General features: G+C 37.9%; 2 protein-coding genes and 1 pseudogene across 11 annotated transcripts; 2 read left to right on the top strand and 1 right to left on the bottom strand.

Moving 5' to 3' along the window:
* The first annotated feature begins 65,986 nt into the window (after positions 1 to 65,986).
* TENT2 (terminal nucleotidyltransferase 2) lies at positions 65,987 to 133,806 on the top strand. 9 transcript variants are annotated; one of them, XM_045074459.1, is made up of 17 exons: positions 65,987 to 66,342; positions 66,579 to 66,643; positions 69,479 to 69,553; positions 73,558 to 73,728; positions 73,934 to 74,023; positions 76,569 to 76,806; positions 92,335 to 92,449; positions 92,539 to 92,630; positions 94,689 to 94,767; positions 96,862 to 96,931; positions 103,412 to 103,488; positions 104,146 to 104,274; positions 109,248 to 109,291; positions 116,517 to 116,653; positions 123,836 to 123,927; positions 130,486 to 130,565; positions 132,344 to 133,806. In XM_045074459.1, exons 4-17 carry the CDS (start codon positions 73,595 to 73,597, stop codon positions 132,416 to 132,418), a joined length of 1,452 nt encoding a protein of 483 aa, XP_044930394.1. In that variant the 5' UTR covers positions 65,987 to 66,342; positions 66,579 to 66,643; positions 69,479 to 69,553; positions 73,558 to 73,594; the 3' UTR covers positions 132,419 to 133,806. The 9 variants fall into 9 exon arrangements, with proteins under 9 accessions (XP_044930394.1, XP_012919139.1, XP_012919140.1 ...); XM_013063685.2 differs by having other exon boundaries at positions 66,574 to 66,643; XM_013063686.2 differs by lacking the exon at positions 69,479 to 69,553.
* Positions 71,166 to 71,741, bottom strand: LOC101680424 (annotated as a pseudogene).
* A 2,471-nt stretch (positions 133,807 to 136,277) lies between the features above and the next one.
* CMYA5 (cardiomyopathy associated 5) lies at positions 136,278 to 225,307 on the top strand. Of its 2 annotated transcripts, XM_004766808.3 has the most exons (13): positions 136,292 to 136,704; positions 170,273 to 180,716; positions 183,825 to 183,920; positions 185,277 to 185,510; positions 187,279 to 187,301; positions 191,659 to 191,777; positions 198,467 to 198,616; positions 201,163 to 201,309; positions 202,437 to 202,584; positions 215,960 to 216,093; positions 217,349 to 217,448; positions 219,677 to 219,850; positions 224,429 to 225,307. In XM_004766808.3, the coding sequence occupies exons 1-13, from the start codon at positions 136,556 to 136,558 to the stop codon at positions 224,673 to 224,675; spliced, it is 12,165 nt and encodes a 4,054-aa protein (XP_004766865.1). In that variant the 5' UTR covers positions 136,292 to 136,555; the 3' UTR covers positions 224,676 to 225,307. The 2 variants fall into 2 exon arrangements, 1 of the variants encoding a protein (XP_004766865.1); XR_001181932.2 differs by lacking the exons at positions 187,279 to 187,301; positions 201,163 to 201,309; positions 202,437 to 202,584; ... (2 more) ...; positions 219,677 to 219,850; positions 224,429 to 225,307 and having other exon boundaries at positions 136,278 to 136,704; positions 198,467 to 198,605.
* Positions 225,308 to 228,009: the final 2,702 nt, after the last annotated feature.

The raw sequence follows: 228,009 nt of genomic DNA, 5'->3' as shown, positions 1-228,009 counted from the left end.
AGCGATAGTGTCAAGCGGGTGATAATCCTATCTCCCACTCCCACCTCTCTTGCAGCAGTGTCCCCGGGCTTCTTAAGTTTCAACTTGAGCACGGAAATGTAGGAGGCGAGCCTGATCGCTGGTGATAGATATATTCCCAACAACACTTGGGAAAAATCATCTTAATTTTTGAAGGAGTTGTTAAATGCCATTCTGGACACAATAGACTTAAAACTTTTTTTTTCTTCGTTTAGTGGTCACCCAAATCACGAAAGAATAAAGAGCAGAACTGCGAACAAGTGGTACAACGTTATAAAAGATAGTAATTGAGGTTGGAGGAAGGAAGGCCCTCAAATGATCTAAATGTGTTCATTTGCAGAAAAGCAGCATTTTGACATACGATAGTGAGACAATTTTAACTTTAAAAATTCGTTCATAATTATTGTCATAGCAAATGCTAGAATACCCTCTCAGTTGCAGTTTGCCAAGAATATGAGGTCCAGTCTATGGAAATTAAAAATAAGGAAGACCACCAAAAAAATTTTTTAATACTAGCGTAAGTTCATTTAGATTATTTTGTATTCTTTATTTCTAGCCAAGTAATAGATATTAATATGTATAACTATGGTATGTAATATATAATTACAGTATAGCTTGTTTTTCATTTCCTGTATGACAAGGGTGAGTAGTCATTTATGAATTTACTAGTTATGTGTTTGTGTCTATAATAATCATATTATGAATGCTTTTCAAATTGCAATTTCTACAAAGTTTTTAAATGTCCTTGCTGTTTCGATAGCTTGTTATTGGGTAGTCTCAAATAATGAACTTTGATTTAATTTGATAACCATGACCCAGAAATAGAATTACTGCATAATGCCAAAGGCTATTGCTATTTCAGAGTTGGTCTATAAACTCAGTGACCACATTTTCCAAACTAAAATCCATACACATCATTGGACAACAGATAAAATATTTGAAGTCGGAAGTGACCCGGAAAATCCAGAACATACTGTTACCAACCTATGGAGTGACTGTTAGAGGAGAGCCCTGAATGGATATCAGTGCTTTTGTTTTAAATAAAAGAAGTTAAAGCTCTACCTAATTTATATCATGTATTTTTTTAATGTTTTTTAATATTACACTACTCACATGATTCCTCATTAAGGAGAGTGGTTTTCCAGGTTTTCCCCAATGCTAAAGGACACCATTCAAAAATTTAGGACCAATCTGCAACTAAATCAGAGTTTCTGCTTATCTTCACATTATAAAATCATGACCTTGCTTATAATTTGAAATATTGAAGATAGTTTTTTTAAGGTTATAACAAAGATTAATAGAGCAAACCCCTGCTTGCCAATTTGTTTAATATATACTATCACATTAATAGAAACTGCTACTAACATATTTCAGATAAATGGGAGCTTCTTACGTATCAAATATTAAAACAATAAAACTGTCATTCTTCAAATAATGTTGTCCCTTGGCTCTTGCAAATTAAAACAAACTAAGTTATTACTCTATAAAATTTCTCCACAAACTAGTTACTATCTGAACTAAATCACTTTTCTCTTTCCTGCTCTTTCCATTAGCCCATGTTAATTAAAGCTCTCGCTTTACCATTTTCAAACACTTCATTCTATCCTTTCATCAGGATTTCCCCTGGTTTACAATCTTATTCCCATCACATCTTTAACCAACTATCCAAACAGCATGTCAGTTGCCTCCCTGCTTTTAGAATGCTAACCCTTCACTAGAGACTCTACTTTTCAAAGCTACGCGGTCTCTTTTTTTGTTGACTTGAAATCGAGAGCTTTTGTTATATGTAAATCTAATTGTGCATCGTGGTGTAATTACCCAAAGTTTTTGTGATTATTTAATGTCGCCCTCTGCTCTCAACCTGGAAAATTCTACCAGTAGTTGGTCAGTTTTTCTTTCTAGCTGGTATGGGATTAGTATATCAGGAATACATATGTCTGTGTACCCCAAAAGCAGAAGTAAAACATTTTATGTACCATGGATTATCTGCTCAGAAAATAGTAATAATAAAGTAAGTGCTTTTTCTGCTCTCTTGAAGTAATTTCAAAACAGTTTTGAGAGGACTCAGAGAACCATTCTATAGCTTTCCGTCTAAAAGTAAGTATCATCTAAAATTGAGTGATGTAACCCAAATGCTAACCATGAATTTCCAACTCTGATTGCTTTGTATGGTTTTTAAAGTAGTGAACTTCCTAGAAAGTAATACATTTTCTTTTCCCGGAAGAGATAGAAAGTACTTTAGTAGAGTTTCAAATTTTTAACAGTTCCTGTTTCCCACTATACTCTCAAAATTTGTGGAGAGGTTTATGAATACCCTCTGATTTTAGAATCTGTGGGCGAAGGCATCTGTTTTAGTTACAGAGTTTACTTCCATGCCCTTAATAGGAGATGGCAATATTCAATGGAATGTTCACAGACTGGTCACGAGATATGTCTTTTTCAATGAAAAGACATTGAGGAGATTGAAAGACTTTACAAGAAAGAGGGTTAAAACCAGATTTTATTTTTAATTGCTTAACATTAGGTAATAGAAACTCCCTTTCACGTTGCCTCGTTTTAATTACTAAAATACAACTATTGCTTCAAATAAAATCATAGGTAGAAATAATAGATTAAACGACATCTCAGCATACAATAGAAATCTCAGGATTCCTAGCTTATACCTTGTAATTATGAAGAAACTAAATAACCAGCAAAGACTAGAAGTAATAATAAGAAGAAGAATAGAAGAGTTGGAGGGAAACAGAATTTATCTAGTTGATTCTCCAAAGTCAACCACCTCCTTCACAACATAACTGATATTGGGTGACGGTAAATTGTGTTTGGCCTTTTTAAAACCACGTTTTATTATTTTTAATAATGTTCTGAACAAAAACAAGGTTGTTAATGATCTCAGGGGTATAAGTATGTAAGTGGCATCTCCAAGGTGATGGATTGAGGACAATTTTTTACTCGTTTGCGTTTGTGCACTATTTTATCAGAAGGTTTGGGAGTGGTGGAGGGTGGGAAGTCAGAGAATTATCCTCAGGAAATTATCCTCATGATACAGGACACATGGGAGATAATCTCATAAAATTACTTTTTGCTCTGATTTTTACTGTAAATTCATGATTTGTTTTCTAAATAAGATAAAAACAGATGCAAATGTAACCCCAGACTTATTAAAGAACATACCAGGAAGTTTTTGGTTGGCGCTGTGAGAAAATCACTGTACAACCACATGTGTGAATTTTTAAAATATTTACAAAGATAGGGATACAGTGCCTTTGAAAAAATTACCTGACTTAACTTCAGCTTGATTGTTGGAAACAGCAGTTTCAGAGAACACGCTGGAAAAATATGCAGAGAGCGACAGTAAAGAACGTTGAGTAAAAGCTCATGCTATACCTGTGTGGTTAGTTAGAATGGAATGCTGTGGAAGCTGGTTGCCATGGTAACCAATAATCTTTTTCCTGAATGGGAGAACAGGACAACCATGAGGAAAATGTTTTAAATGAGCTACCTTATTCTGTGATTCTTCTGGTGCTAGCTGGAGAAAAATAACACCCAAGGTATTTAGGCTAGCCATGCTTATAAAAGGAAGTTGCCTTCTTCCCAAAGAGACAAGGCTGAGGCAGAAACTGGGGGCTATTTCAAAGGGAGATAAGGGCTTCCGAGGGCAATTGGAAGTCTCTGAAGCAGAACGTAATTGGTAAAGACTCTGACATGACTAAAGAAAGCAAAGGAATACCTAGAAATGGTGCTAAGGTTCTCCCAAGCAGAAGAGGTCAGACATAATTAAAGATTCTTAACATTTGGGATTTTCAGCAAAGACGTTTCATGAGTTATTTGTAAGACATTTCATTTCTTTTAACTTTGCTCTAAATAATAATTTCTCTAAATAGTAGAAAGGAAACGATAAATATAATGAGTCATATTACTTTAACAAAAATTATATTCATCTATACATAATAAGTATATAGATACAGATATAGGTATAACTACAGATAGATCTGTATCATATGGCTGCATTGACTTGGTCATCTGCTAAAATGTCTTAACCTTCAAATAAAATCCAAACTTCGTGCCTTGACCCAAGAGACATTGCATGATGGGTTCCTGCCCACCTTTCTTACTTTGGTTACCTTATCTCTCTAGATATTTATTGCTTATGTGTATGGGTTAGTGTATTAACTGCAAGGAGCAAAAACTCCACTTAATTGTGACCTAAGCTATAAAATTTTAATTACTTAAGAAGTCTGAAGGTGGGTAGTGCTACAGTTGGTTTGGAAAATCCAAAATATCATTTGGGTCTAGGTTCCTTCCAGACTTTCACTTTGTTATCTTAATCTGTTGTCTTTTAAAACTGGTTTGTTGTCTCACTGTTGTTAGATTGTTGCATTTCTAGGTATCACATTCTCACAAAGAGCTTTGCAAAGCAAAAACAGAAGGAAGGAGACAGGAATTTTCTCCTTTAAGCCTGTATCTTCCCAGGGAGAAAAACCCTCAAGCGGCCCCACAAAATTCCCTCCCATGTCTCGTTGGCTGGAACCAAGTTATATGTCTATGTCTAAATCACTCACAGTTTGGAAAAGACTTTTCATGATTTGCTTAGACAAGTGGTGGTTCCTCCCTTGAATCTGCATATTGTGTCTGAGCCAAATTAGAGTTCTCTCAAAGAGGGAGAAGAAGCAATAGGTAGTGAGCAAGCACATAATATTTGCCACTCATCCTAAAGCCACTCTGGTATTCCCGCTGCTCTTCTAATACGACCTATTTCAAGTGCAGAGCCTTTGCCACCTAAAACACATCTGCCCAAGATCTTCACACTCCTCCTCATTCAGTTCTAAGCTCACATTGCATCTCTTGAGACTCCTCCTGAACACTCATTATAAAATATCAGAATATGCGTAGCCACTCACCCTCCCCTTGATTGACCTTATTTTCTTCGCAGTATATTCAACACTCTCTAAAATAATATTGTATATTTATTATTTTCTTATAGACTGTAAACCCCATGAAGAGCAACTGTATCTATAATCTTGTTTACTTTTCCATCTACAATAGCAAGACAATGTCTAGCACATCCTAGGAACTCAATAAACGTTTATCGAACAAATGAACTGCTGGACTTTCAGTTATCCTTAGGTAGAAATTACCTAACTAGTTAGCATTCTCAACCAGTTAGCTGGAGTGAACCACAGAACCTGCTCTAACTAGAACGAAGACATTTACTAGAGTGGTTATGCGTACTTATGTAATTCGCAGAATCACTGGGAGGTCAGGGGCATCTCTCTAGGCTGAGCTCCCAGGAACAAGAACTGGCAGGAACATTCAAATTAGGTACTTGGAGGAAGGCTTAATATACTCTTTTTAAAAGTGAACAATATCTCACTCAGGGCAGACTACCCCTCTATGCTAGAGAAGACAAGAGGAGGGACCAATGGCTTGAACCCAAAGGCAGAGAAAATTGAGGGGAGAGGAACTGTGTCCTTTGCCTAAAGGTCACAGTCAGCCCACAGAGACTCCACAAGAAGGGAGCCCAAATAAATAAATAAATACCTCAACTTAACTTTCCTCCGCACCCAACATCCCCATCTCTTCCTGGTATGGTTCCATTCTTCACAGATAGAAACCTAGAAAAGGGTACAGAAGCCCTTGATACAGTCCATACAGATTGTCTTCCTGAGGCAAAAAGCAAGGGACAGAAGGGTGCAGAGTGAATCTGATGGGGCACACAGAAAATATCCAGCCCAAATTATATTTCACTTATCAGCTATTAGATTAGCAATTTCTTTAAAGTTTAGCATGTAAAAACATTACCACGCACTCTTAGTAGGCATGTAAATTGGTGTACCCTTGAGGGCATACACAAGTTTTGACACAGCAGTTCTACTATAAGAAATTTATCCTTTGAGAAAGATAGGCTTTCTCAAATGTTCAAAGACACGCAAAGTTTTCGTTTTTGTTTTTGTTTTTTGTATTGCTATGAACTTTTTAAAAAAGGTGACAGAAACTTTATGTCCATTAATAGGGACTGGTAAATAACTGACCATTTTATTATATGGCATGGCCATATAAGAAAATACTAGGCAGTTATTACAAAGAATGAGGTAGATCCATAGATCTGTGAATCTATGGAAAGATGCCCAATATAGAAAAAGAATTCTAGGCGAATATAGTAAATTAAATTATGGCTACCTTTAAGGAGTGGGATTGTAAATGTGACAAAGAGGGGGATTTTTTAAATTCCTTTATACTATTTTTATTATTTGCATTTTTTTACCATAAACATATTATTTTCATAATACAAAACCACATAAAATTATTTAAAACACACAAATACACTTAAAATTCCATTGGAGGACAGAATAAGGCATTAACATACTCTTCGTTTTCCTATACCCCTCAGTTCTCTTTCTAAGGAAGACTATGTAAGGTTAAAATACATTTATGGGGTGCCTGGGTGGCTCAATGGGTTAAACCCTCTGCCTTCAGCTCGGGTCATAATCCCAGAGTCCTGGCATGGAGCCCTGCAACAGACTCGCTGCTCAGGGAGGAGCCTGCTTCCTCCTCTCTGCCTGCCTCTCTGCCTACTTGTGATCTCTTTGTCAAATAAATAAATAAAATCTTTAAAAAGTATACATTTATAAAAAGAGTAGAAGTTAAAATAATATATTTTATTGAAATAGTCATTTCAGGGACGCCTGGGTGGCTCAGTTGCTGCCTTAGGCTCAGGTCATGATCCCGGTGTCCTGGGATCGAGTCCCACATCAGGCTCCTTGCTCCGCGGGGAGCCTGCTTCTCCCTCTGACTCTGCCTGCCACTCTGTCTGCCTGTGCTCACTCTCTCTCTCTCTCTGACAAAATAAATAAAATCTTAAAAAAAAAAATAGTCATTTCATTGTACTCTCCACTGATGCAAATGCATGTGGATATTTTATTTTAAGAAATATGCTGATGAGATAGCAAGATAACCAAGATGGTGAGAACCAAGACCAGGCCAGGTGAGTTTGCGATGAAGGCAGATGTTTAATTCGCTGATGTCAAAACCCAGGGGAGACACATTGGCTGACTTCAAAGCATGTCTATCACAGAGAACGGGCAACGGCTATGTGAATAGCTGAGGTGCTCCATGAGGTAGTAAAGGACTGAAAGTAAAAACAGCAGAAGTCAGGTTTAAGCTCAACATGAGAAAGAATGCCAAAACATCCAAATCTGTATGAAGAGAGTTGGTTGCCCTGACAATCAGTGGCCTCGCTCTTCCTCCCTATATTTTGAAGCAGACACTGGCTGAATGATCATTTGTTGGCATGATGCAGAAAAGATGCTTGTATCAGGAGAGGCTGGCTACAACACCCCCAAAGCCATTTTTTACTCAAAGATTTTATGACTGCTCAAGTCTGAGCTCGCATCAAAGTAGTCCGTCACCGTTAGCGTCTCACACTGTCTCCTTTAAAGAACACGTCCTCTCCTCTGATGTCCTTCATTGCCACTGAACAGCTGCCTTTTTTCTCTTTCCTTCATGCTCCAGTCTCACATCTAGCCTACTGAATAACTTCATTTGGGTGTTCTTATAAATCAAAATGGCCAAAACAAATTAAACACCTAATCACCCATAATTGTCCTCTTGCAGATTTTATTTCTGTCTATGACAGGTCAAGCAAGGCTAACAGACTTGGCTGATAAAAAGAAAACAAGAAAAAAACTTTAAAAAAAGAAATGAAAAACAAAAATACCCCACAAGCTTTTTAAAGTTCAGACAGCTTATTACTTCCATAGATAACAAAAGCAAGAACAGCAAAGGGCTAGCTCCCCATGGCCCTTTTCCCACAGAACAGCATAGAAACAAAAGGGGCCAGGTGACAATGCAACATGAGAGATGGGGTACCCTGGTCTGATGAGCTGATTTGAGGCTGCAGCTAGGTAGTTGTATAGCTTTGCAGCTGTATGCTAAGAGGGAGGGGAGGTTGTAAAGAATGTGACTGATGGCATCTGGGAGTTAACCTCTAAGTCCTTGAAATTTCCTAAGAGATAAGAAACCTGGGGCGAGGCACCTTCGTGGCTCAGTGGGTTAAAGCCTCTGCCTTCAGCTCAGGTCTTGATCCCAGGGTCCTGGGATGGAGCCAGGCCTCGGGCTCTCTGCTCAGCGGGGAGTCTGCTCTCCCCTCTCTCTCTCTGCCTGCCTCTCTGTCTGCTTGTGATCTCTGTCTGTTAGATAAATAAATAAAATCTTAAAAAAAAAAATTAAAAGAAAGTCTTTGTTATGCATGGTGGGCATCTTGGATCAGAGTGGAGTTTATGTTAACAAGATAACTCAGGCTGGGGGGCTGTCCCTGCAGGAAAGAATAACCCTGTGATGAGAGAGTTGGGGCTTTGAACTAGGTGCTATCAGCTGAATCTGGAGAGGGACTAGAGACTAAGTCAGTCATTTGGCCGATGATCCAATCAATCATGCCTACATAAAGAAACCTCAATAAAAACTCTGAACAAGCAGGCAAGCTTCCTTGGTTGATAATTATACATTGACATGAGGGACAGTCATCCATCCTGAGGACCCGAAATTTCCACATTTAGGAGCCTGCTGGAACCTGCCCAATGGGTCTCTTCTGATGGCTGGTCCTGCTTTGTACACTTTATAATAAAGCTACAGTAAAAAATGTAGTGCTTTCCTGGGTTCTCTGGTGTTGTTCTAATTATCAAGCTTGAGGGGATAGTGGGAACTCCTGAATTTGTGGCTAGTTGTCAGAAGAGGGGGGCTTGGCCTGGAAGCGATCAGCTGGTGTCTGAGGTGAGTGTAGTTTGTACATGTGGGAGGTGGGGGGAGGCTGTGCCTACTGTGAAATTTGACCAAACTCCAGGTAGTTAGCATCATAATTGCATTGCTGAGGAGAAGGCAGAAAACCTCATACTTCCTTAGAACCCAGGGGATGATGAGAAATATCTCATGATACTCTCTGGAAAGATATGGAGACCAATGAAAAATGGCCTTGAGGAAGTTTCTCACAAGTTTTTCATGGGCTTATGTTCCAAGAGGATCATAGGATAGTCTGCCAAAATTTAGATCAACTGCAGTTAAGCTTTGCATCAAAAAGGGTCTTGAAATATACTTACCAAATGATGGCAGCTGTTGTCCTTGACTCATGGAATCAGGAGACTTTTGGCTTTTTTTCTTGAAACTTTCCTTATTATACTTTATAGATGCCATTTAGAGAGTGGTTAACTGAGCTCTGGGGACATCCTGCCTGAGTTTGGATCTCACCTCTCATTGAGTAACTACATGTCCTTGACAGTGATCCATTGACCTGTCCTCCAAAGGCTCAGCCAGGTCCAGATCCTCTGACGTCTACATTCACACCCCTACCTTCACCTTTTTTTTTTTTTTTAAATATAAGAAAACATCATGTGGAGCTATCTTTTCTTTTCTGAAATGAAGATATAATATGTTCTTGGCAGGCCCTAATTCTTCATCTTTATTTTCCCATTAAAACAAACAACTCAATGAATAAATAAAAACTGTGCTAGTCTGGCTTAACTGGTAAACCCAGAATTCAAGTGAATTAGCCTCTTGAAATCTGGGTTTCCCATTTGTAAAATGGATATAATAAATAGTCCGTGCCGTATAGAGTTCTTTTAAGGATTAAATGAGTTAATATAAATAAAACCCTTACAGCAATGCCCGGCATACAGAAGGCGCTCAACAAATGTTACCTACTTTTATTACTTACTTGTGTTATTTGCTTTGTTTATAGTGACCACATATTATCTTTCTAAAAAAAAATTGAAATTGAAGCACGCAAAAATTTGAATTTTCTATTATATAAAAATCACATTAATTTTTTTTCAATTCTCGACTAGACAAATGGGCCAAAATTTTGCTTATAATTGTAATGCTTCATAGTCACCATATAAAGAAATGGGATAACTTTAGAAAAAGTATTTGAAAACTTCAGTGAATATCTTAGATGAATATATACATACATAATATATATATATTTAAAATGTATATATATATATCATTTTAAATTACTTGAAATTCTTCAACCACTCTCCAAATTAAGCCAGAGTTAAATTTTGATCTCATATTTATTTAAGGGAAGTACATTAAAATGTTCATCATGGTTTTTATCTGTGTATAATAGAATTTTGGATTTTTTTCTTTATACCTTTATACATATTCTCAATTCTTCCAAGTCATCATGTCTTCCTTTTCATAATTAGAAAAAATGTTATATCTAAAGACAAAATTATTCTTATCAGAATTCTTTTGCACTGTACAAGAAGGAAGTAGAAACAGAAAAACATTTGAGACTCCAGTGACATGAGAGATTGCTTTTGAAACATTCTGAAATTATATTTTTATTGGTTTTAACAAGATTTACAACCAACTCAAAAATGCAATAGAGTGGGCACCACAAAACAAATTTGTTTGAAAGCACTAGAACCAGCACATGAATAGTCATGACATTCAGCAACATGTCCCTGTTGAAAAATAGTTTTTATAATCTATGACAGTGGATGTTCTACTAACAGGGTAAGCTGCATGTAGAATAAAATAGAAAGATTCTTAATGTAGAGATTAAAGATGATTAAAGGTTAAAGATGAGAAAATATTTTTATTAAACTTCCTTTTGTTATGTTAATATAAATTACAATCAAATCCAAACATGAACTTTAAAGATCTCAATAAGTTCTTATATATTTAGGGGTATTGAGGACATGGATTCTGGAATCAGTTAGACTTTGGGTTTTCAGTTCTCTTGGTCCAGCCAGGTAGCACTGCATACATTATTTATTATCTCTGAGCCTCAGTTTCCCAGTCTCTGACATATGAATAATAATAGTACTTGAAGGGCTTGCTGTAATAATTAAATGAGGTATAAAATACCAGTACATTGCAAATGCTTAGTAAATGTGCTCTTTATATATGAAAGGCAACTGTCAGTTTTTGTTTCTTTTACTGATGTGAACATTAATTGCGTTCTTCCTACTCCTTTCATGATCAGTTATTTAAAATAAACTATATACATGGAAAAGAAACATTAGAACATGTAAGAACTAGAGAAACTGAGTCCAAAATTGTTTCCAAAGTGCATTCCTCCTTTAAAGCAGTGTTTTACACAGAGGCATGCCATACCAACCCTGTGATTTTATCAAATATAAAGGGGAAGATGGGGCGCCTGAGTGGCTCAGTGGGTTAAGCCGCTGCCTTCAGCTCAGGTCATGATCTCAGGGTCCTGGGATCAAGTCCCGCATCGGGCTCTCTGCTCAGCAGGGAGCCTGCTTCCTCCTCTCTCTCTCTGCCTGCCTCTCTGCCTACTTGTAACCTCTCTCTGTCAAATAAATAAATAAATAAAAATCTTTAAAAAAACAAATATAAAGGGGAAGCAAACTGGGGTGCCTGAATGGCTCAGTTGGTTGAGTGTCTGCCTTTGGCTCAGGTCATGATCCCAGGGTCCTGGGATTGAGCCCCAGGTGGGCTTCCTGCTCAGTGGGGAGTCTGCTTCTGCCTCTGTCTCTGCTTGTGCTCTCTGTGTCAAATAAATAAAATCTTAAAAAAGGGGGAGAGGGGAGCAAAAACAGAGACCTTAGCATGCAAATACACAATCCTTTCTACTTTATGTCCAGTGATCTCTGAATCCTTCTGAAGTACTGCATTTTAGTTTCCATCCGTGAACTGGACTGCAAATTATTGTTGACTCTGGATTTATCCTGTAGGTGCTAGAGTGAACTCCTGACTTTTTAAGAATGCTTTCCTTGCACAATGGCTCATCCATCCAAGGACTTTGTCACCTATCAAAGGACTTTGGAAATCGCAGTCAAAGTTGGCCTCAAACCTTGCCTACAAATTAACTGAGCCCTTACAAGTATATTAGAGTACCTAATTACAATGTCTAGTTAAACCAACACAAAACATTTTCCCTTCAGGAGAAAGCCTGTCTTCATAGTTCCTCTGCCCTTTCCACTCCTACAGGAATACTTCTCTGGAATGACAGAACATCCCAGTTTGGACTGAGAGAGAAAGTGGGCCAGCTCTATGCTTCACCTAGAACCTACGTCAGAGTGAACAGTGAGACTTCAGTTACCTAGAACATTCCTCCTGTCCATGGCACTTCCTTAACTAACAATATCTCTCTGTGACCCTGCTCATTTAAAAGTGGGTTCAGTACTCCTGGGCATTAAGTAGAAAAGAGTAAGAGCCACTACCTTTCTGCCTACTTACCCAAACTTTCAGATTTTCCCTTCCATTCTTTCCATTGCTATTGCTGGTATTTTCTACTTGGAAGAACTCAGCATTGCCTATGAACCTGGTAGTCTCCTCTTCCAGATTACTTCCACAAAATTTAAATATATTTGTCCCAGCACGGAAGAATCTCTGAAATGCTCTCTATGCGTCTTCAGATTAAGCCATGTTTATTGATTCATTTACCCTGTTTCCTCATTTTAAGCCAGCTCCCTATATTTATTAAAAAAAAAAAATAGTGCCAATCCAGTGATGGCCCGATCAATTTTTTTTTTTAACCAAATAGTAGGAAATGGCTCTGTACATAATGATTTGGGGGAAGTCTTATATCTAGAAATTTTATCGACTAGTTTTCCCTTTGGCACAATAGTCATTATTTCTCTAAAATCCTTGTGGTATTTCTACATGAATTTCCTTTACAAGCTATGGTGCCTTTTCCCCAGCAGGATTTGTTTATACACTTTTCAATGGTCCTGCCCTTTAATTACAGGTTCAACTAGTTTGTCCTGTATAGTGTGATACTCGCTATCAGTGAGTTTCTACAGCTGCCTGCAATTCTTCTTTTAGATAGAATTCCGATAGGCAATCCATCAGTCCCCAGGAAAGTATGCCATAACAGGGCACACAATTTGGCCAGCAGTTGCATAAATTTTACCCTTGATGTTCTTGAAAAACCTAGATAGATCAAGTCTGTTGATTTTTCTCTTTCTGGTGTGTTAACTAGATCCTGGGCACTTCTCATTATTTATTCATAACGCCTTCCATCTCTATAGTGCTTTATGCTTTTCAACTTATTTTCAACTTTTTAATGTGTCCAGTAGCACTGATCTTTGTGAATCAAAATAATTTATTTTTTCTGTAAATTTAAAACTATTCTACTAAAAAAAAAATCTATTAATTTAAAAACACACACACACAAAAAAACCTAGTTTAAAGGTGAGACTCCTGATAATGTTTCCTTGGAGGAAAACAAAATAATTCATTTACCCTACTAGGATTGTTGCCTTCCTTTCTACCCTGATTTAGTTTCCCTTACTGTCCACTTTACCTTCCTGGCTTGTTTCAGTGGTCTCTCCTTGCTTTAGAGTCCACTGCATAAACGCTTCCCAAATTCTTATTGACCATCATCTATGACTACATTATCAGTTGATTTTCAAAGAAAGCTAGAAAATATTTATAAATACCACTGTATATAATAACTTTTATTGATTGGATATCTACTGCATGCCAAGCATAGTGCTACATGTGTTATATATATTTTTTCAGTCAACCCATAACAACTCTAGTGAGGTGGTATTCTATATTCACTCTAGCTTTGTAGAGGAGGAAATGGAAGCTCAGCAGGAATTTGTTGTTTGCCTAAGGTCCAGCTAGATTGGAACCTAGCTCCGCCTAATTCCAAACCTTTGCCCTTAACCCCCCTTCTCTTTTGCCATTTAATTGGAGTTGAATTAAACACCGTTAGAACTAGGGGTGACTAGATCAGGATGTTGACTGTCTCCATTCTGGGCTGGTCCTGCCATAACCAACTATTCGATTGAAGGCAGCTGACTTAACTTGGGGGATCTCTTTCTTCATTTGTTAGTCAGTGGTAGATTACCAGAGTTTAATGTCTTTCGGGTCTATGGTTCTATTTATATAAATATTCACTAATGTCTGTGTGGTCACAGGTAGGCACCAAACAAAAGTAAAAATTGTTCAAATATGCCTCTCTTATAAATTGAAAGAGAACAGTTTTATGTTACTCATAACAATTTCTATACATAGGAGGAACATATTCTGTTGTTTTACTTGATAGTAAAAAAAAAAAAATGCAGGTACTCATTAAGCAAGACATGTCCCATTTTTTGGTGTGTCAGCAGTTATGTCTACAAGTGAGTTTTTATTCACTGCCATGAGTGATGGATATACATATTCATTTCTTGACTGAAAAATGCTATCATTGGAAGTTTGAATATAATATTTATTCTTTATTCAGATTGTATTCAGTGGGATTTAGTGAAGAAAATTAACAGGGTCAGGGCCTGGATTTGGCTAAGTCAGATTTGTTTTCCCAAGTAGTTTTTGTTTCTGGACTTTTCTTATTCTGAACACAACTTTTCACTCTTTTTTGTTTTTTTCCATTTTTGTTTCCCCTTCTCTCTGCACCCTGTTCTGCCCTGCTCCTTGCGTCAGAAGACTGAAGTTTCTTGCTGCATGTCCATGATACCCCATGAGCTGGGAAATCCGAGAGTGGAAAGTGGGGTGTTTCTTCTTTGCCCCCCCCCCGCTTTCACACCCCACTTCTCACTGTAGCTGCTCCCCCCTGCCATCAACCACATTTTCCACGAGGTCAGTCTTCTTCCCCAGCTCCAGATCTCACTGGGTTCTGCTATTCTTCCTTTTGTAGTTTCTTCAGGCTATGGGGGAGGGGGTGTGTATATTGAGCATCTTGAGAAGCTCAGGAATATACCGAGTGCTAGGAGGTACAAGAGCTATTTGTGGCATGATTTTTTCCTTTTTCTTTCATTTTAAAAAAGATTTTATTTATTTATTTGACAGAGAGATCACAAGTAGTCAGAGAGACAGGTAGAGAGAGAGGAGGAAGCAGGCTCCCTGATGAGCAGAGAGCCTGATGTGGGGCTCGATCCCAGGACCCCAGGACCACGACCTGAGCCGAAGGCAGAGGCTTTAACCCACTGAACCACCCAGGTGTCCCTATTTTTTTTTTACTTTTAAGACTTTATTTACTAGAAAGAGAAGCAGGCTCCCCGCTGAACAGGGAGCCCGATTTGAGGCTCAATCCCAGGACCCCAGGAACAGAACCTGAGCTGAAGGCAGATGCTTAACCAACTGAGCCACTCAGGCACCCCTGTGGCATGATTCTTGCCCTTGGCAAGTTTGTAATCTAGTTACAAATTTCCTGATCAATATATTAAACAATTAACATGTAACACAGGACTTTCAATCTTAAATTAGGTAGTTCCTAGGACTACTCAGGTGACACTAGATAAAATTGTCATAGTAAATGCTCACCCTCTAGATATGCCACACTTCTTGTATTTTTTCATTTCCTGAATTGGAAAAGAAATTTATTCATCATGACTTACAAAATACGTTATTCTATACTAGAAAGAATTTGTGAAATTTTAACCAGTTATGGAATATTCATTCTTGAAATATCCTAGGAGAAATGTGTCCAAAGGTACCTGTTGTAGAAACATTATGAGAGCCCAGAGGTCATTATTGTGTGTGTAAGAAGAGTTTGTTAGCCAAACGAGAAGAGTGGTGGGCCATCTGTCATTAGTCAACCTGGAGCTATTCATTGTTCCCATATCCTTCATGAGTAAGGAGCTTATCAACTGTTGCTGACTCTTTAACTTCAGTGGGAGCTTCTGATGGGCCCAAAGACATGTGCTTAAACTTGACTTTGCTTATCAGTCTATTTCCCTACTTAGTTTAGAGAGAAGGCTCTGTGGATGGGAGAATGGGAAAGGTGCACACTACACTCTGGTGCCTAATGTGATTATTGCAATTTAGTAAACAGGTTAGAGTTTTATGAACTGGGATGTCAAGAGTACACATTTGATATTTCAGGCACAGGTAGAAAGGGGAAAAACAGAACACTGACTTTCTCTGCTGGTGTACAGACATGAGTGGGGTTCTCCGTCAGGGCAGAAAAGGCTTTCCGCAGATCTTGGTGCTTGTTTTCAAATTTGATTAGAATTCAGATAGGCAAGAGAGTAGACGGACTTAAAAGAGAGAAAAACAGTGTGAGAGTAGGCAGAAAGGAGGCAATGAGCTAATATTACAAACGGGACAGCGAAGAAACCCGCTTGATGTGACGACTCAGTACTCTTTGAGAAGTAAAATGTAATATTGGACAGATGGGATTGAGATCAACTTCCTGAAGTTGTGCTGATGAAAGAGAACAGAGCAGTGCCTTTGGCTCAGGTCATGGTCCCAGGGTCCTGGTACTGACCCTTGTCGGGCTCTCTGCTCAGAGGGAGTCAGCTTCTCCCTCTTTCTCAGCCCGTACGCCCTGCTTGTGTGCACACGTGCTCTCTCTCTTTCTTCTCAAATAAATAAACAGAAATCTAAAAAAAAAAAGAGAGAGAGAGAGAGAGAGAGAGAGAAAGAGAACAGGACATGAAAATTTCAAAGTTTTATTAGCAATGTGATTTCTCTTTAAATAATGTAACTTGTGGTTAGGTATTGACATAGCCACTCTGTAGAATCATGGTTCGTTAAAACGGTGCTGTCATATTCGATAAGCAGGGCTTGAATTGGACAGGATCTCCTAACACTTCTGGCCTGGAAACTGATTCTCAGGTCCTGTGCATAATATAGTAGATGTAGGAAGAGAGGAAGTTCAGAAATACATTCTCAGCCAAACTGAGGGTGGGAATAGATGTACTAATGAGGTAATATTAGTTCACCGTCATGGCAACAATAGTATCATTCAAGATTGCTTCCTTTCCCAAAGCAGGAGGCAACATAACAATGATTTCCTCTCACTGCTCAGGAGCCTGCTCCCTACCAGCAGTGCAGGAAATGAGAGAAGCAGCACCATTTATTGCCAGCCATACCATAGTAGGCACTGGGGAAAGAAAGGGTCATAGAAACTGAAATAGTAATGGGTGGGGATGGGAGTTTTTAAGGTCTTACCAAGCACTGTCATGTTCGTACCACATTCTGCGGAACTTTCCTTTCTGTCATCCCCCTCTGTTCTTCCATCCCGAATGAACAAAGTGGCACGGAAGCTCACCCACCAGTAACAACAGTGGCATAAATGCCTTTTAACACTTGGTTCTGGAGTAGCAATTACCGGAGCACTTTGCTAATAAATGCCTGGTGAGTTTAATCTCTGGCTATCAGAGAATCCAATAAACATGACTGAAAGCTGGATAGTAAATTAGCAACAGCAGTTTTTGAAGTGATATGTGTGGGGTTTTTTCACATTAAGGTACCAGTATGATACAACACTCGTATCATGACAGTGCCTTGACTCCTTGAGTTAGCAGAACAAAGAATTTACACTCTGTCTAACTGTTTCAGGCGATAAAAATTTCCAAGTCAGCACCATTTTTCTCCAGAAACCTGTCCTACATACATTACATTGATGTGAAGTCAGAGGAGATAATTATGTGAAGACACTTTGTAAACGAAAGAGCTAAAAAATGGTCAACGAATCATGAAAGAACGTATTGGAAGGTCACTTGTAGGTCAGTATTTTCAAATGCTAGAAAAATGCACTATTCTTAAGGACTAAAGGAATCGAATTAAGTTTTTTGAAATATCTCTTTTTAATTTTTTAAAATGTCTATTGAGAGTTTGATATGCTGATTATAATAACCTGAAGCACTAAGTAGAATGAATACATTAGAACAGTATTATTTCATTACTTCTTTTTAAGGCTCGATAAAGTACTGTGTTCCAAATATATACAGATATGTTTAAAAGGACATTCCCTGCAACACTGGTATGGCAAAAGAAAACAAAACAAACAAAACCAACCTGGAAACAACTCATGTGTCCATCATTATGGATCTATTTGAACAAATTATGTCACATTTATATTATGGAGTGCTATATATAGTATAGGACAGAATGAGCTAAACTTTGTAAGTACTAACATGGAAAGATATCCAAGATACTAAATGATAAACGTGACGTACTAAACAGTATGTGCTGTATAATTTACTGCATTTCCAAGAGCTATGTAATTATCATGGAATTACTGAAGAAAAGACTCTCTATATAGTAATATGTACTTGTAAACAGGAGAACATTACCGAGGAATGTTTGCTATTCTATTAAAATGGCTATCCAGGTGGGGTGCCTGGGTGGCTCAGTCAGTTAAGCGGCTGCCTTGGGCCCACTCAGGTCATGATCTTGGGGCCCTGGGATGGAGCCCTGCATCAGGCTCCCTGCTCAGCAGGGAGTCTGCTTGTCCCTCCTCTCCCGCTTTGCCCCTCCCCCCAGCTTGTGCTCACATGTTCTCCATCTCAAATAAATAAAATCTTTAAAAAAAAAAGAAATGGCTGTCCATATCATGTCTACCTATAATATTATTTTTAATTATAGAATTCTTTTATAATGAGCTAGTATTCCTTTCATGAGTATAAAAAGTCAAGGCTTTTACAAATGGATAAAATATTTATGCCTGGGGTCCCTGGGTGGCTCAGTCTTTAAGGATCTGCCTTCAGCTCAGGTCATGATCCCAGGGTCCTGGGCTCAGAGCCCCTCATCAGGCTTCTTGCTTGATGGGGAGCCTGCTTCTCCCTCTCCCACTCCCCTGCTTGTGTTCCCTCTCTTGCTGTGTCTCTCTGTGTCAAAAAAATAAATAGTCTTAAAAAAAATATATATCTTTGCTTCAAACAAAACCTAAATACGTTCATGAGGAGATAGGATTGACTTTCAATCATATATTGAAAGAAATATTGAAGGTTTGAATTGCTAAAGCCAAGTAGAGTTTAGTTCAACTTGCTGAGGCTCATTTGGAATTGTGAGACTTGAAAAAATCCTCCAGATATTGATCCCACTGCTCCAAGGCACCAGGCAATAAGTTCAAATTAAGTTCAGAGTCTCCATGGAGCTAAAACAACTCTTCCTGCTAACATAAGCTGAAACAAAGATGAGTTTTATCCTAGGGTAAGATTTTTAGCTTTCGTCTGTGACCAATAAATCAAAGGTCCACATGTTTGTTGAATGCTCTCTAACCCCCAGAGAGAAATCAACTAAAACGGTTTGAACATAAGTTGAACAAGGTCAGTTTGGACTTGCACAACAGGAAGTACTGGTAATGACCAAAGTTAGCTTTGCTATTTGCCATCAGAAGCAAAGTGCAGAAAGTGCGGACTGTTGGTGAAGTGAGATATTTCAAAGATTCAGCCATTTCGGAGATGAATGATTACTTTTTCTTATTTTCCTTCCTTTGTCCATCCCCATGCCTGTTAAAATACCTACCTGATGGCTGAATGGAGAGAAAACTGGCATGTCGTTAAAATTAGATTGCTACAGGCTCTTTAGCAGTCCATAAAAAAAAAAAAAAAAAAATCTTACGCAGACACATAAAATAATAAAATCTCAATTTGTGAGGATGGTGAGATTGTAGATTACTCAGAAGATTTCTTCTTATTATTGTTTTAAAAGTTGAGCAAGCCACACATTTAAAAGCAAAACATATATTTTCTTAAAAGATGATTTCACAAAAATTATCACTTCCTGGGATGCCTGGCTGGCTCAGTCAGTTAAATGTCTGCCTTTGGCTCAGGTCCTGATCCCATAGTTTTTGGATGGAGCCCCACATTGGGCTCCCTGCTCGTGGGGAGCCTGCTTCTCCGTTTCCTCCCAGCTCAGTGCTTTTTCTCTCTCTCTCTGTTTCTCTCTCAAATAAATTAAAATATATATATTAAAAAGAAATTACGGCTTCCTATTTCTCAGAAGATGCATATGAGGTGGAAAAAAATCATTCAATACAAAGATTCGTGAGAATAGTATCATTCCAGATTGAGTCTTCAAAGCTAGTTGTAAATGTAGCACAAGGAAGAAAATTTTTCTTTAGGAATCCTGTGGCTGTCTAATCGTTTCAGCTTGTTCAACAGACTCTTATGATAGGCAGACATTCCCAATATAAAAAGCATTTTTGAACTTGGAAGTTAGCTTCCATAAGTTCATTCTGTCCCTTGTGGCATTTTCTTATGAGACTATAGAGTAAATGCAGATGTGTTAAATAATATCCCCTTCTGGAAAAATAAAGATTAAAATTAAAAAAAAAAAAAAAAGAAAGCTCATATATCCTATTAAATATTTACCACAAATTCCCAAAAGCTCCTTAGGGAGTCTGAGGTGCTAGATCCATAATGCTTAATAAAATATTGCAAACACTGATCTATTTATAACATAAACATATGAAGCCATGTTTAATAATTTCAGAATAGCATAAATAAACTCCAAACTCTGATTCAAAAATATTTTAAGTGAAACAAGTGCTTATAATAAACTCAGGAAACTAGTCAGAAGTTAGCATAAGCTTAAATTTTGCTTCAATTTAAGCTAAACAAATAATGTTTAATAGCAGAAATTACATGAGTTGGAGATTTAAAATATTTTTTTTCTTGAGATTTGCCAAAGAGAGACAGAACAAGCAGGGGGAGTAGCAGGCAGAGGGAGAAGCAGGTTCCCCATTGAACAAAGAGTCCAATGTGGGACTTGATCCCAGGACCCAGGATCCTGACCAGAGCCAAAGGCAGACACTTAACCAACTGAGCCACCCAGGCATCCTGGGAATTTAAGATATTGATAATATTGACTGCCAGGTGAGTTACAGCATAACACGTTAGAGCTCTTTTGGTTTTCAACTAATTTTAATAAAAGATTATGCAACATAATTACTTTGCTTTTATTCTTGTAAAAAACAGGTTCAAATGTAAGCTGTTACATAAATGTATTTGCTTCTAAATGTATAATTGAACTGCAGCATGGGCTCTTTATTTCTTCACCTAAAATCTGGTGTTTACACATTTGTTAACATTTTATACCATGTGCAATGACATTCTCTTCATAGAATTGTAATGAGAATTAACAGTATGTAGAAAGCAAAATCAAAAAGGATATATTTTCTAATAATAACACTGAAGAAACAATAGTAACGTGGTAAGAAAAAAATCACATCACAATTTCTTAACTCTTAAAAACTTCAACCCAAAAGGATTAGTTTCCACCATCTTTTTCATTCTTTATCCATGAAATAAATATATTATAATTCTGTAATGATTTTTACAAGAAACTAATAACTTAAAAGTTCTGAAGGGTGCCAAAATTTGTTATTTATTTGTTACTTATTATAATTATAAATAATTTTGATTAAATTTTGACCAAATAAAATTGACTTTTAAATCTACATATTTGGAATTCCATTGGAAAAATTGGTCAAAAATGAAAAGACACCACTTAATTTGTAGAGAGGTGGAACAGGGAAATAAAGGCACACAATCTGGTGCTAGCCTGCCTAAGTTTTGATCTCAGGCTCTGCTGTTTACTTGCTGTGTGATCATGGGCAAGTTACTCACCCTCACTGCCCTTCAGTTTCCTTATCTGTAAAATGGGATGATAATGATAGCAGTACTTCCTTCATAAGGTTGCTGTGAAATTTAAAGGAGTTAATAAAAATAAAACATTCAGAACTGTTGCACCTAATAAGTACTAATAGATGTTAGACGTTTTTATTATGGGACATTCCTTTAAATACTCTAAATTAAAATGTAAATGGTAGTTTCACATTTCAGTTGTAGTTGATGGTCAGTTCAAAACTAACCTCTTGCTCTGTCTTAAGGGACTGAGTTTTCCTTGAGAAATGTCCCAGGAAGGAAAGCCCAGGGCTGTCACATTGGTCTGTGGCCAAGGATTCCAAATATGCTGAGTTGGATCCTTTCTGCAGGAAATGCGATGAGTGAGTGAGTCAGCTGCAAGGGAACCCACCTCCTCACTGCTGGCTGAACAAATGCTGAACGATTGTTTCATCAAGTCACTTGGTACCAGAGGGCAAGTTTTCCAACACAGGATGTAAACTTGAAGCCCCTTAAACACTCAGGTCACTTCCCCCCCCCCAGAAACATGGAAGATTAACAAAACCCTTCTAAAGTCACTTCGCAGTGCTCAAGCTCATCAAAGCGAAATAAAGAAGCTAAAGTTGTGAAGAAACCAAACTCATTCTTTGGAAGAACCTACCTAGGAAATAACAAAAGCAAAATGCCTGGTAGGATTCCCTGGAGGACCCCTCACCGTCATGTCCAGATGCCCTGTCTGTCATCTCGAGGCATTAACTGTGGAGGACTGGGAGGCAGAGATGGATTTGCCATGAATCCTTCAGAGTTATACTGGTTTACGTATGCACAATTTAATGCATACCACCAATATTTCCAAAAACATGGTGGACCAACTGTGAGTCATCTACAGTTGTGAGTACCACAATTACAGCCAGTCCTGGTTAGTTCCTCTCTTGCTTCTTCTTCTTTTTTTTAAAGATTTTTATTTATTTAATTTACAGACAGAGATCACAAGTAAGCAGAGAGGCAGGTAGAGAGAGGAGGAAGCAGGCTGCCTGCTGAGCAGAGAGCCCAATGCGGGGCTCGATCCCAGGATTCTGGGATCATGACCTGAGCTGAAGACAGAGGCTTTAACCCACTGAACCACACAGGTGCCCCCCCACTTTTTTAAGATTTTTATTTATTTATTTCTCTCCTGCTTCTTGATTCCTATATTCAGAATAGGATTACTCCTTTCAAAATAAGAATACTAGTTAAGATTCATTTAGAATTTAATATGTGAAAGTATGCTAAAAACTTTTCATATATTGCCTCATTTCATCTTCAATCCCAGGTAATAAGTACTATTATTTTTTTTTAAAGATTTTATTTATTTACTTGAGAGAGAGACAGTAAGAGAGAGCATGAATGAGGAGAAGGTCAGAGAGAGAAGCAGACTCCCCATGGAGCTGGGAGCCCGATGCGGGACTCGATCCCGGGACTCCAGGATCATGACCTGAGCCAAAGGCAGTCGTCCAACCAACTGAGCCACCCAGGTGTCCCAATAAGTACTATTATTGTGTACATTTTATGGAAGAGGAAACTAATGCACAAACTGTTCCAAGGCCTTAGAATTTTTGGTTTTTTTTAAATATATTTTTTAAAGATTTCATTTTTTGATGTGAGAGAGACTGAGTGAGAGTGAGAGAGTGAGAGTATGAACAGGGGGTAGGGTCAGAGGGAGAAGCAGCCTCCCCACTGAGGGAGGAGCCCAACATGGGACCCCATCCCAGGACCTCAAGATCATGACCTGAGCCAAAGTCAGATGCTTAACCAACTGAGCCACCCAAGTGCCTGAGGCCTAATAATTTTTAAAAGGAGGATCTGGGGCTCACACCAATGCCTAAGTCCAAAGCCCATAGCTTTTGCTCTGCACTGCGATCTTCTCCGGTCTCTGGAAGGAAAGAAGTGCTTCTGTGTTGGAAGGGATGGGCGAGACGTGAATGAGTTTGAAAGTGAACACACGGGTCTCAGCCCAATGTTTTGGAAAAACCACATCCATCTTCGGTGCCTGGCCATTTCGATTTCTGTACCTTTCTCCTGCGTTGTTATGATTCCTCTGTGATCTGGAGTACAAATTTAATAAAGCTATTGATTCTAGTATAAAGTTTGCTAACACAAAATAAAATTTGATTATCTAATCATGGTACAGTTCCCTATCCCTGAATTTCCCATGGGTATTATGCTGGCTCCTTTTCCTCACACCGTGTTGTGCTCTGGCTGTCTCTTACAGACCCCGGTGCTGGTTAGCAGAGAGGAAACCAGTGTGCTTCCCTGAGTGAGCCTTGACACACGTTGTTTCTTTGCTCTCTCACTGCTCAGCAGTGGCCTTCTCAGATCAGCTCCAAAATCTTTTGAGAAAATAACAGTGATGTTCTGGAGCGTTCTGTGACAAACGGATCAGGCTTTAGGCCTGGTCCTGATTATTAAGATACAGACTTTAATGAAAGAACTACTTGAAATTTTGGTTTTTTAAAAGCTTTTTTTAAAGTTTTGGTGACAACCAACATGGTCTTGAATTTATATTTATACACAGCTTCTTCGAAACAGACTTGTGGGGCAATATGATTGCAGTGTATTCTGGTTTGCAAACCAACATGTTTGATTGTCATATAACATTAGTACTTAAAGATCATTTGACCTGTAAGCATCTGATCCAATGCTTTTTTTTTTTTTTCAAGATTTTATTTATTCATTTGGGACAGAGAGCTACAGAGAGAGAGAGAGAGAGAGAGAGAGAGAGAGAGAAAGTACGAGTGGAAGGAGCTGCAGAGGGATAGGAAGAAGCGGACTCTCCACTGAGCTGGGAGCCAGATTGGGAGCTCGATCCCAGGACATCGAGATCATGACCTGAACCAAAGTCAGACGCCACCATCTGAGCCACCCAGGTGCTCCTGATCCAATGTTTTCACTCTAGAGACAAGGACATGGAAATCCCTAGAAGCTAAGAAATACCCTAAAAAAGCTCTTCTGGTGAACAACAAAGGCCCAGGGCAGTATGATGTGATGGAAGGAGCCCTTGATAAGGGATAAAGAGAGCTAGGCTCAGACAGTGCCTGACCCTTGCACTAACTACTTTAAATTAAACTCTTACCCTCTTTGGATCAATTCCTTCAAGCATAAACCAATGAATCTGACTTAGAACTGTCTAATAATATAGCTACTAGCTGCACATGTGACTGGTGGGCCCTTGAAACAGGGCTAGTCTAAATTAAGATGTTCTGTAAGTGTAAAATACCTACACAGTTTCAAAGACTTAGTACTACAAAAACAATGTGAAATATCTCATTACGTAGTGATTTTTATATTAATGACCTATTGAAATGATAACATTTTGAGTATATTGAATTAAATAAAGCACATTACTAAATTTTTAATCTCTTTTCCTTGTTTGTTTTTTTAAAAAAGATTTTCTTTATTTAGGGGGCCTGGATGGCTCAGTGGGTTAAGCCTATGCCTTTGGCTCAGGTCATGATCTCAGGGTCCTGGGATCAAGTCCTGCATCTGGCTCTCTGTTCAGCAGGGAGCCTGCTTCTCCCCTGCCCCGCCCCCCCCCCACCCCAGCCTGCCTCTCGGCCTAGTTGTGATCTCTTTCCGTCAAATAAATAAATAAAATCTTCTAAAATTTTATTTATTTATTTATTTGTCAGAGAGGGAGGGAGAGCAAGAGAGAGGATGTACAAGCTGAGGAGAGGCAGGTAGCGGGAGAAGGACACCCTCTGCTGAGCAGGGATTCCCAAAGTGGGACTCCATCCCAGGACCCATCCTCTGCCTTCAGTCTAAACGGGGAGCCAGGAGCATGAAAACATAAGCCATCACGATATAGTGTGTGAATAACACCATAATTAAGGGGGAGGGAGAAGGCTTTGCAGGGGAGCAGCCATTGAGTTAGAGGCCTGAAGAATGAGCCAGGAAGTTTCCAGACGTAAACCATATAGGTTTATCTTTAGAAACGTGATAAGACACGTGTGTGTGGGAATGTGGGAGAACTGTGGTAGTGACAGTGAGAAGTGAGGTCAAAGGAGGAAAGGGGCCAGATAATGAAATGCCTTACACGTTACACTGAGAGCACACGCAGATGAGATGACAGGACATACTCATGAATAAAAGCGGGGAATCCTGAGGGGGGAACAAGCCACCTGGGGGGCTGGCCCTGAGGGTAGCACCTGCTGTGGGGGGTAACCAGGTTGGCAGGTGTGGAGAAGCCCCAGAGATGGCAGAAGCAGCTGCTGAAGCAATGAGTGGGCAAACTCCAGGTAAGTAAAGCTGCGTGTTTTGCATTAGTGGGGGAAAAAACCTAGCCAAAGTACCACCAATAGGGTCAGACAGCCTTAGCAGGTACTGTTGGCAGGCCTAAGGCAGACGCCCACAGAAGAAGACAAGACATAAAGGAAAGGGAGGGAGTAGATGAAAGAAGAGGGAATAAGGTGAGCGCTGAGGTTTCTATAGATTGCTCTACATATTCTATACATTGCTAATTACCTTAGGAGCCCCTCAGAAAGGGGCGCCTGTGTGGCTCAGTGGGTTAAGCATTGGATTCTTGGTTTCAGCTCAGATCCTGATCTCAGGGTTGTGAGATCCAGTCCCATGGTGGGCTCTGCTCAGATCGGGGAGTGGGCTTGAGATTGTCTGCTTCTCCCTCTTGTTTCCCCTTCCCCACCCCCTACCCCCTCCAACGCTTTCTCTTTCTTAAAAAAAAGAAAAGAAAAGAAAAGAAAAGAAAAAGAAGACCCTCAGAGAGGCTGAGTTGGGGCTGAAAGGCTAAGCCCAAAGGTTCTTGGTCCCAGCTACACACTAGAATTTTTTGTGCAATTGGATTTTTTTTTTTTTTTTTTACATGAAGGAGGTCCTGGCCCCACCCCTCCAGAGACTCCGATTTAATTGGAATCAGGAGCCCATGTGTTAGCAACTTAAAAAGATGACTCCGGTGCTCACCTCCGGGAATAAGGTGAGCACTGAGGTTTCTCACAGCCAGGGTTGAGAACTGCTGGTTTGGCTGACAGGAAGCTGGTGTGATGCCCTGTGATTATTTGTCTGGTACAAAGATACTCAAGAGAAGGCAGGCCGATAGATAGAGATAGAGAGTCTAAACCCGTGCTCATATTTGGGAAAACAATGGCAACTACCCATTCTACTAGCCCATAAATATTTACAGTTGGTTAGTCCTATTATGTACTGTATACGAAATGTAGCTGTGTGCAGGAAATCTCTGCATCTGTTGAAGATAACTAAAGTCAGATGGCTTCACCAGAGGTGTTTGATCCCAGATTTTCTAGGGTACTCTGTTTCTGTGGGGGGACATGTCTCCTGATCCCCAAATTGCCAGTCACTTGCAAGTGGAACATTGGTGTAAAGCAATCAATTAAAACAGCTACAGAAAACCAGCAAACCCTAAGCTCTGATTTAGGATTTTTTTTTTCTTGGCAGAACATAGAGTGACACAAAAATATTTCATCAAGGGTATATGAGTTTAAAAGCAATTAAAAATAGTATTTCAGCTTTTTGCAGTGGAAGGATTATCAATAGACATCTCTTTGCCTTTTTTTTTTTTTTAAGATTTCATTTATTTGTTTGACAGAGAGACACAGCAAGAGAGGGAACGCAAGTAGGGGGAGTGGGAGAGGGAGAAACAGGCTTCCTGCTGAGTAGGGATTCCCAAAGCGAGGCTCTATCCCAAGACCCTGGGACCATGACCTGAGTAAAAAGCAGTTACTTAAGGGCTGAGCCACCCGGGTGCCCTATCTCTTTGCTTTTTAAGTCAAGAATAGGAAATAGGGGTGCCTGGGTGGCTCAGTGGGTTAAACCTCTGCCTTCGGCTCAGGTCATGGTCTTAGGGTCCTGGGATGGAGTCCCACACCTGGCTCTCTGCTCAGCAGGGAGCCTGCTTCCCCTCTCTCTGTCTCTGTCTGCCTCTCTGCTTACTTGTGATCTGTCAAATAAATAAATAAAATCTTTTTTAAAAAAAAGAATAGGAAATAGGAAATTATTTCAAGAGACTAAGCCAGCTTGGCTGACTGCCTTATTTAATATTGCAATCCCTGCTCCCTATCTGTCTGCCTTAATTTTCCCCCACAGCTCTTCACCTTTTTTCCTACTGCAGAACTGTTTCCACTAGAATGTAAACTACTTGGAGGCAGGGATTGTTTGCTTTATTCAGCTGTCTTCCCAGGACCCGGCCCTAGCAGGGGTTCAATAATTGTTGAAAAATTGAATGAATTCCTTAAAAACACTTGTTACTTTAACATGTTGCCAAGATGTTTGAGAACAAATGAGGGGATGTCTGATATCATTTTAAGAGTGAGTTTCTTTAAGAAGCAGGTTTTTTAAAAAATGGAATTCTACCAAAGCTGTTTGAGACGAGTCAATAGTATATAGATTGCAAGAGTAGGTGCAAAGACTGGGAGAGATTGGATGAAATTAGTCAGCAGTTGTAGAATTGCCTGTTGACGCAGAGTATCGCTTTAAGGTTTTCATTGAGGTCTAGGTCAGTCTTTCTCTCTTTTGCTATGAGGCAAAAGGTGAGGTATGAAAGAAGGGGACTTAAAGTAGCTGCTTTCTTTCTCTAGGTTATAAGTAGTTATAGATAACCAGAGTAGAATGAAAAGTTGCTCTCAGGGCACCTGGGTGGCTGAATCTATTAAGCACCTGCCTTTGGCTCACATTACGATCATAGCGTCCTGGGATCAAGCCCCGCATCCCCACTCTCTGCTCAGCAGGGAGCCTTCTTCTTCTTCTCCCTCCACCATTCCCCCTGCTTATTCTTTACCTTGCAAATAAATAAATAAAATATATTTAAAAAAATTTTTCTCTGAAGGCCCTTAGTCTTCGATCAATGGAATGCCTGCAGATTTATGATTATAAGATTTACGGCAAATTAAATCGGCATGGACCCAAGTAAGCCTGAGCTAGTTTAACCAGGGGATTGTTGGGTAGGGTACTTCACTTTAGTTATAACACAGGCTAATGAGCAAGGTTCTTGATTGTAGAAGGCTATTAGATTTTCTTGCATTATTATACATTGTCATCACTTTTTTTTTTTTAAAGGATTTTATTTATTTGAGAGAGAGAGAGAGTGAGTGAGTGGGAGGAGGCACAAAGGGAGAGGGAGAGAGAATCGCCGCCCACTACAGAGTTCAGTGAAGAGCTGGACATGGGGCTTAATCTCATGACCTTGAGATCATGACCTGAGCCCAAACCAGGAATCTGATGCTTAACTGACTGAACCACCCAGGTGCCTTCATTGTGATCGTTTTCTAATAAAAATGACATCCATTGTCATTTCGCATTTCGCATAATGCATTATACATTACTGTAACTAGGTTTTACATGAAAAGTTGTCACTAAGTAGTGGTTACTCACTTCTGTGAGAAGCCTTCTAGCCCTGGCTCCTGGTTGAGCCATTACTTCCCGACTGTTGACAGCTAACTAAATTTTAGGCCTGCTACCACATGGTAAACTGGTCCTGGGGTACTCATCTCCAATCTCAGCCTAATGAAGTAGTGGCACTGATAATAAAACATTTGGGGGGGGAGGGCGTGCCTGGCTGGCTCAGTCAGTAGAGCATGGGACTCTTAATCTCCGGGTTGTCAGTTCCAGCCTCACGTTCGGCGTAGAGATTACTTAAAAATAAAATCTTGAAACCAAACAAAAGAAACATTGACTTCAGTTCTATATCTTTGTTAGTTAAGGGAGACAAACAGATTCAGCGGCTATGAGAAGAGGAAGGAGAACAAGATGGAGAGGCAGGAGGAGAAGAAAGAGTAACAGCAAAGAATTCGAGATGGTGCTGTCCAGGGACAGTGAAAACAACACACTACATAGATTATTTTTTTATTTTTTAGAAATTTTAAAATATTTTGAAAAAATATTTATTTACTTGAAAGAGAGAGAGTGAGACAGAGAGCATGAGAGGGGAGAGGGTCAGAGGGAGAAGCAGACCCCCCACTGGGCAGAGAGCCTGAAGAGGGACTCGATCCCAGGACTCCAGGATCATGACCTGAGCAGAAGGTAGTCGCTTAACCAACTGAGCCACCCAGGCGCCTGCCACATAGATTCTTGTGCACAAATATACATGCCTATGCATGTGCACACAGAGATCCCAGAAAGACAAGGAGAATCACACTGAAAGGCAGACTTTAATGGAGCTTAGGGCTTATTACTAAAGCCTTCTAAAGTATTTTCCCCCAACTGTGGATATATAGGGGTATTAATAACATCCAGTACTTGCAACGTGAGGCAATACACATAAATCAAAAGTAAACATTTATCTTTCCTGTCTTGGGATATACTCTTTAGGCATTAAAAACCATTACAAACCCTAGATTTTCTTCAAGGTAAAATTTTTCCAAATTACTTCCGAGATTACACATGGCTTAGAAGATACAAGAATATGTTCAAATATCATAGTGGCTTTGAATGGACCAAAGAAGAAACAATTAGAAGAATGTTTTTTAAACCCTAAGGGAGGCATATAGGAAGTGAAAGAGAATCAAGCCTGTGATGGCAGCCATCTTTGTCTGTTTCTTTCACTGCTTTTATGCCAGATTCTAGAAGAATGCCTGGCATATACTATGTGTTCCTTAAATATCTGATGAATGAATGTGGATTGACAAGCTGTGTCAGTTAGAGTCCCTTTCTGTGGATCTGAAATTTGAGAGAAAAGAGGAAGTATTAAGGCCAAAAGTAAAAGGATGTTGGAAGTTTGAATTGTAACCCAAGTTCATGCATAAATTATCAGGAGACTGAAAACAAATGGGGCTGGGGAAGAAGGAATAGAAGGATGCAAAAATGTCATAAGAGACCATGAAGCTACTCTGTACCCCATGTGTACTCATATCCCATGAGGGCTTCAAGCCCCTAACTATCTCCCTCAGTGTCTTAAAAACAGCTCCCTCTCCCATCCCTTGAGATAGCTTGACTAATTCTCTCCTCCTTGTGATTAGAAAAGCTCCGACTTCAGCTATAATGTTGTATTTGATGCAGTAATGATAGCCCCAAACAAGGTTATTAGAACTACTTACACGATACTGAAAGAGGGATGCTAACCTGGTATACAGAAATGATGAAAACTTGTGAAAATAGCAGAATAAGATTTATAAAATGAAATCAGCCCGGTGGCTAAGCGTACTTGTGAAACATTCATGCAACAAACATTAAGTGTTCACCAGATTCCAGCATTGACCTAGGCCCTCCCCACCCACCCTTGGCAACAGCAGACCTGCACAACCCTCGTTAGGAATCAATGGTCTTAAAAAAAAAAAAAAAAAAAAAAAAAAAAAAAAAAAAGTGCAGCAAGCACAGTGAAAACCAGAAAGATCCAAACAAAACAGAAAGGGAGCATGTGAGATGGAGACATTTTGAACTCAGACATGAAGAGTCAATAGAACCTTGCCAGCCAGAAATGAAAAAATTCTGCAGAAAAACTGTACTGGAGTTGCCAAGTGGGAGGAGGAAGACATTTTAAGCAGGAGGAAAAAATGTGCAAATGCACGGAGGCAGGAAAAAACATTCGCGGAATTATTATTCTGGGAAGTACAAGAAAAGACAGCAAAAGATGAAGTCGAACAGGTAGGCAGAGCGAGACAGTGAAGGAAATGAGATTTTATTCTGTATGTCACTAGAAGCCATAGAGAACACTGAGCTCTAGCAAGACATGACTCCATTTGCACATGGGAGATTTCATTCTGGCAGGGGAGTAGTTTGAAGGGAGCCCAAGGAGATTGGGGGTGGGGTGGTAGTTAGTGGGTGGTGAGGGGGTGAATGGAGTCCCTGGGAGAAGAGGTGGGAATACAGAGGAAGATCTGGATATGAGAGTTTTGGGGTAAAATCGTCAAGACTTAATAGTTGAGAAAGACAAGTTTGATAGGTCTGTTTAGACAAAAACATAAAAAAAAAATAATAATAAAGATGAGAAACAATCATTAGCACTTGGAAATAACTTTGCAGTCTCCAAAAAGGATGTATACATTCTTACTAAATCATCAGAACAGCAGTGTGGAAGAGCTACTGTTATTACCAAAACTCATTTTGTGGAAAAGAATAAGTCTTTGAAAGCTGAAGTGGCTCACGCAAGGTCACTTACACTTTAAAAGGCAGAGACAGAGCTAAAATTTACTTTCTCTGACTTCAAGGCCCTGCTTTCCCTCCTCCCGGAGCCGTTTCTATGAAAATTAGGTGAACAGATAAGAGAGCACAGGAATGCCTTTCTCAAGGTAGCTCTACTGTTGAAAAAGCAACAACAACAAGAACAAGACACCATGTTAAATGTCTGTCAAAGAATTTTTATAGAATGGAACTTCTTTTTCATTTACTCATTAAAATGCTCAAAGAACCAAAACCTTCAGGACTCAGGTTTGATTCTTTTCTTTTATATATTGATTTTGTGTTTGAATTCGGAAGCCGGAGGCTTCATTTTTCTTATTTTGCTCTCCTTGAAGAAAAATGACATTTTATAGTTTTGTGAGCAGGGTTATTTTTCCTGTCGTGATTTTGTACTCTATTTCAAAAATGGCACGTGGCAGATTTCACAGTGCCGGAGTAGCCAGCTTCTGATGATACTGCACGAATTTTACGTAACACTGTTCTTCTAAGGAGCACAATATTCTCTACTAACATTAAACTCACTAATCTTTGGGATGTCCTTGTCATTTCAAAAGGCATCAAGAATTTTATTCCTTCCTTATAAATAGAGAAACTCAGTCTTAAAGCAGTTAAGTGTCTTCATGAGTTTTCCAAAGTAGATCGATGCCATTCTCTTTTATTTTCAACCCTGTAGACACATCAGGCTCCAGCCTGAAAAAAAAAATGTGTTTATTTTTGGATTCATGTTCACACTCACATGACCTGTTGCGATACATTCAATCGGTTACTATGGGTGAGGGTACTGTGTAAGTTATTTTGTTCAATTCTTAGGAATTCTCCAGGCTTTAACCTCCTTAGGTAATGATTAATGACATTAATTTAGTAGATGAGAAATGAATTTTTTTTCCAAACTTGAGGGAAGAAAACAGAACTTTTTTTTTCTCACTTTGTATCTAAAGTGAGTTGCTTTCACAGAAAATAGGTGCAAAAATTATAAGGGTACAACTCAAGAACATGATTTGTAAAACCAAGTATCAATTCTTGTCAGTGAGGAAAATAGCTTTTTACTTAAGTATGTGTTTTCAAAAATTTTAGTAACTTCACAAAATGGCTCCTTTAATTTTCACACATTTTAATTATAAGCCCTAAAATATATTAAGCAGGGAAGTTGTTGAGAGGCCCTAACAACCATTAAAAGCTGGCTTCTCCAGTTGCAAGGCCAGAAGGAACCACTAGGGGGCGAACAAAGCTGTGATTTCCGAAAGTATTTGGAAATCACTGAATCAAGAGTTTTGGAGCTGGAAGCGACCCAAAGGTCATTAAATCCAAAATTCATATTAAATGGACATGAAAACTGAGTCCCAGAGAAATTATCTGGCTTTTCCAAGATCACGCAGACATCTATAAATAGAGTAGAAGTCAAGATTTCTTGCTCCTGTCCAACTCATATTTTTCCTAGAAGTATCCAGATTTTGGTTCTTCTTTCTGTATCACTCTGCAAACATTTACCATCACTTTATGAACCACTTCATTGAATCTTCCATCCTCTTAGCTCTTGTTTCCTACCTGGAAAAACCTGGAGACTTGTATTAGGTTTCTTGGAACATTTTTTTTCAATTTATTTTAAAAATTAACATAATGTATTATTTGTTTCAGGGGTACAGGTCTGTGATTCATCAGTCTTACACAATTCATAGCACTCACCATAGCATATACCCTCCTCTATGTCCATCAACCAGCCACCCCATTCCTTCCACCTCCTTCCCCTCCAGCAACTCTCAGTTAGTTTCCCAAGATTAAAAGTCTCTTATGTTTTGTCTCCCTCTCTGGTTTTGTCTTGTTTCATTTTTCCCTCCCTTCCCCTATGATCTCTGGCTTGTTTCTCAAATTCCTCATATCAGTGAGAACATATGATAATTGTCTTTCTCTGATTCACTTATTTTGCTTAGCATAATAGCCTCTAGTTCGGTTTCTTAGAACTTCTTCCTGTGAGACTGATGATATTAAGTAATGTTTTGAATCCAGAACTAGTGAACAAAGCATGAGCTCTCCTGTTGTATCATTATTCAGCAAGAAAATCATCATCAACATCAAATATACGTTCTGTGAAATTGTGGCTTGGCATTACTTTGATTTCTTTTTTTTTTTTTTTAAGATTTATTTATTGATTTGACAGGCAGAGACCACAAGCAGGCAGAGAGGCAGACAGAGAGAGGTGGAGGAAGGCTCCCCGCTGAGCAGAGAGCCCAATACAGGGCTCGATCCCAGGACTCTGGGATCATGACCTGAATTAAAGGCAGAGGCTTTAACCCATTGAGCCACCCAGGCACCCCATTACTTTGATTTCTTAATTTAACTATTTTGATAAATACTAAAGCTCTCTACTTCTAGACTTATATCCTAGGGAAATTTCTGCACATGTATACCAGGAAATGTAAATAAAAATATTCACAGTAGTATTGTTCATGAAGAGACAATAAAAGGGAAACAGCCCAAATACCAATTAGTAGTAAAATGGATAACAAAATTGTAGTCTATTCATACAGTGGAATACTACAGAGTAGCAAAACTAAGTGAATTACAACTTCATATATCAATGAGTGATAAATCTCAAAAACACTTTGAACAGGAAAGCAAATCACACAAGCCTAAACACGTATACTGTTTCCATAAATTGCAAGAGCAGGCAAAGTTAAACCATAAGTGACTTAGGGACTGATAGGACAATTAACAGAAGCAAGGGATGGTTAACAAAGTATTACCATGCGAATACCTACAGGGTGGACTGGGAGGGGGACATCATCGGGGAGAGGTACAAAGGAAACTTCTAGGGTACTGGTAATGTTCTATTTCTTAAGATGAATGGTAGGTGCACAGTTATATTTTACTATTATTCTTTCAAAGCATATACAAATATATACATACTCTTGTGGAGGTGTGATATATTTCACAATAAAAAAGTTTAAGCAATAAAAAGATAATATTTTCTTTTGTAAAATTTTATTCAAATTCAATTAATTAACATATAGTGTATTGTTAGTTTCAGAGGTAGAGGTTAGTGATTCATCAGTTGCATAGAACACTCAGTGCTCATTCCATCATAGGCCCTCCTTAATGTCCATCACCCAGTTACCCCAGCCCTCACCTATCTCCCCTCCAGCAGCTCTCAGTTTGTTTTCTAGAGTTAGGAACCTCTTACGGAAAAAGCTAATATTTTCTGAATTAACTTGGAAATTCTAAATTGCAGTTACAAAGGCACATCTCAAAAACTGTTTTCTTTTTCATTTAGAATTAAAGCTTGGTTTTAACTTATATCTCAGAACATATTGAGAATTAAACATAGTACAAAATATTGCAATAAGGACCATGTTTTAAGAAATGCACTTATACTAAGCATGGGTATGCTAAATATGGCTAGGTCTGATGTTGTTGGATATAGCTGTATTTATGTTGGGCCAACACATTCGAAAAACCAAACATCCTCTTTTCATTGATGTTTCCAAAAATATGACATATCTGGTGAGCCTTACATTGAAAACCAAACTTGGTAATTTTTCCCTTTTGTTTTAGAGGTGATATTACAAAAGCTGAAGTTGCCAAAGAGAACAGCAGATATGTTCTATTATCTGCTTTAATGTATCTTCTGCTATTTGAGTAACTGAAATGTGTTTTTGTTGAAATAAACATGGTCTTGCACAGCTATATTTGTATTTTAGAAATGTTACAAGGAAATTATTCCCTATTACCATGCGTAGATTACTGTAGTATATGAATACCTAATTGTATTGTTAAGTTCTGCAAAAGCAAAGACTCTTGGCTGATGAACAGAGCAATTCTTTGTTCAATTCTTAGGAGAAGAAGTGAGACCTTCCATGGGAAATCAGACTGAGAGGGCAGTGGAGATGTGGGGTGATAAACAAGGGAGCTGGATCTTTCTTCCTCTTGATCTTGAATCTGAATATTCTAGATGTCAGTCAGGATCTCTATGGCTTATATGATACACATGCACAAAGTGAGAAAAGTCACCAACTCCCTAAGTCTTTCCCAAGACTTTCTACTTTCAGTGATTATAAAATTATAATGTACTGACTATGTAACAAGGCACTGAGCTGCCATTTGCCAGAAAATTAGTTTGATGAAAATTATATGATGTCTACAATGTGGATGGTACCTCCTCAGATGTGATATCTTTGTGCAGTGCCCAACATGTGTAACTGTATTAGTTCTATGACTGGGATTGTACACCTACGTGGTGGGTACTCATCTATGGCATGTACCATGATGAAGGAGATTGGAAGCTAGAAGGAGTGCAAGCAAAATTTCTTTTTCCTAAGACCTCACATGGAATAGGGAGATATCTGTGAGAAAGCAGACTTTGCCTTGGATATACTTCGAGACACTTTGCCTTGGATATATACTTTGATTTCCTTCTTTCTTTCTTTTTAAATTTTCTCCTACATTTTAGATTCCCCCCGCCCCAGTCCAGTTTGGTCTCAGCAAAGAGCAGCAATTCCCTCTCAGCTAATGAGAATTCCCTCAGCTGGTGAGCAGCAATTCCCTCTCAATTCCCTCTCAGCTAGTGGCAAGGCAATCCACCGGGAATGGAACTTTGGTGGGGGAGTCTGGGTCCAACTGTCTCTCCTCACCGGGAAATTCGCCATGGTTCCAGATTTGGAATTTCTGGATTTTATTCCCTCACAGCTAATCCTTACATTTCCTTCCAGCTGTTCCCTGGAATTTTATGTTGCGAGGAACCATGGATTGTGAGTTTTGAAAAGGCAAACACAAGGGCAGAATTCAGATACTTCAGATTTTAGTAGAGGCTGATAATAGTAATACTTATTAAGCACCAAGTATGAGCTATGCTAAAATGTTTTACATGCTTGTGTATTTTAATCTTTGCAACTAGCATATGAAATAGTCTACTAAGAGAGGAAATTAAGGTTTAGGAAGTTTAAGTCACTTTTCCCAAAATATACAGGAAGTATCTGGTAGAGGCTAACTTAAATATAGGTCTGTCTGTATGACTGTAAAAGCCAAATTTACCATTATACAATCTAGAGTAGTCCTTAAAGGTCTAATACTTTAATAAGAAGTGGGCTGAGGCCAGGGTCACCTGGCTGGCTCAGTCAGTAGAGCGTGTGACTCTGGATTTCAGGGTCGTGCGTTCAAGCCCCACTGGGCATGGAACCTACTTAAAAAAATAAAGAAAAAAAAATGGACTGAGACAGAGACAGATTTTACATGAGGCTAATGAAACTTTAGCTTTCTTTTTTTCTTTTCTCTTTTTTTCTTAGAGAGGGGTGGGAAGCAGAGGGAGAGACAGAATCTAAAAGCAGGCTCCATGCCCAGCAGAGAGCCCAGTGCAGGACTCTGTCTCACAGCCCTAACTACGATCATGACCTGAGCTGAAACCAAAGTCTGACACTTAACTTGCTGAGACACCAGGCACCCAGAAATTGTAGCTTCAGGCCCCTACATTTGCATGGGTCCCTTCCAAGTCCCATGGAAAGGCCTTGGGAATACGCCTTATACGGTCTTATGATTTTGTAAAACGTGAAAGCATAAACTTTGTATTCATTTTCTTAAAGTAGGCTCCCCAAATTGGGTAAGCTTATGGCCTCGTAAAACCCGATCAATCCCTGGCTGTCCCAGTCTCAAAGGTCAGTTGTTCCACATTCAAGGGCTTTCGCAGAAAAGTCCTGGCCATTTGGAACTTACGTTCCTACCCCCTGAACACTTGCCTGATCATCTGTGTAACTCACTAGAACACAACTCCTTAAAGGCAGACAACATAGTTCTTTAACCTGTATTAACCTGACACTGAACACATGAAGTTCTTAGTAAATATTTGTTAAATGAATGAATGAATGAACATAAGATTCATAAGGAATAAAAATCCATTTCCTTCCCATAGCACTAAGGACTAAAAATCCACAGAGAGTTAGGTTTTGTGTAGAGCAGTAAGATTCTGGAGCTGTTTTCATTTAGCAGACCTATAGGTTCAGATGTGAACTTAAGAGGGTCCGTTTCTAAAGATTTTTTTTTTTTTTTTTTTTTTTGACAGACAGAGATCACAAGTAGGCAGAGAGACAGGCAGAGAGAGAGAGAGGAGGAAGCAGGCTCCCGGCTCAACAGAGCCTGATATGGGGCTCGATCCCAGGACCCTGGGATCATGACTTGAGCCAAAGGGAGAGGCTTTAACCCACTAAGCCACCCAGGTGCCAAGAGGGTCTGTTTCTGACAGCAGGACTGGAGGGAGGGAGGGGAGCAGAAGAGGTTCTGGGGGAACCTGGGTTCATACTTGGATATATAACGTCAAAGAGATTGGGTTGATCCCCAATGTTACTTAGGCATTCTGGCTGCCCTACCATGGATTTGGGGTTTTACACTGATATAAGGTTAAACTACGTTCTCCATGGGGTCATCTTATACCTGTCTCCTGTGAGGTGGGATAGTAGGGGGATGTTTTGTGTAGGGGAGAGCTTGGTGTGGAAGCATTAGTACCTGTCCCTCATCTGAAATCATCTAAGTGGGAAGAGGCATGGCGAAGGGAACTATGGTGGTGGGGTGACTAGAGTTGGTATGATGGTTGGTCTTATGTGTCAACTGACGGGGCCACAGGATACCCAGACATCTGGTCACATAGTATTCTGGGTGTGTCTATGAGGGTGTTTCTGGGTGAGATTAACATTTCTTTTTGTTTGTTTATTTGTTTGTTTATATAATCTCTATACCTAACGAGGGGCTCAAACTCAGAACCCCAAAATCAAGAGTCACAGGCTCCAGCAACTGAGCCAGATAGGCACCCCTGAGATGAACAGTTCTCATTGGAGACTGAGTAAAGCAGATTGCCCTCTCTAAAGTGGGTGGGCCCTGATCAATCAGCAGAGGGCCTGAAATGCGCAAAAGGGCTGAGCTCCCCACAGTTAAGGGGGGATATTCTCCTGCCTGACTGCCTTTGCAGCTGGAAAGTTGGTTTTTTACTGCTTTCAGACTCTGAATTGAAACACTATATTGAAGCATTGATTCTTCCCGGATCTCCAGCCTACTGACTTTCAGAACAGAACTACCCATCAGCTCTCCTTGGACTCTGGCTTGTTGGCTGCCAATCTTGGGATTTATCAGCCTCTATAATCACGTGAGCCAATTCCTCATAATGGATTTCTTTGTGTATCTACATCGGTCTGTCTCGCTATCTCTGTATCCTGTAAGTTCTGTTCCTCTGGAGACCTCTGGTTAATACAGCTGGAAGTTAAGTGTCTGAGGGGACAAACATACAGGTTTCCTATGGTCTGCATGTGGATTACAGAAACAGGAGCTTGATTTTGGTCATCTTATTAAAGAGACTCCACCGAAACAGTGAAGAAGGTTTACAGAAGCATGTAAAGCTTCAAGCTGAGATGTAATACCTACAGTGGGAAGTGGTGGAGAAACCAATAGCCTGAAATTCTGTTTCAAAAGGAAATTGGAGTTTGGAGGTCCTTAGTAGTGAGAACTCAAACAGTCCACTGCACCAGCAGGGGAACACTACTCTTGTCCTCTAATCCACCTCCTCCACTGATAGAACCATAGAATAGACAGAGAAAGTGGTTAGAAAGTGGAGAAGGAGATAGATATAGAAAGAAAGACAACCCCTCCATCACTCCCCACTCCCACAGACTCACCCTTGCCTTTCCCATGTGGGACCTGGAAGCTGATTCAGGCCAGAGGATGAAGAAAGGGCAGGAGATGGGGTCAGGAAGGGACACTGAATCAAATGGGAGTATAACATTTAATATTAGATAAACCTGAATTTTAATATCTGAATATGATCAAGAAAGCTAGGATCCCTGCAAAAGGCCTCATCCAAGGAATGGAGGAGAATAACTTGACAGAGGGGCTTTGAAAGAGCAGTGGAGAAAGAGTAAAGCTGTTTTATCTTGCTCTTGACTGAGTCTGGCTTATTCAATTAACCGGTTTTATGCAGTTAGCCAAATAAAATAAAATAAAATAAATAAAATAAAATAAAGTAAAATAAAATATTGGTGTGCCAATTTGTAAAAATTCCCATGACCACCGTTACTATTTTATTCCAAAAAGTTTAATGGAGACTTAACTAAGAGTGCCCTTGCTTTAAGCCCCAGGAGATATGCTTTCTCTTCTTCTTTCCTCCAATGACTCTGCCAAAGGCCAGCAAACTCATTTCCTGAATCAATTGGATGATTCAAAATCTCTCATCTCCAAAGTAGAGCCTTAACATCCTTTTAAGCAGAAATTGAATATTGTAGCTTTGTACGTATCATTGTAATAAGGTAAGCATCAAAGTGGCACCAAGACTTAATGAGCCAACAAGGTCTGCGATTAATTCAGGAAGGTAGGAGTCTGTTGAAGAGGAGGGGGTGGTTCCTGCCAGGAATCTAAATGCTTTTTGTCAAGGAAAGATCTATCCTCCTGAGATTCAGATCATGAGAGTTGCAGGGCTTTAGCTCTCAAACACTGCCCCTATTTCCAGGAAACAATACATTTGCCTGAAGTATTCATAACAATCTCTCCCTGTTTAGCAACTCGCTGCTTTTTGCCAGGCAGCAAAGTTCTCTGCTAAAATGTTGTCAGATCATCAACCCACAAGCTATAAACCACCTACCCACTAGCTCTGTTCTTCAACACTAATTTTCTTTTAATGCCTGTTTGTTTGTCCGGGAGGTAGGGGAAAAGAGAACTATTTTGATGATTTATAGCATCTGCTTGATCTCTGATTTGATTTGTTTAAATATGGAGTCTGGTATTCACAAGGCACTTGAAAAGTTTGCAAAGAAATGAATAGCTTTTCTTGAAATTGAACCAAAGGAATGATTAATCCCCTTGGTTTCTCCTTGTTTGCCTGAAAGTGGGGGATCAGAAAGCATCAAAATAGAAGGTACCATTGTGTCGGCCTTGACTCCAACACTCAAACAGAGCATAGAATCTCCTGGATTAGTAGTAATAGTTGTAGTTTTCTGAAGCAGCCTCTGCATTCTCAGGATTTTCTGCATGTGGCTACTTTTAAATGTCCACATCCTAAGTCTCTGTCCTTTAAATTTTAATTTTTGAAAAATATTTTGTTTATTTATTTGACAGAGAGGAAGAGCACAAGCCGGGGGAGTGGCAGGCAGAGGGAGAAGCAGACTCCCCACTGAGCAGGGAATCCAGAGGGGCTGGGGCTCCATCCCAGGACTCTGGGATCATGACCTGAGACAAAGGCACCACTCAACCTCCTGAGCCACCCAGGCGCCCCTATGTCTCTGTTCTTCAAAGGAAGATTTCTTTCTTCTGAATCCGTTCTTTTTTTTTTTTTTTTTTTAATTGTCTGAAGTATATGAAGGAATATATCTGAAGGAATAGTAATAGCTCACAGAATCTCTAAGACAACCAGGTATGCAAACAAGGAGGAATAGGAAAGGCCAATCTAATAGAACCACAGACAAAGCCACACTCTGGCATTGTCTGGGAAGGGTACTACTGCCCCTGCTGAGTGAGAAGCCCTGTAACTTTGCAGAGGTGACACTCCTGCCCCTCGACACTAGACACTGCCAATGGCTCCATGTCTCTGGCTGCCCCTGGACAGTGTGACATTAAGGATTTATTTTTTTTTTAAGATTTATTTGTTTATTTTTGGGGGGAGGCAAAGGGAGAGAGAGAATCTCAAGCAGACTCCCTGCTGAGCATGGAGCCTGATGCAGGACTTGACCTAGTGACCCTGAATTCATGACTTGAGCAGAAATCAAGAGTTGGATACCTAACCTACTGAGCCCTCCAGGTGTCCCAAGGATTTTTTTTTTTTTAAGATTTTATTTATTTTTTTTTGAAATAGAGAGAGAACACAAGCAGGGTGTGGCAGGCAGAGGGAGAAGCAAGCTCCCTGCTGAGCAGGGAGCCCAATATGGGACTCAATCCCAGGACCCCAGGATCATTACTTGAGCTGAAGGCAGATGCCCAACCTACTGAGCCACCCAGGGGTCCCTAAAGTATAGTTGATATATAATGTTATATTATTTTCAGGTATACAGCATAGCGATTCAGCTCAGTTATGTAATGTTCACCACTATATGTGTAGTCACCATCTGTCATCATATGGTGTTATTATGATATTATTGACTGTATCTCCTAGGCTGTACTTTTCATCTCCACAACTTATTTATTTCATTTTTAAAAAAGATTTTATTTTTAAGCAATCTCTACACCCAGTGTGGGGCTCAAACTCATACCCTCCCGAGATCAACAATTGCATGTTCTACTGACTTAGCCAGCCAGGTACCCCTCCATGTCTTATTTATTTTATAACTGGAAGCTTACACCTCTTAATTCCCTTTACCTATTTCACCCATCCCCATCCCCTCTCCTCCGGCAACCCCCAGTTAGTTCTTACTTCCATTCCTACTTTCCAGATCTCAGGTCACTTCTCATGTGCTGATAAAATGCTAACGTCTTGCTGTTATTTATATAACAGCATATTTATATATTTATACTTATATAATATAAATAAATATATAATTTATATAATCGTGATGATTTTTTTTTCCAAAATGGAAAGCCAAGAACCTCACTGTTATCCGTGATGATTGGGAACCTCACAAAAAGCTCAGTGGCACCTTTCCCCTGTGTATTAGAAGCAGAAAGCTGGCTATAGCATACAACTATCTCTTTGGGTCATGTGTTGTTCTGCAACATCATTATTTTTTATTGTCATTCTAGCCCAGGAATTTAAAAAATCCTTTCTTTCTGTTTGCTCTCACCTCAGCGGAGACAAGAGGTCAATAACCATTTTGACTTAAAAGGCAACTGTGTGGGTATTTATCCTAAAGATACAAATGTAGTGATCTGAAGGGGCACGTGCACCCGAATGTTTATAGTAGCAACGTCCACAATAGCCAAACTATGGAAAGAACCTAGATGTCCATCAACAGATGAATGGATCAAGAAGATGTGGTACATATATACGATGGAATACTATGCAGCCATCAAAAGAAATGAAATCTTGCCATTTGGGATGACGTGGATGGAACTAGAAGGTATTATGCTTAGTGAAATAAGTCAATTGGAGAAAGACAACTATCATATGATCTCCCTGATATGAGGAAGTGGAGATGCAACATGGGAGGTTTGGGGGGTAGGAAGGGATGGAGACAAACCATAAGAGACTCTCAATCTCACAAAACAAACTGAGGTTTAGTGTGGGGAGGGGAGTAGGGAGAGGGTGGTTGGGTTATGGACATTGGGGAGGGTGTGTACTATGGTGAGTGCTGTGAAGTGTGTAAACTTGGCGATTCACAGACCTGTAGCCCTAAGGCTAATAATACATTATATGTTTATTAAAAAATAAGAAAATTTAAGAAAAAGGCAACAGTGCAGCTGTTGATGGGCATAGGCGGTGGGCAGAAAGATGGAAAAAATAGAAAATAATGGAATTAAGCGAGAGCAAGGGAAAGCAAAGGAAGCCGAGAGGAAGAGGAGAGCGAGAGAAGGAAGACAGACACGGGAGTATCACATAAGCCAGAGATGACCCGTGATCTAATATTAACAATAAAAAGCATATATATCATACAGGCCTTTTGTACTTTCTTACAACGTGGAAATCACCAGAATGTTTCTTTTTCTTTGTGGTGTTTGATACTTCTGGCCTTGGTCATTTAATTTTTGAAAGGCAAGATGATACATACTTTGGATTTTGAATAGAGACGAAACAATATGTAAATGTTTCATCATCAAAGGAAAGAGACGGAGAAAAACAAAAACAGAAACAACAGGATGAAATGTACAAATAATGACATAACCACCTTTATCTGTGGATTCTAAACTCTTCTTCCTCCGCGACTTCTTTTAGTCTGTCAGCTAATAATAGCATCAGCGGATTTGAGTTTTTCCTGTTCTGCTTCCTCCATGAGAAGAGATGGCATTTGTTTTGCTTTCGGGGGAGGGGAGAGCTGTTTTCACAGAGACATAAGACACTGTGTTAAAGAGGGGACTATACCCTTCATGCTGAGATGTCGGCAGCATTTTTCAAGTTGGGGAGGGATGCAACGGACTTTTCATTTTGAAATATCAGTCTGGTATGGGAACGGACACGGGAAGGGTGAGGCTGTAAGCTAGAAATTATTTGTTTACTCAACAAATACACACTCAGTGCCCACTTTTATGTTAGGTGCCTGACCCCTTGGAGCTGACCACATAGTAGGGAGGCAGACCCTCACATAGGTATATAAATACATACTTGGGTAAAGATGATGAAGGGAAAGGAAGGATAGGCACTATGGGTGAAAGGAAATGCTTCTCCGATGTGATGCTTGGGCTTAGGATAAATAAAAGTAAGTCGGACAAAACTTACTTACAAAAGTAGGAGGGGAACAAGCGAGGATCTTACTCAGGAAGAGGAGACTTGAATGTGCTTATGCACCGAAGAGAAGGATGAGGTTGTGGGGGGAAGTTGAAGAGAGGGGCAAAGGAGGGGACCACTTATAAAGCAAGAGTCTTTAGAGGATGTGCTCAGGGCTGGGGTATAGAAGAATTAGCCTTGGCTAGGAAGAAGGTTACCATTTGCTCTGAGATAGGATAGAAGGAGAGGGGATGGAAACATGCATGTATTGATAAGTTTATAGATGGAGGAGAGGATATCTGGCATGGTGTTGCCTTCTTCGTGCAGTAGGAAAAATGGGTGGTAAAGATCAGGAAAGGCTTACAGAGTAGAGGGTTTGGTGAAAGTGGGTTGGAATGGCTTCCTTAGAAAACCAGAGGGAGTCATGGCAGATGGAATTATCTTGTCCCAGAGGCTCCCTGTCATTCTTCTGTGGAATGCCCCCATAGTCTCTTTTTCTCCCTTTAATTGATATATTTTCCAAGGAACTCAGTAATGATGTACAGTAACCATGAGGACAAGCATTGGAGAATTCTCCCATTATACATGTAGGTCCTAAACCAAAAAATGATGTATTTATGGAGGTCTGCTTTCATCCCACTCTTCAAGGAGACCCAATAATGATACTGGCAGAAATTAGAAATCTGATAATACTGAGTGTGGATATCAATATGGGCAAAAAGGAATTCTTAGACACTGCTGGGAGGGGAGGGGTTCTGGTGGTGGTGGTGTACATTGTTACAACAACCAGGAAGAGCAAGGTTGTGCAGTCTTGTAAAACGGAAACTGCCATGCACTGTGTATGCCTAACAGCTAGATACAGACTTGGAAGATCGTTTCTCAGACTGCACATGGAGGGCCTGTAGTGGGTCTGGAAATCAAGTGGCTCTCAGCTAACAAGTTAAAACAGCAGAGACTAAAGATAGGTAATATCAGAGGCTATTAGTCATAGAAATGATAAGTACTGTTTCTCATGAAACCGATTTCAGCTACATATAGGCAACTGGTTACAAGGAGACATGGGCTGTTCATGGTAAGACACTTCCCATCATGGGATGGGGTCAAAATATGTAGAAACACTGTTCTAGAGAGACACATGCATATACACGCAAGGAAACATGATTATAGCTATTTCCTGCAGCATTGATTATAATAGTGATTTATGACAAAGGAAATAATCTCCGCCAGTAGATGAATTAGAAGTGGTCTGCTTATACAATGCAAAATTGAACTAAGTCGAACTCTGTCAGTTTACCTAAATCTAAAAAGTGAAAAAAAAGCAACCTGAAGAATATGTAAGGATGACACCAATTATGAAAAAACTTAAAAACCCACAAGACAGCTAGCTGTATACATTGTTTTCACTATATTTATGTTTACATAAAAGAATAAAAAAGACTGGAAAGAAACACCATGGGCATGGAGACAAAGAAGATTCTAATTCAAATTTTTTTTATTGAAAATGTTTTTGAGAAAAATATTGATAAGGTAATAATCGTCATTTGGGGCAATGAGTACACCACCGTCTGTTATATTTTTCTTTGTACTCATTGTAGTTTTAAAGATACGTTTATACATTCTTTGATATTCCTCCCCTCAAGAGAGCTTCATTTCCCTCTCCTTGAGTTTGGGCTGGACTTGGTGACTTGCTTCTAATGGAAAATGGCAGAAGGCATGGAATGCCATCTTTAAGAAAAGGCCAGTAGCTAGGACAGAAGACTTGGCTTGTATCCTGGGTTCTCTCTCTCCCTCTCTTCATTCCTCCCAGCCCCCCCTCTCAGATTTCTCACGCTGGGGGACCAGCTGCTAAGTTACATGAACAGCCTCATGGAGAGGCCTGCATGGTCAGGAACTAAATCTGCTACCAGTGGTTGTATGAGTGAGCTCAGAAGTCGATTCTCAGCCCCTTCAGATAACTGCGGTCCCGGCCAACAACACAACCAAAAGCGTGCAAGAGACCCTTACCAGGAACCACCCACTTAAGCCATTCTCAGATTTCTGACCCTCAGAAATTGTGTGAGGTGATAAATGATTATTGTTCAAAGCCACTAAGTTGTGGGGTTATTTGTCACATCACAGTAGCTAACTAATATAAGTTCTCTGTATTTATATTTTTTCTCAAAAAAGGAAAAAGCTCCCCTAAATACCTTTATATGTAAACAAATCTTTGAAATAAAAGAGAACAGGAAGAAACTATTAGGAATTTCCTTCAAATATCAACCCAAAGCAGAGAAGTTGAGGGATATCAGAGTCACAGAATGAAGCTTAAGAGGATGAACTCTGGAACCAGATAGCCTAGGCTTAAAGCCCTGCCCATGTCCCTCACTAGCTCACTACCTCACTAAACCTCTCTGACCTTCAGTTTCCTTTTCTGTAAAATGGGAATAATAGTAGTTCCAGCCTCATAGGTTTCCTGTGAAGATAAAATGAATGTTTTCTGTATTTGTGAGTTTGTTTCTGGTTTTTGTCTTTTATGCTTTTTAGATGCCACATATAAATGAAGTCTTATGTTATTTGTCTTTCTCTGACTTATTTCATTTAGCATTATCTAGTGTTGTGACTAATGGTGACCACACTTACGGTGAGCATTGCACAATTCTGAACCAGTTGTGTACCGAATTGTTGAATCACTCTGTTGTGCACCGGAAACTAATATAACATTGTGTGTCAACGAAGCTTAAATAAGAAAGATGAAATGAATCAACAAATATGAGGCAATTAGAAGTCCCTGACAAATACTATGTACTTTATACATGTAACTTACAATTTTATTCTTGTTTAAAGGAAAGGGACCTTAAAGATGATCTAATCCAATCTCTTCATTTTGCAAGTGTGGAAAATGGAGGTTCTTGGTTCTGGGCTTAGAGCTATTTCTTCCTGGAAAGGTCATTTCCATGAGAATTTTTTTTTCCCTCCCTTTATGTCAGTTATACCTACTGAATGTCTCAGTTTGCAAGGCTCTTTGTTGGGCTTCTTTACATACAATACCCATCTAATCCTTAAAAGCATGCCGTATTTTTGTTACCTCCATTTTGCAAAAACACCCAAACTGAGAGCTTCTTGCTTGTTCACAGGCTGCTCAGTGGTAAAGTCAGAATTCAAACTCAGGTCTTCTGATAGTAAGATTAGTGGCACAAGTACTTTCTTAACAAGTTTAAGGCATTTCACAGTAGACTGTTTTGATTATAAAGGTCTTATAGACTCCTCTGCTTATGACCTCCTAGGACACTAGAGCAGATGTTTTCTTTGTACTCTTTTTGGAGGTTATTATGGGTGACTTTCATGTATTTCAAGGGATGATCTAATCTGGAATCTTGAATTCCTCTTTCCGCAGAGCAAGACCTATTTCTACAGAATGCATTGGTTGTTCTCTTTCATTTCCATAATATTCTTCCACTTGATTCTCTATTCTATATTCAAAAGAGGAACATTTCAGCCTACTGTTAAAAATTGGCAGAGCATCTAATGAGATTTAACAGATTATGAAGAGGCTCAGGAAATTCTCCTATCCTATGAAAACGAAACTGAAACCTAATATTAATCAACCATGAAACTTTAGTTCTGTTATTTGATTTTCACAATAATCCTATGAAACAAACTGAGATTTTTGCTTATCTTACAGATGAACTACAATCTCAGGGAGCTGAAGTGACATATTCAGAGTAACATATTAGAAGTGGCAGTTCTGAGTGTCCTTTTCAAACCGTCTCTAACTTTACCCTGTAATTCCGTATCTGGGTCTTTAGCCAAAAGAAATACTCTCAAAGTGTGCAAGAATATATGTGCAAGCATTCCTTAAGCATTATTCGTAGTAATAAAAATCTGAAGAAAACCTAATTATTCAGCCATAGGTCATTTAAAAAAATATGACATATCCATAATATGAGAGGGACACTTAGCAGTCATCTAAAACAATGAGGCGCACGCGCACACACACACACACACACACACACACAGTGCCATGAGGGATAGACACAAAAATTGTTTAATTAAAAAAAGCAAGTTGCAGGGGTGGCTCAATTACATTGTTTACATTTTTATAATGGTTATACATTACCTTATAGTTAAATGGTTTAGGTTGGTTATTCACAGTTTTTTTTTTTTTTTAAAGTTACTCAGCCTCACAAATATTTATTGAATTTCTGTTATGTGTGTTCAGCACTGTGCCAGGGGTTAAAGACCTCACAAGGAAACTCTCTTGAGGAAGTCTGCATCTGGTTGGAGAGAAAAGCAGAACTTGGGAGATGACACAAGCCAGTTTTTATACTGAACTGCGGGGGAAATGAGCAATTAAGGGTGCCAGTCAGATACCTTTGGTGAAGAGTCACACAGATTTCATTTTCTGTTGGAGGTTTTATACAAGGGAAGTGGCCTCCTGTCCCAAATTTGCCTGCGATGGGGTTTTTGCAGCTTTGGGTATCACTAAAAATCCTGAATTTCTTAGTATTCCTCAGGCTTGTTAAACTGGATTAACTTGTCCTTCCTTTATTGATCTATCACTTATAGTTCTGAAAGAGAGAATTTGGTTGGCTTGCTGGTGTTACCTGGTATCATGAGAAATTGGGCTCCTGGACAGAAACTGGATGATACCAGCTCTGGCACCTGGTGTCCCTCATGTGTAACCCAGAGAAGGTCAATTCCAGCTTGGGCAGCAGTTCTCAGTCTATGCCAAGCCAAACACTTAGGGCCATGATATCTGAGTTCATTTTACTGACAAAGCATGCTCTTTGAGCCACTGAACTTACATTTAAAAGAGCTGATGGGTGCCACTTGTCTTCACAGCCAATATTTTCTGCATGGCAAATATTGTGGATTCTTCTGACAGCTGTTTAGTTTAAAAGGTAAAAGTGAGACAAGAACAGGGTGCCTGGGTGGCTCAGTTGGTTAAGCGTCTGCCTTTGGCTCAGGTGGTCCTGGGATCGAATTCCCCATGGGGCTCCCTGCTCAGCAGGGAGTCTGTGTCTCTCTGCCCTCCCCCCCCCCTCATTCTCCCTCTCTCCCCTCTCTTGCAATAAAATAAATAAAATCTAAAAAAAAGTGAGAATAGCAGAGGTAAAGGAAAAATACTTTTGAGTGTAGCCAAGTTCAAAAAAATTAAAGAGAAGTTGGCATCTATTTACTACTAGTTTTCTGGGGGTGGGGCTGCTCTGTAGACTCAAACAGGCTGTACCTGCATAGGAATGTTCACTGAGGGAGTGAAGGGCTGAAATTCAAGCTGAGCAGTGCCCGCTGCGTGGCCCTGGTGTGTGACCGGGTTCTGTGGGAGGAGCAAGCCCTTTCCCAAACAGCATCAAAGCAGCTCCTGGACTAGCAAGAGCCCTATTTTGGGGATAACATCAGCTTGTAAACTACCAAACTGTAGAGTCAGAACGGAGGGCCATGCTAAAAGATATGGAGAGAAGGGACTTCAGAGGAAAACTAGAGTAGGTATTTCCAACTTTGAGCCTGGTCCATAGTTGATATTTAACAAATACTTGTTAAGTGAACGAATAGTGCTGGGGATGGAGTAGTGAGAAAAACAGACAAAATCTTCAAGGTTATATAATGAGTTGAAGTAAAATACAGAGGAAGTGGTACTATATGACACCATTCACATGGACAACACAAGGAAATAAACTAAGATTGAGATGTGAAACTGGAAAGTGGAAAGAACCCAAGTGTCCGCTGACAGGAGAATGGCTACATTGCACTATATTCATCCAGTGGAATTCCTTATGGTGGTAAAACGTAATCAACTACAGCTACACACTAATTTGTAGTCAAAGATGCCATACATGAAGTTGCTCAGCCATCTTGACATCATGAGGGAAAGTCTTTGTTATCACTGAATCACTGAACCAGTGCTAGCAGCTGCCTCTGAAGTAAACTCCATTTAGTGTAGATCATTGATGATCAGGTTTTTTTGTTACTTGTTCATGTAAATATTTCTAATAAATAATAGTTAAATAAATGAGAGGGATTATTAAGGATGATAAGTCAGGGGGACTTTTCAGTTCATATTGTTGAAAATGTTTGCATTAAGAAGACGTTCATAAGTTACTTGCTTAATTTAAATTTAATGAATTTAAGTACAAGAAACCAAGAAGTAGTGATATATTGCAGGTTACACGGACCAGCTTTTCAATCTTCCTCAACTGAACTTTTGTAATATTTACATCACTTGCCTTCTATCATATATCCCCCCAGAATTACTGCTTCTTAGCACAGTCATACTGCAACTTCCTTTCTATAATGCATTCATCCTTCATTCTGGAGGGCTGTATCTTGGCATCTTCTGAAATCTTCAAATTACAAATTTCACGATAGTATTTATTTTTGATAAAACTTCTATTAGGAATCACTTTTTTTTTTTTTAATTTTTTTTTTTTATTTTTTAAAGATTTTATTTATTTATTTGACAGAGAGAAATTACAAGTACACTGAGAGGCAGGCAGAGAGAGAGAGAGAAGGAAGCAGGCTCCCTGCTGAGCAGAGAGCCCGATGCGGGACTCGATCCCAGGACCCTGAGATCATGACCTGAGCCGAAGGCAGCGGCTTAACCCACTGAGCCACCCAGGCGCCCAGGAATCACTTTTAAATTAGGCTGTTTCTCTTTTTCTAACTAACCAACTAACATTAGCACCAAACGCTGGCTTTCTTGTAGACATCATTTCCAAAAAAAAAAAAAAGAATTTGGGGCACCTGTGTGGCTCAGTCAGTTGAGCAAGTGCTTCTTGATTTCAGATCAGGTCAGATTCTCAGGGTGGTAAAATCAAGCTGCACCTCTGCTCCTGCTCAGTGTGGAGCCTGCTGAAGATTCTCTCTCCCTCTCCCACAGCCCCTCCCTCTGCTCACATGTGCGTGTGCTTTCTCTCTAAATAAATAAAATATTTAAAAAAAGAATTCATAAGTATTCCTATGTATATAAAGATAAGAAGTGAACAATAAATTCAAAATTTTAGGTGTTATTGTAAGCAATCAGGTAGTCTCATTCAGTAGCCAGAAATTCTGTAAAACTAGAATTTATGTATGTAAAATTCAAATTCTCTTACCACAAAAGAATGACAAATCATTCCAAGACCAAGGATCTACTGAACAATTGATTATACTCGTAACATAATCAGTTAAACAGGTTCTCCCTGAGGTTACATTCAGATTACTTTGACTAGATTTCTGATTTCCGTAAAACTTTCAAATCTCACACTAGTCAAAAACTGCTTATAATGTATGATTTTTATTATTAAAAATTATATTTTATTCTTATGCATAACATAAAGTACAAATAACAACCACAATAATAGTAAGTGAACACCCAGATTCTCCCTACCCAGTTTAAGAAACAGAACATTACCACTCTATATCCTACTTTCTGTCCCTCCACTATCTCATCCTTCTCCTTTTCTCCCTTTCCTCTTAGCTCTCTTCCACCCCGAGTTTTGTATTTATCATTTCTTTGCTTTCCTTTCCAGTTTTACCACATAGGAATGTGTTCTTAAATAACAGACTGTTTAGTTTTGCATGTTTTTGAACTTCATATGAATGGAAGCCTGTAGTTCTTTTGTTCTGAGCCATGTTCTTTTTATTTTTCCTCAATAAACAGGTGCGTGAAGTTCATCTATGTTGACATATGTAGTTCTAACTTATTTTTGCATCTATATTGTGCTTCATTTCGTGAATGTGTATTCATTCAGTTTCTTACTACTTGAGTCACTGGTTTTTTGCTATTCAACAAAGCCAGTGTTAACACATCTCTTGGGTAAGAATTTCCTTGGGGTATATGTAGGTGCAGAATTGTTGGTTTGCAAGTTTTAGAAATACTTTATTTGAAACATCATAATGTTTTCTAAAGTTTTTTTTTTTTTTTTTAAGATTTTATTTATTTATTTGACAGAGGGAAATCACAAGTAGGCAGAGAGACAGGCAGAGAGAGAGGAAGGGAAGAAAGGCCCCCTGCTGAGCAGAGAGCCTGATGTGGGACTCGATCCCAGGACCCTGGAATCATGACCTGAGCCGAAGGCAGCGGCCTAACCCACTGAGCCACCCAGGCGTCCCTCTAAAGTGGTTTTAAACAACGTTTTATTATTATTATTATTGAAGTACAGTTGTCATATAGTATTATTTTAAGGAAAGTGGGTTTATTAATTTTTAAATATTTATTTATTTATTTAAGAGAGTGAGAGCACGAGGGAAGGACAGCACAAGTGGGATGGGGAAGGTTCCCTACTGAGCAGGGAACCTGATATGGGACTCAATCCCAGGACCCTGAGATCATGAACAGAGCCGAAGGCAGATGCTTAACCAACTGAGCCATCCAGGTACCTGAACAAAGTGGTTTTAAATACCAGACGTATTCAAGATTTCTCATTGTTTGATATCCTTATCAATAATAGTTGCTGTTGGCATACTTTAAAATTTTTGCCAGTGATACTAACTATAGATGGCTAAACATATCTTTTTATTTTTATCTTTATAGTTTTCATTTTTGAATTCAACTTTGAACCTCTATTTGAAGGTATCTTTCATCATCTCCCTGTATCACATACTTCTTAGTGATCATTTTAAATAATTTTACTTTTCGGATGCCAAGAAAAGAGCTGGACGATATTCAGATTGATTTGAAGACTAATATTGATTATTTATCCAAGTGGCACCATCTGGGTAGTGTACTGCCACGAAGTGATACATTCATAATGTCTTCTAGCTCCTTTTCCTCAGTTCCATCCATCCATCCCCAAAACATCATGTTGTTGCCTGGGGACTGGGGCTCATGTGACTTCCATGCTACAATACCCAAAAGAAGCTGGCCTCTAAAGTTCACAAGTGTAATTTTTAATGCCCAGATGTATACCTCTGTTATCTGTTTAGAATTTGGAGCCACCTGCTGAATTCTATGACCATTAAAACTAAAATATAAAAATTCTATGCAAGGGGTGCCTGGATGGCCTGGGTAGCTCAGTGTGTTAAGAATCTGCATTTGGCTCAGGTCATAGGCATCCTATGCCAGGGTCCTGGAATCGTGTCCCTGCTCAGTGAGAAGCTTGCTTCTCCCTCTCCCTCTGTCCCTTCCCCTGATGGTGTGCACATGCTCTCTCTCTTACAAATAAATAAATAAAATTTTTAAAAAAATAAGATAAAAATTCAATGCAGTATTTCTTATAGACCAACTTTATTAAATCATAATACTAATTACTAATTATAATCAAATACATAATACTGAAGTTCAGCTTAGAGTTGTTTCCTTATGGTGGCAACAAAGGTGATCAATGTACGTTGCAGGGTGAACCGGAGAATACTTCTTACTCAGTTGTCCTATGCCTATTCTCAGTTTCAACTAAAACCAAAGTTTCTGGTGACTTTTTTGGGGGGGCAGGTGATGGTGGGAGGAAAGGAGTCCAAGCTTTTAATAATGCTGAAGGCTATGCATGAGAATACTCAGGACAGGATGAAATGGGTAGATATCAAAACTGAAGTTTAGCCATTCTTCATAAATACCAAGAATTTAATCCTCACAACAAAGAAGTAGCTGCTGTAATATCCCTATGCAGGTAAAGAAACTGAGATGCAGAGATGTTAAAGTAAGTTGGCCAAGGATCTCATATGACTGGAAAGATGTAGCTAATCCAGAGACAAAAATACAGAGACAAATAGACTTTTTGTTTTTGAAGGATGCCAAGACTTTGAAGTTATTTTTCTTTCTTACTTTATTTTAACCACATTTCTATTTTCTGTAAACCAAAAGCCACACTCCAAAGTCTTATTCTTAGATTTCTCTCAGCTTGGACATCTAGCCGGATGATTGGAATTTCAGTCACTTTTTCCAAAGTACTTACTTGTAGGTGGCAGTGTTACTTTCAAACCCTACTTTGCATTTTTTTCTGGGGAAGATTAGAAAAAGCCATCTGGTTAACATTACCCAGAAAATGTTTTTCTCTGTGTGGAGCTTCCTAAGAAGAAATTATAAGAGAAGAGTGCTGTAGGAAGCTAGGCAGAATACAAATAGAAACATTTAGAAACTGAAGCACTACATTCTGATACTTATGAGAATTATCTTTCTCTACCATAAATTCACTATTCCTCCAGTCCTTTACTTTTCCTTTTGAGGAAAGATTTTTTTTTTTTTTTGAATGAAACTCTTTCTTGATAACACTTTTCTAGTTCTGTTGAGGTTTAATCTTGTTCACATACTGCTTGTTTGATTTTGAACTTTGGGTTCCTTTACTACTGGCTGTCTCTTCTATAGGTTTTTATTACCACCATCTTCCCCCTTCCCAATAGGGACATTCTTGTTGTTACTCTTTAACTAGAAGAGAATCTGGCAAATAATAGGTGCCCAGTAAATATTTGTGGATTAACTGAATGACTGCTTACATGAAAGAACAAATGAATTAGTGAGCGAAGACCTTTCCAGGAAAGAAAGAAACAAGATCAAAGAGAGTAAAAGTAAACTCGAAATAAATCATTACTGATGAACTTCATAAAGAAGAGTTGATGATATTGACTTTATTCTTTCATATTTCCCTAGCATGTGTTAATCTTGAGAAGTCTACATACGCATATAATTTCAGGACTCCACCTAGAAAAATCAAATGCTATGCTAAAAATGACTTTTGGATTAATTTAAAAGATTAGTTGTTTGTTTGTTTGTTTGTTTTGTCTAATTGATTCATTTAATTGCAGTTATTCTATCCAGTTATTTGGAACCTTCCACTAATATGTTTTAAATCTGATCTGCATTCCCTAGTAAATGACTCTCTCATTCACAGAATTTATCTTTTACTTTGAATCTTTTTTTTTTTTTAAAGATTTTATTTATTTATTTGAGAGAGAGACAGTGAGAGAGAACATGAGAGGCGAGAAGGTCAGAGGGAGAAGCAGACTCCCCATGGAGCTAGGAGCCCGATGCTGGATTCGATCCCGGGACTCCGGGACCGTGACCTGAGCCGAAGGCAGTTGCCTAACCAACTGAGCCACCCAGGTGCCCTTACTTTGAATCTTTAAGAATATTATCTCATATTGTATCATACCTGTTTAAAAAAAATCATGATGACAAAAGTTGAGATATTGACTACCAGTTGTAATTCTTATTTTTGTCTTCATAAAATTAAACTTTTAAGAGGCAACATTCAGGCTCACTGTTTTTAGTTATATCAAATCCTATGAATTAAAATTTTTTATTTTCTTCTTAATACATTTTTGTATTATTTCTAAAACAATTTCTCTGACAAAACTTCATTACTTTTATAATCATAGAAAGCAATAGATTCCATTAACACTTCTGCCCTCCAAATCAGCCACTTATCACTCTGAGCAAATTGCTTCTCAAATTTATGGATTTTTTGGGTAGTAATTTCTGAAGGTGTGTGAACCTATGGCAGTAATTTCAACTTGAAATTCTAAGGGCTCTCTCCAAGAGAACGAATAGAGAACTACATTCACAGTGTATTCATGAAGAATTTGCAGTTGCCGTCTTGGATCGCACTGTCTGTTCTCAGGCAATATCCAAGTTGAAATTGTATGCCAATATACTTAAAATGATTTAGAACATATGAATTTATTTCCTTTTCTATCTTTATTACATCCATTGTTTTCTTACATGTAAAATGGGAAAGAGGAATAATTGCTAAGTGTTGTTTTAGTTCTGATACTTTCTAACCATTCACTAAGATTGCTCTACAATAAATTCATTAAAGATAGAATTATGGAGGATTGTACCTTGAATTCCCAAGAACAGGTCATTTCAGTAGGCAGTTTATATTCTGAAATTGTAAACAGAAGAATGCACTTTGTATATGCACAAAGTAATGCACAAAGTATACCCATGACCTGTAAAGAATCACATTGGGTATCAGGAAGTTGGTAAGTTTGAAGAGTTTTAATACTATAATAATCATCTAACTCTATACTATACCTGTGGTTACAGTCACTCCTTCCTAATTAGAAAGACATCTCTGTATCTCTATGTAACATTACCTAATGAAGAGGAACTTTCTGGAATTTCGTTCAATATTTTATTTTTCTAATTTATAGAACCCTGTTTATAACATAGTCTCCATTAATAAAATTTTATCCAGTTACCGCATGACTTTTATACCCATTACCAGGGTAATTCAGGATGTCTCTTCTCTGTTTTTAGGAGACGTAGTGGCCTTTGAATGGGTTATGAATTAAAAAGAAATTATATAGCAGGCATTTTCTTTTCAGATCCATTTTCAATTCTTCTGAAGGGAGCCAGTGTAACCTGGTGGTTAAGCAGTTAAAAGTAATGGCTTGGAAACAAACAAACCTGTTTTTATCCCAGCTGTACTTTCAACTTTTGCCTGACCTTGGACAAGTTACTTTATAACTTGAATCCTCGGTTCTGTCATTTGTAAAATAGAGATAATAATAGAACTCCTTTTGTAAAATTGTTTATGAGGAATAATTACATGCCCTACACAAAGCACTTTGCATTCCATTTAGTCAAGCAATACTTATTGAGCACTAAAAATGTGCCAGGCACTGCTCCAAGCTCCTAACTTAGGATTGTTCTTTTCTTCCCTCGAATTTTTATCTAAATTCTCTTCCATTAGGTCTCAGCTTAAATGGCACTTTCTCCCAGAAAATTTCTTTGCTAGTTCAGGTCCTCCAAGAAGCTAATGCCAGGACAGGATTAGAGGAGATTCCTGCGGAAGATAAAGGGGAGGAAGCAAGAGTAAACAGGCAAAGACTCAGACTCCAATGCAAGTCTGACATCTCTTGAAGGAGAGGAAGAAAGAAGGAGACTTGGGTAGAAAAAAACTGCAGTACTGTCTAGGAAAATTTTGGCTAGGCCACTAGGGAGTTCCCATGCCAAAAGTGCCCATTAGAGAAGTCCCGTGTCCCGCAGGAATGGGCTGGCACTGGTACCTCTGTGCTCAGTCATTGGCTGGCTGAGGTTCGGGAGAGGTGGAGCCTCACTTGGAAGGTGGTGGATCTAGAGAGGCTGCAGCTGGGGTTGTCAGTCAACTATGCTCCTCACACAGGAGATCTCAGTAGTGCATGTCCATAGCCCTCACACCTCCATAATAGGTAGGATCCCCCAGTCGTTTGCTGTTACAGAAACATGTATTTTCCTTTTCTCTGTTACCACCATAAAAATCAAATATTTGTTCTCTAAATTTGTGGAGGTTATTCTCTCTGGACTGTAAGTTACATGAGGGTAGGGACTGAGTCGCTCTTGTTTACTATTGCTTCCCCAAGATGCACCAGGTGAAATGGCAGATAATAGGTACAAAGTACAATAGTAACCATTATTTTTATCCCCTGGATTCTGCTTTGCCCATTACCACATCCGAATCAAAGCACTGCAGTCTCACACTGCAGTATAAACTGCACATCTCAGCTTGATGTTATTTCTCTGGAGCATCTTTATTTCATTTTGCCTTGGGAGAGGTTGCACCTTTACTTTTAACATATGTCAAAGTATAATCAAAAGTCGTGAAGCTTTGAAGATGGACTTTTGAATGTACTAAAGTATACTCATGCATAAGGAAAGTAGAGCTTCCGGCATCTAGTTGTAAAATTCTTTCCATTTCTTTAGTGGGTAGAATGTAAAGAATCTCTCTTCTGGGCTTAAAGAGCTATCTGTATAGATGGGTGATTGCCAGCTTTTCTCTACATGACTTATTTCCTCACCCCATCTCCTTTCTAGAAAGCAAAGTTTTCTTCAGATATAGCTGAAAATGTTAGAAAGCTAAGAAGGGGGATGTAAGTTAATAATACAAAGATGAAGGAAGCTAGATGTTGTAGTAGACTCCATCTCATGGAAGAGTTCAAGATGCCCATCCTATGCAAATATAAAATTAACAATTACAAAACCACATCATCAAAATTTCCCAAGTCCCTTAGTCTTACACTTCTTCCCTGACTCCTTCCTCAAGCAGGGGGCTGAGTTGAGGAGGGGTCTGGGAGGAGGAGGCATAGGCTACTGGAGTGAAGCTACCTATAGATTCAAAGCTTATCTTTGGCATTATTTGTGGGACATTGAACAAGTTGCTTGATTTCGCTGAGACTTAGTTTTTTCACCTTTACAGTGAAGATAATGAAAGTAGTAATCTTAGAAGATTATTATCTGATTATTATTATCAGAGTACAAGAGATAATTTTTGTTAAGTGCTTAGCAAGGTACCTGGCAGAGAGCAAGCTCACAATAAATCTCTACTATCAATTCTTACTAGGACTTCTGCCATACCCTGCTCCAGCCATTTTCAAAATGTGAGCAATATACAGTTTTAGAAGCCATGAGGTCAAAATTATTTTCATAACAGTAAGAAGTTATTTACCTTGTCATTGTTTTAAACTTCACTTTGATAGTTCAAAGGCAAATCACTGTAGACCACAAAATACTACTTCACACCCACTAAGATGGCTATAATAAAACAGACAGGCGATAACAAATGTTGGCAAGTATGTGGAAAAATTGGAATATTCATACACTGCTGATGGGGATGTAAATGGTGAAGTCACTTTGGAAAAGAGTTGGCAGTTCCTCAAAAAATTAAACACAGCGTTAACATAAGACCTAGCAGTTTCACTTCTAAGTATACACCTAAGATAATTGAAGACATATGTTTATTTATTTTTAAAGATTTTATTTAGTTATTTGATGGCGAAAGACACATCGGCAGAGGGAACACAACCAAGGGGAGTGAGAGAGGGAGAAGCAGGCTCCCTGCTCAATCCCTGGGGGGGTTGCAGGACTCAATCCCTGGGCCCCGGGATCATGACCTGAGCTGAAGGTAAACGTTTAACTAACTGAGCCACCCAGGTGTCCAAGACATGTTTAAACAGAAACTTATCATGAATGTTTATAGTAACAGTATTCATGATAGCCAAAACCTCAAATGTCCATCATCTGATGAATGGATAAAGAAAATGTGGTATATCCACACAGTGGAATATTGGGCTGGATAATACTTTGAAAGGGTTGTCCTATGCACCAATTATTAGAATGGTTAACCACACCCCTCGGTTTTAGTCCTTAGATAGCTGTAGCAACCATCCCCAGTCCCGAGTTGTGAGACAACTGGAATTGTCTTTTTCTGACTGACTTGTTTTGCTTAGTGTAACAGCCTCTAGTTCTGGAATATTACACAGCCATCAAAAAATGAAATCTTGGGATGCCTGTGTGCCTCAGTTGGTTAAGCAACTGCTTTCAGCTCAGGTCAAGATCCTGGAGTGCTAGAATCCTCTAGTTCTGGGGCAAAATCACCTTCAGTTGAACACCATTGGCACCATTGGCACAAATCAGTAGTCCTTATATTCTTTACTGTTATTTTCTTGCTATTTAAAGAAACTTAAAATTTTACTTAAGAATGTTAATGAAGCAGTAAAAATGATAAATTCTAATAACTATTGACCCTTGAATTCACATATTTAAAAATATTCTGTTTAAAAAATAAGAAGTATTCATAGGTTACTTTTGCTACATACTAAAGAACTATAACTGTCTTGAGGAGAAGCACTTTGTGGGATTGAGTTGCAAGCTGAACTAACTTCTTTAAATATTAGGGAACACCTTTTTAAAAAATTAACATATAATGTATTATTTGTATCAGGGGTAAAGGTCTGTGATTCATCAGTTTTACACAATTCACAGCACTCATTATAGCACATATCCTCCCCAATGTCCATCACCCAACCACCCCACCCCTCCCACCCTCTTCCACTCCAGCAACCCTCAGTTTGTTTCCTGAGATTAACAGTCTCTTTGGTTTGTCTCCCTCGCTGGTTTCATCTTGTTTCATTTTCCCCTCCCTTCCCCTATGATCCTCTGTCTTGTTTCTCAAATTCCTCATATCAGTGAGATCAGATGATAATTGTCTTTTTCTGACTAACTTGCTTTGCTTAGCATAATAGCCTCTAGTTCCATCCATGTCATTGAAAATGGCAAGATTTCATTTTTTTAAAAGATTTTATTTATTTATTTGAGAGAAAGAGAATGAGAGAGCATGAGAGGGGAAAGAGTCAGAGGGAGAAGCAGACTCCCTGCTGAGCTGGGAGCCCAATGTGGGACTCGATCCTAGCACTCCAGGATCTTCACCTGAGCTGAAGGCAGTTGCTTAACCAACTGAGGCACACACAGGCATCCCAAGGTTTCATTTTTTGATGGCTACATAATATTCCAGGGCGTGTGTGTGTGTGTGTGTGTGTGTGTACACACCACCTCTTCTTTATCCATTCATCTGTTGATGGACATCTAGGTTCTTTTCATAGTTTGGCTATTGTGGACATTGCTGCTATAAACATTTGGGTGCACATGCCCCTTCGGATCACTACATTTGTATCTTTGGGTAAATACCCAGTAGTGCAGTTGCTGGGTCATAGGGTAACTCTATTTTCAACTTTTTGAGGAACCTCCGTGCTGTTTTCCAGAGTGGCTGTATGAGCTTGCATTCCCACCAATGGTGTAGGAGGGTTCCCCTTTCTCCACATCCTCACCAACATCTGTCATTTCCTGACTTGTTAATTTTAGCCATTCTGACTGGTGTGAGGTGGTTTCTCCTTGTGGTTTTGCTTTGTATTTCCCTGATGCTGAGTGATGTTGAACACTTTTTCTTGTGTCTGTTGACCAATTGGATGTCTTCTTTGCAGAAATGTCTCTTCATGTCTTCTGCCCATTTCTTGATTGGATTCTTTGTTTTTTGGGTGTTGAGTTTGATAAGTTCTTTATAGATTTTGGATCCTAGGCCTTTATCTGATATGTCATTTGCAAATATCTTCTCCCATTCTGTCCATTGTCTTTTGGTTTTGTTGACTGTTTCCTTTGTGTGCAAAAGCTTTTTATCTTGATGATGTCTTAGTAGTTCATTTTTCCCTTGTGTCCCTTGCCTTTGGCGATGTTTCTAGGAAGAAGTTGCTATGGCTGAGGTTGAAGAGGTTGCTGCCTGTGTTCTCCTAAGGGATTTTGATGGATTCTGTTTCACATTGAGGTCTTTCATCCATTTTGAGTCTATTTTTGTGTGTGCTGTAAGGAAATGGTCCAGTTTCACTCTTCTGTATGTGGCTGTCCAACGTTCCCAGCACCATTTGTTGAAGAAACTTTTTCCCACTGGACAGTCTTTCCTGCTTTGTTATGGAGTTGAGGGTCCATTTCTGTGCTCTCTATTCTGATGGAACACTATTTTTATTAAAATATCTCTTGACAGACAAACTGTTTATTTAGACTTGGGTATTTGACAAGTATTTTCTCAAAAATAAATGAAGTAGAACCATCAGTTCAGGGAAACCAAATGATAATATTGTTGTCATTGATATAATTGAGCTTTCAAGAAAGTAAATTGTAAAAGTTGCGTCATCACTATCATCTTGACAGCTTCCAAATACTTAGATTCTTTTGATGAGCTTGGAAGGGATATTAACAGATGTGATATTTTGATAGCATAGGATGAAGTATGCTCATATTTGGAAGATTTGTATAACTCAGTGAACAAGGATTTCCAATGACCACTGTGGGATGTTAAAATTGTGCATATTTAAAAAGATTCACTCAAAGTACAATATGTGCCAATAGATTTTTGTTTTAAAAAAAATTAATAGCTTATCTGAGGTTTAATTGACTCATGATAAGCCACGCATTTTTACACATGAATACACACATGAAACTATTACAACAATCAAGATAATTAACATGAGTATAGCTCCCAACAGTTTCCTCCTATTCCTTTGCAATCTCTCCCTCGGGCCCTTCTCAGCTCTTAGTCCCAACTTTCATTTTCCAGACTACCACTGACTTTTTTCTCCCTAAAGTTTAGTTTTCTTGTTCTAGAATTTCATATAAATGCAACCATATAGTATGTACTATTTTTTGCCCAATTTCTGTCACTGATTGTTAATTATTTTGAAATTAATCCATGTTTTGTAGTATCAATAGTTAATTTCTTTTTATCCTGAGTAATATTCCATTGTATGGATATATCATGAATTGTTTATTCATTTACTTGTTGACAGACATTTGTGTTGTTTCCAGGTTTTGCCTATTATGACCACAATTGCTACCAACATTTGCATACATTTCTTTGGGAAAGCATATGCTTTCTTTCTTTTTTTTTTTTTTTTAAGATTTTTATCTATTCACTTGACAAAGAGAGGGAGAGAGAGCACAAGCAAGGGGAGCGGCAGACAGAGGGGGAGAAGCAGGCTCCCCACTGAGCAGGGAGCCCAGATGCGGGGCTCTATGATCCTGGGATCATGACCTGAGCTGAATGCTGCACCAGCTGAGCCACTCTGGAGCCCCTATGGCTTACATTTCTTTTGGATAAATACCTAGGAACGTAATGTCTGGGTCACATGTAAATAATGTTTAACTGTTTAAGAAATGGCCAAAATGTTTTCCAAAGAGATTGTACCATTTCACATTCCCATCAGTGGTTATGAGAGTTCCTTTTTAAAAATTATTATTTTTTGAAGATTTTATTTGCCTGAGGAGAGAACGCACCTGTGCACAAGCAGGGGAAGTGGCAGGCAGAGGAAGAAGCAGGATCCCTGCTGAGCAAGAAGCCTGATGTGGAAGTCGATCCCAGGACTCTGGGATCATGACCTAAACCAAAGGCAGATGCTTACCTGACTGAGCCATCCATGCATCTCATGGTTATGAGAATTCCAATCACTCCACATTCTCAACAGCTGGTATTGTTAGTCTTTTTAATTTTACCATTAAGTAGGTAGGTAGTGATATTTCATTGTGGTTTTAATTTGTATTTTCTCTAATGACCCATAATGTTGAGTATCTTTTCATGTGCTTATTTTCCATTCATATGACTTCTTTGGTGAAGTGTCTATTCAAACTTTATGCCCATTTGTCTACTGGGTTGCTTAATTTCTTCTTATTGAGGTATGAGTGTGTGTGTGTGTGTGTTTTGAGATATGAGAGAGAGAAAAAGTAATACTTTTTGGGTATAAGTTCTTTATTAGATCTGTGATTTGCAAATACTTTCTTCAGTTTTTGGCTGTCTTTTCATTTTCTTAGTGACCTGAAAAGAAATACTTAATTTTGATTAAGTATAATTGATTACTTTTTGTCTTTTAGGGTAAATTTTGGTCTAGCTTAAGATCACAGATAGTTTTTCTTTTCTTCTAGAAGTTTTATGTTTAGATCTATGACCCATTAATATTTTCACATATATTTTGTTCATTCATTCATTCATTTATGCCTTTGAATAACCAAATGTTTCAGCATTATTAGTGAAAAATCTTTCTTTTCTCCACTGAATTGTCTTTGTCTTTTTTGAAATAAACAACTTTGGCGCTTTAAAAAAAACTCTCTATTCAGCTTTGTCAATCTTTTATTCTCTCTTTACACCAATACTACACTACCTGGCTTAATGTGGCTTTATAGCAAATACTGAAATGAAGTAGTGTAGTGTTAAGTTCTCCAAGGCTGTTCTTCACTCTCAAAGTTGTTTCGGTTGTTCTAGGTCCTTTGCATCTCCATATAAATGTTAGAATCCTTTTGACAATTACTAAAAAAAAAAAACTCTGCTGGGATTTTGATTTGGATTGTGTTGAATCTATAGATTAATTAGGGGGAGAATTGACATTCTTGTAGTTTTGAGTCTTCTGAACCATGAACATGGCTTATTTTCTATTTGTGCCTTCTTTTTAAATTTTTATTTATTTATTTATTTTATTTGAGAAGATTCTATTTATTTATTTGACAGAAAGCAAGAGAGAGCACAGACGGGGGTGTTGGCAGAGGGAGAGGGAGAAGCAGGCTCCCCACTGAGCAGGGAGGCCAATGTGGGGCTCAATCCCAAGACACTGGAATCATGACCTGAGCTGAAGGCAGATGCTTAACAATCTGATCACCCAGGTGCCCTTGTGTCTTCTTTTTAAAAACGATTTATTTATTTATTTTAGAAAGTGCTTGCACATTTGCCAGTGGGGGGAGGGGCAGAGGGAGAGACTTCTCAAGCAGACTCTCCTTAGAGCCCAAATCACTACCATCATCAAGACTACAGGATACACAAATCAATATACAGAAGTCAATTGTATTTGTCTTCCATTAAAAGATGCAGAGTCTGAAATTGAAATTTAAAATACCACTTAATAGCATCAAAAATATGAAATAGATCAGGTTAAGTTTGATAAAAGATATTCAAATTGTACATTGAAAATATTAAATATGTTGAGATAAATTTAAGACACAAATACGTGGGGCACCTGGATGACTCAGTTTAGTGTGTGACTCTTGGTTCTGACTGTCATGATCTCAGGGTCATAAGATCCAGTCCCCCCCCCAACCCCCCGTGGCTCCATGCTCATTGTGAAATTGGCTTGGGATTCTCTCCCTCTTCCTCTGGCCCTCACCCTGCTCCCATGCACGGGAGAGGGCACTCTGTCTCTCAAAGAATTAAAAAAAAAAAAAAATATATATATATATATATATATATATATATATCTTGTCAACATTACAAAAAAGAAAGCTCAGTGGCTATACTGCCATCAGACAGTCCACTTTATTTTTTATTTTTTTCAAAGTACACTTTAAAGATATTTATTTATTTATTTGTTTGTTTATTTGACAGAGAGACATCACAAGTAGGCAGAGAGGCAGGCAGAGAGAGAGGGGAAGAAGCAGGCTCCCTGCTGAGCAGAGAGCCCGATAGGGGACTCTATCCCAGGACCCTGAGATCATGACCCGAGCCGAAGGCAGCAGAGCAAAAAATATTACCAGAGGAAAAGAGGTTTTATAAAGTGGATTATTTATAAAATGGATCATTTCATAATGATAAAATACTTTACATAGTGAATTTCACCCTGGACAAATTCATCTAAATAACAACAATTATAAATGCAAAAAAAGTTTATGCAACTAATAGCAGAGTTCAAAATACATGAAGCAAAACTGATAGAACAAGCAGAATTAGAAGAAACCATAATTATAGTTAATTCAATACTCCTCTCTTAATACTTAATAGGATAAGAAGACAGAAAATCCTCCAGGATTTAGAAGATCTGAACAAAAATATCAGCAAACCTGACGTGAGTGACGTTTGTAGAACATTTCATTCAATAACTGTAGAATACACATTCATCTTAAATGCATATGAATATTTATCAAGACAGACCATATTCTGGGTCACAGAATAAGTCTCAATAAATTGAAAATGATTCAAATTATACAAAGTATATTATCTGGTTATAATGGAATTAAAGTGGAAATCAGCGACAGGAAGATGTCTGGAAAATTCAATTTTTGTAGACTACATAACACACTAATAACCCACGGGTGAAAAAAAAAATCTATGAGGAAATCTAAGAAAGTGTTTTGAAATGAAAAAAAAAAAAAAAAAAAAAAAGAAAGAAAACATACTGAAATGTGTGAAAAGTGGTTAAAGCAATATTCCGAGGGACACATCCCACCAAATGCCTGTATTACAAAAGAAACATCTCTAATCAGTGATCTCGGTTTCTAAGTTAAAAAACTAGCAAATAATGAACAAAAAAACTTTAAAAAGTTAAGAAAAAAAGAAAGAAAGGAAATAAACTTAAGAGCAGAAATCCATGAAATAGGAAACAAAATCAAAGAAAACCTATGAAAACAAGAATGCTTTGGGACTTGAGATCCGTGAAGTTGATAAGCCTCTCACCAGAACCATCAGGAAAAAATAAAGATGACACAAACTACCAATTTCAGAAATGAGAAATTCTTCTGTAGGTACTAAAAGGAAACTAATGCTGTTAAAAGATTGACATTAACAAATCCCAACAACTTAGATACTTTCACAACCGTTAAAGCTCACTCCAGAACAAGAATGAAATATTTATTGAATTCGGGAATGCTATATATTATGAAAAGCGGAGGACTGAGTGCAGACTTCAGAGACAAGGCATTCTCAACTCCAAGCGATTTTCACTTCACTGGAAGGGTAAAAAACAAAGCCTATTACAGATTTGGTGCTGAGTGAGGGAAAGGGGTCAGGAAAAGCTTCTCGGGGGAGGAGTCATCCGGCTGAGACAAGAAGGAACAAGAAAACGTGCGTATCAGAGCAAGAGCTACTGGGCGTCAGCTCGGGTAGGTGGCCAGAAGGAGCCTTACACGACCGCGCCTCAGCCGAACTCCTAGAGTTCTGCGTCTCAGGGCTGTCCTCTCCCTTTCCCCACTCGCGCGCTCACTGTCTTTAAGTGTCCGCCTCCGGCCATACCCGGATTGCAGCAGTCGTGCGTCTGCGCACTCAAGCAAAGCGCTCGCTGGAAGCGGGGGCGGCTGCCGGAAGTGTGACCTCTAGTTCCCTGCTCGCGGTTCCCATCCGGGGTCGTGGCGGTCTTCCGGGTGTTCCTGACAGGGCTTTCTACGCCTTTTTTTTTCGGCGACTTTTTGGTCTTCCGCTTCTTGCTACCGCCCCGAACCTCCCACACGCTTGCTAGCCCTGTCTTTTCTTCTGTCGCTCCGCCCCGGCCGCCGCGCCTGGGGTTTAGGTTGCAATTCGGATCCGGAGCCAGGCCTAGCCCTTCCGCAGGCCACTACCTGCTTTTGGCTGGGGCGAAAGCTACTACCGTGCGCCGCCGGACCCTCGCTGCACGGGCCTTGGAGCTTCTGGGCGGGCAGTGCCTGTTGGCCCTGCTTAGCCTTCCCCAAGGACAGCTGTGAGTTAGTGGGTTTCGGAAAAGGACGCAACCGCGTAGGCCCAGGTCGGGGGGGCGGGGCTCGGGGAACTTTTCCTGAAACCGCACTTTTATGTTTGCGTGGGAAGTTCCGGCATTATTTCTTAGACGTCCCGGACAAATGGGCGCCCCCCCAAGCTATTGCACTTTTTGAAGAATCTTAGGACCGCTTTCTTTTCCCACTCGTTTCCCTTCCTCGCGCCCGGTTCTCAGTCTAGGACCATAAGAGGAAGACTGTCTTGGGACCTCTGCATGGTGTTTCAAAGGGTGGTGAAAAACTAAGGTAAATATCTGGATTAATATTTCAAAATTTAAGACTTTAATGAAATGGGCCTCAGTTCTTCATTTTGCAGGAAAGTGTACAGTTCTGAAGTCTGTCAGATTGTTGCACTCTTGCCATTAAGCCTCTGTGGTTAGACTCTTCATCTCTCTAGGCCAGAACACGATGGTGTTTGTGTCTCAATATCTGGATTATCCAAATAACCCTGTCTTGTTTTCTCTTAGTTCTTTGTTTAACATAGCAGTAGTTCTTTAGATAGCGGATACCAGTAGGGTGAGCAAAAAAGAAAGAAACTGAAACTGTAAAACTCAAGCTAAATCGAAACTTGTTAACAAATACGTGGTATGTGATTTTGTGAGGAAAGATCATAACAGGGGCGCCTGGGTGGCTCAGTGGGTTAAGACCTCTGCCTTCGGCTCAGGTCATGATCCCAGGGTCCTGGGATCGAGCCCCACGTCGGGCTCTCTGCTTGGCAGGGAGTCTGCTTTTCTTCCTATCTCTCTGCCTGCCTTTCTGCCTACTTCTGATCTCTGTCTGTCAAATAAATAAATAAAATCTTAAAAAAAATCATAACTGAACACTAAATCTGTGTTTGTATTATCGGTAACATACTATTTTTGTATATATTGCCTTGTATGGTTTATTAGTACAGATTTTTAACGTGGACAGCCAAAAGGCTCATAGTAGCTAGCCAGTGATGGTAATATGATTTTGTTGGTGTTAGCCCCAATTATGTCTGATCTGGAAATGCTCCATGATAAGGGCTTAATGTGAAACAGGCCATTTATCAATCATTTAGGAAACGTCCATTTCAAACTACATGACAACATTATTTTTTAACGCTTGGATGGAATCTAATTCTTAATGAAAAGGAATGTCCTTTTCAAAACCTTCAGGTAGTTTTGACAGTGGGTGAGCAGGATTTAGGAATTGGGCTTTTTGGTCTGTGAAGAAAAGAAGTGAGTTTAGGGTATCAAAGGTATTTGGCCAAAGTGGACAGATAACTTGATTTAGTTCCCACAGTCTAGTTTTTGGCTTTTATCCTAGGGAGATTCTGCTTTCTAGGAAATTCTGATGAAGGAATTATATAACCTAGAAAGTTCTCTAATTGATTGGAGGAGCGATCAAGTTTAGGACAGAAATTCCAGGTCGTGGGTTACAGGAGCAAATACCGTATCAGTAGGAATTACTCGGTAAACTACTTTTAAACAGACTTGTCTCTCATGTATGATTATTTACAAATAAACCTGTGTAAATATCCCGTTGTGTCAACCTTAGTCAAGAAGCAACTTTAAGATTTTTTTCTTAAGACAAGAACCAATGCAGTGGTTTTAAAACATATCAAAAGTTTGTAGATTATCCTATTATAGTCATGTACGTATTGAGAAACTGTTAACTTTTAAGCTAAGAAAAATGGGATACCATCAATATCTGGGATTTTATTTATTTATCATGGAATTTCCATACTTGCTACCACAGTTAATGTGGAAGAGTGTTTTATGTAGATCATCAAGTAGACTTAGTGAAGAAGCCTTTCATTCAGAATGTAAAGAAAAAGACTTAAAATTTTGTGGAGGTCTCCTTAAAGCTACAGTGGTAATAGGTTTGCTGAATTTTATACTCTAAAAGTCTGTTCTGTTTAAAAGATGATCCCTTGTATTGTTTATGATAGATTATTATTTTTGGGTTATTTTAGATTATTCTTCATTAAAATCACAAGAAAAAATATTAGAAAGAGGAACTGAAATTCATAGACCTTTGTTTTACTTTCTCATGGTCATGCAGATGGGGCATTGAATGCCATTGGTTAATTCCCATAGGAATGTCCTACTGTGAGGGCTGGCCTAGTTATGAGCTAGACTTGAGGGCAAGATTCATAATGAGGAGAACCTGACAGGTATTTTGTTGTGGAGGGACTGTAAAAGTTTTGATGCTTATCTGGGAATTTGGGATAGGCTGAACAGGATATCTGCCCTAAGGTAAACTTTTGGCTAAGTAATCGTTGTAAGCTCTTAAGCCTTGGATAATTTGGTCAGTCATTAGCTTTGTTGAGTGCTACTGGGCCACGAGACACCTTTTGACTGAATTCCCAATTTGGATCTTAACATATCACGGGATAGAAATAAGGTGAAGTCTGGGCTATCATGTCATTTGGGGTCTTCAAGTCTGAATGCATGTATATGGGACTTGATTTGGGTCTAGAGGAAAAACAAGCATATTATTCATAGATGTAAACAGAGTGTGTCAAATTTTAACTGTGAACTGATTTAAATAAATCTGAAAATGGAACATTTTAACTTTAGCTTTTCTGAATATAAATTCCTTCCCTTGTTTGAGCAGATCTATAGTATCTGTATTCCAATGAAATGAAATACCAAGAAAAATTCATTATTTGAATTTTGAACTAAATATAATGAATTTTACATATAATGAATTTGAATTAAATATAATAAGTTATATTTAATGTCATTTTCTCATGAATCTTAGGATAGGAATTATGTTTATGGGAGTTTGGGTCAGGGAAACAGAATAAAGAAAGCCAGAAAGGAAAGAGCATGATTCTGGGAAAATGATAGAGGAAGTCTTTAGTTACTTGTCTTGAATCTTGCTTTCTGTGATTGAGTGTACTTTATTAATAAAGGATTGTCTGGAATCCTTCTTGATTCAAGATAATTTCCATTTCCTCTGAGCAGTGAAAATTAGTGAGTACAATTTAGCACTTAGGCTAGGATTGATTGTTTCTGAAAAATCTCCTCTAGTAAGAGGTACAGACCTGTTGAAGAGAGTTGATAAATTCTTGTTTTCTGGAAGTAACACCTTATCTCTTGTTCAAATTAGGGAGTTGGATACTTGGGATGAGATCTGATGGTGGCCCAAGACTCTTGTTCACAATCCATTATGAAGCCTGGACTGGTGAATCTCATTATCTGTGTATCTGCCAGTATTGGGTATTTAAATTTCACAAAATTGAAAAAAAAGAAAAAAGACAAAATTTGTATGAGTGATTTATTAGTTTCTCTCTGGCTCTTTGTCTTTTACTCTCCTATTTTTCTCTTGCTCCAGCTTTTCCAGCCGTCTGGTCTCAATAGTCAAAGGCAGCTACATTTCTTTTAGCTACTTAAGTGTTATTTTCCTCTGTTCTTCTAAAAAAAGAAAAAGTGCTTAAAAAACTTCTATAGCTTGTTTTTAAATTTGACATCTGCTGAAAATGAGGGTTTAGCACCGTTGTGTACCCTCTCTTATCATTAAATTATAATGTATATGAACATGTAACTATATAACATACACATAATCCTTTAATATATAATAAATGATATATAATAAATTTATTACAGTTTTTGTCTAAGTCAGTATTTTTAATGTTTGTGTTATTGTGAGAACCAAGTAGGTCATGATTGTATTTTCTTTTTTACATGATTTTTTGTTGTTGTTGTTGTTTATTTAGTAATTTCTTTTCAACTTGCTACTTTTCTGTTTCTATGATTATTTCTTTTCTGTTAGCAGAACTCCTTTCTGTGGTCAGATCAGATAATCTGTCAGTAAAGTTTTAAGTTTTTTTTCTTCTTGGCTATCTTCTTGAAACCCTTTATCTTCTTGGCTCTAATTCAAACTGGTAGCTTCCCTTCACCATCATCCGAGGGAATTTGCTTTGTCTCTGCCCTAGAGCAGATCTCCCTTTTCCTAGATCCCAGGTTTTGTTTTGTTTTGTTTTTTAATACCTTGCATGTCTGAACATGTTTTTGTTCGCCCTTGCCTTGTTATTATAGCTGGGTATGGAATTACTTCTTGAGAACATTTTCTTCAGAGGCTTGAAGGCACTGACTTCATTGTCTTATTGTTTCCTCTGTTGCTGTTAGGGAGTTTAAAGACATTTTGATTGTCAGCCCTTTTATAACATTTTTCTCTTTTGTAATATTTCGTAAGCTTCTTTTTCCTGATATTCTGAAATTCACCATACTTTGATGTGTATTTATTTTTTAATGTACTTTGTACTCATTAGGTCCTTTAATTCTCAGAATTGGTTTTCTTCAGCCCTGGACATTTTCTTGTTTTATTTATTTGATAATTTCCTTCTCTGTGTTTTCGCTTTTCTACAGGAACTTCTGTTATGTTTGACCATATAATTTGATTCTCTTATATTTTTCCTCTTACTGTCCTGCCTCCTTTCTACCCTCATCTGTTTTTCCTTTTTGTTCTAAGAGATTTCCTCAGTGTTATCTTTTAACTTTTTACTCAACAGTTCTGCTTTCAATTTTGTGATTTCCAAGAGATTTTTTTGATTTTTAAACAGTATAGTCTTTTTTTTGTTTCCCCTTAGGCAAAGAACTTTATTAACCTTGTTTCCAACTTTCTTCTCAGGCTTTTTCAGCTTAATTAGCTGCAGTGAATGAATTGTGTGTAAGCAAAAACTGAAAAGAGCTGCAGTATCTAAGGAGTTTGGGCATAAAAATATTAGAGATCTAGATTTTGTTAGATCCATGAACAGAATTTTAAAAAGCAGTCATACTTTAAAAGAGCAGCTCCCAGTAACTTCTTCAAGTTTTATCTTCTTCAGAAGTTGACTCAGTTCAGTTTGCTTTATTCTTGGAAGCTTCTTCTGAGTTCTCTGTAAGATCTGGAACTGCATCATCCTCCTCCTCTTCAGTAGCAAGTGGGGCTTTTCCATCCACAGATTATTTGGGCTGAGCTTCAGCCAGTCTTCTTGAACTGGTCAGAATCTCTGCACTGAGTTTGTTTAAGACCCTGGGTAGGATTTCTGTCAGCTGCTTTGTCTCAGCGTGGCCTTTAATGGTGAAAGTGTTTGCTGCTAGCGATTCCTGAACTTTGGAGTTGTTAAAGCAGATCAGTGTTCCTTGGTTTGTGAACATACTCACTTTTATATCAGAGATACTGTTTACCCCGAACTTTTTAAGTTGTAGCTGTTCTGTGAACCACTTTCTTCTTTCCATGAGCAGTTCCTTTCCCACTAATGCACACTAGTACTTGCAGTTTGGTGAGTTTCTTCTGGTTAGTGATAGCTTCTTTCATCTTGTTGGAGTGGGAATGGGACTGTGTGGGGGGAATAGGGTTGGTCCTGGGGTTCTTGGGTGGACCAGCTGAGATTCTTCTTCCTCTTTTTTTAAAGATTTATTTACTTACTGGAGAGAGAGAGAGAGAATGTATGAGCAGGGGATCCCTTGCTCCCCTCCCAGGTTCCCCTTGGGCAGAGGGAGAAGGAAGCAGACTCCATGCTGAGGACAGGAGGCCGATGCAGAGCTTGATCTCACAACCTGAGCTGAAATCAAGAGTTGGTTGCTCAACTGACTGAGCCACCCAGGTGTCCTGAAAACAGCATATTCTTGTTTTATGTATGGAGTGTTTTTATTTTATTATTTTATTTTATTTTATTTTTTGAGTTTTAACTTGTTCTTGGCATTGTTTTTGTTTATTCCTTGATCTTTTTATTTCTAATGGTGATCTGTGGATGTTTATTTTAAGTGAGAGTTACTGGAAATCTAATTGCAAGTTCTTTGTATATGGGTGGACGGTCCAGTAGTAGGCTTCACTGTAGCTTCCTAGCAGGCTTAACTTTTCCTTGGAAAACTGTTACTATATTATAGGCTCTCTGGTTACTATAGTATATAGTTTTTTCTCAGTTACTCCATAGATGAGTTTTCTTGTTGCCTGTGTTGGGAGGTGGGCTGGGAATCCTATTTTCACTTTGTTGATTTTTCTTAGTATTTGCTTTCAGTTTGTTACCTGAACCTATTCTTTGTAAGTTTCCAGCCTTTTGGGATGAGTCATTGCAAAGTATAAATATCTAGTCTCTTACCTGGTCACTGAATGATTCTGATTGCTTTGTACAGTAGGCCCCCTCTTCCCTATCCACAGTGGAGATAGTCCAAAACCCCTAGGGGATGCCTAAAACTGGGTACTGCTGACCCCTATATATACTATGGTTTTATCCTCTACACACATACCTATGATAAAGTATAATTTATAAACTCAGCACAATAACAACTAAGAAGAAAATGGAACAGTTTTAATAATCTACTGTGATAGAAGTTTTATGAATGTTGTCTCTCAAAATATCTTATACTGTATTCACCCTTTTTGTGATGATGCTATAGTTGATAAAATGCCTATGTGATGAGATGAAGTGAGGTGAATGATGTGTGTATTATGACATAGCGTTAGGCTGCTATTGACCTGAGTTTATGTCAAAGGAGGATCATTTGCTTTTGGGCTGCAGTTGACCACAGATAACTGAAACCACAGAAAATGAAGTCATGGATAAGCGGGGACTATTATATATAAATTTTTCCAATTGCTGTGGAACAAGCTCTCTCTTACTAGATGTCCTTTATAGAAGTTATTTAGACTTTGAAGGGAATCTCGGAATTTTAGAGTTATTAGGCAGTACAGATTCCTTCCCTTTTTTGAGGAGATCTCTAAGAAGATCTGTAAGATCTGTATCTTAGGAATCGGGTTATCTTATTATGGCTTATATCTTTGAATAAATTAGATTGGGTATAAATAAACACAAGAATTGTATGGCTTCATTAAATGTTTGTATTGGGTGTTTTTTTAAATTATCAGAGTAGGTGGTGATAAGTTTATTTCTGAAAGGTCTGTTGATATTAGGGGAAATTTTGAAGAAATTAGAAACTTGCATATATTTTAATATTATTTGAATAATAATTATCTTAATCTAGATTTAAAATTCATTAGCAAAAAAAAAAGTAAAAAAAATAAAATTCATTATTACCAAGTTTTTTGTTACATGTAGTGGGACATATTGATGTTTAAACTTTTGAAATAACTTTGCAAATGAAATTCATAACTTGGTAACTGATTGCTTTTAAATAGTAGATGTTAGTTAATAAAGAGTTCAATATTTTTAAGATATAATAATTTGTCTTTTAAAACTATTCTAGGTAGAAGAATACATGTTCACTTTTAGTGAACAAGAGCATGTTCCCAAACTCAATTTTGGGTCGCCCGCCTTTCACCCCAAACCATCAACAACATAACTTCTTTGCCCTTTCGCCAACTCTTTATTCACACCAGCAGCTTATAGATGCACAGTTTAACTTTCAGAATACAGAGTAAGTACAGTGATATTTTGGTCCATATCATTTATAAATTTTGTTTTCTACTTGACAGAAGCCCTTTTCATATGAAACATTTGAAGTTAAAATGTCATTGTCTTGTTTTCTTTTGGTCAGTGAAATATTTAGTTTTTATGAAATTGGTTCTTTGTTTTTAAGGTAAAAGTGTTTATTACTACTGTTTTTTATGTGTTTTTGGTAGCTTGTCAAGAGCTGTGTCTTTACAGCAGTTGACGTATGGAAATGTCAGTCCAATACAGACCTCAACATCTCCGTTATTTCGAGGAAGGAAGTAAGTACTTCTTAATTTTAGAAGAAGAGTTGGGATTTCTCAGAACTGTAGATCAGTGTTTCTTATATTAAGATTGGATGGGTACTATGCCCTAAATTTTATTTTCTGGAACCTGTGTGATCAGTCCTATCAGAGAATTTTAAAACTTCTATTATATATTTAAGAAAATTTAGGGATGTTTTTGTTGATTTATTCCTGACACTGCAAATTTTAGATGGAATGAAGCTATATTTCTTCAGAATACTACTTTGAATTAAAATATTAACTAAATTAGGCAGTTTTCTGTATTAGTTTGCTGGGGCTACCATAACAAAGCACAACAGCAACAGAAATTTATTTTCTCACAATTCTGGAGGCCAGAGGTCTGAAAGATCAAGGTCCAGGCAGGTTTGGTTTCTATTGAGGCCTCACTCCTTGGTTTGTAGATGACTGCTTTCTCTGTGTCCTACATGGTCATTCCTCTGTGTTTTGTGTGTCCTAATTTCCTCTTCATCTGAGGACACGAGTCATACTGGATTAGGGCCCACTTGAATGACACCACTGTAATGTTTTTAAAGGCCAAATGTCCAAAACTACATTTTGAGGTACTGGGAATTAGGGCTAAACTGTAAGAATTTTGAGGGTACACAGCTCAGCCCATAATACCTTCCTTACAATAAAGTTTACTATTGATTTATCTCAATCTTACACAGGTAAGGTTCCATAATAACTATTGTTTTAGTAAAAATTTCTACATGACTTAAAGCTTTCTATAGAGAAATCAGAATCAGTTAATCTTAACCAATTAAAAGAAATGGATGTATCACAAAGTCATTGTAATAGAACTTTAGAGATGATTATTAAAATAAAATTTGGCAGTACTGGCAAGATACTACTATTTAAAGCCTATGTAGTTATTCCATATCTTTATGTCCAATTTAAAATAACACTAGCTAAGAAATAATTGGTCACTAAATTGGCACTGTTGTTAGGACTTTACAAATTAAGTTTCACAACACTCTATGAGGTATGTTACTTCTCTTCTTTTGAGAAAGATGAAGCATACAGAGGCTAAGCAACTAGTTATTCAGGTGGAAGCATACTGGGATTTGAACCCAGGTGGTCTGGCTCTAGATCCTCTGCTTAGAAGCACTGTGAGTTCTACTTCAGAGTTGTTGTGGAAAGCTATATAATGATGCTAAAAGTATTGACTTTATTCAGATTTTAATATTTTTGAAGTTATCTGATAGCTAACTTGTGAATCACAAATGAAAGTTAATACCATTGGCTCATGGTTACACATATTTTAAAAACTAAAATTGGCATTCTCAGTAGAAAAGCTATCCAGCATATAGAGCTACATCACTTTTATGTTAAAATATCTTAAATATACTCTTATGTTGTTAGCACTGTATATTTTTACTAGAGTAGGAGTTCCACTTATTTCGTGGATCAAGGAGTGAGGAATTCGTGTAATCCTAAAGGAGTGTTACAATAAAAACCTTCAAGTGGCTACGGCCCATGGAATTTTAGAGCTTAAGGGAACCCAGACCATTTCCCGTTGCCTAAAGTGTTATCTGTATGAACAACTTAATGTATCAATGAAGTATTTTTTTAAACAAATAATTATTTTTTATTTCCTTTTGCTTTTTGATTTTGAAAATTTTATGCCTTCAGAAAAATTTGAAGAGTAGTACAATAAACCCCTGTATGCTATTTTCCTGGATTCATTAAAGTTGTGCTACATTTATTTATTTATTTATTGCCTCTTTTTCTCTCTACTCCTTCTTTTTTTCTGGACCATATGAAAAAGCTGTAGACATCACTTCATTCTACCCCAAAGCACATCAGTGTGTTCCTCCTAAGAACAAGGATATTCTCCGTATAACCAAAATGTGTTTTTCATGCCCAAGAAATTTAACATTAAGACTTTACTGTTATATGAAATACAGTTAGTTTCCATATTTCTTTAGTTGTTCATTGTCTTCATAACTTTTTAATATGATCTTTCCAACTGATGAGCCAGAACACAGGTGGACTTAAAGATCTTTTAAATACACACAAACATAAACACACGAGATATTTTTTAAGATTTTATTTTTAAATAATCTCTACACCCATTATGGGGCTTGAACTCACAACCTAGAGATCAAGAATTTCACACTTTCCTGACAGCCAGGTGCCTCTTAAAGAGCATTTTAAAATATAGACACTCAGTTCACTTAATCTTACTCTCCCTTTGTTAGAATTTGGGTTTTTATTGTTAGTGATATGTGAAGAGAAGTTTTCCTACAAAGTTTTCACTTGTGAGGTAAAACATTGAGATAATTCAAATGTAGGAGATTAATTTTTTTATATGCATTGTTACTATTCATTTTTCCTAAGGTATTTTTTAAGGGATCTTTTGTGCCTATAATAAATATTTAAAGATTCATAGAGAACTAATAATGTGGCCTTGCTGAAAAGAGTCATTAATGGTGTTTGTTATTTATATATTTGTAATTGTTTTCTGTTTGTTATTAGACAGTTATAGCTTTAATCACTAAGGTATATTGCTTGTTTTCAGGAGATTAAGCGATGAAAAAAACCTTCCTCTTGACGGTAAACGGCAACGTTTCCATTCACCCCACCAAGAGCCAACTATAGTTAACCACATAGTGCCTTTATCAGGTGAAAGAAGATACTCAATGCCGCCATTGTTTCATACACACTATGTACCAGATATAGTCAGATGTGTTCCACCTTTTCGAGAAATACCATTTTTAGAACCTAGAGAAATCCCACTGCCCGAGGCCAAAGATAAGGTAATAATAATGTAGATTTTAGTTTTTTACCTTTTGGGAAGTTTATAATGCATTAAAAACACCAGAAATACCTAATGTTTTGGATTAAGTTGAATATGCCTTTTTTGCTTTGTTTATTTAACACAGTTTTCTGTCTAAATTTGATTTTTTAAATTTTTTGTTAGCTGTTCTTTTATGGAAGTGCAGCTTTCATGTCAGGAAATCAGATTTTTTCTGATTCATAAAAGTCTGGATTAGGGCTCAGAACATTCAATTTCTTAGTTTAGAGTACTCTGTTTTTACTTATTTTTATTGTAGAAAAATACATTTTCATATGGTTATGTAATAAAGTGTCAAAAAGAATTTTCTTTTGGGATATTTGTGTTACGAGGTTTTTGAATGTCAAAAATCAGAGTTCAGAAGTCACTGAGAAATCAATACATTCAGAGTGATATGACAAAGAAAGATTTATCTGAAATATTATTTGTGAAGAGTATTTTAAATAAATGAAGCTATTTAATAATTATTTTAAAAATGACATTATCAGCACTGGGGAGCCATGTGTTATTTAAACACTAATATTAGAAGCAAATCCAGCCCCCCGACCAAAAAAAATCTACGTAATTTGTAAGAGTTTATAACATAAATGTCTGCATTCTCTTAGCTTGTCTATGGCTTATATTTGCTATTTTTGCATTTTCAAAGCTGCTCCATTTTTGAGAAATACGATATTTGTAGGCTGAGGAGAATGATCCTGAAAAGTATAGTGACTTTGTTTTACTCATCTTTGGGTTCCTAGCAACCAGCATAGGTCTGGAATATAGTAAGTGTGCAAAAAATGTTGGGTCAAAAAGGAATGCTTGCTTCATTCTTCATTTGTGCTGCTTTTTGTTCCTTTATCATTCTTTTTTTCTTTGAGAGAGAGCTGTCATGAAATTCGCTCTTCTTAGGTGTATGATTCAGTGATTTTTAGTATATTTGCAAATTTCTACAACCATCACCACTATCTAATTCTAGTATGTTTTCATCATCCCCAGAAGAAGTCTTGTACTTAGTAGCAGTCCCTTCCTCATTCCTTACCTTCTCACCCTACCTGCCTGCCTCTGGCAACCACCAATTGATTTTTTTATTTCTGGATTTACTTATTCTGGACATTTCATGTAAATGGAATCATACATTATGTTGTCTTGCTTTTTTTTTTTTCACTTAGCATATTTTCAAGGTTCTGCATGTGGCACGTTTCAGTTCTTTGTCTCTTTTTATAGTTAAATAATACTCTATTGTATTGATATAGCCTATTTTGTTTATGCATTCATCAGTTGATCAACTTTGGGGCTGTTTTAGTCTTGGACTATTCTGAATAATGCCACTATGAAAATTTGTGTACAAGTTTTTGTGTGGACATATTTTCATTTTCCTTGGGTATACACCTAGAAGTGAAGTTGGGTTAATGTGGTAACTCTATGTATAACTTTTTGAGGAACTGCCAAAGTGTTTTCTAAAGTGGCTACACCATTTTACTTTCTCACCAGCAGTGCATAAGTGTTCCAGTTTCTCTGCATCCTTGCCAGCATTCATTGTTGTCTTTTTGATTATAGCTATCCTGGTGGGTATGAAATGGTATCTCATTGGGATTTTGATTTCCATTTTGCTAATGACTAATGATGTTAGTCATCTTTTCATTTGCATATTGGCCATTTGTGTATATTCTTTGAGTAACTGTCTGTTCAGATCTTTTGCCCATTTTTAATTGGGTTTTTTATATTTTATTGTTGAGTTGTAACGAGTCCTTTATATATTCTCAGTATTAGGCCTTTATCAGGTATATGATTTGCAGATATATTCTCCCATTCTGTTGTCTTTTTCCTTTCTTGTTGGTGTCCTTCAAAACACAAAAGCTTTTCATTTTAATGAAGTCCAATTTATCTGTTTTTCTTTGGTTGCTGAGCATTTGGTGTTGTATATAAGAAACCATTGCCTGATCCAGTGTCACAAAGATTAATGTCTGTGTGTTATTCTAAGAGTTTTATAGTTTAGCTCTTAGATTTAGGTCTTCGGTCCATTTTGACTTAATTTTTATATGATATGAAGTAGGGGTCCAGCTTCATTCTTTTGCTTAGTCCATTTGTCCCAGCACTACTTATTAAAAAGGGTCTGTCATTCTTTTGTTATTATAAAGTAGGAAAGCAGTTAGGCAAAACCAGGAGGAGGGAGGAAGAGGCAAAATAAAATGGAAGAGACTACTTGAGAAGTTTTGGTACTGTTTCTCCCCCTACCCCCAGCCCCCCATTCTTTCTCCTTTCTTTGCTTTTTCATTTTAAAGAAACTCTTGTAATGCTATAATATGAAAGCCTGTGCTGTAAATCAAATCAGACCAATTCTTTGAGGGAATGTATAAGAATCTTTTACTATATGTGGGTTTTTAATGTATGTATGCAGGCTCATTTTTTATGGAATTTATAAGTATTGAAGCTTTCTGTATTTTTGCATGTATTTATATGTTTAATAGTTAACTGTTAGAACTAACTAAATAACTGCTAGTTCTGCATATAGACTAAATATATGTTGTTTTAGTAAATTTAATAACATATTAGTCAGTATATATCATCTAGTAAAGTATAGTTCCTTATCAGTTAACTTTTTCTTTGCTTGATAGCATAGGAAAAATTTCTCTTAAATCTTATGTTTTTGGAGTAAGCGTTTATTTCAGAAAGGTAAAGATACATTTCGTTGTTAAGCCAATTTCTTTGAGTGCTACTATCTACTTGCTTAGTTGTAGGAAAAAGAAGGCAAGCAATTGGTTCTGTGTTCATTCTTTAAGCGAACACTTGTAAAGAAAACTAACATTTATTGATGTCTTTTCTCTTCTAGGCATTCTACATATGTTATGTCATTTAGTCTTTTCAACAACCCTATGACATGGATATTATCCTAATTTTACTGAGGCTCAGAAAGCTAAATAACTTGCTCAAGGTCACAGCTAGTAAGTGACACAACCAAGATTTGACCCTTATCTCTGATAATACAAAGAGAAGGAACCTAAGGTGCTTAAAATCAGGGTTAGGGAGGTGACATTCTTAGAACTGACTGTAACACCAGGTAATCTGTTATGGTGATAGCTAATATTAGTAAGTATCTTTTTTTGCCAGCAGTGTGCTCAATGATTTGTATTGTTTACCTCTGTTTACCTCTGCTACAGTGTGAAGTGGATGGGAGCTTCAGTGTGAGATAGAAATGGGGTAGTGATTTTGGGCCTTGAATGCACAGTAGAATGCCGTAGAAGTTTTTTGAGTAGAAGAATAACACAATCAGATTGGCATTTTGGAGAAGATAGCTCTTGTGGTATAGTGGAGTTGAGCTTGGAATAAGGAGGCCCTGGAAGATGGATGATTATTACCTTGAAGGCTATTAAATTCATTCAGATGAGATGTGCTGACGCTTTCAGTTATGGCATACGGTTGTGAGAAAGATGTGAGAGACCATGAATAAGAACAATTGGTAGAATGTGTGGAATCATTGAATATAGGGAAAAGAGAGCGGGACATTTGTGACTCCAGTGATTTGATTTTGGACTACTAACAGAGGTAAGGAATACGGATTTTGGGTATAAAATTAATTGAGGGACTAGTCAAGAACTATTTGGAATTGTGGTAAGCTTTGTAATTTTTGTGCTCTTGAGGAAGCTTGTATTCTGCATATTGCACACTAAGAATATAGGGCTATGGGAAAACAGAGCTGGAGTAGGCTACTCAAAACCTAAACAATTTTGTAACCAGAACACTATCAAGAGTAATAATTGATACCTTGGGAAGTAACTTGGTCAGACCGGGTAGGCGGCTTAGTATGGCTGGATGCTGCTGCAGGGTATATTAAAAATGTGTGAAATAGAGTTGAGATATTGCCTTGTGATGGGCATTGAGACAAGACAGTTAAAGGTGGAGCTCTGAGTCAGTGAGGCTGCTGTTAGTAGACACAGAAGGAAATACATCAGCAGAGAGCTGTTTGAGGCTGACAGGATGCTTTATTGAGTGGGAACCGTCAATTTAGTGGGAACCCAAATAGGTGGGAACTTATTTTTAGTTGTGTTAGATCTGTAAGGATTCCTACCTGTGCAGCAGCCAAACTAAGGAATTCCTTTTTTTTCCTTCATGGTTATGATGTATAATTTCAGCTCCATGTACAAATTAACTCAACAAACATGTTGAATTGATACTGTTCACCTACTTACCAATTGTCTGTAAGCTAATTGGTATTGTAGAAAAATATGTTGTAGTTGAATTGGCAGTATATATTTCAGAAGCAAAGCGGGGACAGAGATGGGAATCCTGAAGTCACCTGTAATAAAAGTAACAATTGAAACACTTGGGAGTAGAGATTCTGTTTTTATTTATTATTCAGCAAATACTTGTGACTGCTGTTATCTATATGCTACAATGTTCTATCACAGTGTTGTGCTAAATATACATGATCACAGTCTCTTTACCATATACATACACTGTAGTGAAAGAATAGTCATTCAAGTATATTTGTAAGTGCAGTGAAGGAAAATTGCAATGCTGAGAGAATGTTTTTGAGGTCAGGGATGGTCATGTTTTGGCTGGTAACGTTTTAGCTGAGATCTGAAGGATGAGTAGGGGTTAACTAGTGAAAGTGTGGTGGGGTTGGAGAGAATGCTTCAGAGAGAAGGAACAGTATCTTCGAGGTTCCTCCTATAGAGGGGAACATGGAGTAAGCAAGGAACTGAAAGAAGGCCAAGGTGGCTGGAGTTTGGTTGATTAGGGGAAAGTGGCTGAAGTGTGGTAGGGGAAGTGGGAAGAGGGCCCAAAACTAATGTTATTTTGGTGTTCAGCCCAAGAGCAGTGGTAAACTACAGAATTGCCTCTGGTTGAGAATAACTAGATTAGATAGAGAAGAGGGTACTGAGGATTACTTCTAAGTTTTAGGCTTCTATGTGGATTCATGGTAGGATCATTCACTGAGGTGGAACAAAATGGAGGAGCAGCAGTATTTATGTGTGTTTGTGTTTAATAAGAATTGGAGGATAAGCAGGGGCCTCATGAAGTCTGGACATGTCTTTATTGTGCATTTGAAATATCAAATTAGATATTAGAGATGAAAGTTTTATATTATAGATCTGGAATTCACATCAAAGATACTGACCAGCAATGTATGTTTGGTCATCATTGGCATATAGATGGTAATTGAAGCCAGGAGGGTGGATATGATTGTTCAGGGAGAAAAAAGAGCCTGGATTCAAGACTAAAATAGTTTGTGGAAAGAATGGGAAAGCAGAAATGGAAATTAAAAGCATATATACAACTGTTTTTGGGAGGTTTTGCTGTAAAGGGGAGGGGCTAAAGATGTGAAATTAGAACAGAGATTTTTTTAAGTTTGAAGAAACTTCAACCACATATAAATGTTTATGGGAAAGATTTAGTGGAGAGAGAAGAGATTAACCACTCTGCAAACAGAAGAACAATCATAGTAAGATTCCTCAGAAGGTAGAAGGGGCATGGATCCTGCTTATAGGTAGAGTAATTGGCTTTAGGTAAGAGGAAAGCTTTTTGGAATTGGAGGATAGGAAGGGAAGACAGGTATAGATAACGAGGAAGTTTGTAGGTATGATACGGAGAAGTTAATGTGGAGTTCCCATAGTTGAGTGGCTTCCCCTGTTTTCTTTCTGAGTTATTGTGCAAGGTCATCTATTACGAGTGGGGAGAATGAAGTGGGATGTCTGAGGTTTGAGAATGGTGGAGGTTTGAAATAGCATTGGCTAAGTGCAGGAAATCAAGCTGTGACCAGAGAAATAGAATGGAGAACTTGAAACAGTACTTGCTATACGGTGTAGATGATTGACTGATCTAAGATTGGTAATAATAAATTTATTGTAATTAATATTATATCAGTCAACTGGTTCAGCCAGCTCCAAGGAAAGATTTTGTTAGTAAAAGCTTTTTTGAAACTTTATATTCTTCCTTTTGAAACCTAAAGATTTAAGATTCATTTAAAATGAATACCCTCTGAGTTTACTTTTTTCTTCCATTTTAAAATCTTTTGTCTGTTTTTCAAGTTGCTGTTTTAACAAACAACTCTTTAAGTAAGATATCTGAATTACCTTTCTGAATTAACTTTTATTTCACTCTAGCTTTTAGGTGAATATATGGTTGCCTGGACAAAAAAGAGGCTGTAGAGGAATCAAGAGTTAATCAAGCTCCTGAATTCTATCTATTATAACTGTTCTTTGGAAATTCTGGTTAGTTTGAAGATACTATGTGAATTGAAATAATTGATTTTGAATTTTTAGTTGAGATGAGGTTAGGCTGAGGTATTCTTGGTATTGATTGTAAAATAAAAAGATGATTATGAATGAATTACTTAAGTTTCTTGTATAATGTTAAATTTTGGAAAGGAGAAAATTTTATGGATCCTCTTGGCACCCTTGGAGTAACAGCTTAGGGACAGTTACAGATCTCTTAGAGGTTCTATCTTTAAAAAATTTTTAAAAAATGTTTCATTATTTTACTTATTTAGAAACAAATTTAAAAAGGGGATAAAATGTTTGTAAAGTGCTAGCTCTCTGAATTTCAAATACAGTTGGCCCTTGAACATCACGGTGATGAGGGGATCCAGCCTCCTATTCAGTTGAAAATCTTTGTATAATTTTTGACACCCAAAAAACTTCTCTTAGCTTACTGTATGTATGTGTTTTAGGTACTGCATTCTTATCCAACTGAGTCACCCATAACCAGGCGCCCATATTAGGTACTGCATTCTTATATTAAAGTAAGCTGGACAACAAATGTTAAAATCATATGAAAGAAAATACACTTACAGTACTATACTGTATTCATTGAAAAAAGTCTAAGTGTACCTGTGCATTTCAAACCTGTGTTGTTCAAAGGTCAACTGTAGTTAAAATGTGTATGCCCACATCTACCTACCTCATTTTTTCCCAGCTTTTTTGAAGTGTGAATGACAAAAATTGTATATATTTAAGGTGTATACTATAATGTCTATAAATTGTGAAATGAATACCATAATCAAGCTAATGTCCTTCACCTCACTTAGTTACCCTATTTTTTTGGTGAGAACAACTAAAATCTACTCTTTTAGCTAATTTCAGGTATATATAATACATTATTATTAGTTAAAGTCAACATATTATACATTGTATTTCTGGAACTATCTTAGAACTGCAAGTTTGTATGCTTTGACCAACATCACCCCATTTCCCCCTTACTTCCCAGCTCCTGATAATTACCATTCTACTCTCTACTTATTTATTTGACTTTTTAAGATTTAAGATAAGTGAGATCATGCAGTATTTCTATGTCTAGTTTATTTTATTTAGCTTAATGTCTTCCAGGTTTGTCCATGTTGCAAATGGCCGAATTTCCTTCTTTGTAGGGCCAAGTAATATTCCATTGTCTGTGTATATGTGTAGGTATGTATGTATATTGTATATGGGTATATGAATGTGTATGGGTGTTTATATGTATATATACCACATTTTCTTTATCCATTTATCCACTGACCTTTAGGATGTTTCCATATCTTGGCTACTGTGTTTATTTTTTTATTTTTTTAAAAGATTTTATTTATTTATTTGCCAGAGAAAGAGCACAAGCAGATGGAGAGATAGGGAGAGGGAAAAGCAGGCTGTCCGCTTAGCAGGGAGCCCAATGTGGGACTTGATCCCAGGACCCCGGGATAATGACCCGAGCTGAAGGCAGACGCTTAACAGACTGAGCATCCCAGGTTTCCCTTGCTACTGTGTTTAATGCTGCAGTGAACATGGAAGTGCAGATACTGCTTTGAGATAGTGATCTTATTTCTTTTGAATATATATCCAGAAGTGGAATTGCTGGATCATATGGTAGTTCTATTTTTAATTTTTTGAGGAGCCTTCATATTACTGTTTTCCAATGTGATTGTAATATCACAATGTGAATGTAAAATTTACATTTTCACCAACAGTGTAGAAGGGTTTCCTTTTCCTCCGTATTGTTGTCAATACTTGTTATCTTTAACTTTTTGATAATAGCATTTTAACAAGGGTAAGATGATACCTCATTGTGGATTTTATTTGCATTTCCCTGATGATTAGTAATGTTAAACATCTTTTCAGGTGCTTGTTGGCATTTGTGTATCTTCTTCAGAAGAATGTTTGTTCACGTCCTTCACACATTTTTAAATTGATTGCTGTTGAGTCATATGAGTTTCTTAGATATTTTGGATTTTAACTCCTTATTGGATCTGTTGTTTGCGAATATATTCTCCAATTCTGTAGGTTCCTTTTTCAGTTTGTTGACTGTTTTTTAGCTGTGCAGAATTTTTTTACTTAGAGGTAGTCCCACTGGTTGATTTTAGCTTTTCTTGCCTGTGTTTTTAGTGTCAGGTCCAAAAAAATCATTGCAAGACCACGGTCAAGGAGCTTTTACCTTGTGCTTTCTAAAGAGTTCTACAGTTTCAGGTCTTACTTTTAAATATTTAAACCACCACTTCGGGTTGATTTTTTTGTATGATGTAAGATAAGGGTCCAGTTTCATTCTTCTACATGTAGATAACCCAGTTTGCCCAACACTGTTGAAGAATATCCTTTTTGTGTAGTCTCTCCATTGTGTAGTTTTGGCACCTTTGTCAAAGGTAAGTTAACTGTGTATATATACGGGTTTATTTCTGGGCTCTGTAGTGGTTTGTATGTCTGTTTTTATGCCTGTACCGTACTATTTTGATTATCATAGTTTTGTAATAGAATTTGAAGTCAGGCGTGTGATGCTTCCTTTGTTGTTCTTGCTCAAGATTGCTGTAGCTTTTCTGGGTTATTTGTGATTCTATAGGACTTTTACCAATGCTGTTTCTGTGACAAATGCCATTGGCGTTCTCATAGGGATGCATTAAATCTGTAGATTGATTTGTACTTTTTAACAATTTTAAAAATTTTAATTCTTCCAATCCATGAATGTGGGATACCTTTCATTTTATTTGTTGTCCTGAATTTCTTTTTTTTGTCAATATTTTATAGTTTTCATTGTAGAGGTCTTTCACCTCCTTGTTTAAATTTATTCTTACGGCTCTATCTTTATAATGTATGTGTCAGAAAAGTTTGAAAAGTACTAAGGTGTATTTTTCTGTAGAAAATCTAGGCCAGGACTCTGCAGAACAGGTCCTCAAGTGAAAGATTGTTTTGTTTTTCCATTCTCCTTTTATTTCTTGGTCAAGTTCTGTAATAATACATGCCTAAAAGCAATCAGACTTAAGGGAAAGAAATCAGTAATTCAAACGGCCTAATCAGTATGCCATTTTATAAATTAAGAAGACTCTGCTCTATACAAAACCATAATAATTTAACAAACTAATAAGGAGTGTGTTGTTTTTGGCATGGCATTTTCCTGATTCTGTTTTATTTTAGCTAATTTTAAGAGAAAGGGAATTTAGCATCAAAAATGAATTTAAACTTTTATTACATTTCTAGCTTTATTTTTCCAGAGTTATGTATATAACAAAGATTATGGCAATCTTTGTTGCCTGAGGGGAGAGAGCAGGAGAGAGCCTGAGGAATTGCCAGTTTTTTTTGAAATGTTTATGAATTCATAACTAGTGTTTTTTGTACCATATTTAATTTTATTGGCTCTGGTCTTTGAAAGCTCATTACAGAGTTATGTTTGTTGTTTCAGGTAGCACTTACATTTAGTCAAAAACCTGTTACTGTTTTCATATAGTATGTAATCAGGTCTTGGTAATCCTAGGTGAAAGATTTTTTTCACTTTCTTTTACGTGGGTACACAGCTAGCACAGACAGATGTAGAAGCTGCTGGTGACATATAAAAGTTATACCTTAAGCTTTATTTATTGACACATTTAAAAACTTTCCTGAATTTCAGTCTATACATGTCCTTAATGGCTCGTGTTGACCCAAGACAGAAACTTCATTGGTAATTTCTTTGAGCCTGACTTTGAAGACAGGTTACAATATTTTTTAGGAAAAATGAACGTTTATATTTGGAAGGAACACTTATTTTAGTATTTTATATGGAGGTGAGACTTTAGTACAGTTTTGAACAGATGCAACTTTTACTTATAGTGAGAAAGAGATACGTTCTACAAGTACTTTTAAATTAAAGTAATAGACTTTGGGAGGTGGCCTAAACAGGTAGTATTGTAGACATTGAAACAACTATAAGAATAATCTATTTTATGAATACTTTGTTGGAGTAATTTTTTAAATCAACATGGGAAATATATACTTCTGAGTGAATCAAAAGCAATTAAAGAAAGTTCCTAAAGTGCTGTTACTCATATCACCTTTGTATTACATACATGATTTGAATATTTGATGACTGATACTTATTAGCCGAGGAGAATTCATATCATACATTCCGTCCCCCTCTGAATTAGAAGAACGTTGAGCCATCTTCTGAAATATTTCTCTAAACTTAAGTAGTAGAAGTCATATTTCAGCATGTATGTACATATATTTTGCGTTTTATTTCATTTGTACTCTATATTCTATACGGTGTCTGTTCTAGGATGCAGGAACACAATTTGATAATGTGAATCCCGAAGTAAATAGCTAGATAGTGAGGAGAATTCTTTTGTATAGAAACCTGTTAGTTCTCCATTATAGCAGTACTTGAAAGAGAAGAAATGTTTCCATGAATGTAAAAAAAGGGAAAGGAGTAAGTATATAGAATTTTATATTTTTCACATAATCATAAATTTTTTGTATAGGGATGTTTCTATATGGATATCATTCGGATGAAAGAACTTCCTAAATATGAGCACTGTTATGAAGAAATTTCTTTTTGCTATCTAAGAAAAGTAGTCATATGTAGGATAGTATCTACTATTAGTTCTAGGATTGTATTGATCTGCCTAACTGATTCTCTAGATCATGGGATTGGCAAAACTTTTTCTATAAGGGCCAACTAGTAAATATTTTAGACATAATGGGGTATGTGGGGTTCTTCTGTTAAATATTCTTTTTTCTTTCTTTCTGAAACAATGCTTAAAAAATATAAAAATTATTTTGTTACTGCCTCTGTACAACAGTCCAGGGACAGTATTTGGCTTATAGGCTCTAGTTTGCTAGTTCTGCAAATGAATAAAACTCAGGTTCAAGTGTTATTTAAGATTTTATATTAACCACTTTACTGGCAACTTCTTTCAAATCTTTTATAAACTTGGATGCTTTTAAAAAGTTTATTTTTTTTTAAAGATTTTATTTATTTATTTGACAGAGATCACAGGTAGGCAGAGAGGCAGGCAGAGAGAGAGGAGGAAGCCGGCGCCCTGCTGAGCAGAGAGCCCGATGTGGGGCTCGATCCCAGGACTCTGATCATGACCCAAGCCCAAGGCAGAGGCTTTAACCCACTGATCCACCCAGGCGCCCCTTTTAAAAAGGTTTTTATGGAAAATATAGAATATAGTGACATAAATCTTCATATCACTGAGCTTTGAAAACTACCAACATAACTATGAATTTTGTTTCATCCATACCTGTCTCCCTCATTAGTGTGAAGGACATGAAAGGTATATTATATTCATGAATATTTCAGCATTTTTTGTTATCTTTTTAACCCACTGAGCCACCCAGGCACCCCATTTTTTGTTATCTTTTTAATCTATCCTTTTGCTTATGCTGTACTTTTCTTTCTTGTTTACTGTAACTGTTATGGTAAATAAGGCAAATTCTCCCAACTTTCTTCTTCCCTTTTTTTTTTTTTTTTTTTTGCTATTCTTGGTCTTTTGGCTTTCAAATAAAATTTAAAATTACTTTCTCAACTTCTAGAAACAAACCTCCTGGGTATTTTAGTTTGTTTTGATGGTATTGACTCTAATTTCAGGAGCATTAACATCTTAACAATAGTTACCTGATCCATGAACATGGTATAGCTCTGCATTTATTTAGATTTTTAATTTCCCACATCAATACTTAGTAATAAGTATACAAGTTTTATATATCTTTTGTAAATATATTTCTAAATACTTACTGTTTTTTTGCTGCCTTTGATAAGTATTTAATATGTAGATTTCCAAATTTTTTTGTTAGTACTAGTATATATGCTTTATAGTCACTTATCTTTTTGGAAAATTAAAACATAAGAGAAAGAGCTCTGGCTTGATAATGCTGTGTTTAAATTTCCAGTAGTTTTGTGGACAGGTCTTTATGGTGTGCTTTATTATCTGTAGGAGTGTTATTGTATTCTCAGTTTTCTTACAAAAACTTTGTGTGAAGGGTGCTTGGGTGGCTCAGATGGTTGGGCATCTGCCTTGAGTTCAGGTTATGATCTCCAGCTCCTGGGATTGAGCCTCATGTTGGGCTCCCAGCTTAGCAGGGAGTCTGCTGCTCGTTCTCAGCCTGCTTCTCCCCCTGGTCAAGCTCTCTCTCTGTCTCAAATGAATATATAAAATCTTTTAAAAATAAAGCAAGAGAAGAAAACAAACAAAAAAGCAAAAACCCAAAAAGACAAAAATGACAAAGAATTGACCAGAGTCCTTTTTAGGCATTATTTTTTTCTATCCTCTCATTTTCACCTTTCTTTCTGAGATACCAAAATTTGCATTTAACAAATACGAATAAAAGTGAGGTGACTTTTCCTGTACTAGTTTTAAATTAGAATGCTTGGGCAGACTAGCTTTCCTAGATATATGGCTTTAGGAATCCTCTTGTCTAGTTATGTAGTATTCAGAAATACACTTTCTGAGACCTTTTTTCTCCTTTCTCTTAACTTTTATCTGGACTAGGATTTTTCAGCATTTTGGGTCAGATAAACTTTGCCATGAGGGATTGTCCTATTCATTGTAGGCTATTTAGTGGCATCCTGGCCTCTCACTTGTAGATTCCAGTGACCACCCTGTGGCACATGTCTTCCCTCCAGTTATAATAACTAAAAATGTTGCCAGGTGTTGTCAGATACTCCTGGGAGTCAGAATCATTTTCATTCTGGACTGTGTTTTCTTTGCCCCTATGGCTCTCTACTGTTTAGTTTAGATTTCTCTTCCTGGTGGTTCCTGCTGGTGTGTTGCTCTAAGAAAGGAGCTTTCACTTTGTTTCGAGATTTCTGATCTTTCTGTGATCCTCTTGCATTTACCTGTGAACTCTTGGGTATAGTCTATGCAGCTCTCCCCCAGTTTTGGTTGCTGTTCTACTCTGAATTGGATTCCTCAATTTGAGGAGAGGGTCAGGAAGTAGTACTACCTATAGGCAGTTTGATTTCTGGATGGTCTGGCTTTGGGACTGTCCAAAATCTTTTTCCTTTTTTTCTTCTTAATGGGTCTTGCTGCTGTTTGGTCTTGCTATTGGTATTTGGTCCCAGTTGCTCATATTTTGGGGTTCATGAGTAATATGTAATCATTTGTATTTGTTAGCCCTGTTTTATTTTATTTTGGTTTGGTTTTATATGTTTGTTTTATTCTGGTTGCTCTATTTTTGGAGGGAGGGTTATTAAAAACTATTAAAGTAATAATGTTAAGTATATTAATATTGTTGTCAAAGGAATATTAAGAAATGATGTCTCTTTCATTGCCTAATTGCCCAGACTGCCTCTGCCTTCTTAAAATGTGTATTCTAAACATGACAAAATGTTCTGTTTACTTATTTTTTGTCAGTCTATTTAAAAATTCATTTTTTTAATTAAAAAAACTGTTTCTAATGAAGTACAGTTGACATATAATAACATATTAGTTTTAGGTGTATAATATAGTGATTTGACAATTATGTATGTTTGGAAATGCTCATAACATTAAGTGTAATTATTCTGTCACAATGTAAATTTATAAGTTACATTATTATTGATTATGTTCCCTATGTCCCACCTTTCAAATCTATAACATAGTTATTCTGTAACAAAATTTGTATCTCTTAATTGTTTACACCTATTTTGCCATTCCTCCACTCACTCCTTTTGACAACCACCACTTTGTTTATCATGTGTATGAGTCTGTTTCTTTGTTTTGTCTGTTTTAAGAAAACATTTTAAATGATGAGTGAGAGTTGTGCTTGGTCATGGGGAAGGCCTAGAGAGGGAGAGGTTGAAAATGCAAGAGAGATCAGGAAAAACTGATGGAAGTATTTGTGCCCTGGAAGGGACCAGGAGGCTTGGTACAAAAGTATTGGTAGAAGTATTAACTTTGAACAGGGAAAGAGAACAGTTTGTCTGACAGAAGGGGTAAAGAGATGAGATTCATTCAGATGTGTTAGTTTGCAAAAAGTTTGCAGTTAGCAAGCTGATGAATGTTATATCTGCTATTTTCAATTTTCTTAGTAAACTTTATTAAAGTTATTTGCTAAAGAGAATAAGGTAAGTATAGGGGACTTGAGGAAAGAAGTAAAGATTTTAGAATGATGATGATGAAAAATGAAACCATACCTCTAACCAGAGGTATGGAAGTCTCAATGATGCTAAGGACCAACCTTAGGCTAGGCTTTAAAATATTAAGTTGAAAGATACCAGTTTTGTGATTTAAAATTTTTTTTCAGTTTTATTTTCTGATGTAAGAGCTAAGGATTTTTCAGGACAGGTGTTAGACTGAGCATGACAAGGGAATAATGTTAAAGCATGATAAAAGAGGGTGGTTCAAGGGATGGACTTTGTGATATAGACTGGACAGGGAAGCAAATTATACCATTCAGGTGCTAATGAGCTGGGGAAACAAGGGAGGATTCAGAGGACTTCAGGTCTGTGTGGTTCTGGAGCAGGGGAGTAAAAGAGTAAGAATTGGATAAGAGATTGAAGCCAAGATAGTATATTGGAATTTAAAATATCAGTAGTCTGTTCTTTTTCATTGTAAAGGCCATGTTATGGCTGTGGGAGTTATGCTGATGAAAAATACTGAAGTAAGAGAAGTTCAGAAATGGTGGGAGTATGTTGAGATATCTAGCCCATTGTAGATGAGGAAATTAGCGTGATGAGGTTGAGAGTTGGGTTGTAGGGGAAAGTGTGAACCGGATAGGTAGATGAACAAGTTCTCTATCTATAGATGGCAACAGGAAGACAGGGTTCAGGTCAGTACTCTAAAAATGGGGAAAGAGGGTGGTTTGCATGGGCAAGGACAATCAGGGGCTTTTCTTCTAAAAGTTTGTTAATATTTATTATTGGTGGTGTGAATATTGGGTTGGGCAAACTTCTTTTTTAAAGGGACAGATAGTAACTGTTTTAGACTTTGCCACTCATATGTTTCTGTTGCATACCTTTACTTGTTTTTTTTTATGACCTTTTAAAAATACAAAAACCATTCTTAGCTCATCTGCCTTCCCAAAACAGGCAGCAAGTGAAGATTATAGTTTGCTGTGCCATGGGTTATACTCATTAAGAATTTTCAGTGACCAACTGTACTTTTCTGTGATTTATCAATGATACTTTGGAAAAGTTAGGAACTATTTCAGTTTTTAAGTAACTATTGAGTGACAGTAGTTTGGAAGGTGTTAAGGAGATAATAAATACTCATTTTTAAAATACTGTTGGTAGTGTTGTTTTATACTTCTGAGTATGATAATTACTTTAAATTTCTGAACAAAATTTTTGCTTTTTTTGTGGTGGATTCAAGTTGAGTCAGCAGATACTGGAGTTATTTGAAGCATGTCAGCAGCAAGTAAGTGATTTAAAGAAGAAAGAACTGTGTCGAACACAGCTACAGAGAGAAATTCAGCTGTTATTTCCACGTATGTTTCCCTATTTTGCATGCCCTTTTTATATGCATTCCTACTTTAAATTTTAAATAATACCTTATAATTCCATTCTGTTTCTCTAGAAAGCAGACTTTTTTTGGTTGGGTCCTCTTTAAATGGATTTGGTACCCGGAGCAGTGATGGTGATTTATGCTTAGTTGTTAAAGAAGAACCAGTAAGTAATGAAACATTTATTGCAATTGTTCTTTTTTTTTTTCCTTGTTCTATTTTTTTTTTTTTTAAGATTTTATGTATTTGTTTGACAGATAGAGATCACAAGTAGGCAGAGAGGCAGGCAGAGAGAGAGAAGAGCGGAGGAAGCATGCTCCCTGCTGAGCAGAGGGCGCGATGCAGGGCTCGATCCCAGGACCCTGGGATCATGACCTGAGCCAAAGGCAGAGGCTTTAACCCACTGAGCCACCCAGGTGCCCCTGGAATCTATTTTTTAAAAAAAAGTCGTAGAAGGAAAAATTTTGTTTTGTTTTAATTAGTTCTTTGGATTCTCTGTTCATGGTAATTAAAGGAAAGCCAGGCAATGCTGCTTTTTCTTTTAAGGTGTGTGCACATACACAAATAAACATAACAGAGATTTAGCATTAATTTATTTTTAAGTTGTTGAAGCAAGGTGGCTTCACTGTGTTTGCTCCGCCTCTGTTTTGAAATGTCATTGGATTGGATATGTTGCCAGGATACAACAAGAAGAGTATGTGTCAGTATTGTTTTGATATATTTGCTTTCCATTTGAATTATCAGTGATTCTATTTTTAATCTTTCTTTACCCTTTGAAAATGCTATAGGGTTTGGAGTTCTTGTTTTGGGAATACAAAAAGGGATTACACTGACTGACTTTTTAAAAAAAAGACTTGTGATTGAATATATTTTTCTGTGGTATTTGGGGTTTGTTTCTTTTTATTTTTGTTTAGCAACCAAATTTTGTTATTTAGTTTTATATTTGAATTTCCTATTAATCGATAACTCTTGTTTGTCCTTAGTACCACAGCAGTTGGTGTTCACTAAGCTAACTTGAAGCAATCTCTTTAATATGCTGAGGTTTCTTCTGAATTACTAAAGATTAATTTAACTATAGTTTTAATATGCCTTATTACATGCCACCTCTTTGAAAACAAGAAAAAATCTACTGAATCGTAGTATGTATCTTTATTATTTTTATTTCATTAACAAAATTGGCTTCTAGTTACTACAAATCAGAAAGAGATCTATTTATTCCAGGAAAGAAACTGACACATTTCTAGGCTTTGAAATCATGTAAAGGAAAACTTTGGGAAAAAGCTTCAGAAATAATAAACATAGTGAAGAATCCTGGAGATTTATTTATTTATTTATTTATTTGACACTCTCAGAGAGAAATCACAAGTAGGCATAGAGGCAGGCAGAGAGGGGTGGGGGGAAGCAGGCTCTCTGCTGAGCAGAGAGCTCGATGCGGGGCTCGATCCCAGGACCCCGAGATCATGACCTGAGCCGAAGGCAGAGGCTTAACCCACTGAGCCACCCAGGCGCTCGAATACTGGAGTTTTAATTAAATCTTTCTCTCAGAGTTAGAATCTACTCAGCACCATCTTTTGTTCATATGTTTGAATCATGTTAGAACTTAGAGTGAGACACCATAGATTTGAACCTTATCCTTAAGAAGCTCACACTCTAGATAGGGAAATGTAACAAGTTATAGAAAGTTAAAATTCTGTTCTTTTTTTTTCTTTCTTTCTTTCCTTTTTTTTTTTTTTTTTAAATTTGAGGATTTTATTTGAGAAAGAAAGAGAGAGAGGTATCAGGAGTAAGGGGCAGGGGTAAAAGGAGAAGGAGAAGCAGACTCTCTGTTGAGCATGGAGCCTGGTATGGGGCTTAGTCCCAGGAACCCAGGATCATGACCTGAGCTGAAGGCTGACACTTCACCAACTGAGGCACCCAGGTGCCCTCTCTTTTGCTAGGAGAAGACTGTTTTATGTACATTTATATTAAAGTTTAAAAAAATGACAAATAAGGCTGTTTTAATATTTTTAAAATTTTGCCTTAAGTTTATAATTAGGAATTGATATAGGAATGTTGATGGGAAAGACAGCATGTAAGTTGACATTTTCTATAATGTAATTAAATGTATATTAAAAAGAAAGGTCTACTCTGGTTTTTTTTTTTTTTTTTTGATGAGAAACATTTAGAAAATAAAACACTAAATTTAGAAAGATAATGAAAAAACACTTTATTTTTAACTTTTCAGTGTTTTTTTCAGGTAAATCAGAAGACTGAAGCACGGCACATACTCACCTTAGTCCATAAACACTTCTGTACTAGACTTTGTAAGTCTCATATGCCTCAAGTTCATACGTCATCTGACATAATTATTTAATATGTCTTTCACTTTATTTTCTGGTAAGAGTTGTTTATCTGGTCACGATAGGTATAATATGGATCCTTTTTTTCAAATGAATTCTTTTTAACTCTTGATTAGAAAGATAACAGTTCTTTATTGAGTTTACTTGTAAGATAATCCCACAGCATGCACTGGGAATTCAAGTATATATAAGCTTCAGTTCTTTTTCTATTCAACAGGGAAAGCCAAAACATGAATATGAATAGCTGTAGTGCAAAATACCTATGAAAAACCAAAAGAGTGATAGATAAAGTATTCATGTGGGGAAGTGAGAATTTCAACTGTTTTGCAGTGACGTGCAATTTACAACGTCACATTTTAAAAATAGGATCACTGAGCATGAAGCCCATAAATGAATTACTCCAACAAAAAGAAAAATTATTGACATAGGCCATTTATTACAAGATTTTATTCTTGATGAAGTGAGCTAAGCGGATTTTAATCCACATGTTAAGCCATCTCAAATAATTTATTTTAAATTTCCATGGAATATTGTGGACAGTGGAAGTCATTGTACCTATGTGATGTCGGAAAGGGCTGTGTCCATTTATTCAACATATACTACTATGTGTCAGGCTTTGACCTGGAAAATACAAAGTGACCAGTTATTGCCCTGGACAAGTTCTGTTTTTGGTGAAGAATCAAGTGATTTATTTTAGTGGACTGGTAAAATAAAGGAGTAATTCATACCTTAAATGGATTTTCCACAGCTATTATTAGAATAATCTAAAACATGTTAAAACATGTCTTATATCTAAATAATATAAATAATAATAATAAATATAAATCATATTATTTATGTATTTATTATATATTTATATAATATACTGTTTAAATATATCTGATAAAATATAAATATATTTATTATATAATTTGTATATTTATATATAATTCATATTATTTACATATATTTTATATTTAATATATAATTATATATTAAATGATATTAATTAAATTAAAATTAAATTTTAAAATTAAATTAAATATAAATTAAATAATATGTATAATTTATATAATATAGAATATAAATGATATATAATATATAATTATATTAATGTATAATAATATAGTTTATATTATAAATAAAAATATATAATATAAAATAAGTAATATAATCTAAATAATCTAAAATAATGTTAAAAACAGAAGGGACATTAGAAATCATCTAATTCATAGGTATTTTTGGTTGTTATTTTTTGTAGTTAAGGAGAATGATGATTAGTGGGTTTAGTAATTTGCCTGAGGAGCATAGTTGGTTTGTTGCTGTCAGAACCTGTACCTGGAACTTGGGACTTTTAACTCTTAATTTTATTTTTCATTGAACCTCATTGAATTCCTGCACACAAATTGTATTTGAAGCTTGACACATTTTATGATTTTGGTGGTAAAAGCATTGTAACAGTAAAGTTTTTCACTTTTAAGTCTGGTATTATGCTTTCTTTAATTATGGCATTAGGAAATTTTTCCTTTGGGAAAAGTTAGCTGTTTGTTTTTTTAAAAATAATTTTCTATAGTTTCTTAATTTCATATAGTAGATCTGTATTATTTAAAAAATTATGAAGTTTGATGGAATAAAAATATGAATACATGTGTTTTTCCACTTAGAGATTATACTTACTTAAATGTATCACTACTCCATGTATCATGTTGTAGGCCTTTCCCATTAAAGACTTTATAAATAGGATTTTTATGGCTGCCATAATATTTTGCCTTGTGCTATACCAGAATTTATCACCTTGATGCTAGTCTAGATATTTTTCATGTTTATAGTGCTGTGATGAATTTCTTTATGAATATTATTAGATATTAGATGACATTTCTGAATTTAAATATAAATCCCTGTAAATAGTATTGGAAATTTCAGTCTTAGAAGAATGCGATAGTGTCCTTCCTTTGCTTTCTTATCAAAGACTTTTACATTGTTTTGGTTTAGTAAAATACCATTTTTTAAAAATGTGCATTGGAACACTATGAATTTGAAAAACATTTACAGGTACTCACATTACCTTTTATCCTTCAGCTGGCTACATTGAGAGACCTCAGCTGATTCGAGCAAAAGTGCCGATTGTGAAGTTCAGGGATAAAGTCAGGTAAATAATTACTGAATTTTTGTTTTTCAGTTGCTTTAAATCATTTTTAGATGTTCTTTTAATGTAAATAATTAAGAAATATATGCTACAGTGTAATAGCTTATTTTTATCAATTTTTAGAACTGCTTGATTTGGTCTTTGAGATTTTTTTTGGAATAGTCTAAGCAATTTTTTATGCTTAACTATACTTAGTTATTCTGCTTGACATTTCGAGTGTTTGAAACTATCTATTTAAAAAAATATATATTTAGTTATACATTTCACATTTATAAATGATCTCTTGCCTTTTAGAAATGTAGTCACTCTTCAGAATATATCTTAATTGATGAAATTTGTTGTGTATTTCAAAATTTGATGTGTATTTCTATCAAGGGGGTTGTTGTAAATGTAATTACATCTGTCGGTACATTCTACCAGCCTGGGTTCTGAAATTCTGATTGGATTTCTAATTGGCATTGAGATTGGAATCTTTTATATAATATCTGAACATAAAATGTAAATAGGTGTTGACTATTTCATTGGTTAAACAAGATGTGTTGTTTTCTAAAGAATAGATGGAATTGTGAATATTAGGTTTTCTAGTCCAGTTTTGTAAAAGTAATACTGAAATTCTTTATGTAAATATAAGTGCAAATATATACATGCTTGAACCTCATTATTCATGGATTCTTTTACGAATTTGCCTACTTGATGAAATTTATTTTGTAACCCTCCAAATTAATACCTGGAGCACTATCATGGTTATTTGTAGACATGTTCTGAGTGGAGAAAATTCCGAGTCACTCAATGCACAGGTTCCTAACTGAGGTTAAAGAATGTGACTCTTTGCCTTCTTGTTTCACCTTTTGTATTGTTAAATAATTATTCTTTTCACAGTCCAGTTCAGTGCCATGTTTTTTACATTTTGATACTTTTTATGAGTGCCTTTGCTGTTTAAAATAGTCCCCTGGCATAGTGCTGAGTTACTGTCTATTGTTTATGTATATAAAGCTGTGATGTGCCTTATGGAGGAAGTACATGTATTAGATATGCTTTGTTCAGGCATGAGTTACAGTGGGTTTGGCTATGAGTTCATTGTCAGTGAACAAGTTGTCTTTAAATGGAAACACATAAAAAAGTTATGTTTTGATCAATTGATGAAAATGTTTTGACTGAAGACTTGTGGAAACCTAACCTCTTATTTCCCCTAGGAGCAGTGGTTTTGTATTCATTAATTCAGTGTTTACAGTGCTGTTGTAGAGCATACCTACTCAAATAGTTAGAATTGACTGAATATGTATTTTTAATTTAATTTAATTTTATTATTATTTTTTGAATATATATATTTTAAACAAATTCTTAGATTTGGCTCATACCTTCCCCTCCATTCATCCAAATATCCATCCAATGTATAAATATTTATTGAATTTTTGCCAAATAAATAATGGTAGACTTCTCTAAAGCACTTTATAGGGAGATAAACTAAACATAAATAAAACTATTAGCTTATTATAATTTTTGAAAAATATACGATTGTAGTAATCATATAAAAATTTTATTCCTTTCCTTTTTTTGTAGTTTAAAAAAATTTTTAATTAAAAAACAAAATTTTTTTAAGTAGGCTCCATACCAATGTGGGGCTTGAACTCACAACCCTAACATCAAGATGTTAGGAGTTGAGATGGAGAGTCAGATGTTTAACTGACTGAATCAGCCAGGTGCCTTCCCCTTCTCTCTTTTATTTTAAGTTTTAAATTTTAATTCCAGTATTGTTGACATACAGCTGTATTAGTTTCAGGTGTACAGTATAGTGATTCAACAATTCTGTGCATTTTTCAGTGCTGATCATAATAAATCTACTCTAATCCCCATCACCTATTTCACCCATTCCCCTACCCATCTACCCTCTGGTAACTATCTCTTTGTGCTCTATAGGTGAGACTCTTTTTCCTGGTTTGTCTTTCTCATTTGTTTTTCCTTTGTTCATTTTTTTTTTTTATTCCACATGAGTGCAATTATATGGTATTTGTCTTTCTCTGATTGACTTAGTTCACTTGGTGTTATTATACTCTTGTAACTCCATCCATATTGTTGCAAATAAGATGTTTTTTTATGATTAATACTCCATTATGTATGTTTGTATATATATATATGTAGACACATATATGTGAGATCTATCTATGAATCTATGTAGATAGATAGGTATATCTCCAGTCATCTTTTGGTGAAAATTTTGTTTGCTTCCAAACTTGGCTATTATAAATTATGCTGTAAGTAGTATTGGGGTACATATATCCTTTCAAATTAGTGTTTTTGTATTCTTTGTATAAATGTCCAGTAATGTGATGTGATGACTGGATTATGGGGTAGTCCTATTTTTAATTTTTTGAGAAACTTCCATACTGTTTTCTACAGTGGCTGTTTTAGTTTGCATTCTCACCAACAGGACACAAGGGTTCTTTTTTCTCCACCTTCTTGCCAGCTTTTACTGTTTCTTATATGTTTTTGATTTTAGCCAGTCTGACAAGTGTGAGGTAATATCTGATTGTGATTTTGATTTGCATTTCCCTGATGATGAATGATGTTGAGCATCTTTTTACATGTCTGTTGGCCATCTGTATCTCTTTGGAGAAATGTCTGTTCATGTCTTCTGCCCATTTTTTAAAAATTGGATTTTGTTTTTTGGGTGTTGAGTTGTAGAAGTTGTTTGTAAATATCTTCCCCCATTTAGTAGGTTGTTTTAGTTTTGATGATTGTTTCCTTACTGCACAGAAACTTTTTATTTTGATGTAGTTTATTTTTACCTTTATTTACCTTGTTTCAGAAGACACATGTAGAAAAATGTTGCTATGGCTGATGGGAGAGAAATTACTGCCTGTGCTCTCTTCTAGGATTTTTATGGTTCCAGGTCTCACATTTAGTGGCTAGAGTGAGCATCCTTTACTTGTTCTTAGGGGGAAAGCTCTCACTTTTTCCACTGTTGAGTATGATGTTAGTGTTGGGTTTTTCAGTATATGGCCTTTATTATGGTGAGGTATGTCCCCTTTAAACCTATTTTGTTGAGGGTTTTTAGTATATACAATTGGATGTTGTACTTTGTCATGTACTTTTGCTGCATCTATTGAAATGATGGTATGGTTTTTAGTCTTTCTCTAATGGATGTGATGTGTCACATTTATTGATTTGCAAATAGCACCACCTTTGCATCCCAGGAATATATTCCAATTGATTGTCATGAATGACTTTTTTAATGTATTGTTAAATTTGGCTGGGTAATATTTTGTTGAGGATTTTTACATCTGTATTATCAGAGATACTGGCCTGTAGTTCTCTATTTTTGTAGTGTTTTTATCTAGTTTTGGTATCAGGGTAATCGCAGGACTCATAGAATGAATTTGGAAGTTTTCCTTTTCTTCTCTTTTTTTGGAATAGCTTGAAAAGCTTACTTACTAACTGTTCTTTGAACATTTGATAGAATTCACCTGTAAAGACTTTTGGTCCTGAACTTTTATTTCTGTGGAGTTTTTTGATAACTAATTTAATTTCATTGCTGGTAATTGGCCTATTCAGATTTTCCATTTCCTTCTGATTCAGTTTTGGGAGGTTATAGGTTTCTGGGAATTTATCCATTTCTTTTAGATTGTCCAATTTGTTGTCACATAATTTTTCATAATATTCTCTTAAAATCCTTTGTATTTCTGCCGTGTTGGTTGTTATTTCTCCTTTTTCATTTGTGATTTTATTTGAGTGTGCTTTTTTTTTTTTAAAGATTTCCTTTATTTATTTGTCAGAGAGAGAGAGAATACAAACAGGGGGAGTGGCAGGCAGAGGAAGAAGCAAGCTCCCAGCTGAGCAAGGAGCTAGATGCAGGACTCAGTCCTAGGACACTGGGATCATGACCTGAGCTGAAGGCAGATGCCCAACTCACTGAGCCACCCAGGCACCCTGCTCTTTTTTTTTTATTTTTTATTTTTTATTTTTGACGAGTCTGGCTGAAGGTTTGTCAAGTTTGTTGATCTTTTCAAAGAACCAACTCCTGGTTTTACTAATTTGTTCTATTGTTTTTTGTTTGAGTTTTTATTTAATTTATTTCTGCTCTAATCTTTATTGTTTCTTTCCTTCTACTGGTTTGGGGTTTTGTTCTTTTTCTAGCTTGTTTAGGTGTAAGGTTAGGTTGTTTATTTGAGATTTTTATTACTTTTTGAGGTAGGCCTATGTTGCTATAAACTTCCCCTTTAGAACCACTTTTGATGCTTTACAGAGATTCTTGGTCATTGTGTTTTCATTTTCACTTGTCTCTGTGTATTTTTTGATTTCCTCTTTGGTTTTGTTTTGGTTGACCCATTCATTGTTTGGTAGCATGTTATTTAATCTCCATTTGTTTGTGCTTTTTCCAGATTTTTTTCTTGTGGTTGATTTTTGTTTTATAGCATTGTGGTCAGAAAAGATGCATGGAATGACTTAGGTCTTTTTTAATTTGTTGAGACTTGTTTTGTTGCCTAATATATGATCTGTTCTGGAAATTTCTGTGTGCACTTGAAAAGAATGTGTATTCTGCTGTTTTAGGGTGGAATGTTCTGAATATATCTGATAAATCCCGCTGGCCCAATATGTTGTTCAGAGCCACTGTTTCCTTGTTTATTTTCTATTTGGATGCTCTGTCCATTGATGAAAATGGGGTTTTAAAGTCCCCCACTATTACTGTATTGCTGTTGATTATTTCCTTTATGTTTGTTATAAACTGCTTTAAGTATTTGGGTGGTCCTGTGTTGGTTGCATTTCTTTTTCTATTTAAAATTATTAAACAAGCTTTTTCCATTTTTAAGTATTTTTTATAAACACCATTTTATAGTCTCTATACAGACCATTTTAAAGATTTTATTTATTTATTTAACAGAGAGAGAGCACAAGTAGGCAAAGAGGCAGGCAGAGTGGGGGTAGGGAGGTGGGGGGGCGAGGGGAGGAAGCAGGCTCCCTGCAGAGCAGAGAGCTAGATGCTGGGCTTGATCCCAGGATCCTGAGATCATGACCTGAGCCAAAGGCAGAGGCTTAACCCACTGAGCCACTCAGGCACCCCATATACAGACCATTTTTTAAAAAAAGTCTACTTTTAACACTCAAAGATAAGTGATACTAACATTTTGGTATAAAACTTTTAGTCCCTCTTCTATGCATATGAATGCATAAGAGTTTTTAAAATTAAAATTGAGATTATCCTTTTTTATTTAATCATATGTCATGGATATTTGTTTATACCATTGATTATTTTCTGGCTTCATTTTAATGGCTTTACAGTAGTATTTCATTGAGTGAATAGGTTGTGATTAACTTACTTATTCCCCTGTTAGAATAAACATTTTGTACATAAACTTTTTTGCCATATATATAGGATTACTTTAGTATTTCCAGAAGTAGAATTTGAAGCAAGTACTGTGGATATTTTTAAAGCTCTGAATTCCTATTTTTGGAAAAGTTTTTAATTGCAAACTGGTTTCGTTCTGGTTTTTTCCTCTGTATTGAGTTATATAGAGGAATTGCAGACTGGTTTCAATATTAGCCTTGCACAGACACAATTAGAGAATGTATCTTCATTGTTGCCGTAAGTTTCCCGAAGACAAATATATATGATATCTGAAGTAGTAATACTACTATGCATGTTTAGTTGAAAGATTATAGGGTTTCATTTCCCAAAACAAGAAAACCTGAATTGGTAAATTTCAGATTTTGTAATTAAAAGTTTGTAGAAAGGAATTTTGTTAAGTTTTTATTTTAAGCAGTCTTTGTATAGAAAAATTCAGTGTGCAGAAGAACTTGGACCTCATAATGTAATTTTCATTAATCTTTCCTTTTATTTTGGGTTTAGGCTTTCTTTTTAGATCCCATCATTAATGCCCTATTTTCTAAATTGCAAATTGCATGGTATCTTTGCTTTCAAAGAATTAACCCTTCTGTTATGTGTTTCACTGTTCTTTCCAGATTATCAGTAGCTAAATTTGGTATGATATTGTAACTTATATCTTATTTATGTCTTACCCTATAATGTATAGCCTTCTATGTTTTTCACCTGTACTTTATGATTTTATTTCTATTGTTTTAAAGCAGTGTTGCTTTAATTCCAAATTAGTTGAGGGTATATAACTCAGTAGGATAATTTGGCCAGAAATGTTTTTTGGTCACATAATTTTGTTTATCTATAAAGGACTGCGAAATTTTGAAATTTGTTTTATTAAGGATAATTGGAGCCTGAGTAGTACATTATGGATCTTGCAACTGTAATCCTGTTTTATATTTTTAATATACACTTACTCATATGTACTGAGTATGTATTTTTTCTTATTCCTTTAGTGCCTCATTTTAAAGTATTTGGCCTTTGGGCTCATGCTGTTTTTGCATGATAGGATAGATGAATATTAATTTAGTTACAAGGGAGTTAGTTGGTTTAAAAACATTTGAGCTAATGTTTAAAAACACTTGAGCTAAGGTGTTTTTCTCTCTTCATAGTTGTGTGGAATTCGACTTGAATGTAAACAATATTGTTGGAATAAGAAACACATTCCTTCTCAGAACTTATGCATACCGTAAGTTTTTTATTTCCAAATAATTACCAACTTCTCTATCCTTCATTCTTTATTCCTTTTTTTTATTTTTTATTTTTTAATTTTTTAATTAACGTATAATGTAGTATTAGCCCCAGGGGTATAGGTCTGTGAATCGCCAGGTTTACACACCTCACAGCACTCACCATAGCACATACCTTCCCCAATGCCCATAACCCTACCACCCTCTCCCTACTCCCCCTCCCCCCAGCAACCCTCAGTTTGTTTTGTGAGATTAAAAGTCTTTTATGGTTTGTCTCCCTCCCGATCCCATCTTGTTTCATTTATTCTTTTCCTACTCCCCTAACCCCCTACTCTTTATTCCTTTTTAAAGATGTTTGTAATAAATACTGACATCTGTTTAATTATATTTATGTATAGTGCCTTTTATTATATTTATAAAAATTGCTACACTAAATTATATACTACTAAAGTTACAGGTCAATAAAATAAATTTTAATGATAATCTTTAAAAAGTGATTAAGATACCTTTTAAAAAAGCAAGACAGGTTTATGGTGAGCAAAGTGTTTAATAAATAGGGAGGCAATGTTCTTTTTGTTGTAGTTTGGAAATGATAGAAGCTTTCAAAGAAACCATAATATTTTCTTACCATTTTTAAGTTTTAATTTTACTTTCAGTTGAAAATCGAGTTCGTCCGTTAGTACTGGTGATTAAGAAGTGGGCGAGTCACCATGAAATAAATGATGCCAGTCGTGGTACTTTAAGCAGCTATAGTCTTGTATTGATGGTTTTGCACTATTTACAAAGTAAGTATTTTCGTCTTTTTTCCCAATTTTTAAAATGAAAATTGAATTTCATTGAATTTCATTATGATGTCTTCTCTGTTGGCTCTGTCTTCAAACAGCATTGTTTTAAAAAGTTCTTTCTAAAGCCCAGAAAACCATGTTTCCTAATTCGTTGCTTTGAATAGATGTTTTAGAAATATTATTCCTGGGGGTGCCTGGATGGCTCAGTCAGTTAAGTGTCCTATTCTTGGTCTTGGCTCAGGTCATGATGTCAGGGTTGTGAGATCAAGCCTCATGTCAAGCTGAAGTACTTTTTGGAAAGTACTTATGGCTCAAGCTTAAGGATTTCGCTCTCCCTTTCTCTCTGCCCAACCCTTCCTTCCCCCACAAAAAAGGGAAGAAATGTTATTCCCTGGAAAACATTATAAAGGAAGTTTTACTGTGTTTTTTATTTTTTTTTGACAGTTTTTCAGTATTATATATTCAAAGAACTTCTACTGTGTTGTGGACCCATTATGTTGAGGCATGTGCATGTTCAGAAGGTCTATAAAAATAAGCTCAAGCACCATTCATCATGTTTTTTTATTTTTCACTTGAGACAGGATTTTCTTTTTGGTCACAGAAGTTTTATTCATTGTGAGGTGGCATGGAAATTGGTTAAAAGACTTGATGTTACTGTAACAGAAGACCCTTTATCAGGATGTTTAGGGTCTGATCTAATGATATTTCCATAGTTTAGGAAGCAGTGTTGTAATATTTATGTTTTACCCTTTGACTCAGTGTTATTCAGTGATTGCATTTCTAGGAATTAATCCCAAGGTAATATCAGAGATACGTGTATGGATTTATATATCAGGCTGATTTTGATCGTGTTTATTGAGATAACAGAAGATTCAAAATAATCTTAAGTTTTTAGGAATGGATACGTTATGCTGGAATTAATTATAATGTTAGCCTAAAGTGATCCTTTTAGGATATTTAATGATATAAGAAAATACCCATGATATACCCTTATATGCAACATGATACCAATTTTATTTTAAAAATAGTATCTGTATTAGAGTTTGTATATATACATATATATAAATATTGAGAAGTTATGTGCCAAAAATTTATCAGAGTTGTTTAGGTTTAGTCAAGTGTACTTTTTAAGTTGTAACTGAAACTAAAAAATGAATAGACCCCTAGTTATGATTTAAAAATTAGATATGACTACAGCATTTAACATGTATGAACATCTATAATATGTGTCCTTTCCTTCTATTTTTATGGGTTACATTAGAAATTTTAGTTTAATTGCCTTTTTTAGGGATGCCTGGGTGGCTCAGTCTGTTAGTTGTTGGACTCTTGATTTCAGCTCAGGTCCGTGATCTCAAGGTGGTGGGATTGAGCACTGAGTCAGGCTCTATGCTTGGCAGGGAATCTGCTTGAGATTTTTTCCCTCTCCCCTTTTCTCCTTTTCAAATAAATAAATCTTGGGGGAATAAAAAAGAAAAATATACTTTAATCACAGATTCCCCAAGGTGGTTTGGCAAGAGAGTTGAAAGTTCTGGTGTTAATATTTCACCAGTGTTAAGAAATCATGCTAAAATCTTGCTAATGTATTTTAAGCATATTTTATTTTTGACAAAGTCCTGTTTACTGAGATGATTTTTAACTAATGGCTTTCTCATGAACCGTTTCTGGATCTTTGTTAAAGAACCTTACCTATGCAGAGCTAAAGTATAACTCAGTTATTTGGCAAATTTAAGCTGCTCCTTACTAGAAGAAATTAGATTGACATAAGTAGGTGCATTTATCTATCTATCTATCTATCTATCTATCTATTTATTTATTTTTGGGTCATACAGGAGTCTTCAGGATGTCTTGGGCAGTTCCAGTCATGCCATGGTGAAGTAGTGTTTATAATTTTGGCCAAATTACTCTACCTTTCTGATCTTAATATTCTTATCTATAACAGGAATAGCTGGATTAGATGGACCTTTAGGTTTTATTTAACTTCATACATACTTTTAATGTCTTTTTTGCCATGAATAGAGCAAAGGGAACAGTCTTCTGAATGTAGAAAGGTTGAAAAATTTCAACAGTCAGTAAGAGACTATGTATGCTTGAAAGGTGACTGATGAAAGTATGAGGGGTAAAAATCTGATGAGAAGAGCTTTTAATGGCAATCTAAGATTAGTAATTAATAAAAAGGCAGAAGTAGCAACTGGTTAGAAATAATGATACAAATGACTATTCATAGAATATTTACCATTTCCTAGGTACAGAACTATCTCAGGCATTTTAAATTGTGTCAGAATTGTTGCTTAGTGTTGTCGAAGATGCGCTTTTTTTTTTTTTAAATTTTTGATGAATCAGAATGGAATGTTTATATATATATATATAAATCTGTGGGGGCTTGACCAGAAAACCCTCATCTGAAATGGAAGCAAAAATAAAATCTTAGCAGAATAGTTATTCTGAAAGTGTTATCAATTGATCAGATACTGCAATACTAAGTTTTATTTTATATAAAGCTTTCGAGAGAGAAATTTAAAAGATTGCAGTCCAGAATTTTGAAGTAAAAATAGATGTTATAGCCAGATTCTTTCTGAATGTGTTTTGCTTTGAGTAAAATAAACATTGAAAAATTACTCTGAAGGCTTTGAGATTACTATGAGGATAGTGTTAATAAATAACTGCCATAGTACATCACTTGCTCTTAATGTGTTGGCCTTGAAAAAACAAAAGAGCCAATTTTTTTTTTACTGACACAATGAGTTTATTCAAGAATAACAGAGGAATTGAAGTTCATTACAATCAAAATGGTGACCCAACCATTGGCAAGTCCAGAGAATGGAGGCCAGGGACTTGCCTTTATAGAGGAAGGGGAAGAAGATGGATGGGGCTGTTTCTCATTGGCTGGGCTGCTGCTGGGCAAGGAAAAAATCTTTCTTCATTCTGCTGGGGTGTGTGAAGTAAACTTCTTTTTATTAGGGAATACAGGGTATACTGTATTCCCTTTCAGGACTTCCTCACTCCACTGTAAATGAGGTTTCTTCTATTTCTTTTCACAAGTGACTAGTGTTCTTAAATCTCTAAGGTTGTCAGACATGGGATTTATGAGTGATACCCCTGCTTACCCAGAATTTCCAAATTGCTTAGTTCTTTTACTTACTTTTTATATTATTTGTTTATTTATTTTGAGACAGAGAGAGGGAAGGCACATCTGAGAGAAAGTGAGAGTGGGAGAGGAGTAGAGAGCTTGGGAGAGAGAATCTTAAGTAATCTCCACACTCAGTGTGGAGCCCCATGTGGTGCTTGATCCCATGACCTTGAGATTATGACTGAGCCGCAATCAAAAAGAGGTGCTTAACTGACTGAGCCACCCAGGTGCCCCTCAAAATGCTTATTTCTAAAGGCTCTTTGTCTAATAACAGACCCTAACCCAGGGGTTAGTACCTGTTTTTCTATTCTAGCATTCTAGTTACGATTCTAGAATGAGGTAAGGTTTTTTCTAATTCTCTATAACCTTCTTATCATTTTTTAAATTATAATTTTATTTTACTAGGAGTATTCAGTGAGAAAGGAATTCAGGTTTTTAATTAAGTAAACTAATTCTAGTAAGAGTTTCTAGTTTGACTTCTGTATTATAGCAAAAATTATTAGAAAGTCATTAAAATGTTACATGAATATAAAGACTTTTAGAATTAAAGTAACTGGGGCTTGAGTTTATTTGTAGGATCTTCTAGAATTTTGAGCACTTGAATGCCTCTGGGAATAAAATATTTTTACTTCCTAAGAGTGGTTCTGGTAAGTAATAAGTTTTCCCCCTCAATTGCACACTGTGAACATTCCAGAATATCATGGAATTTTATTTTAATTTCCACTTCGGAATGAAGCATGATACAGAAGAAACATTTAAATACTATGCAATAGGAATTTATACATTTATAATCATAGTTGGAGGTTATGTAAGTTGGTAATAATGGTTGATTATATGTATATTAATGTATTCAGAAGTCATTTGAAAAGGTTTTTGCTAAATTGCAAATTAAAGGTAATGATAGTCACTGAATTTACTTACTACAATGTATTTCTAATTCTTCAAATACATAGCTTTTATAGTATTATATTTTGTCTTTAATCTTAAAGAAATCTTGAAAATACATTACTTGTGTCTTACCTTACTCAAGACATTGTATTTTATAGTTTTTTAAATTGTGAATATTAAGCACTTTACCTTTCATGTTCTTCCCTTTATACTATAATGATGTGAAATTACAGTTAATGCATTTCATGAAGTTGGATTTCAGTTAAGCTATTGGAGAATGAAGAATGACAGTTGAAAAGAAAATCACATATGAAATAATGAGTCTCTTATATGAAATTTTTATTTTTTATGGCAAATTGGTATAAATATCCTGATATATATTTCTAAACTTTGCTGAGGCCTTCTTTTTAAAAATTTGTGAAGTTGAAGAATTTTTTTCCAGCTTTTTGCCCCCAGCAAATCTATCTCCTGAAACTATTAAATTTTGATATTATTGTTTATGAGAATTAAAAATAAAGGGACAGTTATGATATAGCTGTTGTTCTTTTATGATACAGTATCATTGGACTGTATTTAAAAATTTTCTTTTTGGTAGCTACATCCATTTTAACAATGTTCATTCAATATCTGTAGAACAATCAATCAATCCTTGTCTTGCTTATTTCATGTGTGTGTCTGATGTTGGACCAAATGATGTGTGTTCATTGATGGCCTGTTTTTCTAAAACCATGTAAGGAACATTGGTTTACATAGAAATATACATAATTTATTAATAAACCTTAAGTTATCAACTTAGGTATATTTGGAAGTGAAATTTTTAGGGATCAGAATTCACAAAATATATGGAAACTATTGAATTTAAGCAGAAACCCTTAAACCTGGGGTATAGCTGACAAATTATTGCTTTGTAAAATGAATTATGTGAATCACGGAAGCTTTAAACTTTTTTTTTTTATAGCCCTACCTGAACCCATCCTTCCATCCATCCAAAAAATTTACCCAGTAAGTGTTTCTTATAAATTATTACAATACATATTATGGCAAGTATATGTGGAACTATTATATGTAGCATTAATGTGACTATAAAAGGTGTAATAGTTACCTTCTAAGTATATGATAACATTTTCTCTATAGGCTGAGGAGTTGGCCACTAGCACATTAAAAATATTTCATAAACTTTTTTGAAAGACTGATATTTTATTTGGTTATTGGCAGATAGTCTGGTCATTTATGTAAATGGTAGAATTTTTCACATGATGTTCATGATTATCACTAATAGCAATTAAATATACTCAGTTGGGAAGGCTCAGTTAGGCTTTAGTTAGGCTTATTCTAGTTTTCTTTATGGTATTTTCAAATATAGTTTTATAGCATTTCTTTAGTTACTAACTCAGAAGTTTTTAGGCCAATGTATGTATACTTTGAAAGCAGGAGGAAAAACCAAGAATTTGAACAATTGAATAATCATTTTATCTTTCATTTGATTTTACCAATACACCAAGAGAAGTAATATCAGTTTACTATTTCTGTGCACAATATTAAGACTCCTGAAGTTAATTGGAAACATTAAAGAAGTAAAGGGTGCTTACTAGAAAAATTTTGGTATGTACTCAGTTTGAGTTTAGAAAAACCTAGGTTAGTATACATATTCACAATCTTTTATACTGTTGTTTCTTTTCCAGTTTTTTGTGTTCTTTTTTTCCAGAATTCTGTTCCCTTGTTTTATAGTCCTACTGTTTCTGTTTTCCTCCATAGTGATCCTTATTCCTGGTTTTATTTGGAATGATATTTAAGCTGTTTAGAATGTTTAACCTTCTGAAACTGTGTAATTTTTACCTGTTTTGTAAACTTATAAAAAGAACTGTTTTCTAAACTTACTAGTCAAATTGGAAAATGTAATTTCTAGCTTGAGTGATAAGTTTTCAAAAGATATACTTATTCTGCCTGTATCGTATAAAATATAAATCTACTTGATGTGGAATCTAAATTAAATATGACTTAATCTTTGATAATTGAGAAGAACTGATGTGTTTGTTTTTGAACAAAGGTTCTCACTGTAATGCATACATTCAAGGTGCTGGATAATAAAGGTGTACTGTAATAGAGTTTTGCTGTAGTGGGGGCTTCTTAGTTTGTAGTGAGTTATCTGGTAAAGACAATATCTATAAGAATCTTTTGGAATCTGGATATCTTATCTTCCTCATTTTGAAAATTAATTCCTGCTCTTATGAACTGCTATAATGAATTTCAGTTATTTCTAAGGATCAGTATTTATGCTTTCATAAACACGAAAATGAAAGCATCAATAAGTGTAGAAATAAAAGTAACTTGAACTTTTGGCCTTATCCTTGAATGTTTTTCTCCCTTCAATAAAGTATTAATTCTTTAGCATATACTGAAAGGTCAAAGATGATAACTGGGTGTTTACAATTTCATTTTTTTGTCTCAACTTTTTGGTTAAGACCTAGGTTTCAGTATAGAAAGAACTGTATATTTTTTTTAGCATACAAAACAGCTAATAGTTAAACTTACCTTTAAAGAGTCTATTATTGTGTATGGAATAGACGTTTCTACAGAAATCCCACTTAAAACCCTCGCTGCATGAACTCTTCTTAGTAATATAAAATACTAAGGAAATCTCAATTTAATGTACTATGTTGGAGAACAGAACAGATATATTGCTCTTATTATAGGATATCCAGGTTCTTACTGGTATGTTCTAGTTTGAAGAGCCTCATTTTTTTTCACTTTTGTTTCATGTTTTTCATTATCTAGCTTTCCCCCATGTTGGAGTCCTGACTTCTCTTCACATACACCATCTCTTACCCTATACTCTCTACCCCTGTTTTGCTAATAATCATATTTCTGTACCTATAACAGGGAAATAGATTTAGTCCAGCCCCAAGGCCTTAAAAAATACTAATAGCAAGACTTGCTAGATTTAAGAATGTCTTAATTTGCTTTCAGGTGTGGTCACGTTGTCATAAATATTTAAAGTACATTATCTTTACTATAAGGTTGATGCTTACATGGGTAAGGACTTAATATCCACTCTAAAAGGATTTTAAATTGTATCTGAAACCTGTAGGTGATTGATCAGTAGAGGACTTTTCTCAGTGGTCCATCTAATAGAACAGACAAATCAGCTTATTTCTTACTATTAATAACTGTCACTTATTTAGTATCTATTTTATGTTAGCACTGTATGAATTTTATATACCTTATCCTTAATCCTAGTATTATCTAGTATAGTATTATTCTTGATTCACAGGTGAAGAAACTAAGTCTTAGGAAGGTTACATTATTAATTCAAGCTTTATAGTCACAAATTATGGATCCAGAAACTTATTTTTTTCTCTCATTCTGTGCTGCCTAAGACAAAATTATACTGTTTACTAATATATTATTTCATCTAATATTTGTTGCTTATTACATTTTGTTTGTATGTATCTGATTGTTCCTGTACAGATTTACCTTTCTTTAAGAACATGTTAGAATTTTAGCTTATATAAATTTGAGAATGACTTAAAACTTTATAGTGACCAAAAAAAAACTTTGTTATTTTACAAGGGAACAAGGTTCTTTTAAATTTTGAGCTTCTCTAATATAGTTAAATAGAATTAAGAAATAAGATAAAAACTTTGAATAGAATAACATTTATTCAGTGTATTATGCTTTTTAAAGTTATTTTCATATTTTCTCAAATTTATGGTAATATATTTTAAAAATGGGTATGGTGTTTGAGTTCAGTTAGAATACTAAATTAGGAAAGAAAAGAATGAAAGACTATACCCATATCTTTGTCTTCAAAAGCTTTATCATAATGTAGCATTATTATTACTACTTAATTCTTTTGACTTAAAAAAGCAACATGAGTGATAGAATATTAACTATTGAGTTAAAACAATGAAGTTGAGAGTGTTTAAATGTATATACTTAGGTTAAGCTTATAAAGTGATCTTTATTTTATTTTTTTAAAGATTTTATTTATTTATTTGACAGAGAGAGATCACAGCAGGCAGAGAGGCAGGCAGAGAGAGGAAGGGAAGCAGGCCCCCTGCTGAGCAGAGAGCCTCATGCGGGACTGGATCCCAGGGCCCTGAGATCATGACCCGAGCTGAAGGCAGCGGCCTAACCCACTGAGCCACCCAGGCGCCAAGGATCTTTATTTTAATGTGAGCATATTATGAGACTTACCTAGATTCATGCTAGGTGGCGATTATTGAGATAGCTTATATTTGTTTGTTTCCCTAACAGTATCTTCATATTCCAGAAAGCCATCTTTATGGTTGTGAGATTAGGAATTCTGAGAATGTAGAGTTACTCTGTGCAGCTATGTATTGAAAGTATATTAAATTTTACATATATACATATGTATACACATAGAGATATAGCAACTCTTTAGTTTTAAAATGCATATAACATGTTGAAGGATTTTAGTTATGTAAAACAAGGCTATAAATGAATATCTTTGAAAAGACAAATGTAAAAATTTTGGTGAAGTCGGTTTTAATGATAAAAAACATCTTTTAAAGTTGATATTACTTGGGGCACCTGGGTGGCTCACTGGGTTAAAGACTCTGCCTTCGGCTCAGGTCTTGATCTCAGGGTCCTGGGATTGAACTCTATGTCTGGCTCTCTGCTCAGCAGGGAGCCTGCTTCCTCCTCTTTCTCTGCCTGCCTCTCTGCCTGCTTGTGATCTCTGTCAAATAAATAAATAAATTCCTTTTAAAAAAATAAAGTTGAGGGCGCCTGGGTGGCTCAGTTGGTTGGACGACTGCCTTTAGCTCAGGTCATGATCCTGGAGTCCCGGGATCGAGTCCCACATCGGGCTCCCAGCCCCATGGCAGTCTGCTTCTCCCTCTGACCTCCTCGCTCATGTTCTCTCTCACTGTCTCTCTCTCAAATAAATAAATAAAATCTTTAAAAAAAAAAAAAGTTGATATTACTTAAATGTTAAAAGTTATAAGGAAGTTAATTTTGAAATAATACATTATTTCAGGAGGTAACCATACTGCATTATTATGTGAATGGTACAGTTATAATAATGATGCCTGGCATATACTAAATAATTAATATATAGGTAATATTCTTGCTGCTATGCTTTACATACAGTATATCATTTAATCCTTATTACAGTTCTATGAGTAGTTATTTTTTTATAGATGAAGAAGCCGAACATTAGGAAAGCTAAGTAACTTGACTAAGTTCATATAGCAAATAGGTTTCAAAGCTAGATCTGACTCCTAAGCTCATGCTCGTAACCACTTCATTATAGTACTTCTACTTTATGTTGATTTCAAAACTTTAGAAGCTTCCAAAAAAAGCTATCAAAAACTTTAAAAGCAAATATAATTTAAAGAATTTAATGATCAGTCTTTAACATGTTATTACCAGATTAGTGGTAGTCTGCATACAGTTAAATCTTGGTAGAACTTCAATATATCATTTAGCCCTTTCTCTGTTCAGTCAGAGCTCTGCTTTAGTACTCCATATCAGGTATCTTTTTCTTTGAGACTTTCCTCAACACATTTATATCCAGGGCCTAATAATTCATATTGTTAGAATAGCGTGGAACTTTGTTTGCTTGGAGTTTAGGAAATAGTCATCCTTCATTTAAGGTGTGTATCTTTTTTTAAAAAAGAGTATTTATTTAGAGAGTTTGTACGTGTGTGCAAACAAAGGAGAAGGGGCAGACAGAGAGGGAGAGAATCACAAATAGACTCTGAGCTGAGTGTGGAGCTCAATGCAGGGAGTTGGCTTCCTTTCTCTCTCTATCCCTCTGCCTCTCATCCCACTTGCCCACTCCCTCTCTCTAAAATAAGGGGCACTTGGGTGGCTCCGTTTTAAGCGTCTGCCATCAGCTCAGGTCATGGTCCCAGGGTCCTGGGATCGAGCCCCACATTGGGCTTCCTGCTCAGTGGGAAACCTGCTTCTCCCTCTCCCACTCCACCTGCTTGTGTTCCCTCTCTTGCTGTGGCTCTCTTTGTCAAATAAATACATAAAACCTTAAAAAAAATCTTTAAAAAATTAGGTTGTAATTTCTTTGTCGTTTGGATTGGTCTTTATATGTTTTCTAATATGTTAGCTTAAGTTTTGCCCAGCCATATCCTATCCAAAGTAATGTATATTATTCTTAAATACATATGCAATAGGGGAACTGCCTTTAAAAAAAATTCTTTGATGAAATTTTTCTTAAAGCAGAAAATCTTTCTGAGATTAATGATTACCAAAAATGGGGATTTCTGATGGTTAGGTGGAATTTCTTTTAACTTGTAGCATCTTTTCGGCCCCCCCCCCTTTTTTTTCTTTTTTAAGTTTGGCTTTCTCCTTCAGTTTTCCTCTGGTATATATGACATGGCCCTTTCTGTATATGACCTTGTAAAAGAATAGTGGCACTAAGAGGAGACTAGTCAAATTGTTGGTTCAGAGTCATTCACCATTTTAGTAGAGTAGGTCTCACAACTCTAAAATGTTAATATACAATTGCTCATCTTTTTTCTTTAAATTATTTAACAAAATAAATTTTTTTAAAAGAGGTTTAAACAGTTTTAAGAAAATGACTCCTTTATTTTAGCATCAGTTAATAAAGTGAATACTTACTGTGGTATGTCATAGAAGTCAAAATTAGTAAGAAGCTTTCAGAGCAGAAGTTATTAAATAGTGACCCACTTCTCTTTTCCTTGTTATTTGAACTTAGGTTATACCTTTTTGTTTGATTAGCCAGAAAATAATATTGAAATTTTACATTTTAAAATGCTTTCCAACAAAGGGTGGTAGAAGCAGTACATTTGCTCTTCCTTCTGCTTCCACTCTTTATTATAAATTGAGACTTCTTTCCTAACTCCCTCTAGTCTTAGAGACAATTTAGATTTCTACTTAAGTCTCATTTTATAATACTAAATCTGCTAGAAGTGTAAGGGAAAGTCCGAAGTTTAGGAGTGTCAAATTTATGAACTGTGGTTGTCTTCTGAAAGAAAGGCAGTAACTTCTTGGTAGTTAAAAATTATGGATAGAATTGTAGATAATAGGACAGGGAGGGAATTTTTTATTTTCTTGCTCTTTTGTTTTTCCTGCTGATTTTGAGGATTGCCTTTAACTAGATGCACTACCCTATTTCTCTGTTACAGTTTAGTTATTTGGGGAGCCTCTGTTTTTAAAAGTTGGATTACTAATTGAATTGATATCTGTATACCCAAGGTTGATTTATTAAGTATTTGGGAACCTTAAGCTATCACCCCTTAACCAGTTGCTTTAAAAAAAAAAAATCTGTTATTACTCTGGTGGTGAATGGTAATGTAGAAAGCTATCTTAGGGGCAACTGTGCAAATTACCTTAAAAAGAGTGTTTTCTAACATTTGGATATGTATTATTTGAGAATCTCTGTAGTCCATTTAGTATGTTTTAGAGCCAGAACGTACTGCTGGTAGAGGAAGGATTTATCTAAATGAATAGAGGAAGGATTTATCTAAATGAATATTTATGTAAATGAAAATGAATGGCATAGGTTAGGCAAAAAGAAAAAGTACCCATTAGTATTCTTTCTAAGTCTTGTTTAGGTGTGGATTACAACCAAACAGTACCTTTCCTTATGAATATTGTGGCAAAAGTTTGCTGAATATTGCTTGCTGCTCAGATTCCTTCTTTCTTCATTTCCCTGCCCTCTGTCTTTTCAAGTTCAGTTCCTGTTGAATGTCTGTCATCTCTTCCCATTAAGATACAAAATACAAAAATAAAATAAAACAAAATTTTAAAAATCTTAAAATTGATGTAAGTGCTATTCACATATTAGTCACTTTTATGGCCTCTAGGAGAAATTTTAAGTGCCAGTTAGAAAATGCTTGTATCTTGCTCTTGATATTGCCTGCTGTTCCTTGTAGAGGCACTCAAGAAGGAGGAACATGTATAAAGAAATGTGTTATTTGATGAAATCTTGGTATGTACAGTGAAGGTTTGTTTATGAGTTTAAAAAATCTTTTGCTACTGTAGGCTCTTGGTTAAATGAGTGATAGACCTCAGCCAAGGTTTAGAATATCTTAGTTTTGTAGGTACTTTCTGGCATACTGCAAATCCCGGTGAAATCTTTAGTGGAAGAAAATCTTCAAATTTCCAAACTGCCAACATAAAGATTTCTTTTCTCTTCTTCAGAGAGCATTAAGTCAGGATTTGAAAGTTTTTAGTGTATGTTTAAATGGCTTTATATTTCCCCCCCTTTTCTTTTTGACAGGAATCTTTTAGTCCAGCTATACAGCTGCACCTTGTACATCAAGCTCCATGTAATGTTCCTCCTTACCTCTCAAAGAATGAATCAAATCTTGGGGACCTCTTACTGGGCTTTCTTAAATATTATGCTACAGAATTTGAGTAAGTGAAACATCAGATTGTGTTTTATTCATTTACATATGTGAATGCTACACTTTTGGTTAGAAACTATACTTGTTCATTTCAGTGCTACAAACTTGTCTAGAAATGTATAATTTATAAAATTAAATATCTAATGATTAATTATTAGAAACTAAATAGATTTTTATATTCCTATCTAATGAAAAATGATAGTTCAGTAAGCCCAGTTTTAGTTGATTTCAGTAGTGATCCTGTCTTATGTTTAGCTCCCTCTTTTCATAATAGGGCCTAAATAAATCTTTGTGTTGACCCTGGATCGGTGTTGGATAGTTTGAAGCACCTGCTTTTAGGAAGTTATAGTAAAAAACACAGCTAAGACAAACTTGGAAACAGATCTATCTGAATAGTTGTTAGTACATAAAAATCAAGGAATACTCTTTCCTTTTATTTTCCTTTCTTCTGAGTTATGTAACTGGAAGGCTAAGTGTATAATTAGACTGGACTTAACTGAACGTTCCTAAGGGAGTTCTAGAAGTCCAGATAGAGTGGGTTTAGGAATTGCAGCTCTTCTGATCAATTTAGAAAAGCTTGAAGGGGAGGGGGGAAGAGAAAGGACTTAGGAATTTTACAGAGTTAGAGGAGGAGGGTACAATAACCACAGGGTACCATTTTGAAAAGATTTGGAGGGGGGAATAATAATAACTTTTGTTATACATTGTAATTACTAGCTGGGAAAAACTGTTCCCAACAGATTATATGTATTTTCTCATTTACATAATAGCCATATGATACGATGTTATATCATGCCCATTTTACCAGTGAAGCATATATGGCGAGAGGTAAAGAGGTGCCCTAAGATCACACAGCTAGTCAGGGGGAGGATTTCTGATAGTTTTGACTGTAAAATTCATACTCATAACTATGGTACTTTACTGTAGGATTGGTATTGCCTTATTTGCTATGATGCAATAACTCTAAAGAAACTTGACTCATAAGAGACGATTTGAAACATACAGCATGAAGGAAGTAATGTTGCTTAAATTCTTCAATGCAAATCTTTCACCAGATTGTTTTGTTTACAGTTGTGTCTCCATTATCTAACCCAGTGCTATAGAGTGGGTACTGGAAAAATTCATGCTATAAATAAATAATTTTGAAGCAGAGGGTAAGATTATAGACATGTTGCAAAGATCCTTAAGATGACTTAAAAATTACTGAATCAGGTTAAGAAAAAAAGTAGGAAAAGTGCTGGTGGAAAATAGTTCAGTAAGAATGAAGTTATAATAATCATCGTTAAAGATGCTTAGGACCAGAGTTTAGATGCTTAGGACCAGAGTTTATATCCAGGCAACAAGGATAAAAAGGAAGGAGCCTTCATTTATAAGGTGAAAAGATTTCATGGAACAGAAGACTATAAAGGTTATTCTAGAGTCAAGATTTGTATGATGCTGCAGTAACAATAGCTGATGTTTCATGAATATTTACTTAGGGACCTACAGTATGCTAGTGATTCCTATGTATTATCTCATTTAATCCTCAGTAACCCCTTGTGAGGCTTAGGCAATTGGTGTACTTGAAACTTACCGATGGCAGTACAGCTCGATAGTGAGAGAACTGAGGTTCAGTCTCAGGTCTAACTCCAAAACTACATTCTTTTTTTTTTTTTTAAGATTTTATTTATTTATTTGACAGAGGGAGATCACAAGTAGATGGAGAGGCAGGCAGAGAGAGAGAGAGAGGGAGGGAGGGGGAAGCAGGCTCCCTGCTGAGCAGAGAGCCCGATGCGGGACTCGATCCCAGGACTCTGAGATCATGACCTGAGTCGAAGGTAGATGCTTAACCCACTGAGCCACCCAGGTGCCCTCAAAGCTACATTCTTAATTGTTAGAATATATCTGCATTGTCTTTTCTATTGTAAATTAGGGAAGTTTGCAAATAGGGAAAAGGATTCATAGAAAAAGGTATATTTCTACCATGTATAGGTTAGGAATAGAGCATCTAGTTACCAGTGCCTTGAAAGTCAGCTGCTTTGTTAGACTGAAACAAAATGACAAGATGGACAGGTTTGTGGATTAGTTTAGTATTAGCAGAAACTAGCTAGTTGTGCCAGTGATACTGGCTAGGATGCTGAGACTTAAAAAGATGTTTTGAACTTTTGGATGCATTTGTTATCACAATGATAGATGATTTAGGAGACACCTTTTCTTTGATCATACAGTACATTTGTGAAGTGTACTGTTGTTTAATACCAGATTTTTTTCAGAAATTTGACTATAGGGAGCACTGCCAAGAATGTAGTCATGGCAGTGAACTTGGTGCTGTGCAAAGGAATTCTGGCAGCTGTTAGAAATGTTTGTAAGATTTTCTTCTGAACCTTGAGACATTCATTTTAAAAAATTCTCTTTACTCAAAGACAGAACCAAGTGCCTGTTAAAGGGATGCTTGAGTATATGGTATAAGTGTTGCAGAAATTTTGTATGGCCATTTAAAAATTACTAGGATTTTCTTACCTACTTCACTCACCGCTTTCTCCTAACTCTTGCTGCTGAAAATTCTTAAAATGAAGCCAGGCTTCTAGAACTGCCTGGAAGCAGGGAACTGATAAATAAAAAAAAGATCAGGTTGCTCACAGAAACTAGGAAAAAATAACATCAGAATGTAATAATTTTGTATTTTAACTAAACAAAATAAAATTTGAGTTTTAAATATCTTACAGACACCTAGGTACTACAGATTCTAGGAACCTTAAAAGGTTTCCTGTTTTGTAATCCTGTATATTCCCTGGATTCCTAATCACATGCCATTACTGCAGATCTTATCTCTTACGTTAAAAATGGATGCCTACATACTTAAATACATTTTTTAAGAAGGAAGTTACAAAGGCTCAATTTTTTTGACTATCTCCTTTCTTACTCTGATTTTTTTCCCTCTCATTTAATCAGTAAATCATTGAGTGCCTACTATATATCAAGCTTTTTTTTTCTCTGCACCAGGAATATGGCAATTAACAAAATAGGCAAAAGTCTCTGTCTTCATGGGGCTTACCTTGTAGTATGTATTGTAGCATGGAGAGATAGACAATAAACAAATTGTTTAGTATATACATGAGGTTAGGGATAAGAAGGAAGCAATTTATAGTCTAAAAAGGAAGGATCATTGAGATAGGAGGAAAGCCAATAGAATATGTTGTCTTGGAATTGGAAGGGAAAAAATGTTTCAAGGGGGAAGAAATGATTAGCTCTGTCACATTTTTTGATGGATCAAGTACAAGATGAAAACAAAAAGATGACCTTTGCAATGTCGGTCCATGTGGACGCCACTGGGCCCTGGTCAAGGGCAATTTCTGTGGAAAAACTGGGATAAATAGCATCATTGTTGTGGCTCAAGAGTGAACAGGGACAAATTAAATACAGATAGGGTAGTGTATAGACACTAGTAATATGTAGAGTTTATATACTTGTAAAAGGGAGCAGAAAAAATGGAGTAAAGATTGGAGAGTTAAGTGGGGTTGAGTTTTTGTTTTGAGAAAGGAGAAATAACCTATCTTGATGGCAAAATTGATGATACCAGAAAAAGTAAATTGTTGAATAGTGTGCTTCTTTGAATTAAGAAGGGTTGGAATCTAGAGCACAAGTGGAATGGAGAACAGATGATGTATTAATAATAATAAGAAAAAGCAGAGTATATGGATTCAAAGGAATGCCAATGAATTGATGTGGTGGGAGCTAGTGGAAACTTTTGGTTGCCTTAGGTTTTTTTAGTGAAACAGAGCATGGCCATCACCTGGGGATGATTGTGAGGGAGGAAATTTGAAAAGTGAGGCAAAGTATGAATTGTCCTGTAGGAGAGTAAAGGAGTGAGTTAACTATGGAAATACAGTATGTTTGGTGGGTGTAGCATTTAGGGTCCTTTTGAGCTAAGTCATCATGAATTTAAAGTGAATTTAAAGTTAACATGAATTTAAAGGTCAGTATGGTTGCTTATTTTTCTCCAGCCACGTTGAGCTGCAGGGGAAAGGACTGAAGTAAACAAGGATTTAATTATGGTTGTATCTCAGCCAACTAAGTTGAAGCATAAGAGAGTTGTGGGTGGGGGGTGGGTATGCAAGCAAGTGATTTTAATAACTGACCATGGACCGAACATATTAAATTCAGTTTTGAAAATGTGTACATAGGGATGCATGTAGGACATCCAGCGGCAGTTTCCAATTGTGAGTTGCAACAGTTGTTGTAGAGCTTAGTAGCAAGGTCAGAGCTGGAGAAAAGGATTTGGGAAAGAAAGAGATTGTTAAAGCCTAGGAGGGGTACTATAGCATTAGAAGAGGATTGAGAGAGGCAAGGCCCTGATGGACACCAGCTTTTAAGGGGTTAGGTAGAAGAAAGGATCAGGCAGAAGAATAAAACAAAACTCTGGGATTAGAGCAGAATTTTCTGTTTGCTTATGAATTTTGAAAGCCCTGACAACATTTTCTTTTTGCTTCCCAGCCCTTAATAAAGCAAAACTGTATATATTTGTTCACTTAATTTGGCTACTCTTATTTAATATATGTAGTCACATATATTTCAGATTTTTCAGACCCATAATTTTGACTTTCTTTACAGGACTTCAATTTTTGTTTGTTATGTTCTAGTGTAAGTAAGTATAGTATTTTGAAATAAATACGTAGTCACAAAAAGAATGGCTAGAAGAGAGTTAATAGATCAGTAGCAATCCATTATTATTACTGAAGAAAAGAAGCAAATACCTTACCAACGTAGGGTTGGTAAACCCAGTTTTACATTCAAAAGAGTGTCATATATTATCAAATCTGTTTTAGATTAAATTAAACCCTGTATCTGCTCTTCTTTTCTGATACATTTCTCTTCTATAGACTGTATCTTATTTTACATTTTAGTTATTGAGTAATAATAACAGATTTTTACATGGCAAACAAATTATGGTAGAAAAATATGGTATGAATAAAAGGCTTGATTTGGGGCCTGTCTGTTTTAAAGAAAGAAATATATGGGGAAAATGTTTTTAAATTGCCATTTAGAAATTCTACATTTAAATTCACCTCGAAGAGTAAAAGTAGTATATATCAGTTATGTATATCAGGTTTTATGATTTCAGATACTAAGTAATTTAGAAATATTTAAAAGTGCTTTGAAAATGCAATAGATTGAATCAGTCCAAATAATAGTGATTTTAAAAATACATATTTTTTTTCTCTGTAAAGTACTTCAGGTGATAGAGTCACTTAAGTAATTACATTATTTGGGTTGATTATAGGTTGAAGCTTAAATGATACCTGTTCAGGGATGATAAAGTGAATATTGGTATGTTACATGTTTCTGTGACCCAGTTTAGATCCAAGTATTGACATGTAATAAAAATTCAGGATTGGATTTCACATAGGTATGGTGGTGAGGAGAGTTCTTTGATTTAAGAGACTAAAAATTATAATTTAACAACAGGATTCTAAGCTTGTCTGAGGAAAAACTGGTCTATCCCTTTTTAACATAATCTTTCCAATTTTAATTTTATTGCAGATTTCAACTGTCCTATAAGTTCAGTGAGAAACAAGTGGTCTCAAGAAAAAAGTTAATTTTATTAGTGATACATCTCTTAAGTGGTATAAAGTAGTACAAAGCATAATTCTGCTGTGATCATGTTTGGTTTGGGCATGTGGTTTTAAAACTCTCCCCTTGACATTGTTACTTTATTTTATTTTATTGTTAGTAGTTATTACTTTATTTAAGTAACCTCTGTACCCACTGTGGGGCCTGAACTCATGACCCCAATGTCAAGAGTTGCTTGTTCCTTTTTGACTGAGCCAGCCTGGTACCCTTACATTGTTATTTTTAAAAAATTTTGGAAACACACCTGCCTGCACCTACAGAGCAGTGTACTTCTTTTCTCTTTGGAGTTTATACTAATGGAGCTGCTCTACATGAGATAGCTAAAACATGTTACTGTAATTAAAAACTGTTTCTCCTTGATAACCCGCTTAATTTTTAAAAAGCATAAATTCTGATACGATTCTTAAAGAACTTAAGGTTGTCTTTGCAAAGTATTTCTAAGTTGTATTCCTCATAAGAAAAAATAGAAAATCATACTTTGAGGATCCTTTTCAATTATCAAATTTCACAAGATGCAGTGTGGGTTTTATTTTTTTTTTTTTGCATATTTAAGATAGAGATTAATCAGTTTTTCAGAAAGAAATGCCATATTGGACCCTCAATTCTTCGGGATTCTGGGTTTTTTTTGGGGGGGGGGGTTCTTTCATCTGATTATAGAGGAAGGGTAAGATAAGTGTTGGAGTTGGAAGGTCCCAAACCTTGGCCTTTCTATTATTACTGCAATGGGGACAAAGGTAAATATGGCTGAAACAAACAAACAAAAAGGCCTTAACTATTTCCCAGACTCATTTGTCTCTTGCATACAAGCTGAATGGTCATATGTTTTACAGTGTTCCTTGAGAAAAAGATAATTGTACTTGTGCATAGCTATTATAATTGTAAAGAAAGTTTTAAAAAACAGAATGTAAGGTTAGTGCATACTAAAGACTGAACAGTTTACCTTCAGGCATGCTGAGAAAAAAATTGTTTACTTGAATATAACTTTACGGTTAATAGCTACATCTGATATAAAACAATAACAGTATGTTTTCATAGAGTATTAATTTTTCCTAAAACAGCATCTACTGGCTTCGCTTGGGTAATTGTAAAATTTTATCCCAAACCATACGTGGACATGCAGTGAACAATTATTTAATGATACCAGAAAACAACGCAAGATTCCATCTCTCTTAACAAATAAAAAATCCTTACTGCGGTGCTAACAGTGAAAATAGTTTTTACATTTTTTGCTTATTCGTATTACTTCATTTATTCAATAAATATGTATTGAATGCCTACTTTATACTGAGCAGTTATTTGAACAGTGAAAAATACATAAATCAGCATCTTGGAGCTCCCATTCTGCTTTGGGCAAGATAAATAATAAACAGTAACATACTAAATAAGCACATTGTTAGCATGTAAGTGCTGTAAGGAAAAAAGAAGGGGAATAGGGATTGTGGTGCTGAGGGTCAAGGCAAATTTCAGTATTCTGTGAGAAAATAAGAGTGGAACTTAGTAACATATAGTAAATACAATAAATAAATACAGTAAAAGGGAAAATTAAGAAAATAGTTAACACAATTATGTTTTCTTCTTGTAGCTGGAACAGTCAAATGATTTCAGTTCGTGAAGCCAAAGCCATTCCCAGGCCTGATGGTATTGAATGGAGAAATAAATATATCTGTGTAGAAGGTAGATTTTCCGCAGCTACTCATTTACTATCTTGTTACCACCGTGGTACTAAGAGAATTACTTGAACAAGTTCAGTTCGTATTTCAGTTAAAATTAATACATTTATATTCTGACTTACAAGTCTTTTAGTTACAAAATTTTTTTTTCTTCTGACTTTTTACTTAAAATTCCAGTTATAGTGTGTAGAAGTTAGTGTTTCAACACTTTTCATACAATACCTGATGCTCATTACAAGTGCCCTCCTTAATCCCCATCACCTATTTCACCCGTTCCTCTCTATCCACCTTCCCCTCTGGTAACCATCAGTTTGTTCTCTAGTTAGCAGTCTGTTTCTTGGTTGGTCTCTCCCCCCACCCCCGAATGTTGGTTTGTTTCTTAAATTCTACATACGAATAAAATCATATGGTATTTGTCTCTTTCTGATTAGCTCCATTCACATTGTTGCAGATGGCAAGATTTCATTCTTTTTGATGGCTGAGTATTTTCATTTAATTTTTAAAAGTAATTCTTTAGCTGTAAAAATAATCAATATGAATTTAGGCATTTAATCTTCTAGTTCATAATATTTGGGCAGTCTTTATGCATCCCTCCTGCTTGTAGTTGTTTGAAACTTAATTTCATGACTTGAAGGTGGAAAAAAAATATCTTCATGTGATGGTTCTTACATTAAGATAAAGTGAGTTCTGGGGCGCTTGGGTGGCTTAGTAGGTTAAAGCATCTGCCTTCAGCTAAGGTCATGATCCCAGGATCCTGGTATCAAGCCCCACATCAGACTGTCTGCTCAGCAGGGAGCCTGCTTCCTCCTCTCTCTCTGCCTGCCTCTCTGCCTACTTGTCATCTTTGTCTGTCAAATAAATAAAATCTTGAAAAAATAAAAAAAGATAAATTGAGTTCTTAGGAGCACCTGGGTGGCTCAGCTTGGTAAGTGTCTGCCTTCGGCTCAAGTCATGATCTCAGGGTCCTGGGATGGAGCCCAACATAGGGCTCCCTGCTTGGTGGGGAGCCGGCTTCTCTCTCTGTCTCCTGCTCTCCTTGCTTGTGCTCATGCTTGCTTGCTCTTTTTGACAAATAAATCAAATTCATAAAAAAAAGATAAAATGAGTTCTTTTAGGGGCGCCTGGGTGGCGCAGTGGGTTAAAGCCTCTTGCCTTCAACTCAGGTCATGATCCCAGGGTCCTGGGATCGAGCCCCGCATTGGGCTCTCTGCTCAGTGGGGAGCCTGCTTCCCTCTCTCTGCCTGCCTCTCTGCCTACTTGTGATCTCTCTCTCTCTGTCAAATAAGTAAATAAAATCTTAAAAAAAAAAAACGAGTTTTTTTAAAATTAAAATGTTGATATTTAATGCAAGTTAGATTTTTATGAATAGAAATTTATTTTACTTTAAAAATTAAATGCCCTGAAGATAATCTGTTTTCTAAAATTAATTTACATGTAGTTGAATATTTCTTTGAGTTGGTGCAAAATTGACTTCAATAAGTAAAATTATTCTTACAGATGCTAAATTGAAGACTTTTGTAAACCTTAAGGTAAAAAAGGATAAAGTGTTAAGTTCAGGGTTTGTAGGAAAACATCAAATTAAGAATATTTTAATCTTGGATTATATGCAACATCTTAAGAGTTTGTGAATATGAAATTAAATTTCCTGCTTTGGTGATTGGTTTGTTAAATTGCATAGTGGGTGTATATTATTTTAGTTACTTGCATTCTTTTGAATATTAAATACTTGTAAAGTGCTGTGTGTGATGTGATCCAGTAGCTTGGCATATGGCATTATGCTATTAAAAAACACAGGCATACCTTGGATATATTGTGAGTACTAATTTATTACTCACGTAATAAAGTGAGTCAAATGAATTTTTTTTTGTTTCCTGGTGCATATAAAAGTTATGTTTACCCTATGTTGTAGTCTATTAAGTACACAATAGCTTTATACCTAAAATAATGCACATATCTTAATTTAATAAGGCTGTTGCTAAAAAATGCTACCCATTATCTAAATTTTCAACAAGTTGTATGGCTGATGGAGGTTCTTGCCTCAGTATTGATGGCTGCTGACTGATCAGGTTGATGGTTGCTGAAGGTTGAGTTGGCTGTGGCAGTTTCTTAAAATGAGGCAACAGTGAAGTTTGTTGCATCAATTGACTCTTCCTTTCACAAATGATTTCTCTGTAGCATGTGAGAGCATTTTACCCACAGTAGAACTTCTTTCACAATTGGAGTCAGTCCTCTTCAAACCCTGCCCCTGCTTTATCAACTAAGTTTATGTAGTATTCTTTTTTTTTAAGATTTTATTTATTTATTTGACAGAGAAAGAGAGAACACAAATAGGCAGAGAGGCAGGCAGAGGTGGGGAGGAGAGAAGCAGGCTTCCTGCTGAGTGGAAAGCCCAGTGCTGGGCTTGATCCAGAACCCTGAGATCATGACCTGAGCCAAAGGCAGAGGCTTAACCCATTGAGCCACCCAGGTGACCCAGTTTATGTAATATCCTTAATTCTTTGAATCCTTTGTTTTCTTTTCAGTATTGTCACCAAGAGCAGATTCTGTCTCAAGAAACCACTTTTTTTGCTCATCTCTAAGAAGCAGGTCCTGTCCACTCAAGTGTTATCATGTGATGATAGAAACTCAGCCACATCTTCAAACTCCCCTTCTAATTCTAGTTGTCTTTCTGTTTCTACCACATTTGTAGTTACTTCCTCCACTGGTGTCTTGAACCCCTCAGAGTCATCCATTAGGGGTAGAATAAGCTTCTTCCAAACTACTGCTAATGCTGATATTTTGACCTCTTCCCATGAGTCACAGATGTTCTTGATGGCATTTAGAATGGTACATCCTTTCTAGAAGGTTTTCAGTGGCCTTTACGCAGATCCATAGAGAAATCATGATCTGTGGCAGTTACAGCTTTACAACATATATTTCTTAAGTAATGAGACTTGAGGGGTGCCTGGGTGCCTCAGTGGGTTGAGCCTCTGCCTTTGGCTCAGGTTGTGATCTCAGGGTCCTGGGGTCGAGCCCCACATCGGGCTCTCTGCTTGGCAGGGGGCCTGCTTTCCCCTTCCCCTCTGGCTGCCTCTCTGCCTACTTGTGATCTCTCTCTGTCAGATAAATAAATAAAATCTTAAAAAACAAAAGTAATGAGACTTGAAAATTACTCCTTTATCCATGAGGTGCAGAATGTAGAATGGATATTGTGTTAACAGGCATGAAAACAATAATCTCATTGTACATCTCCATCAGAGCTCTTGGATGACCAAGTACCTTGTCAAGGAGCGGTCATATTTTGAAAGGAATTTTTTTTCTGAATAGTAGGTTTTTTTTTTTTTTTTTTTTTTTTAAAGATATTATTTACTTGAGAGAGAGAATGAAAGAGAGCATGAGAAGAGAAGGTCAGAGGCAGAAGCAGACTCTTCCCTGAGCAGGGAGCCGGATGCGGGACTTGATCCTGGAACTCTGGGATGATGACCTGAGCCAAAGGCAGTTGCTTAACTAACTGAGCCACTCAGGCGCCCCTGAATAGTAGGTCTTAAAATAATATGTTGTAAACAAACAGATGTGCTGTCATCAGGCTTTGTCGTTCCACTGATAGCACACAAGCATAATAGCTAAAGCAAAATTCTTAGGGTCCCTAAGGTGATTTTCAGAATGGTAAATGAACATTGACTTCAACTTAAAGTCATCAGCCGCATTAGTCCCTAATAAAAGAGTTCTCTTATCCTTTGAAACTTTGAAGCCAGGCATTGACTTCTCTCTAGTTATACAAATCTTAAACAGTATCTTCTAATATAAAGCTGTTTCATTTACATGGAAAGTCTGTTGTGTAATGTGGCCATCTTTGGGAATTATCTTAGCTAGATCTTCTGAATAAATTTCTGCAGCTTCTACATCAGCACTTGCTGCTTCACCTTGCACGTTTATGTTATAGAGACGGCTTCTCTCCTTAAGCCTCATAAGCTGGCCTCTGCTAGCTTCAGATTTCTCTTCTACAGCTTCCTTACCTCTCTCAGCCTTCAGAGAATTTAAGAGAGTTAGGGCCTTGCTCTAAATTAGGTTTTAGCTTAAGGGAATGTTGTGGCTACTTGGTCTTCTATCCAGACCACTGAAACTTTCTCCATATTAGCAGTAAGACTGTTTCACTTTCATATTCATGTATTCACTGGAGTAGCTCTTTTCATTTTTTCATTTCCGTGAGGAACTTTTTCTTTGCATGCATAACTTAGCTAACTTGTCCAAGAGGCCTAGCTTTTGACCTGTCTTGGTGTTCAACATGTCTTCTTCACCAAGCTTAATCGTTTCTAGCTTCTGATTTAAAGTGAGAGATGTGCATCTCTTCCTTTCACTTCACTTGGATACTTTGAGGGCATCATGGGATTATTAATTGGCCCAATTTCAATACTGATGTGTCTCAGAGAAAATAGGGAGGCCGGAGCAGAGGGAGCCAGATGGGGCAGTGGTCACTGGGTGGAGCAGTCAGAACACACACAGCATTTCCTAGCCCATGAACAATTATAATAATGAACAATTGATATTGTATAATAATGAACAATTATAATTAATGAACAATTATAATAATAAACAATTATAATAACAGCCTCAGAGATGGCTGATCACAAATCACTGTAACCGATAAAATAAGGATGAAAAGTTTGAAATATTATGAGAATTATCAAAATGTGATAGAGACAAAGAAGTGAGCAAATACTGTTGGAAAAATGGCACTGCTAGACTTGTGCAACATAGGGTTGCGATAGACCTTCAATTTGTTTAAAAAAAAAAAAAAAGCCCACAGTATCTGTGAAGTGCAATAAAGTGCAGTAAAACAAAGTATCATATACTGTGACAATAAACTCCTTTAAAAATAGCCTTCTTAAGCAATCAAATACACACAGACACACACACACACACACACACACACACACACACACGGTATTTTATGGGCCTGCTTAAATTACTTGACAAATCTGGAGTTAACCGCTTCATCAGATTTCCTATTCTTCCACACTTTTTCCAGGCCTTTCCCCTCCATTACATTTCATTTCCTTTCTCTCTAGTCATATTCTCTTTCATCTTTAGAGCACACATAGATCATCCTTAAAAAATACTCTTGATTCTACTGGCTCTTGTACTTTTTTTTTCTCTTTTACAGTGCCAGAATTCTTTTTTTAATTTATTTTTAAAGAAGGCTCCACACCGAACGTAGGGCTTGAATGCACGACCCTGAGATAAAGACCTGGCTGAGGTCAAGAATCAGATGCTTAACAGACAGAGCCACCCAGGTGCCCCCTGTGCCAAAATTCTTAAACTCGAGTCATTTTAACCTACTTTCGGCATGATTTCAGCCATCTTATCTCATTTTAATGTCTTTAGTTATCTTCCTTTTCTCACTACCATCCTCAGTTTACCTGTCTTCTCATATAGATAGTTTCCTAATGTCTACATATGGGCTCTTCTCTCTTAACTTGTGGGTGAAGAGTTAGTGGGTTGGGGATGAAGATGTGGAAGGTAATGTTGAAGACACACACACATGTAAATTTTTCCTTTGTTCTCTTTCTGTCTTCTGTGCTTGCTATCCTGTTTCTCTCTCTCCTTTTTCTGCCAAATTTCTCTTGCATGTTTTTGTACTAACTGTATCCTTTTCTAAACCACCTACTTACACCATAACTGCATTGTTTTCTATCCTCATGAATATTAAACCTGTACTTTCAGAGGTACCCCTTTCTCCTGCAGTACAAATCTGTGGTCTTTTTTTTTCCCTTTTATTTTATTTCTTTTCAGTGTTCCAGCATTCATTGTTTAGGCATGACACCCAAGGGCTCCACGCAATACGTGCCCTCCATAATACCAATACCCACCACCAGGCTTACCCAACTCCCCCACCCCCTACCCTCCAAGACCCTCAGTTTGTTTCTCAAGGTTCCCAGTCTCTCATGGTTTGACTCTCCCAGATATCCCCCAACACTTCTCTGCTCCATCTCCCAGTGTCCTTTGTGTTATTCCTTATGCTCCACAAGTAAGTGAAACCATATGATTATTGATTTTCTCTGATTGACTTACTTCACTCAGCATAATCTCCTCCAGTCCTGTCCATGTTGATAGAAACGTTGGGTATTCATCTTTGCCGATGGAGGCATAATACTCCGTTGTATATATGCACCATATCTTCTAAATTACTTTTCTATATTATTTGACATGACCACTTTTTTTGTGTACAGTGTCTAATTCTTTCTGATAATTCTTTATTCTTTATTTTCCTTAGCTTAAGGATAGGTCCTTGATCCCCTCTGATTCTTCAGAAATCTTACTCACTTTTGTGATTTAGACTTAACATATATATGCTGATGACTTTGTTTTTAGTTATCCTCTCACTTGAATTCCATCTACCTTATTAGATAGTTCATAATAAAATTATTTTTATATGCATATCATATATCTATTAAGAGATCAGGCTTCACAATATGCAGTTGCTATTAAAAACTATCAAATATTGGCAGTTTCATATAGTTCTACCTAATATAAAGACCTGATTTTAGTAATTTCTTGTTTATATGTACATTTAATATTGCAGAACCTTTTGATGGGACAAATACAGCCAGAGCTGTGCATGAAAAGCAGAAATTTGACATGATCAAGGATCAGTTTTTGAAGGTAAATTATGCTTCAGATTAACTCTAGAAACATTAGTGAATAGTATGGTTTGAAAATGAAAAAAATATTTATAATAGGACAGAGTAGCCTTGGTTTCTGTGTTAAGAAATCATTAGTGTGGCACAATAGGGAATTTATTACTTGATAGATAGGTATGCTTTTCCTTCAGAGAAATCTGTTTTCGTTCACATGGCTTTCGCTTTGATGGAAGTAAGCATTTCCTTAGTGAGCCAGTTAAGCTCCCAGAATGAGTGAGTGAAATCTGTTGGACTAATTTCTCTCCTTAAAATTTCAGGGAACTTAGTGTAGCTTTAGAAAAGAGCTGATGTTCCATGATTTTTCTTCTGCATACCCCACTGTAACAGTGAATTTGAGCATCTTTTTATCTTTGCTTATATTTTGAGAAAGTAAAAAAAAAAAAAAAAAATCAATGTATGTATTTGTATACACACATTTTGTGTATATACACTTCAGCCATATGTATATAAACTGTTGTTTATTGCTTAGCTCTTTAGTCCATAGTGTGAATTGATTCCTCAGCAGTTTTGTTAGGTGTGGTTTCTGTCTTCAAGGAGTTCCACAGTACAGTGTAGAAACACATCGATGGAAATATACACTATGAGACATATAGGAAAGAATGCTTCATGAGGAAAAAGATCAGCGAACTATGAAGGTCATTTCAGAGGAATACTTTCTCATTAGACATACAAGTGGACTTTATTTTGGTGATAATTAAAAATGCAAGTGTATCATATTATAAGCTGTCCTTCTGTATTAGGCCCTCTTGGTTGTCAGCCAGATTAGAAAATTTAAAATTAATGGAATTCTGCAGGGCAAAACAAATATCCAAGAGGGAATATTTTTGTCTATCATAACAAATTGAGAACTCAAAAATAGCACTGCTGTATTGTTGATGTGTAAGCTTTCATTATGATGGGTGAGCTTTCATTTAGGGTTGCTTAGCTATAAAACCAATACTTTCAGTCAGTTGAACAACTGAAGTGTGAATAAACTATGAAGATACGCACTCAGCAAGTAGTGAGCCAGAGTTTTAGCCTGTGAATAAGAATTTTAGTTTTTTCTATTTTTCTTTTCCAAGTTACATTTACTCTTCTTTTTCAAAAGTATAAAGTGGTTTATTAGAGATTTACTCTTTCCATAATACTATTTTTGATTAGAAAAGCTTACTAGGTGCAAACTAGTCAACCAAATAATTAATTTTCTCACACCTTCTCAGACCCAGAGGTTTTGTCTAGATTACCTTGTTGTTATAGATGAAATAGTTTAAATCTGTGAATAAATGTTAAAATTGTCAGTTATATCTTTTTGTACCACCTCTCTGTCCATTTCTTCTTCAATGAATTGGAATCACACAGGTGTAGCGTTTTAAAATGACATTTTCTTTTCTGATGACAGAAATAAACTTGGGAGATAAAAACACGAAGAAAAAAATTACCCCAATTTTACCCCAAAATTACCCCAATTTTACCACAGAACCACTGTTAACATTCTCTTTTCAGTCTTTTGTTCCACTTATATTTTATGTTTTAAGAATGAGGAAAAAGATCAGCGAACTATGAAGGTCATTTCAGAGGAATACTTTCTCATTAGACATACAAGTGGACTTTATTTTGGTGATAATTAAAAATGCAAGTGTATCATATTATAAGCTGTCCTTCCGTATTAGGCCCTCTTGGTTAACCACTGTTAACATTCTCTTTTCAGTCTTTTGTTCCACTTATATTTTATGTTTTAAGAATGATTTTTCTTTCTCTCAGTCTTGGCACAGATTGAAAAACAAGAGAGATTTGAACAGTATACTACCTTTAAGAGCTCCTGTCCTGAAAAGATAACTGGCCTCTATTTCTTAATAAAATCTTCTGAGAAATAAAGAACAATGGTAACATCATAATGCATTTTGTTTACCTCCATCATGGTTTCTTTTTAATTGTTCTTGTTTTCATGTTTTATTTTTAAGAGGACATACTTATATAAAGATTGCATATTTTATTATGACATTTCCTAATAAAACCCTTTGATTTAAAGATGTATTTTTGAAAATGTTTACATTGATTAGTAATATTATGGCATGACTTTTCAGGAGATCAGATAAAATATTTTTTTGGGGAATTACCTGAACAAATAAAAGTCTTTTGATAAAACTTCAATTAACATACCACATGCTAATACTGAAGAGATGTGTGGAATTTTGGAAAGGGACTGATTAATACATATTTAACCTATAACATACAATAGATAGTTTGTTGCCTGTCTGTTCTAGTAAAGTGAAGATTCAAGCCAGTTATTCAGTTACTTGAAGCAAAATGAAATCTCTTATTTCACTGAAATCATTGCAGAGGCGTGAAATACTGGACAATTGCCTTTAGTCTTCACTTGACTCACCAGGATAGACTGAGGCTTCAGGTGTGTCTGTATTAGCATTTCATTAGTACCTCACGTATTTTTGATGTACTCTTGAGATTGCTTTAAATTTTTTGTTGAAAAACAGTACATTTTGCACTGTAGTAATAAGAGCACTAACTCTGTATTGTTCAGCAGTTAGTAAATTGTTTTAAAGAATTAGTTCATTGTAGACATTTTGAAAAGATTATAAGTCCCCTGTGCTTTATGATAGTTTAGTGCATTGTGCACTTTTACTTTATTTCATGTTTTCTTGCCTTTTATTTTCCCTGTGACATGAAGCAACAGAAACTGAAAGATCAAAGTTGAGATTATATCCTATTGACAGTATCAGACTTTTTCTGTATACAATTATAGGATTGTAATCTAAACTGGAATTTTTAGGCAGTAAGCCACTATGAAATGTTTTAGGTAAGACATAAAATTATTATAAATAAAAGCTTAATGTTTGTAAAGATGACTTTTTTAGTATTTTTTTCCCATATGAAGAAGTAGTGGTGGCTGCTAAAAGAAAAGCTACAGTGTTTATTAAGGTTTTTTTGGTTGATGTAAATATTTGTAAATTGGTCAGTGCCTGTACATTTAAATATGAAAAATAATCTTGAAAACAATTTTAACTTTTTCAGAAAGACTATGTACAACTTCTTTTACACCTGCTGTAGTACAATTTGTATCTCTAATGTATTTAGGTTTTTTGCAGACCAATTCAAATGCTAAGACTTTTGCTTTTCTTTGACTTGTAAAGGTGCATATTTTCATTTTCTTCTTTAAGTTTAAATTTTTGTACGATGTCATATGGAATAAAGTTTATATATAGAAATTGTTTTCATGGTTTTTTTTTTCTGTGCTAGTCTTTACTTTTGTGATGAGATTGAGGTTGTAGTTACCATCTAGAACTAAGTGAATCTGACTTTTATGCTTGTTGATATAGATTATACAGATAATCTTGGATTTGAGTTCATTCTTGGTTAAGCCAGCTAGCTGCATCAGTACCCTATTTCTCTGGCATTATTAGGAATGAAGCTTTCCACATAGGTGAATTTTTTAGATTACTCATGTTTAACATTTTTGAAGCAGTTGAGCTTTACATTACACATCAGTTCCTTTTGGGGGGAAATTTTCCTAAAATATACACTGTGCAACTTTATCAGAATTATTGAGTATAATTAATATTCTAGTGATGACTTGATATCATCATTAAAAGCAATAAAAAACACTCCTCATACTCTGGTAATACTGTGTAGCTCTCAGGGATATGTAAGCATGCAGGGTATTCTGCCTCTACAGTATTGGGACTTTTCCTAAGAAAGCCCTAACATTCATTTACAGTGGTATGGACTCTTATTGTCACTGTTTTTTCAGTGCTTAGTGGCATGCTTCCCCCCATCATCTTACTGCTGCTATTTTTTAGCTGTCTTGCTATAACACATAAAGAAGTTAATGTTAATAAATTTATACCCATTTCTAAATAGACTGGAGCCTAAGATTATGTACCTTGTGGTAGACAAATATGTCAGATAAGTGGGCTATTAATATATGAGGAAATTTTTTAGACGTTTAAATTATTTTCAGTTTGAATTACTTATTTGTGCGGTGAATAATACATTTACTGTTTGTACTGATGTGGCCATTTCTATATATTTGCATGCATTGTTAAGAAGGTAGTGTTTAAAAAGTTAAAAATATGTAATCTGTACTACAGTTCTAAATTTTGGATTGGCTTGAACTAGGATCTTTGCAAATAAATCTCAACTTAAATTAGTGTTTCCAAGAAATTTTGAGTTAAATGGAAGGAATATACAGCAGCTTCCTGTAGTTTTGATTAGTGTTTAACAGGTTCCCACAACGATTGAATTCTTTTTGTCCTAGGTGAGCAGTCATTTGGGATTACTAGTGGGATAAGCCTAGCTCATGTTAAGATAACTTGTTGAGCCTGGTTTAATGAACTGGAAGACTGGACTCCTCTGTCTTCCCTTCTCATACACACCAGCCAATACTTTTGTACTGTATCTGAACTATCTGCAGTTCTTTGCTCACAGACTTAACGTACACATGCAAGCTAGTGTAACTGGTGAACTTACGTTCATCATATTTAGTAATTGTGAATAGAATTTACTATAATTAAAAATAAATGTTAGCTATTCTAGCCATGAAATCATTCTCATATAAATATATCTCTACCTGTTCTATGTACTGAGCAGGTCTGGTCCTGTTTTCTTGAGGCAACATTGTCTACTCTCTGCCAAGCACGTTGCTTGCTTCTGGGCTTGTAAGAGATGGGGATGGTGTGGAAAAAGATGAGTAACAAATTTATAGAGTGTACTGAGGCAAAAAAACACAAACATGATTTGAATATAGGATAATGGAACCCAAAAGGGGTATTGAACCTAACCTGGGCTTTTTCAGAGAAAGGTGTGATCTTTGGATCAATGGAGAGTCACCAGGTAAATTAAGGTTGGAAAAACCTTTCAGGCAGAAGGAACTGTGTAAATAAAGGCACAATGGTGTGACTTGATAAATGTTGGGAATCCTGACTTCTAAAGAAGAAACCAGACTAATGTGGGCTGTTGTTACCCAGTGTTCATCTTTCTGAGGAGCTTGGGCTTTAGTCCTTGAGCATAGGGAAGCCATTGAGGGCTTTTAAGCACTGGGCAGGCTCTGATCCAACCCAAGGTCTGGGGCCTTTGAGTCAAGTTTCAGACAGAACTTAGACTTTGGCCAAAGTGAGGAAAATTATTTCTCTTGAAGGTTTTTGGGGGAGATTAAAAAAAAAATGCCGTGGCTGCATAGTCTACAGTCCACTAAAGAAGAGAATATACAATTAATTGATTTGCAGACACAAAAGGAGACCAAAATAAGGAACAAAGGTTGAAAACTGCACTTTGAAAATGGCAGACCTTGATTTGTTTCCCGTTGGACCACTTACACTAGGCAAGAGACCTTGAGCCAGTTGGCTTGTCAAGCTCTTCTGAGCCTCAGTTTTCTGATCTCGAAAACCAGGGTTGCAGTTAAACGTACCACAGCAGAATTGTGAGGGGGTCATGAAAGGGAGACCCTTAGCAGAGTGCCTGCACTAACAAGCGCTCTGCTCAGTAAGGAGTAGTTACTTGTTTGGGATGAAGGGGCCATCAAGTAGCTGGGCACCAAATATACAACCTAGCAAAGCCACATTGGAGGGAAGAGAGGCGGGGTCTGGGTGCCTTTCCTCCTTTCAGCTCCCTGGTGCCGCTGGAGCCTGCCGCCGCTTCTTGGTGAACAAGAGTTGCCCCAAGGGCCGCCGGGGATTAGCCTCAACTGGGGCGGGGAGGGCCGCGTGGGGGAAGTTGGCAGACGCGGGGGAAGAGGAGAACTCGCTGAGCCCGGGCCCCATAAGCTCGGTGGCGAAACTTTGACGCCTTCTATTTAAAGTCTCGGGGCTAGCCCGCCCCCGGGGACGGGAACCCGAGCCGCCCGCTGGGGCAGGGCAGGGCCGGGCCGGGGCTAGAGACGCAGTCAGAGGGAGAACACCAGGCGCGCGCGGGCGGCTCCGGCTCCAGCTCCAGCTCCGGCTCCGGCCCGGCAGAGGCACGATGGCGAGCAGCGACAGCACCTACGCCGCGGAGAGCCCCCTCGGCTCCGACGGGGACGAGGAGGCCCCCCGAAGGCTGGAGAGCGACGAGGAGTCGGAGAGCGAAGAGGACGAGACGGCCGCGGAGTCGGAGGAGGAGCCGGACGCCAGGTAGCGTGCGCCACTCTCCTCAGGCCACGGCCCGAGCGCTCGACCTGCCGCCGGCCAGGAAAAGCGGCCTCGAGGGCAAGTGCTTCGCTGGGAGACGCCGCACGCCTTTTTCTTTTTTCAGCGCTAGCGAGCATTTCCTCCCGGCTAAGCACTTTCTCTCAGGGGGTGTTGCCTTGGTAAGGAACTTGAAGGTGAAGGTGCTTGCTGTCAGCTGGAGTGACAGGCCCGCCTGCAGCAGCAAAGTTCATTACCGCCCCCCTTCCTCCTTTTCCCTCCTCCCCCCTCCGCCCAGCAACTTGTGACTTGGTGCTCTTGTTTATCACTGGGGATTTACTTAGGGTCCTGCCTAACTGCAAAAATGTGCTGAACCGCTTACACTGGGCCCAAGGCCTAGGAACAATCTTAAAAGTCTGAGCGGGAAGAGAAGGGGATATGAGGTGGGGGTGGAGAGGGAGAAGGCTGCTCTAGAGCCTTCAGATGACTGACTGGAGGTCTCTGGCAACCTGGACTGGGTCGCTTGTATAAGGCCTTTAATTTGGTACAGAGGCTCGTAAATTACTTGGAGAAAAACACGAGTTTCAATAACCCCTCTTCTTAAAATCCTGCTTTTTTTTGGTTCCAAATATCAATGTTTCAATGAATGGGATTACAATTAGGCAATACTGTATAAAAATACGAGTCTCCTACCTCTTCCATCTCCCAGCCTTCATATAGGCCCTAAAATGAGAATAGTAGGACTCATCTCCTATTTGGATTTGTTTCTACTTTCCCACGTTCTCTTTGGGGTACATCTATTAATATCAGTAGAATGGCTTTGTAGGTGACAGAAGAATGTGCAACATTTCAGAATGCCCCTCTTACTCAAAAGTTCTGTGCAACCAAAGCCCGCAGAGCTGAAGTTGAAATAGCCCAAAGAGTACCACTGATGAAGAGGAAGGTCAGTCAGTTTAGAACTCTGGAATGTTGGTCCCGTATCTTTATATATATATTTTTAATTTTACTTATTTATTTGACAGGCAGAGATCACAAGTAGGCAAAGAGGCAGACAGAGAGAGAGGGAAGCAGGCTCCCCGCTGAGCAGAGAACCTGATGCGGGACTCGATCCCAGGACCCTGAGATCATGACCTGAGCCGAAGGCAGAGGCTCAACCCACTGAGCCACCCAGGCGTCCTTGTTGGTCCCATATTTACCTCATAACTGCCAAGTGGGAAGCAGGCACATACCTGCCCTCAAGGATTTTATGGAAGAAGTTAAGAGAGCAAATGGGGAGCATGAGTTTCTCTGCTACATAAATGAGAGCGGCGGAGGGAGGAAGATCGTGTATACCGCGGAAGCTCAGAGGAGAGTATGTAGATCTATGAGTGCTTCGGCCGTGGGCATGACCTGGGCTTTAGAGAGTAGTCAGGAGATGCGGAAAGGAAAAGGAAGAGAAGATACCTGTGGGAAATGGAACAGGAAGTCATGACCTGTGGTTCCTGGACAATACAGAGAAGGGAAATCTGTCAGTCCCAGCCTTTATAACCTTTCCCACTTAATGGTGTTCAGTATCCTTGTATCCTTGCCCAACCAAAATTTACCACCTAGAGAATTTGAAAACTCATTTACTCTAAAATGGGAGCAGCTGACAGTGATTCAAAGCACCAGGCTGAGGTTGCATTGCCCTTTGACAAAGGTCAGGATCTTCAGGTGAAAAATAGGATTTATCTGCAGTAAATTTCAGCTTGCTCTGACTACAGATGGTAAGGTGGATATCAGGGCAAGAGTCAGAATTAGTTGAGTGAGGGCAACCAGAGAGAATAGGGTTGGGAGTAGAGGTATTGTTAATTTTTTAAATTTTTTGGATTTGACGACATGGGTAACAAGAAATCAGTAAATTTGGGAGCAAGATTTAGGAATACAGACTGAAGTTATGGAAGGGTTACTGACAGCCGATTGAAAAGTTGGTTTTGGAAGGACTCAGATCAGGGAGACAGTAGCAAAGAGAAAGAAAGATGTATAGGGATTGAACCATGGTGAGGGCCAGAGGAAAGGAGATGGGAACCATAGCTAGAGGTAGAGAGATGTCAGTGGGCAGGATGTCTCAGGGAATTTTTCCTACCTTGAAATGTTGCCAGAAATCAAACTATTTTGTTGTGTGTAAGTTTACAAATATGGCCTAAAGTTCTTTTTTTCCCCCCTGAGGCTAGAGGTGTGAACTTAGAATATTCTCTAAAGGATGGGAGGTAAGAATGCTGTTCCATCATTCTTAACCCCTTCCTCTTGGCTATTCCACCAAAGTTGTACAGTTTTAAGAGAGTCCACTCATTCTGTGCCAGTCTTAGTGCTAAATGTTCACGGATGTTTTCTCATTTAAACCCTCCCAGCAACATTATTCGATGACTGTCCTTTTATAGATGAGGAAACTGAGGCTTTATATAATTTACTGATGGTATGAGACATATACTGATGGTGTAAGAACCTGAAGGTTAGGGGTGCCTGGGTGGCTTAGTTGGTTAAGCGTCTGCCTTTGGCTCAGGTCATGATCCCAGAGTTCTGGGATCGAGCCCCGCATCTAGCTCCTTCCTTAGTGGGAAGCCTGCTTCTCTGTCTCCCTCTGCCTGCTGCTCCCCCTGCTTGTGCTCACTCTCTCTGTGTCAAATAAATTTAAAAAAAAAAAAAAAAAAAAAAAAGAACCTGGAGGTGAACTTGGGTTTGCTTCCTCCAGGCCACTGCTGGACTTTCATTACCTCCCTTCCTTTGCAGGAGAGAGACCCTTACTGTAGGTGAACCTAGAATAGTCTCAACTAGCTTCTACCTTGAAAAATTGGTAGACCTCATCTCTTTGAATAATAGTGGGAGATTTCCCCCATCTTGGATGGAAAAGTTGGTTGCATTTTCTTGAGGTTGGAACCATTCTCAGAAGTTAAATTACAAACTGTCTTTTTTTTTTTTTTTTTTTAACTAAGAGGCAGTTAATAGTAAATAAATAGAAATAGCCTAATAGTAACAGAATGATTGATTACTGTGTCAACTTTATGTGATATTACTAAGCCATTATTAAAATGCTGTTTATGAAGATTTCTAACAACATGGGAAGTATGTATATTGAATATGAAAGAAGTCTTCATTTTATAATTTAGAATGATCTCACTATAAAATACGAATTGGAAAAAGGCCTAAAATGTTAGTAAAGTTTCATAAAAGGTTAATAAAGGTTAACATAATAAAGAACATAATAAAGGTTATGGTAAGTTTTATTAACCTTAAGTTTAAAAAAGGTTAATAGTAGCTGTCTCTGAGTGATGGGATAATGGTTGACTAAAATTTTTTTAAAAATCTGTATTTTTTGACTTTTCTATAATGAACAGGTAGTGCATTTTATTATCAGAAAAATGAACTTAAAAATTCAGAAGGCACAATGTAATCTTCTTGTAAACCTTTCTTTACACTTTCAGGAATGGTAGATGAAATTAGTGACCTTTCTAAATCAAGGAAAAAAATTCTCTTTAATTATAACACCCTTACACATGCCATTGCTTGCATTGAATCAGGGAACTACCCTCCTGATGTATTATTTAGTGATACGAGTATGATATATCACATGAAGAAGCCCGAGTGAACCTATCAGCCATTCTATCATGGGCAAATTCCCTTTTTTCTCAGAGCCTCAATTTTCTCATCTGTAAAACGGTAGTAATAATTCCTAATTTATAAGGTTGTCATAGGATTAAATGAACTGTGTGAATATGTGTAAGAGTACTTGCTTTTAGTAAGTTCCCGATGAGTTTTAGTTTCTTACCTCCCTTGAGATGAACCATTACTGGCAGCCAAGCTTTATCTTCTGCCCACCTTCATCAGTGAGGGGAGAGTAAAAGTCTCACATTTTAACATGAGTCATGATCCTGTTTCACTTTGGCTTTTCTATTTTCATTCATTTACTGAACATTCACAGAATGCCTACTAATTGCCATGGGCCATGCAAGGTTACTAAGGAAACAAAAATTACTAAGAATCCATTACTGTTACAGTTCACATTCTCATTGGAGAAACAGAAAAACACAATTATATCATTAACTGTTATAGGAGATTTAAGGGAAAAAGTTCTGTGGGAAGTACCTGAAAGTAGGGATCAAGTCTTGGGATCCATTGTCCCTGGAAGGATTGGAGAAGGCTTCCTCAGGGGTCTTTGGAGCAGGCTATCCAATCATAATGAGGTGCCTAGAAAGCTAATAGTTTGTGAATATTAGAGAAGGATTTTTGCGTTGCTAAATCTTTATACAAAAGCTAGATGTAGAGAGCAACTCTATAGAACCCACAGGATTTTTGAGCTGGGAGAAGCTTTAGAAGCATCCTTTCCTAGCCAGTCCTTTTGCATTTTCTGAAACTGAATGTCAGGGGACATTTGTTCAAAGTCACACAGGTTTTTAGTGGTAGAACTAGGACTAGATCCAGAGGCCTCAGCTCCAATCTGATGTTCATTAGTTTATTCATTCAACAAATATTTATTGAATAAAGTGCCCGACACTTTGCAGGCACAAAGGATATGGCAGTGAACAAAACGAACAAAGTTTCTTCCTACCTGCGAGTGACTTTCCAGTTCAGGGAGACAAACAAACAAATAAATATCTCCTATGCCAAGAGTCAATAAATGATAGGAGGACACATACAGCAGGATAAGGGTTATGCTGTTTTGGATACATTGGTGAAGAAGGCCTCTCTGAGAAGGTCACACATGAGCAGAAAAGGAAGGAACGAATGTTCTAAGAAAAGGGAAGAGCGGTTCCAAGGGCACTGAGGCAGGAACACGTGGGGCTTGTTTGAGGACACGAGGAGGTCAGGTTGCTGGAGCAGAGTAAATAAGGGGGAGAGTGGTGGGAGGGGAACCCAAGAGGGAGTTGGGTTGCAGATCAGGTAGGGCTTTCTAGACCCTGGTAAGGACTTCACATTTCATTCTGAGTAGAATAGGAAGCTGTATTCAGTTTACCATATCACTCAAGCTTTAAAACAAACAAGAAAAACATGGTGATCGCAGTATTTCATTCAACAGTAAGGGCCTATATGTGCATGTATTCATTAGTAATTACTGGACGCAGACTGTGTGCCAAACACTGTGGTCTCCTATAATGGAGGGAGCTATGTAAATTGGCACTCATTATTTTTACATTTTTCTGACTGGAGACCAGTGAAGCCTGACCCTTTTAGTCTTTCTGACCAATCCCTTAGGAATTTTTCAGTATTTTTGCTTGCAATCATTTTCTGTTGTTCAGTTTTAATTTCTCTATTTAAGCACAGAGGATTTTTGCCATAGCACTACCCAAAACTTAAAATCATCTTGAATTGCAGTTTTACCAGTGCCTGTAGAAATAGGTCTGTCTGAGCTGATAGGAGTCAAATTATTAGTGACATTTACATTTACCTAATCATCATAAGAAACAAAACTTTTGGAAGGTGAAGGGAGCTTGTAAGGGGTTTTTGTTATTAGTAGGGAGCACTCTGTTTCCATATGTCTATTTATAGGCTGTCTCCCACTGCTGTGCTTATCCAGGTGTTTTGACAAGTGTGTTATTTGAGCCAGCCCTCTTTTGAGGTCAGTGGAAAGAGCTGAGGTGGGAGGGGTGACTGCTCAGGATGCCAGAGACTGAGGGAGGAGAGAGTATAAAACAGGCCCTTGGAGCCAGAAACTGAAGAGCTATTTAAATATTGGCTGCATGGGTATTACATGCCCTTGGTTAGACTTTGACTCAGTGTAGGGAATGCAGCAAGAGTTTTATATATATATATTTTTTTTAAACAACAAACCCATTAATGTGTGGAACATAGGGATTATGACTATAGAATTTTGCAAATATGGAAGAAATGTGTCTTCTATTTCCTGGATAGTCGGAACCCAGGCTTAATGAAAACCTTGACTCAATTCAGACAATATAACCAAATTCCCCTTCCTACCAAGAAAATGTAGAGAACCAGGCATAAGAGACTGGATGTGGAGTAATCTTTGGCTTAGGTCAGCATTATCCAATGAAAATATAATGTGAGCCACATGTGCAATTTAAAATTTTCTAATAGCCACACTAAAAGACGTAAAAACAAAGAGAGAGAAATTAATTTTAATAACTTATTTAACCTCGTATCTGAAGTATTATCATTTCAACCTGTAATCAGTCTAAAAATTATTAATGGGCTGCTTTATATGTATTTATGCCGTCTTTGAAATTTGAAGTGTATTTCACTTTTCAGTGCATCTTGATTCCTCCCTCACAGCTCCATTTCAAATACTCAGTAGCCACATGGGTCTACTGGGACCATATGAGACAATGCATGCCTGATGATACCTAGACGTTCATTAGCTTCACTGGAATCCATAGGCCTTTTCCTGAGGATGTATATGCCAGGCCCTGTGCTAGGCACCAGGAGCATGAAGGTGATTGGGTGGCAAGGTTGCTTCTCTCAAGGAGCTCAGTCTGGCACGGGGAAGCAGTTGACTCCAACATAATGTCATACGCATTACACTAAGGATATTAACAAAGGAATAGAGAAAAGACATATATTCTTCTTCTTCTTCTTCTTCTTTTTTTTTTTTTAAGGTTTTATTTATTCATTTGAGAGCAACCGAGCACAAGCCAGGGGAAGGGCAGAAGGAGAGGGAGAAGCCGACTCTGCTGAGCAGGGAGTCCGATGTGGGCTGCAGTCCCAGGACCCCAGGGATCATGACCTCGGCCAAAGGCAGACACTTAACTGACTGAGCCACCCAGGCACCCAAGACATACATTCTTCTTAAAATTAGATTAGAAAAGTTTTGCGGAGGTAATACAGCAGCTGGGCAGAAAGATATTTCAGACACAATATGTGTTTAGGTATTCCTTTAGCTCCTTGTTCCAGCTCTTGTGCTGCTAATTGCAGTTCCGTCTAAGCTTTCTTCTCTTCTAGAAGCCCTCAGGATTTCAAGGCTTGAGAATGTTGAATGAATAAGTGAATGGCAAGAATAACAACAAATGAATAAGCAAGTGAATTGTCAAATCATCCCGATTCCTGTGAGAAGCAAATTTAGTTGGGAGGTTGAACCCCTTAGACCAGGGAGAATTTTGGTGTCATTCATTTAGGGGAACTGACAATGTCCAGTGACTCTGGAAACACAGTAGCTTGGAGGGGACAGTGTGATAAGTACAGAGGGATTGTTCAATTAGGATGTCTGCGGTCATCATTCCCACCTTCTGTGACTTGTTGGAACACTTCCCCTAGACTGATCCTTGAGCCAGATCATAGATGGGAGGATAAGAATAGGCTTTGCTTTTTGTCCAGGGAAAAGTCCTCTATTAGGGCAACTGGAGTGTATTCAGTTCCAAAATTCCATATCCTAATCTGATAAAGTCCAAGATATGTGGGAAGATTAATTGATGCTACTGTTGTCTACCAAACTGAATGCTCCAGACCTTCTTATGGAGCCGTTAATATGTTTTCTTAGTTTGGTGATGCTTCTCTTTAAAAAAAAATTCAGGGGCACTGGGGTGGCTCAGTGGGTTAAAGCCTCTGCCTTTGGCTCAGGTCATGATCTCAGGGTCCTGGGATCGAGCCCCGCATTGGGAATCTCTGCTCAGCAGGGAGTCTGCTTCCTCCTCTCTCTGCCTGCCTCTCTGCCTACTTGTGATCTCTGTCTGTCAAATAAATAATAAAATCTTTAAAAAAAATTCACATGATGCTAAACAAATTTATGTTTACCACAAATTTCATCTAAATGGCTGATTTCAGTAGGGCACTTAAAATTGTCGATTTGTAAATAAGATTAATTTCTTCCTGTTATGACTTTTTTAAATTAACATTTGTTAAATGGAGCATAGGGGGCCAGATGGTGAGCCATTGTTCTTCAAAAGGCCACAAGAGAAATCACAGTAGAGAAGTTTATTACTCCAAGACCTGGAGGAAGTACATGGCGTAGCTCAAGGGGCCACACAGGGAGGTCAAGGCGGAGGGCAGAGAGGAGGTCAAGACCTGGGACATAGGCCTTTATTAGGGTCCATGAGTGGAAGATTTTGGGGCTTCCTGGGTTAAGACTGGATCAGTCAATTCAAACTAAAATGAGTGTGGTTTCAGTAAGCTTCATGAGGTTCTTATCTGAGGGGCATGCAGTGGAGAGGCATTGAGGGGGGGGGACATTGTTGATCACAAGAAATGTTGGGGAAGTCATATCAGGAACTTCCTGGGTCATGTGACTCTTCAGACAGTTACCCAGGGCATGTGCCAGCATGAGGGAGGCTGCTGTCTCTTCAAGGCTCTTGCAGGTCACTTAGCCAAACAAAATGGATGCTGAGACAGCAATACCTGGGAGTGATTTAGCCAAGCTCATGACACCTTCAATTTCAGAAATATACCTACTATAAGAAAAGGGGCACATTCTGCAAATATTTATTAAGAAACTACACAAAGTGAGTGAACCAAACAGAATCCCTAACCTTTAGAGTTCAGTTTCTGGAGAGGGCAGACAGTAAACATAATCTCATGTGCAATTAGTCAAAGTGAACACACTGGTAAAATGAACTGGGCCTGGAGAACTGAGGTGAGGGTCTACTAGGACCCTGGCCCATCAAGTCTCAGAGCCTTAAGCTTCCCTCCTCATTTCCCTTTGAGTTTTGTGTCAGTCTCTGGGTCCATCTGGCTAGCCCTTCTCTCTCTGCCTGCAGAAGAAGGTTTCACTGTTCTGGGTCCAAGTCTGGCAGGAAAGCCTGGCTGCTGATGGCACTTCCCTGGAAGGGGCCTTAGCATCATTTCCCTGAGTTATGTTGCTGGTGAGCGAGCAGAGACACAGAAAAGAGAAGGGAAACCAGTATTTACTCAAGGAATTAGCGAGTCTATTCCTTGCACTGTCACTTGTTATTTTGAGTTATTTTCACAGTAACTGTATGATGTAAGCATTGTTTCCATCTCTGTTTTATGGGAAGAGAAAATGGAGGCTTAGCAGTACTGAGTAATTTATCTAATGTCAGGCAGCTGGAAAAATGTGCTAGGATTCTAGCCCTAGTCTAATGGTAGAGTTAGTGCTAGAATGGTCATGAGTTCAGGGCCCACCTCAGGATTTTATATATGTGTACACAGTATACACAATCTGGTCTTTATTAGCCTATTTCTTACTTTTTCACTTGAGTGTAAAATTACTTTAAAAAAATTTGAATTTCAGTTTGCTTCTAATTTCAAAAGCAAAGCATAAAAGATCCAGAAAATCTACCTAGTAGCAAATTCTGAGCAGCATCTTAGCATATTAAATTTCCTAGGGTGTAATGGGGAGAGAAGATCTTATGTTTAAAAATAGACATTAGGCAATCTCGTGTGATTGAATTTTCATAAGGTCAAACAGTAACACCAAAAGAACTGCTCTACTTGTTCTGTGGGATCATATGATAAATGTTCAATAGGTATTTACTCTTTAAAATTCAGATCCTTTGTTTAAAAGAATTTTTGGATTTAGCATGGTACACTTCAAAGTTTGCTTTTCTAGTGTGTGTTTGTTTTCAGGAGACAATGAGGAGAAGAATGAGACTGCTGTGGTCTTTGTCTCCTCTTAGAGTTTTTTGGATCTCCAAGAAGGGCTTCAGGAAATTCCCTCTTCATCCAGCACCATTTGGGGCATAAACCAGGTTATAATGGAAAAACACATAATAGGATTGAAAAGACCTGGATTATCATCCTGGTTCTGTACTTGCTGTGTGACTTGGTGTAAGACATTTAACCTCTCTGTGTTGAGTGTGGCATAGACCTGTGTTGCATAGACCTCAAGGCCCTGCCTGACCTGCTTACCTCTCGCAGCTCCTCTCACACTCTTCTGTGATGTTCACAACCCCCACTGGCTTTTTTCAGAACCTCCAGTGTGCTCAGCCTATTCCTGCATGCTTGTCTTTGACTTGCTCTTTTCTCTCTCTCTGGTGCTTCTTCCCCAGACCTGCTCTCTAGGTGTCAGTACCAATGATGAGAGACTTTCCTCAGCCATTCTGTCCATCAGGCCCTCTTCTTAACTTTCACTATTACACTATTCACGATTTCAGATTGCTCTTCATAGCACCATCACTATCTGAAACGGTGGGTTTTGTTTGTTTGTTTGTTTATTCATTGTTTATTGCCACCACTAGAGGGAAGCTCCATGAGGGCAGGGACCTTGCTTTGCTTCTCTGCTGCGTCTCCAGCAGCTAGGACACAGGGTCTGGTGCACAGTAGGTGCTTAAGAAATGGTTGTCAAATGGATAAGTGGTTGGAGCTCACCATGAAACATTTCATCCCAGGGTCTCAGGTTTCCTTCTCTCAGATCAACGTTGCTTATACCATCACCGTCTCAAATCATTTTGTTCCTGGTGCCAAGACAAGGGCGCAGAGAATGAGAACTTACAAGAGGTCTTTGGATTTGGCAAAAGGCCAGCCACATAGAGAGAAATTAAGGACAGAAGTGCTCACACCTTTGAGAGGGTTGAAAGTTTAAACCTGTCAGCATCTGGTTTAGATTGGATTCCCTTTTGAACAAACCCCTCCAATACTGGACCTAAGACACTCTCCTGGGATTAGGGGGCATCAGAAAGAGGAAAGTGGGTACTTAGGAGTGAGAGGGCACCAACGGCCCTTTTGAGCTACAGTTGCGGTCCTGCTCAGAGGAATGAGGGAAGACTATTACCTAGGACACTGCAGAACAACTTTCTTGACGCCCTCGGCCTCAGATCACTTATAACTCTGGGACAGAGGAATAATCTTATTTCCCTGAGAATCCAGGATGCAAAAGGAGGAGTGGGAAGAAAGCATACACAAAGTTGGCAGTGTTGATATATGAACTGAAATTGCCCAATAACAAAATGTGTAGTTAAATCGGCTGATAGAATTAGGACTCCTACTCCATTTATATACTTGGCTGGAAGAAAATCCCTGGATACCAACCCAGGTTGACGGGAAATGCAGGTCACACAGCCTTTGTGGACCAAGGCGGAGAGAGGACTGCCAGCAGCAGAAAACTGGGGCCCTACCATCTGAATAACTTTCAACAATCAATGGCCTACTTAATCTTAGAGTAGAATGGCAAGAAATGGCAACCATTTCTTAGAGTTTTCTTTCCATTTCTCTTTGCTCCAGTTCTTACCTGATACTCAAACTGCCAGAGTTTCCACTTGTCCTAAGTTCCCCTGGACTGAGTTTGCAGAGCTTAAGAGTTGAGAATCACAAATTTAGAAAGCCAGTCTTCCAAACAGTTTTCCATTTGCCAGTAAGGTTTTATGTGAGTTCTTTTCTCTAGGTGAGGAGAGCTGCCTTGGGTTCTAGTCTGCATCTGTCAGGTTTTAAGTTGTAATAGAGGCTAACTGTGACCTATTTAAGCACAAAATGACTGTATTCACAGAATACTGGTAGTTTAGAGACTCATGAGAAGTGTGGAAAAGAGGAATTAGATAGCCAGGAACAACCATTAAAACCATGCCTCAAAACTGGTCTGGTGAACTATAGAACTCAATCATAAAAAGATAAATATCCCAAATTTAAAATGGGCAAAGTATCTGAACAGGCAGTTCTCCAAAGAAGATAGACAGATGTCCAATGAGCACATGAAAATATGTTCAGTATCATTAGCCATCATGGAAATGCAAATCAAAACCACAGGATACCACTTCACAGCTACTAAGGTAACTCTAACCAAAAAGACAGTAATAGGTACTGATGAAGATAACAGGAAAATCAGACCCTCATACACCACAGGTGGGAATGTAAAATGGTTACAACTGCTTTGGAAAACAATCTGGTAGTTCCTTTAACAGCTAAACATTGAATTACCATGTGACCCAGCAATCCATTCCTAGGTACATACCCAAGAGAAATGAACAGATCTGTCTGCATAAAGCTTGTTCACAAGTGTTCATAGCAGCATATTCATAATAACCAAAAAGTGGAAATGACTGAAATGTCCATCAACTAATGAATGGATAAAGAGAATATAATACATTCATACATGGGACATTATTCGGCCATAAAAAGAAATAAAGTACTGATTTATGCTACATCATGGATGAACCTTGAAAACAATACGTTTAGAGAAAGAAGACAGACATAAAGGACTACATATTGCCCATTTCCACATTTACGCAAGGTCCAGAAGAAGCAAATCTGTAGAGAGGGAAAAAGTTGGTTAGTGGTTGCCTAGAGCTGCACAGGAGATGGTGAGAGGATTGGAGGAGGATGTTTAAGGAGTGTGGAATGTATTTTTTTGATGATAAGAATGTTCTATAATTAATGGTGATGATTTGTTGCTCAACTCTGTGAATATACTAAAAACCAATGAATTGTACACTTTAAAAATTTTTTTTTAAAGATTTTACTTATTTGACACAGAGAAATCACAAGTAGGCAGAGAGGCAGGCAGAGAGAGAGAGGATGAAGCAGGCTCCCTGCGGAGCAGAGAGCTCGACAAGAGGCTCGATCCTAGGACCCTGGGATCATGACCTGAGCCGAAGGCAGAGGCTTTAACCCACTGAGCCACCCAGGTGCCCCTGAACTGTACACTTTAAATGGGTAATTTGTATGGCATGTGAATTTTATCTCAATAAAGCTGTGTTTTAGAAAAAGTTCTTGGGTAAGGTAATGGTTGCCATCACTCCCGGGCACTAGATATCACCATCTGTACTGTTGCCACACCCATACCAGCAAGTCGGAATTACAACGGCAGCCTATGCTACCCCAGAGAGAATGAGGATCTCTTCCATGTCGTTTCTTCATCAGTGGCTCTCAAGGCAGTCTGGAATGGATGTGAAGAGCATTACGGGGAGAATATCTGGCATGGCCCCCTCCAGGACCTGCAAGGTGAAGGGTTTGCCAAATGGGAGGAGAGGTCAGATGTCTACTGGAACAGCATGAGGCCCTGGACAAGGCTTTCTTCAGGTTTTGCTACCTGATCCTCAGAACTCTTAATACTTAGTGTGGTAGATTTTGCTTTTTCTATGGATGTGTAACACTTTTTAAAACAATGGAACAAACCAGCTGGTTATTATTTCCATAAAGACTTTAACTGGAGATGCAACACAGAGCAATGAACAAATATAACCATAGAACATTGAGTTAACTTTTCCCCATGAAATATCACCTTAATTTAACTATCGCTGTTTATTCTAGCTTTGATTTTCCATTTTATGATAAAAACCAGTCTTTAACTTAGGCCTCAACATGAGCTGTCATGTACATCTTGATATCTCTGCTTTGAGGTTTCCAGGCTCTATGGAAATCTCCTATCTGTTTGCATTATTAGAAAGTTAATTGCCTTTTAATTATTTAAGTCCTATATGCCTAGGTCAATCCTCCTTTGGAGATTTATGCTCCAGCTCACAAGGGGGGCTACTTCGACCCTGGTCAGGGGGTGAAATGAGACTCAAGTAGTATCATATGGTCTTTTCTGCTAACTTGGAAATGGAGACAAACTTTCTATTTAGCTAGTTTTAGAAACAAAAGGTTTGGGGGGACAGGTCTCATTTTTTTGGAGATCTACTCCATTTTATTTTGATCTTTACAGTAGTATTTTGTGGGTACACTGAGTGGCTTAGTCATTTGAGCATCTGTTTTCAGCTCAGGTCATAATCTTGGGGTCCTGTGATCAAGCCCCACATCGGTCTCCCTGCTCAGTGGGAAACCTACTTCTCCCTCTCCCTTTGCCTCTGTGATCTTTTATGCTCTCATTCTCAAATAAATAAATAGGTAAATAAATAAAGTCTTTTAAAAAATAATATTTTGGATAGAATACTGGTTTTTCTGTTTTTTAAAAAATTGTTAGCTAATTTTTTTTTTTTGGTCGAAAAAATTCTAAATTTACTTCTGCAACCTGTCTAAGAAGAACATTAGCTAAAATTGCTGAGCATAACTTCGTGTCTGGGTTAGTACCCAGAAAAAAAAAAAAAAAAAGGTGCTCTTTAAAGCTAACTAAAGGCTATCTGTCAAGGCAGGGAGTCTGAAATATAGATGGGTGGAGAGGAGATCCTATAGAGACGGGAAGGGTAGACCTGTGAATGTGGGATTACTCAAGTGAGCTTCTAAAACTGTAAAACAATCCACCCAAAATAGAGCACATATAAGGAATGCCTCTTCTCCAGAATTCTGCGAGCATACCTTATTTTTTACGCAGGGGTAAGAGAGTGAAAGCCATTTGACTCTATTTGTCACTGGGGAAGGCCTCCGTCCTTCATCAAGGCAGTTCATGCCATCTGCCAGAGGTGAGGTTGTAATGTTCTTCCTGCCCCTTTCTCTTTGTTTTTTGAAATACAGAGGTTGAGAGAGGGAGAAGCAATAAAATACCTTTCCAGAAAGCTAGGATTCTGTTTTTGTTTTTGGTTTATTTCTTAATCTCCCTGGGAAATAATTGAACTCCAAGCAGTTGTGTAGACTCTGGGACTGAAGGTGCAGGTTGGGGGCAGCCCTATTGAGCCATGGGTGGGAGAAACTGAGGAAGCTATCTATGCTAAAGACAGTCTCTGTCTAGAGACAGAGAAACAAGATGCCTCATGATTTTCTTCTGTCCTCTTCCCTTTGAGGCCTGGATACATCTGCCCTTGGATTCCATGAGAAATCTCTATTTCCTTAAGTGCCCCTTCGCCCCAACTTAAGTTAGCTTGAGGGCATTTGTTCTTAACACCAAGAGTGCTTTAATCTCTCTTTAGTATTTCTTTCTTTTTAAAGATTTTATTTATTCATTTGAGAGAGAGAGAGACAGAGCACAAGCAAGGGGAGAAGGCAGAGGGAGAGGGAGAAGCAGACTCCCCACTGAACGGGGAGCCCTGTGTGGAGCTCGATTCCAGGACCCTGAGATCATGACCTGAGCCTAAGGCAGACACTTCACCATTTGAGCCACCTAGGGGCCCCTCTCCTTAACATTTCTATCAGATACTTTTTCTCCTGGAGTTCTTGGCTATACATGTGCCATTCCTCAGGGCTAGCCAAAAGAACTTCCTTAAGGTGGAGTCATGCCCCACATTTCCCGAAATACTTTTCTCTTCCAATAAGGAATCTTTTGGACGTCAACAGTTACAATATTGAACCCAAACTGCCATTCCACTTCATCACCATAACTGATTGCCAGCAAATATTTCAAAGCCTGTTTTAGATCAGGAAGAACTCATCCTTCTCATTCCCGTGCCTCCCTATTGCAAATATTTTAAACTCTGTGGAACATAGCATTATGGACCTGAAGAGAGCTTTATGGTGACCTAACACGGACTTTAGCAGATACCATCCAGGCGCTGGTAGCTAAAAGTTCACGATCAATCTCAGTTTGATTTCAAGAATCAGAGTCCCAGACTTCTTTGGATCTCTCCCGGAGTTGTTAAAGCCTTAGGACTCGAGGTTCTCCAGGATGTAATGGTGAGAGTGGCAGGACCTCTTAGAACCACAGAGTCTGAAAGACATGGGTGTGTGTGGGAACAAATGAAACTATGAGTGCACCAGGGTGTCATGTGCCCCTGGAAGAGAGGAGAGTGAGAATGGGTGTCCGTTCCCCTCCCCTCCTCTCAGTAGGATCATCAGGACCTCTTGACCTGAGCAGGTTCATGGGCTCCTGCTGCTGGCCAGCAGTGCTGCTCCCCATTGATGGCTTCTTCTCCACACCTTTATTGGGGTGTACTGCCAGATGCACAAGTTAACTCTCTTTGTTTGGTGTTTCGTTTTACTTTTTTTTTTTAATTTTAAGATTTTTAAAAAAACTTTTATTTATTTGACAGACAGAGATCACAAATAGGTAGAGAGGCAGGCAGAGAGAGAGAGAGGAGGAAGCAGGCTCCCGGCCGAGCAGAGAGCCCGATGTGGGACTCGATCCCAGAACCCTGAGATCATGACCTGAGCTGAAGGCAGAGGCTTAACCCACTGAGCCACCCAGGCGCCCTCGTTTTACTTTTGAGTTAAAGTTGGGAGTGAATGTCAGTCTGCTCTGTACCGAGCTCACTACTGTCTTTCTCTCATTTCCTCAGTTGGGTGGCCAGGAAATGTCAAAATTTTGTTAGAAATGTATTTGTATACATCTCAGGGTCACATTAAAATACGCTGTCCTAAATCCCCACTACAGTAATTGTGAGCTTTGAACCCCAATAGGGTCAAAAATGATGTTCCCGCCACCCCTGGGATGTACAGTTAGGAAGTTCTCTCAGTGCAGTTTGGTGAATGGCTTTTCTCTGAATTCAGGTTTCAACATGATTGTGGCATCTGGCACTAAAAAGGATTTCATTCTTTCTCTTGTTTAGAGACTGTGTGTAATTTGTCTTTGGAATACACAGCATATACTCATAGATGTTGACTGAGAGAATGAGTAAGGATTGAGCAATACAGGGAAGAATAACCAGAAAATTCACATTTGTTTAGTTACAACACTTTCCTGATGTAATCATTGTTAGAGAGATACCTTCTCTCTTAATGACCATGTTCTGAGTAAATCAAAGTGGATCTATAGATCCTCAAAGTCTGGGCTTTACAAGGTGAAGTTAACATTGGAAAGGAGAAGGCAAAGAACAAACCTATGGAACATTGGCTATTTGCCAAGTATTTTATGAAGCATTTTACATGTGTCATTGCAGCACAGCTGCCATAGAAAGTACATCCTAGTCTCCCTGTTAACTGAGGATGACCTTCAAGCTCAGGAAAGGAAGGGGAAATAATATGCCCAAGCTCACACAACTAGGTTGTGGTGAAGCCAGGATTTAAATGTAGATCTCTCTGAGGTAAAAAATGTTATTTCCACCATTACTCCATCTGTCTGTATCCCATGGGCTCAGTGCTGTGGTAGATACTAAGGTAACAAGACATGGTTTCTGTTGAAGAAACTTGTTGTCAAGTAGAAGACCCACGGTAAATAATAATTGTAATAATGCAAAATAACAATGAATAAACATTGTGGTAGAGTTATCAGAGAAGTGAGAATTCCAGTAGATCTCAAGTACTGTGTTTCATCTGAGAGAGTGAGCTCACTAACAACTAGCTCAGTCACATTGTGATTTTCTAAAAACAACTTTCAAGACAGGCTCAAATGGTACCCAGGGTTGATAAAAGTGTGGGTAAGGATGGAAGGCTCTTGTACAGGCTACTGACAGGAATGCAAACTGATAAACCTTTCTGGAGGCGAAATTGGCAACATGCATAAAAATCCTGAAAAAAGGGCGCCTGGGAGTCTCAGTCCTTAAGCGTCTGCCTTTGGCTCAGGTCATGATCCCAGGGTTGTGGGATCAAGCCCCACACCGGGCCTCACCCGGGAGCCTGCTTCTCCCTCCACCCTGCACTGCTTACTTCTCTCTTATCTCTCTGTCAAATAAATGAATAAAGTATTATTTAAAAAAATCCTGAAAAAATTAAGTTTGACCCTCAAATTCCCAGGGTTTTATTCTAAGAAAATAAATGTGCAGAAAGAGGTATATATGAGGGTGTTTGTCATAACATTTTTTTAAATAATAGTAAAAACTTAGAAATAGTGTAAATATTGACAGTAGGGTATGGGGTAAAGTGTTCTAGATGGTGATAGAATGCAGTGTTAAATATTAAATATGAAGTGATAGACCAGTAATAGCTCTCAAAGTTTGATCTCCTCTCCGGGTGTCCTCAAGATTAAAACTATTTCCATTGTAATACTAGCAGGTCTGCAGTTTGCATTTGCCACTTTCACTCTTTCATGAAAGTATAGAGTAGGAAAAGTCCATTGGATTTTTTTTTTTTTTAAGATTTCACATTGCAACTAATCTTTAAAACACTACCACTTGTCAAGTTTAGTGTGGTATAAAGAAAAACACCCACAGTAATCTGAAAGTCACTCCTCCCTTTTTCAAGTACCTATGAGAGGCTAGATTTTCTTCATATACTTTTTGTTTGTTTGTTTTTTAGTAGGCTCCACACCCAGCATGAGCTTGGATTCACGACCCTGAGATTAAGGATCACATCCCTCTTCTTCATATTTTGCTGTTAAGAGAACGTATCTCCATTTTGAATGCAGAAGCAGATAAGAGAATTCAGCTGCCTTCTGTTAAGCCAAACATTTAAATTATATGTAAAACTCTAAAATAATGTTACTTTTCTCACTAACTGTTTTTGTTTGTTTGTCTTGGAAAATAGAATTAGGTTTTGTGAAATATATTATGGATGTTGACATGTAAGCATTACTTTATTTTAAAATGAATTAGCAAAACTTTAAAATTTTTGTTTTAATTGCTAATACTATAAAAATAAAAAATACAATCCACATAAACAAAAGCTTTTTGAAGTCCTCAATAATTTTTAAGAGGATAAAGCAGTTTTGAGACCAAAAACATTGAGAATAGCTATTGGAACAGAATAATAGCATGGGAGAATGTTTAGAATATATTTTTAAAAATTTAAAAAGCACATTACAACATACCATTTGTGAAAAAAAATTTTTTTTTAAAAAGGACGTCTTTGGGTAGAACAAGAATGAAAGAAATCCACCAGTATATTGAAAGTAGTCATCTTTGAGTGTTGGGATTATTGATCATTTTAATTTTTTTTGTTCTTTTCTGTTTTCTCACATTTCTCACAGTGAAATTTATGAGTGACAATTAGGAAAAATTCTTATTTTTAAAACAACATTAAAATCTTGACTCTTGATTTCAGCTCAGGTCATGATCTCAGCTTCCTGGGACTGAGCCTCACGTCTCAGCAGGGAGTCTGCTCCCCCTCATACTGCCCCTCCCCCTACTTTTTCCTTCTTTCAGATAAGTAAATAAATCTTAAAAATTTTTTTTGACTTTTCACCTGAATTCAAATGAGGAATAGGGAGAAAAGTGTTGCCTTTACTATGCTTTTTAAAACATTGTGCTAGATCTCATAAATACAATTTTTAAAAATTTTCTTGATTTTTTGGTTTTCTTTGTGGGTGATGAATAAGAGAATGTTATGGGAAATTCATCTTAATCTTTAGAACTGCTAAAGATGTCTAAGTGCTTTAAATTCTTTAAAAAATGATTCAGGGGATACAGAGTTTTACCTTAAATCTATTTATCCCAACATGGTCCCCCATAAAAACAAATTAAACTATTGAATCTATTTTTGCTGGCTTCCACTTTTGAGATTTTACAGTCAGAAATGAAAAGACTAGAGCAAGCTACTGGCAAGTTATTCCTAGTGTATTAATTTTATTTAATCTCTGTCTCTTTCTCTCTTTGGAATTTAAGAGACTTCCTTTCATGATGTTGCTTTTAATGTCTGCATTATTATATAGGTAAAATGTTTTTTTTTCTAGCAGTGGTGTTTGGACCTGATGATGGGATCATCAGCTAGGTAAAGGTGATCTCATTGTGTGGCCAGTGGTATCTCTGTGAGGTTCCTCCAAACAGGCCCAGGAGAGCCACCCTCTATCCCCCAGCCTCTCTGCTGGTACATGGAAGGTCTCTCTGGAAACTTCAGGGCCAGACGTTTCTCACCCATACTTGTTCAGCTCAGAAGCATCTGCTGGAGTGAGGTCTTGGTGTATAATATTATTTTTTTTCCTTTAAAAAAATGACAGGAAAGAAAAATGTTGCCATATACTACATTAGGCGCATGGACCTTTCATTTCATAGGAGAGAATGGGAGCTAACAGAGGAGCTGGGTTTTATCTTTCAATGTCTTATTGTTATTTTCAAGACCAAAACCTAAGCGCTTTTTTTTCTTTGTTAGAAACCTAAGAAAAATTATTAGAGGGTCACTAAGGAAATGAGGAAAACCGATAAAAGTTTTCCTACTTTGTGGAACAATTAGTCCTCATCCTCTATGCTTTTATGGAGTTATAATTGTAGTATAAAAAAAAGTCAGTGGAACAGCAGGGGAGAAGTCTATCCTGACTCACTGACTTATTTTAAAAAGATCCTAGCCTGACACATTCTTTTCAGATGAAGTGCTCTGTCTCTTGGTAACCACCCCTCAACCTTCACAAGAATGTGACAGCAGTGGCTGGTGGGGCACAGTTTCTGTTCTGTGCTAATACTCAGTAGCTCTTGAAGAATTCCAGTGCTAAAGAGCTAAGCCTGTGTTTAAGTCCTCACTGGGAATCCCAGAACGCAAATGTTCTTATCCTCCATGGTTTTTCATTTACATGCCCAGCCAAGGTTAATGTTGCATGGGTCTATCTATACCAATGGTTCTCAACTAGTATAATTCTTGGGTCTATCTATACCAGTGGTTCTCAACTAGTATAATTCTTGGGTCTATCTATACCAATGGTTCTCAACTAGTATAATTCTGAAGACATATTTGGTTTGGAGGCCAAATACTGCTAGCTTCTGGTGGAATGAGGCCAGGGATCCTACTAAACATTCTTAGCACACAGGACAGCCTCTCCCTACGATGACAAAGAATTAACATATCCCCAAATGTCAGTAGTGCCCCTGCTGAGGAACTCCCAAGGCCACAAATAATTGATTTGCCCATGTTTTGGTCTGAAATAGTCACTAAGCTATGAAACAGTGATGTCATACCATAGTTCATTTATTTTGGTTCTCTAGACTTGGCACCTTTCTGTCCTTAGTTTTTTATAATAGTGGAGAATTTGGTGGATGAATTTTTATCCACCAAAGATTTAGACACTTGTCTTGTAGATTTAGGCACTAAATCTTGTAGATTTAGACACTTGTCTATAGTTTACTTAATTGAATCATGGTCCCCAACTCTTGGGCAGACCCCAAATAGATAAATATCTCCTAAGTAAGTAAGTACGTATGTATATATGTATGTATGCATTTATTGTTATTATTATTGTTTGTAAGAGAGTGTGAGTGTATGTGTGAGCTGGGAGTGGGGAGCACAGTGAGAGGGAGAGAGAAAATCTTAAGCAGGCTTCATGCCTAGCATGGTGCCTATGCAGGGGTCAATACCACGACCCCAAGATTACTGCACGGGCTGAAATCAAGAGTCAGAGGCTCAACGAGCTGAGCCACCCAGTCACCTCTTCCCAAGTATTCATAAGTTGATTGCACACTTCAAAACTCAAACTACTCTTTTTAACTCTGGAGAGATACATGGCTCCTATAATTCCAGAGTCCTGATTGGTCCTACACCACCTTTCCCACTACTGGGTAGACATTTCCAACTTGAAGTAGATGGATAAGCTTATGATTATGGTCCACATATAATATTTTGGTTCAAGAGGGATGGGAGTCAGAAAGAAGAAAGATAGTCACTATTTTGAAACCTGGCACTTGCAAATGAATCATTTCTTCATCTACTCCTGGTTGAAAGTTCAGGCGCTTACTGACCCAAGTTATCTCAAGCATATGTGTACCACATCATTAACTAGTTATCAGGACGGTCTAAAGCCCTGAGTGATGGGTATTTTGCAATCTACTTGGAGGCTGTAGCGGCACTTGAAAGCATCTAAATAATTCTAACATATATACCACTGGATCTTTCAATTTTCAAAATTAGACTTTTGTACACCCAGACAGACCCTATGGTTTCACAGTTCCCTCCTTTTGTATTTGTTCCCTTTACTTGAATTCTCCACAACCATCCCTAAACTGGTCTTCCTAGGAAACTCATTTTTATTTTACAAAACCTGGTATCAGCCGTATATTCTATGATAATATTCCAGACCCCTCCCCTTACATGTATTTACACAGCCTGCCCCAATCTACTCCAAAGTTAAAAAATTTCCTTCTCGTATATCTGTGTCTGATGGCTTTTGCACATTCTGTTATCACATGTGTCAACTGTATTTTAATGCTCTCTGCTGATATATCAATATACTAGGGTTAATGTTCCTAGAAGACAGGCACTGTATTATTCCTTTTAGTATTCTCATTACTTTCTGTATTATGAGTACTTGTTAGAATTTGAAAATAGAGTTCCTAGTATTTATTTTGCCAGGCTCATTTTTGTTTTGTTTTTTAATTACAAGATATTATCGATTAACTGGGTTCGCTCTGATTATGGGACTGAAATAGTAGTTGTGGTAGTTAAGGGAGGCTTATCAATGTTAGGTTAATATTTTACAAGAATGTTTTCATTTACTTGTATCACCAAATATTTCATATATATATATATATATATATATGAAAAAATACGTATCTCCAAATCTCCGTGAATTATCATAATAAAAGTTTCTCTTGAGCTTGTGTAAAAGTCCCATGCAGGTTTTTCTGGCTGGGCAGCTCTCCTCCAAGTAGTGACTCAGGGACTGAAGCATCTTACCTCTTGTGGCTTTGCCTTTTTCATTATGTGGCATTTAATGTTGCTGTCCTTCAAACTGTGCATGGGAAAAAGTAGAGAGGGTCACAAAAAGTAGAGAGGGAGATTTTAATGATCCCGACCTAGGAATGGCATATGTTACTAGTGTTCACTTTCCATTGGCTAGAACTCTGTCACTTGGCTGCCATCTGGCCATACTTAAAGGAGGCCAGGAAGCATAGACTATTTGTAAGCTCACAAAGAAGAGAAACAGGCTTGGCGATAAGCTAGCCATCTCTGATAGCGAGCAAAGAAACAACTTTCTATATACAAAATAGAAAATAGAATCTGTTAGAACTTTGAAAAGCTCACAGAACAAATGGTAGACTGAGGAACTGGGCAAGAACTAGTGGAGTGCTAGGTGGGGTCCAGAGAACAAGAAAGTCTGATTATCTGTCTTGGGGGCTGTGGATTTTCAACCATCCAATGACGCTTCTTAAATTTCTGGGGGCTCCTGCGTGGCTCAGTGGGTTAAAGCCTCTGCCTTTGGCCCAGGTCATGATCCTAGGATCCTGGGATCGAGCCCTGCATCGGGATCCGTGGAGCAGAGAGCCTTCTTCTTCTCTCTCTGCCTGCCTCTCTGCCTACTTGTACCTCTGTCTGTCAAATAAATAAATTAAATCTAAAAAAAAAAAAAGATTCAAATTCCTAGTTGGAATCGGGCAGGGTGGTAGATGGGCCAGCAAGCTTAGTCTGACTAGCTACCGTATTCTGAGTTATTAGAAGATGGCAGGGCTGATAGTCCAATGGCTTAGTGTCCCATTCAGAGTGAAATCCACTCTATGGCCTTCATGCCCAGGTGAACCAGGTCTCAGTTACCCTTCTGGCCTCACCTCTTGTTTTTCTCTTTACATGCAAGAAATCACTGCAGGACCATCCTGAGTTGGCATGGCCCGAGGTTAAAGTAGCCTAAGCCATTGAAGAATACCAACTTTCATCTTTTTTGTACAATCTGACTCAGACTGTCAATGCATATTGACATTGACCGTTCATGAACATTTTTGCCAAGGATATATTATTTATCACTGACCATTGGGTAGTGCATTTTTAATACTGGTCTATGTTGCTTATGATGCGTCATGTCAACCATTTTATTTCTGGAGTTGTGAAAACCAGTGCAAATAAAACTGTGCTCCAATCTGTGTGCTTGTAAAAGAAATCCACATGTGAATAGGGCATTGCTGAAAGCTGACCGGCAGATTTCTCTTAGTCTTATTAGTCTACTTACCAGTTTATGGTGGATGCTCACAAGCACGTAGGTTAGCTATCATATCTGTTCTTGCTGTCAAGTGATGTCCTTTAGGCTTTGCCAACTGCTGTGCTTGTGGTCATTTGTGTATATTGGGCTCTGACAAGTAGATTATTACATAACACCCTCTTCCGCCTGCCTAAATTCAGAGACACCTGATAAATAAATCAAAGTAATGGCACATAGAGATCAAAATGTCAACTTTATTACTAATAAGTTGATGACATCAAAGAATGTGGCTTAGGTATAGGATTACAATGTGTTTTCTAATACCAAGTCCCAGAAATAAACAGACTTATATACCCAGTCATGAATTCTGAGGACGTACTCTCCATAGGAGGGCCTGTTCTATATACTGAACAGTACGAGGAACAGAATAAAAATAGGAAACAGTCATAGAGGGAAGCTAAGCCAGGAAAGAGTGTTATACTAATAGGTGTCATTTCACATGGAAAGAAATACCTAGAATGAGCAATTCGTGTTTCAGTTAATAATTTAAAGAAATTATTTTCATGTATTTTATGAGATTTTACAGATTTAAAAAAACCTCCTTTTTTTGTTGTTTTTTAAAAAAGATTTTATTTATTTATTTGACAGACAGAGATCACAAGTAGACAGAGAGGCAGGCAGAGAGAGAGAGAGAGAGAGAGAGGGGAAGCAGGCTTCCCACCAAGCAGAGAGCCTAATGCGGGGCTCAATCCCAGGACCCTGAGATCATGACTGAGCTGAAGGTAGAGGCTTAATGACTGAACCACCCAGGCGCCCCTAAAAAAAACTCCTTTTAAAAATCTGAAAAGATGTGAATCTTTATATTGCACAATTTATTCATTCTCCCTTGTATAGATGAGCAGAAAAAATGTTCCCATACAACTGAATGTTCTCAAACTGGGTTGGGAGAATGTTGATTGTGTCTGCCAACACTCTCGTAGAGATGAGGGCTTAGGCAAGCACTTAATTTACTTTACTCTGGAGCTGCCTCCAGGAGCAGGCCAAATACATTCTTAGATTTCAGAAGAATAAAATGAGGAAAAATTAATTTACTGTTCTACCATAAATCTATAGCTGAGACCAAATTGGTTAATTTGAAGCGAACTATAAAGATCTTTTAGAAAATTTGTGACAAATGGTTATCTTGCTGAGAAAAAAAATTGTGCCTAACACAGTGTCTCTTACATAATTGGAGCTTGGTAAATACTTGTTGAATGAGTGAATCTGGATTTTGGGCTTCAATGTGAAATCAGTTTAAAGTCAATAATGATTAAAGAAATTGTATAGTTTTGAAATTCATCTGAAACAAATTCTATGGGTATAAATGGAAATTAGTAATATACAGAAAAAGTAATATAAACACTTTTAACTACTTTCCTCTAAAACCCAATGGGCTAGAGTAACCAAAGATCCCCATTTTCTCCTTAAAACAGGCTGATGCCCAAGATAAGCTAACCATACCTTGTAGCAATCCACTCTCTAATAAACTCATCATTTTTCAAATTATTAGGTTCAGTTAGCCAATTATAGTACATCATTAATTTTTGATGTGGTGTTCAATGATTCATTAGTTGCATATAATACCCTGTGCTCATCACAACATGTGCCCTCCTTAATACCCATCACCCAGTTACCCCATCCCCTTTGAGTAACATTTTTACTAATATCAGTTGTGACTATTCCAGATTTTACTTATTTACTTACTTATTTTATTTTATTCTATTCTACTCTATTCATTCATTTATAAGTAGGTTCTATGCCCACTGTGGAGCCCAGTAAGGGGCTGGAACTCATGACCCTGAGTTGTACTTGTTATTACATTATTTAATTAAATATTACTGAAGCTGATGAACTGAATGCAAAAGTAGAAGAGCTGTTTTTCTGAAAATAAAGGTGAATATTTTGGGAAAACTTCACAAGAGGAGTGCTCATAAAATCTAAAAGACATGATTCCTCATAGGTGGCATATAGTTCATAAGTAGTTTATAGCCTTGTAGAGCAGCTAAGATATATGTAAAAATAACTCTAATGTAGAAAAGTAAATGTCATAGAAAATTACACGAAGATTCTAGAAGTTCAGAGGAGGAAAATGACTTTTGGCTCAGAGAATCATTGACAGGTACATAGAGAAGTTGATATCTGAGCTGGTTTCTGAAAAGTGTAAAGTTAGCATGTACAGAGATGATTCATTCCAAGTAAGAAGAGGGATGTAAGCAAAGCCATGAGGCATAAGGCTGATGTTTGGTGGGAACACAGGGTTCATGAAGAAAAATAGAAGATAAAAGTAGAAAGATAAATGGGTTTCAAGAAGTAGAGGTCCCTAACCCCACACTTACGAAATGTCTGGTCATTGTGAAAATAAGATACTTATTCTTTTCATGCACAATAAACTTGAGTGGTCTTTAGTATACTTACAAAACAAGAGGACTTTATATTAGGGTATGATAAACCTCTATAATAATGTTTTCATTTATGGATTCATGTTTTTCCCTTAACTGCCTAATAGCTTACAAGCTCCTCTTAACCTAAGCTATTTTATATTACTTTTGTTGAGCAATGCATATGATTAATTTTCTGCTTAGGATATGGGTCTTCAATTAATTTTTGGTGAAAATGTTCATTGTATAATTAGTGATTATGTTTTTAAGAAATTTTATTTCTTTTTTTAAGGCCCACATAAAATACTAACAATTTGTATTATAAGATTATAAGCTTGTTTCATATTTTATAGTTTAAAAACGTGTTTTTCAAAGTTTGCAATATATGCAAGATCAGATTTACTCTATTATTGTCTTGCAGCAGTTGAAACTTAATGCACTTTAATTAGATATAGTAGGAAAAAATTTCTATCCATTACCTTTTTTCATTTGATACAATTTTAGTGCACTGTGATTGCTTGAGAGTGGAATAAGTCATCATGTAAATCTAAGGTATTGCTCATAATGATATTCCCATGAGGAATGTCACTTTAACTGTTGGTCTGAAGAAGGGACTGTTCATTCCAAGGGTATTAATCTTGAGCGATAGAAACAAAAAATAGTAATTATATTAGCCTTCAGATACAAAGTTTGAGGACCTGTTTCATTTCTTTAGATATATAGTTCTTTTCCCTTTAAGTAAAAATGAGAGTACCAATTAAAACAAAGATGATTCTGGGATAAGGGAAATCATTATTTTGGTAGCTCTACTTTGATGGCTAGCCATTTTCCTCTTTAAAAAAATTTTACTTTGGATATGTATGTATTTCCTTTCTTTGGTTTTCTCCCTCATAAAATGAAAAATATTATAAAACCATAAGGCTCTTTCCATTCATGACCAATAATTTAATTTTCAGTAAGTAACTAGTCTGTGTTTCAGCAAAAGTGAAATGGAAAGAGACAGGGTGTATCTAAGGAAGCTGATCACTGCTAAATTGCAAACACAGGAATTTTTTTGATATAGTCATATCCCAGGACCTTATCATTCATTTTGGAACTAAAGAAGTTAGATTTTTCCAGCACATTTAATAAAATTATCTCCTGAGAACTGATTTATACTAATACAATGCACACACCAAAAATAAATTTAGAAAATATGTCAACTTAACAGTGAGATATAAAAATATCAGCAAGGATACCAAAACACCATTCAGGAGTTATCATATCTCTTCTTCACTATACAAAGGGGTATGTATGTCACACAGTGAAAATATAAATTAGGGTTTATTGGGGGAAATTTAGAAATGGAGAAGTAGCAGAGCACATGAATTCTTCAAACTCTTATGCCACAAAGAGTCTTACTTATTCAGGGCATACTTGGATTGCTATAGAAATAGTAGGGCTCTTGGAGGAGGGTGATGCTTATGTAATGCTGAACTTATTTATAGGGAGAGGGGGATATGAAAATAAAAGACAAGACAGAACTGTGTCAGAGGACTGGAAACAGAAGAATGGAAATACTAGTACTGAAAAATACAATAACAATGACACATTTGATGGTTGTAGTAGTAGTTTAGACACACCTGAAGACAGAATAAATGTACTGAATGATAGATTGAAAGAAATATGAAAATGAAGCATAGATAAGACACAATGAAAAATTTTAATTTATGAAAAACTGGAATCTCAGAAAAAGAGAAGAGGGACAAGGGACAAAAGCAAGATTTGAACATAATATGGAGAATTTTTCAAAGATGATGAAAGACATCAATGTACAGATTTAAGAAGCCATACAAGCTCCAAGCAGGATAAGATTCCTAAGCACATGATAGTAAAACTTCTGAAAACTAAAGATGACAGATTCTAAAAATAGCTGGGTGGTGGTGGGGAGAAATAATCCAGAATATCTTCAGAAAAGCAACATTACTAAGGGTTGATTTAACAATGAAACAATGAAAGAAGATAGTGGAATGATATTTTTAAAGTGCTGAAAGAAAATATCTTCCAATCTAGAATTTTATACCCTGAAAAAAATATTCTTCAACAATAGAAGTGTAAAAGACTTTAAAAAAGAAAGAGTAGAGAGATTTTATCACCACCAGATTCACCCTAAAGAATATACTAAATGGAATCCTTCAGGGAGGAGGAAAGTGATACCAGATGGAATGTTGGAAATGCAGGAAGGAATGAAACACAATAAAAAGATTCAGTATGTAGGTAAATATAAATGAACACTAACAGTTTAAAATAGTAATAAATTTATATCCATGGGATTTAAAAATATTTATAGAATTAAAATATAATTACAGTAGCATATAAATTGAAATTAAGGTGGTTTAGGGTCTTTGTGTTATCTTGGAAAGATTAAAAATACCAATTTGTATTAGACATTAATGGGTCAAGGATCCATATTGTAATCTCTAGCATAATCATTAAAAAAAATAGTAAAATGTAACTGCCAACCTAATAGTAGAAAATGGAATAATAATAAATAGTCAATCAGAAATAAGGCAAGAAAGAAGAGAAAAAGGAACATTAATCAAAACAAAGTTGGTATAGTTTAATTAATAGCAAAGTACTACTTTATTAGTATCAAAGCATATATAGGCAAAAATCATTATTTGCAGATAGAAGTGACATTTCATTATGATTAAAAATTAATAAAATAAAAAATATATAACTATTCTACATTTGCTGTACCTAATCACATGGCTTTAAATATGTAAATCAGGTATTAACAGACTAAAAAGAGAGACAAATTCATACTTATAATAGATATTTGAACAGGTCTTTCTCAGTTGCTGACAGAAAAAAGCAGACAAAACATTTTAGTAAAGATAAACAAAAATTTGAATAAGATAACTAATAAGTCAAACTTAGTTAGCATATATAGAATGCTGCTGAGAGACTGCAGGACACATATGTTTTACAAGAACACATAAATATTAAAAACAAACAGCTCCCCCAAATTTGGCCAAATAGCCATAAAACAAATCTCAACAAATTTCGAAGTATAACAATATAAATAATTCTTTGGTCCCTATGCAATTAAACTAGAAAGCACCAACAAAAAAATAACTAGGAAATTACCTTGTGTTTTGAAGTTGAGAAAGACATTTTTAAATAATCTCTGGGTCAGATAAGAAATCACAGTGGAAATTCAAAAATATTTTGAAGTAGATAATAATGAAAATATTATATATACAAACTTTTATATGATACATCAAAATATTTTTTGAAATTAATTTCTTAAATTAATACATTAGAAAAGAGGAAGGTGGAAATTAATGATGTAAGAATCTACCTCAAGAAGGTAGAAAAGTAATTATAAGTTAAAGTCAAAGAAAACTGGAGACAGGAAATAATGAAAAGTGGACATTTATGAGATAGGAAACATCAATAAGACCAAATTTTACTTGAAAAGATTACCAAATGATAACCTCTGGCTGTTATTAAGAAAAGATACAAATAACCGATATCAATAATGAAAAAAAATAGATAGCATTTTAGGTCTTACAAAATTTAAAAGATCCTGAAAGGATATTATGAATAATCTTAATCCAGTTACTTTTTTTTTTTTTAGAGGGAGAGTGAGAGGCAAGGGGCATGGGAGAGGGACAGAAGGAATCTTAAGCAGGATCCACACCAGAAGCTAATGTGGGGCTTGATCTCACAACCCTGAGATTGTGACCTGAACCAAAATGAAGAGTAAGACACAACTGACTGAACAACAGAGGTGCCTCAATCTAATGACTCTTTAATACTTAGGTTAAATAGGAAAATTTTTACAAAATACAACATACCAAATTGCACACAAAAATAACAGAAATTTCAGATAGACACATAACTATTAAATAAATTAAATTACTATTTAAAAATGTTACCCCAAAGACTCCAGGCCCTGATGACTTCAAAAATAAAGTCTACCAAATGCTTAAGGGAGAAATAATACCATCTTCCATAAATTATTCCAGAGAATAGGGAAAGAGAACATTTCCCAATTTAATTTTTGAGGTCACAGTGATGAAACCTGATAAGCATATTGTAAGAAAATAAATTACAGGCCAATTTTTCATGAATACAGGAGCAAAATTCCTAAATAAAGTATTAGTAAATAAATTCCAACATTATATAGAAAGTTTAACACATCAAAACCACTTGCAGTTTTTTCAGAAATTCAAGGTTGGTTTGATATCTGGAAATCAATCACTGTAATTGATATTAACAGAATAAAAGATATGGCCATCACCATAGTTGTATAAAAAATGCTTAATAAAATTTAACATTCATTTATTATTTTAAAAACTTTCTAAGCAAATAGGAATAGAAGGAAACTTCCTTAATCAGATAAAGGTTATCCTCAAAAGAAGGCAGAGTCTTTGGCACTCAGCTCTGGTATCAATCTATTTTTTCCTGATCTAACTCAGACCTGCTAAACCTTTTCCTTGCTCAACTCTGAAAGGGGCTAGAAAGTGAGCTACATACTCAGGTCATCAGATGTGTCTGTCTTCTACATGGGAAGCCAAGTAATAATGAGAAGTTTGCTCTGTGAGAATCAGAGGAGAATGAATGACATGATGTTCATAGCCAATATCCATTAATTATGAGAAGCTGATGTATACATCTTCATATAGATGAGAACACTTGTGTTTCTGAATAAGAAATATATTTCTGAACTCTGTGAAGACCATTTCTCTTCTATTAAGGGAAATTATTTTTTTAGACTGAATGTAATGTGAATACTTGGGCTGTGGTTTTACACATGCTAATATAGTCATTCTCTGATTCCTGTTGGCTCTGTCATTCTTCTATTCCTTTGCTTCTCTCTAAAAATCCAGACATCCCAAAATACTTTGGGTTTTTCAGTGAGCCAGGCTGATTTATTCATATGTACATTTTGCATATTCTGTGACATTTTCCTGGAATAACCTCTCCATCCTCACACCACCTCCACGCCTCATCCATTTGGCAAACTCTTATTTATTCTTCAAAATCCAACTCAAGTATCTTTCCTCTGTGAGGTTTCTCTTCTTTACATTGTCACCATATCTTGCTTGTCTTCTAGAATAGTACTAATCATACTGTGTTAAAGAGTTTAGTTTTGTCTCCTTATTAGATTTTTAATTTCTTGAGAGAAGGTTCTATGTCTTTATATTGTGTTCCTAGTATTTAAGCCCCCCAAAAGTTCATTAAATGAAGGAATGAATGAGTGAATGAATAAACAAACAATTGAATGAATCTACCTCGGTAGCACTCTGTTTCCTATGATCACCATTTGAGTATTCTGCTAAGTACTCATGAACTCATTCTAGCTAGTAATGAAAACTTCTCTGGTTGAGTACATTAAATTTACAAGCAATAATTAACTCTAAATTGAATTTATAATTGCTTTTATAATACTACTACAATCATGGGCATTCAAAATGCTGAATTCCCAGATGCATGTCACAACCTTAATTTTTAATTTCATCCTGCTCTTAAATAAACAAAAGGGAGAAAGAGTAGAAAGAATTGAAAATTCTGAGGAATAACTTTAATTAAGTATGTAAATAGCTTGAAAAAACATTGTAAAATAAGATTCAATCCAGAACCAAGATAGAGTATTAATTTCTAATTAAGTTCAGTGGTTTAATACCAAAGCAAATAAGCGAGAGCAGAGTTGCCAAGGAAGTAGAAGAACTAGTTCTTCCTACTACTTGCCAGCCCTTTGCACTCATTGCATATATAGGAAGTGACATTACTTATAGTTCCCTGGGGGTAAATGGATGAGGCTGCTTGCTGTTAAAGACCAGATGGGCAGGGGTTCTGGCTGCCCTAGTCTTTCCCTGGCTGTGGTGAGAGTTAAGTCAGGATCTCGTGGCTCATAAACTCTTTGCCGGAGACTGTTGGGGAAACACTGGGGTTTAAGAAAGGGGAGTAGAATGTAACTATAAGGATTTATGGTCTTGGTGCTTAGCCTAGGCTAAATAGGAAGTGTTTGAAGTAAGCAAGAAAGGCATATACTACTTAAATTTCATAGTTAAGATTGTTTAGGCTGGTGATTTTCAACTCTGCTTTAGACTGGAGTCACTTGGAAGCTTTTAAAACATAAAAACACAGCAATACGGAGACCCTACCCTAGTATAGTTAAATCAGAGTCTCTGTGGGGAGGGGTAAGGGATAGAATCAGTATTTTTAAAAAGTTTCCTACCGGTGATTCTAAAATATGTCCAGAGTTAAGAACCACTGACATAAGCAGTGATTGATGATTAAAAATTATTAGTAAGGGACCTAAATTCTGTGTATGTTTTCAAAAAGTTAATAATTAATATATATGTACTTATATATTAATACTTATAAAAATCCATACTTAATTCAACACTTATGCTTCATGGGCTTTTAGGGTAGGATGTTCTTTGTTTTTGTTTTTATTGTTGTAGAAAAATATACACCAGTCGGTAGTTTGTGTTCATTGTAAATTGCAGCCATATTCTTAGAAGGTTACAGCCCTTGGAGTTTTAATCTTCAACTTAATGCTTATGAGATAATGGCAAACATGATTACCAAATTGATCAGGAATAGTAACACTGGAGGTTTTTAAACTAAGCCTTGAAGAAGAGATAGAATTTAGATACACAGAAAAGGTGGAGTGAGATGGGAGTGAGAATCGTAAATGGAGGAACAGCGTGAACTCCCAGGAGGAAGAGGTATAAGAAAATTTCAGAGAAAAGTACTGCAGTGTCTGAGACAGGGGCTCAATGGCAATTGAAATGGCAGCTAAAGCCATCAGTCTCTCGAGGGCAAATGCAGTCCACCTATAGCAGTTGAAAATGGCTATGCCCAGGCTCTGTTGGTCTCTAATGCAATGATGTGTGGAAGTTTGATTGTAGATAGTGTTTAATGAACACTAACTATATGCCAGACACTTTTCCTGAGCGCTTCATGTGTATTAACTAATTTAATCCTCATAGCAATGTGGAGAGCTAGGTACTGTTATGATCCCCGGCTTACAGATGAGGAAATGTGCAGCCTGTAGGTTGTTTTGGGGATGTCTCTATATTTTCTCCATATGTCCCTATGGCTCTGATCCAGAGTCCACACGATGTATTTACTGGGCAATGAATTACATAGTTAAAACAGAAATGTCCAAGGTAGGAATAGAGTAAAAGTGGGTACTTGGAAATAAGGTCAACTAGGGATCAGAAAGTTTGAACTTTTTTCTATAGGTATGAGGGAATTACTGATATTTTTTAAGCAAGGAATGGGATGGTGGAAAATTTTAGTTAAGTAGGTCTGGAAAGAGGAGTAAGGTAGGTTAAGGATAAGGGAGGGTGGGAGGTAAACATTAGGAAGATAATGAAATAAACTAGAGATGACATGATAAAAAGCTAGGTCAGGGTGGTGGTAGTAGTAACAGAGATGGCACAGATGCCAAGTGCCCATTATGAAGGTCCTGGTGACCACAGGGGTAGCCTGAGTGACTGGGTAAGCCATGGGAGGTCAGGGGGACAATCCTGATTAAGGGTAGGTGGTAAACCAAATCATTCCAGCCTGGGATGTGTTATTCTACTTCATATACTAACTTCAAGTTTTAAATTTTATTTTGCATACTTACCTATTTTTGATATGGATGACAATATTTATCTGTATACTCTAATTTCGCACTAGCCCATTACTTAGTAAAAATAGGATATTGACTCTTTATTATGTGTAATTAATATAGTGTTATTTTTATTATTAATATATGTACTATTATTAATAATATTACTTTCTTTAGATTATCAGACCAGGATGAAGAGGGCAAGACCAAGCAGAAGTGTATCATATCTGACCCCTCCTTTTCCATGGTGACAGTTCAACGGGAAGATAGTGGAATAACCTGGGAGACCAATTCAAGCAGGTCTTCCACTCCTTGGGCCTCGGAAGAGAGTCAGACTTCTGGTGTGTGTAGTCTGGAGGGGTCAACTATGAATTCTCCTCCAGGGAATGTTTCCTTTATTGTGGATGAAGTTAAAAAGGCCCGGAAAAGAATGCCCAAGTCAAAGCGTGGCTCACCATCACTGCGTCGGAAAGGCAACAAAAAAAGAAATTCTCTTGAATCTCAAGATGTTCCAGCAAACACAAAAGATAATCCTTTGATTTCAGAAAGCCAGGTACTAAGCACCCAGAAAGAGAAGTCCTTTGCTGGCATATACGATAAAACGAGAAAAAAGAAGACCACCTCAAATACACCTCCTATTACCGGGGCAATATACAAAGAACACAAGCCCTTAGTGTTAAGGCCAGTCTATATAGGAACAGTACAATATAAAATTAAGATGTTTAATTCGGTTAAAGAAGAATTAATTCCGCTACAATTTTATGGAACATTGCCAAAGGGTTATGTAATTAAAGAAATACATTATAGGAAGGGGAAAGAAGCATCCATTAGTCTAGAGCCAGATATGAGCAATCGTGATTCTAATATAGTTTCTCAAACAGGGAGATTAGTAGGCCAAAGCATAGAAGATGATAAAGTAAAACAGCTTGCTTCACCCTGGAAAGCTGCGTTCTCTAAAGGATCAGAGTCCTTGATCTCTTCATTCCGTCATGAAGATGAAAAGAAAATTTATGTTGATTCTCCACAAAAGGCCACATCTGGCACCGACCACATAGCTTCCTCTTTTGCAAGTAATGACACAGCAGAACAGGAAATACAGCTCAGTCCTCCTGAGTCAGTGCCACAACAGCCAGGTGATGAAGCAAAACTCTGTGAAATGGAGCCGTCCTCTCTCACACCTGATACATCTACACCTGGGTTTTTGGAAACAGCAAAGGAAGAATTTGAGCCTGATTCACAAGAAATTGTGACTTCAGAGCATGAATCTTCAGTCTTACCACCTTTAGTGGATGAGGTAAAGAAGGAAGATGTGTATTCTGTTGACCATTCCATTTCACTGGAGGCAGAAAAGGATTCTCTGGAAATAGGTGCACCAGGTCTGGCAGCATCCATCGAGGAAGATTTTGGCCCAGAGATGGAAGAGCTGGACCTGACTTCACCAGAAAGGGCAGAACCAGTCTCTGAACAACAAAACCCTCCTCATCTTGACATCAAAGGAATGGAAGAAGAAAATGTACCTGAGCCAACCATTTCTCTTTCTGAATCTCTAGTGTTAGATGAACCAAAGAAAGAAGAAGTTGAAACTTCTCTGCCGAGAGCTGCTACACCTGAACCCAAAGATTCTAATTTAGTGGAAGAAGAGGTCATAGAACTTGAATACCCAGAGAGTCCATCTATTTCCAAGAAGCCCTTCTCGCCGTATTTGGCCCCTGAAGTGGAGCAGAAAGAAGAGATCCTTTTACCATCACTGAAAACATCCACCAGGAGTGACCATGTCACTTCATCTGAAGAAGAAAGAGAGGAAAATGAGTCTGTTTCTACTGATTCTGCTTTTGTATCAGAGTATTCAGTCCCACAGGATTTGAACCATGAACTAGAGAAGCAAGAAGTTGAGCTAGTTTCTCCATCCACTATAAAAGGTATATCTGAACATCCAATTTTTTCAGAAGAAGAGAATGAGGAATTTGAGCCTTTGGCCTCTGCATCCGAGCGCTCTCTCTCACCATCCACAACTGAGCAGACTTCTGAATGCCAGTCCCCTCTCTTTTCTGCAGCTTTGTCAGAAAGCATAGGCCTGTCCGGAGAAGAGGCTTCAGAAAGTGGATGTTACACACCAGATTCCATATCTGCTTCTGAGTATTTAACTCCATCACAGGCAACAAAAGAGTCACCGATGAAAACAGTTGACCATAAATCCCCATTAAAATCAAAAGGTGTTTCTGAACACGTGATTCTATCAGAAGAGAAAGAAGACACTGGACCATATTCCTTAGATGTGGCTTCTGCATCTGAGCGCTCTTTCTCACCATCCGCAGCTGAGCAGACTTCTGAAAGCCAGGCCCCATTGTTTTCGACTGCTATGTTGGAACAGGCAGGCATGTCAGAAGAAGAGGATCAAGGAAGTGAGCGTTTTGCAGCAGATTCAACCCTGACTTCCCAAAATGCAGTTCCACCAAATGCAACACAGGAACCTCCAAAGAAAATAATTGATGATGTGTCCTTATTAAAATCAAAAGATGTTTCTGAGCATATGACTTTCTCAGAAGAAAAGAAGGAAAGCACTGGATTGTATTCCCCAAATGTGGCCTCTGTTTCTGAACATTCTCTCCCACCATCCACAGCTGAGCAGACTTCTGAATGCCAAGGCCCACTGTTTCCAACCCCTACACTAGAACAAGCAGTGATGTCAGAAGAAAAGGATCTAAGAAGTGAGCGTTTCACAGCAGATTCAACACTGACTTCCCAAAATGCAGTCCCAACAAATGTAACACAGGAATCCCCAAAGAAAATAATTGATGATGTGTCTCCATTAAAATCAAAAGGTATTTCTGAGCACATGATTTTGTCAGAAGAAAAGGAAGACACTGGATTATATTCCCCAAATGTGGCCTCTGTCTCTGAACACTCTCTCCCACCATCCACAGCTGAGCAGACTTCTGGATGCCAGGCCCCATCATTTGCAGCCACCGCATCTGAGCATGTGGTCCTATCAGAGGAGACAGTAGAAATAGAGCGGTACACACCCTCCTCCACCTCAACTTCTGAATTTTCAGTACCACCACATGCAACACCGGAATCACAGGAGGAAGAAATTGTCCACAGATCCCCTTTAAATCTAAAAGGTGCCTCCTCACCTGTGAATTTCTCAGAAGAAGAGCAAGACATTGGACCTTTTTCTCCAGACTCAGCATTTGTGTCAGAATTCTCATTTTCACCCTATGCAACTCAGGAAGCAGAGAAAAGAGAACTTGAATGTGATTCTCCAATATGTTTAACATCACCATCTGAGCATACTATTTTGTCAGATGAAGACACTGAGGAAGTTGAACTTTTTTCTCCAGACTCAGCATCACAAGTTTCAATCCCACCATATAGAATCCCAGAAACAAGGAAAAATGAATTTGAGCATGATTCACTGGTAACTAAAATATCAGCTTCTGGATATTCTTGCCCTTCAGAAGCAGATAAAGAAGACCTCATGCCAACTGCTGCCACACCCACACCTGAGCACCTTGGTTCATCACAGAAGCAACAAGCCAAACCTTCTCCTTCCATGTCTGCTTCTAAAGATTTGATTTCACCATCTTCAACAAATAAAAGAGAGATCACAGAAGTTGAGCCAGATGCTCAAACAATCTCAACATCTATATCTGAATATCTCATTTTGACACAGCAGCAGAGAACTCAAGCATTTTCAGAACCTGAGTCTGAAGACTTGATTTCACCATATTCAACCAGTGAAACAGAGAAGGGAGAAATCCAGACTAGTTCATCAGTAGCTGCAACACCTGTTTTTTCACCTGCACAATCATTTATGGCAAAGGAAGATGCCAAACCTGTTTTGCATTCATCTCAATATTCAGCTTCACCTGATTCAGTCCATGAATTTCAGAAAGAACAAGAAACCAAAGCATCACTCACTCCAAAAGCTGCAAATGAACAGATGGCTTTGTTAAAAGTTAAAAGTAAGGAAGAAACTGTGCCTGATTCTCAAGAAGCTACAGCACATGTATTACGGGATCAAGAAATGGAGCTTCAGCCTCCAAATGTTCTAGGGCCTGGGATGAAATATTCAGTTCTGCCTGACTTGGTAGATGAGCCAAAGAAGGATGTGAAACCCAATTTAGCTCCAACTGTGACATCTGAACTAGAACAGAGAATGTTGTCAGAGAAGGAGCCTGAAGTAATAAAACCATATTCACCTCTAAAGGACACATCTTTATCTGGACCTGAGATCTTATCAGCAGTAAAAATGCAAGTGAAACACGACTCTGAAATAGCTGGTACACCTAGAGTGTTGCATTCAGTTCCATCAGGAGTGCAAGAGGAAGCTAAACATGGGCCACCTGCCCCAGAATTTTCAAAAGAAATAAAGAGAGAAATCGCACCCAGTTGTTCAATAACCACAACATCTATAACTAAGCATGATTCAAGCTTACCCAAGTCAGGAAAAGAAGAAACTCCAACAGGTTTATCTTTCACCACCCCTATAGAACACCCAGTCTTAACAAAAGTAGAAAAGAATGAGTTAGGAAGTGGCTTTCCATCACTGGTGACATGTATAGATGACCATTCACTTCTTAAAGAAGAAAAGATAGCAAGGAAAACTAGTTTTCCCACTGAAACTGCTGCATCTGAACATCCAGCTTGGTCAGAAGAGGAGAAAGAAATTAAATTTGATTCGCCTGCAAGAATATCCTCTTTATCAGAGCATTCTTTGTCCAAGGTAGAAACTGAAGAAATTAAACCTGGGTTGCCAATAACCAAAGCCTCATTGTCTCAGCATTCAGATGTATCTAAGGAAGAGAGGGTGGAAAATGAACAAGATCGTTCCTTTTTTACAGTCCTTGACTCTGAACAACTGGTTTTATCACAGAAAAAGACTTCTGTGTCTGCCTCAGAGGAATCAGGGCCTGAACGTGTCCTTTTGCTCAACCAAGGTGGTGAGGTGAAGAAGAAAGAAACTGAACTTCCTTCCTCACAAAGCGTGTCATCCGCACCCAAACATATAGTTCCAAAAGACAAAAATGAGGAAATTGGAAGTTCTTCTCCTGAGTTGGAAAATTTAGTGTCAGCAGACTTAACTCTGACCCCCAGAGGTAAGAACAGAGAGATAGCAGAGCCATCTTCTACAGCTCAGGAAGATTTCCTGTCAGAAAGACAAGATCTTGCTCTGGCAGAGCTTTCATTGGAACTTGAAAAGAAAGACAAACCACACCAAGTATCAGAATTACCAAGCACTGCGTCAGAATTCACTCGTAGTTTAGGCGAGCAAGATGGATCCATAGATGCAAAACAAACAAAATCTCCCATAACCAAAACAGGAGATTCTGTCTCTGAAATTTCAGAGGTTTCATCATGCCTAAGGGAGGAACCTCAGATTCAAGAAATTAAATCTTTCTCTCCCAAGGTAGTCAGCTTAAGGTCAAAAGAAACATTGATGCATCTAGTTGAAGGAGACAGCCTCGAAAAACCTCAGCCACATACCTTTTCTTTAAAAGGATTATCAGAGAAGTTGAACCATTCGGCTGACATTAAGACAGGAGGAAAACAAGAAATAAGCCCATTACTATCAACAGGAAATTTGAAGACACAAGTGATAGGAGACATTGAAAGGAAACTAAGTGAAGAAACAGATCAACCAGATTCATTCCGTGTGCCCCAGAGTGTAACAGAACCATCAAAGATGGTTTCTTCTGACCTTGTGGAACAAGAGAAGCCCGAAAAAACACTTCATTCAGATCAAGCTGTTAAGTTACCTGATGTAAGTGGGTCTTTTGCAGATAAACAAGGTCTAGGTGTTAAACAATTTTCATTTCTGAAAGAGAGTTTGCCTTTGGAAGAATCAAAATCATTTATCACAACTGAGTTTGCAGACATTAAAGAAACACAAATGCAAGAGGCTCTTTTTGTTCCCAAGAATGAAAGCTGGATGTTGGAAAAGCCAGAAAGGGATCTGGCAAGTCAGCAGGAAGAAGGAATACTGGAATCTGTGGAGCTGGGTTCCTCCGGCAGTAATGATTTGAAGACAGGGCATCTCAAGGCCGCTCTGTTGGATAAAGACCATACATGTGAAACCAGAAAGCAGCTTCTGCCACATTCTGCAGAAGAATCTCCTTTATCATTAGGAGAGCCAGTATGTACTCTCAGTACCTCCAGTGGTGACATAGAGACCTTATCAACTAAAACTTACTCTTCTGAAGAAACAAAGCTGGCTCCCAAACCAAAATCTTTAGTTCCAACTAGAAATGTAGAGATAAATGAAGCAGAGGAGAAGCAGATTCTCCCTTCTGTGGGGAGTGAAAGTTTGATACTGGAGAAAGCAACCCCAGACTCTTCAAGACCTTGCAAAGAAGGCAGCCAGGAAGAAATCAAACCACTTTCTGAAAGAATCCATCAGAAACCAGTGTCTGATCCATCAGTGGGAGAGATCAAATCAGAAACTATTCCCTCTCCCACCAAAGCAGCCCAGTTCCTGGCAGAAGATGCAGAACCTGCGTTGGGCAAAGAAAAAGAAGCACACAGGAGTATATCTCCTTTACCTCGAGAGAAGCCGTTAGAAGAAGCAAAAGTCCTTCACTCAAAGGTCGTAGATGATGTTAATAAGAGAGGGAAGCCAGCATCTGAGGTGAAAATATCCACACCAATAGAACCCCTCTCCTCAATGCAAGAAAATGAAGAATCTCAACTTGCAGAGCCACTTGAGGTGACACAAAAGTTGCCTAAGCAACAGAAGGTGGTTGAGCCAGGCCTTTCTGAGGAGAAAGGGAAGAAAGGAATATTATCTTTCACATCATGGATGTCCAGTTTGTTTTTTGGATCAAGCACTCCAGAGAAGAAAGTTGCTGAAAAAGATTTAGAAGCTCAACCAAGTCCATCTGTAGAAAAATCATCACCTGTGACAGGGTCTGAAAGAACAGCTTCAGCTGACTCTAATGCAACCGAGAAAGCAGCTGATCGTCTGTTACCTGAGGCAAAACTTAAAACTGCTGAAAAATCCAGAGGTACTTCAGTTAAATCTGGTGAAGGCCAAGAGTTTGAAGAAGAAAAACCCACATCTTTATCAAATGTAGAAATTTTACAACAGCCAAAATCCAACTCTGAGGTGTCTAGTGAAGATTATAGGAAAAAAGAAATTCTAGACTATTCAGAGGAAATGGACCTAAACTCAGTAGTTGCTTCTGCTGATGGTGAGAAACATCTTGAAATTCAATCTTATCCTCCCATGGGTGAGAAATCCATTGTGGAAGAAGTGCAAAATGCTGTTCCTCTTCATATCACTGATAGTAAAAGAGCCCAGAAGCCAGAAATTTCTGATCCATCTAAATGGAATGTTTCTACTCTTAAGAAGGAGCCAAGAAGTGATCAAAGAGAAAAATTACTCTTTTCATTTGATGCAGTAGATAAGGTGCCACAACAGCCAAAATCAGCTTCATCTGGCTTCACAAGTAAAAATATCACAGAGGAATCAGAGAAGCCAGAGACAATAATTTTGCCAGTAGAAGAATCTAAATGCAGTCTAATTGATCTGAGTGAAGACAGACTGAAGAAAGAAATGCTAAAACCTACTTCCTTGAAAACTTCTGAAGAGGAAACAAAACTCAGGCCTGTTAGCCCAACTGAGGAGAAAGGTGACTTGATAACCAGATCATATTCTGTGGCAGAAAAGAAGGTGCTGGCTGAAAAGCAAGAAACTGTGGCCCCATTAGAATTTAGAGATAATGAACTAGGGAAGGCACAAACTATTAAATTGGAAGAATCAAAAGCAGTAGCTGTGTTGCAGCAAGTCTCCCAAAATGAAGAGCACACAGAAAGATATACAATAATGAAGCAGGAGAAAGAAGAAAAACCAAACCAGTCACAGGTATTTCCAGACGGAAAGCAGCAGCAAGAAATACAGCCTTATTCTGTGAATGTAGTCAGATCTAAGCCTGAAGAATCAGATATCTCCTTAAGTCCTCCTTTGGATGAAACTCAGCCATTTTCATTAGTTAAAACTGTATCAGCTACTGAAAAATCAGAAACTATGCTCTTGGAGGGTCGCCCAGAAATCAGGGAACCAAGGGCAGTAGGAGTTCAACCACATCCAAGAGAAGAAAGTAAAGTTTTGGTGGAGAAAATCAAGATGTTCCTTCCAGCGGATCTCCCTTATCATGATGAAAAAGATAACTATTCTTCACCTAGGGAAGGAAATCTGATAGTGGAAAAGTCAAGCAGGGATATGGCAAGTCACAATGAAGAAAAGGGACACGTCACAGTGGCAGAGCCATCAAAAGGTGGTTCAATAGATGCCACAAAAGAAAGTACGAAACAAGGATCTCCATCTAAAGAATCTGAAAGGATTTTAGATCATCATTTTGATGAAACAAAGAGCTTAGAAACCCCACCATATTTGTTGTCATCCGTGAAATCACAAACACTTGTTTCAGGAACATCTCCAGAAATGAATGCAGTGAAGAAACAAGAAATACCATGGTCAGAATTGACTCCAGATAGGCATACAGTCCAAACTATTCAAACATCTAAAGATCTAACATCTGAAATGTCTAAGCAATCGGTTCTTGCTTCAAAGCACCATATGGAGGTTGTGGAAGATACCCATGTAAGTGAACCACACTCTTCAGCAAGCAGCAACTATGCTCAGTTTATAAAGAATGCGTCAGCAATCAATGCTGGTAGAATGGTTCCTCATAGAGAAATATCCAAGGAGCCTGAAGACACATATGTAAAAGGGGAAGACTTCACAGTGACTAGTAAGCCAGCTGGACTTTCAGAAGATCAAAAGAGTGCCTTCAATATTATTTCTGAAGGCTGTGAGATATTGAATATTCATGCTTCTGCATTTATTTCTTCAGTTGATCAGGAAGAAAGTGAACAAATGCAAGATAAGTTGGAATATTTGGAAGAGAAGGCTTCATTTAGAACTATATCCCTTCATGACAGTAGTGAGGCTGTTCCTTGCCATAAAACATTAAAGAGTGAGTTAGAAGATTCCGATCAGGTTATATCACTGCAAGAAAATAAACGAAAGGAATCTCTTAACACAAAACGGGAGGTACCCACAGATTCAGAAACTGATGATTTCACCTTTAATCAGCCCACAGCTCCCAGTGATGAAGATTATTTTGAAAAATATACATTGATTGATTATAACATCTCCCCAGATCCAGAAAAACAAAAAGCCCCATGGAAATTAAATGTTGAAGTGGAACTCCCAAAGGAAGTTACACAAGATACTGTCTCTTTCCCAGAAAGATCAGAGGAAGGTGCCCTGGAACATGAATATGACTTGGTGAAGTTAGACGAAAGCTTCTATGGGATGGAGAAGGATTACAGCAAATCATCTCACCCAGAGACCCAGAAGCCTTTGGGTATTCAGCAATCAGCTGACAGAGATGCTTCAAAGAACATAAATAGAGATGTGGACTTAAAGTCACCTGGGATGCCTTTATTTGGTGCAGAAGAAGGAGTTTTGTCACCAACCCAGATCTTTCCTACCACCACTAAAGCCATTAATCCCGAACTTCTGGAGGAGCCACCTGCACTTGCATTTTTATACAAGGATCTGTATGAAGAAGCAGTTGGAGAGAAAAAGAAGGAAGGGGAGACAGCTTCTGAAGGTGACAGTGTGAATTCTGAGGCATCATTTCCAAGCAGGAATTCTGACACTGATGATGGAACAGGAATATATTTTGAGAAGTACATACTCAAAGATGACATTCTCCATGGCACATCTGTATCTCAAAAGGACCAAGGCCAAGGCCTGGAAGAAAAAGGAGTTGGTAAGGATGATTCATACAAACTGATAGCTGCAGAAGGGGAAATTTGGGGGAGGTTTGGAACTGTTTTGGGGGAGAAGAGTCTGGAAGAGGAACAGAAAGCTACTTACAGGGAAGAAGAATCAGTTTGCCATGTGGAGACCCTTGACATTGAAGCTATGCAGGGGAAAGCTCCCATCACTGAGGAAGTCACTGTGGTTACCCAGAAGGTAAGCTATGCGGTTCCATTTGAAGACACCCATCATGTCCTGGAGAGAGCAGATGAAACGAACAGTCAGAATAATGAAGCAGCAAGTGCAAGTCCAGAAGTCAATCTGAACGTCCCAGTACAAGTGTCCTTCCCAGAGGAAGAATTTGCATCTGGTGTAACTTGTGTTCAAGAAACACTGCAAGAAGAATCTAAAATAATGGTCCCATCTGAGCAAAGTGAAGACAGACTCCGCAGTAGCCCCGTTCAGGATGAGTATGAATTTGCTGAATCCCTGAATTATGAAATGGTTGCTCAGGACACTTTATCAGAGGAACTGTATTCAGAATCCACACCAGAAGATGTGTTATCTCAAGGAAAGGAATCCTTTGAACATGTCAGTGAAAATGAATTTGTGAGTGAGGTGGAACAAAGTATGTCTGTTGAACAGAAAGAGTTGGGTGGAGAGAAAGCAGAACAGGAACAATTATTGTCAGAGTCAGCAACTGAGAAAGAACAAAAGGAACCGAAAAAGTCCCAGATCGACACATACTGTTACACTTGCAGAAACCCAATTTCTGCTGTTGATCAGATGTTTGGCATGCACAAAGACCATGAGGTTGCAACGCTAGATACAGCTATAAATGCTGTAAAGGTAAAAAATATTTTAAAGTATATAAGTACATAATAATAATATGTTTAATTTCTTTTCATATTTTCTCAATTTAAGAAATGACTGATATTTGATATATTCATATTTAGGGATAATAGTCTGAAAGAAAGATAAGAATTCTTCCCTAGGCATTTAGTTAACATCAATTTGACAAATGTTTATTGGGTATACACTATGTACCAGGCATTTTTCTAGGTTCTGGCAATAACAATGTTCTGGCAATAACAGTGTAAATAACACAGGGTCACAAACTTTGAGGTGTTTGAACTTATGACACTAGCCCTTAACATTATCCAAAAAAGCCAAATAATTTTATTTTTATTTTTTAAAGATTTATTGATTTATTTGAGAGAGAAAGAGTGAATGAGCGAGCGAGCGAGAGAGAGAGCAAGAGCACAAGCAGTTGTGGGACAGAGGGAGAGGGAGAAGCTGAGCAGGGAGCCCGATGTGGTGCTTGGTTCCAGGACCCTGGTATCATGAGCTGAGCTAAAGGCAGGTGTTTAACCGACTGAGCCACTGAAGCACCCACGCCAAATAATATTACATTGAAAAATATGCTTTTTTGAGCATAGAACACAATTTATTTTCTATTATCTACCACTATCATTCTTTAAAAATACACATTTACATTACATTGAGCAATTTCATTGCAGGTTTTATAAAATATTCAATACAGCCATTTTAAATTTTGGTTTTTTCCATATTTCCTCTGGGTATGAAATTGATATTAAAAATGATCTTCTTTCTATGTCTATAGACTCCCAATGTTAAAATGTTAAAAGTTAGTCACAACACAAATCGTTTTGCATGTTATTATAAATACTCTACTTCCCCAGGGATACTACTAGAAGTCAAGCATTTGGTCTTTGAGATTCTTATGTTCTTTCAGTAGCCTCCTAACTCGAATTCCCACCTTTCTCACTTTAAGCCATTCTCTAACACATTAGCCAGAATGATCTTCAAATGCAAGTATTCACAAGAATTGAGTACTTATTATGTGCCAGGCACTGTTTTATGTTCTTTATATAGAAGATACATTTTACTCCTCATAACAAGCCTGTCATCATCACCAATTTGCAGATAATGAAACGGGCACAGATAGATTAAGTGATTTGCGCAGAGTCATGGAAGACAGACTAAGATTGGTACCCAGGTCTATCTGATGCCAGAGCTCATGCTCTTAACTGTATATCCATACTGCTTGGCCCAGTGCCTTGTTAATGGTACAGCTTGCAATATGATTATTCAGTTAGGTCACTGTTAAATAATGGTTAAGCATTTTTTCCTCCAGAAAATTAAATCTTCTAAATCCTGTAACATTTGTTTTGTTTCTCCAGGATGAAATTTTTTTGAAACTTTACCTGGTAATGTTTGGGGGTAGAGGATGGAGCATTTTTTTTTTTTTTTAAATGAACTCTCGGGCTTTTGGATGCTTTAACACTGGTGAAATGTGCCCTATTCTGTGATGACAGCTGTTGTGTTAACTGACAAGTACTGGGCGCTGTCAGCAGAAAGAAGACTCGATTTTTTTCAGCTTTCTTAATTATGTTTTATTCATCTCTGAGTTTAAGAAGTTAAAAAAACAATTCTGTCTAAATATTATCAATGTAAAGCAAATTTCAAAAGCAAGGAGATATGTCTCCTGATTTAAAACTATTTTCAAGTTTTTTCCCCCTGATCTTCTCTAAGCAGTATAACCAAAAGAAGAAAGAAAAAAGTGGAAAACTAAAGCCAAAGAGAGCTGCTTCATTTCGTTAAATCAACTATGAAGATTAAGAGTTGGTTGGCAACTCTTAAAAATTAGAGATCAATTTAAAGAGTTATAACTTGAGAATTCTCTAGCATCTTGTGAGGAGGCCATTTGTGATTATTCAGGAATTGGTGGCTGCATTCAGGATCATCCAGGTTTTTACTTCTCCTCCTCTGCCATTCCCACTGTGGTGGCTTATTTTTTGTCATTGATTTTCTTCCTTCACTCTCTCCTTCTTTCTCAGCATTTATTGACCTCCCATTCCATGTGCTAATAATCATTGGGAATGAAAACAAAAAGAAAGGAAGATGAACTTGCGGCTCCCCCCAAATCAATACAGCATTGTGGGAGCACAGTGTTCTGCAAAAGGAACCTTTTGGGAGTGTGCAAAATGGTGGAGTAGGACTGAGAGGGATAACTGGCAGTAAGAGAGAGTTTTTTCATCAATCAAGGGTATGGAGGACATTCTAGAGATAGGGAATGCCACATGAAAAAGCACATAGATGAGAAAGAGTTCAAGGAAAGATGGGGCTTGGGAAAAACAGGCAAGGGCTATAGAGCAGGCCCCAGATCCTGAAGGGGCTTCCCTCATTCTGTGGATGGTGAAGATTCTGAAGGGGCTTCCCTCATTCTGTGGATGGTGAACGAGGCAGCTGAAGCTCTGTTATTTTTGTTGTTTTTTGTTATGTTTAGTGGGATGGATTACAGCTGGGTTTATAACTATGGCTAAGATAGCTAACATCTTCCCCCACCCTCCATACATTTTCTAGTTGGCTATCACTCCTTGAGTGTTTTTAACCCTTTGAGGGTTACTAGAACCTTTAGGTCTCTTTGTAGACAGTTTTTATCATTTAATATGCTAAACTTCTGGCCTGGTGACATTCTGATCCCCTTCTTGGGGTGGGGATCCAGACATATCTGAAGCTATTGGTACAACTGTGAGGAGAATATTTGGATATGCTGGACCAGCAAAAAGTCTGCAGTCTTAGATGACAATACGTAAAAATCAAGGCTTACTAAAGAGAAAGAATTCAAATCCATAGTTTACTAAAGCAGGTACGCTTTGAACTTACCCACTCAACACGAAGTCCTTCCTCTTTCATGAGAAAATAAACTTTGTCTTGATCTCACTCTCAAACCTCCTAATTGTTTATCAGATAGAATTATCTATAGTCTGTTTAGATGAAGCAGCAAAGAAAATTTAAAGACTGATTTGTTAGTAGACACGATACAGTAAATCTCTGCTAAGCATACTAAATTTATAAGGAAATTAGAGCTCCCTGCTTGAAATTCTTTTCCCAAATGTCATATACTAAGCATATCTTAATTTTTTTCTTCAGGTCCAATTAGCAGAATTTCTTGACAATTTACAAGAAAAGTCCTTGAGGATTGAAGCCTTTGTTAGTGAGATAGAATCTTTTTTTAATACCATCGAGGTAAGTTACCATATCCATTTTACTTCGACCTGGTTTGTTCGTGTCATTACAAGGAAATGATTCTGAGACGGAAGAATCTGAATTAGGGATTGTGTGTGCATATGTGGTTTGCTTCTGTTGGTTTTGTTCCATTAAAAATGAAGGTCTTTAAAATCTTCCATCTGTGTGTAATCAGTGAAACTACTTCCTTTCTAAAGATAAACGATTTGCCCTTGAAAAGATATATCCATCTATTGGGTGTTAACTATGATAGGACAAATGCTTGGCATGCTTTATCCAATTTAATCCTTATAATAACCATACAAGACAGGTGTCATTAATATTGTTCCTATTTTATAGATAAGACACTGAGAGTTAAGTGTATTACCCAAGGTCATAATAAGTTGACAGTAAGTTGAGAGCCAAAATCTGAATCGATCTGAGTTCTTATTTGCTCCTGTCCTTTACCAACTTGCTCTTCAGAAATGCTCAAAGCCACTGCCCAGTGTCCCATGCCCAGGACAAATGGGTGTCTCTTGTAGTACCATTGCCTATGATGAGTGCATGCCCTCCTAGCTGCCGGCCCTTGCTCCCTCCGCAGTGAAGGGAGGTGGGGCGCCATGCTCCATCCATATGTAGAGATGGCCCAGGCATCCTCACTCGTCACCCAGGAGTGGCGGATGGGTCCCCTGCAGAAGGCTGCTGCATAGTTTCCCTATCACTAGGGCAACTCCTCGTCCTAGTTTGCTTGAGGGGGAGTCTGCTCAACTCCTGTTGTAGATCAGCTAATACCTGCTAATTATTTCTAGTATCCTCCAACAAATATCTGTTTGAGTGAGAATGACTAGGCATCTGGATTTGTCCAGGTGGGCAATAAAGTTTCTCTTAACTGTGGTGGAAATCACCCCCTTGCTGGAGAGCCCTTGTGGATGCACCTCGCTGTCCAGTATCCAGCTGCTACCTCCCTCATTCGAGAATTTTCATGGAGTGGCGAAAATGGCAGTAATGAATGGGGACCTTCATTCACTGTGATGCCCATTTTCAGTTTAAGCCTGCACGAGTGCAAGGGAGCGAGTCTTCCACACAAATCTCTCTCTCTCTCTCTCTCTTTTTTTTTTTTGTTGTTTTGTTAACTAAATCCTTCCTGATGATACTCTTAGATGGTGAAGTTTACTGCAAAGTGAACTATGGCAAAGAGGGTTGGTAGATTGGAAACTTAGACTGTGCCCATCATCTGTGATTCTTTTATCAGGAGACCAGAGGTCAATTATTTGAAAGGCTGATATTTCATTTAAGAGAAAAGAAAAGAAAAAAGACGTGAAAACAAGACTTCTTGTTTCATTCAGAAATTTTTTTTTCCTTTTATTTATATTTTAGGAAAACTGTAGTAAAAACGAGAAAAAGCTAGAGGAACAGAATGAGGAGATGATGAAGAAGGTTTTAGCACAGTATGATGAGAAGGCCCAGAGCTTTGAGGAAGTGAAGAAAAGGAAGATGGAGTTCCTGCATGACCAGATGGTCCGCTTTCTGCAGAGCATGGACACGGCCAAGGATACCTTGGAGAGCATTGTGAGGGAAGCAGAGGAGCTTGATGAGACCGTTTTCCTGACTGTAAGCACCAGTTAAAACAGGACCAGACACCCTGCATCTGTTTTCCTCACCTAAGTCTATACTTTGGAATTCACCTTTCAATATTTCCCAAGATTTCTCCATAGGGTTTATATAATTCTGATACTTAAAAATGATTAGGGCATGCCTGATGCCTATGGAAAAGGCCAAGAAAATCCTTAAAGTCTTTTTTTTTTTTTTTTAGAAGATTTTATTTATTTGTCAGAGATGGAGAGAACACAAGCTGGGGGAGCAGGTAGGGGGAGAAGCCGACTCCCTGCTGAGCAGGGAGCCTGATGCGGGGACTTGATCCCAGGACCCCGGGATCATGACCTGAGACGAAGGCAGCTACTTAACCGACTGAGCCATCCAGGCATCCCAAATCCTTAAAGTCTTGCCACCCAGTTAAGGGACACATGGGAGTTAGGTTAGGTATGATCCATTCACTGTCACGTGGATTGATCACCTTCTCAGGGGGAAGGAAAGCAGCCTGAAAACCTTACTTGGGCTTTGCTTTCGCTCTGGGTACCAGCCTAATCTCCAGTGTCTGGTGTCCTCATGCTGGCCTCTGGGTTCATCCTTTCCACCCCTACTCCCTAATCTGAAGTGCCATCTCAGAAGGACCATTCCCTCCAGGCTTCATCAGGTGGCTGTGGGTAACATTCCAGTACACCTGCAGCATGCCAAAGGATGACATAATGTGATGCCTCTCTCAGGTAACACATCGATATTTTTACAAGGATCTTCCTAGGGACCAGATTCCCTAATTCAAACATATCTTATGGACCAAGAGTCCCTTGGGTGATCCTCAAATGGCACCAACAGAGGCAGCTCTTTGCTCTCTTTCTTCTCTAGAACATTCAGGAAGATACTGGTTCTGCATGGAACCTGATTTAAAGAGGGGTAGTGTAGGCCAGTCTTGCACCTAATTGTCCCACTGGCGGAAAGCACCATCTTATGATGAGTGGGGACCTCCCTTTCAAAACTCCCCAGTCCTCCCAGCTCTCTAATAAAGTCTGGAGATAGAATAAGGCGAAATGGAATAATATTAGGCTTCTGATTTGGGGATCCTTCCAGCCAGGACAAATCTGAGTGAGGTGGACATGGCAACCTCAAGAGAGAATGAAAATCATTCAGTCACTTTGTACTTAAGGCAAAGGTTGGTCTTTGGAAATTGGGCAGCTCTTGTGAAGTCTAACATTAATGAGGTTCTTTGCGTTCCCTAAGAAACTTGCTTTTGTTTAATAAGAATATTTTCTTCCTAGGACAAATTGTAAAAAAGAAAGCATTTTTTTTTCTGCTTAGAAAAGTAATATGTATCCAGTTTAGAAAATTTAGAAAATACAGAAAAGCACAGAGAAGGTGTCACCCGGAGATAATTACTGATTACATTTTAGGTATATACCCCACATTGAACAAATGTAAGTCCTTTTTCTTGCTTTGGAGAATTCTATTCTGGAAGCCAAGCCACTTGCTAATGAGTAGAGAAGAGCAGCATAAGAATTTATTGCTGGCTTTGCTTATCATAGAGAGCAGAGCAGAACTGGAAACTAAAGCCCCCTCCATTCTTGCCCAATCCCCGTGCCCCTTCTGAGCATTGATTTCCTTGCTGCTGGGGCTGTAGCCATCCAGAAAGAAACAGCCTCCAGGAAGCTAAAAAGTTATGCGTTTAGAACATGCATAATCTTAACACTCTTGGTTGGTTTTTCTTTTTGTTGTTAATTAGTCTCTCTCTCTCTCCCTCTCTCTCCTCTTCTCATTCCCTCATAAGTCGTTTGAGGAAATCAATGAAAGGTATATAAAACATGGCACAATGTAGTGGTGACTGAGAATAGCATGGTTGTATGCTTTATTTTTAATATTTTGATGCTTTCTAGAAAATGAGCTGCCAATTAAAAAATACATAATTTTACTGAGCTACTGAATTTTCACTTTTAGACACTGTGCTTTTAAAAGCTAAACGACAGCTTTGAAAGAAAATTGCATGTGCTTTAGTTAAATAACAATTATCATAATGTAGATTTTTAACTGCTTCCTTTAGATGTGTTCTGTATTTTCAGCCTAATCTGGACCATCTTAACTGTCATTGCATACAGAACATTGTGTAGATGCTTAGACTTATTGGCTAAATATGAGCATTTGAAAGAATCATTCATTTTTGCTTTGAGTAATTTTATGACTTATGTAATCTTAATGGAATGTTCTCTCATTTTCTCTTCAAAAGATAGGCATGCATTTATCTTTTTGCTCAGCTAATCTAAGTGAATCTTCCTCTTTTGATTATGTTTTGTCTTTGTTGCTGTTGTTAACACTCAATCCTAGGGAAATTTGTCATTATCTTAAAAGGCAAAACACTCAACAAGAAACTAGGAAATATTGTCTATAAAAACACATACCATTAGATCTATATTTATCTTCTGGAGCATCTGATTTTGAACTACTCATACTGATCTGACACGTTTTCCGTTTTGCCTCAGAGCAAGACTTGAGGTCCTTCTTACTAGTTGAGCTTAATGTTCTTATCATTTTTACCCCTTTCATGTAAATTTTTAAAACTGTAAATGGTAAAGTTATAAAATTGTGAGCTTACTTCACAATGCTACATTGCGAGAGTGCATAAAGCAAAATAAAAAATTTGTATTTGTGATACACTAAAATACAGAAACCTGACTTTTTTAGGTAATGAAAACTGCACAGATAAATCCTGTTTACCTTTAAAGACAATCTGTTAAACAGAATATTGTTGATAAGTCTTAAGAAAATAACTTGTATATTAATATTGGCATTAATCAATAAAGGTTTTATTACAGCAGCTCTCTCATAAATCAGATTACCCAGGGAGCTTTAAAAAGTGCTGACACCTGAGTCTTACCTCTTGAGATTCTGGTTTAATTGGTCTGGGAGATGGCCTGGACATTCTTTAAACTTCCGAGGTGATTTTAATGGGCACACAGAGTTGAGAACCTTTGGTTTCTAAGGGTCTGTCCTCTGGCCCAATGGTTCCTCAGACTGGCTATCTTTGAAATACTGGGGCAGTTTGTTAAGCCCAAGTCCCTGGAGCCTCACCTCAGATCCCAGGTGGGACTCCAAGGTAGGATGAGGGCTCTCCATGTTTGCCGGTTCTCACACAGGAGACTAAGGCTCTTGAGGCAGGCCCGGAAGCTCAGACCCAGGCTTTGCCCCCAGTTTTTTAAATTTATTTCTTTATTTTTAAAAAATTATGCATTTCTCTAAGTATTAATGATTTCTATTTTCATTTAAAAAAATATGGATTCATAGTGCCATTTCAAATATACTGGACAGTGTAGATAGATGCATTATTTGCTTCTTTGTACTTCATCTACTCATGGAACGTACTGATTGGCAGGAAAATTTGGTGAACAAAAAATTGCACATGCTTGTCCCTTAAGAAATGCTGCAGTACATTTTTTTTCTCCACCTTAGAGTATTAACTTGCTAATATGAATGGGCATTCGTTTAATTCTAAATACCATTTCTTTGGTTTCATGCTTGAACTTGTTCATCCGTGTGTCATTTTACTTCATTATTATTTCATTGTCCATTTGACAATGAATTAATCTCTGCTAAAGCTGCATGAGACCTCAAGGAGAGTACCCTTGGGATAACCATTATTTTCTGTGAAGAAAAAAGACAACAAAATTTGGGATTTGAGATTTAATGAAAGCCCTGTTAGACAAGGGTACACACACGCGCACACACACATACACACACACACACACACACACACACGGTGAAGCTTGATTGTTTCAACAAAAAGAAGGCTTTTGTGCCCTTTTAGAAGACAACTTCTACCACACAGTCTCAATGGTATTGGTGTTCCTTTCCATGAGAAGTGCTTATTATCTAGTTGTTGTTGTTGTTGTTTTTTAACCTTGTTTCTTTTTTTCCCCCTTCATATGGTATCTCTAAAGGCAGTGCTTGTCTATTTAATGATTTTTTCAACACTGAAAATGCTTAAATTAAGGAATGCTGTCAAGCATATTTAGACTCAATATTTGCATATTTTGAAAAACACATTTGCTTAGAAAATGCTGGTCTGTTGAGAAGGTCCATTTTTTCTCTCTCTCCAGTTTGCTTTTTTGTGTTATAATAATGAAAAAGGAGAATACCAATCATTATAGGACCTGCTTTTAAAAAGATGTTCACTTGCCCTTTCATATACTGATGTTGAAATTGAACAGGTCAATGTGTACAGGAAAACTCAAACATTTTATTGGTGGTATCTACAACCAGAACTTTTGTGTTTCAGAAAGTCTCCCATCTAGTCAGTGATATGTGTTGACTGGGCTTAGTATATGTACTAGTCAGCATTGTTCATTAATTTGGAATCTGTCATCTCCAGCCTATGAGCCCCCAAAGCCTTCATTTAAGCCCTTGGTGTTTTCCCTCAACCAGAGCTCCCAACCCACCTCATTATGCCTCTGATCTGCATATTTGCTTTGATCCTTTCTCACACTCCTGCCTGCATATTCTTACTTCTGTGGCTCTCTTTGCCTTACAAGATAAAATGGAAGCTCTTGGTGAATATGAAAGCTTTTCACAAAACTCCTTTCCATTTGTTCTTTGTCTCCATTACCCGGTTCTCAAGGCACTGATGCGGCCCCTTGGGTCCTCAGCTGTGCCACACCCTCTCACAGCTCTGTGCCTTTATTCAAACCATTCTTCCATTTGCAATACCCTTCCTTCCTTTCCTGCCTCAGGAACTCCTACTCATTGTTTAAGACAAAGCCCCAATGTCACCTCTCTTGGAAGCCACTAAGGGACCCATCTCTCCCAAATCAGATGATAGTAAATTTTATTATTCCTAACACTAGTAAGTATCGTGGACACTATATTACTATATGTAAATATTTCATTTACATTTTATAATCTCTCCTCGCACTGATGAAAACATTTTACCACACCTGAGATCCCGATATTCTCACCCAAGTGAAATCATCCTCTCTTCATTAAATATTCATTAAATGCCTGCTGTGTGCCAAGTAACACAGTACAATACAGTGGTGAACAAAACAAAGTCCTCTCCTGCCTGAGACTATATTCTGGTGAAGTAGAAAGACAAAAACAAATAGGTTGTGATAAGTTTGAGGAAGTAAAATTTAACAGAAGTAAAGGTATTAGGGACACATAGTGTTGTATGAGTAGTATACTCAGGGCTGTCCTCTCTGAGGAGCTGATATTTGGACAGGTTAAGTGAGGAAGGAACCATACAATATTTAGGAGAAGAAAGTTCCAGCAGACAGTGCAAAGGCTTGGAGGTGGATCTGTGCCGTCCAAACCAAAAAGTCCAGGCTAATGAAGCTGATGGATTTCCTCAAAGCTTCCTTAATTGCTGGAATAATTCTTTTCCTCTGTGAGCCAGGTGCCCAGAGGAGAGCTCCTAACAAAATTTTAGGCCCCTCGTGCTAAAGTGAAATGCTTCTGCAATCTCTCCTTCCCTTTTTCCTCTTCGAAGTCAACCTGTTTGTTTTGTTTTGTTTTGTTTTAAAATCCAGTTTGTACCTGGATACAAATGCTGAGTTAGCATCCCTCCTAAAAGGGTCATGAGTATATAAAAGCTGTTGATTTATAAACTGTGGTTTGTTTAGTCTTTCAACAATTTGGAGACTTCATCCTCCTTCACTGCTGTATCCCCAGTACCCAGAGCAGTGCCTTGCACATAGTAGGTGAACATAGTTTTTGAAAGATTAAGTAACGAGGAGTGTAGTTGGGAGGGTTGAGAAAAGCACGGACATCAAAGAGCGTATGAATTTCCAGACGGGCTCACAACCTTTACATCCTTCAGGAAATAAAGAAAAAAGAAAGTCATTAAAATATAGTAAATTTCAGGACTAACTTTACAGATGCAAAATTGAGACTGTGTAGTTTGATGGTGTCTATTCAGATCTCAGAGTAGAGACATGGAATTTCTAATATTAACCCATTACATGAAAGAATCCTAAGAATAAATAGATTTTAGACCTATCTTTCTAGACTTCAAAACACTTTCACTCCTGTTTGGCTACAGTGCCTCACAAAACCCACCACCACCACCACTAATGAGAACCACCTCATTTTAAGCAAATATTTCTAGCTTTCCTTCTGTACGTTAATTTCTTGACTTACATAAAAATGTTTCCCCCCCCAATAGGTTGCTTTCTGCAATGGAGAGCACTGCTTCTTTAGAGAAAATGCCTGCTGCGTTTTCACTTTTTGAACATTATGATGACAGCTCAGCAAGAAGTGACCAGATGTTAAAACAAGTGGCTGGTAGGAATTTTAATATATTAATTACCTCGATGAAATTTGGTAGTGTTTCCTTGTTCATTTTGTATACGTTTTTAAATTAAGGTACAGTTGACAATGTTATGTTAGTTTCAGACATATGACATAATAATTAAAAAATTCTGTACAATAAAGGTACCCTGCTCACCAGGGTAAGTGTAGTTACCATCGTCACCATACAATGTTATTACAGTTTTAATGGCTCTATTCCCTATGCTGTACTTCTCATTTGGGTGACTTACTGATTTTATAACTGGAAGTCTGTACCTCTTAATCCCCTTCACCTATTTCACCCATTCCGCAAGTCCCCTCCCCTCTGGCAACCACCAGTTTGTTCTCTGTATTTATGATTCTGTTTGTTTTTCTTTGCTTGTTCGTTTGTTCTGTTTCTTAGATTCCACACATAAGTGAAATTGTATGGTATTTGTCTTTTTCTAACTTATTTCACTTAGCATATTACCTCCCAATTCCATCCATGCCCTTGCAGATGGAAAGATTTTGTTCTTTTTTATGGCTGGGTACCCAGTGGTGGAATTCCTGGATTGTATGGTATTTCCGGTTTTCATTTTTTGAGGAAACTCCATGCTGTTTTCCACAGTGGCTGCACCGGCTTACATTCCCACCAACAGAGCCCATCAATATCCAAAATCTCTATATTCTTGCCAATATATTTTTTGTTTTGTTTTGTTTTCTCCCTTTTTCATACTAGCCATCCTGACAGGTGTAAGGTGATATCTCGTTCTGGTTTTGATTTGAATCAGTGATGCTGAGCATCTTTTCATATGTCTGTTGGCCATCTGGATGTCTTCTTTGTAAAAAACTATTCATGTCCTCTGCTCATTTTTCAGCTGAATGATTTGGGGGGTTTGGTGTTGATTTCTGTAAGTTCTTTATAAATTTTGGATATTAACCCCTTAGATATATTATTTGCAAATATCTTCTCCCATTCTGTAGATTGCCTTTCTATTTGGTTGCTTGTTTCCTTCATGAGACAAAGTCTTTTTATTTGGGTATAATCCCAATAGTTTATTTTTGCTTTTATTTCCCTTGTAAAGTTTTTATATGTAAGGAGATATAACTGGGGGGAAAAAAACCCTTCTTAGTTGTAAAAATTAAAAGCCAGATTCCAAATCAAAGCCCAAGACGAGCATACCATTTCAGTTATAATCTGCATTTCCATCTGAAGCTCTGCAACTGACCTGGGATACCGAGGAGTTAGGAGGAAGCAGCAATGGAACCAAAGGGTCTCATCTTTTTTTGTTTTCTCCTTGTAAAATAACATTTCCCTCTCTGTCTTCTAGAGATTATTTGCTTCACACCAGCAGTCAGTTATAGAAAGAAAAATAAATCAAATATTTTCATATGTCTTGAACAGATTTTTCCTTATGAGTGGTTTTTCCTTCTCCAGCTGAGCCCCCCCCCCCCCCAACCACCGCCTTTTTCTCATACTAAACAGATTAGCTTAGAGAACTAACAGCTCAGCATCACACTCTGTGGCCAGGAGCCTCCTACTCAGCTGTCAGAAGCATCCTGCCGACTCTTCAAAATATTTTTTAATGTGCTATTTTAACAAACAAGACAATGAAGCTTATTTAGATTTCTCAAAGCTGCTATGTTTCAGTGAAGTTATCAAGTTTCACTTACTGTAAAATGTACTCTGCTATCTTCCTTTAAAAATGCTATTTCCAAACCACCTGAGAGACAACTGCTATTTTTACATTGACAATTAATTTTCACTCCTGTAAGAAGAATTCTAGTTTGGTGAAAGGCTTTTCAGGGGTCACCCACAACCTTAGAGAAAGTGAGAAATTCAGTCATTTATCCTAAGAGATTTTTCTCTATAAAAGTGTCAAAACCAAAAGGTGTCTTTTATAACATCTTTAAGAGGCATTTAAATTGAGAGGTGATTGGAAACTAAGAAATTCTGATGAACAGAGTAGGTTGTTTGCTTTTAAGGGATTCGTTATATGCTGTTGTTCATTTAGAAGGATATGCTTTTGAATATCTGACAGGCAAAATGAGAGGACATTCCATATATTTGAGAGACCACAGGGTTAAATTGTCACCAAGTGTTAATGATTCATTCAGAAATAGGGCGCCTGGGACTCCTGGGAGTTCCAAGCTGTTTATAGAGAGACTGATTTCTGTGAGGCAAACGCCACACATGGTATGGCTGCTTCATGGAATTGGAGCCCAGGGCTCTGACTTGCTGTTAAATAGTTTTTGTTCATTTTTGACCAGTAAACCCTCTCAGATAGAAAATCCTCCCCAGGTACATGAAAAGTTAATCTGACCACTGCCAACACTAATCAGAAATTCTAAGGAAAGGCTGTGACTTTTCTACTGAGACATGGAACAGCCCCTAGCAACTATTCCACACTCGCGTGATTATTATTACTCATCTATTTTTACTCGTTAATTTTACTCATTTACTATTATTATTACTCATGTTATTATTCCCATTTGATAGGTGAGGAAACAGAGGGAACAGAAAATTGTCTCATATATTGCCCTAGATACACAGCTACTTGAGGGTGCGGGGTCAGGGGGTAGGGAGCAATTCGACTTCAGGGTCTCTGCACTTAAACCCCTGCCCCACCACAGATGGGCAGAGTGCATTGCTGTGAAAGGATGGATAACCAGAGATTAGTAACATCCAAGGCTTCCTTGACTTTGGCTCCTATGGACTTGGTTTTGATTTTTTTTTTTTTTTGAAATTGTGGTAAAATACACGTTAACATAAAACTTACATCTTAACCACTTTGAGGTGTACAATTCAATGGTATTAAGTGCATTCACATTCTTAGATAACCGTCACCAGTATTTGTCTCCCAAATTCTTTTCATCCTGTGAAACTGAAACTCTGTACCTGTTGAACAATGTCCCCCCAACCCCTGGCTCCCCAGCCTCTAGCGACCACCATTCTACTTCCTGTCTCTCTGAATTTAACTACTCTCAGTCCCTCCTGAGTGGAGTCATACGGTATTTGTTTTTGTGTCATGTCCTCAAGGTTCATCCATGTTGTGGCACATGTCACAACTGCCTTCCTTTTCTCCCCCCGCCCCCTTCAAGACTGAATAATGTCTTATTGTATGTCTATACTGCATTTTGCTGATCTGTTCACCCATTGATGTTTTTTGCTTCTATGCTTTGGCTATTGTGAATCATGCTGCTCTTCTGGGAACACAGCTAGATGGAGTGGGGATCTATCTGGCCACACAAGTCCTGAAGTCCAAGTTGATCTGATGCTTAACTGAGTGTGACAGCTCTTTATGGGCACACTCCTTCAGGTAGAGGGGATCCGTGGTATGATTTCTCTGCCCAATTTCTTAGCCTCCCAGAGAGAAGCCTTAAAATCCCATTTTGTATTTTTTTTTTTTTTTGGCATTACTCCTTTGCAAGTTTATTCCTATAGAACTGTAAACAGAGTTGCTAACATATGAAATCTGACTCCCTGATATTCCGCCACACAGGAACTGCAAATCTAAGCATTATCGTTGGATTGCATCTATGGAATATTCTTAATCTCTTTTTAATTTTAGAATGCTTTGTAAAGTGAAAGTGTTTCCTGTTTTTGAAAAGATGTTTTAACTGTAATAATTTTGGGGGAAAGGAGCACATGAGGTACAAAAATCACTCCTAGCCCACATGTTTTGCTTAATTCCCGACAACCACTTCCTTCTTAAAATTTGGTGATTGCGGGGAGGCGGGGGGAGTCCATATCACTTTTTAAGTTTGTTGAGTTACCTGAGAGAGAGAGAGAGAGAGAGATTTGGCAACTTGTTGCTGTTTTTAAAAGCAGATATAGCTCAATGTAAAATTCACAGGAAAAAAGAAAGGGAGAGTTTCATCATTCATGCCTCAGGGAGTTCGGCACTGTTTCAAAGATTGACAATAGTTGAAGTATTCTGCCTGGCTCTTCAGTAAATCTGGGCAGCATGAAAATTCACTGAACTGCATTTATCTGGATGGAATCCTTTAGAATGTGACACTGATTTCCTGCAGGGAAGACACAGGAAAGTCAAAGTGTGAGGGTCTCTGAACCTTTATCATTCCTTGGGGAGGTGCTCTGATAGGCAGGCTTCTGAGATTATCAAGCAGCCTGCTCAGCATGTCTTACCTTGGTAGTTTCTCTGTGATTTACTAGATGATAGATCCACAGTTCATCTCCCATCTTCACAGACGTCCCTCCCCTTTTCTGTGTTCTTGCCAAGGCCGATTCGCCTTTTGAAACTTTAGCACTGGTATGTGTCAGACAATCTGCTAAGCACTAAATGTACATATGCTACTTACAACAAATGTGTTAGGAAATGGTATTATTATTGTTGTTTTCCCATTTCAAAGATGGGGAAACCAAGGCTAAGCTAACACAGCTATTAAGTGGGGGACCTGTTTTTTTGTTTTGTTTTGTTTTTTAGTATTAGAAATGATTTATTATATTTCCGTATACTAACAGAAGAACTAGAAAATAATTAAAAACAATACCATTGAAATAGTGTCAAAAACCATAAAATATTTAGGAATGCATTTAATAAAAAGAAGTGGAGGATCTCTACACTGAAATCTATAATACATTCCTGAGAAAAATTATAGACATAAGTAAATGGATAGGTAATACTATGGGATAGGGCCCAGGAATTGTCAAAATATCCCCAGGTTTGAAACTGGGTCCTGGTTAAAGAATAGGATAGAATGGGTTTTTAATTTCCCACGTAGTATTTTTTTAAATTTTTTAATTTTGTAATAAACATATAATGTATTTTTAGCCCCAGGAGTACAGATCTGTAAATTGCCAGGTTTACATACTTCACAGCACTCACCACAGCACATACCCTCCCCAATGTCCATAACCCCACCACCCTCTTCTGACCCCCTCCCCCCAGCAACCCTCAGTTTGTTTTGTGAGATTAAGAGTTTCTGATGGTTTGTCTCCCTTCCGATCCCATCTTGTTTCATTTATTCTTTTCCTACCCCCCAAATCCCCCACGTTGCATCTCCACTTCCTCATATCAGGGAGATCATATGATGGTTATCTTTTTCCAATTGACTTATTTCACTAAGCATAATACCCTCTAGTTCCATACACGTTGTCGCGAATGGCAAGATTTCATTTCTTTAGATAGCTGCGTAGTATTCCATTGTATATATATATACCACATCTTCTTTATCCATTCATCTGTTGATGGACATCTAGGTTCCTTCCACAGTTTGGCTATTGTGGACATTGCTGCTATAAACATTCGGCTTCACATGCCCCTTCAGATCACTACGTTTGTATCTTTAGGGTAAATACCCAATAGTGCAATTGCTGGGTCATAGGGTAGCTCTATTTTCAACTTGTTGAGGAACCTCCATGCTGTTTTCCAGAGTGGTTGCACCAGCTTGCATTCCCACCACGGTGTAGGAGGGTTCCCCTTTCTCCACAGGGGATCTGGCATTCAACCTCAGGCTGGTGTCTCTGCTTTGAAGCCCATGAACTTGACCACCCTCTTAACCTACTCCTCACTTTTCATAACTCTGTATTTCCTCAGCTCTTATCTCTTTTTTGAATCTTTCCAATTTGCCTCCTTTTGTTCCATTCTTTAGACTCATTTCTTATTTTTTCTTTTTTTTTTTTATCTTCTTGTTGAACTAACCTTTGTTTTCTTGTCCTTTGGTGTTGACTTTTCATAAAGTAATCTCATAAAATTTGGCCTAAAGTATTTCAGTAAGTTTATCTCTCAGGAAATGTTGAATGGAAAAAATAATCATGAAAACAAATGTAAAAGCATGGCATCTTTTCAACTATAGGAATAACCTTTTCCTCTAATTTGTAAATTTAACATTCAGTGCTTCATTGAAAATATTCAATGCTTTTGTATCTTAAAAATGTGGGAAGAGAGTTGCGTAGGAGCTTGATTTATGGCATTGTACATACTATTAATGTTTAATATGCATAATGTAAACTTTAAAAATCTCTTTGAAAACACTTGAGGATACTGTCCAAATTTAAAATTCAGAAAAATAGAGTTCTGTCAGACATCTAAACTTTACCTTTGCATGAGTTAATAGGGTACTTTTTCTCCTATGTAGTCTTTATATATATATATTTTTTAAAAAAAGATTCTTTGGTAGAGTCATGTTAGAAAGAGAAAATGGGATAGTAATTTCACAAAGGGTATTTTGATATTTTATTCACACCAGTCTTTTTTCAGCTTTGATGATGCAGCAACTGGTTCCAAAAGGGCTTTATTTGTCTCTGTTCTGAATATAGACTCTATTTATGTAGAAGGAAACAACAGTGGTTATGTAGCAAAGCAACTCAAGTTTTCATTTTGAAGGAAAATCAAATCATTTGATGCATCCTCTCACCTGTGTAAGTTTATTATTCTGAATATCGAACTACAGAAGCGTATTACCAAGTGATCACAGTTTGGCGGTCTATGTTTATTTCTCGGTGTCAATAAGCATGCCTATACAAATGCATCAAAACCACACTCTAATGGCACAGTGGTTGCATCCAGAGAATATGCTTGGGTGGGTGTTGTTGAGAACAGGGAGCCCTTCCATTTTTACTCCATGTATTTCTGTATTGTTTGATGTTTTCTCAACATACATAAGTTACTTCTGCAAAATGAAAATGAATCAATGAGTAAAAACAGCGTTGGTGGTAATAAATCTTGCTTTTATTCCAGTTCCCCAGCCTCCTAGATTAGAACCTCAGGAACCCAATTCTGCCACCAGCACCACAATTGCCGTTTATTGGAGCATGAACAAGGAAGATGTCATTGACTCATTCCAGGTGTACTGCATGGAGGAGCCCCAGGATGACCAAGAAGTAAACGGTAGGATTGCTAACACAGATACAGATACAGGTGTCCATTTCTGCATCTTCATAGGAAGGATTTAAAGGTACCTGTATTGCAACTCATTCCACAAAGCACTTACAGCCACATATACAAACCACAACAAGAAACCAACGACCATATAAGCAAACATAAAACAGCTAAGCAAAAACTGGAAATCCGAATTAAGGAAAAGAAAATGCAGAAACACCATAAAGGTCAACATGGATATTGTAATTAAGTTTCAGATTTGGCTTTGAGCTCTCAGGATAGCAGGAGCAACTAAGAGAGTCTCATTTGCAGAAAGGTGGTAACATAACAGCCCTTCAGGGAGAACAAGTCTCAATCAGTACTTGAGTTTAAAACAAAGTATAATATGTATCAATTTGCAGAGGAGAAATGAGCTGTATACAGGACAGAAATGAGTTGGATACAGAGGACTGAGCTGCAATAAAAGATTATTACGTCCAAAATAATTTTAACGCAAATGCAGTATTGATGTCATGGTTGACGGCTTCTCAGATCCACTTTGATAAAAGCTGCAAACAAACCATAAAGGTTTGTTTAGGGTTCACAGATCTCAAGGTGTGGGCTGTGAGTAGTCTCCTTGCATCTCCAGTTAGTATGCAGATAGAAGTGAAAGTGATTAGCAGGGTGAAGATATGACACATATGTAGTTGAGCTTCTGTAAATATCTCTCTGTTCAGTAGGACTTCTAATAAGACCTAGAAGCCAAACACTTTGAGTTTGTACTTCTTGATCAATCAGAGCTGGCACGCTGGCATTTTCTATTGCTTGTTGAAGATGGACCCACATGTTTTGGAACGCCGATGAGCAGGTGACAGGATGGACATGCCATTATGAAACTCAGGAGCCCAACTTGTCATGAGGAAAAAATTATAATATAGTTCGCTGCTACCAAGATTTAAGTCTTTTGAGATGTCAGGTGATACTTAAATAAGGAAAAAGTTAAAAAAAAAAAAGAAAAAGAAAAAAGCAACCATAGGCATAAAGTTGGCTAAGTTTGCCTATTAAGGACTGCTTATATTCCTGGCAATATGACCATGTATCTGTCACAGCAGAGCAAGGTGAGTGTCATTATCCCCATTTGCAAATAAGAAAACTGATGGGAGGTTAAGCAGTTTGCCCAAGGCCACACAACTTCTACGTGACAGGGGTAGTAGGATTCAAGCATGAACCTTTGAGACTCCAAAGCTTATGTTTTGGTTTGCTTGTTTCTGTGTTTGTTTTGTGATAGCACACTTCTTCCTCCTCCATATCCAGCTGTCATGTCCTGGAGCTTTGTGGCTCTCCAAGACTCCTCTTAACACCAACTTATTGCCTTATTGCCTGGAGTGCTTTTTTTTTTTTTTAAGTGCATCAACTCCTCCCCACCCCTAGCCTCCAAACACTTATTTGTCCTAGGTCTCATTCATTCTGTGCCTTGACATCTTGCTGTGTGTGGGGTCTCCCCCAACATAGGTCATGTGCATCGTTCAAAGAAGTGCTGAGGCAGCAGGACTCTGCTGAAGACTGCAACCACAGTTTCTAGGATGTGGGGGAAATGTTTTTCAGTGTACAAGTCCTTATGAGATTCTCTAAACCAAACTTTCCATCCAGAAAGTATAGCTCAGTGGGCTGGAAAGTTGCAATTAAAGAAACCGAGTTGAAGTGCTCCTAAATTTCCTTTAAAAGAAAATGATCTGGGCTTCTTAACTGGAAGAGTTTTGAAGATGTGACTTTCAAGAGAGATAAGGGAAGAAAACCAAAATGATTAAAGGCTAATTTTAAAAATAAAATAATTCTCTGTAAAGGAGAAAAAGTTTCAGTATGAATGATCAGATCAGTCCCAAAGGGCAGGTGTTCATACTGGTGTTGAGTAGGAAGGCCCCTAAAATAGTGAAAATAAAATAATGTAAGAAATTTTAGGAAATGTCTTGATCAAACAAGTTACTTTTTAGAATAGTTCATGACTTATCAACGTTATTCAAGTATTTCTGTAAATCATGGAACTCTCTAGATGAAAAGATTCTGGAATTTGTGAGAAGGAACCAGGATTTGAAACTTTGAAAATCATACTGAGCACTAAAATTGTTTACTAATTTGGAAAGGTGTTTTATAACATCATAAATTTAGAAAAAAATGGAGTTATCCATATTTTATTACATACTCTCCTGAAATATTGGCATTGCTTCTTAAGAATGTTTCAGAATGTACTATAGAGATTTAAACTAACATAAACTATGCAATTTTAGTGTTTACTATTGAAATAAGTTATTTTAATTGTGGCAGATGAAGCTTAGAATGTTACTAATACACTATTATTTTCTGGTAAGTGTTCACAAGTAATAATACATCACTCTAAATATCTCTTTTTACCATGCCGTTGCTTTCTTATGAATTCTAAAGTGAGCTATCACAAAAGTTATCTTAAGTTTATCAGTTTGAATTTTCCACTGAAAAGAACTGAGCACTTCTTTCAATAGCTATAATTTTCAATTTATTTTGGAAGACACCCAAGACTTTCTAATTGTGTTTTATGCTAGACTTGGTAGAAGAATACAGGTTGACAGTGAAAGAAAGCTACTGCATTTTTGAAGATCTGGAACCTGACCGATGTTATCAAGTGTGGGTCATGGCCGTGAACTTCACTGGATGTAGCCTGCCCAGCGAAAGGGCAATTTTTAGAACAGGTAAAGAGATGTTAAGGGGATGTTGGGAGACAATATTCAATTCTTCACACACTACTGAGATCTAATAAGCATTTATTAAGCACCTATTGTATGCTGGATGTTGTACAGTGCTGAGTATACAGTGATGAATAAAACTGGGTTCCTACATTCTAGAAGATTGCAGTCAAGTGGGAGAAATAAAAAACAAAACAAAACAGAAGATCATTAAAAAATTGTGGTAAGGACCATGATCTAGTTATTTATAAGTTGTTATGAGAACACTCCATAGGGATACCTGAGGCAGGGGCAGGATCTGGAATGGCTCCTTAGTGTTGAAGCCTGAATAGAATCCCTTAAAGGATCAAGGATCCTTTAAAGGATTAAAGGATTAAAGGTTAAAAGAGTGTATGCCTTTTGAAGAAGATATGTAAGCAGAGATATCAAGGTAAGAAACAGTATAGAGGGTGCAGGGCACTACAAGAAGTTTGGTATTATTTCTTTGACTTAAAAACAAGGAGAGGAAAGACATGAGGTAAGAAAGGCTAGTGTTTGGGGGCCATGTTTGTCAATATAAGAAGCTTGGGCTTCATCATAAGGGTGCTAGGAGCCCCAAAAGAGTTTTCAGCAATGATATTCAACTGGGAATGCATTTCCACGACGGGGCAGTTTCACAGGGGGGCTGAAGTAGGTGCAGCATAAGCCAAGTTTGCCTTGCCTTGAAGATCACTGTAACTACCTCAGAGGAAGAAATGACACTCCCACCATTTTATCCTTTCTTCTTGCTGTCTGAATCAAGTATTTATTGAGTACCAATGGAAGACAAGATCATGGCTAACTTTTCTGTGAAGGGAGGTAGACGAGAATCTTCTTTTTTATTTGCTTGTATATATATAAAGAAACTGGTGGGATTTATGGGAAGCTAATATTAGAGGCTCTCTGGGGATGGGTGAAAACTGCAATTTGGAAGGTAGAGGTGGGAGGGAGACTTTTCATTACATAAATTTTCATATCTTTTGGGCTTTTAACCAAGAATGTACTTTTTAATCAAAAATTAAAATAAAATCATGCCCAAGCATTCTACCCAGGGTATCAGAGAAGCGAAGCTGATGTTGATTGTTCCATAATTGATTTGGTTCCCTCTCTTGCAGCACCCTCCACCCCTGTAATCCGTGCCGAGGACTGTACGGTGTGTTGGAACATGGCCACCATCCGATGGCGGCCTGCCAACCCAGAGGCCACTGAGACCTATACTCTGGAGTATTGTAGACAGCACTCTCCAGAGGGTGAGGGACTCAGGTAAGGATCTTCTCCTCAGGAGACCTCACCTCTCCATGGGGAGAGCCCAGGGTGCCTGGAACTCAGCTGAAGCTCCTAACCTGACTCTGAGCTTCGGCTCACGGAGGGAGAAAAGCATCCTAAAATCTTGCTAAGCTAATTAAACTATTGACTTGATTTGCAACTCCATCACTATTCATCAATGAACTCCAAGTTTGTAATAAAACACATGCTACAATGCAGAATAAAGACTCCCTTGTAAGAAAAATGTATGCATATTTTAATAAGATGGAACATTCTTTGAGGTATATTTAACTTGAGTCGTTAGACAGGATTTATGCATATTTCATGCACTTTTTAGTAGTTATATCAGAATAGATACATCTAACTCAGGAAACTAATAGTGAGCTTGTATATAATGTAAATCTGTGTCTCCTTGATGTATTGGTAATATAAAGGAGCTAATTATATAAATATTGTTATAGAGACATACCTGCCTCTCTAAGAGCATGAAGGTTCTAAAGAGATTTTGCCAGGAAAAAAGAAATGGGAAGCTCTTTCACTAAACTTATAAAGCTTTAAATTTATCATTCAAGGGCTGTGCATCCTGGGGACATTTGGTAAATGTTAATTTATTTACTGAGATGATGATTTCTTGGCCTATAATCCATAGCAATAGAGCAACTTCATCTTCCAGGGCGCATATTCAGATCATTATTAATAATGCTCATTTTTAAAAAAAAAAAGATTTTATTTATTTATTTGACAGAGATCACAAGTAGGCAGAGGGGCAGGCAGAAAGAGAGAGGAAGGGAAGCAGGCTTCCAGCTGAGCAGAGAGCCCAATGCGGGGCTCCATCCCAGGACCCTGAGACCATAACCCGAGCCGAAGGCATAGGCTTTAACCCACTGAGCCACCCAGGCACCCCTATACTGCTCATGTTTTAATAGTGGCATTTTAGGTTTTTTTTTTTTAAATGAAGTTTACTGAAAAAAACTATTTTGGTAGGAGATAAAACTTAGAAATAATGGTATGGAATTAGACAGCTCTTTAATAAAGTGTATTATTTAAGCCCTTGATTATCTACATGATCAGTCAACAACTATTTATTTAGTTATATGAGGTTTCATATGACTGAGCAATAATTATAGCTTCTTTCAAGTAGGTGAAGACAGGCTTCATAAAATAATGATCAAAGATGAATTAATGTCGAGCATATGGGTGGGATGTAGGCATTTCAGCAGAAGTGAGAATGTAGTAAATGTACAAAAAACCAACACCTCTGTTAATGTGCCAAATGCTGGATGACAGGCTTCAGTAATTAGCAAACAGAGGAGAGGTAAACTCTGACCAAGATGGGATGGGAGAAAAGGAGAGAGAAGGAGGAGAAAAGGAGGGAGAGAGGGAGATAGAGACAGAAGAGATTATAACTGACTTTTATTAAGCATTTACTATGTGCAAGTCACTGTCTTCAATGCTTTATGCCCATTGCCTTATTTAATTCTTATAGGAAGTCTGAGAGAAAGCAGACACTTTGGGAGGGTACTCAGCTAGTGAGTAACAATCAGGATTCAAACCCCATTTTGTCAGAGTTCAAAGTCCAGGCTGCTAATTCCTCTTTAATGTCACAAAGTGGAGTCTTGGGCCTTCTCCCCAAAGCTCTTGGTGTCCTGAGAACCCTGCCCAAGTCCCTGGGAATCTCTCCCTTTGCTCTTCACCAGCAGTGAGGAAAACCCAGTTCTTTCTGAGGCAAAAACAGACTGTTAAGGAGTGCTCTGAAATGACTCATCCTTGTCATGGTATCGTCCCCAGCTGGCATTTGCATAAATAATATCAGCACAGTGGATTCTTAAATCAGCAAAGATCTAGAAACCCTGAAACCCAGTAGCCATCTCACTAAAGGAACTATGATGTCACCTCATAAACATGGCTACAAGGGGAAGGGAAAGGGGGAGCTGGAGGGGGAAATGTCCTTCACGGAGGGTCTTCAACGTTTCAGGAACTGGGCAAAATCTCATCCAGCCCTCTCACCAATCCTAAGAGGTAGGTGAGGTGATGATCTCCATTAAGTGAGATTCAAGGAGGTTCAATAAATTGGCGAAAGTATTAAGTGATGGAATGCGCATTTGAAGTCAGGATTCAAACTCAGATCTGTCTTATTCTCTCCATTAGTCCTAAACCTTGAGTTACTACATAGACTGAGTTAGTACACGGAGTTAGCATAAGTTATTATGAATCCGTAGTTTCTTTTGTCACAGGGAAATCATAGATTTAAAGAGAGAATGCAGTACCATTATTTAAAACTTCTTTGATCAGTGATTTTCTTTTTCCTGATCACCTCGGGACCCTCAAAATAAAACAAAAAACATAATGTTCATTTTGTATCAACACTGATAATACATTCCAAACAAATCCTTCTATCGAAGCCCAAGAAAACAATGACAGTTCCATTTGTAGGGAAAAAAATGGCCACCCGCTAATTTTATGAAGACAAAAGTTGAGCTAATTAGAGCAGGAGGCTTGTCATTAGTTTATTCTGTCTGAGACTTTGCCAGTGGATTCATTTTAATTTTTCCGGTTAAAGGAGAGCATCTGAGAGGTTGGATAAGCAGAAGCTCCTGGAAGTTAAAGAACAATACAAGGACCCTCTGTTACTGAATGGATGTAGTGCAGCAAGTTTAAGGTGAAGGGAAATTCCACTTGCAGGGCCTTGTTGACAGTTCGGAACTGTGTTGGAGATGGAGCTGTTTTCCAGTTAGGTGCTAAAAGACTCCTCAGTGCCAGGAGGTGGAATGGTGTGTCTAATCCACAACCCAGGGATGACTCTCCAGCCTCTGGAGCCCTACTGAGTCTGACAGAAAAATTAATTTCTTGAAGCAAGCATGAATTTGTGGGCCACAAATTGCTGCCCTGTTCCTTTGCTAAGTCGATTGCTGAGGTACCGTATTAGAGCCATCCCCCATCAATACAAAAGGCTCAATGTCTTATACCCCAGGTTAGCATCAAGGGACTGGAATAATTCATCCTTAATCTCAGAGGCCCAGAACTGCAAAACTCATTTGTATGTCTTTTGGTTCTCCAATTTAAGACTTCCAGAAGGAAGGAAAAGTCTGCTCTTGGGGAGTGGCCATGTGCCTTAGTCTTTCAACTATCTGGCTCTTAAAATCAACTTGAAAGCATTCCTTATGGGATCAGAGGGTTCAGAACTCTATAAATTATTAACTATCATCCATATTGCTCTATCTCTAGCATAACAACTCTACACAGCTAGTCAGATAGTAGAACTGATAAAGAAATTTAGAATTTTATCACCTCTAGTCAACAAATGCAAACAATCCCTACTGTTGGAGTCTATTAGAACCACATTCTTCACCTCGATTTTTTGCACAGCAGTGCATAATTAGAGTTATTTTGTGTCCTGGAAAGAACAGCAAGCCAAGAGTTGTCTGATCCCACTCACTTGTTGGCTCTATGAAGGGATCATTATGAAAATTTGCAGCCTCCGTGTCTGACAGTATCTGGTATATTGTAGCTACTCAATAAATATGTGTTACCTAAAAGGGTTAATATCATTGGTTCTGGGTTTTATCCAAAAACCCTATACTAAACCAGATTCAAAAATTGATCCAGAGGTCACTGCTGGGGACTAAGGGGAGATCAAAGATTACTTCTTATGATGGAGCTAGGTTGGCTGGGTGAGGACGGGGACCTTATCTGTGTGGATATTCAATAAAGGTCTGTTTAATGAATGAATGAGAGGGTGAATCAGGGGCATAGACAAACTTCTTTTGGCTTTGCCACTCTCACGTCATCTGACTGGTTAGAATCTCTGGCCTAATTGATTTAGGAGAGCTGAGGACTAACTGAGTTCATATCTCTCACCCCCAATCCCTGAAAAGACAGACAGCCTTATGGGCTCTGGTCTGGAGTAGGAAGAGAAGTTGAAAGGAAATGAAAAGAACAGAGAAAGGGATGAGTAATAGGAACAGATACACACACACACACACACACACACACACACAGGGCATTGATTACCCTTTAGATTGGGGAATCTGATTTTGGCTGCCAGAACAGAAACACATTCATCCTTAGACCTGCATTTGTTCTCCCTGTACGATGGCCTCTAAATATTCTGATTTAAGATCAAAGGTGCTGGTTGAACTCTTATGGTGAGTGTTTATATGGAATGAGCCTACTGAGCCCCAAATTCCATGATGTGGTATCTGAAATAACCAAGCAATTGCCTCCATCCCATAATCCTCACAGAATACACATTTGCATATTTTTGTGTGTGGGCACTGTGGCTGGGTCCCAGCAGTCGGCCCCTGTTGGGATTGGGGGTGGGCGGGAGTGACAATCCCTGGCTTGTGTGTGGGGGCTGAGGGAGCTCCTACTCACCCTTTCCTGTTTTTCTTTGAATGCTCTCCTCAGGTTGGGTGGGCTCAAAACACTTTCAAAAATTTTCCACCACTCGGCTGTTTCCTCAGCTGTTCTGTCTCTCCTGTGTGGAGAGAAGTCAGCAGAACTGTGGGTGGAGGAGGGAAAACTGAGAGAAATATAGTACAGGGATTAGCTGTGTGGGCTGTGCAGAGAGAAGCTGTGTACTGAATGACAAATCTGTGAGACTCAATACACCACAAAAGTAGTCGGTAGTGAACTTCCTGCTCCCTTCCCTGGCTGAGGCTATAGGGGTGTGGAGACTTTCTCTGGGTCCCCTTCCCCAGAAGCATCACGAGGATTGGCTGGGCTCTGGGTGCTGGGCCTGTAAGCTCACATTCTTCCTGCTTCTGGCTTTCAGGGCCACACGTGGTAGGGCAGGAACAGAAATGTCTGTCACAGTTGGGTTTTCCAGCTGGGGACACCTGCTGCTCTGTCTGTGTAATAAGGACAAATAAGGGCGAGTTTTCTAATGAACTTAGTTACCTGAGCAGGAGATGAAGAATCCCAGCATTTCTTTCTTTTTTAAAAAAACTTCGTACTAAGTTTTCAGCTGGATTGGTGATGACCAAAGATCGGCAGCAAATGATTTGACCTTCACAACCTGTGGACGGAGGAGGCAGTTATTCCTGCCCCATGCTTGCTTCTCGGGGTGACAGGAGATCACTGACATGAATGGGTCCAAATTCATAAGGATTTAAGGACTAATAGCCAGTCTTTTTGTGGTATTGTTTTCCTGACCCAGGTGATAACCCTCAGCAGGGAACCCTTGGGAGAGCGAGCTGTAGGATGATTTCCAACCCCCCAACCCAGTATTCTTGACATTCAGCTTTTCCTAAATGAAATCTTTCTTCCCAAATGCATCTGACTTAACTGTAATTATTTAGAATCCTATACACCTTCTGGTTGTATAGTAAAACTTCAGTCAATGAAAACCCAGGCTGTTCCTTCACTTCTAGCTTATGTTCTGTCAATTTCCACCAGTATTCAAGTTGTTCACATTAAAAGACCCAGACATAATAGAACCACTAGAAACAATCCTGGAGAACAAGAGATCATTCAGGGGAGAGGAGACTATATCGGAAAGTACAGGTTAAAAACTGTAGCTCAATGGAACAGAAAATTTAAATCTGAACTTCCTGGTAGCTAAGGTGAAAACAGGAGAGAGGGGGAGACAGCAAGAGGGAGAAAGAAAGAGATTACATAACTCATCTTTTTATAAAAAGGAAGCATAACATTTCACTAGGAGACAATTATATTTCTTGACATTCAGCCCTAAGATGAATTTTTCATGTAGATCTTTATATAAGGGCTATTGAACAAGATAATAGTGATTGTCTTTTAAGAGCAGTTTTACAAAAGATGCAAAAACATTCCTGATGTAATCATTTATAAACTGGATCTGAAAGCATGAAGTTAAATCACCATTCTGGGCAGGCAGTTCTATGGGGATCTCAAGTAATTGTCCACATATGTGGCCTTGGAATGGTAAAGGGGAGCTTCGAGAATCCAGAGGAATGGATGTTACTAGGCTCCTGGGATTCTCTGCCTGAAATAGAAATGGTACCATTCAGGCTCTGGAGGGGAACTACAGAGAAAACAAAAATCCAGGATCATTCTTCTGGAATCCTTTGGCTCACTTGGATTTTGTGAGAAATCTAATTACAGGAAAGTCTAAGTCCCGTGGTTGGCAGCATTCACCCTTGTGTTTCTATCCTATTATGAACTAATAGTGATGTTTAGTTAACCCTGAATCTTATAATATCCTCATTTACCAGAAGAAATATAGTCCTGTTCAAAAATTATTTACATAGTTTTAAGAACAAAAATCAGTATATAAAGAAAGAATCTTCTTTTTCTTAACCCTGATTTAACCATAATGTTTCATCTTAAAAAGTTCCATGTTTACAGGTAGTTAAGCCTTTTTAAAATGGCTTCCCTCGGCAAGAGTTAGTTTTTGCATTTAGTGTTGCTTATGTTCTGGGAGATTTTCCTTCTTTTTCCTATTCCCCCTCCCCCCTCTCCTCACCCCACTTATCATGAGTAAGTTTCCCAAACCCAGCTGATCATAAAAATCACCTGGGCTGCTCTTCTAAGCTTAGATTCTCAGGGCCCCTTAAGAGGTTCCAATTTGAAGGTCTCATGTGTCCACATGGGTTTGGGAAATGCTACTTTACTGGTCCAGCAGTGTACCCTGTTCACAGTTCACATTAAAGGTTGTTGACTGCCTGGCTCAATGTGGGTGCGACCAATCGGAATGCTAGCAAGAACCCACTGTGTTTTTTAACAAACAATTCCTATTGAACCATCTGTTGTGCATTGCAGTGACAGCACCATCCGTAGGCTGCTTCCAGCAGTAATGGCACTGGATTCCTCCATATTGTTTGTACACACACCGCCCCCCCCGCCTCCTCTGGGGAGAAAACATACTTAAATCTAGGTGTTAGACATGGCAGTGCGGATGCTGTCACTCCTCAGGGTTACCAGCCCCTCAAATGACCTGAAGCTCATGTGCACTCCTTGCTTTCATTCCACACAAATTATCAAATTATCAAGTTAGGAGAGAAGCCACTCTACAAAATTCAAATTAATGTGTGTTCCTCAAACACATCCAGTGAACTCCTGAGCTTATAATACAGCTCTAAAAGTAAATTATTTAATTGATTTTGGGTAATATGTACATATAGTATAAATTCAGAGATACAAAAGGGATACAGAGGAAGTGAAGTCTCCTTTCTATTTATCTGTCACCTACTCAGTTTTTCTCCCTAGAGGCAATTACTCTTTTTTTTTTTTAAGATTTTATTTATTTGACAGAGATCACAAGTAGGCAGAGAGGCAGGCAGAGAGAGAGAGAGGAGGAAGCAGGCTCCCCGCCGAGCAGAGAGCCTGATGTGGGGCTCAATCCCAGGACCGCGAGATCATGACCCGAGCCAAAGGCAGAGGCTTCAACCCACTGAGCCACCCAGACACCCCAGAGGCAATTACTCTTACCTGATTCATATTTATCCTTTTAGGTAGTCTGTGCTTATACAAACATCTGTATTTTTTTCAACAAATGATAACTTCCTATAGATATTTCTGCCACCTTGCTTTTCTTGTTTAAAATATTTCTTGGTGAGAATCCTATACCAGTGCATATAGAATGGCCTCCATTTTAAAAACAATTCTATTATATTCTGTTTTAAAAATATAATTTGATTTATTTGACCAATTGGAAGGTACTTAAGTTGTTTCCATTTTCTTGCTGTCACAAACAATGCCTCAGAAAAAAACCCCTTGTATATCATTTCACACATGTACCAGGATATATGTAAGATAAAGTCCTAGAAATAGGGGTGCCTGGGTGGCTCAGTGGGTTAAAGCCTCTGCCTTTGGCTCAGGTCATGATCCCAGGGTGCTGGGATCAAGCCCCGTACCAGGCTCTTGACTCAGCAGGGAGCCTACTTCCTCCTCTCTCTCTCTGCCTACTTGTGATCTCTATCTGTCAAATAAATAAATAAGATCTTTTAAAAAAAGGTCCTAGAAATAAATATATTAAGGTATGTACATTTTGGATTTTGATAGCTATTACCAGACTGTTTCTATAGAGGCTATACTTGTTACATATAGGCTAGCAGCTTACAAGGGTGCTTCCCTACCTACACAGGGTATGATAAAACTTTTGATCTTTGCACTTGATAGGTAGAAGGTGGAATCTTATTATAATTTCAGTGTGTATTCCTGTTATTAGGTTGAACATCATTTCATGTTTCAGAACCCCGTACTTTCTTTTCTGTGAACTGCTCATTTCCTATACCCACTTTTTTCCTGTTTAACTTATTGATTTGTAGAACCTCTTTGTTTTTTAAAGAACATTAGTCCTCATCTACAACATGAGTTGCAAATTTGTTTTGAAAATTTTTTGCCATGGATATTTTTTATTGATGTATAGTTGACATACAATATTATATTAAGTTCAGGTATATAATACAGTGATTCAACATTTATGTTGAATAAATGTTCACCTTATGAAGTGATCACAATAAATCTAGCTATCATCTGTAAGCATGCAAAATTATTACATACTATTAGCCACATTCCCTTTAGTGTTCACTGTATCCTCATGTCTTAGTTATTTTATAATCAGAAGTTTGTACCTTTTCATCTCCCTCCCCTAGCTCCCATCCCATCGCAACCTGGTAACCATCCGATTGTTCTCTGTATTTATGAGTCTGTTTCTGTTTTGCTTTGTGTGCTCACTTTTTTTTTAAGATTCCATATATAAGTGAAATTGTATGGTATCTTTCTCTGTTTGACATATTTCACTTAACATTATACCATCTAGCTCTATCCATGTTGTCATAAATGACAAGATCTTATTCCTTTTTATGACTGAATACTATTCCAGTGTGAGCTATATCTGTATCTATGTCTAAATCTATACAGAGATATATGTCACATCTTTTGTAATCCATTGATGGACACTTAGGTTGTTTCTATATCCTGGCTATTGTAAACAATGCTGCAGTGAACATGAGGATACAGATATCTTTTCAAGTTAGTGTTTTTGTTTTTCTTTGGATAAATACCCAGAAATGAAATTGCTGGATGGTATGGTAGCTCTGTTTTTACCTTTTTAAGGAAATTCCGTACTGTTTTCCATAGTGATTGCACCATTTTGCATTCCCACCAATAGTGTAAGGGGGTTCCCCTTTCTTCACATCCTCACCAACACTTGTTATTTCTTATCTTTTTGATACTAACTATTCTAACAGGTATGAGTGATAGCTCACTATGGTTTTGATTGGCATCCCTATGCTGATAAGTGATGCTGCATGAGCCATGGATAGTTTTAAATGTTAATTTAGTAGAATTTATCAATCTCTTTTGAAAATGTCTTTAATTTTTGTCTCATATTTAAAAATTGTCTCCCTCTTATGTTTTCTGTAGTATCCAATGATTTCATATTTTTATTAACACATAATGTATTATTTGCCACAGGGGCACAGGTCTGTGAATCATCAGGCTTACACACTTCACAGCACTCACCAGAGCACATACCCTCCCCAGTGTCCATCACCCACCCTCTCCATACCACCCCTCCCCCCAGGAATCCTCACTTTGTTTTATGAGATTAAGAGTCTCGGATTGTTTGTCTCCTTCCCAATCCCATCTTGTTTCATGAGCCAATGATTTCATTTTTAGAAACTAGATCTTTTATCATCTGAAATTTATTTTAGTAGAAAGTGTGAAATTAGTAATCTAACTTTATTTTTTTTTAGTATGGCTATCCAGCTGTCCCACTAAGAAAACCTATCATTTCCCCTTCTGATTTGGAATACTTCCATTATTATACACTCAAAACACTGTGTTTGGCTCTATTCCTGACCTTTAGAATGTGTAATCTGTTCTACTGCCCCATCTACTTATGTCCCAGTTCCATGCAGTTCTTATTATCATAGCTTTATAATTTAGAATTCTTGGTAGATTAGGTTGCCCCTGCATGAATTTTTTTTTTAAAGATTTTATTAATTTATTTGAGAGAGAGAGAGAGAGAGCACAAGTAGGGAGAGGCAGAGGAAGAGGTAGAAAGAATCTGAAGCAGACTCCACACTAACCGCAGAGCTTGAGGCGGGGCTCTATCCCAAGACTGCGAGACCATGACCTGAACTGAAACCAAGAGCAGGATGCTTAACTGACTGAGCCACCCAGGCACCCCTATGACTTTTTTTTTTTTTTCTTTTAACCACTTGTCTCTAACTCCAACTTAAGGGAATGATTTTAGTATTTTCCCATTAAGCATTAGGTCCTGATGGTTTTTTAGTTCATAAAGACCCTTTTCAAGTCCCATGGGAAATGATTCTTGCCCCACTGTGCATGGTGAATTGTGTCAAACTTTTCAATTGTGCCTTGCAAAAACAAAAGAATGAAAGGTCTCGAGCTATGAAGGCCTTCATAATATTGGGCAGACATTGCCTTCTGGTGGCCTTCACTCAATAGCCTTTTGAAACAACAGAAGAGGGAAACGGTCTCATTTATGATTTCAGATTTCTGAGGAGACAGTGGATCTCCTTGAAATAGTTTTTCTCTACTTTATAGCATTGGAGTTAAACAAGTGTCCTATGTTCTACCAATGGAGAGACAAGCAGGGTGAGTCTTTCAAAGGCCTGTTGGGCACAGAGCACTAGGATTGTGCTTTGTGGGATGCTTATGCTTCACCAGCAATCAGCTAATTGTTGATGAGTCAGGGTTTCTAGATGCTTCCTGGCCTTGGTGTTCCTGGAAACTCTACATATAGTGCCATCCCTTTCCACTGTACTGTGGACTTGTAGGGAGAATTCCACACCTATGACCCAAAGTGACTCCATTCGAGTCACATTTCTTACTCTCTTTTGAATTTTATTCTTGGCATAAGCCTTCTAACAGAGTCACATCAGTCTATTACTGATGAGGCTAACATCCCTTCTTACCTAAACACCACGAACCTGCTGTGATTCCATCTGTGGTGTCATCACTTCCCTCAACTTGGATATTCTTTGAATATCAGTCCTACTGAAAACTATACTTTGAATAAGGCATGTGGATTGAGTTGCAGTTATGACATTTTTGGTTTTGAAATTAAATTTTTTTGTGGAAGGGTACCACTCTTCAGATTTCAAATTCCAAAATTTTGAAGTTTTCATTTGGCTAAAAAGTAGGGAGAGCTAGTATGAGGACTTTTATGATGTTAAAGTGAGGTCAGACAGAGAAAGACATGGAAATAAACCATTTGTATGTGAGCTTTTGTTCCTGGTGCTAGAGCATAAGATGGCAACTTGTCAATAATAGTATTGGACATTTCATGTTACTTTGGTTCTCCTGCCTGGTGCTTTTGTTTCCCAGATTCAGTGAGGGCATTGTGTGTATCTGTCAAGTCTGCATGACCTGTTCACATACTGAAAGCAGGATCTGATCCCATATTCTGACTTCAATACCCTGTAAACCTTTATTCTTTCAACGAGTGATAAGACATAGGATGCAGTTGACTATATATATGGAATTCTTTCCTTGACAAACTTACTAAAACTGACAAGCAAATACTCACCCCCAAATCAGTACTTTTGGTATTTAACAAAACAAAGACAGCATGTTATATCCCTTCCCTGGAGTTGAAATTTCCTCACCTAGTCTTGCCTCTTCCCCCCACCCGCCTCGAGCTTCCGGGTTATATGGCCTGAGCACGTGATAAGTGATTGATAGACATTTGTTTAATGGCTAAATGAAGTAAATTCAGTTCAGGCGCAAGTATGCTTATGGACACAATAATTTTACTGCTTCTTATAATGAATGTACTGTTAGACCCTCTCTTCAGTCATCAATTCAAATAAGATAAGCAATACATTCACCCCAGGATAATATTCTAGATATCAGTCAGGAATTACATTCTCAATCACAGGACATGGTTTTTCATTAACTAACTGAAGCATAATTAGTTGTCACTGAACATGTGGCTCAATGATTCTGGCGTGGCTAAACATAGTACTGCAGAGGGCCTGGTTCAGGTGGTAGGTTCTGAAATAACAACCAATAACATTTGAGGAGTTTCCAGCCGCCTCCTCCACACAGGACATTAAATGGCACATGCGCAAATAGACCCTGTCTGCTCCCCGCCCCTACCCACTTATTTCTGAGGAACAACCTGGGTGTTTTTTCACTTTTAGACTTGGTGGGGGCGGGCACCTTGACTTTTCTGCTTTTAAAAACCTTTCAATTAGTTTGCTTTCTCAATCAATGATGCTTTTCCTCCTTTTTCTGATTCTCCGTAGTGTTCTCTAAGGCAGTGTATTGAGAAACCAAATAGTCAACAGAAGTAGAAGTGACCTGAAGAAAATCTTTGATTCTGACGCTTTTGTAGTACATCTGTTAATAACAAAGCAACATTTGTTAATAACAAAGCAGAATGAAGACAAACAAGCAAAGAAATGGATTGAGAAAAACCCTATCCTCCTGAGAATGAACAGGAAGGATGTTGTACTGTTGTCCTCACTGACCATTATCCAATGCACAGCTCTGGGGAACAGGGCCCAGGCACTAGTGATCAGGGTAGGAATTCTTTCATTAGTAAGGAGCCTACCTCGTAACTGTATCCAAAGACTCTCCAAATGGAGGCTGAAAAAAATGAGCAGTTGTGTAACTTATCTGTACAGATGCTCTAGGCCATAATATCCTGCAGATTAAAGAGACTAGAAAAGAGGCACAAGACTACTTAAGTTCCCCCCGGCAAGTTCAAGGAGCTCCATGTTCAAAAGCTTCAAGTCTTTGTGTTTAAATGGTTTGGCTGTGACACACTGCCGCCAATTAGACACTAATACCAGCCGTTTTATTTTAATATACATGGGAGATTTAGATATAGCAACTTTGGAAATTTTACTTGGCAATTAGAACTGTCTTTTCTTGCTAGGATTAAGTGTATTTTAAAAGATACAGTCTTCTTTAGGGATCTTTTGTTTCTGTTAACTTTAGTGGCTTTGGTATGATGGCCATGTCCAAAATCATCACTCACCTTAAGTTTTCTGCTCTTCCTGATCTGCTAATTAGATAATTTGCATCCTTTATATTACTGATTGGTTTAACATCATCTTAATCCGGAAGTGCTTCTTAGGCAAAAATTGATAAAGAAAATAATATATTCTTAGAGACTCATTAACCACAAAATTAGCCTGTCTTCTGAATTTAAAAAAAGGTTTGGTTCATTTCAAAGAGCATTCTAGAAGGCATATATTGGACAAAAGTTGACAAAGGTAGAAGTGATTTGACAAAGTAGTCTTAGTGGACCATGACCATTTTAGAGAATCTGACTTGCTAACTCAGTGGTCGCCAAAAGGAAAAATAAGTTATTTCTTATTAATAAAAAAAGTTCATTCATGACAGGATTGAAATATGAGGAGTTGTTTAGCCTGTGACCTAATATTTAAAATTATTTCTCTTTGGTGTTTAGATCATTCTCTGGAATTAAAGGACTCCAGCTGAAAGTTAACCTCCAACCCAATGACAATTACTTTTTCTACGTGAGAGCCATCAATGCATTTGGGGCAAGCGAGCAGAGTGAAGCCGCTCTCATTTCCACCAGAGGTGCTTTCTCCTTCACCTGCACACAACTGCTTCCAAGCCTTTCTGTTCCTTCCCTTCTACCAGCTAGAGAAGACACTCGAGAAGGCCACTTCTTAAAGCCTCAAACGCCTCAACCTCTTGGCAGTCCTAGGTTTTTGGCATGAGGATCCAAGATGGATCAAAGACCAAGATGTTTCTTTTTCTGATTTAAGAGGTTTTTATCTTTGGCTACCCATTAGCAATCAGGCAGGGTACTTAAAAAATACTGATGCCCAGGCCCCACTCCTGGAGTCCCTGATCTAACTGATCAGGAGATGGTCTCTGACATGTTCTTAATCCCCCCAGAGGACTCTTGTTTGGCTTACAATATGCTATAATTAGTGGGTATGTTTTGAGTGTATGTTGGCAACAGTGGAATGGGGATATTCTTCTTTTATTACACGGTAGACTCGATGAACAAGCTTCCAGTATTATTCTTCTGTTTCTTTTTGGTGCTTAGCCCATGGTTTGTGCCAATTAATGTTTGTTGAATAAAAGAATGAATAACTTAAGGAAGCGATAAAGCTGTTCAGTGACATTTTGGAGAAAATAGCCAAACGATGCCAATAAAAAAACTGCTTGGCTGTTCTCAATTATTGTGAAAAGAAGAGAGAAATGGAAAGGTGATCATTGTCTTATCTTATCCTCGACCCAAAGATGGCAGAAGATTGAGGATGGTACATTAATTGATTTGCTTAACCAGCCAAACCTTGTTCCCATGCCTTGTCCGTGAGGTGCTCAGGGGCAGCCTGATGTCTATGAGAGAAGAAATGAGGGCTGCTTGTCCAGAAATATTCCCCCCGGTCCCAATATGGTGCCTGCATCTTTCGTTGTTAGAACTGCTCCTGTAGCTTACACCAGCGCACGTGCAACTGGAAGGTGCATGTGGATCTCCGGAAGAGCTTGTTCAAGGGCAGATCTGGTTCAGTAAGTCTGGGACAGGGCCAGAGATGCTGCATGTGTAGGCTAGTCTCTGGGTGATGTAGATGTTGTTGGTCCAAATGAACCAGCATAGCAGAGGGCAGACCTGCAGCCCCAGCTAGAAGTAAGGAGCCACTGGCATTCAGGCATGCCTTAGCATGGATGAGATTTGCAGCCAGTGGGTCTGAAAACCCTGAGTGGGGCCTTTTGGCATCAGGGGAGAGGGAGAGTAAGGTCTAAAATGCAGTGCCATGACCCAGGGACAGCACTTACTGTTGCGATAACGTTATAATCTTATTTTTCTTCACTGCGACAGGAACCCGATTTCTTCTGTTGAGAGAAACAGCTCATCCTGCTCTCCAGATTTCCTCAGATGGGACAGTGATCAGCTTCACCGAGAGGAGACGATTGACAGAGTAAGTAGGAGGAGGAAGCCTCTTGCTTCTCAACGGGAAAGTCTACCGACATGCGTCCCTCTGCTGTGGCCTCCCCTGGGTATATCCTCAATTTAACGGTCATGCCTCGGAGTATGGTGTCAAATATCAACACGAGCACACCCGTAGGGTTTGGTTTTGGTTTGCCACTAGGGAAAATAAGACAGTAGTTCCTAAGCTGGAGCCCGTGTCAATATTTGTATTGCAAACACAGGCACAGATGGTTTAGTTTAAAACACAGGCTCTTTTCAGGTACCATCTCTGGTTTAAATAAAAACAAAAACAAAAAACAAAAACAAAAAACAGTCTAGGCTAATTCTTCTTTTATTTTGAATAGGAAACCAGGTTTTGTATCCAGCCATTTGAAAAGGGTTAGTGGACAATGACATTCTGTTGAGTTTCTGCCATCTTTGGCCACACAAGACTTTCAGATTTTCAGACTTTCTTATCCCTCCCCACCTGATAGTTCCCACAGAAAAAGAGCATTAAAGAGCTAAAAGGTGAGGGCACCCTGGGGAGATGGATCTGCACTTTTTGCCAGCAGTCTCTCATGGTCACTTGGAGGGTCAGAACGGTCACAGGGGAGAAAGTCGGTGAGAGGCTTTGGAAAAGTGTAACCGATGTGAGCCCCAGCCAGCCGTGGGTGCTGAGGTGCTCCAGTGTGGCTGCCCACGAGCCCCACCCCCCCTGTTTCAGCTGAGTTGCACAGTTCTCCTCTCAGGTGGCTCCTAACCTATAGGAGTAGCCTGGCTCAGGGACCACCTGCTCCTAGAAGTCTTCTCTGGGCCTTGGTGCCCTTCGATCTTTTCCATGAAAAGGTCTGAGCATATGTGGAGTCATTTCTCAGCCACTCTGTCTTGAACATTCCTCCAGCGGCAGCCCTGTCTTCTGTGTCTTTGAATCCCCCCGAATCTAGCATGGGGCCTTCAAAATGGTCGGTGCCAAAAAATAGACAAATAAGTGAGTTCTGGGGGGGAAGGGGATGATTTAAGAAACCGATCGGCCTTTCCTGTCTTCCTCTGATTTTTCAAAAAATCAAAAAGAAAAGAAATAGACTGTAAGTTGATAAGAGCACATAGATAGTAACTGATGACAACTGTAATGTATCTCATAGAATTTTTATCGATTAGTAACCCATAAAGTAGCTCATAAATATCAGGCAACAGTCTGTGCTCAGGGAGCAAGGGGCTGTCAGTTTCCATCTCCTTAGACAGAGGTTATTGGGTAAAGACATGAGAAAGTGAAATACATTCCTTTGCAATAATCATTTTCTCATCTGTTAAAAAGGAGAGGGTGCTGACTATTAACATAGGTTAGATTAAAAGCGCTTTCTTGCTGTCTCAGCCATTTCAAAGCAGAATGGAGCCATTCATGCAAACAAGGTCACCCATCTGCAGTCCAGAATGCTTGGGTTCATTTCACAGTTCCTATTCTAAAAATATCTAAGGTGAGACAGAAGGAGACCTTTCACCAAACTCTCAGGTGCACCTGCATCTGAAGAGGCCACAGTTCTCAAGACTGTTGACTACAACTTCTACCATGCCCTCATCACACCTGCTCAGTTCTGTGCTCTGCTGTGGCCTCCCCGGAGGTCTTGCTGCCCCTCCTTCGGTCTCTGTGTCCAGTAAGGTCGGCAAACATGGGAACTCGCTGCTAAAGAAGATTTTGGAGACTTTTCCTGCTCCTCCTCCTCCCCAATATCTTCAAGTTTTAGAAAAAACTTTGCAAGTTATGTTCTCTTGGAACTCCCCACCTGCCTCCCTCATATTTCCTCACTCTCCTGGAAAGCAGGAGTAGCCCGTTGGAGGCTAGTCAAGGATGTGTTTCTAATAATGTGAGCATATTCTGATCATCCAAGCTTGCCTTATTAGAGACTAACACAGACTATGCTTTAAAAAGGAAGCCTTCGGTGCTTATAAGCAGAAATAATCATTCTGGTTATTTCCTGCTTCTTAGCTCCCTCAAGAGATGCAGTGGACTAGACATGCATGTTGTACATGGCAATGGAAGTATGTCAAATGTGTGTTGAGATTTTGTGGCATTCTGTGGTGGTCGAGTCAAAGTTGGGGGCACAAGAAGAAACAGATGTCTTTAGTCAAGTTCCAGCAGTTTCCAAGGATAGAGTCCTGCCTAAAATGTGTGTGACCTAATAAATGTTGGTGTTTATGAGATAAAAGCTGGTGATTCCTGTGCATCTACTTCGTCCACAGAATCCCATCTGTGCTGGGTGAGGAGCTGCCTGCTTGTGGCCAGCATTACTGGGAAACCACGGTCACAGACTGCCCAGCTTACCGACTTGGCATCTGCTCCCACTCAGCGGTACAGGCTGGAACCCTGGGACACGGTGAGACTTCGTGGTACATGCACTGTTCTGGGCCACAGAGGTAAGCCAGAGCACCGCCCTCCCTTGTTGGTCAGAGGGTCACAAGTTGATATGTAGGCAGAGGTCTCTGAGGCACCCAACATCTAGAATGCTGCTTTCCTGCCCAGGTCTTAGCCAATCGAGAAAGAAAACAAAAGCATCAAATATACCAAGACTAAACTGTCACTGTGATTACTGAGGAAGCCAATTTTAGTGAATATGGTTCGTACCTGAGGGAAAGGAGGTTTCTTTTCTTTTCTTTCTTTTCTTTTCTTTCCTTCTTTTTTTTTTTTTTAAAGATTTATTTATTTGTTTGAGACAGCAATTGTGTGCCTGCATGCGTGCACACCCTTGAGCAATGGCTGAGACAGAGGAAGAGGGAGAGAGAGAATCCTGAGTAGACTCCAAACAGTGTGGAGCCTGATGCGGGGATCAGTCCCATGACCCAGAGATCATGACCCGAGCCCAAACCAAGAGAAGGATGCTTCATCGACTGAGCCACTCAGGCAACGTGGGAAAGGAGGATTCTTATACTGAGCCTTATTAATGGACTTGTGCCCACCTAGACCCCAGGCCCAGCGAGCTTCGGCACCCTGCAGGGCAGAGATGGTCCCTGGAGAAACAAAGAAGGATAGTTGTTCCAGCAGGAAGCTCATACTCCAGAGATAGGGCAAAGGAAGGAAATTCCAGGCCATGCATGGCCAGGTTTTCCTTCTAAAGTCACCTCAGGGAGGAGGGAAGGGACATGGGTAATACAAAAGAGCTCCCTCCACAAAGGAGTCAACAGGAGGGAGAAAAGCAGTCAGTGGGTCCCCAGTACCTTCCCCTCACTGGTGTATATCAGGAATTGGCAAACTATACCCACAGGCCAAATATGACCACCACCTGTTTTATAAAATTTTATTAATAATTTTATTGGAATCCAGTCATCTCATTTGTTCATGTATTGTCTGTGGCTGCTTTTGCACCACAGTGGTGGAGTCTAGTTGTAGCAGAGACCAAATGACCCTCAAAGCCTAAAATATTTATTATCTGCCCCTTTACAGGAAAAGGTTGTTAACTGTTTAGTTGGTTAATGTGAAGAAAGCATAGTCTATGTTAGTCTCTAATAAGGCAAGCTTGGATGATCAGAATATGCTCACATTATTAGAAACACATCCTTGACTAGCCTCCAATGGGCTACTCACTGGAAGTTCAGTGAAGCCTTTGAACCTGCCCGATAGGCCTTGTGTATCTTGTCAGGGGGCGGTGATGCCTGACTGCTACCTTTTTGTGTTGTGAGGATCACATAAAGTCAGGTACAGGGAAGAGTCTTGAAATGGTAAAGTATCATAAAAATGTGCGGCCTTATCTAAATGTAATGCTTTAAAAAGGAAGCCTTCGGTGCTTATAAGTTTCCAGAAAAGGGCCTGCAGATTGGATTTTGCATATCTCTGGCTGCACATTTCTCCCTGCATCCTCCTGGACACAGTTTGATTTTCTGACATGGTTCATAAGGACACTATCTCCCAGAGCTATTCAAAGTCACATTTCATCAAGCTGGAGCAATTATGATAATTGATGTTCGTTGCTGCGCAATGCTTAAGGACCTAGCCCCTGCCCAGAGTTGAAAATCTCTCAACCCCAGAATTTATAACGAATAGATTTAGAGCTAGAACTAGATAGAGATTCCATAAAAAGTTCCCTAAACACTTGAACCTTTAAAACCCCCAAACCAAAGACTAGCCTCCAGTAACAAATTCCCGGACTCTAGAAAACAGAATTATATCTTGTCAATGGGCTCAACAAGCTTGGTCTTTCAAGCTTAGATTTGGGGCCCTGTGGATTTGGGGAGGAAGCGTGTGCTTACCTGTGTGCTCACAGCACAGAGACATCAGGCCTCAAGTGCTTTCACTTCATGTTTCAAATAGAACACCCCTGGCTTCAGGCACTGTGAGATCCCCTGTGGCAACCCCCTACCTCTGTGTTTCACTTTTCTGGCTTTGTAATTTTAAACCAAACTTGATTACTCTTAACTCTGTTTGCACAGAATCCAAGCTTTAAGATGTCACTATTGGAAAGGAGAAATGGAGAGTCTGGGGACACAGAATCCATGGGAGTTCTTCCAGTCCACTCCTAAACTTTCTCCCCTCAGTCACAGCCTTCTCACTGCTTCTACCAGGTCTACCCCAGCCACCATGCCTGTACCTCCAGGGAGAGGTCTGCACCCATCCCACACTGTCCATTTTGTCACAACTGGCAGATTTTTCTAGAACATCATTTTCATTACATCTCTTGCTTTTTTGCTTCAAAATCTACAAACATCTACAGCGATGCCGTACTCAGGTGGAGCCATGGTAAAGAGAGGGTCTAAGACTAAGGTGACCAGGAAGAGGGATGAGGAGCCCTGGAAGGAGTAGACACCAGGGCCAAATGGGGTCTGTACTTAGTCTGGGCCGGTAGTGAGATTCACAGGGGGTGGGATCACCTGGGCCTGGGAACCCTGGGACAGCAGTTCCAGGGTCACACAAGTGTCTAGTCAGGCTTCTAGATAATCTTTGTTTGAAAACACTCTGGCAGTCCTAGGAAGAAGTGGGGAGATGCTGGACAGGGAGTCTGGCCCCTGACAGACAGGCTTGGTTTCAGACCAGAGAGCAGGTTGGAGAAGGAACTGATATGCTGACTAGGAAATGGAGGCAGATGTAGAGTGGGACAGATTCCAGGCCCTGCAGAACTAGTGGAGCCCAGACTTGGAGAAATGTCTCTCCCCCCTCAGCCTCTATGGTAGGGATTAGTTCAAGGAATGACAGAAGCTAAGCCTGTGAAGACCAGGAGTCTTCTAAGCAGGACTGGGGAAATGGCTTCTTTGAGCATTCCAAACCCCCTAGACCAGTGTTGTGCAATCAGACATTCTGTGAAGATAGAAAAATGGTGTCACAAGTGGCTATTGAATACTTGAAATGTGGCGAGTAGGACTGAAGCACGGGGCACTGAATTTTATTTATGTTTAATTTGAATGTTAGTGGCCTCCTCCTCAGAGTCACTCCATGTCCTCTCCAAACCTTCTCTGAACTCCGAGACCGAGACACTCTCCATGACCTAGGGCCTTGCTTGTTCTGGAGCCTCGTCATTGCTCCTGCTGCCCTTGCTGGTTGGATCTTCCTCTCCCTCTTTCCCACCTATCCAGTTTGGACCTGGAGTATGAGCCAATATTACTGAGTAGGAGCCCCTCTACTCCCAGAGCCTTCCATAAGCGCCCAGCCTACACTGCTGCTCCCAGTGCTGTCAGGCCTCTCATTAGCACAGTACTGAAAAGCTCCTCTGTCACTGAGTGAGCCTTGCTTACTTTCCATCCCTGCGAACTGCAGCCCCATCACACGAGCTCTTATTCTGCAGGACAGCTGCCAACTTGCCATTCCCTAAACACATGTATACTCCAGCTTCTGGGCCTTGAAGCCTGACATCATAGGCCTTAAAGGTCCTTGGCTCTTTCAGCCACATCAGAGGCCCTCACTTGCCCAGAGTCTTAAGGCCCCACCAGCCCCAGGGCTGCTGAGACTCCGCCCCTCAACCTGCCCATCCTCACAGACCTTCCCCTCATCTCCTCCGTGTTTCATTTCTCCCCTTCCCAGCTTTCAGGGCCTCTGTTTCTCAGATTGGCAGGAGGAAACACCAAACTTGCATTACTTTCTGCACAGAGCAATTTAGTTTCTTCTGTTCAGCGATTTCCCCTTCCCAGCCTGGTCTCACACCTTTCCTTCCACAACCACACAGGTCCATGAAATGTGTTTGTGAACACTTTTCCAGTCTGCGCCCTGAGGTGAAGCCTCAGCTTGAGCCCATGTTTAAGTGAGCAACAGTGTTTTCATCCCTGGTCAGGAGGGCCTGGCTTCCCCAAGGGCAAGGACAGCGCTTTGTGGTCCTTCATACTCCCCAGAGGGCCTCGGAAAGTGCTGGACTCACAGATACACCAAATGAATACTTGTTTAGTTCAATTTATTTAAACTGAAGAGAGAAATGACAGGCAACCCCCACCCCCGCCCCCTGTCCCCTGCCCCGGGCTGCAAGGCTGCAGAGAACATTGAGAAGATGAAAAGGAAGTCGGATCAGGGTTGGGGGAGCCTCTACAAAGGATGAAGTTGGGCAAAAAGAACGAAATTTTTTTCTTAAACTTCATAAAGGCCCTTATGTAAGTTACTTATAAATTTTTAAGCTGTAAAATTAATACATTTTATGGAAGGCGAGCCTGCAGTACTTTTTAAAATACACGGCAGCCTCAGAGGAGTTTTATTCAAAAGAATGACACGCCATGAATGCGGTAGTTAAAACATGTGGGCAGCTGGGAAAGAATTAGAATGTTGAGAAAAATCACAAGGGAGGCATATGCTGGTTATTCTGGGACCGCCTCCTAATGTAGAAGGAGCAAAATTATTAAAAATGCTGGTCTGTTGGGATGAGATCTGCATTTTAGCATCTAGGAGGGATCTGGTTAAAGGATCTGGGACAATGTTATGGCAGCTCATCATGGTGAAGTGAAATTCATCACTGAAAGATTGGTTATCTCCAAGTGACTTTCTTTTCCATGGCCCAGTGTTTAATTCCTCGCTCTATTTCATTTCAGATACACGTTCTTCTACAGTGGCATCGTGAGCGATGTCCATGTGACCGAGCGTCCCGCCAGGGTGGGCATTCTGCTGGACTACAACAACCAGAGGCTTCTCTTCATTAATGCTGAAAGTGGACAGTTGCTCTTCATCATTAGGCACAGGTTCAATGAGGGCGTTCACCCCGCCTTTGCCCTGGAGAAACCCGGAAAATGTACTTTGCACCTGGGGATTGAGCCCCCAGATTCCACAAGGCACAAGTGATCATGGGCTTTCAGAGTTTGCCAGAGCAATCAATCACATTTTGGGGGTCTGTGGTTCTTGCCCTTGGGTGCTATGTATTATTCAAAATGTCTCCCACACACTTGCACTAATGCTTGCTGCACGCATAGCGCTCAGCACGTGAACAAAACCACCAGGGAAACCTTGACTTTCTAGGTAGGTAGCGTGTGAGTAAAGAGGACGGAGAAAACAGCCTCCGCCCTTTGCTTTCTGGATGTTTGAGTGCTTCCCTAAATTGAAAGGATTTATACCTGACTTGGGAACCAAAGCGGAGAAGTGGTCTTCCGCCTGTTGTAGTGGCAAAAGACATCCTCGGATGGTCAGGTCTGAACAGGCGAAGGTTGTGCTAGTTCTATATTTCTGACAAGAATCAAAGGTTTTTACCCTGAAAGAGAGGTCACCTCACTCCACTACAGGACGATGTTTTCTAATCACTAGAGAAGGCATTTTAACTGTTCTAAGTTGATAACAAACTCTTTTGTAATAATATGTACTGTAGAACACAGGTCTTTTTCTCCCCTGAAATTTTAAATGTAGACAAGTGCTAGGTGTTAAAAATGTCCATTTTGTTAAATAAATGCTTATAGTCTGTAAAATAAAACATGTTATATGAACTTATTATATGTAACTTCTGAGCCTGGTGTCTCTGGACTGGGGCACACTGTAGAGTGAATGACCCTTCTACTTGAGTGGCCTGAGCTCCAACTAATTTTCACAGAAGATTTTTATATGCATCTTTTTAAAAATCCAAACACTTTTATCCCATAGTTACAGTCAACTATAGGAAGCTGGGAATCTCTTTTTGCCAAAAGGAAATGGTTGGTCATTTTTAGATACTATACTGAAATCTCTCGAAATCTTCCTAAAATATGCGTGCAAAGTTGATAATCTAGAAGGCATTTTGAGATGATTGCTCTTGTTTTCTAGATTATAAATACTTTGATCTTAAATATAGATTTTTTTGGCATTATGAATTCATTTATTTCTTTTCATGAATTGAGAAATATTATCTTACTTTTGAGATCTATTCTGAGATTAAGAGTCTCTTATGGGTTGTCTCCCTTTCTGGTTTCTTCCCATTTCATTTTTTCCTCTATTCCCCCACGATTCTCTGCCTTATTGTCCAAATTCCACATATCAGCTAGATCATATGATAATTATCTTTCTCTGACTAACTTGTTTTGCCTAGCACAATACCCTTTAGTTCCATCCCCGTCGTTGCAAATGGCAAGATTTCATTTTTTGATGGCTGCATAATATTCCGTTGTATATATATATGCCACCTCTTTATCCATTCACCTGCTAATGCACATCTAGATTCTTTCCACAGTTTGGCTATTGTGGACATTGCTGTTATAAACATTTGGGTGCACGTGCCTTTTCAGGTCACTACATTTGTATCTTTAGGGTAAATATCCAGTAGTGCAATTTTTGGGTCATAGGGTAGCTCTATTTTCAACTTTTTGAGGAACCTCCATGCTGTTTTCCAGAGTGGTTGCGCCAGCTTGCATTCCCACCAATGGTGTAGGAGGGTTCCCCCTTTCTCCACATCCTCACCAACATCTGTCATTTCCTGACTTGTTAATTTTAGCCATTCTGACTGGTGTGAGGTGGTATCTCACTGTGGTTTTGATTTGTATTTCCCTGATGCTGGGTGATGTGGAGTATTTTTTCATGGGTCTGTTTGGCCATTTGTACATCTTCTTTTCAGAAATGTCTGCTCATGTCTACAGTCCATTTCTTGATTTGTTCTCTGGGTGTTGAGTTTGGTAAATTCTTTATAGATTTTGGATACTAGCCCTTTATCTGATATGTCATTTGCAAATATCTTCTCCCATTCCATCAGTTGTCATTTGGTTTTGTTGACTCTCTCCTTTGCTGTGCAAAAGCTTTTAATTTGGTGATTGAGATCTGTTCTAACATCTATTGATTAACAGCTGGAAAACCCAAACCAGGTCTGTAGCTGCTTTGGTAGAGTCCTTTCAGAGCCATGACAATGCTGCTTTAAAATGAGAGGAGTTCCTGGGAAGGTAGATACTTAGTGAAATAGGGGGAACAATTTACTTTGTTGAGAATGTTATCTTCACTTTTGTCAAATCTTAAAAGTGTTGCCATCAGGTTCTGAGTTGTCAGCAACCCATGGTCATTATTACTTTCTCAGTGAGAATGTCATGTAATTAAAAACAGGAAGAGTAGTAGCAACGACATGAATTTTAGAATTTGTCTCAGTTTGGGTTTCTTCAAAAGTAGACATGGAGATAAAGATTTAGTGTTGGTTGTTTATACAGGAAGTAATTCCAAGAAGCACACTGGAGGAAGTGGGGAAAGTAAGACAAGAAGGGGGAAGAACCAATGAAGGACATATTTTATGAGTGGGTTAACTATGGGCAACTGGGGCTCACTAGTACAGGAGGCTCTCCAGAAGCCACTCAGAATGTGCCAAAGGCTGACATTTAACCACTCTGTCCAAACCCTGTTGGTTGAGGGTTGTCCCAGGGGACATTAAATTCCCATCCCCCACTTTTCCAGGTTGTGTTCCTTGCAAATGCCTAAGGTCATCAGAAGGTCTTCAGACAAAGGAAATACAAAAGAAAGACATCCGACCCAGAGATGTCAGTGGACAGTTGCCCAATGTACCTGCTGGTGCACTCAAGTGAGCTGGGGGTAAGTTGGGGGTAAATGGGACAGGGCACCAGCAGCCTCTGCCATCAAGTTGGAAGCCACCCTGGTATTAAGGGGAAAGTCACAATAATGGGAAGAGCTAAGTTTGAATTAGAACTAAGTTAGACTTAGTATTAAGTTTGAAAGGATCTGGATTCAGCTTCTAGGTGTTAACTTTGGGCAACTCAGGTTTTTTAGCTGTAGCTTTCTCTTGAGACAACTGCAAACATCAGATTAAGTAGGCATGTGAAATGTCACAGCACTCTTTAGTGTGCAAAACATCCAGACAAGGGACTCCAGAGATCCTCTCAGGACCATTGAGTGGTCCTCCTATCTCGGCGTCCTTGGCAAGTTCATGGTGGAAAATAGGACTTTGGGGTCAGGAGAGCCATGTTTCAGCTGCCTTTATCCGTTGACTGATAGATTTCTTCACTGGTTTCTAGGGAATGATTCCCGTGGAGACAAGCAAAATGAAGTTAATGCTTTTTCCTTACATCCTCAAGCAATTCTTTCCTTCTGAGTCCATTTTTCCTTCTTCTTGTCTTTCCTTCTCACATAACACAAACCCTTAGAGGGAGGAAAGGAAGTCAGCAAATTTTGTCAAAATTGCTTCTCTGGAAATCTGTCACCGGTGCTTATTAGTTTAACAAAATGT

Source organism: Mustela putorius, unplaced genomic scaffold, assembly GCF_011764305.1.
Source record: "Mustela putorius furo isolate JIRA1106 unplaced genomic scaffold, ASM1176430v1.1 tig00537350_pilon_pilon_pilon, whole genome shotgun sequence".
Classification (NCBI taxonomy): domain Eukaryota; kingdom Metazoa; phylum Chordata; class Mammalia; order Carnivora; family Mustelidae; genus Mustela; species Mustela putorius.
Note: the sequence above shows the minus strand (reverse complement) of the source record. Positions and strands in the feature narration are given on the sequence as shown.

Coding starts and splice junctions, on each gene's coding strand:
- TENT2 (XM_004766811.3), top strand. CDS start 73,595: ATGTTCCCAAACTCAATTTTGGGTCGCCCGCCTTTCACCCCAAACCAT. Junction 92,450..92,538: donor AATTCAGCTGTTATTTCCAC/GTATGTTTCCCT, acceptor CTGTTTCTCTAG/AAAGCAGACTTTTTTTGGTT. Junction 104,275..109,247: donor GGTTTTGCACTATTTACAAA/GTAAGTATTTTC, acceptor TTTTTTTTATAG/CCCTACCTGAACCCATCCTT.
- CMYA5 (XM_004766808.3), top strand. CDS start 136,556: ATGGCGAGCAGCGACAGCACCTACGCCGCGGAGAGCCCCCTCGGCTCC. Junction 180,717..183,824: donor CAGCTATAAATGCTGTAAAG/GTAAAAAATATT, acceptor TTTTTTCTTCAG/GTCCAATTAGCAGAATTTCT. Junction 216,094..217,348: donor CGCTCTCATTTCCACCAGAG/GTGCTTTCTCCT, acceptor TCACTGCGACAG/GAACCCGATTTCTTCTGTTG.